The 275,895-nt window shown below is 43.8% G+C and overlaps 2 protein-coding genes and 4 long non-coding RNA genes across 7 annotated transcripts; 4 read left to right on the plus strand and 2 right to left on the minus strand.

Moving 5' to 3' along the window:
• Nucleotides 1-30,011: 30,011 nt before the first annotated feature.
• On the minus strand, nt 30,012-179,108 carry MARCHF3 (membrane associated ring-CH-type finger 3). The gene is made up of 5 exons (XM_043586695.1): nt 178,878-179,108; nt 66,715-66,958; nt 63,007-63,211; nt 37,172-37,381; nt 30,012-30,951 (listed from the first exon to the last, which is right to left on the minus strand). Exons 2-5 carry the CDS (start codon nt 66,900-66,902, stop codon nt 30,793-30,795), a joined length of 762 nt encoding a protein of 253 aa, XP_043442630.1. The 5' UTR covers nt 66,903-66,958; nt 178,878-179,108; the 3' UTR covers nt 30,012-30,792.
• Nucleotides 57,725-82,618, plus strand: LOC122486941. The gene is made up of 4 exons (XR_006298278.1): nt 57,725-57,967; nt 70,661-71,864; nt 75,725-76,029; nt 82,567-82,618. It is a non-coding gene; the product is annotated as an uncharacterized LOC122486941 (long non-coding RNA).
• Nucleotides 130,512-134,831, plus strand: LOC122486944. Its single transcript, XR_006298279.1, has 2 exons — nt 130,512-130,855; nt 134,477-134,831. It is a non-coding gene; the product is annotated as an uncharacterized LOC122486944 (long non-coding RNA).
• Nucleotides 179,109-179,314: 206 nt separating the features above from the next.
• Nucleotides 179,315-186,892, plus strand: LOC122486959. The gene is made up of 3 exons (XR_006298283.1): nt 179,315-179,634; nt 182,147-182,227; nt 186,801-186,892. It is a non-coding gene; the product is annotated as an uncharacterized LOC122486959 (long non-coding RNA).
• A 981-nt stretch (nt 186,893-187,873) lies between these two features.
• On the plus strand, nt 187,874-189,465 carry LOC122486960. The gene is made up of 2 exons (XR_006298284.1): nt 187,874-187,964; nt 189,256-189,465. It is a non-coding gene; the product is annotated as an uncharacterized LOC122486960 (long non-coding RNA).
• Nucleotides 189,466-202,657: 13,192 nt separating this feature from the next.
• CA1H5orf63 (chromosome A1 C5orf63 homolog) lies at nt 202,658-223,399 on the minus strand. 2 transcript variants are annotated; one of them, XM_043586724.1, is made up of 5 exons: nt 223,335-223,399; nt 213,746-213,799; nt 208,627-208,747; nt 204,416-204,472; nt 202,658-203,266 (listed from the first exon to the last, which is right to left on the minus strand). In XM_043586724.1, the coding sequence occupies exons 3-5, from the start codon at nt 208,738-208,740 to the stop codon at nt 203,096-203,098; spliced, it is 342 nt and encodes a 113-aa protein (XP_043442659.1). In that variant the 5' UTR covers nt 208,741-208,747; nt 213,746-213,799; nt 223,335-223,399; the 3' UTR covers nt 202,658-203,095. The 2 variants fall into 2 exon arrangements, with proteins under 2 accessions (XP_043442659.1, XP_043442669.1); XM_043586734.1 differs by having other exon boundaries at nt 223,307-223,382.
• Nucleotides 223,400-275,895: the final 52,496 nt, after the last annotated feature.

A 275,895-nucleotide genomic window follows, 5' to 3' on the forward strand; every position in this document is an offset into this window, starting at 1 on the left:
GGAAGCCAGCCCGGAGTCAGTGTTTGGTTTTCCCTTAAAATATTCCTGCAGTAAGCTGCGCAAAGACTCCCGGCTTTCACTGGAAAATAACTCACAAAGTCTCAGAATTACTGTGCTCTGCAGATTTACTGCATACGCTGGTGCCATCACAGACACAAGATAAATGCCGGGCAAGATACGGTGTCAGGTGAAGCAGATAAAATGATAACTTCTCAGCACAGATTTGTCTTCACAATGAGCGTGGCACTGCAGTGTGCAGTCAGACTCGGCGTTGACAGATTTTGCCACAAGATGGGGTTCTTGTCATCAAAATGCACTCAGGGTACTTTCCTGCTGGGTAAGTCAGGTTCTAGAAATCAACCCTTTTTAGTAGGTGGGCACTAAGAATCGACGGCCGTGACACGGAAGAGTAGTAGGTACTCCGGCGACGTAGACGCACGTCTGGTGATAGGGGGAAAATCCGGGACCCTGTACCCACGCGGTTTGGTGCCCTGGGTGTGTTGCAAGCAGAAGCTGGTGGCGTTCACTTAGTCTGACAAAGGTGAAACTACAGGTTCTCTGAAAACGAGCTGCACGTGTATCTGTTCCCATGGAGCAGGAGAGGCAGAGGGCCCGAGCACCTGCCTCCTGTGTATGCTCTGTGTCTCCACATCCACGGAGCTTTGGGATACATTTCTGGATTACTGACCTGTTTTACACCCGGCATGAGGTTTCCCTTCCGCTTTCTCTTTGGTTTTCTGGTCTCACCCCTGTGTTTGGACAGGGATTTTTTTTTTTCTTTATTCTTTCTTTTTTTTTTTTTTTAAATTTCTCTTGTGGGTAGGTCTCCTCTCTGTTCTTCACTAAGAAAATTCTGGATGCTCCTATTTTGTTGAATATGATCTCTTTCCTGTTTGCTGTTCTTCCCTTCTGGGGTTTCTTTTAGATTTTTTATAGAACCCATTCTCTTTCATATCTTGTAGATTTCTCTGTGTTGTTGTATTCTCAGTAATTTCTTTCTGTTTATCTCTGTATTTTTTATCCTGCTCATTGAGTTTGTAATTTCTATACTTTTCATTTCTGGAATTTGATTTTTTTTTCAAATTCAGCTCTTCACTATAGTTCTTTTCTTCTTTTAAAGGGTCATTTTAGGCACACTTGTATGGTTTCTAACATATTTTCCTGAGTTCTTATGGAGAGCCTAATTTGGTTTGCCAAAATGGTTTGAGAGCCAAAAATGGTTTGCTTCCTCATGGGGTTTTTAGATTGTGAACTTCCCTTCAACAGGTGTTTATTCTGTGAGTGGTTTGTGTGCCTAACATACAGGGTAGTTTGGTGCTTTTCTGTTCCAGCTCCCCAATGATGATAGTGGATTGGACCTTTGTTGCTGTTTTCTCATCTGGTGGTAGTGAAAAAAATCCACTTGGATGCTGGTGCATGGGTATTCTTTATTTCTCACAGGTAACTTCCACATGCTCCCCCTCGGTCTGCATCAGAAGTTTGCCATTGGGGTGCCTGGGTGGCTCACTCAGTTGAGTGTGCGACTCTTGATTTTGGCTCAGATCACGATCCCAGGGTCATGGGATTAAGACCCTTGTCTGCTCTGCGCAGAGTGTGAAGCCTGCTTGGGATTCTTTCTCCCCCCCCCACCCCTCACCGATGCGTGCACACGTTTTTGCTCTAGCAAAAAAAAAAAAAAAAAAGTTTGCCTTTGCTCTGGGTCTTTGGGCTTGCTGTAATGGGAGGTGTGGGAGCACTTTATGGTTCTGAACCTTTTGCAACCAGCTCCCTTTTGGGTAGGTCCTGTCCTTGCACGGAGTTGTGCCCTGTTTCCTACCCCCACCCCCCAGCCTCCATCCTGAAAGTTTCCATTTCACGCTCTGAATTCTTGTTCCTTTATGGCACCTGGGCATTTTTGGTTCTCATTTTAAGCCTGGCTCTCTATTAAAACAAAGATTACAGGTTATCAATTTTATAGTGATAGAAGGACCCCCTCCTTGTCAGTTATTTCCTCATCACACACCAATACAAGCATGTGCACATTGATTTGCCTGTGTGTATGTGTACGTATTTTACGAGAGATGCTGATTCTAAATCATGTTCCCTTTGGTTTCAGTTTCTCAGCCACCATCCCTTTCATGGAATCTTAAATTACAAAGAAACTTACTTGAATGCCTTTTCTTTTCCCTGCCAAATCACATGGAGAACAGAATGACTTGGGCCCCTTGAAGCAATGTTCTGGTATTTCCACGTAGTTACCTAGGAAAGCCCAGAATTCTGAAACTGGGAATACTCCTTCCCTCCCTTGCCAGAAGAAAAACAAGGCACAGAAGGACGTAATATTTAGTATTCTGTGTTTCTGCCATTTGTCTGTTTTACTAGGGAGACTTTCAGAACCAAACTGATGGCAGCGAGGAAAATATTTAGGCAAAACACAAGTAAAACTCACAGGAGTTGTTTTCAAGGTGTTGTGGAGGGAGCTTCATGTGAGCACGCTGAACGGGAAGAATAGTTAATCAGTGGCGAATGGATGCAGCTTGGCTGATCTGGAGGGTCATTCAAAGAGAAGGGCAGAGGATCATCATGGAGGCTGACCAGTCACCAGTTGGCCCTGGAGACCGGCCCCGGACCTAGAGTGCGAACCCGCACTCCTTCTCTCATTTCTCTTACATATTTGCCTTCACTTTTAACAGCACAGTAAGTCCTGTCTTTTGCTGACTTTTCACCAGAGGCTAAAATGCACCTCTCAGTTCAAGGAGACAGCCGGTTCAGTAGCTTAAGTAACGTTACAACGATAAAGCACATATCCACCCAGATTTATTATGTGAGTGCTTCCTCCACCAATCTGAACTGGAATTCTCAGTTTAAGTGTCAGCCAAGTTTGCTCTCAGAGAAACACAGCTCTTGTTCCATTTCAGGAGTTTTTATACCTCCTTTGGCTTTGTAGTGCTTCAAATGGGCCCTGGTGTGTGGAGCCTAATGGTTTCTCTGAAAATTTCTTATACCATTTTCTTAAACATTGCTGTTGGTTTATTTGATTTAGAATAAGAAAATCCTCACTTGCCTTCTTAAAAATGTGTACTATCTTTGAGAGAGAATGCAAGCAGGGGAGGGACAGAGAGAGGGGGACAGAAGATCCAAAGCAGGCTCCGTGCTGACAGCAGCCAGCCTGATGTATGTGGGGCTTGAACTCACGAACCATGAGATCATGACCTAAATCAAAGTCAGATGTTCAACTGACTGAGCCACCCATGTGCCCCCACTTGCCTTTTAAGCCTCCTTTCATGATGCACTCAGCCCTCAGAGTGGGTGTCCTAATCCTCTTGGCCCTGTCACATCCACCAGGCTTCACTTTCCCCACACATCCAGCATTGGGGGCAGATCTCCCCATGGAACTGTAATAGAGTGGAGGTACCTACACCAGTATTTCTTTTTCCTCACTGTTTGTAATACACTCCGGGTAATTATTTTCAAAGGTTCTAGTTTGTTGAATACACCAGAGTCTTTTTTTTAATTTATTTTAATGTTTATTATTTATTTATTGAGAGACCAAGCACGTGAGCGGGGGAGGGGCAGAGAGAGGGAGACAGAGAATCTAAAGCAGGCTCCAGACTCTGAATTGTCAGCACAGACCCCGACACAGGGCTCGAACCCATGAACTGTAAGCTCATGACTTGAGCTGAAGCCGGACGATTAACCGGCTGAGCCACCCAGGTGCGCCCATCGGAGTGTTTCCATAACTGCCTTCCATATAGGCCTGTGTGCCAGGACTTACCTTAAGCTCCCAGTGTTAGCTAGAGTGTCCACAGTATCACCAGAGGGACACAGGTGTCCTGTGCTGAGTTGGTCTCATCTGGCAGAGGCTGGCTTTCTAGTTTAGTGGCTGAGCGTGCTCTTCAGAGGACTTGTTCATTGTCTCACTTCCCCGAAGTCTGAATCCCAGAACCCTTCTTTTCTTTTCCCTTCTTTTTCTCCAGGCTCTCCATCTGAGCCAGGGAGAGTCCCAGCTCACACCACCCTTCACCAAAGGCTACTTTGTGGCCCAGCTGTTGGCCACTGGAACATTGTCTTCCCAAGCCTGGGATTGTGAAACCACCCAACCTTCCTTCCTCTTTGCTGCTAGCTCCCCCCCCCCCCCCCCCCCCCACTCCTTTGTTACCTTCCAGCCAGTGTCAAGAGGGGACTGAACCCAGGCTAAATGTGGAGCCAAAATTTTCCTATGATTCATTTTCTCAGTTGCTCTTTTCTTTTAAGTCTTTGTCCTGCTGAGAGAAAAACTGGAAATTTGAACCTTAGAAAAAAGGAGCTGAAAAGTCTTGATTAAGTGCCTGTTGTGTAATCATCCCTCTACTGGCACAGAGGGGATGGTGGGTCTGGCCCGGACTCAGCTGCAGCTGCGGGCCACCAGGAACAGTGCTTAGGTTTATAATATGGGAGGGGTCCTTGGGTGGGGAAGGAAAGGTTTGGGCACAGAGAGGCATGTTTGGGAGGCTCAGGGTGGCCTCCTGCCAGAAGTTCCTACAGGAGCCTGAAGCAGGGCCCCTGACTGTGTCATGCACCTGGGAGACTAGGGACGCAACTAAGAGAAAACAGCAGGGACAGGGTTCTGGAAATGCAGTGTGGCACATCAAAGATTTACTTACTTTAAAAAAAAAAGTTTTTGTTTTTTTTAATTAAAAAAAATATTTATTTTTGACAGAGATACAGAGCATGAGTGGGGAGGGGCAGAGAGAGAGGGAGACACAGAATCGGAAGCAGGCTCCAGGCTCCGAGCTGTCAGCACAGAGCCCGACGTGTGGCTCGAACTCACAGACTGAGAGATCATGACCTGAGCCAAAGGCGGACGCTCAACCACCTGAGCCACCCAGGGGCCCCTATTTTTTTTAATTAAAAATTTTTATTGTTTATTTTTGCAAATGGGGGAGGGGCAGAGAGAGGGAGACACAAAATCCCAACCAGGCTCCAGGCTCTGTTCTGTCAGCACAGAGCCGGACTTGGGGCTCGAACCCACAAACCATGAGCTGACATCGGATGCTTAAACGACGGAGCCACCCAGGTGCCCCTTTTGACGGTTACTTTTGAGAGAGAGAGAGCAGAAGCAGGGGAGGGGCGGAGAGAGGGAGCCACAGAATCCAAAGCAGGCTCCAGACCCAGAGCTGTCAGTGCAGATCCCAGCGCGGGGCTCACCGTGGGGCTCCACCTCCTGGACCTGGAAGTCATGACCTGAGCTGAAGTCAAACGCTTAACCGACTGACCCATCCAGGCACCCCTAAAGGTTTCCTAACTTAAAGTTTGCTGTACCGCACTGGGTAAGGGGTATCCTTGCTTTGCAGACTGGCTGTCTTGCCTAGAGGTGAAGTCATTTATTCACTCATTCATTCCTTCAGCAACCATACCCCGCGGAATTTGCGTTTGCCTGGCGGCCACCGCCAGACAAGGCTTCTGGAATACGGAGCTGAGAGATCCAGTGGTTTTCTGAAAAACTCTGTTCACACAGGCCTGTATCCGACAGCTCTGCCTACTTTATCCCCGGCAGCTGTCAGAAAATAATTTACACAGCCGGTTTACAAATGAAAACCGTGCTATTCGTTGTCCAGAATGAACGGGAACAATTCCAGCTGTCAGATAATCCCCACATCCCTAGTTCAAATCTCTGTTGCGAATGTTCCTCAAATTAATGGCGAATGTAATAAATATTACTGGCGTGGTGCAGTTTAGCAAGCGCTTTCACGTATGTATTCCGACCTCACTTGTGCCTCTCAGCCTGTAAAGCCGTGGCTTGGTCGGGACAGGCGGGCTGACTGCTCTCGAGGAGGCTCGCCCCCGCTCGCCCCTCCCCCACTACGACGCACCCCTCCCCCACTACGACGCGCCCCTCCCCCTGCCGTGCCTTCCTGGCTCCTCCCCCCGGCCTCCGCCTCGTTCTGTTCTCCGGGGTCGCAACCACAGCGGGCGCGCGCTCCCCGCGCGCCGCCCTTCCCGGAGCCGGAGCGGGCTGACTCCCCTGCAGGATGCATTTTTCCTGCCGTCAGGGAGGTAATGAAGTGTTGTGATGTAAAAGTCACCTCTGGGGGATAGTCACCATTAGGTAAGCTAAACAGAGGTGGTGGAGACGCAACAAGTCCTGCAGAGCAGGCCGGGCCTCGGTGAGGCAACGTGTTACTAATATATCTGGGAACTGTGGGACGTGTCCCGGGGCGGGAACAAGCACCCCCAGTCCTCCTAGCGGGTGGTGGACGGCCTGTGAATAACGGGAATGATTGCAACTGGTGGTGATTCAGCTCTGATTAGTAAGGAGGTGAAAGAAAAAAATAGTGGTGTTGTTTTTTTGTTACATGATAGAGAATTAACCATTGTGTAAACCATGCCCCGTGCGGTCCTGGGTTATGTTCCAAGTTTGTACTTCCCCACATGGGTGGGCCTTCTCCTCAGACGGGCTCTAAATAGAAAAGGCAGCATTTTTTCACCTTTGAACCAGCTTTGGGAATGGAAACCCCTGGAGACTGCAGCACTTAGTGACAAGAAGCCGCCGTCCCAGAAAGTGTGGTCTAGAGAAAGCTGACATTCCTGCTTCTCAATTTGCTTATCCGCAAACCGAGACCAAAAGCCCTGTCGCAAAAAAAGTGTTGATGGGCGTATTAGATCCCGAGGAAAGATCACGCCAAGACAGTAGGTCTAAATAAATAAATAGTGATTTGTTTAAGTGTATTTATTTATTTGGAGAGAGAGAGCGAGCATGAACGGGGCAGAGAGAGAGAGAGAGAGAGAGAGAGAGAGAGAGAGAGAGAGAGAATCCCAAGCATGCTCCACACCATTAGGCAGAGCCCGATGCTGGGCCCGAGCAAACGAGCCAGGGGATCATGACCTGAGCCAAAACCGAGAGTCAGACACTTAACCGAATGAGCCCCCCAGGTGCCCCCGATAGGTAGTCATTTAAAGCGAATGGTTACTTCAGAATTTTTGACAAGGGGTGTCGGCAGGTAGGGTGAGGTTCTCATCGCGCGGCTGTTCGTGTCTGGAAGTCTCCATGTGAGAACAGTGCAGGTCAGAGCTGACGCTTCTCCCCGTCAGCTGAGTGCTCAGGCAAGGAATGCCTCTGAGAATGCTGGAAGCATCCCACCCTTCGTTCATTTGGTGAATAGATGTTAACCCCACAGACGTCTCTGAGCGCTCGGAGAGTGCCAAGCTGCGCCCTGGGCCCCGGGAAGGCAGTGTTGCGCGCAGAGAAATCTTGCCCTGACGCCGACGGGGCTGCAGCTCCGGGAGGGCATCAGCCGAACAATCGCGTCCCCGCACAGCCGTGGGACGGCATCACACAGCTGGCTTCGAGACACCTGGTCTCCCATGGGAGATGGCCATTGGGAAAACGCGTCCGGTTGGAAGCCGGGTTTCAAAGACGGGTTCTCGCCACCTGGGAAGAGCTCCCCTGCGCACACCTTCACAGTCACGACGGGCGTGATTTTCACTGTGTTCAAGTTCTTTGGCTTCGTGCGTAGTAGGGTTACTGGAGCCTGTTGGAAATGGTGCCGCCTTGTACAGCATTAGCTATGGGGACATCAGGTGGTCCCGAAGGGCTGTTTCGCTCTAGCCTGGGTCAGTCCAACTGCCAGTCTCAGGGCTCCCTTGTGCAGATGGAGGCGGAACAGTGAAGAGCGGTCAGATCCCCAGGCGGGTATCCGCACCAGCCACGGCCTGCGTCTTGGCCTGTCTCCCTGGTGCTCTTGGACCTGAAATTGACAGGCACCGATTCAAGGGTGTAGGTCAATCATTGCTACCATGGGAGGCGAACGTGCCCACGTCTGTCAGGTCCTTCACCCAGCCACCGAGAGGAATTCAGAACCGTCCTGGGGCTCTCTGAGACTAGACTCTGCCCTCTGTCACTGATGGGGTTTGGGCTGGAACCTGGAAGCTCCTGGAAATTGGGAGTTTGGGGGATCGAAGGCTGCCCGAAGATAGGCTTTGTGAGTCACTCACGTAGAGAAACCCATACCTGAAAGGGGATCATTCCCCACCCCCCCAACATTGCCACCCCCCCAACATTGCCACCCCCCCAGCCAGGTGCCGACAGGTGTGCAAAAGCAACATCAAATCAGGGATAGCATAGCAACATCGGCTTTTCTTTTTTCTTTGAAAAGCGAATATTAGATGACTACTTCCCAGTTAGAAGCTTTGGAAAGTGCACGCCGAGTTTTCTGTTTTAGACAAATGTCGGCTCTCCCCTGCCGTGGTCCCCACTGTACCGATTTGTTCCAAATCATTTAAACATGTCGTCCTGTGGCTCGCCTCCCCCGTGCAGAGGTGCGGCGTCCCTGTCAGATCCGTCTCCATTTCTACTGGAAGAAGACATTGGGAACTCTGTCAACACTTGTGACAGGTTGGCCGCACTGGCACCTTTGTTGCTTAAAACCAAAGAGGACAGTGACGGTCCAGGTGCCCCATGTGCTCAGGGCTCAAATGGGACCACGGAGAGGATTTCTGGAGCATGTTTGGCAGTCACTTCTGAGTTTTCCGTCGAGACCCAAACGCTGAGAAAATCTTTTCGCTCGTGCCAATTGGCCATCCTTCCCTCTCAGCGCTTTCCCGGCGCACAGGGCCTGCGCGCTGCTGGAAAGTCGTGTCTGCACTCTGCACAAAAGCTGCCTGCCGACCTGCTGTGCGTGATCCACGGGGCTGAGATAACAGGGTCTCGCTTGATGTTGGCTGTGGGTGGATTTCAGGTTTTCATTTAAGTAAAGAATAGTTTAAGCCTTCAGCTGGGAGAGGGGGTTAATGTGTCCGTGGGCGAAGCCTCGGGGGTTCTAATGCAGCAGGTGATCCACCAGCATAGCCCTCTCCCCTCCACACCCCCACACCCCCCAGGTGGTCAGAAGAAACTGTGGCTCTTTGGCAGCTCTTTGCCAAAACGCTTGGTGGAGGTTGGGAAACACTGAATTGTGAATTTTAAGGCAAGGTGACGGGCTGCTCTTGTCCTCTTTGGCACGTGCATCCTAAGTGACAGGAACGAGAGCAGACCTCATTTAATGGGCGGTCAAAGGGTGCTGGGCTATTCTGAACCAATCTGTTGGTCAGTGTGCTACCTTCGACAGGCTCGGTAGCCAATGCTGAATGACTTGGGATGGTTTCATTGGAGAGACAAGAGTTCACTGATGCTGTGTCTGTGGGGGAAGCCAGGAGGCCGACAGGATTCCAGGAGGCTTTGTGTGAGGGGCCTGCTCACTTCCAAGAAACAACGGGCGGAGCAGGAAATGTGGACATACGTGCTACTCGTTAAATGACTTGTTCATATGGCAGATTGTCCCCATCTGGGGGTGCGTGACCCCTGTTATGTTCACAGGAGCCACCAGGAGGTTGTGGAGACAGATGTATCCTCTCCTTATCTCCGATCCCCTGACCCCCGAGGTGCCTGTGGCCACTTCTTCCCCCGAATCCTCTCTGGATTCACTGTTGATTCTCACACTTGCTGCCTCATTCTTTTTCCTCCTCACGCAACCTGATTCCAGGCATTTTTTCCTTGAGTGATGCTCATTGTGGCCACATGGAGCTGTCATTAGGAGTGTGGGACGGGAGGAGAGGAGATGATGGGGTTTCAGAAGACTTCACCTTGATTTTGATAAATGAAAGGAGGCGGCCTATCCCCAGACTTAAAGCAAGGCAACGGGCAAGAGCACCCCGTTGCCTTGCTTTAAATTTCACAATTCAGTGTTCCCCAACCTCCGCCCACACCCACATGCTTTATTAGAGGAGAATCAGGGCTTCAGGGGAACCTGTGGCGATTTCTGTTTCCAGAGTGTGGTGGGTGGCTTCAGTTCAGCAGGACTGGTCTGGTCAGTGACAGCCTCACCAGCACTATGCAGTCTCAGCAGGATGTGTCTTTGGGGTGGTTTTTTTTTTTTTTTTTAAGTTTATTTAAGAGAGAGAGTACAAGCAGGGAAGGGGCAGAGAGAGAGAGGGGAAAAATGCCAAGCAGGCTCTGAGCTGTTAGCACAGAGCCCAGTGTGGGGCTCAAACTCACAAACTGTGAGATCACGAGCTGAGCTGAAATCAAGAAAGAGCTGGCCTCTTAACTGACTGAGTCGCCTGGGTGGCCCAGGTCATGTGGTTTTTAGGTCAGAAGCTCTGAGGCTGGTTGGCTTCTATCCACGATGGGAAGAAAAGCATCATTCTGGCACAGACCTGGAGGCCCCTTCTCTGACCTTCTCCTGGCAATCAGTGCACAGGCTGTTCACAGTCCGTGCTGTCGAACCTGATGTAGTTTTGCTTCAGCAGGGCAAACACCAAAATAGTCAGCCTTGGCCACGTATAGCATCTCTAAGGACAGTCACCAACTTTGAGCCTATAGCCTCTAGTTAAAATGCACTGCTGCTTTCTCACCGTTGCATGCTGTTCATGCATGCCTCTGACTCTGATTGTGCTAGCTGCAGCCCACGCTCTCCTCAACTTCCTGGTCTCAGCTTTTGGACAGCGCTGGTGTCAGGCTGGGCCCAACTTGCTCTATTTTATTTTATTTTATTTTATATTTTATTTTATTTTATTATTTTATTTTATTATTTTATTTTATTTTTTTATATTTTATCTTATTTTATTTTATTTTAATTTAATTTATTTTATTTTATATTATATTTTATTTATTTTATTTTATTATTTTATATTATATTATATTTTATTATTTTATATTTTATTTTTATTTTATTTTATTTTAATTTTTTATTTGTTTATTTTATTTAATTTTATTTATTTATTTTGAAAGAGAGACAGGGACAGTGAGAGAGAAGGAGGGAAAGGAGAGACAGAATCCCAAGCAGGCTCCGAGCTGTCACCACAGAGCTGGACACAGGGGCTCGATCCCATGAACTGTGAGATCATGGCCTGAGCTGAAATCAGGAGTCAGTTTAACTGACTGAGCCACCCAGGTGTCCCACCAACTTGTTCTGTTTTTTTAAATTACTTTTTACAATGCAAAATTTAAGCATATGTATATGTGGAGAGAAGAGTCAACCCTGTGTGCCCATCAGCCAGCTTCAACAGTTGCCCATATGTGGTCAGTCTGGTTTCTTCCCTACTCCCTCCCTCTGCTCTGCCATCTGGTGGATTATTTTATTTTTTTAAATGTTTATTTATTTTTGAGAGACAGCACGAATGGGGGAGAGGCACGGGGCGGGGGGGAAGGAAGATCTGAAGTGGGCTCTGTGTTGACAGCAGCCAGCTGGATGTGGGGCTCCAATGCAGAACCGTGAGATCATGACCACAGCTGAAGTCAGGTGCCCCCCACTGGATTATTTTAAAGCAAATCCCACATATTACATAACTGCAGATATTCCTTCAAAATGTATCTCCAAGAGACTGGGACTTTTTCTAAACAGAACCATAGTTCTATTATCATACCTAAAATAATTAATTTCCTTTAAAAATTTTTTTTTTCCTCCTTTCCTTTTTCCTATTTATTTTTTTAACTTACATCCAAGTTAGTTAGCATATAGTGCAACAATGATTTCAGGAGTAGAGGCCAGTGCTCATCCATAACGCCCCTTACTCATTAGCCCACCCCCATCCCACAACCCCTCCAGCAAACTTCTGTTTGTTCTCTATATTTAAGGGTCTCTTCTGTTTTGTCCCCCTCCCTGTTTGTATATTATTTTTGCTTCCCTTCCCTTATGTTCATCTATTCTGTGTCTTAAAGTCCTCATATGAGCGAAGTCGTATGATTTTTGTCTTTCTCTGGCTGACTAATTTCACTTAGCATAATACCCTCCAGTTCCATCCACGTAGTTGCAAATGGCAAGATTTCATTTTTTTGATTGCTGAGTGATACTCTATTGTGTATATATACCACATCTTCTTTATCCAGTCATCCATCGATGGACATTTGGGCTCTTTCCATACTTTGGCTATTGTTGATAGTGCTGCTATAAACATGGGGGTGCATGTGTCCCTTCGAAACAGCACACCTGTATCCCTTGGATAAATACCTAGTAGTGCAATTGCTGGGTCGCAGGTAGTTCTATTTTTAATTTTTTGAGGAACCTCCATACTGTTTTCCAGAGTGGCTGCACCAGTTTGCATTCCCACCAGCAGTGCCGAAGACATCCTCTTTCTCTGCATCCTCATCAACATCTGCTGTTGCTTAAGTTGTTGATGTGAGCCATTCTGACAGGTGTGAGATGGTATCTCATTGTGGATTTGATTTGTATTTCCCTGATGATGAGTGATGTTGAGCATTTTTTCATGTGTCGGTTGGCCATCTGGATGTCTTCTTTGGAGAAGTGCCTATTAATGTCTTCTGCCCATATCTTCACTGGATTATTTGTTTTTTGGGTATTGAGTTTGGTAAGTTCTTTATAGATTTTGGATACTAACTTTATCTGATATGTCATTTTCAAATATCTTCTCCTATTCTGTCAGTTCCCTTTGAGTTTTGCTGATTTGTTTCCTTCACTGTGCAGAAGCTTTTTGTTTTGATGAAGTCCCAATAGTTCATTTTTGCTTTTGTTTCCCTTGCCTCCAGAGACATGTTGAGTAAGAAGTTGCTGCCACCAAGGTCAAAGAGGTTTTTGCCTGCTTTCTCCTCGAGGATTTTGATGGCTTCCTGTCTTACGTTTAGATCTTTCATCCGTTTTGAGTTTATTTTTTGTGTATGGTGTAAGAAAGTGGTCCAGGTTCATTCTTCTGCATGTCGCTGTCCAGTTTTCCTAACACCATTTGCTGAAGAGACTGCCTTTATTCCATTGGATACTCTTTCCTGCTTTCTCAGAGATTAGTTGGCCATATGTTTGTGGGTCCATTTCTGGATTCTCTATTCTGTTCCATTGATCCATGTGTCTATTTTTGTGCCAGTACCATACTGTCTTGGTGATTACAGCTTTGTAATACAGCTTCAAATCCGGGAGTGTGATGCCTCCAGTTTTGTTTTTCTTTTTCAGGATTGCTTTGGCTATTCGGGGTCTTTTTTGGTTCCATACACATTTTAGGATTGTTTGTTCTAGCTCTGTGAAGATTGGTGGTGTTATTTTGATAGGGATTGCACTGAATATGTAGATTGCTTTGACATTTTAACAATATTTGTTCTTCAATCCAGGAGCATGGAATACTTTTCCATTTTTTTTGTGTCTTACTCAATTTCTTTGGTAAAGCTTTCTATAGTTTCATGTATAGATTTTTCACCTCTTTGGTTAGGTTTATTCTTAGGTATTTTATAGTTTTTGGTGCAATTATAAATGGGATCGATTCCTTGATTTCACTTTCTGTTGCTTCTTTATTTGTGTATAGGAATGCAACCAATTTCTGTGCACTGATTTTATATCCTCCCACTTTGCTGAATTCATGGATCAGCTCTAGTGGTTTTTTGGTGGAATCTTTTGGGCTTTCCATATAGAGTATCATGTCATTTTCAAAGACTGAAAGTTTGACTTTCTTCTTGCTGATTTGGATGCCTTTTACTCCTTTGTGTTGTCTGACTGCTGAGGCTAAGACTTCCAATACTGTGTGGAATAATAGTGGTGAGAGTGGACATCTTTGTTGTGTTTCTTAGGGGAAAAGCTCTTAGTTTTTCCCCATTGAGGATGATATTAACACTGAGTCTTTCATATATGGCTTTTATGATCTCGAGGTATGATCCTTCTACCCCTACTTTCTTGGGCTTTTTTTTTTCAAGAAAGGATGCTGTATTTTGTCTAATGCTTTCTCTGCATCTATTGAGAGGATCATGTTGTTCTTGTCCTTTCTTTTATTTATGTGATGTATAACATTGATTGTTTTGTGGAAATTGAACCAGTGCCCTGCATCCCAAGTATAAACTTGGTTGTGGTGAATAATTCTTTTAATGTATTATTGGATCTGGTTGGCTAGTATCTTGTTGAGGATTTTTGCATCCTTGTTCATTAGGGAAACTGGTCTCTAGTTCTCCTTTTTAGTGGGGTCTTTGTCTGGTTTTGGAATCAAGGTAATGCTGTCTTCATAGAACGAGTTTGGAAGTTTTTCTTCATTTCTATTTTTTGGAACAGCTTCAAAAGAATAGGTGGTAACTCTTCTTTAAATGTTTGGTAAAATTCCCCTGGAAAGCCATGAAGCCCTGGACTCTTGTTTTTTGGGAGATTTTTGATTACTAATTCGATTTCTTTACTGGCTATGGGTCTTTTCAACTTTTCTATTTCTTATTTCACTTTTGGTAGTTCATATGTTTCTAGGAATTTGTTCCTTTCTTCTGGATTGCCCATTAAAAATTTTTTTTAATGTTTATTTATTTTTGAGAGACAGAGACAGAGCATGAGCAGGGGAAGAGCAGAGAGAGAGAGGGAGACACAGAATCCAAAGGAGGCTCCAGGCTCTGAGCTGTCAACACAGAGCCTGATGCGGGGCTTGAACCCACAAGCTGTGAGATCATGACCTGAGCTGAAGTCGGACGCTCAATGAACTGAGTTACCCAGGCACCCCCATTGCCCATTTTATTGGTGTATAATCGCTCACAATATTCTTTTATTATTGTTGGTTTTTCTGCTGTGTTGGTTGTGATCTCTCCTCTTTCATTCTTGATTTTATTTATTTGGGTCCTTTCCTTTTCTTTTTGATCAAACTGGCTAGGGGTTTATCAATTTTGTTAATTCTTTCAAAGAACCAGCTCCTGGTTTCATTGATCTGTTCTACTGTTTCTGTTTTGTTTAGTTTCAATATCCTTGATTTCTGCTCTAATCTTTATTATTTCCTGTCTTCTACTGGTTTTGAGTTTATTTGCTGTTCTTTTTCCAGTTCTTTAAGGTGTAAGGTTAGGTTGTGAATCTGAGATCTTTCTTCCTTGTTTAGGAAGTCCTGGATACTTTCCTCTTATGACTGCCTTTGCTGTGTTCCAGAGGTTTTGGGCTGTGGTGATATCATTTTCATTGGCTTCCATGTACTTTTTAATTTCCTCTTTAACTTCTTGGTTAGCCCATTTATTGTTCAGTAGGATGTTCTTTAGTCTTTGGAGACTTTTTTTTTCCGAAGTTTTTCTTGTGGCTGATTTTGAGTTTCATAGCGTTGTGGTCTGAAAATATGCATGGTATGCATGGTATGATCTTTTTGTACTTGTTGAGGGCTGATTTATGTTCCAGTATGTGATCTGTTCTGGAGAATGTTCCATGTGCCCTCAAGGAGAGTGTGGTCACAAACACCTTTAGTTTTTGTTTGTCTGGGAAACTTTTTATTTATGTCTCCTATTGTGAATGACAGTCTTCCTGGATGAAGAATTCTTGGCATATTTTTCTGATCCAGCACATTGAATATATCCTGTCACTCCTTTCTAGCCTGCCATGTTTCTGTGGATAGGTCTTTGGCGAGCCCAATCTGTCTTATCTTGTAGGCTGAGGATGTTTTTTCTTTTCCTGCTTTCATGATTCTTTCCTTGCTTGAGTATTTTGTGAATTTGACTGTGATGTGCCTTGTTAATTTTTTTAAAAAATATTTATTCATTTTTGAAAGAGAGACAGAGCACAAGCAGGGGTAGGGTGGAGAGAGAAGGGGACACAGAATCTGAAGCAGGCTCCAGGCTCTGAGCTGTCAGCACAGAGATTGATGTGGGGCTCGAACTCACGAACCGTGAGATCATGACCTGAGTCAAAGTTGGACTCTCAACTGACTCAGCCACCCAGGTGCCCCTGATATGCCTTGTTGATGGTCAGTTTTTGTTGAATCTAATGTGAGTTCTTTGTGCTTCCTGGATTTTGATGTCTGTATCTTTCCCCAGGTTAGAAAAGTTTTCCACTGTGATTTGCTCACATAAACCTTCTACCCCTTTTTCTCTCTCTTCATCTTCTGTGACCTCTATGATTCTGATGTTATTCCTTTTTAATGAGTCACTGAGTTCTCTAATTCTTATATCGTGCTCTTTTACCTTAGTCTGTCTCTGTTTTTCTACTGCATTAGTCTTTACAAGTTTGTCCTCTGTATCTCTGATTCACTGCTCTGCTTCATCCATCTTTGCCGCTGTGGTATTTATTTGAGATTGCAGCTCAGTTATAGCATTTTAGATTTCATCCCAACTAGCTTTTACTTCTTTTATCTCCACAGAAAGGGATTCTAATCTATTTTCAACCCCAGCTAGTTTTCTTATTATTGTGAATCTAAATTCTGGTTTGGACATCTTGCTTGTATCTGTGTTGATTAAGTCCATGGTTGTCATTTCTTCCTGTTCTTTCTTTTGGGGTGAATTCCTTCAATTTGCCATTTTGAAGGAAGAAAAGGAATTAATAAAGTAAAAAAAAAATAGAAATTAAAAAATTAAAAACAGCATAAAATAATCAAATAAAGGTTGTTAGATCCTTGGTGTGTTTTGATCTGGTTGTTGAAAGAAGTTTGATAGAATAGAGAAAAGAAAAAAGGAGAAAAAAAAGGAAAACATTTCAAAATTTGAAAAAATGAATACAGTAAAATGAAATGATGAAAGTAACCTAGAATTTAACAAATTTACAAAAAAGTAAACAATATAGAAGAAAATTAAAGAAAAAATCTTTTTTATATAAAAACAGAAGATAAAAATAATTTTTTCTCTTTCTGTATTCAAGAATAAGAAAAGGAAAGAAAAAGAAAAAAAGTAGAATAGATGGACCAGCGAACAGAATGAAATATGGTTGAAATTACATCCAGTTTTCCCTAGAAGTCAAATTATGAAGTACTGTCTACTCTGTAAACTAAGGAGGCGGAGAGACTTGTTGTGTTCCTCAAGAGCGTGGTTGGCACAGTTGGCTTAGTTTAAAGTCTCCATTCTCCACTAGGTGCCATTGCTTAGCTAACTGGGGTAGATTGTTGTGGCACATGTAGGCGTGTATGCACATGCACAGGTGAAAATGGTGTCACTCAGCTACCCAGTCTCTGGTTTCAGAACTCTGTGCTCTCCTGACAGGCAGTCAAGCACTCCTCCTTTGTCTCTGGCTTCCATCCACTCCCCACTTCTACACTGTCTGTGACCAAGCCTTCAGGCTGCCAGATAGCACCTCCCTCCTGAGTTTTATCTCAGATGCGGCTGTGTTTCTCAACCCCTCACTTCTGAGGGACTGCAGCTTTCACCTCAGACCCTCTGGGGGAGGGTCTCGCTGAGCAATGGCTGGGTGCCGGTCCAACCCCAGGAACCTTCAAGCAACTGTGCTGCTGCTGATGTCCAGAGACTGTGCCTGGGCACCAGCCCACCCCAGAAAAAGTTCATGTGGTCATGTAGCAGCAGTGTTTCAGGGGCTACGGGAAACCACATCACACATCTTGCACCAGGCTTCACCCCAATGACCCTCTTCTGACACCAGAAAATGTGGCTGATTTCCAAGATCTGCCGGGTCCCTTGCCTGTAGGAGGTCTCACAGCCTCTATCATATGTCCTCCCAGCAGGGGAACTGCCACTCCCCATGTGGCCATAAGACCCCTCAGACCTCGCTCTCTGTTCCTGGGGATTCACCCTTCCCACCAGAGCACTGCCAGATATTGAGCTGTGGAGTTTCAGATTCTTTGCTCCCCCTGTTTTTAGAGTCTTAATGGAATTTAAATCCTTTGCTTTCTCCTTTCTCCCTTTTATCTTCTTTCCCATGCAGCTGTTTCCACTCTTGCCTTTTCTCTTTTCATGGGGTGGGGGGCTTTTCTCCATCCTCTCTCCACAAGCAAAAACAGCTCCCTGCCCTCTGCAGCTTCTCTCCCCCAGTTCAACTCTCCACACCACATGACTGCCAAATTCTGTGGTTCAAGTTGCGCAGATTGTTGTGTTAATCCTCAAATCAGTTTTCTAGGTGTGCAAGATGGTTTAGTGTTGTTCTGGCTGCATTTCAGGGAAGAGAGAGGCAAAAATCACTTCCATGCTCCTCCACCATCTTGGCCCCCTCCCCACAAATTATTTCTTTTTATTTCTTAAAATATTTTTTAATGTTTATTTATTTTAGAGACAGACAGAGTATGAGCCGGGGAGGGGCAGAGAGAGAGAGCAGGAGACACAGAACGTGAAGCAGGCTCCAGGCTCTGAGCTGTCAGCACAGAGACCAGTGCAGGGCTTGAACTCACAAACTGTGAGATCATGGCCTGAGTTGAAGCCAGACTCAACCGACTGAGCCATCTAGACGCCCCAAATTATTTCTTAATATGATCAAATATGTAGTGTTCAAACTTCCCTGTCTCATGATGTTTTCTTTGCCTTTGGTTTTCTGAATCAGGATCCAAACCCAGTTCACATGTTATGTTTTTTGATAGATGTTGTAAGTCTTCCAAATGAAACATCCAGCTCACAGTGTCAGTAGTGCTGCTGTTGAGAAACCCTGTGACTGGTGCAATCTGACAATGTTTTTGCCCCTCTCGTTCCTGTAAACCAGCAGTTAGATAACAGTGCTTGATCATTTTCAAGTTCTGTTGTTTCACAAGAATATCTCGGGGGTGTTTCTGTACTTTCCATTGCATCATGTCAGAAGGTATGTCATGTCAGCCTTTTGCTTTTCTGTGATATTAAGATTGATTTGTGGGTTTTGTGGAGGCTCTGATCCTTTTCATTATAAAGTTCCCTATCGGCCAGTGGTTTCAGCATCTGTTAATGATCATTAGACAGATTGATTATTTCATTTAGATTCTGTCATTATTTCTACATTTGTTTGGTGAAAGTCTTCTCTAAAGAACTGTAATTCATCAATTATACCCCAAGGTACAGAATACACAAAGTAGTTTTTAAAAAGCACTTATCAGCACAATGATTTGGTTCTTTAGCGTGCTCTAGAGGTGACTTGGGAGCTTTTTTATTTTAAGTATCATTGTAAACTCATGAATTTTACCAGAGAATATGTGTAACAATTCATGAGTTGTTCCTTTTAAAACAAAATGTTTATTTATTTTGAGAGAGAGTACAAGCAGGGAAGGGGTAGAGAGAGAGGGAGAGAGAGAATTCCAAGCAGGCTCTGCCCTCTCAGCATGGGGCTCGATCCCATGAACCGTGAGATCATGACCTGAACTGAAACCAAGAGTTGGATACTTAACCCACTGAGGCACCCAGGTGCCCCAAGTCATTCCTTTTTGATGCCCATATAGTTCCATCTTAGGTTGGTGGGAGCTTGTTTAAGTTGTATCCTGTGTCCGCTGGATACAACCACTGTAGTTTTCTTTGCTTTCTGGTATGACAAGGTGTTTCAGATTCCTCTAACACATTTTCTTTCCTGACTTAGAGTCAGACCTTTCTCCAAGGAGATCTTCTTCCTTTTAGTAGGACAATGGTATGTAGCAACCATGAGCAGGGCTGCCCAGTTTTTGAAGACCTTGTGTAAGTGTTGACAAATCTGTAAGAGATGCAGGTGTACATGGAGGGATTCATGTCTTGCACGTGGATGTGATCACCTGCCACAGTATTTTTACCAGGTGCATGAAACAGAATACATCCCATCTGTTTCCTCTCAAATAGTGTGTGCTTGAGAGTTCCTTGATCCTGGCTGATCTTGCCTGAGTCTCATTCCTCATCCTTCCTATCTGGCATCAAGGAGACTTATCACCAGTGTGGAAATCTTCCCTTTGCCCCTAGTAGCTGGCACAGGCTTCTGAAAGTGGAGTCTCAGGCTGAGGACTTGGAGAGGGTTCTGCAGGATTCCTGAGGTTACTCTGGTAGGACCCCCCCCCCCCGCTTCCAGAATGGTGCATGCCTTGGGGGTGGGGGAGTGTCTCCTCATGCACAGACCCCTAACTCAGGGCCACTAATTTTGTCATAAGATGTTGCCTACAAAGAGTCCCGTGCCTTCAGATGGACTGCAGAATAGATGGAGAATAGGTTGATCCTTATGACAGAGTCTGAGACCGCTTACCATGGACTCTGCTTAATCTGTCTCCATGGTCTGGGGCCAAGCTCACCAGGAGCCCTTAGCTGCTGAGAGGCCCTGAAGAGGGTGAGCTCTGAGTGATGTCCTGTGAACCTCACCAAGCTGCCTGGCACCCTCAGCTACTGAACCAGAGGCATCAAATAGAGCCGGCCCTGCATTTGTTAGGCAAGGGGAGTGAAAGGAAGGTAAGTGATGGAGAAAACCCAGTGACATTTTTGAACTCCAAATGGATTTTCATATGATAGCAAAGTTAATTGCAAATTTCCCAAAAGCCAGTCTGAACTTGTAGACTGTTCCATTCTGTTTAAAGGGCAAGAAAACATAGTTCTAGTTGTTACACTGTAAAAGTAGTGCCCCTTGCCCATCACCGGGGCATCCTCATGCCTCCATGGCACCACCTGGGCTGTGAGGAGTGCCCTGCAGAGGTGCCCTCACAGCATCTCCCAGACATTTTCTCCCACAAATCTCAAGATTGACTTAAAAAAAAAATCCTAACGTCAGCAGCCTTTAAACCTTGTCTGAGAATAAAACACACTTCTTATGTCTGCTAAGTGTTTCTTATTTGCAGCTGGGTTGAAAGTCACAGCTGCCTCCTCTTGTGAACAAGGAGGAGGAGTGGGTAGCGCATGGTTAGTCATCTTCATACAGGACAGGCCCACGTGGCCCCATCCTTTCCTGCCCTTTGCAAACTCAGGGTCCCCAGGAGCCAGGGAGCCAGATGAGGTTGCCCAGAGTTTTAGAACAAGAAAGGACCTAATTTCAACATTGTTGTTCTTCTTTCCAGTGAAATCTAGCCCAGATCCCCACTATACAGAGCAGACATCAAGTAGTTGACTGGAGTTGAGGCACCAGAGCCAAGGCTGGGGGGCTCCTTCCAGGCCCTGTCTCCACAGCACCTCCAGAAGTGCTGATGGTAGAAAGTAGGGCAGTCTTACCCTGATCGTTGGCTTCTTTCCCCTCCTCCCCCCACTCCACCCTGGAAGTGCTGAAGAAGTAAGAGGATGGGTGGTGAATCTGAGAAAAGGATATAAAAACCTAGAAACACTTGGGCTACAACAGGTGTGGATGTGGAAGGGCTCATTGACATAGCTGGGAGACAACTATGGGGGGGATGCTGTGTCCCTTTCTCTGTCCTATATAGCACTTTAGGATGGATCAAGGCCTGCTTTATCATATCCCAGAAAGAAAAGAGCAGTGCCAGTGTGGTGCCACCAGGTCATTGGGGTACATTAGGGCTGTATTGCATCCATGCTGGGGTAGGTGCTGATAACTTCCGTATAGGCTGTTTTGCCAGCTGAATGGAGTTTCCCACTTCTGTTCTCGAAAGGCAAGTTGGTTGCAATCCAGGGCAGGGAAAAATGGTGAAAATCCAGGCATCAGGAAATGGTGATCAGGAAAGAGGTATGGGGATGTTCCCTGAGGGATGCAGTCACTTGCTGAGGTGTGGCATGTGGACAGTCGTTGAGTCCAAATGGCAGCACGGAGCATCTCCCTCCTCTTCCGCTGGCCCACCGGGATTTAGCTGCCCTCGTTGTGGGCACATGTCAGTAGCCAAGGTTGTTGATGCTCAGGAAAGTATGGGAACACAGGAAAAAATAATGAGAGATGAAATAAGATGGTAGAATTCTGACCCAATATATCTGTTTAATGTAAATTTAAATAGAGAAACTCACCAATTCAAAGGTAAGAGATTTTCAGATAAAAAAAAATTAGCAGCATGCTATCTACAGGAGGCATAAAAGAACGAAGAAATGTTTAATACAAATTCAGACAAAAGAGAATTTTAAAACATCAAGATGGACAAACACAATATAGGAATATTATAATTTGGTAAGGAAAAATCCATTAAAAAGATGTAATGGCAAAGATAAACCTGTAAATATTGCCACAAATACATAAAGCAGCTACCAACAGGATTAAAAGAAGTAAATAAATCAACAGTTGTAATGAAAGTTTATATGTCCCCCTCAGAAACTGACAGATCAAGCATGAAAAAAAGCAAAGTTGGAAGATGTAAATAATTAATACACTGTAGCTTGTTTATTTATATGTACATATATGTATATACATTTGCAAAAAATCAACCATGTATCAAGCCACAAATAAATGCCACAATTACCAAGAATCAACATTACTGAAATCATCGTTCTTAGACCATAGTGTAAAAATAACTGAAATACAAAACAAAAGAACACTACCCACCCCATGCTTATTTGCTGAAAGAGAAAAATCTCCCCACTAAATGACTCTGGGGATAAAGACAAGGAACATAAGAGAAATAAAAAAAATACCTAGAACTAAAATTGAAACATTGAAAATTTCCAAAAATTGTAGGAGATAAAGTAATACCTAGAGGAAAATTTATAACTTTAAATAATCTATCTAAGAACAAAGACAACAAAAAGATGGAAACGAGAGGGAATTACACACACACACACACACACACACACACACACACACACAAAACAAAAAGGAAGGCCATAATAAAGGTAAGGCTAAAATCAATAAAGCAGAAGGCAAAGAGGATGAGAGAAAGAGAATAGCAAGAAAATTCTAAGCTTATTTTTTTCAAGATGAATGAAATGCACCATTAATTCAGATTGGCTAGACAAAAGAATAAAAAAGAAGATGGAAATAAAACACTGAATGAAGAAGGAAATTGGAAGCAAATGAGTGAAGGTGAGGACCAGCCACTGGCTGCACCAGAATCTGACTGGGATGAAGTGAGTTTCCCCCGAGAGGGGTAACCTGGTATGGGATGTCAGAGCTAGAGAAAGGTGAAGGGGATGTCTCCACAGGGGAGGGGATGTCTGTGGAGGTGAGAAAGTGGTTACCTACAGAGACACTAATTATATAGGTAAATAAATTAAGGGCAATGAAAGCCAGCTTTCTCCTGGTAGCTGAAGAAGCTATAAATATGGCAAATATAAACATGATTGAACTTTATGGCACTGGATTTGAATTGGTGCCATTAGTGTGAACTCTTGATTTTCAATATATAGAGAGAGGGATACACAAAATCTTTTTTTAGTGTTCATTTATTTATTTTTGAGAGAGAGAGAGAGAAAGAGAGAGAGAGGGGAAGGGATAGAGAGAGAGGGGAGAGAGAATCTCAAGCAGACTCCACACTGCCAGTACAGAACCCAATGCCGGCCTTGAACTCATGAGCCACGATATCATGACCTGAGCCAAAACCAAGAGTCAGATGCTTAATGGATAGAGCCACCCAGGTGCCCCAGGGATGTACAAAATCTTAAGTAAGATTGATCCAAGATCAAAAGGATGGCTTAACAGTAGCAAGTCTTACTACTTGGATTAAGGTAGTAATCCTTTTCTACCTTAGATTACTGACTTTCTACTAAAGTAGTTATTATTACTAGTCAGGCGTAGTTATTATTACTAGTTCAGTGTGGTATTTAAAATAATGATGTAAAAATTCACAAAATACTAGAAATAGAAAGGAAACAGAAACTCAACAAAATGATAGAAGAAAAACATATAGCAAGTATCTTTGGTGGAGAAACTCTGACCCCTCATTAAGACTTGGAATCCAGCCAGTGTGCCTGCTATCATGACTGCCATGGAGGGGTCCGAGAGGACCTGGCCACTGCACCCAGCCAGGGAAGAGCAGGCTTAGAAGGGAATCAGCAACCTTCAAGAACTAACAGCAGGTTCAGCCAAGATGCTAGTACAGGATAATACTAGCCAACAAGAAAAGAGAATAGAAAATAGGAAAATAAGATACAAAATAGAAATAAGATACTGTGCCTGGGTGGCTCCGTCAGTTAAGTGTCCAACTTTGGCTCAGGTCATGGTCTCACGGTTCGTGAGATCAAGCCCTGCGTCAGGCTCTGTGCTGACAGCTCAGAGCCTGGAACCTGCTTCAGATGCTGTGTCTCCCTCTCTATCTGCCCCTCTGCTGCTCGCACTCTGTCTCTCTCTCTCAAAAATAAATAAAAACATTACAAAATTAAAAAAAAAGAAAAGGTACCATTTACAGTAGCAATATGACTAAAGGTGTTTAAGAATGAAACTAGCAAAGGACACAAGAATTTTACTGACAATGATTACAACTCTGTTTCAGGACACCGAGAACACTTAAATAAGTGGTGTTATGCTATTTTCATCATATGGGATTGCTAAAAATTGCAAAGAGGGCAATTTTCATGAAATTAATGTATAAGTTCACTACAATTCCAATCAAAATTCCATCAGGACCTTTTAAACGAGTTAACAAAACTGTTCTAAAATTTATGCACAAGAATTAAAAGCTTGTCTATAAATAACCGAGTCAGTTCTGAAAAAAAAAAAAAGTAGAGCGAAATTGGCAGGGGATAGGGTTGCTCATTCCACTAGATGCCGAGGCTCAGGATGAAGCCATAGGGAGAAAAACAGCGAGGTAATGCAGGGCCACAGCAGTAGACAAAAGTCACAGATTGAGACTGCAGAAACAGACCCATGTCTACATGGAACTGGGTATATGACACAGGTGACACCACAAGTGAATGACAAAAGGGGAGATTGTTTTGTGGAAGGCGAGGGGAACTTAGGGAGATAAAGCTGGATCCCTGTCTCATATCCTGCACAGAGGTAAACTCCAGATAGATCAGAAGCCTAAGGGTGATACATGAAACCATAAAGGCAGAAAATCTGGGAAACTGTCTTTGTGATTTTATAATGAAAAAGGACTTGTTGAGGCACCTGGGTGACTCGGTCGGTTGAGCTTCTGACTCTTGATTTAGGCTCAGGTCATGATCCCAGGGTCATGGAATTGAGCCCTCCATCAGGCTCTGTGCTGAGTGTGGAGCCTGCTTGAGATTCTCTCTCTCTTCCTCTGCCCCTGTCCCCAGCTCATGATTTCTCTATATATAAAATTTAAAAAAAAAGACATTTAAATTTCAGTAAGACCATTCCTAGTACAGAGTGCCTGATGACAACCAGATCTGGCTATGTCCAAGTTAAGGATTTCTGTTTAACAAAGTATATATAACACAGGCGAAGTTAAGAGAGAGTTGAACAAATGACAAATGGAAGCACATTGAACTGACTAGGGAAAATATAAAGGGGAAGATCACCAACCCGGTAGGAAAAAGTAAAAGTGTGCATTTGCACATATACAAGCAATGAGACACAGGTTTGTATGGTCAGATTGGCCCCAAAGTAAAGACTAGCTACCAGAGAAATTGCAAAACTCAGCTGCTACAGGGTAGTGTCTTAAGTGGTGTATTCCTTCTGGAGAACAATTCAAACATAGTGAAATTAACCATGTCAGTGTCCTAGAACCTGGCATTCCCATGCATGCATACCAGTCCAGAGGAATCTTCCAACAGGACTGGAAGGAGATGACTACCCGGGTGTCTGTTTCAGGGCCCTGTTGGCTGGGTCAGGGAGTTGGTGGTAGCCCGAAGGGAATAGAAACATGAAATGGAATCCCAAGCCACCATTAGAAACAGTGACCTAGGCACACATGAAGCAACACAGATCTTAAGAACATAGTATTAAGTGGGGAGTGGGTTGGGTAAAGAATGAGATTTATAGCATAATCACCTTTTTTGTAAATTAAGACATCTAGTAAAACACAGTATGTTTTACAAAGTTCTATGCATATTCTGTTGACTGGATGCCTAAGGAAGGGAAGAGATGAGAGTGGAGACCAGGAATGAAAGGGAAACCACCATAAAATAGAAGCTGAGAGGCATCAAGGCATAGTGGTTGGCAGCATGGACTCCAGAGTCTGGGTCTGAATCCCAGCTCTGCCTCTTACTAGCTCTGTTACCTTGGGCAAGTAACTAAATTCCCAGGTTAAGCTTCTGCCTCTGTTCTAAGGGTCTGGTAGCAGATGTGCAAAGATGCAAAGACAGCCCCAAATGATTCTGTCCCTCCTGTCAGCAGGCAGGGCTTGTCACTGCTTTGACCGGTAGAATTCAAGGGAGGGGACAGCTCCGGGACTTCCAAGCCCAGGCCTTATGCAGGACAGAAGCTTCTTCCCTCTTAGAGCCCTGAGCTGCCATGGAAAGAGAGGGGCCTTTGAAGGTGAGATGCCAGGTGAAGAGGCAAGGCCACACATGGAAGGAGCACCTGGACCATCTGACTGAGACATCCAAGTGCAACCAGAAGGGGCGCCGCCCACAGACCGCCTGGCTGAGCCCTAGCCAACCCATGGAATGGTGAAATGCAATGAAATAGTGGTCTTAGAGCGCTGAATTTTGGTGTGGTTTGTTAGGCACAAAGAGTTTGGCTCTAGGTACATACTTGTAGAATAAAACAGAAGAAGGACCCGTCTAGGCTGATGGTGACAGAACTTGTCAGGGACTAAATGTATGATTAACTCAGGTCTTTGCATCTGGCCTTCACAAATATGATAAAATAAAACGTTGGATAGGGTTCATGTATTCATTTCCTTAATACGGTAACTGTGGATGGTGTAGGTGAAAAGTGTGTCTGAAAAGGAGTTTCTCAAAAGAAGCAGGGCTCCGAAGCTGATCTGGTGTTGTCTTTGTGCACAGAATTCAGAGTCTCTGCGAAGGCACTAGATGTATGAGCTCAGTGACTCATGAGTTCCTCATTTCTGGGAACACAGACAACTGATAGACTATATTTGTTTTCCTCTGTAGCACTAGATCCAGAACTAGCAAAAAAAAAATTTTTTTTTTTCATCTGTGATGAATTCTCAATTAGCCATAGTCTCCAGTGTCAGGAAATGCAAGGGTAACTGAAATCTACACATGATTCAAAGATCTCAATCAAGTCAGTAAGTAATTTCAGCCTCCAGAAGGGTCTCTTAGTTTTTATTCCAGGCACAGTGTGCTCAGTAAATATCTCTTGATCATTTAAAAGCAATCCCTCTTCTTTTTGAAAAGGATTTTTAAACTATTTGTTTATGGTCCTTCAAATCATTTATTAAAGTCGTTTGGCAAAACCCAAGCTAGGGCAGAATAACCCACACATCAGCCACAGTGAGTGGACTGAAGGGGGCAGAAGGGGTATTGCCATTCATTCATCAACTATTGGGAGCTAAGCCCTACCAACCTCACAAGGATTGTCTGAGGTAGGTATTGCCCCCATTTTACAGAGGCAAAAAACTGAGGCGCAGGTAGGTGGGGTCACTTGTTCAGTCAGTAGCAGGGACACAGTAGAGCCAGGCTCAATGCTAGGTTGCCTGACTCATGGCTGGTTCTCTCCCACTCTATTGACCTGGGAAGCAGAGAGTTGGAATCACCCCACAACAACTAATCAACAAGGGAAAAGAGCCAATCCCTCGACACTGAGAACTCCAAATCCCAGGCACTAGATGCCGGTAGAATATACCGGCCCGTGCATTTTTGCAGAACTGACCCATTTTGCAGAGAGCATGCATTTGCCCAAGCATGGCCTTGGAGTACACATTTCTTGTGACTCCAGCCTCCACAGTCCCAGGTCTCTCGCGGCAGCCTGCCAGACCATAGACCCTCTACGTGCTTGGCCAGGAGGGATGGCGTCCAGCCAGGTGCATCCATGTCCCGACATCTGGTCCAGAAATAATCCTGAACTCTGTACTTACCCACAAGTCCACCTCCTGTCCCATTCATGGCTTCGGAATCACCACCTGCATCTCTCATCCAGCTTTAGGTCTTAGAGCTGTGTGGCTGACTTCGGGTAGCTTCTGGGAACATTATAAATTAAGGAGGAAAGGAAGAATGTGTCAATTTCCTTTCCCAGGTATCTTTTGTCCTCAGAGTCTTTCTGCCTTGGGATTCTCCCTGGTGAGAGAGACTGAAGACGAAGTGTTTGCCTGGGATGAAAGTGGAGCCTCCAGCTGGCCAGTGGCCCAAGTGCAGGTCAGCAGGCTGCTTTTTCTCTTTCCTTTTCTCCGTGGCTCCTCTACGCCCTCAGATGAGTCACTTTCACTAAAGATGAAGTAACTGTCGCTTCAGTCCAGCTGTAAGTGATAGTCCATGGCACTGTGGCACTGGAAAGGGAGACCAGGCCACGGAAGACAAATACAAGTAACTTCTAAGTCATGTCATTTATTTTTTCCCTCCATTGGATTTTCTAGCTCGTCTGAGCTTCTGCTCAGTAGTCTGAGCTGTAGAATTTGTGTGAACCTTCCGTGTGCTCTGTATTCCCCAGATGTGAACATGCAGAAGCATGTACACACACACACACACACACACACACACACCTGGGGCAGGCAAGAATGCACTGGATTTGTCTCAGCTGCCCCTTTCCCCTCTGGCTTCACTGTGACACACATTTGTCTCTACCCTATATCCTTAAGACATATGGTTAGGACAGGGTACAGCAAAGAGGGAGAAGAGAGGGCTGTTGAAGAAGTTGAAGGAAGGGAAGCTGTGAATCCCCAGGATCCTTTACTTGCCCCTCCTCATTCTTCCCCCTGCTTCATTCTTGACTTTTCAAAAAGAAAGAATCAAAGCAAGAGGTCAAGGCTGGCAGTGACCAGTGCAGCACCTCTGCACCCCTTCTTCCAGGCAGGTGTAACTTGGCTTGGTGACAGACACAGAGCCTTGGTGACAGACAGGTCCACACCTGTCCCCAGCCTCTTGGCTGGTGCCTTGTGCACGTGCTGCAGTTCCTTAGGCTCTCTAACCTTGAATGATGTCATAAAGGGCCAAGAGTGGATCAAGAACTTTGAGGATCTCAGATGGGTGCTGGGCTGCTAGAGCTCAGGGTCTCTCTCCTGAGGAGGACCCAAGCTGCTGGCCCAGGAAGCGAGCCACTGATGCTACTCTGGGCTCCCAGGAGTGTCCTGCCCACCACCCTGCAAGCAATCTACTCCTTGCATTTGGACTCGGCTTTATTTACCCGGGTGGGGATGCAAGTATGGGGGAAAGATGTGTAGCACAGACCCAGTACCAATGTGCCAACCTTCCCAGTGCAGGGGCCTCAGCGAACTGCTGGGCACCTGTCTGCCTTTGATATTTTGAGTCAATGTATCTCATCTCATGAACCAAGATGGCAGGGACTCCCTGCAGCCAACCTCAACAGGAAATGATCCCAGGAGTCTCTCACTTCCTTAATTCACGGAAGGAGCCGGGAGGAGAAAGGGGCTGGTCCTCTCATGACTGCTTGTGCCATTCAACTGAGAGGTGTCGCTGGTTAACCTGACAGCTCAGGGACCAGGGCTGGGTGGATGTTATTTATCCAATCTATTACAGGGCTGTAGTTCACAAGCTACCAAGTTGGACTCTTGGCTCTGGAAATTTAATGTGTGACAGCTGCATGCAGCCAGTGGTGTCCAGCATTTTAAAAAGGTCAATTAAGAAACGGTTGATGGCGGTGCAGCTAATGACAGCCTGGAGGGGTGAGCAGGGCCGAACAAACAGAAGGGCTGAGGCGTAGATTACTGGAACGGAGTGTCGAAGGGGAGCGTGGTGGGGAGGAAATCTATTGTCATCAGCCATAAAACACATCTGAGTTTTGCAGCGGAGAGCGGTACAGCTGTTTCCCTCCCCAGGCGGCTCGGGGAGCAGTCTGTGAACGGGAGGGGGGGTGCTCGGCAGACAAAGGTGACACCTGCATCCGCTTGATCGATCTGCACACAAAAATCGTTCCCCTCCTGGCCGCCTGTTCCTTTGCACTTTTCCGCTCTCCCACTTGGGGAGCATAAGGCAGAAGTTGGAGCGATATTCAGAATGTGGGTCATGTTCTAGAAATCCATATTTTAAGCATTCCCCAACGCTGGGCTCCGCCTTCTCCTCCTGGGCATGTGGGTAGGCGGCAGGCAGGCGGATGGGGGAGCCAGCGCCAGCAAGGGCTTTCCTCAGACGACATATGTGCCCCGTGGTTTCAGTGGCTACAAATGCAGGGTGCAGTTTAGAGCCTTTACACAGTGGTGGATAAAACAGGGACAGGAAGTCCTTAGCAAAGGTCTGTTTCAGCCTGTGACTGAATTGGCTCATGGTTGGGGGAAGGCACTGTGTGGGATGCGTTTTTAAAAAAAATCAGACAAAGGGGCCATAGGCTGCTAGGACAGGTTTTTTGCCACATCTACCTGTCAAGCTAGAAATTCAATAGAGCAATGGGAATGCTAATTGATATGCAAAACAGGTCCAGGGTTCCTAGAAATGTCTAATGATCCACCAGTTCCTTGTGAAGGCAGAATTAAGACATGCACTAAACGAGATGGGAGTAAGAACACCAACCTTTTTGCTTGTCTTTTTTTTTTTTTCTTTTCTTTTTAAAACCTACTTTGGGGAAACTTCACAGGTTTTATAATTAAAAAAAAGAATGTTGCAATCAGCGGGGTTTGTCTTTCACACACTGGATATTTATTATTAGAAAATAGCTTTTATCAGCTGGCAGTATCAAACAATTCGAAAGGAGCCTGCTTCTCACTGTAATTGTCTTTCCCTCCTTAATGAAATTTAAATAAACAGTTCACTGTAGGGAGAGTTGCCACACCTTTTTTCCCCTTTAAAAACGGAATAAATGAAGTTTAGTACAAAACATCCTCCAAATAGGCCTTGTTCTGTAGCCATTACGCTGTCCCCTTGAGTGAGAGAGAAGGCAATGAAAAAGACCACTCAAGTTATCAAATTACCCCCAAAGAATCTCCAGTAGAAACTGGGAAACGCATAAACTAACCCAAACCAAACTCATCCAAACCAAGAAACCAGTTGTAACGTTGGCTTTTTCGACTGTAATTATCATCTGACTTTAATATATATACTTATATATATATATATTTTGAAATAGTAATAAAAAAGGAAGCATTGAATTGCATCTTTAGCAGGACAACCTTCCTCATATGTTAAAGAGGTGTTCAGAAAATCCCACATAGTATCTGCTAAATAAGCATGTTTGGCAGCTGAGCAAGTATCACGTGATTGCAGCATCCATGATTTGAAGTCAAACAGCATCTGCTCTCTTCCGGCCGAGTCCGTTGCTGGGGCGATGTGCTCACAAGGCTCAGGGTGTTCTGAGACCCATGGCTTAAGGAGGGGTTCGGGAGTGGCTCAGTGCATGGCCCCCGTGCGGAGACTTCCAAAACCCCAAACAACGAGCCAACCGACCAACCACACAAGCCTCAAACAATGGTCTCCTTAGAGTTCCTCTTGACAGAATGGGGGCCCAGCAGGGACTGCTGGTTAGAAGGTACGCTGACAGACTTTGGAATGAGGAGAATCACTCTCTGATTGGTCCGACGCCATTCGTTGTACAATCGACAGTGGTATCGAAATGACACCTGGGGTCAGGAGAGGAAAAAATAAGGGAAGGTTTCAGGTAAGCAGAAGCCGAGAATCAAGCCAAGGAACAGAGAACGTCATTTACAACAGCTCTGAACAGCTGGCGGTGGTACAGCGGGGCGGGCCACATGGGCAAAACGGCTCTTGCAAGCAGCTGAGGGTTGGGAGGTTGGGACCAACCAGAGAAAACCCATGTGTGGGCACACGCAGGGCTCCCAGGGTGGCTTCCTCCATTCCCCATAATACTGGATAAAATTAGGATATGAAGAGGAAATGAGGTTCCTTTGGAGTCTGGATTTAGGTTTGGGGTAGTAGTGTTTGGGCCCCAAAGCGTCAGTTGTGAAGCAAGTTGGCCACAAGCAGTTGGGCAGAGTGGGTATAGTGCTAGCCCTCCCCGAGGTGTGGGATATGGCAATGTGTCTTTCTGGTCTTCAGGTTAAATGAGAGGGATGCTCATGTATCCTCCTGCAGGTTGGACTCTGCACAGTTCAATATTCAGACTAGCAAATGTACCCTTCGAATTGTGCCATGCACAACCTGTACAACTGTACTAGCTGGCCCTGATGGGTGAACTCCAACTGCCTGTAGCTACGGTGTTCTATGGCTTCCAGTGGGGATGCTTTGGCATGGGCACCAGGTCCCTTGATAAATTCTTCTTGAGCCAGAGCCTGGGGTAGGTTCAACTTCCGTGGGCATCTGCAATGCCTTGTGCCTACCTCAACATTGCATCGAGTGCTCTGTACCTTAGTGTATTTGTTTCTCTGTCTCCCTGCTCCAGAAGCATCTTGAGAGCATGGTTTGAGTTGTGTTCGCCTGTGTAAGCCTAGCACCTAGCACGCGCCTGGCACTTAGGAAGTTGCTCAGTAGAGTTTGCTGAGTGAATAAATATCCTATGCTTTCTGATTGCAACACTGCTTCAGATTCAAGCCTCCCTTATAGAATACACAACATTATAAGCAGTCAACTGATGGCCAATTGTGGCATAACTCCGCCGAAAAGTACTTGCTTCCCATGTAAATACACTGGAATGAGACACATCTGTGGTTTGTTTTGGAGAAGGCTAGCTTACAGCATTGATGGACTGCCCAGGCAGTTCAGAGTCTGTACTTTTGAAGATGCATAAACTGTCTTTAACACTGGGGGTAGGTTCCAGTTTGGGAGCATCCAGATGACGAGGTAGGTGCTGGGAAGGAAGATGCCCGTGAGCTTAGGCTGACAAATGACCCGGTATGGGCTGTTTAATAATCTGAGGTGGGCGGTTTGGGATGATCCCGGCACAGGATCCATGGTAATCAGAGGGCTGACCTATGGTTGGACCTCAGTGTTTCTCAAGCAGAGCAGAGCACAGGCCCTTGATCAGAAAGGGCTTACCAGTCGTCTGGCAGGATCATGAAATTCACGGCTGCTAGCTCAAATTTCTGAGGCTAGAAAGCAGATGCCACAGGCTGAGTGCCAGTGAGATTTGGATATGAAAATATAAGCTGCTCAACTCACACAGATGTGCTTTTCTCCAAAAGGCCCTGAACATGCCAAAGTGGATCAGGGTTTTTTTTTTTTTTTCCTTAAGCTTGATTCTCATGTATCTATTCTGTCCTGCTGCTGCTTGGTGCTACTCATGAATGTGAGAGAGGTAGGCTGGAAAGCCCGCTGCTCGGGGTAAGAGCAGGGAAAGAGGAGAATGCAGACAAGTACTTAACAAAGAACTTTGGCAGTCCTGGAAGTCGGGAATCTGGAAATACTATAGTAAAGCTGGGTTTCCAATCAAGAGACCCTTCTTCTGGGGGTGCCTGGGTGGCTCAGTCTGCTGTGTGTCCTACTAGTGATTTTGGCTCGGGTCATGATCTCATGGTTTGTGAGTCTGACGTCGGGGTGGGAGCAGGTAGGGGGGCAGTGGGATCTCTCTCCCTCTCTGCCCCTCCCCCGCTCATTCTCGCATGCACACTCACCCTCGCTCTCTCTCTCTCTCTCTCAAAATAAATAAACAAAAAAGAGACCCGAGGTGCCTGGGTGGCTCAGTCGGTTAAACATCCGAATCTTGGTTTCGACCCATGGGTTCGTGAGTTCAAGCCCCATGTCGGGCTCTGTGCTGATGGCAGGGAGCCTGCTTGGGATTCTCTCTCTCTCTCTCTCTCTCTCTCTCTCTCTCTCTCTGTTCCTCCCCTGCTTATGCTGTCCCTGTCTCTCTCAAAAATAAATAAACTTAAAAAACAAAAGAGACCCTTCTGTATGTTAAAGAGCCGTGCATGCTGGACCTCAGTAAGCAGAGAAATAGCTGTGGGCGTCTGCAGATAGCTCCTTTTCTGATGCTGGGAGCAGACCCTGGGCTCTCGGGCCAGGCACCCCAGGCTTGAATCCCATCCTCTGCCTAGCGGCTCCACATTTGGGAGTGTTGCTTACCATCCCCAAGTTTGAGTTTCCTCAGCTGCAAAATGTGAATGGTGGTATCTCAGAGTGCACAGAAAGCACTTAGCACAGTGCCTCACGTGCGCTAGTGTTCTCGGCCTGTTATTTTTGATGTGTTAAATATGGAAAGGAAGACAGTTTTGTGACGCTCCTTCTTAGACACAGGGGAACTGGGGGAAAAAGAGAAAAACAGGGCTGTTTCCCTTGCTCTCAGTGTGGCGGGAGGTCAGCAGCAGGTTGCATCACCTGGGAGCTTGTTAAAACATCAGAATTTTGGGTTCCACCCAGACCTAAGGAATCAGAGCATGCATTTTAACAAGATCCCTAGGAGATTCACAGATACGTTCCAGCCTGAGAAGCACTGCTTCAGGCGACCCAGGAGTCAACAGCTTAGCAGTTCTCCTGGTGCCTTGGCCAGGAGGTACAAAAATCAGCCCGCTTGTTGAGACAAACAAATGAGATCTTATTATGCATTAATCTATCTTCATTGCCGTTAACCATCACAGTCTGCAGGCAAATTCAATCAATAAGAAGAAAGCATCATATAATGCTTCTTATCGGAGGACAGTAAAATAGATTGGGGCATGATGCAGACGGGGCCTTGGGTTTGCGCTTGCCCTGGGTTCATGCTGAGCCTGGACCAAGAGCTCCAAGACGCCCCCTCCCTGCAGTGGGGCAGAATAGGAAGAAGGGAGGTTTGATTTAGAGAAAAAAAACAGGCAGTGACGGAAAAATAAACAACACAAACCAAAAAGAAGCTGTGGCAACTGTAACATTAGGAACTTCGTTTAGATATTTCTTAAATGTGTGAGTTTTTAATTTTTAATTTTGAGAGAGAGAAAATCCCAAGCAGGCTCTGCCCTGTCAGCATGGAGCCTGACTGGGGGCTCCATCCCATGAACTGCGAGATCATAACCTGAGCCTACATCGTAAGTCGGATGCTTAACCAACTGAGCCACCCAGGCGGCCCAAATGTCTGAGGTTTTAAGGGGAAAGGAGGAAGCAAGAGCACAGGGCCACTATTCTAAAAATACTGTTCTTTTTGGGGTGGGTTTCTTAAGGTGTATTCATTTCTTTGTCCAAAGGGTATTTATTAACCTGTTGTGGACCAGATCCTGCGAAGAGCTGTGGTCACAGACTGGGCAAGGAGGGCTAGAATACATCAGCATCCACCTCTCCCTGTCAGGGAGGGGACAGGCTGTTACCTAAGGTCTACTGTAACGTCACGGCAGGGTTTGGGAAATCTCGTTACGGATTTTTTATTCTGCCCTTTCTCTCCAGAGGTTTTGGCATGATTGAGGCTTGCTGATGGGGCCAGGGCCTTGTAAGTCACCTTCCCAGAAACGGACTGCCGCTCCCTGAACTCTGGCTGTACCGCAGAGGTGGGCTGTGTGAGCAAATGGGATGCGGAGCAGGAGTGGGCACGGGTCACATTCAACCCCCTCAGGCTACCGTGGGCTATTTGGGCTGCGGCTCAGCCAGCCGGCAGTGACCCTTGTTGGACAATGTCCTACGGAAGGTTTCCCCGTGTTATAAGGAGAATTCAAATGACTACCCCATCGGGCTGAGAGCAAGCCAGAGGAGACAGATCACTCATTCATTCCATTCTGTGCCTTAACTGGTTTCTGTGCTGAGTGCTGGTTCCATCAGGGACGCGGTGAGCTGAGGGGCTTCCCCCGGGTCACAGCACCCCCCCCCCCCCCGCTCCCCACCTCTCAACGGGAGCTAATTATAAGTGCCACCCTGGATGTCTTCCTAACGTTGAGCGTGGACTCAGCTCTCATCCGGCTTTTGACTATGTATGGAGCTCAAGTGGTTTGTGATGTGGGCAGTGATGTTTCTGGGGCACCTCTCCCCGGGATCTTGGCGGAGATGGCTCGCGCCCTGGACTCCGGGGTCCCTGGTACAGGTTTCCGCACAGCAGCTTCCAGAAGGCCCAGCTCCCCTGAGTTGCGCCAGATCTGCGCACAGACTGCAGAGGCAGGCCGGCTGAGTCTGAGATGGTGGGGAGGCTATGTGTCCCCCTTCGCTGCGCCCGCGAGGCCCTTTCAGGAAGGCTCCTCTGAGCAGCCGGGCTGGGACTGACACCGTGTTTGTTTACCTAAGACATTTTCACAGCATATTCTCCCGAAGCCTGACAGCTTGTTTACAATGGGTTTCTGCCGGAGGGCACTTTCCACGTGCTGTCAGCTCCTGACTTACGGCTCCTGCCAGGGCTGCTGGGTGCAGCATTTATCAGGGAGGGAGTTAGTCTAGATTCAGGAACTACTGTCGTGGGGCGTCGTGGTTTCCGCACCAAAGGGGAGAAAGCCTTTCTTTCCCTCCAAACGCTTTGCATCTTGTAGATGGCTGGGCATGCAGAGGAAGAAAGCCCCGTGCCTGTTCTGGGTGCTCTGATAAATGTTCCGGAAGTTTCCGCGCCTAATTGTCACAGCAGCGGGACCCAGGGGCTGTCGCCTGCTCCTCCACCTTTTTGCATAAGGCTGGTCAGAGAGGTTAAGTACTCTGTTCAGAGTTACACAGCTATTAGGATGTAAATCTTGGGTCCAACCACAGGGCCTTTGGATTCTAAACGCATATGTGCTCTTACCATGCAGCACTGCCTCTTGGAAACATTTCTGGAATAGAATATGTTCTCATTCTCCTGAAAGAGCCCTTGCTAGTTACCTTTCCCACCCAATCCCCTCTTTCATCTAAGATGGGTCACATCCGCATTCCCCTAGGAAAACTTTTCCTTTCCTTTCCTTTCCTTTCCTTTCCTTTCTTCCTCCTCCACCCTTCTTTTCCTCTTTCGTAGTGGGAGTGGGAGCTGGTGGGGCCGGGTTTGGAAGGCAGAGCAAAGGAGCAAGTGTGAGCAAGCACTAGAAGCTTCCACATGCTGACACACTGTGCTACGGGATATGAGAGTGGTACACTCTGGACAGGAAATACATATTAAATAACAATGGAACGTGTTCAGATTAGAAATGAGCGGGCACAGGAGAGTAATGCCAGGAAGCAGGGGGCCTGGTTTCTGAGACTGTTGTAGAGGCTAGTGATGCTCTTCTCTGCGGGTCCCAGAGGGAAACATAAAGCGTGAGATCAATGGCGTGCCAACTGGTGCCCAAGCCATCAACTCACTTCATGAGTTCAGTGAACGGAAAGAACAGAGATGTTTAAGAATTCTTCCTCATGTACAGCAGGCACACTTATTGGGAACTGGTTTTCTTTGGTGGCGGCTTCTCAGCTAGATAAATGAGTGTTTTTATGGGCAGCAGAGTCAATATCCCGACACAGAGAATAATCATCAGGCAAAGTGCAGCCCCACGTCCAACAAAGACTTGAGGCTGCGTCAGGAAGTAAGAAGAAAATAACCAGCAGGAGGATTCATGATGTGCGCAGGCAGTGACAGCAACGGTGGCCGAATGCATCATTCATAATACACTACAATCCCAGCAAAAGTGAGGAACATAAACCAGAGAAAGGAAACGCCATGCCTCATAACGGATGGAGTCCTAGAACGCTGGAGGGGAGAAATGTCTGGGGTGTGTGTGTTTGACTGATGGGCTCTCAGAAGCTGGGGCTTTTTCTTTACTTGATCTGCTCTTCCCAGCAGCACACCTACGCGTACACACACATACACACACGCACACACGTGGTAATAAATCGCATCAGACTCTCTCACCAGCACCTGCAGGTCTGTCTCCCACGGGGCAGATGGGACATGTGACGGACAAGAGGGAAGTCTGCGCCAGCCTTGGGGCAGCCAGCTCCAGCTGCTCTGACCGCCCCCCCCCCCCCCCCCCCCCCCGTCCCCGGACGGTGGGCCATACTTACTAGTGTCCAAAAGAGGTAAATAGTGAAGAGTGCGACAGTGAGTGCAATCAGTCCGACGGCCTCCAGCCGACTGCTAAAGTGCAGGTGGTCCACAGCGCCCCGCAGGCAGAGCCAGCCCGAGATGGTGGCCAGTGGAGTTATGAACAAGAAGCACACCATGTCTCCAAACAGAGTCCGCTTCTCATGCTGGGGGCCTGGGTTTCTGAGCCACTGCCGGGGAAAAGGGAGGAGAGAGAAGAGAAAAGCAAGGTCACGGTTAAATGCCAGGATGGCATGGAGATACACTACCCGCAAGCTGTCTTCTTCTTCAGGAAACTGGGAATGGGCACTTCTGACCCATGCTGAGATCACAAGGCAGCATTAAGGGCTCATTCCCAGGCCCCGCCTCACCGGATTATAGTGACTATGGTGATAATTTAACGTGACAATAGTGATGATGATAAAAACAATAATTTGAACAGTGTCCTTGCTGTCGATGGCCTGCTGTTTCTGAAACGATGGTTATCATTTTAAATAGCGACCCCATGGGAAGGTAGAGAGGATGTTATTTCTGGAAGGTAATAGCTGAGATAGAAAAAGTGCTGTCATGTGGCCAAAGCCTTCCAGGATCTTGGCTCTGGGAGATGTCTACAGGAAAGGGTTAACTCAGCAGGCCGGGGTGGCTCAAATTGTGCATGTTCCCCTGAAAGACCCGTTTTCAAGATTGGCTCTTCAGAAATGAGCTCTGAGTCCTGGCAATATTTTGCCTTTTACGAGTGTCTTTGTTTGCCTGAGGCCTTGGGCCATATGGTAAGAGTATAATGAAATAGTTTATGCCAACAGCGTGATTTATGCTGAACACCTATGTTCGCTGTGGGGGCTGGAATATGAGCAGCTGAGGTCAGTCATGCAGGCGCTGAATGCCTATGTGACCGACCCCAATAAACACCCTGGACACCAAGGCTTGGGTTGATAACGCTTGGTATGTGTTGTCACAAATTGTTGCTGGAAAAATTAAACAGATTTGTGTGACATTCCTGGGAGGGGACACCTGGGAAGTCGCACCTGGTTTCTTCTGAACTTCACCCCGTCCATTCACCCTTTCCTTCTGCTGATTTTAGTTGGTGTCCTTTTGCTGTAATAAATTGTAACCATGAGTAAAAGAGCTTTTCTGATTCCTGTGAGTCCTGCTACTCAATCATGGAGGCTGATGGTGGTTTTGGGGATCCCCCACAGAGTGAGACTCATGTGACTCATGTGACTCCATGAACTGAGGGATGCCCCTCCTTGTTAGGACCCTGGACCTCCTCCTTAGGGTGCTTCCTGACGTTTTAATTGGGTTGCCCTCTTGACTGAGTCAACCCCAAAAAAGGGTGGGCAAAACTTTGTGGTTGTTGAAAGACCAGAGAGGAGAATTCCTACAGGAGGGGAACAGAGTTGCTGTCCCAGTTGGGGAATTGCTGAATGCCTGCTGAAATGTTCTCCATAATCCATTCTGGGAAAAGTCATGCTTACATATGGGTGTCGGTGCACGACAGTAATGAGGTCAGGTGGCTTTTCTTCAGATTGGCATTGAAACATGTCTCCAAATACCCCTGCCTCACTACCCCATGTAGTAGTGGCTGTGCCCAAAGGGTCCAGAGGAGGGGGGGTTGAGCACAGTTAGGGGTGGGAGTGGCAAGAGACGCAGGCCGAGTCTGTTTTCCATCTTGTTTCCTAAATGAACGGGGGCTTAGCTGTGCCGTGGGCTGGCCCCCAAACGGAAGCACTGTGGGCTGCTGAGCACACATTCCAAATGGCCAGGGCTGCAGTTCCCACAGAAACATTGGTGGGAGTGAAAGCATCATGACGGGGGATATGAGAGTAGATGGTGCACAGTGGAGAGTAAAAGGAAGGCCATGGTCAAGGGCAGGAGGAAGAGACAGAGGAAGCAAGGTGAGGACAGAGCAATGGAAGGGCCAGCAAAAGCTTCAGGGAGTGACCAGAGGAGATGGGTGGCGGGGAGAGATGGTAAAATGCAAGGAAGAGCATTTCCGAAAGGTACCCTTTCCTTGAGTGTTTGCCTGGGGCCAATATTAAACGACCCACAGTGCCCAACATACCAGTTTCCAGGGACAACCCACCTTACCATCGTGCTGAGATGCTGAAAGAAGTCAACCTCAGCTCAGTAATGCGGAGGGAACTTGTCTGTGAATGTAAATACTGCATTATAAAAAATTTCACATAAATCCCTAAGTGATCAAGTGCGAATGATGCTGACCCTGCTGCCTGTTGTCATGTTACCTTACACATCTCAGCAGCTTCAGAAAAATTCAAAGAGCTCTTATTAATTAACATTTTCTTGCCTAAACACTGGGAATATCGATCGCTGTGAGGTGGAAAGGAGAAATCAGGTACGATGATCCTAATTTTATGGAGGCTCAGTGAGGTTAAATGATCGCTCCAGGTGATTCGGAGGTCAAACTGAGGAGAGGACTCACATCGCTCCCCTCTTGCTCAGGTGTCCTATCAGTAAAATACTCGAAAAATATTAAAATTGCAAGACATGCAGAAATCCAGATCCTTAAACAATTTTGCTCGAATCGCAGCAACCTGATTCCCCTTGCAGATTTTCCCTGGAAGCAGATCTGGAAGCCTGGCCTCCCTTGTTGGAACATAGGAAATTCTCAGTAAATATGCAACAGATGTTCACAGACAAGCCGACCTCACTGGCAAAGACTTTCCTCAATTTCTGCTGCTTGGGAATTCGGAATGCATTTTATGAAGATTAATTTAGAATTTTACTTATCTATGTGGCCCTTAACATGACCCAGTGAAATGACTCAGGTGTGGAAGGAGGTAATTACAAGTCACTAGTTATCTCTGTCTGGTGTAAGATAAATTACAAAGGCAAGATGATTATTACTAATGCTGGTTCCTGGTTTCTCAGTTTCTAGTTGTGCTCTGATTTTCTATATTCTTTTTTTTAGATGTTTATTTATTTGGAGAGAGAGAGAGAGAGAGAGAGAGAGAGAGATAAGAACGAGTGTTGGCAGGGGAGGGGTAGAGGGAGAAGGAGAAAGAATCCCAAGCAGGCTCCATGCTCACCATGGAGTCCAGCATGGGGCTCGATTCCACGACTGTGAGATCATGACCTGAGCCAAAATCAAGAGTCAGCTGCTTAATTGACAAAACCACCCAGGCGCTGGTGATTTTCTATATTCTTGAAAATTTTTCAGGCCTTTTTATATATACATTATCACCCAAAATCTGGACTCTGCACATCATTAGCTGTAAATATATATGTGTGTTTATAAATGTATATATATATGTATATAATATATATGTGTATGTATTGTATGTATACATATAATATATACATATATATGTGTGTTTATAAATGTATGTATATAAATATATATTTATAGTTAATGTGCAGAATCCAGACCATGAGTCATATAAGTTTGCTCAACTTTATGTTGTTTGCTGCTGGGTCATATTTAAGTATGAAGTTGTTTTTCTTTCTTCTTTTCTTTTTTAAAGTAAGCTCTGTGCCCAGCTTGAGGCTCGAACTCATGACCCTGAGATCAAGAGCTGAATGCTGTACCAACTGAGCCAGCCAAGTGCCCAGGTATGAAGTTACACCCTAGGTAGCGTTATATCAAAATCGGTGACTTCTTCAGAATCCCAGGTGTCATTTATGTTTTACACAAATGTTAAGTCCCATGAACAGGACCACTGGTAGTATCTGTTGCTGAGAAAAACCCTGCCCTCTGCCCTCTGCCACCAAGTTGGATGCCCTCAAAGCATCCAAGTTGGTCGATAACAGGATATTTATACAAGCAGAGATTATAAGCGAGAAAATCTGATTACACCTCAAATTTCCAGCAAGAGGGGGGATGTCTAAATAAAGTAGGAAAACAAAATAAATTATGGAATTTACTTAGAACAGAATACCATCGAGTAATTTCAAATGATAATGCGCATTTTATATTTCCTGACATGATGTACTGCTGAGCAGGAAGAGTTCTACTGGACAGAATGTGTAGTAAGATCCTGTATATATGATGAGATAGTTACATACACACAGACATTTACACCTACAAAGATGTAGTGGATTTACACAGACAAAGACCAGAATGATCCCCAGCAAGATAGTGGCTATTCTTGGTGGTGGAATCATGAATGGCCTTTAATTTTTTTCACTTTGTATGTATTCTCTAAAATGAACATGGATTCGCCATGTAGCTACACATGTATGTATTAGTTGTGTACGAAACATTGGGAAAGAGAGAGGGGGACCCTGACTGAGAGACAGGGAGAGAAGAGGGAGGGAGCCGTCCAGCTAGTGCTTAGCAAACTATAGCAGTAAAAAAATAAAAAGAAAAATAAATAAATAGTACTGACAGATGTTTGGGGCAAGCTCAGTGCTAGAAATCCGAGTTTATTATGCACTATCTCCCTGAGTCCTTGCAATAACTCTCTGAAGCATGTGTTAACATCATCCCCATTTTATAGATGCCAACACTGGGGAACAAAGAATAACTGACCTAAGGGTGGACAGCAAGTAGGTGGCCGAGGCAGGATTCAAACCAGCCTCACTTTGCTGTTCCTCGATTTCCATGCTTACATTTTCTTTCTGCACCGAATGGCACTTGTGTGTATGTGTGTGTGCACGCGCAGTCACTAGATTTTTTGCAAGCTTTCAGCGAGGTGGGATATGGTAAATCCTGCCATTTTACTGTTTCATCAGGTAGGTGAAGGACTGGCTGGCCAGGATGGTATCGTGGTAACTTTATAAAATATTCTCAGGCTACTATTCCGTTCTATGTGAATTCTCTTACCAGATCACAATGCGGTCCGATCTGTGGGCGTTGAATCACAGCTTCACTTTGGCATAATTCGTAACAGACAAAGGGTTGATCTCAATTATTGTTCACTGTGGTTTTTTGCTCCTCTGTGTCTCCTGCCTCTCTAATCAGTTATACATATTATACACAGAATATTAAACCTATTCTGTAGCAGTATCTTCATTTCCCAGACATTTAATAAAAGAGCAGGCTTCGGCAGAATGGCAGGTTTGTTTGTGTGTCTGTGTTGCCACCCGACCTGACCTGAGGTGGACCCTTTAGAACACTGGCATCTCGCACGTTCAGCGTTTACAATGCTAAATCAATGACAGGAGCTTATGTTGACTCACACCTTGTGAAATGCAGAGCACTCTCTTATATGCCACATGAAGTAATTGCTTTACTCTCCGATAATCTTTGAAGGCGGTGCCACTACACCACCGTTTTACTGATAGGGAAACTGAGGCACAGAGAAGATTGCTGTTGGCTCTGGTCCATGCACTCTAGCTCTAAAGACTGTGCTCCAAAACAATCTGTTCTGTCATCATCCTTTTTTTATTTCTTATTTTTTTTTAATGTTTATTTCTGAGAGAGAGAAAGAAAGAGAGAGACAACGTGAGCATGAGCGGGGGCGGAGCAGAGAGAGGGAGACACAGAATCCGAAGCAGGCTCCAGGCTCAGAGCTGTCAGCACAGAGCCCAATGTGGGGCTGAAACTCACGAACTGCAAGATCTTGACCCGAGCCGAAGTCGGACGCTTAACCGACTGAGCCACCCAGGCGCCCCTCCGTCATCATGCTTCAAGAGGCTTTAGTTTAACATTGGTCTTCTGCTTATACTTGGGGGTTAGCTGTGGCCGATGTTTGAGAATACTAATTTATTTGGCATCTCTCGCCTGGCCGGCTCACCTCCTTGGCCGCCAGGGGATCTGTCGGCAACCTGGGCACCCTTCCGGCCTTCTGTTCTCTGCTTCCATCAGAAACGTAAAGCAGGGAGACTGCGCCATTAAAAGCCCTGGCACTGAGCTGCCTATTTTTCTGTGGCGATCTCATTCCAATCGCTAACTCGTTCCTGAACCTGGAGATTGATCTGCTCTTGGAAATACGGACAAAAACCAACCACTCAACCAACCATCTAAACAAAACAGAACCCCCCCGCCCCGCCCCATGGTAACCAGCACTGTAGGGCCATAGACAGCAGAGGGAATGAAAGTATCATTCCACCGGTGACACAGCATCACTCACTGGCCGTAAGTGTACATCCAAGGTGAGCCGGGCACCAGTGATTCCTTTCAAGGTGGAGTAACTGTGGGTTCGGATATAATTGTTAAATCCCTTCCTGGGGAGTAGGGGCAAAGGGGGTGCAGTGCTATAGGACATTAGATTCTGCCTCCCAGCCTCCGAGTTAATCGGCTTAAATCCTCAAGGTAGATAGGACAGCCTGCAGGTCAGTTTGTACTAGAACCAGATTACACTCTGGTGGCTAATAGCTCTGATCGATTACAGCCTTCCCCATGAATCTCCTTAATGAGAAACCATCACGAGAATGGGAGAAACTGATAGAAGGGATAACAACTGATAGGACCACCACAAATTTATGGAGAGGAAAAAGAAAAAGAAGGCATGGTCTCACAATGTTGTCTCACGTGGGTTTATCCGCTTGAGTGTCTCTTGTTAATATGACACTTGGCAGAGTTATTAACCAAGGGCTTACCTTCCTCGGGATGGGTCTTATTTTTGAAGCCCAACTCATTTTACACTAAGCTGTCTTGCTTGCCTGGGGAGCGGCGAAGTGGAAGGGGCAGTGCTGTGATTAGACGGTAGGTGATGGGTCCTTCCCATGATTTAGAAATGACCGTGAAACATGAAAACCATGCATTTCAGTTAATGGAGGCACAAAAGAGAACAAAAACAAGGAAACATACTCCTACCGGTGTTCTCAATCCCTGAACTCCAGTCTGTCAGTCAATTTCCAGGACAGCTGAAGTCTCACAGAAAGAAATTCCGATGCCGGGGAGCTGAGGAGATGCTTGTTTGGGACGTCCATCAGTGGATGCTGACACTGCTCACAGCAATGCGCCTCAAATGAAAACTTCACAGAGGATTTGCTCATGATCCTAAAATGTCCTTCTCCAGCCTTGGCCTCTGTCCAAAGCTCCAGATGCGCATATTCAACAGCCTGCTCAACATCTCCACTTAGATGACTAACAGGCGACTTCAACTCAATCCGTCCGAAACAGAACTCTTGATTTAGTACTTAACTTCACAACCTCTCTCTTCTCCACGTCTCCTCCATCTCAGTGAATGACATCACCACCCACCCAGTCGCTCAGCCATCCATTTCCTTTGTGTCTTGTGCCTAGCCCTCCAGGAAGTCCTATCAGCACCACCTTCAATAAGTCTGGCGCCTGTGCACTTCTTCCCACGTCCACTGCCTCTATCCCCGGGCCACGATCATCTCTTACTTGGGAGGCAATAGCCTCCCGGCTTCCATTCTGGCTTCCCTACAGTCCAGCTCCAAAACCGGGGAGACAGACCTTGTACATACATCAGTCAGAGGATTTTGAACCTTTGCTTAAGGCTCTCCAGTGGTCAGAACTGTGTCTGTACTCTTGACCTAGGACTACAAGAAGACCTGACCTCACACCTGCCTACCTCTCTGACCACGTCTCCTACCACCTCTCCCCCTTCATTTCCAACCTTTACCTGTGGCTGTTCCTGTATGGGAGGCAGGCTTTGTCCACATTCTTGTACGGTTGGCTCCTTCCGATCACTTAGGTCTCAGCTCAGAGGGTAACTTAGCACTGCAAACACTCCTGAACCTATAAACAGTGCCTTGCTCTATTTTCTACAGAGCTATGGCACTCTCTGAAAAGATGCTCTCTTTATTTATTTGTTTGTTCCCTTGTTTACATTTTGTTCCCTACTTCAGTGAGAACTCCGTGATGACAGGGACTTCATTTTTGTTCATTATTGCATGCCTCAATCCAAGAACAGTGCTGGAATGCAGTCGATGCTTAATGAAAATGAATGAGCAAACATCTGGATGCCAGGACCCCTGACCAGAAATGATCTTACAATATGAGTTAGACCAATGAAATTGGTTGGTAAGGAGACACTTTTGTTGGTGAGTAGACATCAAGTCCTGAGGATCACTGCGTTCAGCCTTCTGGACGGGAGATGGTATTCCTGAACATTTTGCTCTTTGTAGGTTTCCAAGAGAAATATCTACATGTTGTTTTGTTGCTATGAGGTGTAAAACCTGTATTTTCTGTTCAAGCTTTTTTTTCCCCTGAGATGTAAATAATTGTGGAATGCCATCTATTTCTCCATAGGTCATGAGATAGCATGACAAATACACTAAATTATTTAAGGTCCTTTCTAGTGTTTTAGTCACAATTACTATCTTTTTTTTTATACCCCCCCTCCCTTTTTTTTTTTTTACTACCTTGAACTACATGAGAACGAGACAATATCAGATGCCCATTTAAAAATTATACAACCCCGGTTCAACCAAAAATATGTACTGAGTGACTATTATGTGCCAGATACTTTCACTGAATTTAATAACACCAGCTAGTGTTGTTATTCCCATTTTGAATTACGATATTAAGCCTCATTGATGTTGAGGTACTTGTTCAAGGTTTCAGGGCAGAGGAGCCAGGGTTTGAGATCTCCAGCCTAATGTTCTTTCAGCTCTTTCTTTCAGCTCGCTTTTGCACTACATATAATCTTACCCAAAATTTTTTTTATTAAAAAAGTGCTTAAGGTGGCTCAGTCAGTTAAGCATCTGACTCTTGATTTCAGCTCAGGTCATAATCTCACGGTTGGTGAGATTGAGTCCCATGTTGCTGACAGTGCAGAACCTGCTTGGGATTCTCTCTCTCTCTCCCTCTCTCTCTGCCCCTCCCTGCTGCACGCACTCTCTCTCTCTCTCAAAATAAATGAACATTAAAAAATGTTTAGTTGAAGTGTAATAATGGACGTATAATGCTATACAGTATCAGTTTCACATATAACTACATGAAATCTTGATCCTAATTTGTTTGCCCCTACAGGCTGGGGAAGTAGCCGGAGGAGACAGGAGACTGCTTCTAGTTTCCCCTGTTGGCTCCCCCAAATGCGTGTGACCCTCATCCAGTTTTTTCACCTCTCTGGGGGCAGTAAAATAACAGAAATCCCTCTCACAGGGGTGAGGAAGGTTCAGCTTCGAAGGGAGTGGTGCAAGACCGTCTCTCTTTGGCTCAAGTTCCCACTTCTGTTCAAAACATCAGGTTCAACTAGAGACTGGGTGTATGGTCTTCTGAGCTCAGGCTGTGCGTTCGCTGCTCCCTAAACGTCTCTTCATCTGTGCAAGCAACACCTGACACTTGACACAGTCCACAGTGGAGCACTGGGTTCACCTCCATCACCCAGCTCCTGCCCACATTGTCCCAGACCTGGGCGTGGCAAGACCAATACTGGTGGCTCTGGTGCACACCCTCGACCCCATCCTTCCTCGACGCCCCACCCCCCACACGCAACCAATCGGCAGGTCCTGTTGGTTCTTCTGGAATACATCTTGAACTCGTTCGTGTCTCTCTCTCTCTCCAGTGTCACTAGTCTTCCAAGCCACTACTCTCCTCTGAGCCACATAATTGCCTCCTCACCCTCCTGTTCCTGTTATCCGAGAATCCAGTGTCTGCACAGCAGCAAGCTCATATCACTTCTCTTGCTTAGAATTCCCTGGCGGCTCCCCAGGGCATGTAGTCTAAGGCTTCTGAACGGCCCACAAGCCCTGTGTGTTTGTACCCTGGGCTCCGCAGACCCCCAAGCAGGCCAAGGACAGGATTCATGGGATCTGTGATTGGGGGGATTTTCACAGCCTCTAATTGAAATCTGGCATCTCACTGAGTTATGCAGAAGATCTTATGGGTTGGAGCAGCACTTGTGGCTTTGTGATCAATAAAAAAATCACAGCTATTTCCCATCCCATTAAACTGTTGCAGACATCTTGACATATTGCTCCTTCATGGTTGGTTATTAGATCTGCCACAGAATGTGTTAAAGAAGCACTTCGATTTTATATCCCAGCTTTTGTCTTTTTAATACTTTGATCGCTGTGTTATAATGTAATGGGTTGTCCCTGTATCCCTACGTTTTTTTAAAAAAAAAATTTTTTTTTTCAATGTTTATTTATTTTTGGGACAGAGAGAGACAGAGCATGAATGGGGGAGGGGCAGAGAGAGAGAGGGAGACACAGAATCGGAAACAGGCTCCAGGCTCTGAGCAGTCAGCCCAGAGCCCGACGCGGGGCTCGAACTCACGTTTTTATTTTATGTAATTAAAAACGTGATCTGAGAGAAGGGATCCACAGACTTCAACAGACTGCCATTGGGTCCTCAATGGAAAAGTTTAGGCACCTGGAATCTGGTTCCTTTGATCTCTCAAGCAATGCTCCTTCTTTTTCCATGTTTCTTCCTGATTCAGAAAAGCATGAGGACCTCTGCAGGGGTTCTCTTCTGTCTAGTACTCTCCTTCCCATGGCCAGCTCCTTCTTGGCCACACCTCTACTCAAAGATCATTCTTCAGAGAGGACTTCACGAATCACCACGCACTCTCTCACCACATTACTCTTTACAACAACTTGTTTCTTTCTTTATAACTTTTATCACCATCAGAAATAACCTTTTTATTCATTTGTTTATCCCATGTCTTTCTCCCCAGCAGGTAAGCTCTCTTAGTACATAATAACATTCTTCTGGCGTGTTCACAGTTATAAAATTCCCGCTTCCAGAAATACTTAGTTTGTGCTTGATAAATATTAGCTGAAGAAGAATATAAATCCTCCTGACTCAGAGGATCACTTTGAGTGGAAACAGGATGAGTTTAACTGAAATCCATCCCTACGTACATAAAGACCACTCACCCTGACTCTACTGGTCAAACACCGTAAAGTAATTTTTTGCCACAGACACACGGTTAGAGCAGTTGCTCTGGCATTCACAGGTGTGCTTTGGCTGAAGCATAAGTCACATTCAAGGGCACCCCGGAGATTTGTGACAGTCCCTGGAGGACTTAGGCCAATAAGCCAATTAACGGGCTACAATGCATCATAAATACCATATTTGTACCTGAGACGCTGTAATTTGGTGCTGGCATTATTTAAAACAAGCGCTACACATGCTGACATCAACGGTTTGAAGTTTTCCAAAGAGGAGATGAGCCGCACAGCAGGACTAGATGGCAGCGTAATTTCATATATTCACTCGCAACTTCAGATATAAGCAAAATGGGAATCATTTTGCTCTAATTATTTTAGATCATCCCTGTGCAGACGTGATCACAGCCAAATGGAGACTGCTTATCCGGAATATGAGAGGATGCTGCACGATTCTGTGGCACATGTGATCAATGTGAAGCCAGAGACAAAAGGAGACGAGATCAAGAGAGGACAGAGGACAAGAAAACAGAAATTTCTAGAAGAAATTAGTAATTGACAAGCATAGTGCCCAAAATAGAAATGATTTCTGGGAGGCAATGGTCTCATACTGTGTAGTCTGTTATCAACAGGACCCCACCAGCCACCCCAGGTCCCTGAGCCCTGTTTCAGGCAGGCTGTTTTGGGGCTCCTGGCCCTGCATCCAGTACAGTTGCTGGCATCTGACACCCTGTCTTCTGGCCTGCTGTGGGCCATAAGCTTCGAATAATGACTTCCAGCAGAAGGACAGGATCACAGGGCAAGAGGTGCCTGGACAATGGACCAAGTAAGAGCCCCATTTGGAATCTTGAACAAAAGCTGAGATTATGATGGATAATGTGAACAAGGATAACAAATCTCTATCTTGATCCCTGGGAACAGTGAGAGAGAGAGAGAGAGGGAATAGAGAGAAACCAAATTCAAAACCAGGTCGTCAAAACGGGACCGCATTTAAAAATCGGTGTCCCTCCGAGGGAGTGAGGGAGGATATGAGTGCAAGAACTCTCCAGGCAGAGTGTGGTGGAGGGGTTGTAGTGAAACATGAGGTACCTGTAGGACTGTGAACAGAAGGCACAGTCTCACCAGGGCCACATGCCCCTGAAATAAGCAAGAACAGCGGCACTTTGAGAAAGGGGAAGATTTCTGCCGGATGGAAGAACCGTGAAGCTGTGGAAACAGAGGAACTTTTAGAGTCACGATCCCTATAGCCCGGTGTTTTGCTGCCGAAAAGGACCCCAACTATATAGGATGGCCCAGCCGACTTTGCTGACGTGCAATGTCTCTGAGCGGTGACTGGATCTGGAACCTCCCAGGGCTCCCTTTGAGCCAATGGCCTAAGTTCATGTGCTGATACCTCTTTATTTTTGTTTGAAATGTCCTGTCCTCAAATTTCAAAGGTATCCCCGTAGCACGCAAGCAATTTAGATGGTGCTGCCCACTCCCTGTGCACATTGTCTAAGCTCTTCATGATTTTCAGGATTTCAGATATGTCCTTCCTGAGTCTCCTCACATCTAGATTAGAGAGTCTCCCTCTGGCTGTCCAGGCCAACCCAGCCACCTGTTTTTGTCACTCCTCTGGACTGTTTGGATCTCCTTCATTGGTTACAGAGCTCTGAATATAATGAGGCAAAAATATGCCTTGGTGGGATATGAGGGGAGGGCCCTGTTTTCCACTCGCTGGCTTCGCTTCTCTTGATTATGTTCAATGTTTATAGACCGTTTTGCTACAAATACTCACAGAGCTGTCTTCAGGGAAGACATTCTTAAAGGGGTAGGGGCAACAGTTCAAATGACAAAGGTCATGACATCAAGGATTGGCATTTATGGAAGGGCAAGCAGGAGTCCGGCTGGATGCACCAAGTTGTTGTCTTGGGGGAAAACGCTTGTCCAGCTGGGAGACATACATTTTTAGCTTGAGTGATCCTGAGACATGTGCCCCCAGTATGTCCCTATGCAGAACCAAGCCAACCATGGAAGAGCCTGAGTTAATAACTAGCTCAGTCCTGTATATATGCATAACTGAATCACTGGCTCTCCCCCTCCAGACCAGCAAATCATATCCACTCTTGGGGCACCCACACAATTATAAAGCAGCCTCCTCATGGAAGAGGGAGTTTGCAGCCAAGTGTTGAGAAATTTCACTTACTTTTCTTGCTTAAAACATTTTACGGGTGGGGTGCCTGGGTGGCTCAGTTGGTTGGGCATCTGACCTTGGTGCAGGCCATGATCTCACCGTTCCTGAGTTCGAGCCCCATGTCGGGCTCTGTGCTGACACCTCTCAGCCTGGAGCCTGTTTTGGATTCTGTGTCTCCCTCTCTGTCTCTGCCCTTCCCCCATTTGTGCTCTGTTTCTCTCTCAAAAATAAATAAACATTAATAAAAATAAAACACACACAACATTTTAAGGGTGTGGGAGACACTTTGGGAAACCCTACATGTTCCTTTGCAGTTTATGTAACTGTCTTTTCAGATCAAGGGTCTTTGACCAGGGCGCAGGGCTTTGGAAAACCTGTGACCCCCGCTTTGAGACTGTTATTTGAGCACTAGACATCTGTGCATTTCAGAGGAGACAGTCCAAGCTTTTATCAAATTCTCAAACATATCTGAGGGTAAGAAATGCTATTCCAGAGCATTTCCTTAAATTGTCTTGAGACACTGCTTGGGTCCAGTTCAACTTTCTGAGCTTTGAAAAATTTAAGAATGTGGGCAGTAGGATTTGACTGGCTTCTGAGAAGCCGTAATTTTTCCTTAGACACTGGTTTAAAAAAATTGCCCTAGGGCACAAAATGTGATATTTAAAAAATTAATTGTATAGTTGCAGGGCAGCAGAATCATGAAAGCGACCAAATTAAGTTAATGGGCTTAAAGGAAGAAAAGGATTTATATTGAGCAAAGATGGAAAAAATTCAGACAATGTAAAAAAAGTCAATGTGCCATATGATTTCCATACAATAAAAGATTAAAAAACGAATAGCGTTTCAGCTCATAGACTGTTATGGGGAAAAGGCAAAACTTCAAGAGGAAAAAGGACTATTGACATCTGTGTCAATCTGCCCTTTTTTTCCTCCTTCCTAAAATGGCTGTATACACAAAGAGAACATTAATATTTTATTTTATTTTATCTTATTTCAGAGAGTGAGTGGAAGAAAGGGGCAGTGGAGAGAGAGAGAGAGAGAGAGAACCTTAAGCGGTCTCCATGCTCACCATGGAGCCCAATGCGAGGTTCTATCCCCCAACCCTGGGATTGTGACCTGAAGCAAAATCAAGAGTCAGATGCTGAACTGACCGAGCCACCTAGGGCCCCCCGCAAATAGAGCACTAGGCTCCTAGAACAGGGGTGCAGGGTAAGCACTAGTCAATGATAACGAGTAGGAATCGTATATTAAGGAGGATATCAGGAGAGAATTAAAAATACATAAAATAATAGCAAGGACGGTTAAGATACATTTTCTATAAAGTCTGAGACTAGACCTTGCAAATGTTATGCTAAGTGAAGGAAGCCAATCACAGAGGACCACATACTGTAGGGTTCCATTTCTAGGAAATTCCCAGAATAGGCAAATCCATGGAGACATAAAATAGTTCAGTAGAATACCCTGTCACCAAATGGTACACTTTAAATGGATGAACTGTATGGTATATGAATTACATCTCATTAAAGCTGCTTAAAAAGTCTGAGACCTGGAAAATTCCCTGGGTAAAAAATAATTTGAAGTGTCTTATAGATTCCCCTCAAGAATCTTACCATCCCGTGCGGATTTTCGTTTGTAGGCATTTCCTTTCGCCATGCCACATCTTCACCTAATTGGGTTATTTTTCAGATAGGTATCTGTCAGGGATGTTTTCCCAACAGCTGAAAATGTGTTTATTTTGGTGAATGCACGACTTCTGGGTTTCAACATGAGAGTCATAGATTTTAAAGCAGATACGTCAGTGTTTAGAAGGACATTAGAATGCTTTTATTCTCCCATCTCTCATGCCTTTCCTCCTGGTATCTCCTACTTTTCATGCAAAGATGAAGTCTTTGCAAGTAGGAAAATAGGAAGGGTGGCATGATTTTCTAGGATGGTGGTTATTTCCTCTTTGTCTCGCAATTTCTGCTTTTACTGATTCTTCCCAGATAGAAGTTCTTAAATGCCTATAAATTCTATTTTATAACATTCCTGCTGCAACCACCTGCCAGCATATTATATATACTATATTAGCCTATATTTTCCTCCAAGCCCCAAAAGATTTTGAACCTTGCCATTTATTCCAGCTTCCCGTTTCTAATAGTGTTGCTGGAAGTGAAGTAATGATCAAGTGATGAGTAGAAAATATTTCCTTTTCTTCTTTTTAAAGTTTATTTCTTTGAGAGAGAGAGATACAGAGCAAGCAGGGGAGAGAGAGAGAGAATCCCAAGCAGGCTCCGCGCTGTCAGCACAGAACCCGATGCTGGGCTCGAACGCACCAACTGTGAGATCATAACCTGAGCTGAAACCAAGAGTCGGACTCTTAACCAACTGAGCCACTCAGGCGCACCTCCTTTCCTTCTTTTAATCTGAGCTCACTCTTCACAAACACATCTTACACATTTTCATAAATGGCACATCTAAGAATTAAACCCATTTTTCAGTAAACTGAAAGCTTCAGTAGAGTTTTCTCTCTCCTTCACATTATGCATATACAGTGCTAACTTTCCTCTCACATATCCGTCGCAGTGTAAATCTATCCAACTCTGTAATAATGGATTGCAAAGAAAAGTTTTATCAGGCAATATCACAGGGTCCTATCTGAAGCATACAGGCAGGCTGTTGATGAGGCAGAGAAATACACAGTTAGTGAAAAATAAAGGAAGGAAGCCAAGCTACAGGACCTGACAGGGTCTTTCTTCTCTTTCCCCAAATCTGCAGCACCTGTCAGGGAAGGGAAGCAAAGAATTGAGGCAATTATACAAATAATTCAAGAGAAAAGCCGGGGTTTTCCTCCATGAGTTGCAAAACCAGTTTTGCCAACCCGAAAGATCTAGATGACAGTCTTTAAAGACATTTATCTCACAAATGTGGGCGACAACATTATGAGTGATTAACCTTCACAACTGTTCATAAAAGGAGGGAAAAGGTGAACAATATTGTGTTCACCGGGCTTTCTAATGACATCTCTCTTAGGAGAAATCTCAGAAGAAATTGGTGACATAATAACTCAGTAACACGAAGACTCAAATGTTGAAAAGGAGTAAGCAGATGAGAAGAAACAAAGGAGGGGTGTGAAGTCCTTGGAAAAGAAGAAACTTTTCTAGCTCCTAACGGGTTGCTGTACCTAAGAGCTTAGACTACATCAGACTAGGGCAGAAAGAGGCACAAAGAAGGAATGCTATTCCACAATCCCGGCTCTCAATCAGAACCAGCCCAAGTCTGTTCTTCTGCTTGGTTTTGCTTTAAAATATTTTTAAAAATATTTATTTATTTTTGAGAGAGAGCGCAAGTGGGGGAAGGGTACAGAGAGAGGGGGAGACACAGAATCTGAAGCAGGCTCCAGGCTCTGAGCTGACAGCACAGAGCCCAACGTAGCGCTTGAACCCATGAACTGTTAGATCATGACCTGAGCCAAAGTCGGAGGCTTAACTGACCGAGCCACCCAGGCGCCCCTGTGTGTGTGTTTTTAATAGACTTTATTTTTTAGGGCAATTTTAGGTTCATAGCAAAATTGAGTTCCCGTATGCCTCCTGCCCTCCCAACATGCACAGCCTCCCCCATTATCAGCATCCCCACCTGAGTGGTGCATTTGTTACAGTCAGTAACCTACATGGACACACCGTTATGGCCTAGAGTCGTCCTTTACATTAGGGTTCATTCTTAGTATTGTTCATTTTATGGGTCTGCACAAATGCAAAATGACACGCACCCACCATTGTTCAGGGAAGGTTGACTGCCTTAAAAATCCTGTGTTCATCCTTCCCACCCTGTAACCGCTTTAGGTTTAATAGACAAATTCAGTGTCAAGAGGAGATCACAGCTTTAATCATCCATACAGTTAGTCTCTTAGAAAGGCTGGCAATTGGGAAGAAGCCCTTGGCTCTGTGTGTGCTTGTGCATATGCATGTCAACGAACAAGTGAGAGGGAGTACTTTTCCAGCTGAGACAGAAGAATCCAGGCATGGTGGGGACAGCACAGATGAGGGGCTGTGGAGATCTAGATTCTTCTGCCTTCTCCACTTACTGGCCCTGTGGCTGAGAGTGTTTAAGATCTCTGATGCGGGAGGGGTACCTGGGTGGCTCAATTGGTTAAGTGTCTGACTTCGGCTCAGGTCATGATCTCCTGGTTTGTGCGTTCGAGCCCTGCGTCGGGCTCTGTGCTGACAGCTCAGAGCCTGGAGCCTGCTTCAGATGCTGTGTCTCCCTCTGTCTCTGCCCCTTGCCTGCTTGTACTCTGTCTCTCTTTCTCAAAAATAAATAAACATTACAGAAAAAAAAAAGATCTCCTAAGAGGGACCTAACATCTCAGAGTCTCAGTTTCTTTACCTACAAAATGGGTTATTATCTGTTACAGGGATCGTATCTTTATACGATGTGGACTTGGAAATAAGATGGGTATAGAAACGTTATGGCATAGCATAGTTCCCTTTCCCTTAAAAAAGGGGAAATAATTTAATAAGAAGAAAACTCTGGGAGGTGAACACCGTCGGGACAGAAACAGGTGGACTCAAAGTGAAATCAATTAATGCCCCTGTATTTGGGTGTCACGTCAAGATCTGTGCCTATTCTGAAAAAAACAAAGTTTTTGGTGACAACAGGCAGAGAGCAGGCTATCACTCTGAATGAACAGCCACTCATCTCCCACTTCCTAACAGAAGACCCTTTTCCACTTTGCTCATTCGAGTACAATTGTCCATCAGGCAGCATTTAACTATAATCATGTACCACTTGCGATATTTCACACCATTATTTGTTTAATAATGCGTATTCTTTCTTTGGAGTTATTGACACTTAAAACTGAAGAGACCAGAGCAGGGGCTGGCAGGAGCCCTCGGCAGGGGGGCTGTGTGCATATAATCTAACTCTGCATCTGAAACCTGGGCCAGGGGGTACGCAATCAATGTCTCCTGTCCGTTCAAGCTGGTGCCTCTTACTCCCGCCCGGGAGCTAAATGCGCCTTGTTATTTTGGCAGCCATTTGGCAGACCTTAGGGCGAGATGATTACCACCAGCTTTAGTCATTCAGTGACATCTCGTTGCTCCTCTCTCAGACTCCCCTTTACGCAGCTCTCCTGCCGGCTGCCCCGGGACATTTTCACCTCCACCCACCACCACTCTGAACTCCCATGGAATAACTTCTAATCGTGTGCCTTTGAAAGAAGCGGACCTCTCAGTGGCCAACGCTGGCTGGGCTAGTTGTTCTCACGTTTGGAGTTAGCTAAAAGGGTCCAGAATCTCACGGGCTTATCAGTCTCCTTTTGTTTACTTCCTCTTATTCTTGGCCCAGATGTGTTTAAGGGAAACCTGGCTCCTTTTTCTCCTGTGTTTGAGAACGCCTAAGGGGGAATTGGTGAAGACATTTTCTCTCTGCACCTCCCCCCCCCCCCCCCAAAGAAGCTGTTCCTTCGAAAGGTGTGTTGCTCTCAAAACGCTAAGGTTTGTTAACTCTAGGTGGTGGAGACACTCCTGTTTGACACGTTATTCTTTGTCCTCCTTTGGATTTTTTTTTTAAAAACACAGAATTAAAACTAAAAAGTTGGGCGAAGCAACTCTTGGTGTTTTGCCTCTTTCTGTCTCGGCTTCTCGAGGTCCTCAGTGAGCCAGTGCAAGGGAGCAGGGCTGGACCGACAGAGGTCCTCTTGTGAACACGGATGCTAGTTTGTATTTCAAACCGAGTTCGCCGCGAGGATCAGTACAATTTAAAATAATAGAATCTGGTCATGTAATTCTTTTTATGCATGGTGCTGGATTTTCCCTCCAAATTAATCCTGTACCAGCAGTGGATGGGCTGAAAACACAGGCACCAAGCACTTAGCTCACTTCCATCTGGCACGGCCATGTGAACACTTCGGTTGGCTTGCTTTTTTAATGAAGTGATTTCTAATGAAGCAAGCTGTGAATTTAATAGCTACCTTAAAACAGCTTCTTTGTAACTAAGCTTTAAGTAAAGAAGCAACTGCCAAATTAGCCACCGACACCAAGAGGAAAGTTCAAGACCGAACAGCCACAAGGTGGAGGATTTCAGGCTGAGGTCATCTGGGATGTCATCTCAACTGCTGGCACCAGAGATGGTGTCCCAAGCCTGTGTGCAGGCTGGTGGCCCATCCAGAGACTGGTTAAGGAAGCGCCTGGCCACTGCTAACGGTGGCTGCAGGGGTAAGGTATCTGAACTGTTGTTATCCTGACCCCTCCCAGGCTGGTACACCGTCTCTCCGTGGTTCATTTGCCGTGTGATTCTGAACCAGCCACTTCAGCTCACTTATAATGTGGGCACAACAGAAGGGATATCCTTGGGGTCGGTCTCTACTACCCAGAAAGAAAGATGCTGGTAGAAAAAAATGCACACAGGAAACTCTTAAAGGTGGGAGAAATCACCCAGTTTCGCAATCAAAGGTAAATGGCAGGCAGATAATGCAGGGGGGCGAAGAGGGCCGGGTGGGTACGAGCAAGAGGTAAGGCCCGGGTGAACTGCAATCACTCATCAGATCTAGGGATATTCAAATTCCTTTATAAAAAAGGTGTAAGAGCCCCTGGGTGGCTCAGGCGGTTAAGCAAGACTCGGTTTTGGCTCGGGTCATGGTCTCGCGGTTTTGTGGGTTCAGTCCCCACATGGGGCTCTGTGCTCCTGGCGTAGAGCCTACTTGGGATTCTCTCTCTTCTGCCTCTCTGCCCCTCCCCCGATCATGCTGTTTCTGTCTCTCTTTATATAAATAAACCCCAAAAAGATTCTTTAAAAAAAAAAAAGTGTTGATTGACAGCACACCTGAGCAAGCCAGTGTGTGAGCTCTGCTTTTCTTGGCTGGGGAGGAAGCTAAGGCATAAAGACGAGCCATGACTTGTCCAAGGTCTCCCTGCACATCATGAGTGGCCAGCCCAACATGGGTTACAGAGACGGGACATTAAGCCCCGCTTGGCAAGGTCACTGGCATGGATTTCTCAGTGGGAGGGCCTCCGCTCTGTTGTCCACAACATATACACAGGTTCCTCAACACAGTCCCCTTTCTGGTAACGGATACTTCCTTGTCTTTCATGCTATGGGTCCTTCCTCTGCTTTGTGAGGCCTTAGCCTCATCTGGAGCGGTTGAGAGAGTTGCCGCACATTAGGAGGGGCCCAGTAAGCTGGGGGGCAGAGCAGGGGGAACCCACGCTCACCTGTCCTGAGCTCAGGTGGTGGCATCAGCCTGGGAGTGAGTGTGAGAAGTGGGAACTTCTTGGGGCACCTGGGTGGCTCAGTCAGTTAAGCGTCTGACTCTGGGTTTCAGCTCAGGTCATGATCTCACAGTGAGTTCAAGCTCCAGGCACCTGACAGTGTGGAGCTTGCTTGGGGTTCTCTCTCTCCCTCTCTTTCTGGCTCTCCCCTACTCGTTCTTGCTGTCTCTCTCAAAATGAATAAACTTTTTTTTTTTAAAGCAGTCTCCATTCTAATTTTTTTTTTTTTAACATTTATTTATTTTTGGAAGACAGAGACAGGGTGTGAGCCAGGGAGGGGCAGAGACAGAGGGAGACACAGAATCTGAAGCAGGCTCTAGGCTCTGAGCTGTCAGCACAGAGCCTGAGACGGGGCTCGAACTCATGAACGGTGAGATCATGACCTGAGCTGAAGTCAGACACTTAACCAACTGAGCCACCCAGGCGCCCCTCAAAATGAATACACTTAAAAAAACAAAAAAAAGAAGTGGGAACTTCTGTGGTTTCAACCGAAGTCCTTCCCTCCCACTTTACAGATGCCAGCATATGACCTTGTCATCCATTTTGTCCCTCCAGAACAGGACACAGAGTAGGAGAGAGAAGTCTGAGAGCAGTGCATGAGACTGGCTCACTTCTTCCTCGCCGAGGGATTGTGACCTAATGCAACCATGGTAAATCTATGTCTTCCTCTATCCAAGGGCCAATATGGGCTTTTCTCCCCAAGCCTGAATTTTTCCCATTCACCTGATCCACCCTACTCCCGACCCTTTCTAACTTGGGCCAGCACTCTCCTGCTGAGTCCTGGAGTGCATGTTCTCCCCTCGCTGGCCACCTGGTCACCATGCACACAGGGCTGCAATTGCCTGTCCTTCCTCAAAACCCGATTTAGGACCAACGACTGAGCAGGAGCCAGGATTGGTCAGAATCTTCTCACGTGCCCTGTAGCTCAAAGCTGTGTCACTAGCGTGTCTTGTGTAAGATCTTGTCCTGCTGTGTAAAGACGTGGTGTCACTTTCTTTGATTTACAACCATAGGCCGAAAGTATGAAAAAAGTTTGCAAGTGGGGGGAGGGGAGGTTCTCCGTTCTTGCATTTATTTAATGAGCAGACACCTCCTGACTGCCTATCACGTATAGCGATCATGGTCCAGCCACCTCCCTTACCGGGCTGCGCTCACGAATTGGCATGAAGAGGGGAGCATTCAAGGGATGGATTAGGTCGTACGCGTGCCTGGGAAGCGCCTTTAATCCCTTTATATCTCCTATGGTGTCATTCCCTAATTACCCTGATGCTAAAAAGGTTTGCTAATGAATATGAACACTCAGAAACCAAAAGCTCATCCATTCAATACATAGATGTATCGAAAATTGCCAAGCAATGTCACTGCCTAAGTCTGATACATACATATTCAGAGGGTTTGAGGGAAGTCTTAAATCTAGTTAAACAGCAAATGCCAAGGTACAAAGTGGTTTCTCCCCAGCAGTCCAACTCTGCTTCCTGCTGTGTAGCTGGAGATTATACTGAATCCAGGGCACTCTTTAGAAGCATTTTCCTCGAATGACTTAAATGTGTGTGTGTGTGTGTGTGTGTGTGTGTGTGTGTGTGTGTATATATATGGTAAAAAAAAAAAAAACCCCTTAATCCTCCTCTCCCTAGCTTTACATCCCACTGTTCTGAGTAACTGATCTGTGTGAAAACATTATCGGTCTCATTGTAGCTAACCCTCTGAGTCACAGGGAACAGCTTTTAAATTGTTCATACAGTTCTTATCAATCAGCTGGGTCTGTGTAAAGGAACTAGAAGTATGGAAACCTAATCACTCCCTCTGTGAAAAATCACCATGTCTCCTTGATCAGAGGAAGATCAGAGCACAGAAAGCCTCCCCACCCCCCCCCCCCGCCGCACCCCCCAGATTTGCACCATTTCCTGGCTATTTCATTTTAATCAGGACGTTGCTGAGCTGATCTATTAATTCATAAGTCCCCTGGGAAAGCGTGGGTGTTATGGATACATGTCTCAGGAAAGCCCAGTACCAGATACTCCCATCAGTGGAAACTCATGTTGCAAGCATGCTGTTTGCATGTAATAAGATGGGTTTCCTTGGCAAACTGCTCAATCAGATACACAATCACAGTGGTAGTCGGGAGTCAAGGCACACGTTTTTGGGAAAGCATCATGGTACTTTTATTGGGTTTCTGTATTCTTCCCTTTGTTATAAAAGAATGGCATCAGAGTTCAATTTACAGAGAGAAATGAGGAAAACTAAAAATGAGCAGGAAGGAGCCCATAAAACCACCCAGGCTGGTCATTCAGTGAATCCTTTTATGGTTAGTGGATGTCTATTTACTGCCTTCTACCAGGTCATTATTCTTGGGGATACTTTATCTGACAAATTGCCACTGGGTAAAATTTCCATCATCAATGAAAAATACGTAGCCTTTATAAGACAGAAGTACTAGGTGTGGAGGTGTGAAATGTGTCTTATCTGCTCTTCCTTTTTGCTACGTGCAGTTTGAACGCTTCCCTTTCAAGCTTTGGCTGATTGACACAGACCTGAAGAGATTTACATAAGCTGGACTGGAGGAAATTCACCCATATCCAAATAAACCAGATGATCACAGTGTAGTTCTCTTGTTATACTGGCTTACTTAGCAGGAAAAAAAAAATTAGGATATAAAATTGGCAGTGATTTTACCAGAGGAGACTAAATGATTTGGTCTGGCCATGGAGATAGGAAGGTTAGTAGATGGGCACACACAGAGTCACCTTATTGAGTTATAAATCAAGTACCATGAAATGCTCTCATTTTTAAGTGTGGGATATAGCTTTTGAATGTATTCATAGACACCAAGGATATAATGGAGAGCCCCCAGTTCATTGTCCTGCAGCTCTGAGAAACTGAGGCATGCCACACAGATGGACAGTGGCTAAAAGGGGAGGTGATACCCACTTTGGAGGTGCTAATGAGAACCAGTCCATTGATTTTGGCCATGATGGGTAGAAACTCGTAGACAAAAACCCTGGGTTTCTGATCGGTTACAAATGAACATCCAGCTGCTGGGTGCGGAGAGTGCAGGAAAGGAATGGATGGGGCAGTGTCCCACGGATGGGGAGATATGGAGGATGAGGTTTACTTTGAAGGAAGGACTGGGGGAGTTTATGGAAGAGTGTGAGAGTCTGAGGTGTGACAGTGATTCTGACCACTGCTAACCCCTGGGTGCTGACAAATAACTTTTATAAATGACTTTTTCAACCACTTCCTCTAGCAAACAAGAAGCTGTTATTATTATGTTGATTTTGAAATTCACTGTTATAGAATTTTCGTGCCTTAATGAGAAGGCAGATCCAACTGGTACGTGATGATTAACGCAATTGGAAGAGTGCAAACAAGAAATAAAGTAAAGCTACTCCGAATGCTTAACCCCAATAGGCAGGTTTTGCTGATTTTCCAGAAAAAAAAATTCATGGTTATCTCGAGACAAAAATATTAAGCAAAGCTCAGTGTGGATAAGCCTGCCCTTTGGTAAGAGAGGAAAAGTCAATTAGTAATGTCATTTGTTTAAAACTATGCCTGCACCTGGTTCTCATTTGTCCTCCAGCTGAGAAACCAAAGACAACTTCTTTTTATTGCTTGTGGTCAAACAGCAAGTTCATTTCGCCATGGGATGATCAAACGGCCAGCCTCCCCCGGCTTGAGAAGGTTTGCCTTTCACTTTCAACTTGTTCAATCATCATTAACTCTGAAAAATGTCACATTCCATTTGTGCAATGAAAATTTCACCACTGGTGACCGTTTGGGTGAAGTTTTTGTAGGCATGGCCCTAAATCTTACAGAGCACCTCACACATTCTCAAGGTCATTTGCCCCGTTTCCTTGTTTAATGACAGTTGCCTAAGATCCCAGAGTCTGTGGCCAAGCATAGGCCACTTTGAAGAACCTTTGTGTATAGGTACATATTTCTGTCTCTGAGATGGAAGGGGTTCACTGGGTGATTCGATGCAGGCAATTTAGCTGAGAAAAACCAAGATGTGTGCATGTGAAATGCACACGTGTGCACACACACACATACACACACACATACACACACTGGGGTTTTTACCAAGTGAAAATAAGAGTCTTCTTTACTGGGGAGAGACCAGTCAAGACCACTGGATGCACAGCCCTTTTAAAGCAGAGTTGTTTTTTGTTTGTTTGTTTGGGTTTTTTTTGTTTTTGGTTTTTAACTCTGGGAAGTTAGCTTCCCTGGAGAAGCTGCAGTACCAACTTGGGGAGGTTCCAGAAAGTTTCTGGAAAGGAGAAGTAGGCTTCTTTTTTAACTTTTGCCTTCAGGCTTGAGAAATCTTCCACCTCCCTTGTTTATTATTTAATTGTGTACCTCCCCGTGCACCTTCTGCAGAGAAGTTCTGGAATGTAAATCCCAGTGAACGTGGCATGGGGCCAGATCCCTGACAGGCACTCTACAAATATGAATTTCTGAGAGTGGATGTCAAGCAGCAAGGCTGCTAAATTAAGAGGTCACTTGATCCAGAGTCTTAAAGCATAGGGTGAATTGAGGCAAGTCCAATAAATTTTACGCCATTTGGCAAGTAAGTCATTGCTAAAACAGGCCCCAGTTACAGGTCCTGATTAAATTCTCAAGGTCAAACCCAAGAGCATGTACATACAGAGTTCTCCAGAGCCGTAAGTGCTGAGGCGCTAACATACTGTTTTAAATAGTCTCTGAGAAGGGCATCTTGATTTCTAGCTCTAGCTTAATGCCCAAGTTTCGCTGGGTCAGCTGCTGAAATAAAGAGTGGGTTATCAGCGGGTCTGGATTATAGGCACATAATCTTGATCTTGGTCTCTCTCAATTAGCTCCAGCTCATAATATATTAGAATAGTTATTATTGCTAACATCCAATTTTTAACTGTCTAATAGACATTGAGGGTAGGAGAGAGGGCAAAATAGTCTAGTGATATTTTCCACTTCCCCTAGCTAATGCATAGACCAGACCCTTGGTCTAATGTAGAAATGTGTGGCTCCTAAAATATGAAAGAGTGTCCTGCCATTTTAATAGCTGGGTTGAAATGCCTTCCTTTTAAGAAAAGAGATTCCAATATTAGGTTATTAACTGAAAAAAGCTTGTGTATAATTTCCTAAGAGATTTTTTTTTTATTCAAGAACTTGGATATGTACTTGGTATTCTTCTAAGTGCTTTAGAAATCTTAATTCATGTAATCCACATAGTAATTTCAAGAGGTAAAGTTACTTACCTAAGGTCATGGCACTACTCAAATCTAGGAAGTCTGGGTCTGTATCCATTGTACTATGCAGCTATATTTTTTCACAGAGACCTCGCAGAGTACGCAAGCCAAATGCCCACGTATCTGTTGCTTCAACTGGGGCAGAGGGTATGCAAAGCGAAAGTATTGTCTCACTTCTCAGGAATGGGAAAATGGACAGCAACTTTATAAACTTCCCCTTTCTCCTCACACTGCTTTCCCATCTCCTGTCTCCACTTCATGGAGATCACTTTTCTACTGTCGGCTCCAGAGTGAGCTCGTGAGCCGTTTCTGTCTGTGTCACGCACACACATGCACACGCACACACACACTTACACATTGCTCCCGCTGTGCTTCATTGAGCTGCGTGGGGTTTGTGATCTGGGCATCAAAGCAGACATCATTTGCTCATTAGAGCTAAGTTTTCAGGACGTGCCCCAATTACTGACCTCCACTAACGGCCTGGGTTTGCGCTCGACTGCAAACTTGAAGTGGCAGAGTTCACAGTAGCTGGTGTTTGAGGATGACAGCCAGTGCTCCAGGCAGCTCCGATGAATTGTCCCCAAGGTCCCTGTGCATTCGCAGGGAGAGAGCAAGTCCTCTTGGCTGCTGCCCTCGTGGCAGATTCTGCACATCGGCCGGTCATTGAAGGGGCTGCAAGAGAAGGAGGGGGCCTGCTGGTCACCAGGCTGGAGACCATCACCAAGAGGATGGTCCTCTGGCTCTGCATCTCTCAGACCCTCCCCAGTGGCAGCTGCTCCAACAGACACTTGCTTTCAAACCCTAGATGTATGCTCTGTGTACATGGGGGGGGGGGGGTGGTGGGGATCCTTGGGCATCTCCCTTCGCCAATATAAAGAAGCAGGGGATGTCCCGGGGCCAAAAGTGGGTGAAAGCGAGCAGTGTGTTATTTTTGTCTTGGACGTGGATGTTGTTCAGGCAGACTCCCGATCGAAAAATAAAAACTACTCCTCACCCTTAAAAACAGAAATTGTTTTGAAAAGACACCAACTGTAGTTTCCAGGCAAACTTCGTCTTTTGAATCAAGCCAGGACACTTGGAAAAACTCACGGGTTCTTTTCCTTTCTCCTTCCGTAAGGGTGGGAGAATGAGGGGTGGGAAATTAACTGGCAGCCAGCCCTCAAGCTGTTGCACAGAACTGAGGTCTGAGCCAGAGCCGTGAGCTGAGTGGCAGGTGATCCTTTGAGCTTTCCTAGGATGCTAAGGATACTAAGCTCAACGCAAGTAATGGGTGTGTCCCACAGAGGTGGCCTGAGTCTAGAGCTCTGCCATGAATTTAGAAAAACCAGCCCTGCGCATTTCTTGAAGGCATACGGTGTGGTGGTTCCTGAGGCAGGTTCTGGAGTGGTGCCTGGGCCTGAACCCCAGCTCTGGTGCCTACCCACACTGGCTAATTTGGCGCGATTAATGTCATGTCTCTGTATGTTAGTTTCCTCATCTCTAAGACAGGCACAAAGAATGGTGCCTTCCTCTTTTTTTTTTTTTTTTTTTAATATGAAATTTATTGTCAAGTTGGTTTCCATACCCAGTGCTCATCCCAACAGGTGCCCTCCTCAATACCCATCAGACACCTTCCCCTCCCTCCCACCCCCCATCAACCTTCAGATTGTTCTCAGTTTTTAAGAGTCTCTTATGGTTTGGCTCCCTCCCTCTCTAACTTCTTTTTTTCCTTCCCCTCCCCCATGGTCTTCTGTTAAGGTTCTCGGGATCCACATAAGAGTGAAAACATATGGTATCTGTCTTTCTCTGTATGGCTTATTTCACTTAGCATCACACTCTTCAGTTCCATCCACGTTGCTACAAAACGCCATAGTTCATTCTTTCTCATTGCCAAGTAGTATTCCATTGTGTATATTAACTATAATTTCTTTATCCATTCATCAGTTGATGGACATTTAGGCTCTTTCCATAATTTGGCTATTGTTGAGAGTGCTGCTATCAACATTGGGGTACAAGTGCCCCTGTGCATCAGCACTCCTGTATCCCTTGGGTAAATTCCTAGCAATGCTATTGCTGGGTCATAGGGTAGATCTATTTTTAATTTTTTGAAGAACCTCCACACTGTTTTCCAGAGCGGCTGCATGAATGGTGTCTTCCTCTTGTGTGACTGGGAGGAGAAGTGACAGTTCAAATCAGAAGCTTAGAATAGGGACCAGCCTGTAGTACATGCGTAGTTAGTGGTAACTATTTCCGCTCGCAGAAAAACTCAGGTCAGGAAAAGTCCAATGACACGGCCCTCATCAGGGAAGTTAGTGGCCGATAGAGGGCTCAAACTGACATGGCCTCACCTCCCAGTGCACACTGTGTCTTTGTGAGAGGACCATTCCTTTCTGACCGACATCTTCTTATATTGCTTCTCATATTTTTCTTTACTGGGCATTAGGTTTTAAACTATGTTATCACTGTATGTGCCAACCCGAAGAACAGCCTCTGCACCGGTCCTCACCCAACCTAGACCCATCCCTCTCTTTGACACCATCTTTGGTCCAAATGGAAATGGCCATGGAAGTAACTGCTGTTTCCCAAAGACCTTTCTGGGATGATCCTGGGAACAAGTGAAGGTTTCAAAGAGGAAAAACATCTTCCCACTTGCCCGGAAGTGGGATCCACTCATGCTCAGGGCTGAGAGAAGAAAGTTTAAGGAGTAGAGTTGACTTTGTCTCTGACTATTCCTGGCCTCCTTCATTCCCACTGAGCCAAATGCACATGAAAGTCGAAAATCGTCTGGTTTACCTGAGCACCTGGTAGGACACGTGAAAATGCCTGATCTGTGCGCCTGCGCGCACGCACACAGACAGACAGACAGACACACACACACACACACACACTCACACAACTGGCTCATAGGTCTAAGTCAAGCCCATTCTTCTGATTAAACAAGGTGTCTGAAGGCCTCAGGGTACACCCGGTCATCTGTCTCAGTTAGCAGGTGAGCAATGGTGCTCATTGCCTCATCATATTCTGAGTCCTAAACCAATTGTTAGAAGCTTTCCAAGAGGTGGGAACATATATATTGACTTTCTTCTACTTTATCCCTTTGCTAGCTGCACAGATTGGCAGAGGGCGGTGTGTGGGGAATGTTTACAAGATGCATGAGTGTGTAAGTCTGTGTCTGGTGGCTTCTGTGTCCAGGCTGGGGTAACGGAAAACGCTGTGGTGCTACCCACAGTCCTGCTGCAGTTGCATGTGGGCCTGTATCTCTACTGTAGGGCTTGGTTGCGTTCCTCAGACAAAGATAAGCAGTCAACATGTGAGTTACTGGCCCAACCTTCCAGAATCAGGAGTGGCGGTGCCGGCATCTTAGGGCAGGTCCAGTGTTGACAGGCATCTTACATTATTAGATCAAAGTTGCACGTAACTATTCTGCAAGAAAGCCGGAGAAGCCAAGGAGCATGTATTGGCCGGACAGCCCATGGCTCTCAGTCTGCCACCAAACAAGGGGAGAGCTCCAGGGACCAAGTGCTGGCCTGGATAAGCCATCTCGGGGCTGCTCAGAGCCCACGACCTTGTTTTGTTTCATCATCCAAGGGAGACAAGCTGTGGGGGCAGGCACGGTATGCTGTGAAGGATCAGGGGTGAAGGGCCCATGGGGCGCAAAGGAGGGGGCAAGAGAAGTGCCCCCACTCCCGAGTGGGGACATACCACAGAAGCGACTCACCCAGGAATAGTGCTCCCACCAGGCGGTGCTGATTAGCACAAGCACTAGGAAGGTCACTTCAGAAGTTTTGCCCACAAGTCTAATCACTTTGGCTTTGTCACTGGAATTCAGGTGCCTCCTTCCCTCCTTTCTAACAAAGAGCTACCTTTGTTAGCACATGGCGACAGAGAGTGTAATTTACCATAGCATTGTCCAAATAACACAGGTAAAGAAAGCCATCCTGTGTCCTGTGGGATCCTTCCCTGCCTGGCTCTCTGCAAGTGTTTTAAGTGGAGAACTCAGGAGTGTGGATTTTAGCGTTACACCCCATTGCTATAGAAACGCTGATCAGAGAACTTGTATAGTTTTTTCTTCCCTCAGCACCTCCTCTCACCTGACACAAAGCCCTGAGGACTGTTTACATTCCTTTTAGCATCCTGCATCTGACAAAGAGTGCTCCGGCTCTGTTACAGATTCATTTATTTAATAGCGGTACTACCTCTGGGTGGCAAGAGTCCGCACTACTGTTGACAGCAGCTGCCCGTCCTTGGCCGAAACTTGCATGACATACTGCGGCTGCCCATTCACGAGGCTGCCACAGTCGTCCACGGTCTTCACCACGGGCGCAGCCGAGCTGGTGCAGTCTGGCAGCACTTCCGGCAGGTGACTGCAGCGGCTGGTTGTCATGGTAACAGACAGCAATTACTCTGCTAATGGCTTCCACGTTCATACAAGATTTCCATCTAGGAGAGATCAGAAAACAGTTTACTTGGGCAGGGCGGTTAATAGAAAATGGAGAACTACGGGCCACCAACATCGCCGTGTCATCATTTAATAGGAATAACATGGGGAGCCTAGACGTGGTGCATTATCTTGTTACCATGTAACACGTGTGTGCACACACACAGAACCTACAAGAAACAGTGGATGTGGTTGTGAACAAGATGGCAGGCATACGTAAATAGCAGTGTACGTGAACATTTAGGATCCCTGCTCTTGGAGGGGAGAGGGCGTGATGGCTCTGGAGCCAGATCTGAAGAGGAGATAGGCGGTTCTCCTGCTCTGTGCCAGAGAAGCAATAAGTCTTTGTTGACACTCTCTCAAAGTTACTAGAATCTTTATTAAAACCGCTCGCAACTCTTTTTTTCTCGTAAGCAATTTATTTTCCATTCGGCTTCATTCTGAGATGCTAAGATTAAAAAAAGAGAGTAAGGGAAAGAAAAAAGAGACTTTGGCCAAGTAGCACCTTCTAGGACAATATTTGCCAAAGTGAATCGTTCAATTAATGTACCACATTTCTGACCATTGCCATATCTGTGTCCCATAATACAATTATCTACTTAATATATCTTGACAATTAACTTCCTTTAAAAACTTAACCTATTTTAGCCTTGTCTTAAATAGTTATTCATGATAAATGATTAGTTGGATGAGGTCGTTATATTTTTTCCTAATGGACATCACAATCAAGACATTAGAATTGAGTTTTTGTTAGTGGAATACCTAAAATCCAGGACACTGCATCATCATAGAGGAACGCAAGAAATGATGACGAATGAGCTCTCTACGGGCTCTTAAAATCCGTTCTTAGTAAAGGCCTTGCCTCCCTGACACACAGTCTGTCACAGGGCCTGCAAGGAATTCTGTCCCCAATCAGTGTGGTGGGGGCTTGAACCAGACCTCAAATTAAAAGCACCCAGATGCACCGGTGTGAGCAACCCCACCGTATCCAGTAACAGGTCTGCATGTGATACATGAGAAACAGACATCTTTACAGAAACTTGCAGGCGTTGAATCTCACCTCTAGGAATATGGCTATTTCTGCCCAGCCTGCTCATCTCAAGCTCTGGAGCCCATGACAGCCCAGACTCTATAGACAGAGGCAGGATTGGTTGACGGATGGAGTTCACATCAACAACCAGACTGGATGGTAAAGGACCCAAATCAAAATAAATCCACCTCACAGCCCCCGAAAGATTTTTGGAATTCCTCAATGGGTTGCTTTCTCCTAGCTGTTTCTCCTGGTTATTATACAGTACTTGACTCCTATGGGTCTGGGAAACAGGATCATCCCAACTTCCAGAACAATCTGCATCTACTGGATGTTATTAGGATGAGAACATAGTGCTTGCAGGTGAACTTGAACTGACACTGTCCCTCCTGAAAAGCACATGTCAAGGAGCCTGGCCATCAGGGGCAACTGGACAGGAACGGAATCCCCTCCTTGTGCTGAGGTGTCTGGCTGGCCTTGCTCCAGCATGTTCCTGTTCCTGTCCTTGGCCGTCACCATTGCTCTTAGTGTTTGTGATCTGGCCTGTCCTGGGAGACCTCTGGAAGCCGGAAGTGAGGACGGGGTAGTGGACAACCAGCCCTGGTCAGAGGCCCGATGTAGGGGCACAGGCAGGGCTGTCCCCACATGTTGTCGTCACCTCTCTGGTGGGCTTTCCAACCACCAGGCACTGAGCAGTCAAGGACACACCCGGATAATTAGCCAGTGTGGTTTTGCTTTTTATTTTTTATTATTTTTTAAAAGTTTCTTCATTTATTTTGAGAAAGAGAGAGAGGGACTTTGAGCACGCGTAGGGGAGGGGCAGAGAGAGAGGGAAACAGAATCCCGAGCAGACTCCGCGCTGTCAGCCCAGAGCCTGAAGTGCGGCCCAAACCCATGAACCATGAGATCATGACCTACGCTGAAACCAAGAGTCGGACACTTTACCGACTGAGCCACCCAGGTACCCCTAGTTTTGCTTTTTAAATACGATTTGTTGCCTTTGTTTGTTTGTTTTTAATACTGTAAAAGCCAGAAATGTATGTTATAGAAAGTACAGAAAAGTACAAAGAAAACAACACGACTCACAGATGATCCCACCACTTGGATAACCACAGTAAACTTTCTGGGTGGATGTCTTTTTAATTTTTGGCAGGGTTGACAGGGCGGAGTTGATTTGTAACTGAGGCCAGATTTTTTTTTCTTTTTTTTTTTTTTAGTAATTGAGTTATAGTAGCTCTCAGGCCACAGAACAAAAGGATGTTCAAAGACCGACTTCTAAAACTCTGTCGAATCCCCCTTCCCTATCCCTGCTCTTATAAAACCCCATTGACGTGATTTTAAATTCTAATAATGCCTCCTAGTCACCAAGTGTAACTTCCTGGCACAGCTTTCTTGCCTCACAAGGCAGCCATAGATAAAGAGCCAGGGGTGTGTTGGCAGGAAAAGCAGACACAGTGACCTTGCCGCATGGAATCATTATGTCTGGATGCATTCTGTGAGTCTATTTTCAGGTTCTGCATAACTTCAACTCCTAGGACCAAATGCTCCCTCCCTATGCTCGATGGCATGGGAAGGAGGCGGAGGAGAGATGCACAGAGGGAGAAGATGAGACCCAGGCAGTCAGTAATTAAGCTAACTCTAGTGACGGGATATCACTCAGGCACACAATGTCCCCAAGTTCGTTCACTTATAACCCAGATTAAGTTCTCATCAAAGGAAGCAATTCTAAATATATGACCTAAATCTGCAATAAAATGCCCTTACAAGAATTCACGAAGTAGAGTTCCCTTTAAACTTATTTTATATCTGTAATTTCACTTCTGGGTGATATACTTCATCATTTAATTTCCCTTCTCAAAGGCAAAAGGGATCATCAGCGGTCTGATCAGTTCATTTCATTCACAGTGGGTGCTGGGCACGGAGTTGAGCATAAAGGGAAGGAAGGCTCCTCTACGTTGCCTTCTTCTGCAAGCAAGCCCTGAACCCAACTTGGGATCTGATGGATACGATGCTCCAGTCCAGCACTCACTGAATACACCACCATATTCACAGACCACCATGCATCAGAGTAATCTTGAGATACCAAGCCTGGCATGCCCATAATGAGTTCGCACACTTTGAAGAGATCATGTCTTTTTTTTTTTTTTTAATGTTTGTTTATTTATTTTGAGGGAGACAGCACAAGCAGGGGAGGGGCAGAAAGACAGGGAGGGAGAGAGACAGAGAGAGACAGAGAGAGAGAATGAGAATCTAAAGCAGGCTCCAGGCATGCTCAGCATGGAGCCTGAGGTGGGGCTTGATCCCACGACCACGAGATCATGACCTGAGCCAAAATCAAGAGTCAGACACTTAATCCACTGAACCACCCACGGGTGCCCCTACAAGATCATATCTTGAATTGAAAATTGTATAGAAGGGATTATGCAGAGCATGGGCACCTGAGATCATGGTGGGAAGGGCTAAATTGGTTCTGACCCCACAAGAGTGGATCTAGTCATCTCCCCAGGTGGAGGAGGAGGAGACTGTCCCCAGTCTCAGTCAAAAGGAAGCACAGAGGCCTAGACCAGGCCTGGGGCAGGACTGGGCCTGTGTAGGCTGCATGCACCAGTTGGCATACATATGTTGCACTGGGGGCAGTGACAAATGGCCCACTGCATTTCCCTGTCTCCTTTAGGGCCACCTGGGAAAACAGCAGGCTGTTGCTGTGGACGCTGGAAAGAGCTGAGCTGTCGGTTTGCAGCCTAACTGGGCTTCCACTGGTCTTTCTGCAGACTGCTTTCTTATCAACACTGCTGCTCTTGTGGGAACATGTCTTCCTGGTTCAGCCAAGAATTCTGCTGTCTGGGATTGTTCAGGACAAAACCACAGTGCCCGTGGGGGGTGGTGTGTCTGTGTAAACTTGAACATCAGATTGCACTGGTAGGGCAGGTCCTTTGTTGGCCAGGCTTGACACCTTGTATTCTTTCTTTCTCAGGCTGTGAATAGAACATGATTTGGCATCGGCCAAATCCATCTGCACAGAGTGAAAAGGAAGGCGCTAGGTGCAGGAGAGGGAGCCGGCAAAAGAGGAGGGAGTGGCTAAATGAATGAAAGCCTGATGAGACCATTGTGAAGATTAAAAAGGCCTGTTTGTTAAACTGTGACCCCTTTAAAGGACAGTACAGGTTTTACCAAAGCAAGAACCCAGCCGGGCTACGGCTAATTGCTGCCATGTTTCTGAATGGTCTGCCTTTGGTAAGTGATTTCCATGGGAACATGGCTGGCACCACGAGGATGCGGCCGGAGGATGTGGGGGAGGGGAAGGCAGGGTTCCTCTGTTCACCTCCTCAGCCCCCCTGGCCCCAGCAGTCCCTGAAACCTCCCTGGGGATCACAGAGTTCCGGGAGGAAGCTCTGTTCTCGGAGGCAGGGCACCCACGCCTGCACCTTGGCTCATTGCTCACCTGGCTAAATCACTTAGCCTCTCAGCCTTTGGTGAGATCTCTTGCGTATTTGGAATAAAGGCACTAATATTCCTGAGCCACTTGATCGGGTTGTTTGTGAGGCCTAAAATAATACATGTGAACACGCTCCGTAAACTGGGATGACCCGCGTGCAGGAGACTATTGCCACGTTAACCTTAATTCCTGCTCTTTTTTCTAGGCTGAGTTGCATCTTGTTTCTCTCTTTGAAAACTCCCTTCCCCTGTGGCTCGTCAGTTTCCACCATGCTGTACCTCTGGATCATGCTTGAGCTCTGACGTTGTACTGCTCCGTCTCTCTTGGTGGGGGAGCATGAAGGGACCCTCTTCCCTGAACATCTATTTCTCTTCCTCAGCCCTGTCTCCTTCAGATCCCTGCACACAGGTTGTCACTTGTCCATGATGAATGTTTAGTGAAGGTATGTATTATGTTTGAGATATTTGGGTTTATTTGTTACAGCAGCTGCCATTATCTTAGCTTATCTAGTATGTGATAAATATACTAGGAAATAAAATGCAAGCCACGCCCCCAAGTGCCTGCTTCTATCAGAACTGTATTTTCAGCGGCAGCTCAACTTGAATCTTTTAGTTGTAGGACAACAAGATGTCTGGGGGAGGAATCTGTTATGTTGGCACTTCTGTTTGGGTGTACAAGTTATCATGGGGTTTAAAGGTGAAAACAAGAGCATAAGAGTATGTGTGTTAGCTGGCACTAACCTGGTCAGGAAGGCTGCCTGGGCAGTGGACTAAGCAGGCCCAAGCCTGGAGAGGCAATCTGTGGCAAGAATGGACCTCCAAATTCGATGCTAGTAATTCCTGAGATTTTTAAGAAGCACGCTCCTCAGGTCTCAATATGTTCTAGAAGGGTGCCCTGTCACTCTCACAACCAGAGTCGGTCCACAAAGCAAATCCAAGAAGCAAATGTATTCATTCTTTTGTCCGCTCAAAGAAATATTTTCTGAGAGATGACTAGGTACTCCTTCGAAGTTGCTGATGGTGTAGTGTCCAGACCTTTCAAGCCAGGCTTTGCATTTCTTGAGGAATGTTTCCCAGACCCTCTTCGGGGCTGCAGAACCATGAGGGCAAGGCATCTTTCCACTAGCAATCATGCCTTTGCTTACTCGGGGGAAACTGCCCTAAATTTGTGGGGGGCTGGAGGATGGAAATGCACAACTGAGGAATGGCTCGATGGCTTTCTGCTCCCACAGAACTGCACATCATTCACCCTGGTCCAGGATTCAGAAGGTGGACCTCAGTTTTACATGATACTTGCCTCAGGAAGTATCTCTAAAACGTCCCTTCGCCTTCCTAGAGGGGCTGCGTACTCAGGGGGGCAAGGCCTCCAATAATGAGACCAATAAGCGGGCAGGACAAGTCAGTTGGTGATTGAAACGAAAAAAAAAAAAAAAGCAATAAAGGCTGTCCAGGAACTTCCCCCTCTGAGGGAGACTTTTAGACTCTGAATTCTAAGAACAGTCTCTGAGAATAAGAATGCTCTTTGATAGAACATTTCCCTGGCTTTTGAGGCATGTTATAACCAGGCAGTGCCGTGCATGCCTGATGAACTGACTTGGGAGTATCTGGAATGTTCAGACAAAATGAAGGCAGGCGGGAAATCACACACTGACCTTCCTTTCCAATGAAAATGGAGCAAATGACTAATTTCAAAACCATTAACATGTAAAAGCGGCATATTTCTTCTGAGGACAGGGCACAAAGGCTCTCTAAGGAGATTGCTGGGACATGATTACCAGCAACATTCAAGTTTTCAAAAACACGCCAAGGAGGCTATTCACTAAGAGTGGGTAGCGGTAAAGTAGCTGCTTCATTAAACTGAAATAGCCTCGGCAGGGCTGTGCTTACAGACCCACGCTACCAAATTATACGTTTCTTTTCTGGATGCTTCACTGACCTCATTATGTGGAGCGGAGGGTTTGTCATTCCAAATAAAGTGACCGTCCAAGTCTTTACAAACATGTCCGTCAGGCGCCTCATGAGACTGCGCACTGCCACACCGCCTGGCCCAGTGGGTTAAAAAACAAAAAAGCAAAAAACAAAAACAACAAAAAAAAAAACTTGGCTTTTTGTTTTCTCATTATGCTCCGCTTATGTGCACACTGTCACACTTGCATAGCAGAGTAAGCAGGCGAAATGCCGGTTTCCGAGCATTAAGGAGGTTTTGATGTGGGGGTAAAGACACTTTCTTGAGGAAAGCGTAAACACCGGTGATGAATCAGGCGGGGGGAAAAAAAATCCAGACTAGCATGAAGGCAAGTTGGATCCAGGGAGTTCCAATCACACAGTGTCTTTTTGAAAGTGACACACGGAGTTATTTATCCCTTCCCTGTTATTAGTTTTGATTCTCCATCCATGTTGTTATTTTTGACTTTCAGCCACAAGAAGCACCAGAAGTATCAGGCTAATTTTTTTTTTTTCATTTAAAATTACTAATTTTCTCTTCAGGCAGGTAAAATCCTCTCGTTCTGCTGAAGGCAAATCAAGTAACAATTATAGTGTTTATACATATTTTTTCCCCCTCAAGAAGTACTCATAAAATTAATTCGGATTTTGGAGGCTATCCATTTTTTCATTTAATTTTAATTATATAGATGAAAATGGCAATTAAAAATCCCACAACTGCCTTGTGTGTTCAAAGACACAGCGGCAGCTGAGTCACACTTGCAAGTGACAACAGGACCCGGGACACAGACCCCTGCTTCCCAAAGCGGGAGTGGGCGTGGGGCAGGGCTCTCTGATGAGTTCTGGGGACCGGGGAGCAATCAGGACACATCAGAAATGTTTAAGTGACAAGTTGAAAAACCACAGAGGGGAGCAGGCAAAAGAGAGTAAGACATTCCGGGACATCGCAGGGAGATGAAAAAGAAAAGCGTATTCTTCAAATGACATTCAGCATGCCTAGCACCCAACAGCTGCCTGTCTAGCCTAAGGAAAAGTGTGGAGGGTACAACATGCTAACCAGGATATCTGGTGATACAAGGGGTAAATGTTTCAGCTCCAAAGGAGGGCAGAATAAACCCTAAGAACCAGAAGTCCCCGGTCTGTCGCTTCACTCGTATTCATTTTCTACCAGCATCCAGGTGAATGTCCACCATAAAGGAAGTTGTACCTCACTCACCTTTTCTGTGCAAACAGCCCTGTGCCCGGTGTGTAGGTGTGCCTAACCTCAGCCTCCCACCCCCGAGAATAAAGCCAGCTGTTAGCGTATTTTCAGCCCGGGTGCCTTGGGGCTTTCACCGTCTGCATTTCACCAAGACCATGGGGAGGCTGCACTCTTGCCCTCTCCCAGGGTCTTGTCCAAGCTCTACGTTCTGCCAGGTTCTGGGGGCCCAGGCCTCACTTCAGGCCCTTGAGGTCCCAAGAGACTTGGCTCCATTACCCTTGGCTTCGGCGCAAGGTTGACTTAAGTGACTCAGCGTGGTGAGGAGTATTAAGGCAAGCACAGAGTAAAGATGAAAACTCTTTGGATCTCACTTTTCAGCCCTGTCTTTGGCATTACAGAGGGACTCCCTATCGTGTGCTTCATAACATTAAAAGCCTCCCAAATTCCACATGTGCTCATTATCTCACATGTGCTCTAGAGACATGCCGGAGTCTCTGGGTGTCTTTGCATTGCTTTTGTACATATTTGGCTTTGGGGTCAGGAGCACTCTGGGATGGTGGGGGGAAGGGGACAGAGCCCTGGCTTATAACTGCCACCCAGCGCTTATGAATGGACGAGACTTACCCGGCGCTAAGCCTCATTTTCCTCCCTGACACTGAGGACCTGGGATAGGTGTGTGCCTGGCATGTGGAAGGCACTTGGTAACAGACAGTGCTTAAGACTGTAGTGCAGCAGGGTCAGCTTACAACAGCTGGGGGCCAGGGAGGGTGTGAGGGATTCCTTCCAGATCCCTTACCTGGCTCATCCCCTCTACAAGCCCTCCTTGCTACCCTCGCATCTGCCCAAGCAAACATCTCACGGAAGCACAACCGCTGACATCTGCTTTGACAGTCTTGTGCAAATATAGCTAAAAAGCACAAAAACATCCCCCTGGAATGACTCTTCTTGGCCCTTCGACTCTGTTCCCTGCCTTTCCGCGACACATACTCACACACATACGCATACATGCAGAGACAAGCCACAGCTTCTTTTTTGGTGCTTCCTGAAAATAAACGGGTCTAGTCTTTTAAATCAAGGTGCAAACAAGCACACGAAAACGCACCACATAGCCAACGGCTGAGTTACCGGTGATCACTTGATCACTTAATCTTTTCACAGGGTCTTCTGGATTCTTGTTCTTCACCCCCTACTGGCAGGGAATGAGGCCTCTTTCTTCCTTCCTACCTACCTCCATGCAAAGCATTCAATGAACTCCTTCAAAGGAATCTGAGGAGTCACTTTGTCCTCGTGGGAGCACATGCCCCCTTCTGGCCTTTGCTCCTTTCGCTGCCTGGCCCAGCTTACCCTGCGTCTTGACATCAATCCCTGCATCTGACACAGCCCCCATCCGCTGGAGTATCGGCTTCATCCAGGCTTTTTCGGTGTGAGGACCAGCCAGCACTGTCCCCAAGCCTCCCGTGCAGGTGAGTATGTTATTTTTTCTTTTTAAGTTTATTTTTAAAATTTACTTTGAGAAAGAGAGACAGAAAGAGAGACAGGCAGAGAGGAGGACAGAATTCCAAGCTGGCTCTCTGCTGTCAGCGCAGAGCCCGACGTGGGGCTAGAGCTCACAAACTATGAGATCATGACCTGAGCTGAGCTGAAGAGTCAGCCGACTCAACCGACGCTCAACCGACTGAGCCACTTGGGTGCCCCAGCCGTTGAGTATTTTTAAAGCCTGTTAGAAATATCGCAGCACATCACGTACATGGAGGACTGTTTTTACCAGAACATCCCGTTAGGCCCCGTGGCCACTTAGAAAGAAGGTCCTGAATCAAATATCTGGTCTGTTCATTTCTTTGTATATCCAGCCCCGCCAAAAAGAAGGGGTGAGTTTCCTTAACCTGATCCAGGCTGTTTGACAAAAACAAAACAACTTTATACTGACACTGAATTAAATTCTCATCCAAGATAAAACAGTCAAATATTATACAGAGGTCTGTCTATCTTTACTTTTAAATTTTCATCTGATGGGTTTTCCTTCAGAACATACAAAAAAAATTACACTATTAATAGCAATAGTGTGAATATATTTTTCTATTTTCATAGCACTATTCATTTGCCATTCTCTAAGTGCTTAATAAATACAGTGGGTCTTTACTGCCTTCCAGGGTGAAAATAACAGTTATGCCCCCACGGAGCTCATTCATTTGCTTTATGGGCTAAAAAATCTCTAGTGTGTCACAAATTAACAAAATGTTCCTGAGGACTGTGTTTTATTCTTGAATCTCCAATTTCACTAATAAATGTGAAAAACACATGTAGCCAGATAAGCCCCTGGAGACCAACCACTGCGGATGCTGAAGAAAGCAAGTTATTCCAGCTAAGATCAGCATTCACTTTTCCACCAGAGACTATTTGTTACCCAAATTCCCCTCCAATTGCTTGATGTAAGGCAATGGAATTGGTTTGCAGTGACTACCCCCAAAAGCTAACAAAACAAGTTTTTCTTTTAAAAAAGGATACCTTCAAAAAATAATCTTTTTTTTTTTTTTTTTTTAAATCATCAGATAATGACCTTTTTCTAGTCACGGCCCCAGTGGATCCACACACTCCCACCTCTGAGAGAGATCTGTTATTCTTCTCCTTAATATTTTCAGCATGAAAAATTTTAAGCAGAGAGAATACTAAGTAAACTGACGTAGATATACTCCCATCATGCCAATTTAACAACGAATCAAAATTTTGCCACACTTGTTTCTCCTTCCCTCCTTTTCTTCTTTCCTGTGAAGATTATTTTAATGTTTATTTATTTTGAAAGAGCGTGTGTGCATGCGTGTGCACGACTGGGGGGAGGGGCAGAGAGAGAGAGAGGGAGAGAGAATCCCAAGCAGGTTCCGTGCTGATATTGGCGTTTGATCCCACCAACTGTGAGATCATGACCTGAGCTGAAATCAAGAGTAGGATGCTCAACTGACTGAGCCACCCAGGCACCCCAGTATGCAACATTTAGATGTCTATTTATGTACCTCTTACTTGCCACCTCCTTTTCTTCTCCCTGCCACTATCTTGCTGAAGAAAGCCACATTCAAAATTGGCTTTCTTGCGGTATCATTTAATTTGTTCCTCTATCCCCTATGTTTTCTGTAAACGTGTAAGTGGCCTTGATAGAGTTCAACTCTTAGGCAACAATAGCTCATAGGTGACACTGTATACTTCTCATTGTATCACATCAGGAGACACCTAATGGGTGTCCCATTTTTAATGGGTTCAAGTGATGGCGGATGATTCCCTCATCCTTCCCCATCAATATTCTAATGGTCTAATGATTGCATCCATGGATGACAGTCGCTTGAAGCCATTATTTTATTTGGGGGCCACAAAATTAAGCCTTCCCAAGTGGAACTTCCCTTCACCTTTAGTAGCAAGAATTCTGGAAACAACTTTCCTTCATCAACCAGTGCAATCTGGTTATGCTGAAGTCCGATTTGCATAGAAAATGCACGATCGCTGTTTAATTCTTTCCTTTGATTGTCAATTTTCAGAGTAAGGCATCTGTGTCTTAGTTACATGGTACAGTAACTGAGTTGTTTTGTTATCGTGTGTATTATTCTTTTTTTTTTTTTTTAAATTTTTTTTTCAACGTTTATTTATTTTTGGGACAGAGAGAGACAGAGCATGAACGGGGGAGGGGCAGAGAGAGAGGGAGACACAGAATCGGAAACAGGCTCCAGGCTCTGAGCCATCAGCCCAAAGCCTGACGCGGGGCTCGAACTCACGGACCGCGAGATCGTGACCTGGCTGAAGTCAGACGCTTAACCGACTGCGCCACCCAGGCGCCCCTATGTGTATTATTCTTGAAGGTCCACCTGTTTTTACTGAAATTAAGGAAAAAAACAAGTCAGGCCACCTCACCATAACTAACCCTCCTTCTCATATTGAGAACTGGACTTGTGGTTTAAATGGACACAAAATAAGTCAAGGGCCTGGTCTCTGCCGCTGAGTGCTCTCAGTAAGAAGGCCAAGCACTGGTTCTCTCACCTGCTCTGGTGTCTGACTTTGTCTTTTTTTTTAATGTTTATTTTTGAGAGAGAGAGAGACAGAGCACAAGCAGGGGAGAGCCAGAGAGAGAAGGAGACACAGAATCCTGAAATAGGCTCCAGGCTCTGAGCGGTCAGCACAGAGCCCGACGTGGGCTTGAACCCACGAACCGTGAGATCATGACCTGAGCCGAAGGTGGATGCTTACCAAGACTGAGCCCCCCAGGCACCCCGGTGTCTGACTTTGTCTTGATGGTTGATGCAGTCTTTCCTTAAGCCGAACTTCCCTCATAGACAGAGGCCTTCTGCATTGACTAATCTCCTGGGAAAATGAAAACAAATCTAAAAGATCGCCTCTTTTGCTTACTGTGACACAGACCACTTGGTGTCACTTGCCCCCGTAGACTTCCGCCATCATATTATTTACTGGATGCATCTGAAAGAAGCAGACTGGCAGAACCACATGGCTTCAGACTGACTAGCTGAGGTCACTGGGCCTGTATCAGTTGGACCTTGTCTGTGACTCATCAGGAAGCCATTCTCACCCAATGAAGCCTGCAGGTGCCATCTGGCTTGGCCACACCCTGCTCCGGGGTTGCGGTAATAACACAGTAACGTGCTGGGCAAGCTTCCACTGGGGGAAAAATACGCACTGTGGGTGAAATCTGCCCATGTAATGAGAAACAGTTCCCCTTTTCTCTTCTCACTAATAAGGGTGAAAACATTTAGGCCATTCATGGGTATTCCCCAAAGAGGCATTTATAAGTCTTCTTTAACAATGGCTGATGAGTGTCTCGGAGACTGACAGGAATCCAGGGTCTTTTTGGCTCTCTAAGAGCAGAGACATTTTCTGCCCATTACTGCCTTGTTTTACTGACAGGCACCTGTCAGTTAGACATTAAAACAGAGTGATAATGGGGAGATAATATGCTGGCTCTGTCCACACACTTCAAGAGGGAAGCACTCAAGAAAAATGTGTATTTTGGGAAACCTAGATGCTCATGTGCCCATCTGCATTTCTATTTAGTTTGAAATTGAGTGCAGAATAATAAAGCAGTGAGAAGAGGGATAACAGGGAGACCCGGATCAGAAGAGCTTCCCAAGTGGCCCTGCAGACACCAGTGTGGGTGTCCTGCTCTAAGCAGGGGGAATGGCTTAGGAAATGCATGCCAGAGAGGAGGAGCAGGACAGACGCTCCCCCCTCCCCTCCCCGTGCCCGGCAGGCTTCACTGGAACTCCCTGAGAGCTGCTGAACCAAGGAACTGGCAGAAAAATATCTTCCAGGACTTTGTAAATGGAGGACTTTCACACATTCTGCAAAAGTGCAAATACCCTCTTTTGAGAGAGAGGTGAAAAAGGAAGTGCACACTATAAATAAACTAATAAAAGCAATTCGATTCCTTCTGAGAATCTTTCTAGTAAATAGTTCTCTGTCAGAAAGTAATATTGTTACTCAGATATTTGGACCTCCGGTAGTATCTTCGGGTCCTGACTTCTTGGCTAATGCGTATCTTCTAGTACATACACACACACACACACACACACACACACACACACACAGGCCCCATATAATACCCTCTTTATTTTCTTCAATCCAATAAAACGTCAATGTATTCAGTTAATGATTATAATATAATGCCATCTTAATGCTAACTAGTCACCATAAAATCTTACCATCGTGGACTTTAGCCATGGAGCCCGGGGACTACTGAAGTGTAATCCCCACTGCAAAGTTGTCCTATGAGCACAACAGGAGGACAGCAGGTGCCGTCACATCCAGTGGCAATGGTCAACTTGACTAGCATAGATGCCAAAAATCACTCGCCTCCCCGCTAAAAAGTGTTGGAATTTTCTTTCTAAAATGCCAAGTGGGAGAAAGCTCTCTCTGCAAAGCTCTCTCTGCTGCAGTGATTCAGCATGTGGGATTTGGAGTTGAACACTGTTGGTTTGAATCCTGGCTCTTCCGTCTACCAGTTATGACTCCTCAAGCTGGGGATAAAATGGTGCCCATTTCATATTTGAGAATGAAATGAAACAATGTATCTAAAGTACACAGCAAACACTGCTGGCTGCAATGATTGGGCCAGGGCCACGGCAACCGCACAGGTCTCCAGGGTACATTGTCGCTTTCAGTATTTCTGTTCAAGCCAAGAGACATTTATTACAGTACTGACACTAATGGGGAGGCAACAAACTGCTTTGACAGGCAGAGTGGGGAAGCAAAAGACAAAAACAAAAACAACTCACGAGCTTAGGAATCAGGCACACGGTTTTGAATACTGGCTCTTGCCACCAGTTACCAGGGCTCGGTTTTGGATAAGTGACTTGACTTCCCTGCACATCAACTTGCCCATCTGTGAAAGAGAGAAAGTGACTTCCTTACAGGGTGGTCGTGCCCTCAGCTGAAGGGTATGTAAAGTGCCTCGCCCATTGTGTGTCCACTCAGTGGTCTCTGTCATTATTATTAGAATACTACATGAAACTCTGGGGAGGGACAGAGGTGGGCCTGATGCATCTTGTCACTGGGTGGTGTGACCCTGGGGATCCTGGGCTGGGGCAGATGGACCAGAACGTGCCAGGGGAACAGCGGGTTGAGACAGAACACACACACACACACACACACACACACACACAGAGGCATCCTAGGAATCTAAAAGAAATTACGTATTAGAAGGTGAGGTGTGTAGAGAGTATTACCTTAAAACATAGCATCAATCCAATACAGAATATAAAACTGTCTCCCTTTGTTTTTGCTGGCAGGCAAATCTGAGGCTCTGGGGAGCCAGATGGGCCATGATTACTCTTGGAACCTTCCCTTTATCTTCCATGGGTTTCCCCAAGAGCCAGGTACCATTGTGGCCCCAGATGAGGTAGCTACCCTGAAGCGTTTAACATGGACACAGAGGAATGAATGGTCCTGCTCTTTGCTGGGGAGGGCATGTCTTTGGACTTTCCTAACAACAGAGGAGACAATTAAACGGAGTCTGTCATTTCATTTCCATCCGTTGATGTCAACACTCCTAAAACCAGGCCCTCACTTATCTTGTTTACACAGTGCTCAGCACTGGGCCCACTTAGATGTTTACTAGGTACATGAGAGAAATACATGTTCTTTCAGTAAAGGAGGGATATGCAGAAAGGGAAATGTCCGACTTTTTGGATATCGGGTTGTAAGGATCTGGACACTTGAAAGAGGTTGAATATACCGTATCATGCTTTTTATTAAGTTCTCCTTTCAAGGTGACATAAAATACGTGTCCTGTTTGCCAGGGGAGAAAATGCAACCAAAGCTAATCCATGATGACGGTGTGTATGTATGCAAATGAGGCATGCTGATTTCTCTAGCTTGGTCTATTCATAAACTGGACTGATTGCTTAGATTTACAACCGATGATCACTATGGTAAATTCAATAACAGAATTTTCTGCTCTAAATGTAGCATTCTCTTCAGTATCTTTTTACAGCCCTTAAGTGGTTTTTGATGTACACGAAACTAAAAGCTTGGAGAATTAAAAATTACACAAATAATGAAGATGAGTTCCTAGGTGAATTACCCATTACTGTGGAGGTTTTTGGATAGTTTCATTAAAAAGAGTAAAAAGGCCATCTAAAGATACTTGTGTATCTACAAATGATTGTAAAGTCATTGTCTTTATTTCTTTCCAACTCCCATAAGCCTCTTTTATTAGTTTCAAGGAATAAAACTCCAATCTGCTTCAGTAAACTGCATTATTTTTTAAACTACAAAACATACGTGGTTTCTTTACATGAGCAATCTTCTTTAATGGCAATGCAGCCATTGGGAAGACCACACTAAAACGTATAGTTTATAGATCTTCCCTCTACCTTCTAGCTCTTCTCTACCTTCTTCTTCTTCTTTTTAAAAACAATATTATTAAGATCTAATGCTTTAAAGTTTTTTTAAATTTTAATTAAAAAAAAATTAACTCCAGTTAACATACAGTGTTGTATTAATTTCAGGTGTACAATGTAGTGACTCAACAATTCTCTACATGACTCCATTCTCATCATGGTAAGTGTACCTTAACCCCCTTCGCTTATTTCACCCATTCCCCCACCTCCCCCGCCCCTGCCACCAGCCCTCTGGTAACCATCAGTTCTCTAGTCTGTTTTTTGGTTAGTCTCTTTTTTTTTATTTATTTTTTTTAAGTTTATTTATATAATTTTGAGAGAGAGGGAGAGAGAGAGAGGGAGACAGAGAATCCCAAGCAGGCTCCATGGAGAGCCTGATGTTGGGCCCGACCCCATGAACTGTGAGATCATGACCTGAGCCAAAATCAAGAGCCAGTTGCTTAACTGACTGGACCATCCAGGAGCCCCTTGTTTGTTTTGTTTCTTAAATTCCACATATGAGTGAAATCAGATGGTATTTGTCTTTCTCTGAGTGACTTATTTTGCTTAGCATTATATTCTCTAGATCTGTCCATGTTGTTGCAAAAAGACCCAATACTTTTTAACAAGTGCCTGGCACATAATGAGCTCTTAAAAATATCTGCTGACTCACTGAATGAATAAATGAATTCACTATCTTAATATCAAATTCTGGATCCAAGTTTAAAGTCATGCAACAAAGGGCTGAAACAGTTAGTTCTCTTACTTAGAAGTACAATCCTTTCTATCTGACTTCTTTAAGTGTTTTTTTTTTTTCTTTTTGGGGGAGAGAGGTGCAGAGTCCAATGTGGGGCTCGATCCCATGACCCTGGGATCACGACCGGAGTCCAAATCAAGAGTCGGACGCTTAACTGACTGAGCCACCCAGGTGCCCCTAACTTCTAGGCAGTCCAGTATCCCCTCTGCTATTTAATGGTTGCCAATATTTTATTTTTTCCATGAATCTTGAATAATCCTTTTATGTGTGTGGAGTTTTTTTTTTTTTTTAATTGAAGGAGCATCCTGAATAATCCTTTCGTTCATGACCAGACTTGGAATCAGGTGCTCATTGGTACAGGTCATTAATAGGCGGACTATGAATTTGAACTCTTAACCTAAACATGGCTTGCAAGTATCTCTAAAATAAAGAATCTCTAATTTCCCTTCCTATTCCCTCCTATGCACATAGTCTCCTTAAGCTGACATGGCGTGTGTTGTTTAAAAAATCAAAGAATGAATGAATACATGAATAAATGACTAAGTAGATGAAGATACAAAATACTTCAGAGGTAAAGCAGTTCCCATTTTCCCGTCAATTCAGAACCCTTTGAAAGTGCAGAAAAGGAGGATCTGTGGCTCGAAGATCTACCGAGACTTAGGTTCCTGATCTGTGGCTTGAGTAGAAGCATGGTGGAAGCTGGATCTCTGTGAGACCCTGACTCGGAAGTCATGGAGAGATTATTTTTCCCATGGTTGATAAAATGGCTGGCTATAGTTGAAATGGTACTATTACTTCCGTATTCAGGTGACTGAGCTCTTATGAGCTGGTGCTGGAATCTAACCATCATATGACCAGGTTTCTATTTGTCACAAGATACCATGTGCACAAGTTGAGGAAGCCTGTCCCTTCTGTTTCTGAATGATGCGAAGTAACAAAACCACTAGAAATAGCTATTGTTGTAAAGAAAAAAAAAGGTTGCTATTTTAGAGTCACCTGTAGGGAATGGTAGGGATAGGTAGGTAGGCCACGGAGGCACAGGATTGAGGGTGTAATGGTTAATTTTATGTGTCAATTTGACTGGGCCACAGGGTGCCCAGATCTTCGGTCAAATATTATTCTGGGTGTTCCTGTGAGGGATATTTTTGGATGAGTTTCACATTTAAATCCATAGACTGAGTAAAGCAGATTGCTCTCCCTCATGTGGGTGGGTCTCATCCAATAAGGTGAAGACCTGAATAAAACAAAAGGCTGAGTCTCCCTTGAATGAGAGGGAATTCCTCCTGCCTGACTGCCTTTGCACCGGGATGTGCTTTTTCCTGCCTTCAGATTCTCACTGAAACACTGGCTTTCCTTGGGTCTCAAATCTGCCGGCCTATGACCTAGAATTTACATCATTGGCCCTTCTGGGTCTCCAGCTTGCCTGTTAACCCTGCAGATCTTGAAACCTGTCAGCCCCCATAATCACATGAGTTAATTCCTTATAATAAATCTCTTTATATCTGTCTATCTATCTATCAGCTATCATCATCATCATCAATCTATCATCTCCTATTCTGTTGGTTATGCTTCTTTGAAGAACACTGATTAATACAGCAGGAAATGCCAAAAAGGTGATAATCTAAAAAGTGTATATGTACATACACGTATATATCCATGAAGCAAAAAATGAAGATAAAATCCATAAACAAAAATAAAAAATGATAATAAAATAAAATAAAAATCCATAAAGCAAAATTTAACCAAGTTCCCAATTTCCTTCCTGGTGATGCTCAGGCCATGTAAAAGGTAACCTACAATCCTTGATGACACTCTATGCAGAGGGTGGATGACTGGGGTAGGCTGGGCAGGGATGACATGGGCAAGGGTGATGAGCCTCCACATACAGTGCAGAGCAATTTGCTGGTTTCTGCTGCTAGTCTTACAATGGCTGGACCTTTCTTTTCAGGAATCTTTCTTTTAGGATATAATGCTTGAGTCTTTTCTTTATGGAACCCATTTTAGGGGCATGATCAGAAATGCAAACAGGGAAGTATGCACAGTCCACACCCACACTTCTCTTTTATATTCTCCAGTGTTCCTTTCAAGTGGCACAGACAACTGCCCAGAAGTGGGGGAAAGATTAAGTAAACAGATCATACCCATTTCATGGATTATTAGTGGGGCCATTAACATTACTTTTATACTACAGGTGTACTGGCACTGGAAAATACAATATAAGGCTATAAGGCCGTATGAAAAAAAAGTAGGCTATACAAATACCTATCTATAATTTCAACTACCAAAGGGAGAAAGATGCTATATCAACATGTGAACAGTGGTTTTCTCCAGGTAATAAGCAATTCTTGTTTCGTTTTTATTGTGCAGGCTTTTTGTATTTTCCAAAATAAAATGTATTTTTATCATATTTAGACTAAAAAGGATAAACAAATAACATCCTAGAGCCCTCAAGAGGGGAAGCACATTAAACCACCTTTGGAAAATGATAAACACAAAAACCAAAGGAGAGCAAGCCAATCCCAAACTCAAAAAGGCCTATGTCCTCATCATAAATAATCCAAAGTCAACCAAGACCACTTCCTTTCTTCTCTAGGTGCAGACATGACACTAGAGATATCCAGGGAAGGATATGCAACAACCCCTCTCCAAGGCAGCCTGCTCCAGGAAGCAGCTGGTTTAGTGGGAAGACCCCTGGGTCAGACCCCAGAGGCCCTGGGTGCTTTGCCTCGGACAGGCATGGGGACACCACTGTATCATTTATATTCCCTCAGCTTTGGCTCTTCATCAGTAATACATGAGAACTAAATAGTCCTCAAGGAGCTCCTCAGGGCGTTGTCATTATAAAATGGAGTGGTACCCGTGCAAATACCCCCACGTACAAAGCACTACAGTGACGTAACACAGTCATCAATGGTCTCCAAGACCAGGTTCATGAGCGAATCCTCCAGTGGCCCATCCTCCCCCACCCTGGTGGCGGCCGCAGATGTCAACAGTGGAGAGACTAAATGACCCAGACAGGATACTCTCTCTTCCCCGCCCCCCCCACATAAATACAATGTGCCTAAATTAACATTTGGTTAGCTTGTTTCTTTTTAACCAGAGACATGCCAATTTAGATGAAAAATCCATATACTTAACATGAGTCATATCCTTGCTAGAGAAGACAAATCTATAAACAGGAGCTGTAATAATCAGCCAAACTTTTCTAAAGCATCATTTACATTCCTGTTTGGAATTTCTATATCCAAATTGCCTGCCCATCAATTGTATATTTAAACCATGTGGCCTTAGGAGAACTGTTGGATATTTTCACTTGTTTCAGAAATGAGGAAACCAAAGCAAAGGGATTCTATGATTTTCCCAGCCCCCTGAAGTTCGTGGAAAAACTTGGTAGCTCCATCTCTGACCTCAATTTCTTTAAGATTTTTTTTTTTAAGTTTTTATCTATTTTTGAGACAGAGAGAGACAGAGCATGAATGGCGGAGGGGCAGAGAGAGAGGGAGACACAGAATCAGAAGCAGGTTCCAGGCTCTGAGCCATCAGCCCAGAGCCCGACGCAGGGCTCGAACTCACAGACGGCGAGATCGTGACCTGAGCTGAAGTCGGATGCTTAACTGACTGAGCCACCCAGGCGCCCCTAAGATTTTTTTTTTAAGTTTACTTATTTATTTTGAGAGAGACAGAGACAGTGTGAGTGGGGGAGGAGCAGAGAGTGAGGCAGAGAGAGCATCCCAAGCAGGCTCTGCACTACTAGTGCAGAGCCTGACGCAGGGTTCAAACCCACGAAACTTGAGATCATGACCAGAGCTGAAATTGTCCAAGAGTCGGATGCTTAACCAAGTGAGCCACCCAAGCTCCCCTCTCTGATCTCAATTTCTCTGCCAGGCTCCCATAATTATTATTTAATACTGATGAAGTGTCTACATGATGCAAGGTGCCCTTAGTCATTCTGGCTGGGGTGATAAGGAAGACTAGGGCAAGAGGAATAGAACTGAAAACTTTTTTTCCTCCTCCAGAGTTGGAGTTAACAAAGTTGGTGATTTCTCCAGTTATGACAAGTATATTCCACAAAAAACTTCAGAGTTTCCTAATACATTGAGTAGGACTGCATTTGCTTAACGGGAAAGTACATGCTCTTTTGATAAGACTCAAATTTTGAAACAAGAAGAATTCTTGGTATTTAATGCTTGGGCAAGACAGTGTGGAACAGCTACAAGATTTCATGATTAACTTTTATAATATGCAGTTGCAATGGCCATGATGGACGCTGATGAGTTCCTCAGACTTTTTCAATTCACATTTTACTAACTTAGAGGAGAGGAGAGAATAATTCTCAGCTCTGTTGATCTGATTCTATTGAACATTCCCCTCCTCTCCCCAAGTTGGGAGTTAACATGGAGGACACAACAGAGAAAATACGAAAAAAACTGAAAGCCGAGTCACTTTCCTTAGTATTCCCAAAGTCTCAGGCTGCATATGAAACTTCTTTTCATATCTGTGAGTCACCACATATTTTCCTGGGTATCACAACTCATTCACTTCCCTTTTTGTGCCATGATTTAATTTTTCCCCGTAGCACTTTCAAACTGTAGGCAAGAAAGTTCTGCGAGCTGTCCTACTGAATTATAGAAAATTAGAATCTGGTTTGGGGGAAATAACTTCACATGTGCATTACAATGAAGAAAATGTCACAGCTCGTCAGTTTTTCAGAAGCCAAAATAAATAATTTTCCTTATTTCTTACAAACAAGGGGGAAAAATACAGCGATCTCCTTTGCTATTATAATCAGGTATCTGGGGAGTAGGGGAGAAGTCTAAAATCATCCTCTCTTTGAATAAAAGTGAATTCTGTGGATATATTAGTCACTAAAGTTGCAAATGGCTCTTTTTCTTAGAAAGCGTCGTGAAAGTTGCCAGAGGTTGCCCATTTTTTTGGATACTGTGTGATGATAACACAGGTACAAATTCCAATTAGTGTCCCGTTCTACAACAAACAGAACCTTATGCCAGAGGTTGATTATAACAGGTGACCCTCAGCTGAAACTCTGTTATTAATTTTTCACAGACAACACCACCCTGTTGGGTATACCTTCCCTATTAGAGAAGGTTAGGACCAGCGTCTCACCTATATACCTCCCTGTCCCCCATGCCCTTTCTTTTTCACTTGAAAGGAAGGCTTCCCCAAATGGTATCAACTGTTTAGCCAGGATAGACAAAAGGTCTCCGGAGTGGTTGAACTGAAAGAACACAAACTAGCAACTAGCACTCTCCTGGCTTCTACCTGTGTCTCCATTTCCTTCTGATCCCCTAACCTTACCTGTACCATTGTGCGAGTGACCACCTGCGGTACGACCACCTTTGGAACATGGGACAGTATTCAGAGATAAGACAGCTCTAATGATCTTGGAAGAACTGGAAGATATCCTTGCTGGTGCTTTAAAAATTATTTAAAAAGTCACTGTAATTTTAACAGCCAGAGATTCTTCTGGACTAAAGGTACTTAAGCCCCATATAGGAGAATTGAATAGAAAGGGAATCCAAATACCACTGGATTCCTATTATTTGAGGTTGTTACGTTCTGTAAATTGCTGTCGATGCTGAATTAGCCAATGCTGAACCATTGCTCCTAACAGAAACCCAGTGCTGGGTTCCTGCAAGGCTCTGGGCATAACATTTTCATCAAGTGATAACCTTTCGTCACTACATAACCTTACTTTATGTGTGTTTCTGTTTAAAGATACTTATTTAACATGTTTTGTTGATTCATTAACAGTGAACCCAGGGCCCACAATACTACAACCCATGCCTGAATTAAACTTATGTGACTCTTCTTCTTATAGAAGTTAGATAATGCAAGTTATCGAACTTCTGTTTTTCTCTGTAAGACCTATCGTAGCCTTCTTGTGCTTGGGAACACTAGAAAGCACATCGGCATTTCTGCCATTTTAAAGAGCAAAATCACCAACAAAAAGCCCACACGGGCACAGTGGGAAAAGGACGCTTGTTTACCTTATGAGATCTGAAAGAGCTGAGCGTCGCCTTGCTTGACCTCAGCTGGGAACATGTGTGTCAGGTGACTCGAATTTTTTGCTACCCTGTGCGTGTCCGCAAATCACCGTGAAAGCACTGCAAGTATTGATTTTGGGGTTACAAATAAATTTTCACAAGTAGGTGAATTCTCAGTTGTGGAATCTGTGAATAATAAGGATTGAGTGGAGAAGTTCTACTCCTTATCCATCAGCAGATCTTGCTTTATCTCTCTTTCTCCTTGACACGGATGCAGCTTCAATTAACCTGATCTTTGATGCTAGTGATATATATACATACATATATATGTATGTATATATATATGGGTGTTTTTTTTTTTGCCGGATGGCCATTCTAATTGTAGTGCAGGTGTATATTATGTTTTATGCTTGTTTTTTAAAAAGTAAATCATTGTGAGAAGCTTTGCTTTTCAAAAATTAATGAGCGTGGGGCGCCCGGGTGGCTCAGCCGAGACCTACTTCGGCTCAGGTCATGATCTCATGACCCGTATCGGGCTCTCTGCTGTCAGAGCAGAGCCCACGTTGGATCCTCTGTCCCTCGGCCCCAGCCCGCTGGCGCTCCCTTTCTCAAAAATAAATAAATATAAAAACAAATTAATGAGCATCATTAGGAGTGATGGAAAGTGTAAAACCCATCAGTTCACAAAATGCCCTCCAATTTTCTATTGTAGAAAGAACACAGCGTTGAGACTACGTTATCACTGAACAGACAGAGATGTTAACTACCGTTGGTGCCTTACAACTGACTCTGGTTCAGCAAAGTTATGTTCAGAATTTCACAGAAAACTGATAAACAATTACTAAGTACTGTGGGAAGAGAGAGATCCTCAAGTATAAGTGTGGAAAACGAGGCCTCAGTCCTCTAAAGCCCCTCGTGCCGAGCCACCTTTCAGGAGCTTCCTAACACTGCGGGTGGGATTCGAAGTTCAAACCTAGTTTTTAAAAACGTTGTTGCCTTCTCTCAACTGTGGGGGAAAACGTTGACATCAGCCACCCAACAGGGAAGTGTAATAAATAGGAAAAAAAGAAAAAAAGAGAAACAGGTGGGAAAATTCACACTCGTTAGAAACAGTTCTCAGAACTGTGCTTGGTTTTTCAAAACTGAAGCCAAAGCATGTGTTATGTATGTGACAGTAGCGTCCCTCAGAGTATAGTCTGAATAAGGCAGGACTGAGGTCCAGCGTAACATTAAAGGAAGATTCTGGCAGAGGCACTGTTTGCACTTGGGCCCTGATCCCAGAAAAGCACACTCCTTCATTCATGTGTTGGTTTATCGGTGACGGCTTCAGGGAAGCGCCTGGGGGGTCCTTCTGCTGGTGGCGCTGTTGGCAGTCACTTGGACCCCCGCACCACCATTGTTCGCACCCAGCCTGTGGAAGAGGTCTGGGAAGGAAATGAGAGTCAGGTCCTCTAAGGGGTCAGCGTGCAGTGACGGTATCTTATAACAACGTTATCATCATGTTAGCTGATCTACACGGCCCTGTGCAATGTTGGCCACCATTGCTGGTTTAGAGAATCATGGTGCTGAGACTCAAGGTTGGGGTCTTCCTGCCTTGTATTTCTTACCTAAAACTAACTTCATTTCCCCATGACAGCTTATCTTAGACACCGAAAGAAAGCCTTCTTGAGCATTTGGAGCTATTTAATCACACTGTGGCTTTTAAAAAAATGGCATCACAGGAGCACCTGGGTGGCACAGTTGAGCGTCTGACTTGATTTAGGCTCAGGTTATGATCTCAGGGTCATGGGATTGAGCCTCACATAGGCTCCGTGCTGAAAGCTGAAAGCGGGGAGGCTGTTGGGGATTATCTCTGTCCCTCTCTCTCTGCTCCTTCCCTGCTTGTGTGCACAGGCACGTGTGTGCGCGCTCTCTCTCAAAATACATAAATAAACATTAAAAAAAAAGGTTATCGCAGCACAGTTTCTACCACTCCCTGTGTGGTTTGATAAACAGTCAAAACCTTGAATCTCAATAGGGGAGGGGATAGCAACTTTTTAGGAGACCTACTAGTTATTTTAGGACAGAAGTCAGCAAACCTTTTCTGTAAAGAGCCAGACAGGAAATATTTTAGGCTTGGCAGGCAGGCCCTATGATCTCTGTTACAAAGACTCAACTCCGCCATTGTAGTGTGAAAAAGGCCACAGGCAATATTAGCTACATTGCCTGGCTATAAAAAACTTCAAATAAAACTTCATTCCCGGAAAATAAAATTTGAATTTCATGTAATTTTCACATATCACAAAATACTAATCTTTGTTTTACTTTTGTAATGTAATTTTCAGAATATAAAGACCATGCTCTTGGTTCAAAAGCAAACACAGGCCCTGCCCTAAAGGGGTGTGCCATCTAAAGTGAGGACTGTAGACACAGACATAGAAAGAAAACACAGAAATAACTATATACCGCACAGGGTAAGAAAAGGATACAGGATAAATCATTTATATTAGATGAAATTTAACGTGTCTATACAATTTACTCATGATTGTCTTTTGCAAAGCATGTCATAGGCCATGTAAAGCCGCCAGTGAATCTACATGGAAAAGGGAAATCCTCACTGCTTTCCGTGGGAAAAGTCTGACTTTCATTCGGATTCTGTGACTACCTCAAGACTTTTTTTTTTTAAGTCTATTTATTTTTGAGAAAGAGACAGAGAGAGCCCAGGAGGGCCAGAGAGAGAGAGGGAGAGAATTCCAAGCAAGCTTCACACGGTCAGTGCAGAGTGTGATGCGGGACTCGTACTCACAAAACGTTGAGATCATGACCTGAGCCGAAATCAAGAGTCAGGTGCTCAACCGACTGACTCACCCAGGCACCCCAAGACTTTTTTCTTTTTCTCTCTCTTTTTTTTAACATGTTTTGCAACTTCCTCAGAAACACACTGAGCTCAAACACCCAGTGGAACTGTATCTCTGCTTGTACTAACGCACTACGCCATTGCAAGGTTTTCTTTTCCTATGATCGACATCAATAAAGCATGAGAAAGTACCTCAGTGTCTTACAGAAGAGACAAAAAAAAAAAACCCCACACTGTAATGGAAGTTAGAAAAATAATATTGAGGGTGCACTATGGAACAAGCCCAGCTGTTAGCATTCGGCATGGATTATCCAACTTAATCTTCATAGCAGTCCTCTGAGGGTTGATTAGTAGTAGCAGGAAATGATGGCACAAAAAGGTTACAAGACCAAGGTCACACAGCCAAGGGGTGGAACAGAATCTGAACCCAGGTATCCAATTCTTTAAACCTCACTCTTTTTTTTTTTTTTTTAAATTTAAATCCAAGTTAGGTAACATACAGCATAATAATGATTTCAGGAAGAGAATTTAGTGATTCATCACTTACGTAGAACACCCAGTGCTCATCCCAACAAGTGTCCTCCTTAATGCCCCTCACCCCTTTAGCCCTTCCCCCACCCAACACCCCACCAGCAACCCTGTTTGTTCTCTGTATTTAAGAGTCTCTTATGGTTTGCTTCTCTCTCTGTTTTTATCTTATTTTTGCTTCCCTTCCCATATGTTCATCTGTTTTGTATCTTAAATTCCACAAGAGTGAAATCATATGACATTTGTCTTTCTCTGAATGACTTATTTTGCGTACATAATACAATCCAGTTCCATCCACGTTGTTGAAGATGGCAAGGTTTCATTCTTTTTGATCGCTGAGTAATATTACATTATACATATATGTATTTATACACATGTACATATACATATACATATATATACATATATATGTATATATACATACATGTACACACACACACATACCACATCTTCTTTATCCATTCATCTGTTGATGGACCTTTGGGCTCTTTCCATACTTTGGCTATTGTCGATAGTGATGCTATAAACACGGGGGGTGCATGTGCCCCTTTGAATTCATCTTTTTGATAAATACCTAGTAGTGCAATTGCTGGATCATAGGATAGTTCTACTTTTAATTTAAAATTTTTTTTATGTTTATTTTTGAGAGAGAGGGACAGAGTGTGAGCTGAGGAGGGCAGAGAGAGAGGGAGACACAGATTCTAAAGTAGGCTCCAGCTCTGAGCTGTCAATGCAGGGCTCGAACCCACGAAGGGTGAGATCATGACCTGAGCCAAAGTTGGACACTCAACTGACTGAGCCACCCAGGCACCCCTATTTTTAATTTTTTGAGGAACCTCCACACTGTTTTACAGAGTGACTGCACACGTTTGCATTGCCACCAACAATGCAAAAGAGATCCTCTTTCTCCGCATCCTCGCCAATATCTGTTGTTGCCTGAGTTGTTGATGTGAGCCATTCTGACAGGTGTGAGGTGGTATCTCATGGTGGTTTTGACTTGTATTTCCCTGATGAGGAGTGACGTTGAGCATCTTTTTCATGTGTCTGTTGGCCATCTGGATGTCTTCTTTGGAAAAGTGTCTATTCAAGTCTTTTGTCCATTTCTTCACTGGATTATTTGTTTTTTGAGTGTTGAGTTTGTAAGGGTTTTTTTTTTTTTTTTCTTTTACTGTTTGTTTACTTTTGAGTGAGAGACAGAGCGCGAGTTGGGGAGGGGCAGAGAGAGATGGAGACAGAATCCGAAGCAGGCTCTAGACTCTGAGATGTCAGCAGAGAGCCCGATACGGGGCTCGAACCCACAAACCATGAGATCATGACCCGAGCCAGAGTCAAATGCTTAACTGACTGAGCCACCCAGGTGCCCCTGAGTTTGTAAGTTCTTTATAGATTTTGGATACTAACCCTGTATCTAATATGTCATTTGCAAATACCTTCTCCCATTCCATAGGTTGCTTTTTAGTTTTGCTGATTGTTTCCTTTGCTGTGCAGAAGCTTTTTATTTTGATGAGATCCCAATAGTTCATTTCTGCTTTTGTTTCCCTTGTCTCTGGAGACATGTCAAGTAAGAAGTTGCTGTGGCCGAGGTCAAAGAGGTTGTTGCCTGTTTTCTCCTCTAGGATTTGGATGGCTTCCTGTCTTATGTTTAGGTCTTTCATCCATTTTGAGTTTATTTTTATGTATGGTGTAAGAAGGTGGTCCAAGTTCATTCTTCTGCATGGTGCTGTCCAGTTTTCCCAACAGTATTTGCCGAAGAAATGGTCTTTTTTCCGTTGGATATTCTTTCTTGCTTTGTCAAAGATTAGTTGGCCATACGTTTGTGGGTCCATTTCTGGGTTCTCCGTTCTTTTCCATTGGTCTGAGGGTCTGTTCTTGTGCCAGCACCATACTGTCTTGATGATTACAGCTTTGTAATACAGCTTGAAGTCTGGGATTGTAATGCCTCCAGCTTTGGTTTTATTTCTCAGGATTGCCTTATTTAAGCCCCACTCTTAAGTGCTCACAATCCCATCTCTCACTGCTGAGGGGTCTTGTCACCAATGGCTCTGTCACTCACTTGGTATTCCTTTCCCAAGATACTGTATCATGTGTGGCTGGCCTGTGTGCACACGTGCACAGGCACAACATTCCTCACACCAGGGCAGTCCTTGCTCTTCCCTGCACCATTATCCTCTCTGCTTCAATCTCTGCATTTGCCCAAATGTCTGTTTTCCTACGACAAGCAGGGACGTCGATATGGGAAGCCACCCTGAACCGTAAACGGACGTGGGGCTAAAACTCAAGAAAAACTTTGTTCTAGCTCAGGTGTGAACTGTGTAATCCTGTGTAGATCACTATACCTTTGGGGAGATAGTTTCTTCATCGACTAAATAACACCCCTCCTCCTAACTTTTCTGTGAAAACAATCACATGATGCACTGTGTGTGGAAATATGGTATAGTCTGTAAGGAAGCAGTGATTGTTGGTTACTCTTATTTTTTCTAAGTGTTTATTTTTTGAGAGAGCACAAGTGGGAGCGGGAGAGGGGCAGAGAGAGAGGGAGACGGGGGATCCGAAGCAGTCTCTGGACTGACAGCAGCGAGCCCAGTGTGGGGCTCAAACTCAACAAACTGCAAGATCACACCATGAGGGGAAGTCAGATGCTCAACCAACCGAGCCACCCAGGCACCCCCCTGTTGGTTATTATTTTTATTACACCCGGCCTTTACCCTTTCCTCTCCCATTCCTTCCTTACTCATTGGGAAGAAGCAACACATTTCACTATCTCAATATGTCTCAAAACACCAGCCCATTATCTTGCCCTTGCCTGCCCTTCTTATTCACCGAGGAGATATACAATGGTCAGCAAGAGAGAGATGATCCTTGCCTTCCCCCAGGTCAGAGAGGATGAGACAGACATCCAGCGGTATGCCCTGGAGCCCATCTGCACAATCTCATTGATGCCTTTCCAAGTTCACATTCAGTGAGGCCATGTTGATGGCTTCAAATTGGCAAGTGTGGAAGTATTTACACCAAGGAAATGGGCAAATGCTAAATCACCCCTCCTCCCCCCTGCCCGCTGCCCCCTATTCCCCAGAGAGCTGGTTGCTGGGCATTTACCAACATACCCCTGGAGATAGAAACATGTGCAACAGGGCAGAGAAAAATACACCGTGGTCTGCACGTTCACAGGGAGGCACTTATCATGACTGTGGAGGGTGGGGGTGGGGTGGGCACAGGTCCCAGAGGAAATGAGGTTTAAACTGACACCTAGATAAGGTCTAAATAAGAGGAGCAAACCAAGCAAAGGGAGAAGAGAGTTCCAGGAAGTCCTAGAGTGTCAGCCCAGCTGAAGGAAGTTCCTTCGGGCTGTAGTGCAGAGGGAGGGAGGAGGAAAGGAGTAAAATGAAGCTACAGAGGTTAAAAAGTTCAACCCGACCCTGCGGGTAATGAGTGGTTACCAGTGGGCTTTGAGCAGGTAGGGTCAAGGTTACGAGCGGGTTCAGAGTCAGAGCGATCGCCTTTGAAATCTGGCTCTCCCAGCTGGCACCTCCCGCTTCTTCCGTCAGCTGAGGCTCATCTGTACAATGAGGGTCGTTGCAGTACTCAGACCTCCTGGTGGTAGTTGTGAAGCCGCAGGGAAAGCGTGCAGCACCCGCCTGGCTCCTCAGAGTTGCCGGGCAGACATTCAAGCACAGACTAGCCAACCGCAGAGCAGAGGCGCACGTTCCCCTGGGAGGACCTGTTTCTGCAGCCCCTGCCCACCTTCAAACACCGGTATTCTGCTAGTCGGGGACGGTGTTTCTGGTCCTCTGGGGGGTGACTTACTGGTGGCTTGTGAAATCCACAAGTGTCTTGGGCAGCACTTAAGGAAGACACAGAATTAAATGGAATTAGGCAAAAAACAAGGGCTGGCGTCCTTTGTACTTTGCAAGGTAAGTTCTGTCTCGTGTTTGGGTGTGCTGGATTGCCATGTAAAACTGATCCCTGAGGGCTACAGTTAAAAAAAAAAAAACACGTTAAAAAGTGTGAAAGCTGCTCTTAATCAGGAAGCTTCCTGAGCTCTGGGGGCTGGGAGACAAGAGGGTGAGGCAAGCGGGGCCAGCCTGGCTTTCCCCTCTCCTAGAGATCGTTAATGTCTCCGGTAGGGGATTTATTCCCCCAGGTCTCCAAGGCTTTTTAGCTTCCAGTAAAAATTGATGCTCCCTGCACCAGGTAGGACCCTAGGCTTTATCTCCTGATGAGAAGCCAGAGTAACTGACAGCCCATGAAAGTGACCCTTAAAGCCAAGAGCCAGGGAGGGAGACCGTATCTTCTTAGTGGGGGTGGTTGCTTGTTTGGGAGGCAAAAGGAGGGCTATTAAGCACCTCCGACGGCCCCATTAGTAATCGCAACCCCACCGTGAGTCCAAGTCAGTAACTAAAACCAACCAAGACAAGTCACTGCCCGCTGGCTTAGTGCATGAAGGAACTCATGCATGGAACTGACATTTAGTTTGGTGTGTCCCAGAAAGATAATTCTATATATGAATAGATTTTAGAATAATTTGCTTTCATCATATGTCAAAACATATCCAGTTTGCCCTTTGGAGTTGCAGAAACCATTTGGCATTTCTTTTTTCCTCTGCAGTTTTAAAAAATGGAAAGTAATGGCAGATGCCTGGTCAGTGTTTGGGAGAAACAAATGCCCTACCGCAAGACGATCTGGTTTCCTCGAGTCCTCAGGGCTCATTCCCCAGGCATGGGCAATTGGCACTAGATTAGCTGCCCACATTTATTGACAAAGGAATTAATCTTCACCAGTGGTGTTTTTTTAAAGCCCATTCTTTCCAGGAAGCTGCAGCAGAACATCGGGCCTCCTTCATTTTTCCCTTTCTTCCTTTCCCTGCTGACAAAAGTGGCTAAAAATAACCTCGTAAACCCTTGATTCCACTGAGGAAGGTGAGGGAGCAAAAGAACAAAAGAATGTCTTTTCCCCAGTGCAGGCCGCCCAGTGCCCAGTTCAGGCATCAAGTGAAATCACAGACATCAGGAGATTGCCTGTTAGATGGGTTGAGGAGGGTGTATGCGTGTGTGGGGAGGGGTGGGGGGTGGGGAGGGAGGCATGAACAATGTGAGGACAGTTACCCTGACATGACAACTGTGTATTTGGTCAGACAAAACATGTCCATCCATGATCTCTAGGTATGCAGCACCCGCCTTAACTGCATTTTCCTACTATGCTTCTCACTTAACAAAATCATCTTCTGGGGGAGGGAGAAAGCAGTATACGCTTCCTAAGTCAATAAACCAATGCTGGGAGCACCTTAGTGGCTCAGTTGGTTATGCCTCTGATATTGATTTCAGCTCAGGTTATGATCTCAAGGGTTCATAGGATCGAGCCCTGCGTCCAGCTCTGTGCTGACAGTGCTGAACCTGCTTGGGATTTTCTCTCTTTCCCCACCCCCACCCCTCCCCTCCCTCACTTGCTCCCCGTCTCAAAAATGAATAAACTTAAAACAAATTAAAATGAATGCTGAGCCAGGAACTGCCCATTTCCATTCCATACACTCTACTGAAAGTCCCCCTCAGTTAGACCCTAGGTAAAGTGCATGGCTCTGTTGGCTATCTTCCAAGGAGTGATCAGCCTGTTAATAACTGAGCATCTACTGTATGCGCCACACTAGGGTTTGTGCAGAAAGGCACAAAGCAAGAGAGAAAACCACAATAGTTGCATGAAGAGATGCATGAGAGAATGAAGGGTTGAAAGGTTGTAGCACTGGGGTTTCTCTGGTCCATGGAGTTATGCATAATGATCTTTGAGCTAGGTTGAATGGGGGTGATGTCTTTTTTTTTTTTAATGTTTATTTTTGAGAGAGAGACAGAGCATGAGTGGCGGAGGGGCACAGACAGAGGGAGACACAGAATCTGAAGCAGGCTCCAGGCTCTGATGCAGGGCTCGAACTCATAGACTGAGATCATAACCTGAGCCAAAGTTGGACACTTAACCGACTGAGCCACCCACACTCCCCCAGTGGGGGTTATGTCTTAAACTCCCATGGATTTCAGTATGTCTGTGTCACCCATGACAGGATGGCAGCATGGAACTTGGTGATCTACATGGTAAGACTAGTGTCGAAAGAGGACGTACAGACCCCATGGAATTAACAAACATGATGGACTTCCATATGTTGGTGCTGACATGGCATTAACTGTCTGATTGGCAGAGGTAGCCTGAGGAAGGTGTTGTGATGAGGGTAGGTTTCTTGGCTAGGCAGTATTCTTCGCGTGTGTTTTTATGTGTGTGTGCCTTTATTGGTTGGCAGCTATGGAAGTTGGGAAGGTGAAAAAGGTGGGTGTGGAGAGAGGAGGGAGAATTTTTCCTTCCATGAAGCTTTATCAAGACGATATACCAGTGAAGGAAATATCGTTAAAAGACAATGTTTAGGAGGTAAACAGTTATACATGCATTTAAATCTAAATGCCATCCCCGTCACGTACATGTGTTAAAGAAAACAAGGTACCAACAGCTAATAAATTAGAGATTTCAAATTAATCCTCCCTAAAGGATTTAATTATCCTGTTAAACTGATTTCCCATTAAAGATTGTAACACAGAGATCATTTACAGAAAAAAATATGGTGTCACTACAATGGTCAGTATATGTCTAAACAACATTTATAGGGGTTTTGATGGAACAGGAAATAGAGAGTGTCCTCTGTGACAAAGATCACATTCCATACAATGAGAGTCCTAGAAAGGTGGAGCTATACACTGAAAGACCTAAACCCTTTCGTCTTTGCAAATTCTGGAGCTAGAGCCCCAGTTGTAAAAGGAAAAGACCCCATCTCTCTCCAATCTAACAACACTTCATGAAAGACTGAGCCCTTGATAAGGTGGATTGCCTCCAATGATACCCTAGAGGGACAGACATATGGCTCCTGGCCTTGTTCCCCTGGCTTCCCTTCTGGTTCTCAAGGGAATCATAGAATTCTCAGCATACACGGGCAGATGTTATTAGAGGGTTGGGATCAGAGAGGCAGAGGTGCTTATAGAGAATAGTTAGATTAGGGTTAAGTCATCTGAGAAGGGAGGGGTTGAACCTGGTAGAAATTCCTGGGATCTCAGGGAGAATCAGGAATGATCAGGAAATAAGAGGTGGCAGAAGGAAAGGAGATAGCTTCCATGATCCTAAAGGCTCATCTTAGAAAGGGGTCTGAACTGGTTAAACAAACTGTACACATCCGTATCATGGAATGCTGGGTCATGCCTCCCAGTATGACCACCACCCCTGACGATTCCTCCAGTACCCCAACTCCAACAAGCTTTCAATTTCCCTGGAACCTCTAATCCATTGATTCTTCTCCCTTTTGACTCTACCTCATCCTCTTGATGATTGTCATTTGGTCCTGAGCCCATTTCAACAAAAACTCCATCCTTAGAAGCCATCTGTTTGCATGTACCCACAACTCTTGCCTCTTTCCTGTCTATTCTCTTGGCAAGGGCATGATCCAGTTCTTTGCCAATTCTACGCCTATACCCTTTGCTGCTGAATATGACTGGAGAAAAACACAGAGCTGCACCGAATGGAAATTTGTGACCGCAAGACTGAGCCCGGAATGCTGCCCCACAATCATTCTTCGTTTTTCTCTTTCTGGACCCTTCCCAATAGCATACACATACATGGCTGGTTATTTCTCCCACCTCAAAAAATCCTCTTTTCTCTGCCTTGTGTAGCTCTTACCTCATTTCTCTGCTCCCCCTGCAGCAAATCTCATCAAAAGAGGTTTCTTTCTGTCCTCCCATTCTCTGTCTCTTGCAGCTTTATGAAGGTATAACTGAAGTACCCTACCATGTACATATTTAAAGTGTACAATTTGATTGGTTTTGACATATGTGTATACTGAGAGATCATTACCACAGTCACGATAATGAAGCCATCCATAACCCTCAAGAGTTTCCTTCAGTACCTTTCCTTTTGTCCTCCACCCATTCTAATGAGCCTTCTGCCAGCACCACTCCAAAGAAACTCCTGGTCAAGGTCACTGGTTATCTACATGTTCCTGAATCGAACGGTCGATCCTCAGTCCTTACCTTACTTGACCTCTGAAGCATGTTGACCTATTTATTTTCTCCTTCCATCTTGACACACTTTCTTCTCTTGGCTTCCAGGACATCGTAATTGATTGGGTTTCCTCCTCTTTTCACTATCCTCTTACCCTAAAGAGCCCTAGGATGCAGTCCATGGTGCCCCTTTCCTCTCTGTCTAAACTCACTTCCTTCATAATCCTCAACCAGTAACACGATTAATCCCAAATTTCTCTCCATCCTGGACCTCTCGCTTCTACTCCTTACTTGTACATCCCACTGCCTAGGTAAGATCTCCACTTCTCCAGTGTACCATGTTGAAAGCCGAACTCCTGTATCTACCCCCCTACAAAATTTGCTCTCCTACAGTCGTCCTCATCTTGGTCAACGGCATCTCCGCCCTTCCAGATGCTCAGGCAGCCAACAGCTGAGTACTTATTCTTGACTTTTTTCTTTGTGTTACCACCACCAGATCCATCAGAAAATCTGCTTAATTTTACTTTCAAAACCTAGGCAGAATCTAACCACTTTTACTGCCTCCACTGCTTCCAACTTGGTCATTTCTTGCTTGGCTTACTCTGATGGTCTCCTAATCTTCTTTTCCCTATAGTGTGTTTTCTATAAGGCAGCCACATAGATTCTTTTAAAAATGAAGCTAGGAGGTTCCCTGTGCGGCTCAGTCGGTTAACTGTCTGAATCTTGATTTTGGCCCAGTTCATGATCTCATGGTTCCTGAGTTCAAGCCCTGCATCCAGCTCCACACTGACAGTGCAGAGCCTGCTTGGGATTCTGTCTCTCCCTTTCTCTGTTCCTCCCCCATTCCCACTTTCTCTCTCTCTGAAAATAAATAAACTTAAAAAAATGAAGCTAGGTCACATGATCCCTTGCTCATAAACCTTCCTATGGCTCCCCATTTTTCTCAGAATCACAGCCAACTTCCTTACAATGGCCTAAAGGGCCCTACACATTCTAGTCCTCCCCCTCGCTTTATCTCTCCATCCCATGTTGAGCTCACTCCATTCCAGCCACAGTGGCCTTTGCACTAGCTGTTCATTCTGGCTTTAAGTGCTTTCTTCCTGGCACAGCCACTCTGGCAAACAGTCTGGAAGTTCCTCAAAAAATTAAATACAGAGTTACCATCTGATCCAGCAATTCCACTCCTAGGTATATACCTGCTAGAATTGAAAACAAAGCTTCCAACGAAAACTTACACATGAATGTTCAAGGCAGCATTGTTCCCGGTACCCCATAGTGGAAATGCTCAGTGTCCGTCAACTGATGAATGGATCAACAAATGTGGCGTATCCACACAACAAAATATTATTCAGCCATAAAAGAATGAAGTACTGATACGTGCTACAACTTGGATGAAACTTCTAGACATTATACTCAGCGAAAGAAGCTATACACAAGAAGCTATACACAAGAGGTCACATATTGTGACCGTTTCATGTACATGAAATGTCCAGAAGAGGCAAAGCCATAGGGACAGAAAGTTGGCAACACCAAGTTGCCAGGGGCTGTGGGGAAAGGGCAATGGCAAGTGACTGCGACTGGGCACAGGGTCTTGTTGGGGGTGATGATAATGTTACGGATTACTCCTATGCCTCCATCAAGGCTTTGCTCAAATACCATTTTTCAGTGAAAATTTCAAACACCCTACCACCCTCCTCGCTCTTCTCATCCCTCTTATCCCGCCTTATATTTTAATCCTTGTACTATGTGTCAGTTTCCGACATGATACACACTTGGCTTACTGTGTCAATTGTCATTTCCTCCCACTAAAATGGAAGCTTCCTGACTTCAGACATTTTTGTCTGCTTGTCTACTTACGTAGTACAAGTATCTGGAGTACTACCTTGTGCATCAATAAATATTGACTGAATGAATAAATTAATACCAAGAAGACCTGAAGACTGATATGCAGAAGAATACCGAATCATGAAATAGTAATTTATTCTTAAGTGAAAAAAGTAGATTAGCAAACAATATATAGTATTTACAGTATGATCCCTGAATTGTTAAGAAATAAAAATGTATTATGCATAAGAAATACATTAGGGAGGTGAGATACATTAAAATGCATCACAATCCCTGAGTGTTGTGATTATAGTTAGTTATCGATTTATTTCTTAAAAAATGTGTTTGTATTTTCTAAACTGACAGGCTTTGGAATCAGGCAGATTTGGGATATAATCTGTGCTCCACTTCTTACTGGCTATGTAAATCTGAGCAAGTCATTTAACTCCTGGTGACTCAGTTTCCTCATCTTTAAATGGTATTAACCTTACTGGACTCGTTTGAAGATTAAATAATACATGTAAAGCATTCAGCATGTGCTTGGCACATGCTAGGCACTGAGTTATCATTACCTTTCTAAAAACTATGGAGTTCACATATTTAAAAAAAAAACTTTTTTTAATGTTTTTTAAAATACATTTTTAATGTTTATTTATTTTTGAGACAGAGCATGAGCGAGGGAGGGGCAGAGAGAGAGGGAGACACAGAATCTGAAACAGGCTGCAGCTCTGAGCTGTCAGCACAGAACCTGACGTGGGGCTCAAACCCACGAACCACGAGATCATGACCTGAGCTGAAGTCGGACACTCAACAGACTGAGACACCCAGACACCCGTTTTAATATTTATTTTTTGAGAGAGAGACAGAGTGTGAGCTGGGGAGGGGCAGAGAGAGAGGGAGACACAGAATCCGAAGCAGGCTCCAGGCTCTGAACTATCAGCCCAGAGCCTGATGCAGGGCTCAAACTGAGGAACTGCAAGATCATGACCTGAGCCAAAGTCAGGTGCTCAACCAACTAAGCCACCCAGGCATCCCATAATTATGGAGTTCAAAATGTACTACTTCCTGAATTTTTTTTCATAAACATTTTGAGTCATACTCTTTTAAATTCCTTTGAGTGAACAATGAACGAGTATAGACTCTCACCTTTGTTATACGTCTGTACACTCTCTTGAATCATTCAAGCCTTGAATCATCCATTTCTCTACTGACCAGGTTCACTGGACTCATTTGTTCCCTGTTGATTTTGGGTGATGTTTGGCTCATCTGGCCAAGAGGAGATGACATGTACATAGCACTGTCTGCAAGGCACTGACCTTTAATGTTTCCTTCTGAGTTGTTTGGGCATTTTTGTCCATTGTTGAGTGATTGCTCTGTGGGTTTTTTAGTTTTGGCACAACTGTAATCGAGGGTCTCTAATGCTTTAAGAAGGATACAGAAGTTACAACATAAAAAACTCAAAAGCAAGCTCTTGAGTCTTCTCTAGCTAGACTGTCTTCTTATGGGGAGGGGGAATCAGCAAGGCAGAGAAAATCGTAAATTTTTACCTCCCTTTTCAAAGTTATTGTAAAAGTGATGTATTCTCATGGAAACACAGATTCACTCATTAAAGGAGGGTATACATGGAAGCAAAATACCTCTAGTTCACAAACTACTCCTAGTCCTGGAATTACAAGTGGTTACACTTGTAACAATTCTTGGTTTATCAAATTTAAGCAATATCAATTCCTTGTTTTTAAAAAATTAGAAATTTAGCCCCCTCCCTTTTTTCCCTCCTTTTTCCTCTCCCTAAATTTTGTTATATTTTTTACTTTTAAGTTCTTTGTTAACTTTATAGGTTTAAATAATGGTCCTGTATTTTTCTTTTTTAGTTCATCACCTTCAGCCAGTATCTCTTAAGCTCCCCCCAGTTGTGTAAGTCGAGGAAACTGGCACTGTTCTACCTCCCTCTGTTGCTTCTCTTTTCCATCACTCACATAGATTCTCTCAGCCACATCATTAATTTTGCATTCTTAGGGTTTATAACTTAATTGTCTGTAATCACCCTTGTCTTCCACAGATTCTTTACGAATAAGTTCTAGAAAACAAAAACCAAGAAAGCATTTTAACATTATGAGTCTCCATAGATACAATTCGCTTCAGAACTCAGTAGTGTGATTGCACACTGACAGAAGGTGATGTGGGTTTGCTTAATCCATATTGCTTGAAAGAAAATGCCCCAGGCCTCAAAGTGTGTTATAAAAGTGTTAATTATTTGGGGGGGGGGGCACATGGGTGGCTTAGTTGGTTAAGCATCCGACTTTGGCTCAAGTCATGATCTCATGGTTAATGGGTTTGAGATCTGCATCGGGCTCGCTGCTGTCAGCATGGAGCTTGGGATCCTCTGTCTCCCTCTCTCTCTGCCCCTCCCCTGCTGGCTCGCTTGCTCTCTCTCCCTGTCTATCTCAAAAAAACAAAAACAAAAACAAAACTTAAAATTTTTTAAGTTATTTTTTACCAATTGCTCTAAATCACAACACATTTTCATTTGTTTCATAGTTGCACTATGTATTTCTTATGGAGCTTTTTGTTTTTCCTGACAGTTTGAATTGCCTTTATTTTATTTTTTTCTTGTTGGCAATAGTAGCCTATTTTTTACCCAAATGCTAAGATCATACATCTGGTTAATCAAATTGTAATAGAAAATCCACATTCTTCTTGAATTCACGCTTCCTGTTGCTCTCTGACTCACACAGTCAGACACACTGTGTAATTCAGACACACTGTTTTCTAAACATGCCACATCCCTAGGATTTCTTTTCATCACACTCTTTGAAATTAGGGTCAATATTTTCTCAAATATGTTCTCCTTTCTTTTGGGTCCTGTGCTTCCTTTGCTATAGAATATTCTCAAACAATTTTTCCCCCAGAGATCTTTATTCCAGACATTTCTAAAATTTTTATTTTCCCTTTCTCTCAATTAATAGCTTAATGATAAATAAATTCTAGGTTTCAAACTCTTTTCCTTCTGAGCTGTGAATTAATTTTTTCATGAGTTGCTGATGGCAAATAAAATGCCAGTCTGATTCTTATTTCTTTAAAGTGTTCCCCCTCTCTGAATATTGTTAGCATCTTTTCCTTCTCATTCATGTTGAGAATTTCATAGAGTTTTGCCCTTTTAATCTGAAGCTCTGGGAAATGTTATTTCTTTAAATACTTGTATCACCCCTTTGTCTTTATTCTCTTTTTGGAGCTCTTAATCATATGTTGGACTTCTAGGATGGGCTGTCCATGTCCATGAAATATTCTTTTATATCTCCTTGTCTTTTTGTCCTAAGATCTAGGCCATATACTTGACTTTATTTTAAATGCAGAAAATGTGGGGCGCCTGGGTGGCTCAGTCGGTTGAGCGTCCGACTTCAGCTCAGGTCACCATCTCGCAGCCCGCGAGTTCGAGCCCCGCGTCGGCTCTGGGCTGATGGCTCGGAGCCTGGAGCCTGCTTCCGATTCTGTGTCTCCCTCTCTCTCTGCCCCTCCCCCGTTCATGCTCTCTCTCTGTCTCAAAAATAAATAAAAGCTAAAAAAAATAAATGCAGAAAATGAATTTTGAAAATTTCGTCCACCATATTTTATTTTTATTTTTAGAGAGGTGGGAGGAGCAGAGGGAGAGAGAGAGAATCCCAAGCAGGCTCCATGCTTGGTGTGGAACCCAATGCAGGGCTTGTTCCCATGACCCTGGGATCATGACCTGAGCCAAAATTAAGAGTTGGATGCTCAACCGACTGAAACACCCAGGTGACCCTCATCCACCAAAATTTTAATTTCCATTGTTTTTATTCCTTAAACTTCCATTTATGTAGTCACCTCTTCTTATTTTCTGGATACAAATATTCTTTTTATTTAAAAAGTTTTACAGAGAAAACAAACACCTCTGTATTTACAATTCAGAATTTTTTTTAAAGTTTACATTTTGACATTTGTGCTTTAGATACTTTTCTTATTAAAAGAAATGAGATCATTGAGGTCTGCTGAAGTGGCCTTTTTTTCCCCCAACCCCTATCCCTACTTCTGATCTTCCCTCTTTCTCTTTGCTACCATCATTCACTTCTTACCAGAGGCAATCACCCTTATAAATTTTGTTGGTTTTCTCCTAGTCCATGTTCTACTATTTTTAATATGTCATTATCTTTGAAGAGTACACAGTATTGTTTTATGTACATTAAATCTGTACCATAGTAGACATATTCCAGAAACATTTTGTTCACCCAATACTTGTTTAAAATTTGTCCATATTGAGGGCTGCCTGGGTGGCTCACTTGGTTAAACGTCTGACTTCAGCTCAGATCATGATCTTGCAGTTTGTGGGTTTGAGCCCTGTGTCAGGCTCTGTGCTGACAGCTTGGAGCCTGGAGTCTGCTTTGGATTCTGTGTCTCCCTCTCTCTGCCCCTCCCTCACTTGTGTGCGCTCTCTCTCTCTCTCTCTCTCTCTCAAAACCAAATAAACATTAAAAAAAAAATCTATCCTTGTTGATACACAGGGATCCAGTTTGTTCATTTTCAACTGCTGTGAGCATCCTCATAATCATTCATTTAACAAATACTTATGTGCACCAAAAATGTTCCTGAAACCGTTCAGGTGGCTGGAGGCACAGCCACGAAGGAAACAAAATACGAACATAGCATATTTTATCTTTCCTCCATCCACAGACATTAGGTTTTGCCATGACCAACACTGCTTCAGTGACTGTTCTTGTACCAGGCTTTGATTGCATGTGCTTCTCTAGTGAATATTTCTAGAGGTAAAACTCTTTATCACAGGCCACATTTTCAATGTGACCAGGTATTCCCACCTTGCTGTCCAAAGTGGTGCATCAGATGGCATGCCCAGCAAGCTGAGAGAATTGTCTGTTCTGTTCATCCTGCTCTGCATTTGGAAAGTCATACTTCTTTTATTTTTGCTATTCTGATGGCCGAGAAATGGTGCCTCTTGGTTTTAGTAAGCATTTCCCCTAATTGTTAGTGAGGCTTAGCATCTCTTCTCCCATTTATTGGTCCTTTAAATCTCCTTTGTGTACTCCCTGAAGGTATCCTTCGCTGCTCTTTTTTGTAGTTAGTTGTTTGTCTTTTTCTTACCAACTTGTAACGTTCTCCATCTATACAGTGTGGAAGCAAAAACATTTTCTGTTTTATGCATTGAAAATATATTTTTGCAATTCAGGGTTTGTGTCTTCACTTTATTTATAGCAGCTTCTGCATCAAAGAATTTTACTTCTTAATGCCATCTTTGCCTTTATGAACTGTCCTTTTTGTATACTGACTGAAAAATAATCTCTCCCCCACAGTCATAAAGAAATTCTCCCCTCTATTTCCTCTTAGTAATTTTAAAGGTTTATTTTACACACACAGGCCTCTAATTCATCTAAAATTACCCATCTGTATGAGTTAGGCATTACTCTACCTTTTTTTCATAATGAGAGCTAAATCATTTATTAAATAATCTTTCTTTTTCTCCCTTATTTTTAATGCCTTGTCTACCCTCTGCCAAGTTCCCACATATATTTTGAAGATTGTTTCTGTGGTTTCTATGATGTTACAATGAATGGATCTGCGATTTGTCAGGTTCTTTTTTGAAACAATTCTCTTTTGCTCCCTAAGTTTCCCATCTTTCACCCAGTCTCAGTACTACTCTGTCTGTCTTCACTTACATTGACCATATTTTTAAACAGACCTCTTTATTTAAAGATGAGGAAACAGGGGGCACCTGGGTGGCTCAGTCGGTTGAGCATCTGACTCTTGATCTGGGCTCAGGTGATGATCTCACATTTCATGGGTTCGAGCCCCACATTGGGTTCCACTGACAGCATGGAGCCTGCTTGGGATTCTCTCTCTCCCTCTCTCTCTGCCCCTCCCCCACCCACTCACTCTCATTCTCTCTCTTCTTTAAAAAAAAAAAAGATGAGGAAATGGAATGAAGCAAATAAATGCTCCTTTAAAACTTGATCATGTTCTTCCAATCCATGAGCACAGAATGTTTTTCCATTTCTTTGTATCTTCTTCAATGTTCTTCATCAGCTTCCTATAGTTTTCAGCATACAGATCTTTTACATCTTTGGTTAGATTTATTCCTAGGTATTTTATGCTTCTTGGTGCAATTGTGAATGGGATCCGTTACTTTATTTGTCTTTCTGTTGCTTCATTATTAGTGTGTAAGAATGCAACTGATTTCTGTACATTGATTTTGTATCCTGCGACTTTGTTAAATTCATGTGCTGAATTCAACTCACTGACACATGAGTTGGTGGAGTTTATCGGGTTTTCCATGTATAATATCATGTCATCTACAAAAAGTGAAAGCTTGACTTCATCTTTGCCAATTTTGATGCCTTTGATTTCCTTTTGTTGTCTGATTGCTGATGCTAGCACTTCCAACACTATGTTAAACAACAGCGGTGAGAGTGGACATCCCTGTCGTGTTCCTGATCTCAGGGGGAAAGCTCTCAGTTTTTCCCCATTGAGGATGATATTATCTGTGGGCTATTCATAAATGGCTTTTATGATGTTTAAGTATGTTCTTTCTATCCCGACTTTCTCAAGGGTTTTTATTAAGAAAGGATGCTGAATTTTGTCATATGCCTTTTCTGCATCGATTGACAGGATCATATGGTTCTTTTCTTTTATTAATGTGATGTATCACATTGATTGATTTGCAAATGTTGAAACACCCCTGCAGCCCAGGAATGAATCCCACTTGATCATGGTGAATAATTCTTTTTATATGCTGTTGAATTCGATTTGCTAGTATCTTATTGAGAATTTTTGCATCCATATGCATTAGGGATATTGCCTGTAGTTCTTTTTTTTTGCTGGGTCTCTGTCTGGTTTAGGAATCAAAGTAATGCTGGCTTCATAGAATGAGTCTGGAAGTTTTCCTTCCCTTTCTATTTTTTGGAACAGCTTGAGAAGGGTAGGTATTATCTCTGCTTTAAATGTCTGGTGGAATTCCCCAGGGAATTCATCTGGTTCTGGACTCTTATTTGTTGGGAGATTTTTGGTAACTGATTCAATTCCTTTGCTGGTTATGAGTCTGTTCAAGTTTTCTATTTCTTCCTGTTTGAGTTTTGGAAGTGTGTGGAATTTGTCCATTTATTCCAGGTTGTCCAGTTTGTTGGCATATAATTTTTCATAGTATTCCCTGATAATTGCTTGTATTTCTGAGGGATTGGTTGTAATAATTCCATTTTCATTCATGATTTTACCTATTTAGGTCATCTCCCTTTTCTTTTTGAGAAGCCTGGCTAGAGGTTTATCAATTTTGTTTATTTTTTCAAAAAACCAACTCTTGGTTTCATTGATCTGCTCTACAGTTTTTTTAGATTCTATATTGTTTATTTCTGCTCTGAACTTTATTATTTCTCTTCTTCTGCTGGGTGTGGGGTTTCTTTCCTGTTCTGCTTCTATTTCCTTTAGGTGTGCTATTAGATTTTGTATTTGGGATTTTTCTTGTTTCCTGAGATAAGCTTGGATTGCAATGTATTTTCCTCTCAGGACTGCCTTCGCTGCATCCCAAAACATTTGGATTGTTGTATTTTCATCTTCATTTGTTTCCATATATTTTTAAATTTCTTCTCTAATTGCCTGGTTGACCCATTCATTCTTTAGTAGGGAAGAATAAATATTGTTAAAATGTCAATACTACCCAAAGCTATCTACACATTCAATGCAATCCCATTCAAAATTGCACCAGCATTCTTCTCAAAGCTGGAGCAAGCAATCCTAAAATTTGTATGGAACTGCAAAAGACCCCGAATAGCCAAAGTAATTTTGAAGAAGACCACCAAAGCGGGAGGCATCACAATCCCACACTTTAGTCCCTACTACAAAGCTGTAATCACCAAGACAGCATAGTATTGGCACAAAAACAGACACATAGACCAATGGAATAGAATAGAAACCCCAGAATTAGGCCCATAAAAGTATGGCCAACTAATCTTTGACAAAGCAGGAAAGAATATCCAATGGAAAACAGTCTCTTTAATAAATGGTGCTGGGAGAACTGGACAGCAACATGCAGAAGAATGAAACTAGACCACTTTCTTACACCATTCACAAAAATAAACTCAAAATGGATGAAGGACCTGAATGTGAGACACGAAACCATCAAAACCCTAGCGGAGAAAGCAGGAAAAAACCTCTCTGACCTCAGCCACAGCAATTTCTTACTTGACACATCCCCAAAGTCAATTAAAAGCAAAGGAATTAGGGGCGCCTGGGTGGTGCAGTCGGTTAAGCGTCCGACTTCAGCCAGGTCACGATCTCACGGTCCGTGAGTTCGAGCCCCGCGTTAAGCTCTGGGCTGATGGCTCGGAGCCTGGAGCCTGCTTCCGATTCTGTGTCTCCCTCTCTCTCTGCCCCTCCCCCGTTCATGCTCTGTCTCTCTCTGTCCCAAAAATAAAAAAATAAAAAAACGTTGAAAAAAATAAAAGCAAAGGAATTAAAAGCAAAAATGAACTATTGGGACCTCCTGAAGATAAAAAGCTTCTGCATTGCAAAGGAAACAATCAACAAAACTAAAAGGCAACCAATGGAATGGGAAAAGATATTTGCAAATGACATAGCAGACAAAGGGCTTGTGTCCAAAATCTGTAAAGAACTCACCAAATTCCATACCCGAAAAACAATCCAGTGAAGAAATGGGCAGAAAACATGAATAGACACTTCTCTAAAGAAGACATCTGGATGGCCAAAAGGCACATGAAAAGATGCTTAACGTCCCTCCTCATCAGGGAAATACAAATCAAAACCATACTCAGGTATCACCTCACGCCAGTCAGAGTGGCCAAAATGAACAAATCAGGAGACTATAGATGCTGGCGAGGATGTGGAGAAACGGGAACCCTCTTGCACTGTTGGTGGGAATGCAAACTGGTGCAGGTACTCTGGAAAACAGTGTGGAGGTTCCTCAAAAAATTAAAAATAGGGGCGCCTGGGTGGCGCAGTCGGTTAAGCGTGCGACTTCAGCCAGGTCACGATCTCACGGTCCGGGAGTTCGAGCCCCGCGTCGGGCTCTGGGCTGATGGCTCAGAGCCTGGAGCCTGTTTCTGATTCTGTGTCTCCCTCTCTCTCTGCCCCTCCCCCGTTCATGCCCTGTCTCTCTCTGTCCCCAAAATAAATAAACGTTGAAAAAAAAAATTAAAAAAAAAAAAATTAAAAATAGACCTACCCTATGACCCAGCAATAGCACTGCTAGGAATTTACCCAAGGGATACAGGAGTGCTGATGCATAGGGGCACTTGTACCCCAATGTTGATAACAGCACTTTCAACAATAGACAATTTATGGAAAGAGCCTAAATGTCCATCAGCTGATGAATGGATAAAGAAATTGTGGTTTATATACACAATGGAATACTACGTGGCAATGAGAAAGAATGAAATATGGCCTTTTGTAGCAACGTGGATGGAACTGGAGAGTGTGATCCTAAGTGAAGTAAGTCATACAGAGAAAGACAGATACCATATGTTTTCACTCCTATGTGGATCCTGAGAAACTTAACAGACGACCATGGGGGAGGGGAAGGGAAAAAAAAAAAAGGTTAGGGAGGGAGTCAAAACATAACCGACTCTTAAAAACTGAGAATAAACTGAGGGTTGATGGGGGGTGGGTGAGGGGTATTGAGGAGGGCACTTGTTGGGATGAGCACTGGGTGTTGTATGGAAATCAATTTGACAATAAATTTCATATTCAAATAAATAAATTTAATTAATTAAAAAAAAAAAACCTGATCATGTGTTTCTTGGCCATAGTGTTTTGTCTTTCTGATTTGTTTACTCATGTTCCCCCAATCTTTGATTTTGTTTTTGCCTTTCTCTTAGTGAATTCTCTATATATCTTCAAAATATTAACTCTTTGTTATTTGTATTTAAATAAAAAAAAAAAAATCCCGGGATGCCTGGTGGCTCAGTCAGTTAAGAGTTCAACTCTTGATTTTGGCTCAGGTCATGATCTTACTGTTGTGAGATCGAGCCCTGTGTCAGGCTCCACATTGGGCATGGAGCCTACTTAAGATTCTCTCTCTCTCCCTCTCCTTCTTCCTCTTCCCTGCTTGTGCACGCTCTCTTTCTTTAAAAAAAAAAAAAATCCTATCATTTGTCTTCTAGTTTTGTTTATAGTCTGTTTGACAAAAATTTTTAGATATTCTTCTCTGTGATATCCTTTATTATTCCTCTACTGAGAAAAATCTTCATTCCAAGAGCAGATTAAAATTTATCCTAGATTTTTTAAAGTAGACTACATGTCCAGCATAGAGCCCAACAACAGGCGTGTGCTCATGACCCTGAGATCAAGACCTGAGCTGAGATCAAGAGTCAGATGCTCAACAGACTTAGCCACTCAAGTGCCCCTCATTGTAGATTTTCTGTGACTTTTATAATTTCATGAATTCTTCAATACATTTAAATTTTATTTTGGTGTATGGTGTGATGTCAAAAGCCAGCTTTCATTTTCTCCAAATTGTTTATCAACTGGTTCAATCTTATTTATTGGTAACTTCTTCATGTGTATGCCACTGTTCTCAACAGTAAATCCCTACTCATCGTAGAATCTCTCCCTAGGCACTGCTTCATTAATCTATATTTGGAAAACATCACATTTCAAAGTTACGATAGCTTTATAATTCATTTCAGCAACTGTTAGACAAAGATCTCTTGTCTCCCACATTTTGTTGATCATTTCTTTTTTTTTTTTTTTAATTTTTTTTCCAATATATGAAATTTATTGTCAAATTGGTTTCCCTACAACACCCAGTGCTCATCTCAAAAGGTGCCCTCCTCAATACCCATCACCCACCCTCCCTCCCTCCCAGCCCCCCCCCATCTTGTTGATCATTTCTATTTATTCTTCCTGGGTTATTGTTGTTTTCTTGTTTTCTCTTTGTTTTTTGTTTTTTTCTTAACCTTGAGTCACCATTTTAAAGTTGAGATTTTCTTAAAAATGTGTTTCACCTGAAGAATAACATAGAAAAGAACTACATTTTGAAAATATTTAGTCTTCCTATCTAGCTACATAGCCTTTATTAGAGTTTGCTTTTATTTCTCTCAGCAAATAGTTCAGTTTTCCAAGTACTCATTTATTATTATTGAATATTTTACATCTTAGTAAATGGGATCTTTTCCATTATATTTTACACACACTTATTGCTCATTGACAGAAAAGCTATTGATTTTGGTTTATTTGGTAGATAGGGTTTTTTTTAATTAAATTTTTATTCATTATATTTTGATTGATTCTCTGGTTTTTAGGTAAACAGAAACATCACCTATAAATGATGATCTTTTTCCTTCTTTCCACAGATTTCTGTTTCCTGGAATGCCTGTGGCTTCCAGCAGAATACTGAGTGATCACTTTGTGAAGGGAGTCTTGGTCCTGATCCTCATGAGGTATTAGTTTATTGTCCTTACCAGTTTACTAGTTAGTGTGCTCTGAGCTGTTATTCTGGTCTCAATGTTCTTGATCATATTAAGATATATGTTAGTTTCAGAAATGGTCTTGTGTACTTATCCTGAATTTTCAGCTTTTTTTTTTAAAGTTCAATTTTTTTTTAAATTTCTAAAAGCCCGTTGCTTTTGTATTCTGTATTTTTTTTTTGTTTTTAGTGATCAAATTCTTCATATTCCATTTATTCTATGTCCCTAGTCTCTTCTGATTTACTCTATTTATTACTACTTTTAAAATAATTTATCTTTGAATCCAAAAAGTGTCTCATGACTGGATGGTACAGACAAGGAGAGGAAAGATCAAGGGTACCAAATAATCTTCGGGTAAAACATCAAATGTGACAGATTTTTTAAAAATGCCACTTGTTCACTTGAAAAGAAATTGATTGATGACTGGCACACAGAGGAGAAACGCTGGTAACTACCACTTTGGCTGACTTTTATGTGCAAGATACAATTAAATTAAAGAGAAATGATCACAAAAGCCCACCACACACACACACACACACACACACACACACACACACAATAATGGAGTTATTTCAAAAAGACAGAGGATCAAAGTGTAAGAGCTCCACTGACTACAGGTGGAAAATAAAAAAAAAGTAGTATTGCACTATGAGCCCAAGTACGAAATCGGAGTCCATACTTCTACAAATAAGTGACTGAATAAATAAATCAAGGGAGGGGGAAGGAGAAGAGACCTATCTCCTGTGCAGAAGAAATCTGAATAAGTTATGTACATGCTCAGACTCAAGGAGGTGGAACACAACTCCCCGTTCCTCAAGTGTCGCTGGACATGGTGACTTCGTTCCAGAGGATGCTGTATGGAAGAGAGGGAAGAAGAGCAACTTCACAGTGGAGAAACCTGGTAGACACCATCACCTCAGTCAGGTGATCACGGTCAACATCAACCCGGAAAAGTCATGTTGATAACATGTGGCCTTCATGTGTGATGACACTGGCCCTTGACTTGCATTGTCTTCCTCTCCCAAACTCAGAACCCTAGATGCATCCTCATGGAGGGACATTCTACAAAATACTGACTTGTGGTTGTCAAAGTCAAGGCATACGTGTGAGGAACTGTCACAACCAAGAGGAGCCTAAGGAGACATGACAACTGACTGTCGGAACACAAAAAGCATATTACGTAAAATTCCATAAAAACTAAGGAAATGTGAATGAAGCATAATCTTGAGTTACTAAGAATGCATCAGTATTGGTTCATTAGTTGTAACAAAGATACTATACTAATTTAAGGTGTTAGTGATAGAGGAAACTGGGTGGGAGGTATATGAGAACTTTTTTTTTTTTTTTTTACTATCTGCAGTTTTCCTGTAAATACAAAACTTTTCTAAAAAATAAAGTTTATTTACTTATTAAAAATTTTTAAACATTTATTTATTATTGAGAGACAGAGCTTGAACAGGGGAGGGGGCAGAGAGACGAGGGAGACACAGAATCGGAAGGAGGCTCCAGGCTCTGAGCCGTCAGCACAGAGCCTGACCCTGTGCTCGAACTCACAAACTGCAAGATCGTGACCTGAGCCGAAGTCGGCCGCTTAACTGACTGAGCCACCCAGGGGCCCCAATAAAGTTGATTTAAGAAATAATCACACCTTAATTCCTTGGTGTTCTTAAAGCTGTGATTACCACACACCATGGTGGAACACAACTGTAACTAATGAACGGCTAGCCCTGGTTGGCATTCCAACCAGCATCGCATCTGGGACTGATTACCAATGTACCTTTGTCTCCTAGGTGATTGCTTGGTTATAGTTCCATAGAGGTACTCAGTTAAATTCTAAAAGCTCCTCTGAGAAAACAGCAAGAACAAATGGACATAATTTGTAGTCGGAAGGGGTTGAGTTAGAGTTCTGGTGTGCTGTGAAGTCAAGCTATGTGATGTTCCTAGCTAGGTATCTTTTAAAGGGTGAGTTGACCATAGGTCAGTTTGGGTAGCCTGGCTTTAGCACGTCTTTGAGTAAATCAGGCAAGAAAATGAACTGTCGGGTGCCTGGGTGGTTCTCTTGGTTAAGCATCTGACTCTTGATTTTGGCTCAGGTCATGATCTCACAGTGGGATCATGTGGCATCCAGACTTGGTCGGGCTCTGCCCTGATAGTGTGGAGCCTGCTTGGGATTCTCTCTTTCTCTCTCTCTCTCTCTCTCTCTCTCTGTCTGCCCCTCCGCCACTTGTGTGCACATGCTCACACACTCACTCTCTCCCTTAAAATAAATAAACAGAAAAAACGAATTGGTACAGTTTCCAGGAGCCCTAAGAGTTTTTGTATCTTAAGCCGAAAATTTCCATAAACTAAAAGTTGGTCTAAGTGGTTCCAATCACATAGAAATTGTTCTTCAAATTGTCTCCAGTCTCTGCCATTCTCTCCATCAACACATGATTTATTAATTTTGTTTCAGAGACTTGAGTTCAGGCTGCATAAATCATGAATAAAGATTAGTTTAACAGTCACAATGCCCCCTGGGACAATGTTTCAAGTGAAGAAAACTCAAAATTGTCGCAGTGTGAAAATAATATGACAGTTGTATCAATATTTGCAAACTGAAGTGATATTCAGTACCCTTACAGAGGCGGGGAATAAATTCTATTCCTTCTCATTTTATGCAAACTCCAGAACTTTCCTTTTTAATTTTTTATCAATATTTTCCCCTTTTTGAGAATGTTTTGACAACAAGTCTCTGTTCACCCTGATCTGCCTCCAGCTGTTAAGCAAATCAGACACTGACCTCTTGCTACTGCCTTGATGACTTAAATACTTTAGAGAAACAATATATTACCTGGCCCCCAAGCCATTCACAGTAATGACAGTTTGCCATCTTTATGCATTCAAAAACGAGAGAACTGTCTGTTAGTGTGGCAAATACCATGGTTTTAATATTCACAAGTGTATCACTTTGTTTCCACTGGCTTATTCTACTTGGCTTTTTAACCTTCATGAAACTCTAGTTGTTCATGTACTTAGATACGTAACTGTGATTTAGAAAAAACGACCAGGTAATAAATACTCCGGTTAGAAGCTAAATACTCACTGGAATGAGTTAAAAGTGGCTAGTTTTAAGGAGAAATGAGTCATTATTCAGGCAACTTAATTTTCTCTGACTTATTCTCAGGTAGCCGATGGTGTGGTGAGGACCGACAATAAGATCACAGGGTAGAGGCTATCCTAGCTATGACTTAGAAGATCACACGACAGCAAGATCACATAGCTATTCTAGCGATGACTTCATACAGTTAATGGAATCTCTTGCTTTAAACATTTATTCCAAATGTCTGAATCCTGGGTGTGCTAGATGAAGAAAAGAGAGGAATAGAGTACGTACAAGGGAGCAAACCACAGTCTGTTACACGAACTTCTCTCTCCACTTCCCGAATGATAGATATTTTGATGGAGAGCTTTCAACACGCTCTCTTGGTCAGCAATGAGGGGCATTGATTTATATACAGGCAGGGTTTGCACAGAGGGCTGTCAAAATAAAACTGTAGCGAATCATTAGAAGGCTGAATTCAATATGTTAAATCCCTAATCAGAGAGGCCAAAACCCAGACTCTGACATCTGTCTCGGGGAAGGGACCACCACGAGGCTGATGAAAGAGGGTTCAGGGTTCGTGGAAAGGTCAGGAAAAAAAATGCCACAGTTACACTTACTATTATAAAAGAGTGTAGTACTGTTTGTGGTAAGCAATACAATTTGTTCCCTTTTTGTCCTATGTTGTCCCCTATTCATTTGAATAACTATGTTATCAAATCAATTTCATTAGCTAGTATGGGGGAATGAACAAAACCTGATTAAAATTCAAATTATAATCCCATCATGATGTAGTCTGCTCTGGTATTCTCCGAATCTAATAAGAAATTATGCCTCATCAAACATACATAATTTGGCTTGAAGTGGTATTAGTGGGAGGCCAAATTTATAGTCACAATAAAGTTGTCCGTGCTGGATATTTTCATTTCATAGCACAAGATGCATTGGGTAACCTAGGTCCCCAGGCAATCATCTCATCATTCGGCCTCACTCTGGGTGGAGCTTGTTTATATCCTATAATTACACCATTAACAGCCACTGCTAAATATAAACACAAGGATGGATATGAATGATTGCTTCACAACTGCGGTGGTGTCACCACACAATTACATTGACAGGCTCACTAGTGACAGCCCTGGAACTACCACGGTTACTCCTCCGCAGTGTAAACAAACAGCCATCTGAACACTTAACAGGAATACGCATTGTGTTTCTTTGTCCAATGAAACAGAGGTGCCAGCATCACATGAAGAAGTGAGGATGGGTCTATGCCGTGAGCCTAGTAGTTCTGCTACACATGTTAAGAGCCCAGGGGTGGAAGGGGTGCCTGGGTGACTCAGACGGTTAAGTGAGCAACTCTTGGTTTTGGCTCAAGTCATGACCTCACCACCGTGAGATAGAGTCCCGTGTTGGGCTCAGTATGGAGCGCAGAGACTGCTTGGGATTCTCTCTCTGCCCCTCCCCTGCTCATTCTCTCTTCCTCTGTCTTTCAAAATGGATAAACTTAAAAAAAAAAAAAAGAAAAGAAAAACAAAAGGACCTAGGGGTGGAGGTTCTGGACACACCGCCAACATCTTAAGAATTCATGTCACAGGAGCCTCGCCATATGCATCTGCTGGTTGGTTCTGAAATCCACTTAACTGGCTGTGTCCCTGGGAGTTAGTCATTTCACTTCCATGGACCTTAACTTCTTCATGTGGCAAAGGAGAGTATCAGGGCCATGTGTTTATGTACATATAAGATAACTCCATGCTTTCAGTAACAGCAACAAGAAAACTAAATATGAACTTGTGATTCTGTAATTTATTACTGAATCCATTTTGTTGTTATATTTTTTTTTAATAACAAAAGATTTCCTTTCTGTCTGTGTGACTGTGGGCAGGTTTGTTGTTCTCTGAGCTTTAATTTTCTTATATATAAATTAAGATAATCACAGCACCTATCATGGTTTATAGATTATTGTGAGAATTACCCAGAAAATGTATGCAACATTTAGTCCAGTTCGTGGCACAGAGTAGGGACCTGATAGACAGGTTTTCATCTGTTTTCTAGCCCTTTTTGTTTTGATTATAAACAAGTGAGCAAAGATTGAATAGATTCATGATTGTCTACTTACAAGGGAAAGTATTTTTATGACCTGTTAGAAATTTTTGTATGAATTCGTTGTCTAGAGAAGCAACATCTGAATTTGGGAAATACTTCAACAGAAATAAGTGACCCTAAAACAATGTATTTGTCCTTTAAAAAATAAACTAGGGTAATACATCGCCCTTGGTATTTTTGTCGCATGAAGCAAGACAATATCAGGTGCAATACCCATAAAAACCAAAATAGAAGATTTGTTTGTTTGTTTTTTTAATTTTTTTTTCAACGTTTTTAATTTATTTTTGGGACAGAGAGAGACAGAGCATGAACGGGGGAGGGGCAGAGAGAGAGGGAGACACAGAATCGGAAACAGGCTCCAGGCTCTGAGCCATCAGCCCAGAGCCCGACGCGGGGCTTGAACCCATGGACCGCGAGATCGTGACCTGGCTGAAGTTGGACGCTTAACCGACTGCGCCACCCAGGCGCCCCCAAAATAGAAGATTTGACCAATCTTAGGTAACTTGTCAAAGTTACCGGGTAGGAAAAAAAAAAAAAACAAAACCCTTAGGATGTTACTGCTAATTATTGGGGGGCGGGGAAGGGAAATGCTGCCTTAAAAAGAAAATTAAAAAGCAAACGAAGTACCTGCATTTTCTGCTTGAGTAAATGGCATAAAAGATGTTTGCTACAGAGATTTATTTATTAGTTTGAACTAACAGAAGATCAGTTTGATCTAAGACACTGAAAATTTTTAGAACTGGAAGCTGACAGAAATTTAAGCTTAGTTTTTAAATTGGTGAATCTTTCAAGAAACAAAAAATCTAGGGAGTTTTTTCAGCAGCTGAAGAAAAGCAAGCGGAGAATCAATTCTTCCATCGTCTTCCGTTAGGAAAGCCAAAGGAAAATGGGCTAGGATGTCAAAATGTCAAGGATACTCATTTTAAACTCCTGAAGTTCGTCAAACTAATTCACCAATATTTTCTGGCATTCTCTCTCCTGTGTGTAACAGAAAACTGGCCTAAGGGGCGGCATCAGAGGGCTAAAGCGCGGCATCAGAGGGCTAAAGCGCCTCTCTAAAGAGCACTCCTACCTTGGGGCTTATTTTCAATATTTAATACAACATTGGACTGTCTCACACCTTCACCCATTCTGGCCGAGGGCGCTCGCTCCCTCAGTGAACTAGCTGCTTGGGCCAAGTGTCACAGATGTCAGCCGGTCCTTCAGTTGATACCTTAGAGGGTATCTGACAGAAGGATCTGGAACTATGGTTCGTTCGCAGGACTTCACCCAGATTCTGCCAGACCGTAACCTCTGCCCTCCTCCCCACTTCCCCGCTGCTGTGTCTCACCCGTCCTTGGCCTGAGGTGGAACTAACACCGTAGGGTGAAGGGCGCAACACAGAGAAGATGACAAGATCCGCCCCAGTGCAGTGTTCCGGTCAGCAGATTTACCAATTTAAAAACATAATGCTGGTTAATCCGAGTTTCCCTGGTCGCTCTCTTTCCTACACATACCTAAACACATTCCATTTCCTAATTAACTTACTAACTGATATGGTTTATTCCCCTCCTGACAGATTGCAATTTCTCCAGAGTTAGGAGCTAGGGCAGATGCAATACTGGCTATTGCATAAAGGCGCTAAGTGCAGGTGCAAAAAGAAATATTTACCAAATGGTTTCTAAATTGAGAGCCCGAATCTGGAGGGTTTCTCTCTTCCTAACGGTCCACGTCTTTGGAGAATTAAGCTTAAAGAATGATTTTCTGGAATTTTAAGATGTGCATCTAGTGAGCTTTCTCCTATGGTCCTGTTCTGGTTGTTGGAGGCTGGGGTCCAGAGAGCCGGTGCCTCTTAATCCCTCAGCCCATGGGTCTGGTACGTCTCCTGAGCACGTGGGATGTTGAGTTCTGAAAGGAAGCAGGAGGTTTCAGTGCCAGATCAGTAGAAACAGCTGAGGCAGAGGGCAGCATGGTGAGTCCAGGTTTCTAAGCAGGTGAACCAGACTGGCACGAGGTGAGAGAAGGGTCACATGCCCCCCCCCCCCACCTCCCGCAGCCAGCCCCAGCAGGAGCAGAGGATGGGGAGGGAATGACCTTGTGGAGGATGGGGCTTATTGGCAGCTAATGGAACGGGGATCTCCCTGACTTCCAAGGAGAGGGAGGCAGCAGGCTTCCTAGACAAAGCAAGGAGAGGGGATTTATCTTCCAGAACTCGAGCTGCATTTCCTATGATGACTTTTTCCTTCACTCACATTGGAACGTGTCTTTTTTAAAGCTTCCATTTCTTAAGCAATAAATATGAACTAGGAGCATTGCCAAGGGCTTTACCTACATGAGATCATTGTCCCCAGAACAATTACATGAGATAAGGATATTTATAACGCCCATCTCCCAGATTGCAGATGAGGGATCCAGAGCTCTCTGTGTGTTAAACAACAGGCCCATGGAAAGAATTCACCATGTTCACACTGGTCTGACTACCTCTTTAGCTAGGGCTCTTTAACATTAAACTGTACTGCTCCTCTTTTGTGAACTGAGGCACTGACTTCACAGAAAGTCGATTTTGGAAAAGATAAACAACAAAAACTGCCAAGATGTTACACAGTCAAGGATTCATTCACAGCCATTGCCCGCTCATTAGAAAGGAACATACATAAATGCTGTTTGGGAAGCCATTTTTAGCTATCACTGGCCAGGAAAAATGTTTTGTGCTTGAGACTTTAGTTTTATTTATTTTTATTTTATTATTATTTTTTAATGTTTGTTTATTTTTGAGAGTGAGACAGAAACAGAGTGCAGGCAAGGGAGGGACAGAAAGAAAGGGAGACACAGAATTCAAAGCAGGTTCCAGGCTCTGAGCCGTCAGCACGGAGCCTGACGTGGGGCTCAAACCCATGAACTGTGAGATCACGACCTGACCTGAAGTCGGACGCTTAACCAACAGAGCCACCCAGGTGCCCTGAAACTTTAGTTTTATTAATGGCATATTAATGATATAGTATGCTGATAATGATATACATAATTAATTTATAGTGTATCATTATTAACGCTGGTTGAAGCCTAAACAGGGTTTGGAACTGTATAGAGAAATGTTACAGATACAAGGTGAAACTCCTACAATAGCAGACAAAATAATGAATCAATGAGACATGAAAGTCACCTAGAGAGAGGATTTTATCTCTACTAGTTTGTAAGTCCTGGTAGAGGCTTTCACGGTCACTGTCCTGCATTCCTAGTGGGAGTATAAAATGGTGAAACTACTTGAGAGGAGGTTTGGCAGTTTCTTATTATGTTAAACATATATTTAACACATGGCCCAGCCTTGGGTATTTACCCAAGAGAAATGGAAACATACGTCCATAAAAAGACTTGGGCCCTTTCATTCCTAACAGCCCCCAACAGAAAGCAAGAGGTGAATGGATTAGTAACTTTTGGTATATTCATATAAGGAATACTACTCAGTAATAACATGGTATGAACTACTAATCCCATGCAGTAACATACATGTATGTCATAGCTGTGTTGAAAGAAGCTGGACCCAAGGACATACAGAGTATGAACCTGTTTGTCTGAAATTCTAGAGGCAAAATTAATCAATAGTGCCAGAAATCACATCACTGGTTGCTTGGGGCAAGGTGGGTACATGGTCGGGCGACTGACCGCAAAGGGGCACATGATTCGAGGGAGGTGGAGATGTTCTGTGTATCGATGGAATGGTAGTTACATGGGTGTGCGTACACATTTGTCAAAGGCATTCAAATCACATGCTCAAAATATTTTATTGTATATGAATTATACCTCAGTAAAGTCGATTAAAAACAGAAAGGCCTACTGGCTTACAAAGGAGTATGCATTAAAAAACCAAAAATCTCTCCCTCTCTGTCGCTCTCCCCTGAAATGTTTTCTGTGTCTCATGCTCATTTCAGGAAGTTTATATCCTGTTATTTTTCCTTAGTTGCAAGACTGATTCTTGTTTGTGAAAGCCAAGTGGAAAAAAAATTAGAAAACTTTAAAATAAAGCTATTAAGGATTTCTAAACTACCTTAGCTGGATAATCAGATTTCCTCAATTCTTGAGGTTTTACTACTTGGAGCATTCTTAAAATGCTATTTTCTAAAACGACTATTTACCTCCACATGCCTTAAATAACATTTACTGAACACAGTTTAATCCTCTCTGAATGCCTCCAGGTCATCGCTATGAATATCAAAAGTTGTACCATAGCGATGATGTTGGATTGTTATGGCACATATGACTCTTTGCTTCTGGGCTAAGTGGCCTCAGAATACTTAGGCTTTTTCAGCTGTTATATGTGCATCTTATTCTTGATTGTGTCTTGTTTGGTTGTCAGCAAATATATATATATATATATATATATATATATATATATATATTTACACACTTTTTTTTTTTCTCCTGTTTGTCTCCCTGTAGAAACTGCTTTTCTCTCAGCCTTCTAAGAGAATCGGACTAACAGAACCATATAGAGAGCAGTGGTCCCCAACCACTGATTTTCCAATCGGCAGTTGACTGGTTTCAAGTAAAGTACCTGGAAACTTGTCAAAACCATAGCAGCTCTGGCCCCGTCCTCGGTGATTCTAATTCAGTGTATATCACACATTATTTTTGATTATGGAAATATGCTTGGCCCCACCGGCCAAATCCACCTTGCTGGCTGTTTTTTAAAAACTGAAACAGAATTTACATACCATAAAATACACCCTTTTAGGTCTACCATTGAGTGGTTTTAGTATTTCACAAAGTTGTGTGGCCATCAGACTTCCCCCAGCCCCCGACAACCACGAATCCACTAGTCACATTTCTGTGTCTATGGCTTTGCCTATTCTGGACATTTAACGTAAATGGAATCACACAATATGTGGCTTTTTGTATCTGGCTTCTTTCACTTAATGTTTTCAAGGTTCATCCATGTCACAGCATGTATCAGTATTTCAAACTCCTTTGTAAAGGTAAATAATACCTCATTGTGTAAATATACCACATTTTGTTTATCCACTCATTAGTTGATGGACATTTGAGTTGTTTCTACTTTTTGGCTTTAAGGAACAAGGCTGCTGCGAGCATTCATGTACAAGCTTTCATGTCTTCCGTTCTGTTGGGTATATACCTAGGAGTGGAATTGCTGGGTCCTACGGTAACTCTTTTTAAGTTTTTGAGGGACTGCCAGGCTGTTTTCCCAAGTGGCTGTGCCATTTTATATTCCTACCAGCAACGTGTGAGGGTTCCAATTTCTCCAAATCCTTGTTGACTCTTGGTATCTTCTATCTTTTTGATTCTAGCTATCTTAGTGTGATGTGCCGTCTCATTGTGTTTTTGACTCCTATTTCCCTAATGATGAATGATGTTGAGCATTTTTTTTTGTGCGTATCAGCCATGTGTACATCTTCTTTGGAGAAATGTCTGTTCAAATATTTGATGACTTTTAAAATCAGGTTATTTGGGTTTTTTATCGTTGAGTTGTAAGTTGAGTTTTTAAAAATATGTTCTAGATACTAGACTCTCTTCAGATATATGATTTCCAAATATTTCCTACTCTTCACTCGCTCTCTTGATAGTGTCCTTTGAAGCACAAAGGTTTTAATTTTTAATTATCTATTTTTTGCTTGATTGCCTGTACTATAGGTGTCATAGCTAAGAAACTGTTGCCTAACCCAAGATCACGAAGATTTACACCTAAGTTTTCTTCTAAGTGGTTTATAGTTTTAGCTCTTACATTTAGGTTAAAAAAAAAAAAAAAAGCTTCTCATGTGATTCTGAGGCACAACTAGTTTTTAAGACCGAGAAGATTTTGGCAGCCTCCAAGAATTTCTTTAAAAGGAACACGCTCTGGGGCACCTGGGTGGCTCAGTCAGTTGAGTATCCAACTTGATTTCGGCTCAGGTGATGATCTTGCCGTTCATGGGTTCAAGCCCCTATCAGGCTTGAACTGGTGGTGTGGATCCTGCTTGGGATTCTCTCTCTCTGCCTTGTGCGCGCTCTCTCTCTCTCTCTCTCTCTCTCTCTCTCAAAATAAATAAACTTAAAAAAAAAAGGAACAAGCTTTGGTGTGCAGTTTTCATAATATACATGTTGAATGATAAAAGGTCTTTTCGGTCTACTTTCTGGGTTACAGATAGCTAAGATGTTCAGAGAGTTGATTCAGGAAGACTGTGTATTACTGTTTAGGTGTATGGTCACCTCTTAGTACCAAACAAACTAAAACAAGTTTAGGAGGAGCTCCTTACACGTTCCAAGTTTAATATACAGACTGTCATCTTAAGTCAGTTTCAATGTATGGTGCCCCATAGTTCTGATCCAGGTATTGGGAAATGTTGTGGAGAAAAGAAAGCAAAAGTCAGCAGCTGGGACCTAGCTAGCTTTCAAAGGACGATGGCACGATTGCCACATTTCTTCCATCTGCAGAAAGAAAGATAAGCAGGTACAACCACAAACCATCAGTTGCCAGTTGACAGTTTGTCCCAGAGACCCTGAGGCCAGTGGCTCTCAAACTCCAGTGAACGTCGCGATCACCAGAAGAGCTTGTAAAAACCCAGATTCCTACGCCCCACTCCCAGAAATGCTGGGACCCTGATTTTGCCTTTTTGATATGCTAGCAGATTAGGTTAATGATGATGGCCCTAGGATCCCACTTCGAGGATAAATGGGTGGTCCATCCTGCCCTGTTGCTTCCAGAACATTGATCAAGCAAGCATTAAGCCAGAAGACTCATCTGGGGCTCCTCCTTGGTCGTGAACATGCTAAAAGTATATACCAAGGAAGTTATGAAGCCATAAATTATTTTAAAATCTTCATCATTGACAGTCTGATTTCAGGTTCCAAGGGTACGGTTATTTTTCCAAATGCCATTTGGTCACTTGGAAGAGTTTCCGGATTTCGATAAAAATAGCAGGGATCATCTAAATTGCATTGTTTTTTCTTACATTTTTTTTTGATATTTGCTCTTACTCCATGCATGTAGACATCGACAGTGGTTAGGAATGCTATTCAGGAACATCTCCTGTGTTTGCGATAATGGATTTGACCTGTGGCCAAATGGTACTCATGAGAGATGTGGTTGTGACTTTGACAGATTGAGCCAAAGTTATATTCTGATGAACTGCAAAGGAATTTTATCAGTCCCAGGATGTCGGCCAGCTGAATTTGACAAAGGAGTGACTTTCCAAAATGTCCTGAGCAATTCATGTTTATTCCGTCACCTCTATTTCCAGCGTTGTCAAAGGTCAGCTAAAAACTTCATTTTCCTAGTTTCTGCCATTTTCAGGACCACAAGTTTAAACCTGAGAACCAAATGTTAAGCTGTGTTCCTGCCTCTTACAAATCAGCAAGAACAGAGCTCAGCAAGCAGAGGGGAGTTTACAATTTTGCTGATGCCGTAGAGACAGAATGAGACCTCAGCTTGTTTGGCTATTCAGTAGAGAAGATAAGTAGAAAATGTCTCTGTGGGTAAATCGCAGAGATTCAGGAACAGAGAGAAATCTGTCAGGCCAGCCGCAAGAATACGTTTTGCATTTAGGTCCTTAAAACAGTACTGGAAGTCAGCTAATTATTTTTGGAGACAAGTGGAACGTTTGCTTTGAGAAGAGCCAAAAGTGCTGTGCCAACCCAGTCAGTCTGCAGCATCCCTGCAGCTGGCTCGGCGGGGCTCTGCTCTACTGTCGTTTGCAAACTCCCAAGCCCTCTGTCTCCCAGACCACCCACAGGAGGGATCTGGTATCCAGCCCTTACCATGCTCCAAGGAGCAAGTACACGTTTTCTTTTAAACAGACTGCAAACCAACCTAAAGAAAAGTTATCTTAGTATCCCTATGTCCACAGGAGGAAATGTGTACGTAGCATTTTAATCCCAGTGAGTGATATTAGTCACTAGGCTTCTCGGGAGTTCGACTCTGTTATCCCTCCCCCACTTTTCTAAATTATAATGTCAATAACTGCATTTGCACAGAAATCACCCTAACTGGGTAGCTACTTCATTAAATTATCACATGATTCCTATTTTATAGGTACAAAATACTTGATCTCAGTGAACTGGCGACTTTAGAAACTTAGGAGGCAAATTAGAGCAATTACTAATAAATTATACGTGTGGTAACTAACAATTTGTCTATCACCTAGAAATATGAGGAAAAAATGCCAGACTTCTTGTTCCTGCACAGCTCTTTTCATTTTTCCCTTTCCAATACCAAAAGCTTGCATTATCCACACCGGTTCCGCCAAGACTGCTGTTGCTTTCCAGAGTCCAATGTTCATAACACAAAGTTAGGAACACAACGGTGGGATCTGCAGTCTGTTTGGGGTGGAGGGTGTGACTGCTTCAAATTAAAAACAAAAAAATAAAGGGGAAAAAAAAAACCCACCCTAAGCCAAGAAGTGAGTTTCACATCAGTTTTCCCTAAGTAAGTTCGCAGAGGAAATAATGGCCAGCAGGCAGGGGCAAAAATTCTCCTCGCTCATGATCACCATTCACCATCACTACTATGTGGTGTTTCTGGGAGAGGCAGTTTGATGGCATTAGAGGAAGTTCTGTGTTATAAATCATCTGTAGTTCTGGGGGAGGAGGTGCGATTAGGTCAATTAACAAGATGATATCTTTCTCTTCTTTTGTGCTTGTCTCATCCAGCCCTCGGGTGTGCTGTTCCACATGAAAGGCGTTGATGTCATTCATTAATTGTAGGTCAGGTTCCCCTATCAGCATCTTCCTCCCACCTGGTACAGCGTTACCATCATCCACTCACATCCCCAGCCGGTTTCATCTTCTTTTTTTCTTTTTAAGTTTATTTCTTTTGAGAGAGAGAGAGAGAGAGAGAGAGAGGGAAGAGCAGAGACAGAGGGAGAGAGAGAATCCCCAGCAGTCTCCGAACTGTCAGCATGGAGCCCAACATGTAGCCTGATCTCACGAACCGTGAGATCATGACCTGAGCCCAAACCAAGAGTCGGAATCTCAACCGACTGAGCCACCCAGGCGTCCCTGGTTTCATTTTCTGTGGCTGCTGTAAAAACCCTAAGTGCGGCAAGAGAGGCATTTACAACCGTTTGCTTGAATTTGTCCTCAGTGGCCTCTTGTACGAATGAGGAGAGAAAAAAAAAAAAGTATCCTGATCTTGGGGAAAAGAGGTCCAATGTCTAGGACCTAGATGCTGGGACAAGATGTAAAAAATAATAATAATAATAATAATGCTGGAAAAAGACCTGTAAATTTATTAAAAAAATTTTTTTTTCAACGTTTATTTATTTTTGGGACAGAGAGAGACAGAGCATGAACGGGGGAGGGGCAGAGAGAGAGGGAGACACAGAATCGGAAACAGGCTCCAGGCTCTGAGCCATCAGCCCAGAGCCCGACGCGGGGCTCGAACCCGCAGACCGCGAGATTGTGACCTGGCTGAAGTCGGACGCTTAACCGACTGCGCCACCCAGGCGCCCCAGGACCTGTAAATTTAAAAAGTTTTAGCTACCAATCCCAAATACCCTCCAGCAATGGAGAAAATTTGTTTTCTGCATGATTTATACACTGCATTTCCCCCTTACAGCCAGCAAAAATTAGATACTTATTTCTCTACATTTCATGATGTCAGTTTTAAAATATACTCTTTTTACACTGAGTATAAGTATTTGTTTATAATCCATAGTTACACATTTTACTTGAAAATTTCATTATTTTTTCCCCCATACTCTTTCTTTAGTTATTTGTGCCACCTGCCTGGGTATAGGTAGATGTCACCATGTCATCATGTCTCCCTGGAGAGTCACATGGGCAAAGAGCTCCCTTGAGATGTTAGGGAGAGTAAAGAGTAATCACACTCATTGTTTTCTACTAGTACAATGAGCAGAGTTTAACAAGAGCAACCTCCTGGGAATTGCAAACACCTTTCTAAATAACCAGGGATGATGTGCTTTCACAACCTGACCTGCATAGTTCTGCAGGCTCCCAGGGGAGGGGACAGGGGCGTGGGGCGGGGTGGGGGGGCGGGTGGTGACTGCCCTGTGCCCACAGACTTGTGTGTTGGGTCACACTAACTGGGTGAGTCAACACATCCTGCAGCAGCCTGTCATTTGTGGGGGCCTGAGCAGGTGCAGCCCTGTGGAATCCCACTCCTCTGGGGCTCGTGCCAGGCGAAGCAAGCGAGAGGCAGCACCGCTTTCACCTGCAGGGGATGCGCGTGCAAAGCTGGTGGCCCGTAGGTCCTGCCCGTCCTGATTCCAGCGGAGACTCAGCCTCTCACCCCCCTCAGACACTCAGCTAGACAATCCCAGGAGCTCGGAAGGCAGCACAGGGAGTTGGGGGGAAACCGTCCTTAACTCTCACACCCCGTTTGCCTAAAATGCATTGTGATGACCCCACTCAGTTCAGCAGTGCTAGAAATAAAAATGTTCGAGTGTGGGGCACCTGGGTGGCCCAGTCAGTTAAGCGTCCGACTTGGGCTCAGGTCACGATCTCACAGGTAGAAGGCTGGTGAGCTCCAGTCCCGCGTCCGGCTCTGTGCTGACCCCGCCGAACCTTCTTCTGATTCTCTCTCTCTGCCCCTCCCCCACTTGCACTCTCTCTCCCCAAAACAACATTGAAAGCAATGTTTGTGAATTATTGCTTCTGCAACTATAAAGTAGTAAATTCTGTCTATTGGAATATATGTCACACAGTTTTGTAGTTCCTCACTATATAGAACTGCCCAAGGCGATGGCCAGCAACATTATCTAAAAACCTTCATTATAATCTAGGGGCAGAAGAATGCCTCATACTACAAAGCAAACTGTTTTTTAAGGTGGGGGACCCTCCTCCCAAGAGGGTCTGATTGCTGACGACAATGGTCCAGGCCCCTGGCTCCCACCTTCCTCTGTCAAGGCTACGCCTAGCTGAGGGGAAAAAAGTCTGAAGTCACCACCGAAGGAGGTATAAGCCTCACCAGTCTTTTTGGCTAAAAGAGCATCTTGATTTTCTCCACATTTTGGCTTTGTTGTTCTTTGGATAATCAGAGGAGGAGGGTAACATAAGCAACCTTTTCGTAATACTCTTGCTCTTGTATTTTGTTCAAAACTCACCATGGAAATGATTAAGAGCCTTAACTGGGGGTTTTTGCATCAAAATCAAAGGTGGCATATTTCAGTATTTCGCATATTGATCAAAGGTGGCAACTTTCTAGCCGTGTTCATGTGATGAGCTCATTTAAAAATAGATTAGGAGGAGTCCTGACCACAATTTCTGGTCACCATATGACACATGGAAATGGTAGCTATTTGGACAGTAAGAAAACAGGTGTTTTGTTTTTTTTTTCTGTAACCTACACTCGTTTTTATATATTCTGTCACAGTCTGGGCACGACTTTATCCCAGTAAGTTCATTTTTATCAATGATTTAAAAGCCTTAACAAAGGGGAGCCTGGGTGGCTCAGTCCATGAAGCATCTGGCTCTTGATTTTGGCTCAGGTGATGATCTCATGGTTCATGAGACTGAGCCCCGAGTCAGGCTTTGTGCTGACAGTAAGGAGCCTGCTTGGGATTCTCTCTCTTTCCTCTCTCTGCTCCTCCCCGACGCACGCTCTCTCTCTCTCTCCCTCAAAATAAGTAAAAAAACTTGAAAAAAACTTAGTGACAAGTTAAGTTGCACATGATACCTGAAGTCATCTGGCTAACACAGTCCTACTGAAATCTTTCAACGTAGAATACAGCAGTCTCATAGTGAAACCTGACTACCATACTTTCGTGTTTTCCCACATGTAAGTTCAAGTTATGTTTTCACTAGTATGATATTCTGGTGAAGTTATACGAGAATCTACAGCTTGGGATCATATTTCCTCATCAGCCAGACATCCTGGGATGCTCTCATTGCTAGCCTGGAGGTACACAGAACATGGGGATGGGGAAGGCATTCTCCCAGGTCTAGACAAAGCAAAGTGTGTTCACAGACCAGTGTGAAGGGCAGGAGGCTTTTAGACAGTGGGTCAGGATCCGCGTGGGTGAAGTTAAAACCCAGAACAGCTGTACTGGCTAAAACTCACGGTTCAAAAGTCAACCTTCATGTGGACGCACTTGAATCAAGGGAATGTAAGGATCATTAAATAAGATCAGTCTTCTCTAAATGGAAAATGTACCTCATTTTCTCTCCATGCCATGTCATGTTCCCTACAGGCATGTCCCTATGTGTCTTTTGGTTCCTTTTACTCCCTGGGGAGTGGCCTGCTGTTCTTACATCTCTTTCTCTCTCTGGTGAATCCCCAGGGTGATGCCCCAAAAAAAAAAAAAAAAAATCCTTCAATCAGGGGCCCATGGTCTTCTCTGTTTCTTTCCCTTCAAATAACTTTCTCGTACTTTCTTCTCCTTTGTCATCCAGGGAATGACAAAGGAAAATACTACTCCTCTATATTCATGGGGCTGAGACACACATTCTTAACTCTTTTTTTCTTTCTGCTCACGATACATTGCCAATAGGTCCTTTCCTGGTTACGTCTGGGTGTCCACACCTCAGTGCGGGGTAGCTTGTGGGTAAAATTACCCAGAGCTCAGTGGGGCTTGGGGACAAAACCTTATGTGACTCAGCCCATTTTGTTTTGTATTTTGCCAGCCTCTTCCCTTGGAGACCCACTCCCTTCTCGCTAGTTCGCCCTGCTTTCAAGTCCATGCCTGAGTTCCGTTGTCCCTTAGCTCCTCCACTGCTTGTGGTCCAGCTCGACTCCCTTTGCTTTGGGTCAGAGCTTGTGGAGACATCTGACCCTCTGTCGGGAGATTCAGCCCGCTGGTGGTGATTGCTGCTGGCCGTTTACACAGGTGTCCCTGACTCCTCACTCCCTCAGGGCATCCCTGTCCCCCAGCCCCAGGCAGCATGGGGAACACACCCATCCACCCCTTTGCCTGCTCACCCAGCAGGTGCTTGGGAGTGTGCCTGTGTGACAGCTTTCCTGACTGCGCTTACCCTCCACTGGTGCAGATTTACTTCTGGTCTCATCCTCTAAGGCAGGTCCCAGAAGCTTTTTTAAGAGAAAGGAAGGTCTGTGTGTTCGAGTGACGATGCCTACCGTAAACACCCTGTTATCTGGCCATATTCGGAGGCAGGGGTTGGTTTATCAGCCGTGACCAGGCTGGCACCCCACCCAACATAATCAGCACGTGTGCATGTAACAGCGGGGCTCTGCTTTGGGTGTGAGAAAAATGGGCAGATACCAGGGTGCTGTGGGGTTCACACGAGGTCACACTGCTGAGGACAGTCTCAGTGTGCAATGTTTCTTGGATGAGGCCGGCAAGCCTTGGCTGTTTTTAGTTGTAGATTCTATAATCGATCACTTTCCCCTCTTTGCATTGGCTGCTGGAAAGCTTAGTGCCAAACCTGAAGGATGCCTGGTTTGCATGAATTTGAATGGATTTTTTTTAAATGTTTATTTATTTTTTGACAGAGAGAGAGAGACAGAGCATGAGCAGGGGAGGGGCAGCAAGAGAGGGAGACATAGACTCCAAAGCAGGCTCCAGGCTCTGAGCTGTCAGCACAGAGCCCAACACGGGGCTCGAACTCACTAGCTGTGAGATCATGACCTGGGCCAAAGTTGGATGCTCAACCGGCTGAGCCACGCAGGTGCCCCAATTTGAATGGATGTTTATGAGTGACTTTGAATGAATTTTTACAATACCCTTATTTACTCACCAGTCCATTTTATGTATTTTTAAAAAAAAATTTTTTTTTTTTTTGAGAGAGAGAGAGCACGGAAACCGGGGAGAGGGGCAGAAGGAGAGATAGAATCTGAAGTAGGCTCCACACTCAGTGCAGAGCCCAATGTGGGGCTCCATCCCACAGCCCTGGGATCATGACCTGAGATGAAATCAAGAGTTGGACGCTCAACTGACTGAGCCATCCAGCGCCCCCATTTTATGTCTTTATCTTTGTTTTCTATTTTCCCTTCCCATCTGCCTATAAGTTCTATTTCTCTGCCACACACCTTAAACCTTTACTGAATCAAGGTGGGACCATGAGTACACAAACATAAAAAACGAGGTAATCTTAGGAAAACAAAAATAGTCTCTTCTACACAGTGGGTTGGGAGGCAAATCCCTGGATAACAGTATCCACTAAACGTTGTAATGTACACATTCATGACACAGAAATACGGATTCCAGTAATTTATCCTACCCATACACAAGTGTGCGATATTTGTCGCACTGTTTGTAATGGGAAAAAGGAAAATAAAGTAAATTTCTGGGCATGGCTCAATGCATCATCCTGCATATATACAACGGCACACTGTGCGGCTGTCCAAAAATGAGAGATGAGTTTACGTGTTCTAACATCAAGGGTGCCGTCAAGGTAATAAGTGAAGAATGTCAGTTGTTGGTAGGGTGGGGGTGGGGAGGAGAGGAAGATATGTTTGTGACTTAACTTCCTCCTAACCCCCCCCACAAATAGCAGGAATACTAAGGAGGGCTTGTTGCTTGCTGGATGGTGTAAACAAAATTGTCATCCTCGGCGCGGAAGCTTTCTCATAATTCACCCGGTATTAAATAACAGGAATGAGGAAGCAAAATTGCAGAAGCTTAGAAGTTCCGTTCTCTGAATTAGCACAGGCTACAGAGTGGGTGAAGATAGAGGAAAGACCAGAGTCTGGCCTTTGAAAGAGAAAAGCTTCAGCAGGTGGGGGTTGTCTAGTGGGCATTTTGATGAGAAATGCAGTGAATTTTCACTCTGTCTCCCACACTCTAAGTAAAACCTACCTCCCCACCTCCCAGTACTTTTGCAGTTGGATTTATTTTGGAGGGAATGTGATAAAGTGCTGCATCCAACCTAAAGTTCAGAGAGGCTCAAGGGCAGAGGTGGCCCAGAGTGACCACTGGCCCCATCTGGTTTACCAACAGATAATCAGGTCCCATGTGCAATTAGTTCTGTGCATACTGGGAACTACAGGTTGAAGACTAGGAAAAGACTGGAATATGGACAAAAGCCAATATGCCTAATCAACCCTATGCAAAAGCAGTGGTCTGGCTTAATAAATACTGAGATGAGTTTCCATACCCAAGATGACTTAGAGCTATTTAGATAAAAAGGGTTAAAGCATCGGAGGAGAGAAGATAATTCCAGAACATAACATGTATCACAGTAGCTGCTGGGGCGCGTGGATGGCTCAGTTGGTTAAGCATCTGACTTAGGCTCAGGTCATGATCTCGCGGTTTGTGAGTTCGATCCCTGCCTCATGCTCTGTGCTGACAGCTCAGAGACAGGAGCCTGCTTCGGATTCTTTGTCTCCCCCTCTCTCTCCCCCTCCCCTGCTTGCACTCTCTCGCTCAAAAATAAATAAACATTAAAAAAATTTTTTTTAAAAAGGAGCTGCAGTTATACACGTGAGAGACAAACAAAATGCTAGGTCTGACTGCATGAGTTGTAATAGGAATATTTTCTCCATCTGAAAAAAAAAGAGTGATGTCGTGTCCATTAAAAATTGCTCTTACTGCCCATCTCAACTCTGCCTCTTGCTCTCACACAGAACCGCGCTGCCTGGCTATTCCTTCGTGAGACTCTTGCGTCTTCTGGAACCACCACTTCTGCATCCTGTGGGACCACCCCTCGTGAGGACCTACCCAATGGAGCAGGCCCCCTGAACATGCTTTAGGAACTGCCACACCCCTGGAATGTTATGCAAGTTAGTGTGTGTGTATACTTTTCTGGGGGGAAATGTACTGATTCAAATATGGCCCCCTAAATACCAAGGACCTCTTATGTTAGAAGCCTGATAATGGAACTCCTAAAAAAAAAAAACAAAAAAAACCCAAAAAACTCATATTTCCAAGGCCTAGCACAAATCTTGGCAAACAGTTGGTACTTTAAAACACACACACACACACACACACACACACACACACACACACACACAACTCACGATGATTGAGAATACAGAATATGCCAGGTGCAGAGAGGTTTATTGTGACCCTTTATATGTGGGGAAAATGAAGTCCTACTTGCGGATCCTTGTTGTGAGACTTTAAACCCTCGATGTTGGCCCCTCTGTACAGATGCTATTAAATGACTGAATTACTGAATAAGATGACGAGTGGCAGCTACTAATACCTCCACAGTGCAGGTAAGGAAACTGAGGTAGCAGCACGGAGAGAGGGGAGTTGTGTCACACAGCCGTGTTACCTGTCTTCCAGCTAAGTGTGCTGTTCCTTATGGTCTCTGGGTTTGATACAGTGGTTATTTCTCTTGGACATGACAGTGAAGTCCTGTACCCTACACTGAACTCATTTCACCCATCTCTGAATTGAGGACTCTGGCATGCGTGGGAGAATCTTGTTCCCGCGTCACCACGGACGTCTGGTCCGGAGTGTGGCCTCACCACACTGTATGCCTTGAGAATGTGGGCCTGGGATCACCAGAACTTCAGAATTTTAAGAGAAACCAGAAACGTAGATTTTTAAGCGGAATGTCCTGAGTTTTACAGGTTGACAACTCACACGTTTCTTGAAAACACAGTAAAGGCCAAACAAAATACACCATCTGAGGCTGGGTGGGCCCGTGGGCCACTAGCTGGCAAACGAAACTTTCATTCGGCGAACGTCCAGAGTGATCTTCTGGCCCAGCCAGGCAGATAAAGTACGTGGAGGAGAGGAGAAATTACTGTTTTCAGTTTGGCAGCCTGTTAGCATCTTTACTGAAAGGTCTGGCGGGGGGGGGGTGGGGGGGTGGTTGAAAGAGAGTCTGAAGTTGTTTTGAGACTATCTGTGGATTTGAAATAAGCTCTCTCTGTGGCCCCGAACTGAAAATCCGGGGCGGGTAGGACCAGTTGTGCGTGACTCTCTCCCTGAAGCTACCAGTCAAGCTTTTCTGCTGCACAAAGAACTGTTCCAGTGCGCAGCGACACATGACTTCAGCATTCTTCAAGCGGTTGTTCGAGCGCAGTGCCCTGCTGAATGTGCAGAAAAATCCCCGACTCGCCGCGTGTCTTCTTGCACTGCGTGTGCTTCTGCGGGGTGGCAAATCAGCCTCCAGCCGTGAACAAATGACTTCTTCCAGGATTGCTCTGGATAGTTCGCTGTCCACTGAGAAAGAAAAGCTTCTCAGAAGAATGGAACTTCTCCTAACAGGAGGCCCCTACTTTGCCTTTTACTCTGTCAAGCAAGGCTGTGCAGAAGGCCGAATAAATGCGGAGCCGTTTGGGGATCCGCGACTCTGGCACATGAGCATCTGGGGCCCTGAGCCCACTTCCCCGACAGTACAACCTCAGGAGCTTCCGATGGCGAAAGCCAGGCAGAGGCATAATTTAGAAGAGGAGATGTTTCAGAATTGGTTTCTGCTCCAGCTGTAGGAATTGTATGTGGAGAAAACTTCCTGGAGACCCCTTTGCTTTAAATACGTTAGTAAAATGGATACGGAGTATTAATGTCCTTCGCAAGGCATTGGGAAGTAACACTAAACGCCGTTCCCTTTCAACTGAAGGTGCCGTATACGTGTTTAGTTTGGAGAGGGATCCGTGCTTGCGTATGCACAGTTTTCCTCCCGCCATACCAACAAACTGGGGATTTTCCAGCCCCCTTTCTTTAAACAACCACCAGAGAAAACATCACATCTGATACGTAAGCCAACGGTAACAGAGTGCTGAAGTGTGGACAGCATCAAATATTATGTTTGGAGTGAGGCTTCCTTCTGCACAGGCTGCCAGGCAGGCTCATTTTACTTGTATAAGAACACTTTAATTGACTACTATGGTATTTAGAATCGCTGGCCTGGAGTCCTCCCAAAGTCTGCCGTGAAATAGCTAAGGCTGTTTCCAAACACTCCTTTCTGCTTTTGTTAACACTTTCCTCTCCTTTGAGGTCAGCTCGAAGGACTGCTTCAGGTTACCTCGCGTGTTTCGATACCCAGTTCCAACATGTCAGGAGGACAACCCAGCAATAATGAAACCTGGTGCCACTGTCCAAACATCTGTGGTGTTCAGGCTTAAAAACTGTGGACCAAGATCAAATGCATACTTTTTTCATTAAAAAAAATTTTTTTTAATTTTATTTTTGAGGGAGAGAGAGAGACAGAGAGAGACAGAGAGAGAGAGACAGAGACAGAGACAGCGAGAGAAAGCATGTGAGTGAGCGGGGGCGGGGGGGGCGAGCGAGGTGGGGGGGACAGAGAATCCGAAGAGGGCTGGATGCTGACAGCAGAGAGCCTGATGTGAGGCTCGAACTCATGAACCATGAGATCATGAGCTGAGCTGAAGTCAGATACTTAACCAACTGAGCCATCCAGGTGCCCCTCAAATGCACGTTTTAATGCAAATCCAAAAGAAAGAACCTGTGTTCAGTTTTTCCTTTTCTAGCCCAGTTTTTAAATACCCAAATATAGAAGAACCTGTATGTTAGAGGCCAGGTGAGAATGGTTCCCACAGGGAACAAACAAGGCACAAAGGATCATGAGCTTTTTCTCTACTGCATATAAATGCGGTTCTTGAGATAGAGAATCTAATTATTCCTTAAACTGCCCTCCCATGTCCTAACTTACAGGATTTTGTTTCTTGTGCTGACAGTTAAGGTAACCTATAAGGGGGAGCTGAATAAAGGGTGTGTTGACTCTGCATAATGAGCCAAGGTGCCCACATCAAATTAAAGGTTGGATATAACTTGTAATTTTATTTTGGATTTTATTTTTGGTCGAGTAAATAATGACAGTTTGAGCGACATACATGTATACACACAGTAAAACCTGGGATTGCGAATAACTTGTTCTGTGAGTGTTCTGCAAGACGAGCAAATGTTTCTGATAAATTTTAACTTGATAAACGAGCTATGTCTTGCAATAAAATAGCACATGATGCTGAACATCGCGTGATCACAACTGAGCCGATGGTTCTTCTCTCTCTCTCTCTCTCCCTGCGGGATTGTGGGTGATCTTCTCCCATACTCAGATGCTCGGTTGCAGGCCATGGTGTTTGGCAGAAATCAGTGATTTTTCAGAATTTTGGAAGGTGCCTACAACTGGCACTGGTGTATTTTTTGTTACTTCAAAGCACCTATGGACAGTCCTTTGCCTTTCCCTATAAGAGTAAGTTTAGGAATGCTTTGCTTCATTCTGGGTCACGGGATAGGTTCCTTGTTAAAGGTGCACCAAAAGAAAAAGATTCCATTGAGCCAACAGATAGAAGTGATTCCGTTAGTGATAGTGAAAGTTGTCCTACACGATAACCCTCCTCTCTCCTGTCTCCCTCACACCAGCCACAAAGGGTTTCAAAGGTTAAGTGCAGGCTAATTTATTTTTCCTTTTATTTTGTATTTTCTTTATTATTTCTTTATGTATTTCTTTATTATTTTGTATTATAGTATTTGTATTTCTTTATTATTTTGTATTATTTTGTATTTTGTATAATCATTTTTACATGAGTGTTTTTGGGTTGTGGAATGAATGATCTGAGTTTCCGTTATTTCTTATGGGGAAATTCACTTTGATAGACAGGTGCTTTGGATTGCAAGCATGTTTCTGGAACAAATTACGCTCGCAAACCCAGGTTTTACTGTATACCGTTATTTTTTAATTGAGATATAATTCATCTGCCACATGATTCACCCATTGGAAATGGGTTTTAGTATATTCCCAGAGTTGTGTAACCACCCCCGGAATCAATTTTAGAAACTTGTCACTCCCAAAAGAGACTGCATACCATTAGCAGCCACCCCCCACTCCTCTCTTCCCACAGCCCCTGGAAACCGCAAATCTACTTTCTGTCACTATGGATTTGTGTACTGTGGACATTTTATACCAGTGGTGTCACATACTATGTGGCTCTTCCAGTCCGTTTTTGTCACTTAGCACGTTTTCAAGAGAGAGAGATGTATACACACAGACACAAGAGCACCGTCTGACGGCTCCAGAAGGACCCGGGCAGTTCTTGCCGTTCACCTTCTCCCCTTCTTTGGGGCGTTCACATCCCATCTGCACGCGTTTGGGAAAGTGAGCGAGTCCTGCTGCGTCTCACGACAAATCTCCACTTGCCAGTGGCCGTCTCTGTGCCAACTTCTTGTAAAACCTCACACTCAACGTGTGCAACACGCTCTCAGCATCTTCCCTCTACACTTTTCCTCCTCGTCCCAGGGTAATGGAGAGACAGGCTGTCCTCTTAGCGCTCGAGGGGACGCTGAGTGCTCAGCAGCTCTTCCCTGGGTGGCCGGGACCGCACCAAGAGGTTCTGACTTCCTCGTCTGCAAGTCCCCCAGATGATTCTAAAGTCTAGTTCTGGGATCTAACAGACTGCCGCATTGGCACGTGTCGTAGACCAAGCAGGGGTTCTCACATCCGGAGACCTGGCTTCCAACCTCCTTCTACCGAAGGTTAGCTGCGGTACCGAGGGCACCTCAACGGTCTGCCCTCCATTTCGCCATCTGTAACGTGGGCTAACTAAATACGCCTTCATCGAAATGTTCTGAGTGTTAATTAAATCAGATATGAAGTACAAAGCAGAGGGCCTGGCACAGAGAAGTTCCTCAGAAAGTAGGGGGCGGAGAGGGTACACATGCCTTGTTCTGAATTGTCTTTGTCACATCGCTAATATGGCTGGGTGACAACTAAGAACCAGTGTGTTTGAGTCCTTTTGTGAAAGGAGAAACGACCTCGCTGGCCGAGGGGAGTCCAGACCTTACAGGAGCACAGCCACACGTCAACATTTTGTGCTGTTTTAGTTTCTTTATTATTACTATTCTGAAAGGTTTTTTTTTTTTTTTTTTTTATTCTGAGGGAGGGGAGGGGCAGAGATAGAGGAGAGAGAGAATCCCAAGCAGGCTCCACACTGTCAGCGCAGAGCCTGATGTGGGGCTCTGTCTCACAACTGTGAGATCACATGACCTGAGCCAAAATCAAGAGTTGTTTTGTTTTTATTCATTATTAATTAATTAATTAATTCATATGTTTATTTATTTTAGAGAGTGAGTGGGGAAAGAGCAGGGAGAGAAAGTGGGAGAGAGAGGATCCGAAGCGGGCTCTGTGCTGACAGCAGACAGCCTGATGTGGGGCTTGAACTCATGAACAGTGAGATCGTGACCTGAGCCAAAATCAAGAGTCTTAACTGACTGAGCCACCCAGGCATCCCTGTTTTAGTTTCTTTCAATGGAGGAAGGGGTGGGGGCACCTGAGTGGCTCAGTCAGTCAAGTGTCTGACTTTGGCTCAGGTCACGATCTCACGGTTCGTGGGTTCAGGACTCACGTTGGGTTCTGTGCTGACAGCTCACAGCCTGGAGCCTGCTTTGGATTCTGTGTCTCCTTCTCTCTCTGCCCCTCCCCTGCTCGGGTTCTGTGTCTCTGTCTCAAAAATAAATAAAAACATTTAAAAATTAAAAAAAAAAAGATAATTACATGGAAGAAGGACTTGTGGTCAGAAGTTGGGAGAGCTCAATGTGCTATGTGACAGGAGGACGCTTCCACTGTGTCCACATGGGTTTAGGCTGTTCTTGACAGTCTGTTCACACAGCCAGCTACACACCGATCATAATGTTTCCCCCTCCCCAAAACTCTTTGGACAGATTAGACGGAGACATCTGGTAGCAGTGGGCTCTAGGATACTTTGCAAAGTCTCATCGACAATTCTTAACCGTGAGAAGGGCTTCCGGTGGGGTTAGCCGTGCACGCCTGCATTATCTCTCCTCTGCAGGAGGAGCAATGGATCGGGAAACATGCAGAAGAATCATATAGCTGGATTGCACGCATAATGCCCAGCAGTTGCTCCACACCCTTAGAGGGACTTTGGCTTCCCCAGAGAGCTGCTCGTTTTTCAGTAACAAAGGGACAGATGATCCCTTCTGAAAAGTTGGCCTCAGGATGGGAGGGAAGGGGTAGGTGAGAGATCTGGCAGGGCCGTGGTGTGCCCATCCCTATCTGAGGACAGGAACTAGCCCTCTGCCCCAGACCCGGCTCTCGAGTCTGTGAGGCCACAGGCCGGTCACTTCCTCGGCTCAGGATCGTGTATCAGAAACAGCAACGCGGCAGCTCAGAACTCCGACTTAGGGCAGGGATCTAAATATGGCAGGGCTCGAATTCTCTGTTTTGGGTATCAGCAAAGACTATCGGAAGTGTCAGCAGGCTGAGAATGCAGACCTCGTGGGGAGCTAACTTTGGACTTGGAACGGCAGTTCACTCAGGGCCCCAAATCCACCCTCTCTGCCAACGTGATTTATGAGGCCAGCTCAGCCCACTGAAGCTCAAATGGTCAAGGAGTCATGTCCCTCAACTTACATTCCAGTTGTGCCCCCTGCACCTCCAGACACCTCACGGGCAGCAAATCAGAAGGAGCACAGGATGCAGGGGTTCGCTTGGAAGAGGCCTAACGTAAAGCCAAGACCCAAACCAGAAGAAAGCACTGAATATCTGTGACTTTACCTTTTTCCTATGTTTTTATCTGTGTCCACCTTCCTTGAGGGTTTGCATATTTAATCGGTGTTGGCTATTTTTTTTTTTTGCCAATTCTTTTTTTTATTTAAAAAAAAATTTTTTTTAACATTTATTTATTTTTGAGACAGAGAGAGACAGAGCATGAACGGGGGAGGGTCAGAGAGAGAGGGAGACACAGAATCTGAAACAGGCTCCAGGCTCTAAGCTGTCAGCACAGAGCCCGACGCGGGGCTCGAACCCACGGACAGTGAGATGGTGACCTGAGCCGAAGTCGGACGCTTAACCGACTGAGCCACCCAGGCGCCCCTTTTTTGCCAATTCTAACAGCAAAAAGTTGATCAGAAAATCTGAAACCTGGGGGTGCCTGGGTGACTCAGCTGCTTAAGCGTCTGAGTCTTGATTTTGCTCCAGGTCATGATCTCACAGTCTGAGTTCGAAGCTCCTGTCACCTGCTTGGGATCCTCTCTCTCTCTTTCTCTCTCTCTAAATAAATAAAAGACAGAGAGAGAGAGAGAGAGAGAGAGACAGAGAGAGAATGCGAAACCTGCTATCGTGTGACAGGGAGATAGACAGAGATTATTTAGATGAGGCTGAAGCAGGGTAAGACCTGCTTGCATCCAGGTGCCTTTGGATGGAACTATACCATGTTCGTGTGGGCCCTGCAATTTTAGGGGGCTGGAAGGGAAGAAACTGCCAGGGTTTCTCATGGCATGGGGATGCTATCCGTCTTTTGATTGATGCGATTCCCTAAGAAGGAAGTGTGTCACCCTCTAGGGAGGGCAGTGGCTCTGCGATGGGCCAGGTACACGGATGCGGGGGGGCAGACAGGAGGTTGAGGAAAACTGGTGAACCTCCATATTCAGAAAAGAGGCTCCAGAACAAACAAAAACCGGAGCGACGTTGCTTGGGAAAGAAACAGGACAGGAACACCTTCCATGCCAGGACAGGGGGATGTGAGAAGGAATGAGACAAGCCCAGCAGAGGTGAGGCCCAGCCCAGGGGCAGCACACTGGAGAGAAAGTTCCGGAGGTAAAGCCCAGTGGGTCGGGGAGGCTGACCGGGGAACCAGACGGGACACAGGCCGTGGCTCCAGGGCCTGCTGGCTCATTGCCAGAGCCCTGCCCAGGCCTCAAGTGAAAACAGAATGATCTGGCAGGGGCGCAGGGCCACTGAGAGCCGGTCAAGGTTCTTAAACCTTTTTGGGTCATGGGTCCCTTTTAGGATCTGAGGAAAACTACAGAGCCACTGCCCTCGAAAGCGCACTTCAGCTTCACGTTATTCCCCCTTCACTTCCGGGGCTTCAGGGGTCCCTGAAGGCCAGGTCACACACTCGAGGTTATGATGTCCGGGCCCAAAGGATGCTCTCAGGCACTGAGAGAAGAGGAGTGATAACAGGAAATACTTGAAGGATTGTTTAATCCTTTAAACCTCTGGCAAATTGAGTGGAATCAGATGAGATCTGCCCCGAAACTGGTCTGAATAATACATAAAATGCAGTAAAGATGAGCGAGGCATTTAAGCTTTCGATGTGTGTGCAAGTCCAGTGGAATGACAGGGCCTGGTGTGGGGGGGGGGGGGCGGGGGAGAGGTCCCAGAAAAATTGAGGAAGAAAGAAAAATCGGAAACCAAAGGTAGAGAGTGCGTGGCAAGGAAACTGTCCCCCTGTGTGCTGCTGGCCGGTGGCAGGAGAAGCTTGAGAACCATTGGGAACGGCTCTGGGTAATGGGGCTTTGCTCGTGGGGACCACACGTGGGTTCTGTCACTTGCGTTTCATACTAAATCAAGACACGTGGTATTTCTTTAAAAAATATCACTATAGGTTTGTAACAGGGAGTCTGTACTTGTAATGATGACTTTTTTTTTTTTTTTTTTTTTAACAAGGCGGTTGGTGAAGTGCATCTTGGAAGGTATGGGAGAGAAAGGGTTGCAAGTCTGTTTGCTATTAGTAAATTATGTGACGGGTTTGATTTGATTTTTTAAAAATGTTATTTATTTTGAGACACACTGTGTGCACATGCAGGAGAGCAGGGGATGGGCAGAGAGACAGAGGGAGAGAGAATCCCAAGCAGGCTTCGTGCTGTCATCAGCAAGGGGCCCAATGTGGGGCTTGATCTCATAAACCATGAGATCATGGCCAGAGTGAGCCAAAATCAGGAGTCGGATGCTTAACCAACCGGGACACCCAGGGGCCCCTGATTTCTGAAAAGATGCATCTTGGGAGGTGTGGGAGAGAAGGAGTTGCACCTCCATTTGCTATCAGTAAATGATGTGTTAGGTTTAATTTGATGGTTTTATATTAAGACTAGAAGCATGTCTTTTTTGTACAGATGAATTTTCAGCAGTTGTAGGAAGGCTCAAATTCTGAAAACACAAAGGGGTTCTTGATTCTGGTTTTTAATGGCAGTGTAGTTGACATACAATTAGCTTCAGGTATACAACATAGTGATTCAACACTATATACATTAGGAAATGGTCACCACCATAAATCCACTACAGTCTGTCATTATACAGAGTTGTCACAGTATTATTAACTATATTCCCTATGCTGTTCAGTGTATCCTTGTGTCTTATTTATCAGTGGTCTTTGATTCTTTTTTTTTTTAATTTTTTAATGTTTATTTATTTTTGAGAGAGAGAGAGACAGAGTGTGAGCGGGCAAGAGGTAGAGAGTGGGAGACACAGAACCCAAAGCAGGCTTCAGGCTCTGAGCTGTCAGCACAGAGCATGACGTGGGGCTCAAACTAACTGCGAGGTCATAACCTGAGCTGAAGTCGGACGCTTAAGTGACTGAGCCCCCTGGGTGATCTAGTGGTCTTTGATTCTCAAGCACACCTTTACTGGGAGAGAGCCTAAAGCTGAGAGCAATTTTCATGGAGGACTATTTGGTCCGTGGGTACAGAACACATACCGAAACAACAAGGTAGATTGTTCAAGGAAACTTAACTTCTTATAAACAAAGGGATAGTTTAGCGTATTAGCAGAACATGACATGAATGTGAGTTCATTGCAAGCATATCTAACAGTAGTAGGATTTATAGAAATATGTTCATTGTCTAATGTTCCATAAGGATATGTGATACATCCAAAATAAGGAGCATAAAATTAAGAATCAGAAGACTTGGACTCAGGCAGATTCAGCAACTGTCAGCTACGTGGCCTCAGCAAATTATTTACCATTTCAGACACAGCCCAAGTATCCCTCCTATAAAATGAGACTTAAAAGTGCCTGCTCCCACCCTACCTGACAAGTACTATCAAATTTGAGGAATGAATGAACTATCATAAATTGAAGCATTTGAATCATACCATTATCATACAGAGCTAAAGAATGTTTTTAAAAACTTAAGCACGTTTAAAAAAAATTTTTGAGCACCTACTTGGGACAAAGCACCGTTCTAGGTGCTGTGAATTACAGAGGCGAGTAAGCCCTTCAAAGAGCTTTGTTTGTGATTTTGAAAATTAAAATAATAAAGTTACGGGTCAGACTGAAGGCTGAGGATTCATATCGTGAAGATTTTTCAAATATTCAAAGTTGGAAGGACCTACATCCAAACAAACAGGAAAATAAGCAATTTCCTTTGGAGAGGTCCTTTTAGATAAAGTAAATATTTGAAAAATTCCAAATAAGTACAATGCGGTAGACACCCCTAAGAATCAATATTGGAAATCTGTCTTGAGCAATATGTAAAGCAAATAAATACATGGGAGTTGAATCATGTGATGTTTTTGTTGCTGTTGTTTTTAATCTCAAAAGGACTGCTGACCTCTCTCGACACGCCTGTATTTAGGAGAGGCACTTGCAGGAGCAATCAGGTTTTCTTTACAAGTAAACTTTGGTTTCTACAAGTAGAAGACAGTAGAATGAATAGAAGCGCTTATCTCCTTAGACTGTAACAAAATGTTAACACAAAGGGGAGGGATGTAACGCGGATACAACTGGGAGAGGAGCATCAGGGGAAGAAGAAAGATTGCAACAAATTTCTGGAGGTCAAGGAGAGGCTGGCAAAGAGAACAGAACAGACGATGGTTAATTTTATGTGTGAACAGGGCTGTGGCGCCCAGGTGTTTGGGCAAACGCTAGTCTCTATGCTGCTGTGAAGGTATTCTGTAGATGGGATTACTATTTCTTATCATTTGACTTTAAGTAAAGGAGATTACCCTCCATAATTCGAGGGGTAGTGTATGTGCCTGGGCGTGTTAATCCAATCAGTTAAAAGCTTTAATAGCAAAATCTGAGGTCTCCCAGGGAAGGAATTCTGCCGCAAGACTGTAACATAGAAGTCCTGCCTGAGTCTCCAGACTGCTGGCTGGCCCTGGGGATTTAGGACTCCTAGACTTGCAACATCAAGTCTTACCTGAATTTTGAGCCTGTCGGCCTGATCTACGGATTTTGGACTTTCCAGCCCCCACAGTCGTGCATGAGACTCAGTGTCTCAAAATAAATCTATCTCTATCTCTGTCTCTCTCACTGTATCTGCATTTGTATCTGTAGCTAATTTTATATCTGTCATTTACATCTCTATCTCTTTGGTTCCTTCCTCTAGGGAAGAACCCTGGCTGATAGACACTGAGAGGTAAGAGCCTAGAACATGTAGGAGAAAACTTTGGGAGAGTGGAAGGGTGGGAGGACGTCAGAGCTGCCTGGCAGTGTCCCAGGAAAACCCCTGCCTCACCGGGCACCTGCAGCTGAGAACGGGACTCCAAAGGGGGTGAAAAGGAGAGCGGTTCACTGGGCCGGCGGAGACTCCTCGTGTTTCTCTCCCCTCCCCACCCCCCGCCTTAGGTCCGTGCCCGATGCTAGAAACCCCAACTTTTACTTTTACAAGTCAAACTGTGCTATATGTAAGATATTAACATTAGGGGAAGCTGGGTGAGGGACATATACAGAAATTCTATTTTTTGGTAACCTTTCTGTAAATCTAAAATGAGTTCAAAATAAACCGTTAAAAAAAAAAAACTGGCAAGAACTAGAAGGGCTAGAATATGTGCCAACATACTGTGCAGTAAAACCTTCTCCTCGGGCATTTTAAGCACCATTCCCGCCTCCCACCCCTGCCGCCAAACTCCTAACTAAAAGTCTAGCGCCTTCTTTTTCGTTTTTAAAATTTTTTATCTTTAAAATTTTTTTAACATTTGAGAGAGAGAGAGAGAGAGAGAGAGAGAGAGAGAGCATGAGTGGGGGAGGGGCTGAGAGAGAAGGAGACACAGAATCCGAAGCAGGCTCCAGGCTCTGAGCTGTCAGCACAGAGCCCGACGCGGGGCCTGAACTCACGAACCGCGAGATCATAACGTGAGCTGAAGTCGGAGGCTTAACCGACTGAGCCACCCTCATGCGCCCAAATCTAGCCCCTTCTCAGTGTGGTTTCCATTTTGGACAGGGGGCGGGGGGGAGTACCATGGCTTTTCAATATAATCATTTCTCCGTGCTACTTTATTTCTTTAACTGATACCTGTATCATTTTCACAAAAACTTAAAAGGAGAAAACAGAAAAGTTGGTTCACTTAGACATGAAGGAGATTGTACACACTTCACTGATGAAGAAAAAAGCCTATAATACTAGGACTAGAGGGGAACAATTTCAAATGCAGACGTAGAGGCTCAAGTAGCAAGACCATTTGGAAGTTTCTGAATTGACTTCTTTGTCAGAAAGCAAAGGAATTTTTAATGGCAATTTAGCAACCCCTTCCCCTCCCCCAGATGCTATGGATCTTGCCAGCATACAAATGCCAGATCCCTGTAAATTTAAGTGTAAAAATGGAGCAAACGTTTCAATGAGTCGGGACACGGACCCAACTCGACCCCTTCCCTTGGCTCATCTTGACCCCTTCCCTCCGCTGAAGGGTGAGATCTGTGCAGTATTCAGTGCTACTATGGTCCAGCAAACAATGCGTTGTGAACTACGTAAAGGAAAGAAACCTCTTACTGCTAGCATCGATATGAATACGCGAATCACGATCCGTACAGCACATCACTGATACTTGTGAACAGCTTCCTCTTCTATCATGCTCTGATCCTTGGTGTCTCCTGCAATAATATCAACTTGCCTTAGGAATAAGAATGAAATTTAGCAGCATGATGGCGTCTTCTATTACAGCATTTTCTTGTCCCTAGTTTCATTATCGCTGTATTCTTTCCCTTGGCAAATGTACTCCATGGCCTGCTAAAACGTCTAGCATTGTGAACTCGCCATATGCCTAGCAAGCAAGAGTGCCCCCACATCTCTCCCTGCACTTGCTGCCTCTCGGAATCCACAGACGGGGCCTGCCAATTGGGCCTTCTTCAGGCCGTGTGCAATATACCAAGGTGAACAAGTCATCTGGCTGCAAATGCTGGCAGCTCTGGGGGAAACAATTTACTGGACAGTAAGAGGGAAAGCCATCCCGTGGGTTTAGTTAATGCCCAACAGTCACAAAAGGGCTGGATGCCCCAGGGAATATGGTACAATCAAAACCTGTGACTGTCTCCCCGCCCCCACCCCCACCCAGCCCATCTTCTCCTCTGCTCTCACATTCTGGTAACTTGGCTCTAAAAAGTGCACCCGCAGGCCCATCTGTAGCTGGAAACAAAACAAACCTCTTCCTCTCCATACCACAGGTATCCTATTTATTGATCTTCCCCATTCTGTCCAAACTGGTGTCTATAAGAAGAACGTCAAATCAGCCCGATGGAACACAAGACATGTCTGACAATGCTGTAGAGCCTTTCCCAGTACCTCTGAGGAGGACACATGCTCGGGGAAGTAAGAACAGGTGCTTGCAACTCTGTGGCTGATAGGTGGGTACTGAATGGACATTTCCATTTGCTTCCATGAAGCAAAATCAGACAGAAAATGATCATTTTCCATTTACTACCCCCCCCCCCCCACCCTACCCCTCTTTCTGTTTTGTTAGAGTGGAGTTGAGGGTAAAGTACAAAAGCCCCACGGAGTCGAGTGCCCTTGGCTGAATGTTTTCCTTGGTCAGGATCACTCCATGAATTCCTACTCAAACACAGTGAGTAACCCGTTCCTGGAGGGTTACTGGCTGGATTTGTGGGTCACGGTGCCTGTATGGTTACCACAGAACTCTGAAGGTTACCAAAGGGCATCAGACATTCCACAAGTCACTGATTTTTTTTTTCCTTCCTGTTTGGGATGCCCCCACCGATTCTAAAGCCAGCTACCGTGACCCACAATAGGCCACAGGAGGACCAGGCCTCCAACGCAAATAGCCTTTGAACTGATTTTCCTGTTGAGCATAAAGGTGCTGACCATAGCCAAGGCCAGAAAGCACTCAGACATATTTCCCCTGCTTTAGGGCTGAGGCCTAATGTGGAGGCCAACTCCATAATTCCTGATTTCAACCAAACATAAACTAGGTGATAAGAAGCCTCGCCTGCAAAGTGTCTCCACTGGTCAGGATCTGAAAGCATTCGGGTGAGGAGGTAAAAGAAATCAGCTGTTAGGCAGTTGAGAGTTTGTCCAGGGCTTGGAAATATCACCTTTTAAAAGATGTGCCATCTTCAGATTCCCAGGACTCGACCTTGTCGATGACATCGGCACCAGGACACCCAGCGACTGCCTGAGGGCTGGGAAATGACTCTGTGGCCAGCTAGATTTTCTGAGCTTATCTGCAAAGCTACTCTAATCTCCTCTGAATATCAGGGCAGAGTCTTGCCAAGCAGCCAAACACTCACTTTAATCATTTTTAGTTAGGAGACAAAAAAAAGTTCTGTTTATAAATAAAAAGCTTAACCCATTGAGTTGGGGTCCACATGCCTATTCCATTTCTCTTTTCCTCTCAATGTACCCACAGCTGAGGCAGGACAAGCAAAACGACACCTCGAGGGATCTTCAATCTCCCTGGAATATATAATCCTCTCGAAATGATCTAAAACGGTGTGGATGTAACCTTAAAGGTGGACCTCCCTCGGTGAATATTACAGCAACACAAAAACAGAAAAGCCACTTTGAAAAATGATTCAGCAGTTTCTTATAAGAATTAAACATACACCTGTCATTCAACTCAGCAATCTCATGCTTAGGTATTTATTTAAGGTAGATGATAACACATATTCCCACACAAAAAATGGGATAGGAATGTTTATTCATAATGACCCCACTGTGGAAAGAACCCAGATGTCCTTCCACTGGTGAAGAGATAAACAGTAGTACATTTATACGATGAAGGGAATCCTACTGAGCAATAAAAAGGAACTAGCTACCGATGCACAGAGCAACATGGAGGGATTTCATTATGCTGTATGAAAGAAACCAGACTCAGAAGCCTGGATGGCATATGATTTCCTTTATAGAACATCCTGGAAAAGGCAAAATTACAGGGTCAGAAAACAGGTCAGTCATGGCCAGGGGCTAGGTGTGCAAGGGAAGGTTGACTTCAAGAGGGCATAAAAGAAATTTGGGGAGTGCTGACGCTATCTTGTATCTTGATCACGATGGTCATCATACACCCGTGTATGCATTTGTTAAAATTCATGGTCCTGTACACTAAAAAAAGGGTAAACTTAGTCCAAGTTACACCTCAATAAACCCAACCTGAAACTAAAATCTCAGTGTCAAAGGCTCAATGATTAACAAAGGCAGACGTCAAAACAACGGATTAACTTCCTGCCTACATCAAGATCTGGAGGCCTTCTCCCAGGCCGGTCCGGTGGGATTCAGAAGCCGTGTACTACTCAGTTACCTTTGGGCACAGAGTTTAAATAAAGCACTAATACATAAATCAATACGGCCACTGTGCCAGCATGCTACTGCGCATGAGGTTACTCATTTAGGATGTTCTGGAGCCTGTTTTTCGTGAGACAGCTTCTCACATTCTGACATTAAGGTGCTATTTATTTTCCAGGGTGGTGCACGGTTCCTACTTTGCTTCTCCTAGAGTTCTAACTGCTTGGATGCCACAGGTTACGTGATCCCCGGAGTCAAGCAATTATTTCAGACAGAGAATTCAAGCCTGCCCTGTGCTTGTGTTTTCTATAAATGAAGAGGTAAGTGAAAAAACAAATGAATGAATGCACCACATTAATCGTTAACAGTCCAGCTGGACATAACAAAGAGAAAAAAGGGACTTCCCTAATTCTGTGATATGCTTATAGATGACTTGGCTCAGAATTATTTTTGGCAGAGAAACACTCACGTCCTGGGCATGCCAAGGTTTTCTCTTACTTTTCCACCGGATGCCACGACTATAGTATAATAGAGTGTCTCCATTTTGAATGGTTATGATTTGCTTTCTCCCCTTTTTCCCAACAGAAAGGTTTACTGAGAATCCACTATATGGAAATAAATGCTAAGGGCAGATGGAATGAGAAACTCGAAGATGCAGCCTTTCAGCAGCCTACTACAGCTACCCAAGTACGTCCAGTGGAAGGCGGAGTGTGATGTGTGGTGAGCAGAAGCATAACTACGGCGCTAAGCAGCAAGGGGGAGGGGGACTGGATCTGTCTGGGAAGGCGGAATTCAAGCCCAGCTGTGGAGGATGAGATGTGGGACTGCAGACATTCCAGGCCAAGGAACTACTTTGCATAAAGGGCCTTATGGGTGCAGATTTGCTTAAATCACTTTTCAGCTGGCATCCTGGAGCCTGAAAGTCGTGGGTATTACATTGGGGGAGGGGGGGAAGGTGTGGGGAGGTGGGGGGGGGAGGATTTCATGATCTTTAGGCCTCAGGCCTCTCTGTTCTCTGAGAGTCTGGTGCTCCCCTATTCCCTCACGCACTAGAGCATCACATGTTTACGTCACCTGCCTTGTCCATATAGAGTCATTTCAGCAGGGACCCAGGTCACTCGTGGTCGATCACTGGGTTATGAAGAGTCAAGTTTGGGAAACGATGACAACAGGGAAAGGGATAGGAGGGCACAGAGGTGGTGGCTTTAAACGGGGTTAGAGTACTTGCTCCCCTCCAGTGGGGTCTGGATCCAGGATCTTTAATCACCTCAGGGAGCAGTGTTAGTGAAAACACTAATAATGAATGCATGAGAACCTTCACTGCCGCATTATCATTACCGATAAGACACTGGTAATCATCCAAAGGCTCATCATCAGGGAAACACTGTCCTCCTTTAGCAAGGGCGGGGATGGGAGGAAGAAGAGAATATCCTCCGTGGTCAACAGGCTTGCTATTTCTCACCACCTGATACCCCAAAGTGAAAGGACCAGGGAACTCAGGCCAGTCTCACCTGTAGCTTCAGATCCTGTTTCTAACAGAAACAGTCGAATAACCGATTTATCTTCCTAAATGCCAGTTTATCCAAAATGACTGGACACTGTATTTTTTTAGTAAGAGTATCCTTTTTCTGTATCTTCTCTCTCTCTCTCTCTCTCTCTCTCGAGACATTGTTAGGTCAGCAACAATTTCCATGTTCAATTAAGTTTATTTATTATTTTTAGTAATCTTTACCCCCAAGGTGGGGCTTGAACTCAACCCTGTGATCAAGAGTCACATGTTTTTCCGGCTGAGCCAGCCGGGCGTCTCTGTGTCGATTGAGTACATGTGGTCAACCTAGGCTTGACTGCTACCATTCTTGAGGAATGGGCCATGTGTGCCATAGCATCGATGTGGCAAGGAAACACGGCCAGTTATTTTAGAAGATGATCAAAATCAATAGTCGGCTGATTGTTTATCATTAGCCAGGAGACACTGAAGCACTTTTAGTACAGAAACCCCGTGGAGGTTACTGGCACTCTAAGGACAACCGAGGAAATACTAAGGGGGAGGAAATAGAGTGTTAGCGTATTCCTGAAAGCCCTCCTTGCTGGCAGTGTAAAATAATCCTTTCAATGGCAGGAAATAACATATCTCACAACACGGGAATTCCTAGGTCGTGGGGGTTTTCTTTTACTTTATGTGGGTCACAGAGTAAACTGCAAAACTTGATGGGCAAGGAAAGGGGGGGTGGTGGTGGAAGGGGGATCATGGAAATGCAAAAGAAGCATCTTCCAAGTGGCCCCAGTGAGCCGAATAACCGCGAACCAATCAGGCTGGGCTGCTGATCAGAAAACAGAAGATGCTGACCTGTGGTGAACCAGAATTCTGCTCCAGCAGCTGAAGAGTAAAGCCCAAAGTTCCTGCTCCCTTTTCATGCCACTCCTCCGCTTTCCTCCACTTGGAGAACCCACTCCAGCTTGGATCAGGGGTGAAACTGAAGCAGCTACCCTAAATGGGCTTTTGGCTTCGTACCAACAGGCTTGTTTCTTGACTTGACTCTCAGCAACCCCTGTGCAAACACTCAGCATTCCATGGCTGAGGCCACACACACACACACACACACACACTCACGGCAGCCATCAGGTGGGACTCAGGTGGGACGGCTGCAAATGTACTTTCACACCCTGGGGAGAAGAGGTGGGGGTGGGGAGGTGAGGTGGGGGAAGGCCAAGAATCGGGTGGAGAGGAGGGAGCTTCACAGATGCCATAAAATCCATGCCAGGAGGAAACGAACAGATTATCTCCATGGATATCAACCTGAGAAAAGTGGTCTTTTCAACAAGAATCTCACTCCTTCGCCTGCACCACTTCTTCCCTGCCGATCCCAGGCCAGGCCAAAACAAACTGAAAGACTATTACGATTTGTGGTCAAGAGAACAAGCTCCACAATATTTGTGGATGTGACTTCAGGAGGCCCCACAGCGACAGACTGAAGTACGACACTAAGACCTGGAAATGTGGTGCCACAGGCACAAGGCATCAGGAGGAAGGTGCACCTGCCAAAAAACCAGAGAAGTTTCCAGAAAGTACCCTCTCATCAACCCCGCTGAAGGAGAACTAGCATATTGAACTTTCCACATAATTGCTTTTCAGGTCTGTCTCCCAGATAATCCCTCAGTGAATACCTAAGTCAGCAAAACAACTGGAATTTTTATATTGATCGTGTAACACTGGCAGGTCTGTGAGCTATAGGCCTCAGTCGGGGCAAACACATAAAATATTGCCAGTTGGTATAAGAAGTTTTTAGCTAATGTAGATGGTTTGGAAAAGGGAGCCGTTTTCTTTCTCTTTTTTCAGGTGGCAGACTTTTTTTTTTTCTCTTCTTATATGGTGCCTATTTTTATGGCATTTATGCCCCAACCAACTTCCAATGAGCCCATGAGAGCCAGCCCAGCACAACCTCCTGAGTAGCCTGCACCTTGGGGACAAGGAACCACCTTACAGGGCAAAAACCTAAATGACTTGACCTGCATCCTGGGCCTCCAAGCTTCAACCCTTGTTCTCCAGACTACTTTCTGACCGACTTTCAGATCGGGCCCTCCCTGTTCTACTCCCAGCCATAAACGGACCTCACTGCCACTGCACTTTCTGCACACACAGTCACCTGGTGGTAATGTGTCCCAGCCGATTTAGTCCCTGGTACTCTGGCATTTGAGGGGGGCAGCACTGCCCCTCAAAGACGGATGTATTTTCAAAACTTGCTGTTTGTTTCCAGAGGGCCAACTCTTCTCTAAATCAAATACGTGATCTAACCTGTTCAATAAACATACCAAACACCTTTCATTGCAAGACCGTCAGCACTAAGGATATAGTGGATAAGGCACTGCCCTCCCCCTCACAGAACTCAGGCATTACTAATGCGCCACGCTGGGTGGAAGTCAGACCAGCCCATCAAGGCCATGTTATGGAGCAAAGCAAATAATACCAATGCCTTACAGTCACCCCAAACTTCATAGTTTTCAAAGAGCTATTCCGTGTATTTTAAGATTCATGACTTTTTAACATTGTTATTTATTTTTGAGAGGCAGAGAGATACACAGCACGCGCAGGGGAGGGGCAGAGAGAGAGGGAGACACAGAATTCGAAGCAGGCTCCAGGCTCTGAGCTGTCAGCACAGAGCCCAATGTGGGGCTCGAACCCACCAGTTGTGAGATCGTGACCTGAGCCGAAGTTGGTCGCTGAATCAACTGAGCCACCCTTGCACCCCTACTATTTGTGATCTTAAGTCAAATTCTCACTAGATAGTTGAAAAAGATCCTTCACATCATTTCCCCAACTTCATTTGTGCTGGGGCTGTTCCCCTCCCCTCTGGCAGACACCCCTCATTAACTTCCCTATCCCCCAAACCTAGGAGGCATCATGCTTCCATTCGTTCCTTATCACACATAGTGAGATCATTATCAAGTCCCGTTTGTCCTTCCACCTTGAAATTATACACCGTCTCCATCGCCACTGTTTTCATCTTCCCCAAGCCATCATCAGATCTCACCTGAATTATTCAGGTAGCCTCTTAATTGGTTCCTCTGCTTCCACTTGTGCCCACGTCCAATCTGTTCTCCATGCCACGGTGAATGATCAGGGAAAGTTGTGGTGGATTTGGTCCTGGCCACTTTTATTTGCTCTAGAACAGTGGGCGGTGTTAGAACACGAAGCAGGATGAGGAATAATCTGGATATGGCAGTGTCACTGACCTCACACCCTCACTCCTCTTTGAAAAGGCAAGAATGAATTACTTTACATAAGGCTCAAGAAAGACAGCTGTAATCATTTGGATGCAGGCCATTTAGAGACATGGCGGAATGGAAAAGACGCATAGTGACACATTCCAGAGGGCATGGAATGGGAAACAGAGGAAGACCAGGGATGAACAGAGTAGACTCGGTGAAGCATGACAAGGCACAAAAGGATGTAAAGAATGAAGCTGGGAAGCCAGTGAGGTTTCCCAGCCACCAGAAAGACATTAACCCTATTGCAAATGATGAAACCAGTTGAGAATTCCCTCCACACAGCGAGGCCTTGAAGGGTAAAGATCTCCCATTATCTCAGCCCCAATACCGTTTGTCTGGTGATCATCAGAAGACCAAGGCATAGAGATGAGGGTTCTATTTAAAATGTTTATTAGTTGGCCAGTTCCTTCTCCACCTCTTGCTTTTAAGTCTGGCCTGTATGCAACTGGCACACCGTTTTGTGATTGAAACATGTACTGCCTGTCACTGTTCTTGGCGTCTCGTTCGTTGAGAATAAACTCATGTTGTATTTGGATGGACAGAGAAACTTACGGTGTAAAAGATCTAAAGGGATGAAACGGACACAGAGATGATGGAAAGCAATTTCTCCAGCCCCACCCAGGCTGGAGCACACTGTTACTATGTTCCATCAGGGTTGGTCCGTTTGTTTTCTGCGCCGACTTAAAAACGGTTAGTTATTTCAGCATCCCAGTGCCGCAATGGCACTGGCACTAAGAATACCACATCGGAGTGGAAACTGTCAACAGGCCATTTCCCAGAGCCTGGACAACTATGCCTGCAGGTGAAACAGCATCACTTTGGAGCCTCTAGAAGGTGTTAGAGGCCATTAGCATCCCTTTGATAGTTTTAACACACAGAATTCAAGCCCTGATCACATTTCAGGGTATATGCGCCCCTTGCTGCAAGCCCCCGTTCCTTTCATAACTCAGACATTAGGGGGGGGGAATTATTGTTTTCTGAACCAAAGCTTAGCCGTTACTACAGTGGAGAATCCTGGCGGGAACCTCTGCCTGGAGGGAGCGATCGATAACTGGAGTGGAGAGCAGAGGGCAGAGAGCAGACCGCAAGTCCCCCTGGACAGAGGACTTGAGGACAGAGATCCTGTCTTGTTTGTCTCTTTAGTCCCAGAACTTCGCAGGCGCTCAGCACTCACTAACGCTTGTTGAATTGAACTGACAGGTGTGAGAAAAGAAAAGAGAAGAGAAGAGCCCAGGGGTGGAGACCTGGTGAATGCGGTGGGAAGGGAACTAGAAAAATAAGTGTTTGGGGGGGAGGGTGTTCGAGGAGTAAAGAACTCTGGTAGGAAATGAGTGGAGAGAAAAAAAATTAGAAAAAAAAAAAAAAAGGGAGAACCAAATGTCAGGATGCCACGAAAACATTCCAGGTGTGCATACCTGCACCAGACCCACACGCTCACGCACAGGTGGGCACAAGCACCCTCAATACCAGTGGGGAGTCAGAGCTCTCTACAGGGACAGAAGGGCAGGGGGGTCTTGGAGGCACCCTGTTTGTTTTAGGTTCTGCTTCCGGCACCGGCACCGGGGAAAGGGGAGGGAGGCTGGGGCAGCTGAGAGGTAAACAAACACCAGTTGGAGGCGGCACTCAGGCCACAGGTGTGTCCACGGGCAGTGTGGGCACAGACACTGGATTCCACGGGTCTTTCCTTCCAGGCACAGGAACACGAGGGATAAGTCCTCCTCACTAGTTCTGGAGGAGATCCCTCCCCGCCCCCCAGTCCTATTTCCTAACAATAAACCCAAATTACCTGACAGTCCACCTTGTTTTTATCATCTATATATAGCAATGAGGAAGCTGTTCCCTATAAATAGGTTTGCACAACTGGGCTGTGCCTTTTGCAAACATTAAAGTGGAAACGGCCCTGACGCAGATCAATAGTGCTTGCCTATTTCCCTGTGCTGCTCTGTTTATTTTTAGTCCCCACAAAGAGCCCAATATTTGTAGGAAAAACTCTACATCGCCTTCAAGAATATCACCAACTAATGACCTGAGCAGAAAAAACAATTTTGCATTTACTTTATTCCTATCATTCCTTTTTTTTTTTTCTTTTTTTCTTTTTTCCTTATAGGAATAAATTCAGACTCGGCAGGAATTTGTTCTACTACCTCATTACATAGATTCAGGCCTTTGGGGAAAGAGATCATGAAGCTTATAAAATTCCATACCTCCTTTATTACTGCCTGTTTTCTTCCATTTGCCAATTTATCTAAGAGTTCAGTGCTCTATTCCACAGGCAGGGGAGTGCATGCTGGTGCACGTAAACCCAAAGAGTGAGCTTTGGTTGCTTAGAAATAGGAAGGAGTGTGACCCCCCCCCCCCACCTCACCTCCCTTTACTTGTACATCATCATTTAGTGCATGAAGGAAACAGAGTGGCAAACTGCAATCAGGAGCATCAGGACGTTCAGAATATAAAAGGTGCATTAGAAAAAGCACTGGGAGCTGAAGCCGGTAATTGGCACTTGATTATCTACAAGTGTCGCCTTACCCATCTCTGCGTTTTCTATGAAGTTTATTTAGCAAAATGCCCTCACACAGTTGGGCACACGCGTTTAATGCTGGTCAAGTAAACAAGTTTCTCCCACACACAAATGGAATTGTGATTATTGGTTGCACCCTGGAGTCCCTGCTGAAACTGTGGATTCCTTGGCAACCCAGATAGAGTTCCATCGTCCTGTTTGCATCCTCAGCTGCCAGACAGAAGCCTGTATGCAATGACATATGCTCAGCAGGTCTTGATTGAAAGATGAGATTATGGCATTGTGCGACCCTGCGTAAGTCACATAACTCCTTAGGGCATTCTTGTCCTCATCCAGGGGGTTTATCAGAGTCCGCGACAACAGCTACTCATTGGGGCCGTGGGATCGCCCTGATTCTGGGCACAATTTTATTTGGCATCTGTGTATCATTTTTCTGAAAGAGGACACCTATCTTTTATTGTCTCAAAGATTCTGTGGCTATTCCCTGCCACCAAAAGTTTCAGAATCTTTAGCTGAGAGCTAGAGTCTCAAAAATTACTGAATTCATGAATCCCAATACTAAAATACTTTGAAGCATGCATGCCATGCTTACTTACTAAATATGTGCGATGTACTATATTAGGTGCATTATCAAACTAGCATCAAAATCACAAAAAGTATAAGGTAAATAAACAATATTTATTTCTTGATATATCTAAGAGTACAGATACTTTATCTTAGAAAATAATCATTATTTTATCAAGAATAGTGTGAATGAATATGCCTTATGTTTGAAAAGCAAGATTAATTATTTGTGATACGTTAATCTGAAGGTCTAGTTCCATGTTCGGTTTATTTTACATAGCTGGGTTTTAATGGCTGTCATAGTTCTAAGCAAAAAAAAAAAAAAAAAAAAAAAAAAAAAAAATCACAGTGTGAACATTTCCAAACACTGTTTTTCACAATGTTCTCTCTATAATAAGTTTAGTTAAAATTCAGTTATCTTCTTATTCTTAAAATGACATCTTTATCTTGAAAGGACAAATTAGTTATGCTCTGTATTTTTAAACAATGACCCATAGGTAGCATACTACAGTGGCTCATTATCACAGAAATGGTTAACAAAATAGGGAACCCTTTACTTTTTATAAGAAGAAAAATGAATGTAACTTATCTGTAAGTTGGACAACTCAATTATTTTTTGATAAGATAACCAGCAAATCTCTGTGTGGTACAGAAGATTTTCATGGTCCCTTCTCAACTTAATACAAAATATTGCATTGCTTTGACTACACTGTATATTACAGATTTGTTTTTTATAAAATTAATTATGAAGTATCCCGCAGCATTTTGTATACCTCTGGCTTCAACATCTTGGCTGCCCTAGCTTGCTTATGAATGATGCAGTGAATGAATTTATCTCTTATAACCTCACCCTGGAATCCTTCTCTAAGAAACAGCTGCTTCTCAAGAGGGAACACTACTTGGTTTTTCTCACAAAACATTTTCATAAAGATTGTGAATGAATTTCATCTAGTGATGGCTCACCAAAAGGGGGCACTTAGCGTATTTCATTGGTGAAACAGAAATGAGCAAATACAATAGGCTAGATCTAACATCTTACAAATGTAAAACAAGTCTTCTGCCCTCTGTAACCTGTTCCAATATGTATTTGCGTCTTCAAGATACAGTAACACCTTCAATAATACTTTCACAGCACTTGGTGACAGAGAAACTCATTTTAGATAGTTTTCAACATAGTATCTTATCTGGGTTTGTACTGGGAGGAAAAACAGTTTTTGGTTTTTTTAATTTTTATTTTTTTACCTTTATTTATTTTTGAGAAACAGTGAGACAAAGCATGAGTGGGGGGAGGGGAGGTGGGCAGAGAAAGAAGGAGACATAGAATCTGAAGCAGCCTCCAGGCTCTGAGCAAGGGGTCAGCACAGAGCCTGATGGGGGCTCGAACCCACAAACTGAGATCATGACCTGAGCCAAAGTCGGACGCTCAACCGACGGAGCCACCCAGCCGCCCCAGAAAGACAGTTTTTAAACATATGTAGCTTTTTTACTTCTGCATACAAGTAAAAACTTCAAAACAGGCTTCAGAACATCATTTAGTGAAATTTTATAAAGATCAGTAGGTGAACTTAAACATTGGTTTCACAAGCGCAGGGGTATTCATATTTTTCTGTGGCACTTTCATATTATCATTTTTCAAGGCAAAGTATACACTTCTTTCCAATATATTCATTCTTAATGACAGTACATGTCAGTCTATGTTTCATTCCATCATCTTGATAGTTTTGGAATTGGGGGCTAACATTTGATCAGTACTGATTGTGTTAGTTTTTAACTCCCAGCTTGGCTAATAAACCAAGAACCTAGAACAAAGTGTGTCCTAGAACAAAGTTGTCAACTCCATTTCAAAATGTTCACTTATTCTTGCTTGCACAGTTAGTGATACCTTTAAATTTATACTTTGTTTTTTTTTTTACAAGATTCTTTCTTTGTTAAATTTTTTTTTTAATTTTTTTTTCAACGTTTATTTATTTTTGGGACAGAGAGAGACAGAGCATGAACGGGGGAGGGGCAGAGAGAGAGGGACACACAGAATCGGAAACAGGCTCCAGGCTCTGAGCCATCAGCCCAGAGCCTGACGCGGGGCTCGAACTCCCGGACCGCGAGTTCGGACCTGGCTGAAGTCGGACGCTTAACTGACTGCGCCACCCAGGTGCCCCTAAATTTTTAATGTTTATTTATTTTTGAGAGAGAGAGAGAGAGAGGGAGGGGCAGAGGGGCAGAGAGAGAGGGAGACACAGAATCTGAAGCCGGCTCCAGGCTCTGAGCTGTCAGCACAGAGCCTGATGAAGAGCTTGAACTCATGGAATGTGAAATCATGACCTGAGCTGAAGTTGGATGCTTAACTGACTGAGCCACCCAGGTGCCCTTTTACCAGAATCTTTTAAGCTGCTTGCCTTGGTTGTTGTTGCTGTTTGGTTTTTGTTTTTTTGTGTTGTTGTTGTTGTTGCTGTTGAGGGCTACTTTAGTTGAAACTAATTAATATTAAGCCAATTAATTTAACCCAACATGTACAGATACAATGCAACATGCTGTGGACAAGTGAGCACCACCGCCCCCACCCCCACCCCCGACCCCGAACATACACCCTTCTGACTTAATGAACAGGAGAGGGAGCAACTGTCAATCCATATATTAGTAAAACTTAATTTTTCTTATTTTTGGGGTATAAAAATGTGTACAAATTCCAGTATTTTCTTTCTTAGCCCCAGTGGTTTATCTTGCAAATTCCACCTTGGAAACCCTGATGTGGATAATCTCTGGTGCCATTTCCAACTCAAAAATTAAAAATTAATGGATATTCTGCTAGCAGGGCACTGGCTCTCTTTGTTTGCTCAAAGAACTCCTATATAACCCCCGAATTTATGTTTCCTGGCAGCTCCGGAGAAACCCTCCACCCAAAACCCCGTGAGTGAGGAAGGAAGGCCGGTCACCTGGCTGAGCTCTTCCCCTGCTGCCACCTAGGAGAGAGTCTGGTTGAATCCATCCAGAAGAACTGGGTAGGTTGACAGGTCTCTATCTCCCCATTAGCCTACCTTCACACTCCGCACACACGGCCTAGCAGTTTTCAGCGTCAGCAAACATTAAAACATGAGATTATGGGGTACCTGGGGTGGCTGAGTCGGCTGAGCATCCGACTTCAACTCAGGTCATGATCTCACTGTTCGTGATTTCAAGCCCCACTTTGGGCTCGCTGCCATCAGCCTGTTAGCTACAGAGCCCACTTCAGACCCTCTGTCCCCCTCTCTCTGCCTCCTCACCTGCTTGCACTCTTATATAAAAAGAAAAAAAAAATATATATATATATATATATGTATGTATACATAAAACAAACAAAAAACCATGGGATTATGATGTGTGGCGCAGCAAAAGTGTTCAGGGCACAAGAATTTCCCTTGGAAGGTTTGACAGCTGCAAGTGGGAGGGATGAGGCAGGGTCATGTGTTTTCAGAGTTGTTCTGGACAGCCCTGTTTTGTGTGGGAAGAAGAAACAAGTTTTATTATGTGGAAGGGAAAAGTCTTCTAAATTTAGAGTCTTTTATCACCTGGATTGTTGTCTCTGAGCCTGCTTTCCTACGTTCGCCTGGCGAGTCCCAGGAGCTGGGGAAGTCTGGGAAGACTGACTGCATCCAGCAGCGACAAACCCAGGTGCCAGGCAGCCCGCCAGAAAACGCAGTCCAGTGACCACAGCCTCTTTCAAGAGTCGGGGAGGACAGTCATACATATCTAAGAGACATTCTTTGTTCGGAGGCAAGATCTGGTGACCCATGAGTAAAATCTCTTAAGGAATGGACTTACAACAAGACAGGTAGGTTTTTAGAATAAAGACAGGACCAAAAGATCATCTCCGAACTTTCTCCAGTCACATTTCCTCCATCAAAACTAGCTTCTCTCCTGTTCCTCAAACAGCTCCTAAGGACTTTCCGAGGCCTCCAATTCCTTTCAGGGGTCAAACGCTCAAAAACCAGAGGCTCCTTCACAGAAGCTAAGGATAATTCACCCTTAGGAAATTAGCTTGATTGGTTATGTCTGTATTTGAGGACAGGACGGTGTATTTCTTTCGTTGGAAAAAAGTTTTGTTAACAAAAAGACAACAAAAAATAATCCAGTCTAGGTTGTTTTCTGTATTTTAGAGATTCCACCAACATTATCATCAGAGAAACTGAAGATAAAAAAAGATTATTTGCATCTCCGTTAAAATTATAATACCCTTCTCATTAAGGTGTTTGGAAAATGACAAGATGGCTCTTACAAATGAAGTTTTTATTTGTGCTACTCCCTTGCCGACGGGTTTATAAGTGCTGGTATTGTATTTCCTATACAAAGAGACACAGGTTATTAACCGTGTGAATCCAGGCTGGGTTCCTGTTACATGTTTGTATACTGGATTCCCTCTCTTTATTTTCTTAGGAAACCAGAGCTCCACAACCTACCTCTCCCAATCACCACCACCCCCCACCACCAGAAATTGCTTCTTCTGCACTGAAGTATGAAACCTACTGGTTACTCTTATTTGGCATCTGTGATCAGACACATTGTATTTGAGTTCTTGGATACAACACAGATGAAAGAAACAGCCACAATAGGAACTTAAGCAGCCAACTAGCAACCTGGTGAGTGAGTACTCTCCTTACAAATAAAAGTTACCAACCAGAAATTTTTACAACTTGCTCCCTATAGCTAGGAAAAATAAATAGGCTTGAAAGATGAATAGAATCCTACGGCCGTGATGCCGGACCAAGTCCACAGAAATAATCCAGTTTTCCGTTTCTTTCCCAGAAGGTGTCTTGCTCTATATCTGCCTTTATCAGAGGCAGGACCAGGACCAGGCTCAGGGGTTCTGACTGGGGTCGAGGGAGAATGGGGCGCCTGGCCATCTGGTCATTTATACTGATATCAAAGAGAAAACTCCTAGCAGAAACTCACATGAAACTAATAATTGCATAAGATGGTAAAGAGTTCTACCAGGCACCTAAAGATGTAAATATTTATTAGCTACGCATACATTTTTGAAACTAGAAAAGGGAGTTTTCAAAGATTTCCAAAGCAAAGATCTACTTCACACGCTCCAAAATATTTTCCAAGATGTTCCCACTATCAACTGACATTCTCTGACAGAGGCCTAGAAAATGAGCTAACTCCACAGCTCACAAGCAGCTTGCTTTATGATGGGTGTGAACCAGGCACACACAATGTCACAGCCAGTCTCGAGTGCCACATCCCTTGTGGTTTCTCCCATCAGAAGCCAGTATCTCTGACTGCCAGTTGGAAACCTTTTCCAGAATTTTCATTCCAGGGAGATTTCTCTAAGAGCTGTGCTTCCAACCCCCCTTTCCAACATTCTATCCCTGGATGAGGTATACAAATCTAGGCTCTGTATTTAAGCTGGAGAAGGAATAAAGAGTAAAAATACTGTCAAAATACTTATTCCACTGAGCCTCCACACCACCTCCCCGCCCCTCTTGAAAGTTACAAGCTGCAGGAAATAATCCCGGTTCAAAGTAGAGTGTTTTAATCTGCATTAATGACCTTTGAAAGCGTGAGCTTGGGAAGGCCTCTGAGATTCAAGCAGTGAGACTTTCCACACAGAATGCATGGAATCTGTAAGCCAAGGTGCTTCTGTGAAGGACTCTGTGCTAGAAGTGAACGAATACTCGGGGCACTTGAGCAACAGATTCAAATTCAATCATCTCGGCAGGCTTTCACCTCCACTTCCAAATAGCTGTGGGCTCTCTGGGCTTGTGTTCAACTGCCTAATGTAGCATGAGGGGATGGCTTCTCTCTGAATCCAAGGCTCCATCTTGGCCTGTCCTCCCCTCCCCCCAAGTAAGGTATTGTCTCTCATGGGGGCAGACACAGGAGACCATTGCTTTTCTTCCTAGCCTTTTCTTTAAACATGAGAATATGCAAACATATGCAAAATTAGGCATACTCTGTGGTGAAAATTCCCACAAATAAATAATAAATCTTCCTCATATTGCTCAAAGAAGAAAAGGCACGGTAACTAGGTTCCCTAAAAGTGCCCCCCCCCCATCCCCACCTTACCTTCAAATACGAAGATAAATGAGATTTTTAAGAGAATTCATTTTTAATTGCTTATTCCTAGTGAGTGATTTCAAACACCAGGTAGATCTGGGGCTACGATTCTGTACAGCTGAGTATTGCTTCCCATGTATACTTTTAGCATGTAAAGGCTGCCATTTTAATTGGTATTCAGAGGTCTGCCAATGTGCAGACCCAAGCAGTTCAATTATTTTGACCAACTGGGAAAGTGAGTTATCTAGAAACAAATGGGAATGCCAGATTAAAAGGCTATCCTTGCTAATACTTTCAAATTGGGCTAAAGTTAGTTATACCCTGTTGAGTCCTTCTACTTAGGATGAACAATGCAGCAAAGCATGGCGAGACGTACTGCTTGGGCCTCTAATCTTAGCTGTGACATTTCCTGTCTCATGTTCTACCATCAATAGTGACCTACTTGCTATAACCATGTGATTTCCCAACTGGGGCTTTTGATGCTCACACATGGGAAACACAATTATTTTTATATTTAGCACAAAGTGTAGCCGTGAAACATTTCAAATGATTTTCAGTTGAACATATCCACACGAATCTTATTTTGCAGTAATCTTTTGTTTTGTTTTGTGTTTTGCTTTGTCTATTGGAAACAACAGTTATGACACATTAAAAACAAAGCTTTCACTCCCCCCGCCCCTTTTTTAAAAAGCAAACAGTGCACACGCTCCATTAGGCCAGTATCCAATAAATTGAAAACTAGCAAAAAGTGAAAGAATCATGTCCTCGTTATCTCATCTGAAGAACTGGGCACACATGACTCTTGTTGAGAGTGATAGGGAACAACACTTGCTGGTATTATGTAGGCTTGAAATCCTTAGCAAAATGAAAATAACTTATTAGTGGTAAGTAAAGAGGAGACAGGAACTAGCACTCAGGTGGAACAGAAGTATACAAAAGACACAACCACAGGATTTTTTACATAAAAAAACAGATAAAACTAAAAACTCACCAAAACACAGCACAGAGTAGGATTACAAATACCTAGCAAGGAAGCCTTCCCATGCCACAAAGTATGTCTGAGAGCCACTCAGGACAGCTGATTTACTAGGCAAAAGTCAAGCCGTCACACATAGTTTTCAAAATTAAGAAGACCGCCCTCAATAAAAATCTATGTCTGTCTGTATGCATGTAACACAGCAAACGACTGTTCACAATTTTAAACCTTGTCAACTTCGATCCGCAAACCCTAACGACGTAAACAGAGGGGTCCTGCACTCTACTGAAGAGAACTTGCTCCATGTCACGTGTGAATAAGCACATTCCCAAAAGTTAACCAAACCCCCAAAACAGATGTCAGGAGCCTGCAGTATACCTACCTCGGTGACTCTCCCAAACTCTGTGGCTACACCAGCTCAGAAGCAGCTGCTTTTGTGAATCATAAAGGACCTTTCAAAGCACAGGGTGTTCACACATGGAAAAGCACATGTTCTCTGCCTCTGCCAAAGAAGCTTCACGGCCGCCCCCCTCCAAGTACTTGGGAAATATTCCAGCAATATGTGTGTACCCATTATGGATTCCTTCTCATTGCTACTGCGTGTGCTATACATTTTCTATAACCTCATGCTGTTTCCCACCCACACAGCTTAGAAAGAAAGAGAAAAAAAAAAAAAAAAAAGAAACAAAGCCTTTGTCGAGCCATAAAAGGGCCAATCTACTGTATATGAAAACTACCCTGTCAAAAGCTGTCTCTCAAGAGTTTATGTAGACCATGAACCTGCCTAATTTCAATAATGATATGTTGGCCCAGCCCTTTAATTACCCATCTCATTGTCACCTGGATCTTGATGGGCTCTTCCCCAATCACACACCCAAATCTACCTAGCTTATAAAGTGAGGAAGAAACGGCTCCCCTCCAGGACACACAGGAGGAAGGTACCATGTGAACAACATCGAAGTATCCTTTTCCATTTCCTCCCCATTCTGTGTTTTACTGACTTGTCTCTGATGCAAGACATAAAAACAATCTGGAAGAACTAGACTTAAAAATTACTCTCGAATATAGATGTGTTCTCACCATAACATTTAGATCTGCTTCTGGAAGTCTGATACGGGGAGTTTAGCTGAGAAGTGTATTTCATAGTAACGGCTCCAACAGGTTTTTGTGATAGCGGGAAGCCCAGAAGGCAGGAAACAGCACCACGCGGGTTTAGACTGATTCCCCGCGTGGAGAGCGATGCCGTGGTTGGCGAGGTCACCTGAGGAAAGATCTGGGGAAGGTGAGCAGGTAGGAGGGGGATGTGAAGCTCCTGTCAAAGGTGAGATGATGATTTGTTTGGTTGAGTGGTAAAGTCACACTGGAGGCCTCAGAAAATAATGGTTCACAGCGCACTCAACAAATGACACAGCAACCCACAGAACAACAGGGAAAGGAAAACACAGACGCACATATTTTAGTCGAGAGGGTCCCGAGCTGAAAGCCAGAGAGAAAAGCAGCTTCAGAGGGAGGCACTGATTCACTTCTGTCAGTCTCTTCCAAATTAACATGGGAGGTAAAGCTATTTTTCAATTTGCACCTTCATAATTACCTCAGAATAATTAAGAACACGGTTCTAGGAATACATTATTTTAGTAGATACGTGAGTTCAAGTGAAAAATTATGTGTAAGCAGAGAAAACAATTTTGTTTTAGTGAATTTGCCACTGCAAATTATCATGCAATTATAAGTCTTCCAATTTACAATTGAGCTTTATATGTACACCTCCATCTTTTAAGGGTTTATGTCTAACACTAAAGGAGGTGGCATCCTTAAAAGTATAATCAAAATAAAAACCGAAGTTAAGAGTATTACTCAAATCTCCCTCTTCGACCAAGCTCTTTTAAAACCTTTATGTAATATTATTGTAGTAAGTCTACCTTCTCTCCAAAGAATTCTGATATCTATATCTTATTTTACTCTCACAGAGAGACTGAGAGAAAAGTAGATTTTGTTGTTTCCAGATTTTATATGAAAAAAGCTACAGTGCATGCACTCAGCTCATTGACAACTGTCATCCATCTTTAGTCCTAGTGTGGGAGATAAAGGCAGATTATGGATCATTAGAGGTCAAAACTTCTAAGTATTCCTTTCTTTATTAACTTAGTCGCTTGATTTTCCATTCACTTTATAAACACAGCTAGGATCTCTGCCCTCGTGGAACTTCTATTCTAAGTGGGGGTGGGGGAGCGGACAGGCAAAACCAAGTAGACAGGTAAATTATGTAAGATTATGGCAAATACCATAGAGGACACAAAAACGGAGCAGAAACAGAGGATTGGAGGGTGGGGGATCCCCTAAGGAGATCAGATGGGATGGTCCTGAGAGGTCACTGTGAAGGGGAGCCCTGAATGGAAAGAATGGAGCCGTAGGAGCTAAGGATGTGTGATCCAAGCAGACGAAACAGATGCAGAGTCAGGGGTGAGAATGAGACCAGCTTATGAGACAAACAACAAGGAAGCTAGTGTGGCTGGAAAACTAGTGAAGGCAAGTGAGTAAGTAATAAGGTCAGAGAGATGGGCAGGACCTGATCACTTAAGGCCGTACAGGCAATGGTAGTCTTCTAACACAAAGAGAAGCCATGGAGGGCCGGGAAGGGACATGGGCAGATGAACCGAAATCTAAATCCTAGCTTAACCACTCGGTGGCTAGGTGAGCTAAAAGCAAGTTACTGGCTCCTCTTGGATGCTAACTTCCTAATTTATAAAAGGGCACTCAATAAATCATAGCCATTTACCATCATCGATAATCATTATTATTATTAATGCTGTGATATGTAAATAAAGTTGGTAAAAAATGTTTACATTCAAGTACACTGATACTGCAAAAAAATATATCCAAAATACAGAATTCTTACGAAATGAGCAAATCGTTTTAATCTTGTTTTTTATTCAGTAAAGATCATATACTCCTCGAGGACAAATAGACATAAATTAGTACATTTGAATCATTAGGGTTTATTGTGATTCTAATCAGAATAATTATTGATCTTGGCTCATTTCTCCATCCTTAATTAGTCTGCATTGTGGCTTTTCTCTCCCTGTCAACCTAGCCTCGCCATTTTGTGTCCAGATGTGTATAGTATTTCAGTGGTACGTACCAGCCACACAGTAGTCATAAATGGAATTTCATGGTTACTTTCCAAGTCACAATGTATACTAAATACAGTTGCTTGCCAACATCTACTGCCCCCTCACTCCCATACACAGACTTCTTTCTTAGTAACAGAATCCCAGTTTTGTTCACATTCACCTGCCCCCTCTCTCAAGCAATGATGGAGAATATCCTGCTAGTGATGGATGTACAGATGGGGCATGTGATCCTGTTCTGATCAATGAGATAAGAAGACAGGTCTTCTCAGACACTTCTTAGTAATATTTTCATTTCAAAGGAGGTTGTACAAGGGGGTGGTCCATTTTCTGTGCTCTAGATATTGTCATGCCCACGAGTACCATCTGAACAACTGCAGCCATCCTGCCAAGAAGGTAAGACCCAGGCTTAGAGGGAAGTGGACCCTAAGGATGACAGTGGCAGGGAGGTGCAAAGAACCTGTATCCTTGATGTAAATGTGCCACTGAATCAACCAATCCTGCTGCCTGCCCTACTTCTCACAGGAGCTAATACACTTCCTTCCCGCGTAGGTCAGTTGGAGTGGAAGTCTTGTGCCGTGTGCGGAAGGTTTCCTAGCAAGGGGACCACATCACCTTCACACGGACATTTCCACTTGGAAGCATCCCTCGTTTCTTTGTCTCTGGGAAGGTCTAGGAATGGAACGAGGACTTCTGACTCTAGCTCAGTGCACTCCAAAGTTCTGGATATGGGGTGATCCAGCGTTGTAATTTACAATACTGGAACGGTCACCGGGAAAAGGCCAAGGGGAAAACACCCCGGAAGTCACAACAGGAAGATGGCGCTTCGGAGTAAGTAGCTGGTGCCGAATGGTCTATCTCTGGCTTTCCGTTTATAAACTTTGCCTTTCAGCTTTCGCCTGCCTAGTTGACATGTTTTCCCCTGAAGGCCTCAGTGAAGCACACCCCTCATTGGGCTTTTGTTTCGTAAGGCTTCCACTTCTGAGCTCTTATCCAATTATAAGAATTTCAACAGGGACCACGTAAGATCTAGCACAGATCCCACGCACCGGGTAGATGCTAAGGAAACCGAAGTAGCTTCGTACTCTCCTGGGACAAGAGGATTAAGGGGCAGAAACGCTCTGCAGAAGAGGTGCAGGTTTATGATTTGTTGTCAGGAGACAGACCCGCCTAGAAAGGAAGGGGGGAATATAATCATAATAGGGCACTGGCTATTTTTGCTTAGGCCATGTGGAGTTAGTTTGAAGTTGAAACTATCAGGGACCGGTAAAATAAAATATCCATCTTGCAAAAAAAGCCTAGATGCTTACTGACTGTAGAGGGAAGGGTCGGACTGCGATTATTGGCAGCGGAGTGGCTGGTGGGGGTTGGGAATGAGGTAAAATAAAATCACATAAATGTCTAATGGTTCACCATAAGCAAAATGCAGTACGGCTTGAAACCAAATTAGCCATTCTCATCTAAGAAGTATTTTTTTCTTTAAGAAAAATTACAGAATTATAAATTTAGCCCATAATGGAGAACAGAAAATATAAGGCACATAGGTTTTATAATTTTGTAGAGTATTTGAGAGATATTACTTATCAAATGGGGTGAACATTATAACTGGTGAAAATTTGCTAAGAGACCGTAATTAAAACAGAATAGCAAATGGTGCCTTAGCTCTTGAAAGGGTCACCATCAGGATGCCACTTAATGTCTTCATTACTGATCTGCGGCGAAAATGGAATTTCGTTCAATATAAGGATGGTGTGTAATTGTGCGATGTTGTCAAGGGCTGGAAAGTGGTAGAAAAATATCTGCGGAGGTTAGAAACAACACGACTTGAGTAGGTAGATCAGAGTAAAACAACCTGAAACACCCGAAATAAAAATTAGGTAAAATCAGTGGAGGAGAGGAAACCAAATACTGCGATCCTTCCAAAGCGAAAGCCAAAAGGGACCAGTGCTGGTGTTAGCTAGAAGGCAGTGACCCAGCCTCAAAAGGAAACGGTCCATGGTTGGTTAGAACAACAGATGAAGGACTTATCAGCGGAAGAGGCACCAGCGCACATGTCCTGTCTGTAAAGACATCAGGGCAGCCCAGTCCTTCTTTTCCCTATTCAGTGTCTACCTGTTCAGGTCTCTGTAGAAAGGTCCATCCCCTAGATTGCAATGAATATGTCTATTGCTAGCAGAGGCTTGTGATCTTGTTTCCTAACAATACAAAAAGTGAGCAGAAGGCAGTAAGGGTGATTAAGCAGGTAAGGGGTTGGGGTGGGGGGGGGTCGTCCCTGGCAAGTATGGGTAAGGCTGGTGAAAACTGAGGTTTTGCGAGATGAATTCCTTTCTCACTGGGTAAGGCCATCAGAGCATGTATTATCCCAGAGAGAAGTCGCATCACTGGGATCATCTCCTTAGCATGAGAAAGACACACTGGACTCCTCTAGGAAAGTCCTCTGGAAATGGTCAAAAATGCAGTTTCTCCTGCAGGGAAAAGGTTCGTGGGAACAATGATTATCATAGAGCTTTATAAAATAGAGTTCGTACCTGAACAGGAAGGATGGAGAATGTCCCTTTCCAGAGAGGAAAATGTGAGTGGAGGGTGGGACTAAAGGAAAGAGAAAAGTCGAAATCGGGGAGACCTAGAAGGTGAAGGATGAGAACTTTCTGGCTGTGAGAACCTCAGTTTATGTAACACAGTCACAAAGTATTAAGAGGAAGTTTTGGTATACGGGATGCTGAAACGCAGGTCTGAGAAAATGCCAAAGCAAAGCACCACAGGGAGAGCCTCCACCGGCTGCAGGGAAGGGCACGGGCGAGGGATTCCACAGACGTTTGCCCCCCCCCACCATATAGACACCCTCAAACCCTGCTAGCCTGCAGCACCTAGATGAAAGAAGCTTTGAGACATGCAGGGGCAAGTGCTCCTGACTTAAAAGGTCCAAAAGACATCAGTGAGTCCATGACCTAATCTAGGATTGCTCATCTTCTCTGTTGCCTTGAATAATATTTAGATGTAATCACCCAATTTTCTAATGGGGTTTTCTTGGCAGGTAGGAGAAGAAAGCACCTATGTTAAGTGAGGCTTAACCTCCCAGATGAGACAGAAAACAAGGGTCCTTGATCTCTTGCAGTCATTTGAAGTGCATGAAGATCTCACCTAAAAGGGCGATGCTAAGGCCCTGACCCCAGGCAGTTACGCTTCCTTTTGCTGCCCCATAAACTCCACCTGGACACGCGGTCCGTGCAGCAGTTCAGCAACCCACTCTGAGGTAAGCACGTACCTAAGTCATCAGATGACATCATAAGCACAGTTGTGCAGGGGGTCGTTCTTGAACGAAAGGAGATTTAGAGATGAAAAACATTTATAAAAGTTAGTCTCGGCAATAAAAATCTGCTAGGATTATTATTTTTTAAAAAGGCTCACTGCACAAATGTCAAGGTTGCCCATTATGCTGAGCTTTGGTTGGCAGCGGCCTGTAGGCCCAGCAACCACCTGGTTCCTCCACGGCGCCCAGACCTCCGTGGCCAAAAGTAGCTGGTTGGCTGCCCTGGAAGGCAAGAGGGACCAAGCCGTCTGAGACTTGAAAAGATGTGCGTGGTCAGGCTGCCCCAAGTCTCCAAGTGGGGCCCGTGAGTTAGCTGCTTGCTCAAGATAGGACACAAGGAGTGTGAGAACACAAAAGGTACCAGGGGCCGTGGCCCAGACTAGTGGAAGGAGGGTGGAGATGGGGGCATTTCTGAACAAGTCACAACAGGGAGGCAGTGACAAGAGGAGGAAAAGCCAGGAATGAAGAGGAGGGGATATAAAGACGAAAGAGCAGGAACGGATGGCAGCTACATGAAGCATTGAGATTGGGGCCAACGCCGGAACTCTGGCACTGGGATTCAATTATCACTGCCATTTAAACTGGTTGTGAGAGGTGCCTGGGTGGCCCAGTCAGTTAAGCGTCCGACTTCGGCTCAGGTCATGATCTCACGGCTTGGGAGTTCGAGCCCCGTGTCGGGCTCTGTGCTGACAGCTCAGGCTGGAGCTGCTTTGGATTCTGTGTTTCCTTCTCTCTCTGTCCCTCTCCTACTCGTGCTCTGTCTTTGTCTCTCAAAAATAAACATTAAATAAATACACTGGCGGTGAGTATACGCGTGCACATCCTTCAGAGGGCTTGCAAGTGTTCACCTGTAATTCTCTGTGGCCCTCTAGCATACCTGGCAACTATTTCTTAAGCACCCTTTCTTGAGAAACTGGAAGGTGAGAGGCCCTGCCCTCCAGGGGCTGCTGACCTGGAGGGAGTGCGGCTACAAGAGGGAAAGGTCCTGCTGACAGCATACAACCAGCCCAAAGAGGAACACGGAGAAGCTTCCCAAAGGCTCTAATGCTTGAACTGCAAGGTGGAGTTAGTTAAGTAGAAAGGAGGTGCCACCCATGATAGGTATTCAGTCACTGTTTGTTAATTAATTTCAGTTCGTTCCGATTTGTAATGATTACCTGGAAAATCGTTCAAGGGCTGGGAGTTCGTTCTTATCCCCACTGTTTTTATTATGTCGATGAAAAAGATAAACCTGTCCATTTTCGAGTCTAGGGATATAATCCAAAAAAAAAAAAAAAATACTAGACCTTAACTTTGGCTGAGATGGGGAGTACACTTACAGTTTTTCTAATTAGGAGACATCTTCTTGGTCTACTTGTCTCATAGCAAAAAGTTTTAAAAGCTTTTGAAAAGATCACGTTTTGCTCACTTGAAATATGTGTGTATATTTTAGCATAAACTACACTTGGCAGCTGCTAACATAATTGGATGGCTACGCCTTGCAAAAGCTTGATTTCTTTTTAATCAAATTTTTAGAATCATACTGGGTTTTTGCCAGTGCTGCAATAGTGAGCAATAAATACATCATTAGATCAATGGTGTTCTGATGATGGATTACTCCAAAGATACTTCCAGCCAAGAAGACTAAGCCCATAGTCTCATTGTGCAAAGATGAATAAAATATTGTTTAAAACACAGATACGCAGTTAACATAACAAGGAAGAAAACATTGCAAAATAGAACACAACAGCCATGGGTTTATAATGTAGCAATATTGATCACGGATTTTCCTAAGTACTCTAGAGCAGCCATGCTATTATATATGCCTCTGATTAGACCCAGAGATGAGAAGGAAAAAGTTATAAAAAAGGAAACTAACAGAGGAAGGCCTGCTGCTATAATAAATTATTTAAAGCAAGCAGGGCGAGCGGGTTGTGAAGACAATATAAAACAGAATCAATGCCCCCAAGAACCCCAAACCATCAGCACCTCTATAAATTTCTCACCACTCTGTCTAGCATGTTCCTGGGGCTTCTTCTTTCCCAGCACCCTCCCCATCCCATCCCACCCCTACCCTTCACATTTTGTCTGTTCGTTTCTGAGAACTTAACATTTGTTTTTCTTCTGTAACCTAGGATGTTGTCTTCAGTTATATTTCTCATCTTCTATTAGAAGAGTGTCTGCAAGGCCACAGATGAACGCATCTGTCACTTCAATTATCTCGATCTTAAATTTCCCGTGGAAACAATAAGCTGGTAATATCTAACATGATACTTACAACATGACTTTGACATTACTCTTCTCTTCCTTTTCTCTTACCATTGTTGTAGTTAAATCCACAAAGCGAAAGCTAGAGTAAAACTTACATAGCTCCATCAGTATTCTGTATGAGGACGTGTCTAGGACCAAAAATCTAAAGTAAAGGTAAGAACTTGGTAAGGGTATGTTGGGGGAAAAAGAGTCAAAATGGCTACAATTCAAGTATTAGGAGATGTTAAAAGGGCAGATTGACTTGAAAAGTAAATACTTTATAGGTAGATTTTGCCATGGGAATAGGGGTGGGGAAAGAAGGGTGAAAAAACGAGAAAAGAAGTCGCCAAATTCCTTTTGCCAAAAGTATGCCATGGCCAAAAAAAAAAAAAAAAAAAAGAATTGTTGCTTAGAAGCTTGCAGTGACCTATGGCCCAGTTTCAAGAAAAGTAGCATTCTACCATAGTTTTTTGAAGTAGGCATAAATCCCATTGTACAATCAGGCTGGGATTATAACTTAGGCTTTTAAAATGTTCTGGGTCCCATTCATCATGCAGAAGCTGGGCAAATGAAATATAAACAATTCTATTCTGCCAGCATAAAAACATTACTAGCAGCATAATAGGACTCATAAGCAAATGGAAACGTCTAAAATATGAGTCCAAAGAATTCTACATATAGGCTTTGCTGCCATCGTGCTCTGTGACCTTTAGCAAATTATTTGCCATTCTGGGTCAAGCCTGGCTGGTTAAGGTTAGGGTCATTGAACCAAGTATCACATATGGTAGTTAACTTTATAAAGAAAACTGTCCCAAGGTCACATTCACTATACAAAAAAATTTGAAGAAAGAGGTAAAAAAAATTATAGACGATATGAATGACTAAGCATAATCCTGTCATATTACCAGGATGCTAAAGAAAAAATAATTCAAATGCAAGGCCAATTTCTCAGTTATTGGTGTTATCTTTGAATGGGAAAGACAGGATCTAAATATTACCAGCCTTTTGTGGCTGCTGTTTGCTCATCTGGAAAAGAATCATCGTACTCAAAGGATTGTTAAGATAAGTGACCTATAAACATTTCTGCCAAGTGCTCCTTTAAATGGGAATTGCTCTGTGAAAGTCCCAGTAATGATCCAGTGGCCTGGAACAATCCAAGTTCAGTGTCCCAGCCTATCCATGTCCTTTTGTCATCAGGCAAGTAAATATCCCAGGCACTTCTGAACTCTGACAAGTCAGTAGGTTTTCCTAAGTACACGGACGGTAGAACGAGGGAAGAGCAACAACCTCTGATAGATCCATTCTCTTTAAAACCTTATCTAGAAGTTTTAGGGGCGCCTGGGTGGCTCAGTCTGTTGAGCATCTGACTTCGGCTCAGGTCATGATCTCGCAGTTTGTGAGTTCCTAGCCCCACATTGGGCTCTGTGCTGACAGCTCAGAGCTTTGGAGCCTGCTTCTGATTCTGGGTCTCCCTCTCTCTCTGCCCCTCCCCCACTCACACTCTGTCTGTCTCTCTCTCTCAAAAAAAAAAATAAATAAACATTAAAAAAAAACACCCTTATATAGAAGTTTAAAATTTTTTTTTCAACGTTTTTATTTATTTTTGGGACAGAGAGAGACAGAGCATGAACGGGGGAGGGGCAGAGAGAGAGGGAGACACAGAATCGGAAACAGGCTCCAGGCTCCGAGCCATCAGCCCAGAGCCTGACGCGGGGCTCGAACTCACGGACCGCAAGATCGTGACCTGGCTGAAGTCGGGCGCTTAACCGACTGCGCCACCCAGGCGCCCCTAGAAGTTTTAAATTGAGAATTGTGCCAATCTGAAATGGGAGAATGACCTTTTTTTTTATTTAAAAAAAAATTTCTTTTAAATGTTTATTTATTTTTGAGATGAGAGTGAGACAGAGCATGAGTGGGGAAGGGCCAGAGAGAGGGAGACCCAGAATCGGAAGCAGGCTCCAGGCTCTGAGCTGTCAGCACAGAGCCCGATGCGGGGCTCGAACCACGAACCGTGAGAACATGACCTGAGCCGAAGTCAGACGCCCAACCGACTGAGCACCCCAGATGCCCCAAGAATAGACTCTTAATGTGTATCAAACTGTACATAAAAAGGGAATTGGCAATAATTAATAAGTCCAGATTCACACTGATTTGAGAAGAGAAGTTATCAGTTTTCAACCCATCACTCTATGATGCTGAAAAAAATCTATCCAATTAATTGGACAGCTTGAAATACTTCTGAGTTTCAGAAAACGAGAATGTTTGGGCCTCTGGATAGGTGACCCGGACTCTCCCTTGAGCAAGAGGCAGATCAGCTACAGCTTCCTAAGGAGATCCTTGATCTTGTGTCAGTCTGTCCTAGTCCTACTGAGGTTCTAATCCCCAAGTGCCGATTGGCTTTAGAATCAAAGGTGGCTCCCAAGGACCGGGATTCTTTTACCTTCCAGGGAGAAATGTCCAACAATGTGAGTTATGACTGGCAAAGTCCCCTTGGAGCACCCCAGGAACCCACTTGACTTTGAATATAGACTGGAGGAACTAAGACTGGAGGGATCTTAAATTACCTTGCTTCTCCAGAGAGACTTCCTTAGAATTGGGGCTAACCTAGAAGGGAGATAGCTGATGATTCTAAACACTCCTGAATACAGGACAAAAGGTGCCATTGTTGAGGACAGAGTATTAGAGTGTTGCCTATAAATTTCACAAGGCTGGTAGATGCCACCTGGAAATATCAGAACAATTACTTGTTAAATGACCTCACAGACTAGGGTCATTCTGTTATATCATAAATACCACGCCAGTGTTTCTTAAAATACAGTGAGGGGATCCCTGATGTCAGAATCACTCGAGGAGAGGGGGTGCTTGGTCAAAATACAGATAACTGAACCCCACCCCAGACTCCTGAATCAAATCTTAGAGAACAGAGTTCAGCCCACAAACTGAATTTCTAAGTTGATTCAGATGATCCATATCAAGGCAGGAGAATTATTTTGTCTTTGTAGTGCATGAGAAACTTAAAAGACACTCACAGATTAGAGATATGTATATTTTCTGCAAAATGTTTTAAGTACCATAAAAATAAAAACAATACTTCTTGTGATGAGTTCTTAAGAACCATGCCAGTTTATTCTGCCCACATTAATAATAAACACCATTCTTAAAATGTAATTATGAGCATAAAATTATTGGCAAAAATATCAATTAGCCTTCTCAAAACTGTGCCTTTATTTTGTCACCAAAAGTAATTACGTTATTAAGGAAATTTATAGTTTTTTTAAGTATCAGTCACTTAGCTGCAGGAACTTATTAAGCTGTTTTACTCCTCCCATACCCTTTTAGTCATCAGAATTTTTGTGATAAAGGTTTTTTATTATTTCTTAAACTATAAATTGTGAACCACTGCAACCAGTGATTAGGCTGAATATGAATTTATATCCAGGTTATAAATTCCTAAAAACATGTTTCATTAGAATTACTAGGCCAGTCTTAACTCTGGTAGATTAAATAGCCTCTGCAATAAAGCTCTGTTTACGTCTATTAAGGATTTTTTTTTTTTTTTTTGGTGCAAAACAATTCAGTTTTAATGCATTCTCTTAAGAAGCAAAAGAAAACAGTTCCTGATATACATGCCACTGCAAAGCAGTAAACCAGTGTTGCATGGTAATGTGACAAACACATTTCTTTTCTACAGGAATTTTTTTTTTCCTCTTATAAACTCTCTTTCCCCAAACCACGACTGTAATTATTTCACAAAATGTAGTTTGCCATTCCCGAAGAGTCAAACACTCCTTTCCTCCCTCACCCAAATCACAAGTTCAGGCTGAATACAGAATGAAAATAGAACTTGAGAGGCAGTCTTTGTTTGTAGCATGTTGTTCCTACTAAGGGTTGCCCCCTACCCACACTCCACCCTAGTGATCCAAATGAAGTGACTTAAGCGTACATATTATGTTTTAACAGATGGGCCGGCTGGCGGCTGCTGGGCTGTAAAACAGGAACTCGGAATCTGCACCGAGTGGTATTGAACTAAATGCTCGTAAAGTTCATGGACATACACTGACCCAGACAGACCACGCAGATTCAGACATGCACACACACACACACACACACACACGCACACACACACACACTGATCATACACTCCATAGATCAGAGGGTCCATCCCTCCACCCAGGGCAAGTTCAAGGCTGTTTCCCCCTCCATATATTTCTATCTCATTCACCCATCAATTTTACACACACACGCACATCTACATATGCATATTCAAGCATGAACAGTTATATATCTCAACGTTTTGGTATATTTTCAAAGACAATTTTTCCCCCAAATTGTGATTCCAAGTCTCTAGTACACTCCGGAAGCTCTCATTCACATCAAATAAGAATGACAAGAAAATATTACATTTAATTCTATTTGGTCCACACATAATATAAAGGACATGTATGCACCTGCCCTCAGAAAAACCAGCTGCTTTTAACCCTTATCATTAAAATAGAGAAAAAATATCCCACACTGGGTCACAAACGAAGTGTCAAATTTAACCTTGAATCCTCTGTTGTCAGTTCCTGTCACAACTTCATCGCTTAAAACACACACAACCGACCAGCCTGGTGGTCCCTTTCACGGTTTCGTCTTGGATTCTCCCAGGCTCCCTGCACTGGGACAGACAGCAGCTCCCCGCCTGGTCCTAACGAAGTCTTTCCGACACACCTTGCAGGTGATGTGGAGGTCCGAGCACCTCTTGAGGGACGCGGATACAAGTGTTAATAGAAAGTAATTACTTTACCAAAGTTTAATATCCATGCTGTCAATTCCTTTCAGTAATTGCAAAGCACTGAAGCCCCTGTTACAGAACCTAGATGGTCGCTTAAGTTCTCTGACCGCTCAAGACCCACCCCGAACACGATGGTCCCTGGTTCAGGCTACGGATAGGACACTGTCGCGCCGCACCGCCTCTGGCGCTGGTTAATTTTTCAGAAACCCGTCCGCAAGCCATCTAGGAACTGTTGCCCGTACACGACAGGGCACCGAGGCCGCCCCCAGCGCGCGTGTCGTCGCCGCAGAGGGCCAAGGGACGCGTCCCCAGGCCCCACCTAATGATGGCAATTACAACATGCCAAGTTCGTGAGAACGCAGAGCCGCGTCCCGGACCGAGTTGCGACTCTCCGAAACAAGTTCGGGAGTGGGGATACTAGCAAGGAGTAAATCCCGCCTGGCCCTGACCTCCCCACAGCCGCCAAGCTAGGACCGACGCACCGACGCCCGCCAGGACCCGTCCAGTCCCCCGCTCGCCGAACAGCGCCAAGAGGAGCCGCTCGCCTTGCGCGCGGCCACTCACCCTCCTCGCCGAGTCCCGATCACAAACCGACGCCCCTGCAGAGGGTCCTGAATCCCAAGTTGCCCCGAACCGGCGACCGTTCTGGCCCTAGCGGACCCGGCACACTGGTTCGGGAAGGCACCTCCGAGGGAGCACGACAAGCCCGGCGGGCGCCCCGGCTCAGCAGCCGCCCGAACGCGTTGACAATTCGTGGACCAGCTTAGCGAATGAGGCGGACCGCGGAGCTGAGGCTACCCGGCTCTGGAGGGAGGCGGGGCCGCGCGGCGGGCGGGGCGGAGCCAGCCCTGGGCCAGCCCGGCGGGGCGGGGCGCCTTCCGCGCGTGACTGGCGGAGCCCGCAGCCAATTGCGGCGACTCCGGGAATCCGGGCGGCCGCGGGCAGTGCCGAGCGCCCGGCTCCGCCCCGCTGCCGCCGTCCAATCGCCTGCGGCTGAGGGCTGGCTCTGAGACGCGCTGGCGGCGGGGAAGTTGGCTGCGGTGGGGTGACTGGGCTGGGGGCTGGTGCTGTCGGGGTAGCTGCCCCGCGACCTGGGTGCCTCGGGAGGGAAGTGGCGGCCCCGGGAGGCCCCTGCCTTAGAGAGGTCTGGGGCCGTCCAGAGCCCCAAGAGCCGCAGCGTGTCGGCGCGCTGTGAAGCGAGAAGCCCAGCCGCAGCGCGGACCGTCTCCGGATTGACAACGCCCACACCTGGTGTCCGCGGGAGGCGCCCAACTTGGCGTCCCCAAAGGAGCCCCAGCGAGGAAACCGAGACCCAAAGAGGGTGAGTCCCGGGCCGCCTCACCCAGTCACCTTTGGAGGCCCGGGCCCGGAACTGGGAGCTCCGGGCTCCCTGGAAAAGGTTCTGGTTGCGGTTTGGTGGTTATCTTCAAAACAAAACTCCGACTCTGCAGGCCTCCTGGAAAGTTCATTACACGTCCCCTCCTCAGCCGTGCTTTCATACCAACAGCAGCAGCAAGAAGGAAGCCTACCGGCGCCTAGGCCCCCTTCCCGGCCCAAAGTGCCTAAGGCGCTTGGGCAGAGCCCGGGGGCTAAAGGGAGGCTCGGACGCTAGACGGCGCCGGAGGCCTCGATACCCAACCTAGGGTCGGGCTGCTCTGTCGGGGGACCTCGTAGCATGGCTCCTGCTGCTGTTGTTCCTTGGGTCCGCCAGAGGGCCAGGGCCGCCCAATCCTCGCGAGCAGGAACGCCTCCAAGCGAGCCACAAGTGCCCACAATGCACGCTGTCGTCCCCTGCTCCTTCGGATGTTCCTAGACCAAGCTCAGAGACCTCCCTAGCGGCGGGCACCGGAGGATCCTGAGCTTTCTGGTCGGTCGCAGCTCAGTAGCCCCTCTGAGTAGGTTCTGTGGGCTCTGCCCTTCCTGGCCGGCCCGGTCACTTCTGCTCCTTTTGTTGGCAGGGATGCCCTTCACCCTGTGTTTAAGCCCTTACCTTGGCTGAAGTATACACATACACGGAGCTGTAGGTATAGAGTCAAAAAGCAACGGGGTTGGGTGTTGCTTTCCAGGCTGAGGCCTAGAATGTTAGCAAGCTGTAGACCCATAGCTTTGGGTGCTGAGCGGCCAATGGGTGCCTGGAACTGCACCTGGCATAGGTAGGCACTCAAACCGTGTTAGTAAAATGAACTTACGCGTAGTAGGGAAAGGGTCAACCCTGACACCTTCATCATTGACCATTGGCTCCCTCAGATTCACAAGTCCTGAAGGTTTTAGTTTCTTGTGCGTGAGGGAGTATGGACTATTACAGGTGTTATTTTGGTAGCTGCTTGACCCTCCTGATGAGGATCATTGGCGAGAAGGAAGGCAAAAGGCCTGTAGCTGGAAAGGAATTGAAATGGCCACTCCAGCAGGGAAGGCTACAGCTCTGAGGTGGGCTCTCTGGCCTGGTTTGAGTTTCAACTTGTGTCTATTCAGCTCCCTGTCTCAGCCAGGAAAGGTCCCTAAGACAGGTTGTCAAGCAAGAAAATCAGGCTCTGGACAGTCCTTAGTAGGCCTTAAAAACCGATTTGGATTGCAGAAATTACTCATTTAGTGAATCAAAGGACTGGTGTAGCCAAGGGAGTCCAGCCCATTCCATGGTAAGCAGTTGTTTACCATACTGCTGACTGGCTTGAGAGAATGGCCTTTGCCCACAAGGAATGAGCTGTAGACCAACTGAATGGAATATACACCAGATCTCTGCCTAGGTTGGGGTTGGAAGATAAGGGGAAAAGTATATTTCCTTGGATTCCTTACCCCACCCCACCCCCAACTCCTGTCTATAACTAGAGGAAAAGTTTGCCAACAGTGTTTATCATGTTAACACCCTGTGAAGGTTTTTCACAGATGCTAGTGAGTATTTTAAAAATCACCTTGGTAATAGGAGCTAAACATTGGCTGTTGACTGTACATGCTATAGTATTTGTGTTAGATGATGAAACAAGGAAATAGGAAGTTTCTTTTTAGGAAATAAGAACTAGATGGGTGACTTCCATTTCCTGATTTCCAGGGTTTTCCATCTCTTTGTTCCATACAGACATAATTGCCATGGGGTTTCGGACAAGTAATGAAAGGGCGGGCCTACGCCAGCCTACCACATCTTGTTCTGTGTCCTTCACCTTGACCACACCTCCTCCCCTCGACTCCATCTTGTTCTGTGTCCTTCACCTTGACCACACCTCCTCCCCTTGAGTAAACCCTCCCTCACCTGCCGGACCCTTCCCCAGGACCCCTCCCCAGCCAATGGCTGAGGCCATAGCCATTACCTCACCAACTGCCCGCAGGCCCCAATAAAACCTTTGTCCTTTTGAAACTCGCTCTCTTTCCCTGGTATCTCACCGCTGCGTCGGTGCAGGTAGGGGATTGAGCTCGAGCTAGCTCGAATAAAGGCTCTTTGCTTTTGCATCGGACTCGGCTCCCTAGTGGTCTTTGGGGATCACGAATTCTGGGCATAACAGTAACTGGTTTTATTTTCCTTTATGGAGTGGATGGCATTTAGAGACAGCACTTCTAGACTACATTCGTATTTCCATACCATCTTCTGTTGTAATTGGTGTTTGATAGGAGTTTGTTACTCTGGCACAGACTTAATCCTTTGGCTGTCGTTCTCCCAGTGATCTCTTGAGTTTGGGCTGTCCCCGTATTCTACAAGGGAAAAAAAATGAGATTTACTTGCATAAGAACTCATTGTAGTCCTATCTGTATGAAATAAACAGAAAACCAGGGAAATCTAGACACAGAAGACACTTGCTTAGTACTAACCTATTTCAGTGAAGACAATTCCTTTCCTTCAAAAGGATGAAGAAGTTTGTGGAATGGCTTGGGAATGAGAAGACTGAGTTGAGGCCATGGAAGCTGGGCTGGTCCTTTTGTGGATGGTGAGCAAATTTCCCTTCAGGCACTGTCACCCATCTCTGACACTGAAACAACATTTTGGAGCCTTGTAAATTTCAGCAGGATGTGACTGATAGGAGCCCTGGGTTCTAATCTGAGCTGTGAGTGCTCCTGGCAGTCACTTAACCTCTGTTTACCCCTGCTTCCTCTCCATAAAACAGCAGTGGCAGAATTGACCCACTCTGTTTAGCTGCTTAAGGGGGACACTGTGACAGCGGTTAAAAAGCACTGCCAGTTCATGCCATTTATAGCAGTAGCGATTGTTGAAAAGGAGAACAAAATGATGTTGAAATAGGAAAACAGTGTGGTCTGAACAGTTCCTCTCTACACTTGGAATTTCTCTTCATTTTAATCTCGTTAGATTATTGTCCTTTTATTCCATAAATGGAAATGACGGAAAAGGGTCCTCACAGTCCTTGTTCTTTGATTACCTTGTTCTTTGATTGTCCTTGTTCTTTGTTTTGGGAGCTTTGCTCAACTGAATAGTGTTTTCCCCTATTTTCCGTTTCCACCACCTCTCTCATCATGTATTCACTTTGAAAATTATTCAGAAATTGAACAGGCTGAGCTAAAGACCTTAGCAAAGAAATGCAATCAGAAGCAGCAGATTCTAATACCAGCCCTGCCATAGGTTCGTTCTAGGACTACAGGCAAGCCATTAACCTGAGTTTTCCAACTACAAAACAGCAATCCTTCTGATTAATTTCACAGAAAGAAGAGATAACTCATGATAAGGTACTCTGAAATATTAATTCCCCTAGAGAGGACAAGATATCTTGTAGGTGATTTTGCAAACTCAAGTATGGTGTTAGTTTGTCCACAACTAGGAGCTATTTTTGTAACAGAGAGATTGCTCTGGCACAAGGTCTGCAGCCAGGGTGATACCACCCACAAAACAATGATATCTCATGTGTTTAAATGATATTGCAGGCACCCCCTGTCAAAGTTCTATTGCCTCAGGTCCAACCAAGGAAAAATGTGATAACAGAAATGTGTGGGAAAGGGAAGCCTCTGTTGTACACAAACTTGGGATTTCCTCATGCATGCCCTGGAAAAAAATCTACACTGAACTTGTTAAAAATGGATGCCACCAAGTGAGGACAACTCTGATGAAAGGCTAGAATGATCTAAGGAAGATGGCCTGGTACATAAAACTACACACATTGGTCAGAAGGCCACCAGAAGAGATTAAAAAATACCGTTAATTTTAAAACTTCGGAATGAGTAACACTGAGGAATTTGGAAAGGGAGGGTCATGTACTCAAGAAGGAAAAACAGACTCCTAACCTAAGTTAAAAATAAGAACAGCAGGGTGTTCTGAGAAACAGGACAAACAATATGGGCTGAAGAAACATGATCGACTGAAGGTTTTATTTCCTTTCCGTTGCTTCTTAACTTTGAGACCTCGGACAAGGTGCTTAGCTTCTCTGAGATAATTGGGGTGGCAGTGAAGAATGTTGAGTTTTTTCTGCTTAGCTTATTATGAATCTCAAGCAAGAATCTCTGTGTAACTCTTAGCACAGGGCTGGGCTCATACTGGTCCTTCTGCTGATAATAACAATGCCTCATATTTATTGACACTCACTATATGTCCTGTGCTGTTCCATACTTTTCCATCTAATTACTCACTTGATGCTCACAATCAGCCCCTAACGTTGCCACTGTCTTTCCTTCCTCAGAGTTGCTATCTATGTGGAAGGACTGTTCTAAGATTTATATTCTTCTATGGACTAAAAGTCAGCAGCCTCTTTTAGTAATAGTATTTGCAACTAGCATTGCCTGTTTTCCTACGGAAAGGGCTAATCCAGTCTTGCCTGGTACCTCAATTAGGCTGCATTGAGCACTTGGTAACATACAATAAAGCGAGTGACAGCTTCTGAATTCAGGACAAAAATGGCCACAGAAAACAAATGGTGCTTCAAAACTCCAAACCACTTCCAGGTCTATGACTATAACCTCCTCAGTTTGGGCTTCCAGACAGTGTGCTCATCATCTGGATTTGGGGTTTAATGAAAGTTAGTTCCCTTGAGGCAGCAATGTGGGAACAGTAACTGGCTAAAGAAGGAGAAGAATGGATTATCCTTAAGAAATGAATTGTATCATTAGTTATTATGAGTGCCCCAAATTATGACAGATTCATGTGTAAGTATGCCAGGGAAAAGTAGCCGTGAGCTATAATACACACAATCGTTTATTACCCAAGAGAATTTAGGTGCTAATGTGGATGGTTTTGCATCTGTGAGATTCTGAAACCCACAAAGGATTCCAAGATATAAAGCCAAATAAACCATAATACAGAGGGAAATGATTTTGATTATGTAACATTTATATATAGCATTTCATTTTACATTTTCAAATTGCTTTTCAGTCATTGGTTTATTCTTCATAGCACACCTGGGGAGTATATCCATGCTGTTATCCTCTGTTCACAGCTGAGGCGACTGAGACTGAAGGCAAAGTGTTTTGTCCAAGCGCACAACAGGGGCAGGGTGAGAAATCATGTATTTATTCAATCACGGGTCTATTCAGCACCTCTCCTTGGCAAGGTACCACAGTGTGTGGCGTATAGCGATGGGTACTGCATGCGTGGTCCCCGACGTGCAGGGAGTCTGCTGGGGCAGTAAGCGTTTTGTGGATGGTGTCTCCAGGAGTGCTCTAGCCAGCAAGGACCAGGGTTTAGAGGAGGAGAAGGTGAGTCCCCTCACATTCCCGGAGACAGTGGGATTTGAGACCCTTGAGAGATGGGTAGAATTTTGGCAAAGAGAAGCTGAGGGTGGTGTGAATGCCAGAGCAAGGAAGGTGGGCACATTCAAGGTGTATTGGAGAATGTTTGACCACAGCAGGACGTTTGTCAAAAAAGGGCTGGTGAGGAGAAAGCAGATTTTCCAGCACACTGAATGCCCAGCTAAATATATAGATTTTAGCCTGTGGGCAATGAGAGCTCGACTCCTCTCTGACTTCTTCCATTCCCTCATTATTCTAACACGCACTGAGTGCTAATATACACTTAGTCTCCAGATGTTTTCTCATACACTGGCTTTTCTAACCTTCACAGCATTCCAACGAGATACATATTATTTTTCCTCCTTCAGTGGATGAGAAAACTAATGCATTTGGAAATTCAGACTTGCCCACCATTATGGAGCTCATAACTGACAGATGTGGAATTTGGAAGTAGGACTTTTGACTTCCTCATAGGTGTTTGTGGGAAGAAGGGTGCAGATTCTGGACATTGTATTCACAATGCTCATCTAATAATATGCCCTCCACCCTGGCTCAATGTCTTTCCAGAAAGGAAAAGTAAATGGAAGAAAAATAAAATTAATTTCTTAGCATGTAATTTATTTTATTTCTAAAGTCAGCTGCAGGTCAGTAAGAAAGACAAAGACAAATTGTGCTCTACGATTGATAACAAATGTCTGCATTTTGATAACTTTAGTGTTGTCAGTATCTTTAATATATTCGGATCTCAGCTTAGTGTTTCCACTAAGCCAGAATCTCTCTCTGGAGTTGGTCAATTCGGTCCCTAATCCTTTCCCCTTAGCATGCAACCTAACCCGTTTATTGTAGTGCCCTATGAGGTCTCCATCTCAGCTTGAATTTCGCCCATTAAGAAATAGCTTTTTCTCTTCAGATACAGGCTACTAATTAGCATTTTTACTGTTTAATCATCTGGGCTAAAATACAAGTGAGAGAAGTATTATTGTTAATCCAAAAATGCTTAGAAAGGAAACCGATTGCTTATTTAAATCTTCCTATAAAGAAATAAAGAGATGCCCTCAAGGGGTGGGTGAGATGAGAAAACTTAGGTGACATAAAAATTAAAACTGAAAATTTTAACATTTGTAAAATAGGGCACTTCTTATTGATCTGGTATTATGGAAGAGTGGGTTTTTTCGTTTTGTTTTTTGTTTGGTAAATTCCTGTCCGTGACCAGTCAGAGAAGTTTTCCTCTAGAGCAAATACCTAAATACCTGCAACAAATGACAGGCCACTGTTGACCCTATATGTGAAGAAAAACAGGAAACCACTAAAACGGAATATTTCAAAATCCTAAATCTAATGCGTAACATTCTCCTTGTCTCTCAACCCTCTAGTGCCTTGTTTGGCTTTGCCCGGATTGTATTTTATGACCCGGGTTATAGAGAGATCCACAAATAAGTGGTTAAGTGTTTTTCCATGTTTTTTTTTGTTTGTTTGTTTGTTTCTTAAAGAAGTTGAAAGAAAGTAAAGTTAACATGTAAGGATCATTAAATTTCATCTAAGATCTTAAGGATTCTATGTGAAAGATAAAACAAGCACTGGACCAGAAAACTGTATCTGATTTCTCTTCTCTCTTAAAATGCCATACCTTTTTCCTGTGCTTTGTAGGAGAGCAATGGGCTGGGACAAGATGGTCTCTGTTTCACTGAGGAAAGTGATAAAACTAATCCATGTTGTCTTGGCTTCTAGATCTGCAAAGCAGGGATGCTTACCTTGAGATACAGAGAAAACAGAACTTTGAAAGACTCAGAGGAAATCATACAACTGATTGTAACCATTTGCATCTCTTTACAGAGGAAAAATCCACAATACATACATCTGGGGACTTTCCATATTGATGGAAGAAAGTGTTCAGGATACCTAAGTGAATCCCATTGAAGGCATGTATTAGCATTAATTTCTCCTAACTATTAAAACTGAAGCTAACGTGGGTTCTTTCTCAAGACGTGCAGCAAAAATGCTGAAACTCTCAAAGATGATTGAGGCCAAAACATGCCAGAATTAACCTTGTTTAAAAAACAAAAACTATGCGCAGTAGATAACTTTCCCAACCAATAAGACTGAGGCTCTTTTCACAGGAGCTTCTGAATTCTGAACAAGGTCTAATGGGATATTGCAGGGAGCAAAATACTGTGTGAGAAGTTAATGACATTTCATCTTGATGTCTGGTGAAGGCCAATTTAGGATGCGTCTGGAAACAGGCATGTCAGCTGACTAAACCCTGGGAGTCTTTGTGGGGAGGTTGTTGGTCTTGTCCTGGGTAAAGGACCCAAGGTCATTGAGTTATAGCATCTCAAGGTACTTTTCATGGCCTCTGCAGTAATCACTACAGTATTATCCTCAGGTATAAGTACTCAGTAAATATTTGTTTGATAGAATTTAATTGTTAGCAGGTTCTGAGCTTAACCAAAGCAGACAACTGCCCTTGGAAATACAACCAATCTCTCAGAAGTCCAAAGAGAAAAGAGCATAGTCAAGGTCGAGTGTCCCCAGAAAGGTCATGCTTGCTTAGAATTCATAGCTCAAATCAGCTGTGGTGGGCATGAGGGCACTAATTCTTATTCAGAGTCAAAGAAACTATTCACTTGCAAATGCATTGGAATATGTAATTGGACGTGGCCCCTGGCCCCTGAAAGTTTTGTGGCCTTTTCAAAGCAAAATGGAAAAAGGGAAAACTATGGCTGTTTTCTGACTCCCTTTTCCAAGAACCTGAAAATATATTACAAATGAGTTCTTAGTTGTGGGTCACCATCCTTGCAAGACCTGTCTTTGGTTCCAAGGTTAGAAACTCTTCCTCTGCCTCCCGTTCTCACCGATCCCCAACTTGAGCTAGGTCTCAAAGTCTCATTTTGACCATATATTCTTTCAGCCACGTGGGGGAGGATGAGAAGAGGTTAAATATAGCCATGGAAAAAACAACCAGCAGACTAGAAAGCACCTTCAGGCTTAACATCAACAGTGAGTATGTAGCATCAGCTTACAATCTTGTGTGAACACGCATGAATTTTTTCTAAGAATGTTTTTCAGAAGAGTGTGTTTTTTAGATACAATCTCTAAATTGCATTATGAATGATAAATGAGAAGGTTAACAAACTATACTTCAGGGCTGTTTTACATATTTGCTGCAATGATTAGCTCTATCTTTGTGAGTATAGATTATGTCACTTTATTAGTCTTGCTGGAAAGGGAGAACCACTGTACTTTGGTGTTGGGAAAGTATCTTTGAGATGATGACGAAGATTGCAGGAAAGGCTTGGGTTTATTTTGGAATTTGTTTCATTTTAAAAGACTGTGACTAGGTCTTCATACCTGTCTAATAAGCATGCATGTAACATTTTTGTTTGCTGAGTGCCTTTCAGCCCCCATTAGTCTCCACAATACCCCTTGAGGGTGGGTCAGTATTACTGCCAACAGTTTACATTTGAGGAAGTTTAAGACACAAAGGGATTATGTGATTTGTACAAGGTCACCCAGCATGCAAGCCTAGCTAAGAAAAAATGACTGCAAAGCTCTTTCCAAATAAAAAGTGCCTTATAAATGTTAGGTAGTATTAATGGGCATGATCCCAGGATGAGTAAAATACTCTCTAGGAGTCAAGTGCTCATACATACTTTATATGATTAATTCTTTTAACCTCAGGGCAACTTTTGATATAGGAATTCTTGAAATTGGCTATGCATCGGAAGCATCTTTATAGCTTTTAGAACCTGGATCCCTACCCAAGCTTAGAATCATACTCTGGGAGGCGGGACCCAAATAATTTGTATCTTGTAAAGCTCCACAGGGGATTCTGATGGTCAGCCAGGGTGGAGAACCACTGTCCTAGACAGACGATAATAATAAACTCAGACAAGCCAAGAGCAACAAGAAAACACCGTGGAGTCCATTTAGGAGAAAAAGTCTAGCATCTTCCAGGCTTGTGTTTACCTACTTTGCCACTATTATTAACAAAGGAACTGCTTCCATGAAAAAAATCAACTGTAGGATCCATGTGTGGAGTTCCAGGAAATAGAGCCAAGATTAAACTTTATTTAAGAACCACCTGTGTTTGTTATAATTTACTGGGTAAACTTATGGGGACTCTCCTTGTGTTATTACTGCTTCCACTCTAATATTTTTATTTGGAGTACCTTGTATTATAATCGACAGTAAAAACCTCTGATATCTGCCCATTTATCCATCTTTCAAACATTTATTGAATACTTGGCATATGAGATTACGGAATGAAAATAATGTTCTTTGTCCACAGGAGTTTATCATCAAGTGATAAAACAGACCCAGGCCAAACAAACGGAAACCCTCTAGTACTAAGCCATACATACTAAATGACAGTCAAAGTCTACATGAGGCATTATAATTGCTAAAATGTTGTAACAACCCAAATGTCATTGATTTAAAAAATAAATACAACATAGTGTATCCATACGTCGGACTGTTAACAATAAAATGGAATGAAGTACTGATGTGTGCTAAAACACGGATGAACTCTGGAAAAAATGTGTAAAATGAGAAAAGCCAGTCACAAAGAACCACGTATTGTAGGATTCCAGTTACACAAAGCTTTGTGAATAGGCAAACCTATAAGAGATAGAAAGTAGATTAGGATTGCGTAGGGCGGGGGGAGGACAAATGGGAAGGCACTCTTAATGGGTACAGGATTCCTTTTTGGGGTGATTAAAATGTTCTAAAATTGTGATGACTGCACAAGTCTGTACTAAAAAACATCACATTGTACACTTTACATGGGTGGATTGTATGGTATGTGACTCATATCTCAATAAACCATATATACACATATCTATGGTGCTTTATGAGCTTGGAGGAGACAGTGATTGATTTGGGTTGGAAGAAAGGGTGGAAAATTTCCTGGAGGAAGCTGCAATTGAATTGAAACAGAAGGGTGATTTTGTAAGATGGAAGGCTCCAAGATGCGAAATGATGGTTTTTTAATGCAAGGGTAATTTATCTGGAATCAGTAGGAATTAGGATACATGAATGATACACTATATAGAGGCTAGATGCAGGGCTTTTACTATGATGCTGAATTCTCTCGTTTGGTCTTCATTTCTGTGGGCATTGGAGAGCCATGATGGGTTTGTGAGTGATCCGATTTGGCCTGTGATTTGGAAGGATAATTGGAGGTGATGATAAGATGGATGGGAGATGGGGTGGGAGGCCAGTGAGCAGGGGAGACCATTTAGGAGACTGGGCTTTTGCAGTACATAGGTAAGAGACGATAAATCCTTGAACTATGGCGGCAATAGCAGTGAGCACTGAAACAAGGAGACCGATTATAGGAAATGCTTAAGAAGTCAAATCTTAAAACTTGGTGGTGTTGGGGAGTAGGTAAGAAGACACAAGATACATACAACACTTATTTTATTTTATTTTATTTTATTTTATTTTATTTTATTTTTTCTTTTCTTTTCTTTTCTTTTTTTTTTTAAGTTTATTTATTTACTTGGTGGCGGGGGGGGGGGGGGGGGGGAGGAGCAGAGAGAGAGGGAGAGATAGAATCTGAGGCAGGCTCCGTGCTGTCAGCAGAGGGGCTCAAACTCATGAATTGTGAGATCATGACCTGAGCCAAAACCAAGAGTCAGACACTTAACCAACCGAGCCACCGAGGCGCCCCTATTCTGTTCTGTTTTTTGAGAGAGAGCATGTGCCCATAAGCACACCTGTGCAAGCATGGGGGAAGGGCAGAGAGAGGGAGAGAGAGAATCTTAAGCAGGGTCCATACTGTCAGAACAGAGCTGGGATGCAGGGCTCAATGTCAAGACCGTGAGATCATGACCTGCACTGAAATCAAGAGCTGGACATTTAACCGACTGAGCCACCAAAGCTTCCAGTATTTTAGACCACACCAGGGCCTGGGTACTCTTTTATTAAGTGACTTAGAATCATAATGCAAAAACTATTGTTAACACCAAGCAGATAAATTGTAGCTCTTTAACAACTTGTCAACAAGGGTTTGATTACAGAGCCTCCAATTTCTTAACAAAGAAATATATACTTTGAATAAAAGGATGGATTGAAGAGAGAAATGCTAACCATTTTTTAAGCTCTTTGGAATCAGACCTTCCCTTGTTGGAAAGAAGCACTCCTTTATGGCCTACTCTGAATGACTAAGTATTTGCCTCTCGCTCAGATAGCTTCCCTAGAAACCCTTACTTTGGTGTGAGCAACTTAGATTTACTGCCAGGGCAACACCTCTCATCCAACGCCCACGCTGCCTCTTGGCTTGGTGCTCACCAGCAGGTGTTCATAAGCAGCATTTTGTTTTGCTTCTAATAAGAGCACAGTCTCAGAAAAGCATGGGCCGAATGTACCACACATTAGAACTTTCGCTTACAAGTGTTCACAAAGGGGAGATCTGAAACTGTGGGAGTCTTTAGGATCAGGAATACAAAGACTGCCTTTTCCCTTAATCATGCCAGGCCACACCTGTGTTTTCCATAAGAAGGAGGGGTAGCCAGATCCTGGGCAAGGTCAAATAGAGACAGTCTTTCCCATTGCGTGGCAGTGCATTCCCTGAGAATCTGTCATGGCCTTCTCCATGGGCTCTGGAAGGTGTTGGCAATGACGTTGCCTGCTGCTAGCCGAGTTTGGGAATAGCATCCCTGACAAGTGCCGTATGTGAGTTTAACCAAGCAGGAAACACCATTTAGAACACCACTTGCTGAGATGTGGCTCTTTTCTGTGCCTGTCAGTGAACAATGACTACAACAAACCCTGTTCAATCACAGTTGTTAGCAGAGCTAATTACAGCCGTCTCGGGTGGGAGCAATCCCAACAGATGCCTCTAAGGGACTTCCGTCACAGGTTCAAACATTGGCTTTGCAGGTAAGCAATGGAAACAGGCCCCTTGGGGGGCCTTTAAACAACAGTTCTCTGCAACTCTGAACATGGATCCGTCTTCACTCTACAGTTGGCAAGGGATCGTTTCAAAAGAGAACCGCCACCAAAAACGAAGGAGGAAAGGGACGTTTAAAGCCAGTAGGGTAAATGTTTTGGATTAAATGAGAGCAGAACTGGGTATTATTCCTTGGGCCGTCTTTGAGTCACTGCATGATTTGATGGAGGTCACTTCCCCTTTCTGGGCCTCACTGTTCTCATCTCAGAAATAAAGATAATAATACTGGCTCTACTTATATCACAGATTGCTGAAAGAATAAAATAAAACAGTTAAAAAAAATAAAAGTTGGGGAAAAATAGAAAATGCCATACAACTCTAGGTAGTGTAACTGTTATTCCCCTTCTCCTGTTCTACATTTTACTCACAAGTGATGAAAGGGAATAAGAAAAAAAAAATCTGTGCTATTGCAGAATCTTAGACTTTAGTTTCCTTTTTTTTTTTTTTACATTTATTTATTTTTGAGAGAGAGAAGGAGTGTGAGTGCAGGAGGGGCAGAGAGAGAGGAAGACATGATCTGAAGCAGGCTCTGCACTGTGAGCACAGAGCCCAATGTGGGGCTTGAACTTACGAACCATGAGATCATGGACTGAGCTGAAATCAAGAGTCGGCTGCTTAACCAATTGAGCCACCCAGACGCCCCTCAGACTTTAGTTTCTGATGCCTCTGAGTGGCACTATGGTTTGCTCATCTTCAGATTTGCCTCGGAAACTCATCTTTAGTTTGAGGGGTTGGAGAAGACCCTGAGAATCTCAAGAGACCAAAACGCTGCACCCATCTAGTCTCATCTAAACTTCACTTGCTGCAGCCCGTCTTAAAGGCCTCCTCTCTCCATTTCCTGAGACACCTGATTTGGAAGGATGTCAGCCCTGCATGAGTCCCATAGTCAAACTGGGGCTCAAGAGGATACCTCCAGGACAGAACTGAAAAATTTTAAGGTGTGCTGAATCTGTCTTAATCTGGGTCTCTAACTATACTCTTGCTCCTGCTAAAAATCTCAGCATACTTCTAACCAAGCAAGGCATGTCTACTTATCTGATGGTGCTGTCAGTGATAGAAAAGGATCATATTACGGACTTGGCAGAGAAGAAAAGGTTTATTTCCAGTGGTTGAAGATGTATCTTTTCCAGATAGGCAAAACCAGTCAGAACACTAAAAAATACCAATAGAAAGTGATCATGTTTTGTGAGCAGGAGAAACCATTCTTGACTTCACAACAATAAGGAACATTTATAAGGATCCCAAATCCATGGTTTAAAAAAAAAAAAAAATGACAACAGGGTGCCCGCGGGATTATCAGACTCTTGCTTGCCCCCTTAGGGTGAGGCAACATCTCCATTTAAATGAACTCCTTACATTCAGTGTTTCAGTTTCCTCCTTTCCCTTTTCTCCTCCCAATCATTATCTTTGTTTCAATGTTCAGCATAACGAAAAAGTCTAAGTAGGGAATTGCACATAATTGTAGGCTCTCTGCACCATTGGCAAAGTGATGCTTCTTCTTCCGTATTTGTAATTATCTGTTCTACTCTTACTTACTCCTGGAAAATGTATGGAGAATGACAGCAGTATCCTTTATTTCTCTTGAAGGCATTCTTGGGTCTCACTTGGTGTATAGGTTATAGAACATACCAAGAAATGTAATAATTGCATTTTTATGTAATCACACATATACAAATAGAAAATACCATTTTATTAATTTTTTAAAAAAAATTTTTTTCAACGTTTATTTATTTTTGGGACAGAGAGAGACAGAGCATGAATGGGGGAGGGGCAGAGAGAGGGGGAGACACAGAATCGGAAGCAGGCTCCAGGCTCTGAGCCATCAGCCCAGAGCCTGACGCGGGGCTCGAACTCACGGACCGCGAGATGGTGACCTGGCTGAAGTCGGACGCTTAACCGACTGTGCCACCCAGGCGCCCCTAAATTTTTTTTTTAATGTTTATTTTTGAGGGAGAGAGAGACAGAGAGTGAGCAGGGGAGGGGCAGAGAGCGGGAGACACAGAATCCAAAATGGGTTCCAGGCTCTGAGCTGTCAGCACAGAGCCCAACGCGGGGCTCGAACTCACGAATCACGAGATCGTGACCTGAGCCAAAGTCGGGCGCTTAACACACTGAGCCACCCAGGCGTCTCTAGAAAATACCATTTTAAATGAATCGAGCAAAAGGGGGAAATAGATAATTATGTTTTAGCTATTACAGTTACTTGGTAAAGAGGTTTAAAGAAAAAGATAAAATCCTTTGGTAACTCAAAGACTGTGATCACCCTGGACATGTTGCACCTGCCAGCTGGGAAGTTGTTTTATGCTAGTAGGTGAGAACTCCATTGCTTCTTTTGCCCTTGCAACCTTTTCTTTATTAAGGGCTTAGAGAAATGTGACATTGCTAAAAACTCTAACTTGAAAATGCTTCACAGAGCAGGATCCTTGCCAAATTTAAGAATCTTGCTAGTTTGCAAGATGAGAGCTGTCATGCAGAACAAAAGGCTGATACTAGAAGTCAGCAATCACAATGGGAATAAATCCCACAATCTGATTTCTGAATGTCTCAATCTCCTTCAACCTTAAAAGAGTGATGCTGGCCTTACTTTGGGATGACTTTACAAAGAGAACATAGGGGGAGGTGGAGTTAAATCCTGAAACTTAGCTCCTCTGGCAGTTCCTTCCCAACTTCTAACAGCTCTTTTTTACCAGGTCATGAATAGATGCCCGTTTTCGCTTCTTAGCATTACATTCCTAACAAAAAAACATATGACACTGCCTCACTTGCCTGGCCGAGGAATAAGGGAGTTTCTCAGCTGACTCAGGTCACGATATCACGATTTGTGGGATTGCACCCCATATTGGGCTCTATGCAGATGACAGTGAGGAGCCTGCTTGGGATTCTCTCTCTCCCTTGTATCTTTGCACCGCCCCCCCCAATAAATAAATAAACTTAAAAAAAAAAAAGACGACTTGGGATCATTGCTGGGGGTCTTCTGTGCAATACAGCGCTGCAGTAAAGCCTATCAGGGTTTCCCAGTGGAGTTGGATTGTGTTGTTGAATTGTGAGTAGCACAATTAACTTGTATCCTCTCTCTTTCTTAGTGTTTCCAAATTATTAAGAAAAGCTTCAATTAATATTAGCCCTACCTTATTTCTAAGGGTGAAAGCTTTCCATCAGGAATAGTTCAAATATAACATTTTGGCATGAAGAAAGGATGCCTTTGCCACTCAGTGTGGGCCTTTGGCTGGATTCTTCCTATTGTGTCCAATCTTTTGGCTGGTGCTGCTCCTATGAGCTTTTCTTCTCCATGTTTTGTGTGATTTTAATGTTTCTCCCTTCTCCTGAAGCTTTATTCCTTCTATCCTTCATAACTCCAAAGGACTTTGGCTTTGGTGGTCATTCTTTTTGAACGTGAGAGGGGAGGTAAAATGCTGAACATCAGCGTCTAAATGAAAGACCGGCTAGATGAGACCATTGTCTGTTGGCTGTGCCTCACTGTTCATGGATTCCTGTTTAATAGAGAGATAGAAGATCTGTGTCCGGTGCAGGACTCTGGGTCCCAGTGTCAAAATATTTTGGTCTCTGTGGTGAACAAGAGCCCTGGGTCTGGTATGTGCATCTGTGGATGGGGATGGGTTGCCATGGTCTACTCTCCAGTATCAGAGTCACTCTCGAAGCCGCTGAACTACTGCCTAAATGCTTAGCTCTTCTAAGATAAGCTAAAAGTTATGGTACTTTCACAAATGGCTTGCCATTTTCGAGTATTGAGCTAATCGGTTAATCAACTCTTCAGCTCTTCTGATGCTTTTTGTTCTCTCTCTCTCTTAATTGTCCTCTTTAAGCAAAATATGTTTGAAAACTTGTGGAAAGAGACACTCTACAGCCTTTTCTGCACCTTCCACTTCCCATCCTACTGCAAATTTCTTTCAGGCTATATCTTCTTCCTTTTCCCTACCAACATTTCTCTTAATAAGATTGAGTCATCATTTGTATTAGTTTCTTATTGCTGCTGCAACAAATTACCACAAACTTGGTGGTGTAGAACAATAAAAGTTTATTCTTTTATAGTTTAGTTCCGTAGGGCAGAAGAAGCCCTAAATCACTTTCACCGGGCTGAAGTCAAGATGTTGGCAACACATGTTCCTTCTGAAGGCTCTAGGGGAGAATCTGTTTGTCTTTTCTAGCTTCTGGAGGCCACTTGCGTTCCTTGGCTCATGACCCTTTCTTGTATCATCCCAGCCTCTTGCTTCTTTTGTCATATCTCATACTTCATCTTCTGTAGTAGCTCTGTCTCCCTCTTGCAGGGACACTCGTGGTTAGATTTAGGACCCACCTGCCATAATCCAGGGTAGCTTCCCTATCTTAAGATCCTTAATGGCATCTGCAAAGACCCTTTGTATATAAGGTAACATTCATAGGTTCTAGGGAATTAGGGCCTGGATACCTTTGGGGGGGCGTTATTCAGCCTAACACAGCACTGATATACTAATTTTCAAGTCCATTGTCATCTTCTTGTAATTCCTCATCCTAGCTCTTTTGACATTAGATACTGTCACCTAGTCTGGGGAAAATTCCCTTTTCTGACTGTCAAGAAATGGCTCTTCTCCATTGATGAGATAACTTTGTTGCTTATCTCTCCCTTTAGAATGCAAGCCCCTGAGTAGGACCCTTGGCTGTCCATCTGCTGCTCTGTCCTCACTGCATAGAATAGAGCGTGGTATTATCATATAATCAAAGGCAGCAAAGAATACAAATTAGATGACCTTTCCCCACTCGTCTTACTCTTTTTCTTCTCCTGGTTTTTCCTCTGTCCATATGGTCAAGTTTGGTATTTCCCTGGGCTTAGTCCTAGCTCACTTTTCTCTGCCCATGCTAGATGGATGCAGTTCCGGCCATATTATGGGGACTCTCGGATCTGCACCTCCAGCCCAAACCTCTGATTTGAACTTCCAACTTTAATCTTTACTGGATATCCCACAGGCATGGCAAATTCACCTTGTCCCACCTTTCCCATCCACCAAGCACAACCAAAAACTAACCTCCCTTCCTTTTATGCTCTCTGTCTCAAAGAAAAGTACGTGCTAGGATTTACCCAGTAGCCACAGCAAGAAGGCTGGCGGTCATCTCAGACTTCATGCTGTCTTCTACTCTCTCTCCCCCACACCTCTCCAGTCAGTCATGAAGATTTGTCAACCTCTCTCTGAAATGCGTCTTGATACCTCTTTCTGTCTAACTCCCATTGCCCTGGTTCAAGTCCTCATTACTCCCATGAGTAGGACATAAATCAACTTAGAAACTGTTCCTCTTGACTTCTCTTGAATATGATGGAGTGACATGCTCTCAAACCTGCTGCGTGATCGATCATTACCAGTCATCCTTTCAGTCTCTGCTGAGTGGGCAGTGACTGATTTGCTCACCACCTCACCTTGGCTCCCCGAGCTGACTGGATCAAGGATGGGCACGTGATCCAAGGGTGGCTTCGGCGATAGTCCCAGCCAGCCGACACGACTTGGGTGGCTGCTAGTAAATAACAAGCCGAGTAAAATCCCTCTTTTGGGATTTCAGAATAACGAAGCTGGAGACTCAGACCCCTGTATTGCTGAACACAAGGATCAGCAGAAATGATGGGCACGGGCAAGCTGCAGTGATGAGAAAGCAGATACTGTGAGGAAGGAGGGGAGCTGGTGAGTCAGGAGGGGAAAGAAAGAGGCTGAGGCACCATGTCAACGGTGCTGCCTCCGTTTCTGCGGCTCTCCAAGACTATTTCCTGCAGCCGGGCCCCACTGTGATTCTTGTTGTCAGATTTCCATGAGTTGCTGCATTATTATCAACAAACAGAACAACCCTAGTCTGAGTGAGCCCCTGCTTCCTGCAATAAATTGGCCAAAAGGATGTTTTCCAGTAAGCCCTTTTAATGTTGTATGAGACATCTGGAGAAAGCAACACTGTAACCAAGAGCAGCAATTGTTTATTCCACTCCTTTTTATTTCCTTTTATTGTTTAAATGTTTATTTTGAGAGAGAAAGTGAGAGAGAAAGTGAGAGAGAAAGTGAGAGAGAGAGAGAGAGAGAGAGAGGCAGAGAGAGAATCCCAAGCAGGCTCCATGCTGTCAGCACAGAGCCCAGTGCAGCGCTTGAACTCACAAACCGTGGGATCATGACTTAAGCTGAAGTTAGATGCCTAACTGACTGAGCCACCCAGGTGCCCCCCACTCCTTTTTAAAGCATTAGCTTAGGAAAAAAAAAGTTTATATTGGTATTTACTTTGGAAGTGGGAGAATATTATGATGAGCTTCTTGAGTCAAAATTAGTCTTTATGTAAAAACAAATTGATGCCTGCAAACATAATTTCAGAAAGGAAAAGTATGAAAACAACTATAATAATTACTGAACATTGTCTAATACTTATCAACAGGGGGATAATCAAACTACCTATTAGATGCTGTGTTTCTAGATATCTACCTTTCTATTTTTCAGCTAGTGGAACAGAGGGTTTACTAAAGCCCTCCAGGATTCTTAGTCACATGACCACATTCCTGTCTCAAATGTGAATTAATAAGTAGATTGACAGAATATCTATAGGTAAAAAAACAACATTAGGCACATATAATCAATACTCTGAATGTGGAATACAATCAGAAAGCATCTTTATTTATGTCTCCCGCTATCCTTATAAAATGTATTCAGTGGTGGGATTTCTTACTCTGTTCAGGATAAAAAATAAAAACTGTAGTAAGTGTCAGGATTCTTCCGAGTATTCTCAGCCAGCAGAAAGTCCTGTGGTCACTTTATTTTTATTTTTATTGTTTTAAATATTTACTTATTTTTGGGAGAGCGCCAGTTGGGGAGGGGCAGAGAGAAAGGGACAGAAGATCCGAAGAGGGCTCCCTGCTGACAGGCTGACAGCTGTGAGCCCAGTGTAGGGCTCGAACTCTCGAACTCACGAACTCACGAGTTCACGACCTGAGCTGAAGTTGGACACTCAGCTGCTCAACCAGCTGAGCCACCCAGGTGCCCCACCGTGTCCACTTTAAACTGTGGTTAATGTGTCTGTTGCTATGTCAAAAATCAAAAGTTAGAACTTGCTTTAAAGTTGTCTTACCTGCAGGGTAGTGTGAAGCCATGTGCTGGTGGGAAGCTGTGGAAGGGGAAGGCCTTCTTTCCTTGCTCCTGGAAGCTCTGGTTCTTGTAGAACTGGGATGGGGAAAGGCAGAAAACGTGGTCAGGGGCAGGAGTGTTGTCACTGAGTGGTGAAGTTGTGAGCTGGCTTCCAGCCTCCCAGGCCTGGTAGACATTTACAGTAGACATTTCACAGGGGCCTTTGCGGGGTTTTGGGAGATGTTTCACCTGCAGTTCCCTTGATTTCGGCACATGCACTCTCCATCTCAATAGCTGCTTGCTTCCTCAGCCCCAAGGAGCCTAGGGTTCTATCCCTGCTTCTCTTCTGAGGCTCCCCCAGCCTGCCCTCTGTCACATTGGGCCCACATCTGATCTATTCTTCTGGGGAAGCTCAGAGCGATGGCAGGTCTACACTCCGCAGTCAGAGCGGCTTGCTAGTTCATCTCTCACGTGACTTGCCAGCAGGGCGTTAGACCGCTGCGTTCTTTCTCCCTACTACCTTGGGACACACATCAGGCTTTCTGACGAGTCCCCCGCACGTCCCTTTCTCTTGACATTAGGTGACTGCAACCTTTTACTTTAGTGAGAAGTGAAAGAACACTTTACTTAAAAAAGAAAAAAATCCTCCAGATATCCTGTCTTGTCAGTTTCCAGCAGTGTTTATGTGATGCAGTAACTCCTTTGGAATGTAACATCTACTGTTTTCATGGTGTGTCAGCCAACACTTTAACACCCTGAAAGTATACGGGTTTTTATTTACTTGTTTGAAATTCTTTTTTTTTTAATTAATGTTTTTTATTTATTTTGACAGAGAGGTAGAGAGAGAATCCCAAGCAGGCTCCTTGCTGCCAGCAAAAAGCCAGATGTAGGGCTTGATCTCACCAACTGTGAGATCATGACCTGATCTGAAATCAAGAGTCAGATGCCTAACCAATTGAGCCACCCAGGCGCCCCTACTTGTTTGAAAATCTAATGTCAGAAATGTGTTGTTTGGATGAAGCCTCTGTACTTCCTGTACACCTATAACCAGATGCTTATACTTAGGCAGGAAGTGCTCCGAAAGAACAAACTCCCAGGGTCTCTGGCCAGGCCATGGATTCTCTTTTAGCTCAGCAGACTCTAAACTCTCGGAACTTCTCTCACTGGTGACCCAGGAGAAGGATCAGCAACCCTAGGACACAGAGGACACATAGCTCTCAGGATGTCTGCAGCCACACAAATGGGCCGTCTTACCTATGGCCCCCTTCCTCATTGGCCTTGAAGATGTGAATGTCCCACAGGGTTGCTGGAGAGTACTGCTGAGCTTAGCATGCTTGAGGACAATAAGGACCAAGGAGGATGGGATAGAGAGGCCAGATACCCCTGAAGGATCCTGAACCCAAAGGGCTTACTGTGGATGAGGGCAAGAAGTAAAGGAGGACATGGTTACAAGGGGGAAAAACCACATTACCTGAGGTCCCTCGCAGTGTAGACCCCAAATCTATTTGGCTGCATGTTCTTTACTCCAGGCACACAAAACCACCTGCAACTTTCTAAACATGCCATGCCCTTGCATATTCTTATTTTCCACATGCTGTTCCTTCAAATGGAACATGCTCCTTATTCCCAGCCCCACTCTATTGCTCCTATTCAACCATCAAATCCTAGTCTAATTTTCTGTGAAGATTTCTTGCTACATTCCCCATCTGGCCACCTTGCCATTTTATACATGTCTCAGTTCTAGCCATCACTGCTTTATTAACTTGCCTCTCCCTGCTCCCCAGGAGACAGTGATGGTCTAAGACATAGACTCATTCATTATTGTGCTCCCACCACCTCCCACCACCTGCCATCGTGCTTCAGTGTTGTAGGGACTTCTCTTAGATCTCTATAGCTGTGCAGCAATTGACCATGAACTTAGTAGCTTGAAACAACACACGTTTATCTCAGATTCTTTTTTTTTTCTTAAGTTTATTTATTTTTGAGAGAGATTGAGAGAAAGTGGGGGACGGGCAGAGAGAGGAGAGAGAGAGAGAGAGAGAATGAGAGAGAGAGAGAGAATCCCAGGCAGGCTCTTCACTTTTCCGTGCAGAGCCCAATGCAGGGCTGGAACTCACGATCAATGAGATCATGACCTAAGGGGAAATAGGACACTTAACTGACTGAGCCACCCAGGCACCCATATTATCTCAGTTTCTGCAGGTCAGAAGTATGTGCATGGTGTGGCCGGATTCTCTCATCACAGTCTCAGCTGAAATCAAGGTGTTATGCAAGGCTCCGGTTCTCATATGGAGCTCAGGATCCTCTTCTAGGCTCACTGATTGTTGACAGAATTCATTTCTCGAAGCTGTAGGACTGATGTCCACATTTTCCTGCCAGCTGTTGACCAATAACTACTCTCGGCTCCTAGCAGCCACCCACAGTTTCTTGCTATGTGGCCCCACTAGGCAGTTCACAACACTGATGCTTAGGCCAGCTGGAGCACATCTCAGATTTCTTCTGCAACCAGCCAGAGGGAACTCTGCTTTAAGAGGGCTCACCTGATGAGATCAGGCCCAACCAGGATGATCTTCGTTTTGCCATATGATGCAACATAAACACAGCAGTGATATTTCATCATATTCAGTGAGTTCCATCCACACTCAAAGGGGGAAGGAATTATACGAGGGTGAGGGTTTGCTGGGGTCATCCTAGAATATTGCCTGCCACAGGGCTCAACAAATAATATCAAATAAGATGTGTCCCAGAAATTTGTAAATTATAAACAGTGCTATTCAATTGTAATGTTTTTTTTTTCCCCCTCTTGTCACTTTGGAAGGCTTTTTAAGTTGCTTCCAAATCTGTGTTGAGTACAGAATCATCGAGGATGTTGTATGTGACATAATACAAGGAGGTCCCTACAGTGAGCCCAGGTAGCACTGGAAATTCAGGGTGGGTAGCAAGACCTGGTCCAACAGCTGACTGGCTACATTACCTTAGGCTAAGTCCCTGAAACTCTCTGAATGTCAGATTTCTCATTGTGTATGAAATGAAGGGGTGGGACTAGACCGTGTATAAAGTTGGCCAGCTCTAATATTCTAGAATTTCTGAGACTAAATCATACTGTTCAAATTAAAATCTAGCCAAGTGACTCACAATATCCAAATTCATTAAAATAGTTCACAAAAGAATTTCATTATAGATGAAATTACAGTGACGTGATTTTAAGAGAAAAAGGCAATTTTGTTTTAAAGCGAAGCCGTTGCTTTATTGGTCGAACCTGCCTAAATATAAGCCAGGGTACACAACCACATTTTTAATACTTTACCTAAATGGTGAAGAATATTGTCTTTAGATGACATAGCTATCCAGTTATGTCCAGAAGTGAATTTTCTCCAAGATATTAAAACCTGATACTGTTTTACAATTTGAATTAACTCAATTGATGACGAGTGAATAACTATCCAAGGCAGCCCTCAAATATTATGAATCAATTCACTGACTACGTGTAAAGCATGTTAAGATTCTTATATACATTTTGGAGGTTTAAATCCTTCTTTTGTCTTTCTCAAATGAAGTCTTTTTCACTAGGATAATTACTCTCTTCTACCCCCCAAAAAATGAATTCTAATTTTAAACAGGTATTATTAAATCCCACTGAAATAGGCTTCATGCAGATGTATTTGTTAAAACATCCTTTTATTGACTGTGCACAGTTATTAACAATTCACATTTCACTTTATCTACTGAGTAGAAGAGCATTTATTCTTTCATTAAAAAGTTAAGCCCTTAGGGCAGCAGCAGGGATGCAGAGCCTTCTTCCTATAAACTGTACCATCCAGTGTGCATGTGAAATGCTTCCATATTAATACAAAAAGGAAGAATAAATAAAACAAACAGACCTCTCCCACCCTCCATCATCCTCTTTGCTGCCAATACACTCCTCTTACTTTATAAAATGCCCACAGGTAAACCATTCCCACATTGGTACAGCCACCAATTGGAAAAGTAATGTCACCATTTATTGGGCACCACCTGGTCTAGAACGTCTGTAGGGTGTGTGAAAGGCCACAGTCATGTCCTCAGGAAGATGCCATCTGGACAGAGAGGGTGGAGGATCATAAACCTTGCTGCTCAAGTTTCTGGAGCTGCTTTTCAAGTTTTGAGATGTCTACTCGATGCATCATCAGAAACTGGCCATTCAAATGAAAGACGGGGATGTCAAATTTATACCTTTGATACCAAGCAGAGTTTTCTGGAAGTGTGATGTCCACCTCCTGTAAAATAAACTGAAACAGAGACAGACTAAAGCTCTGAATTTTGGAGACCACGGAATGATACAACAGCCACAGTGCCAACCTGATGCCCAGACTTGCTCTCATGTGGAGGGGTTTGCTGTGGTCTGAGGTCCCAAGTGATCTCATGTCCCTGATTTCCACAACTTGATTGATTTCATTATATTCCTTAACTCTCTGTTTTGCCATTTTTCTGCCACACCTGTTTACATTCAGCGTCAGGTCACTACTCCATTTCCAGTGAAATAAAATACGTCCCGAACGGGAGGCTGAGAATCAAGACAGATGTGCTTTGCATGTGAGAACGGGAAAGGTGTCATGGTTTGCTGCAGGAAAATACCTCGATGGAAATGACAGAGTAAGGTAAAAGGAATGCGGACAAAAGTTTAAAGAAAGCATCAACATGGCACCTGCTAGTTAGCTTTGATTCATATTAAGAGTCAGAGTAAGAAAACCAGCACTGCTCAGACAAAAACACTTCGGGGTAATGAGTTTTGTGGAAATTAGCACTGAAATCTCTCTCTGAAGAATAGAAAGAAAATTTAAATGAAAAATCATTTAATTTCTTCCTAAAGAAAGGATCCAGGCAAACACTCTATACTACCTACGCTCTCCATTCCATGTACATAAAGCCACACTCTGGTAGGCAGGTTTCCCCAGCTTTTTGAAAGTGTGCATCAGGCCACTTGGCTGTTATGAAAGACCTACATTAGTACCTGTTTTGCTACCTGAAAAAAAAAATTGGAAAGGGATTTTTGCTTTCATGAAAAAAGGTGAAAGGTGAAAAAAGTGCTCAGCGTTTGGCCATTCTAGAGTCACGGCGCACCGTGAGCAGCGAGAGTGGTGCCGCCAAGCTCCTTCCCCGCGAACCTACGGCAGCATCCAACATCCAGCCCCGAGAGCTTTGAACTGTGTCTGTGAGCATCTGTGCTTTACCTCGGTTTATTCTGTGCATCCTTTAGCAAGATGTGTCCTGAAGTATCGGGAAAGCCTGAGAGAGGTTATTTTTTGGGTCTGGGAATGCTAAAAATTTTTTCTACATAAATTAACGTTAAATGCTCCTTTGCTTCTGACCACTTTGGCATATGAAGGTTGGATAGGAATGCTCTACTTGCGGATAGCGGAGGGGGAAACTGGTGTTACCCTGTTTTTATAAGCCTCCAGCACTTCCTTGGCTTCATCACAAAGGGGGCATGGATCCTACAGGAAGGAAAAAATAAAGCCATTAAATCCAAGGAATGACATGTAGCCCAACAAAAACCACAAGAAGCAGATTATGTTTATTTTAAAGGATTTGTTTTTTCACCAGGTTAGTTATACTGTTTTATTTCCAAAGCAAAACATTGCCATAGAATCCTATAAATAGCTAGAGTTTCACGGTAAACGGGCTGTCAGCACTTTTTAGTAGTTTTGATTTTTCACAATTAATAAATCTACCTATACATAAATGTATACACATATATACTAAATTTAGATGCTTACATTTGTTACACATGTATGTGTGTGTACATTAATATGTACATATCACATATACATACACATACATGTGTAACAAATTAAGCATCTAGATTTAGTATATATGTGTAAACATAGATACATACACAAACACACCATAATTTAAATGCTTATATTTTTTGTTACTGGCTTTATCTAATTCATATTGGGGAAGATTATCTTTCATTGACTCTAGTCCAAGGGCTTTGTCCTTCCTATGTCAGGAGCACTTTTCTGGCCTGGCTAACATGACCATAATAGCTGAGAGTCTGGTTTTGGAGGTGCTGAGCTTTGCCTGCCTGATTTTCCTCATCAGTCCACAGGAATAAACTCACTGAGATGGAGTTAGATAGTGATTGCCCCACCTTCAAAAAGGGAGAAATCTCTATTTACTTTGGTCATGACTGTACCAACTCTTCAATGGTTTTCCTTTTTTCTCATTACAAGCATCAGTAATAAATGTCCCAGGTTAATTCTCCACTATAGGAGCAAGCAACTTTTAGTGCCTGTTGTTGTTTGTATTCTTTAACCACCTAGTAGAGAAATCTGTTTAGAATGCTATGGATCTCTGGCAGATTTTAAAATCTTCTCAGCCCGAGACTCTATGAACAGTGACTAGCTATAGGTTCTCTTGCACGAGCTGAAAATAGACTCAGCGTTACTGATGCTTATATAAAACCTGCTTTTTAACATGACAGGAAGAGGTGAGCTGTTATATAAAAGAAAGGCCCCTCCTCCAGCTTAACTCCCAGCTTGTTTCAAAATAAGGACCCAGATCCTCAAAAGGCAGTTTTTCTTCAGAAGGGTCTTTCTGGCCCTGACTTCCTGCTTCAGAGAATTAGGCTCATCATTTATTATGAGCATCATCAATAAACAGATTATGGATAGTCTGTTATGTTTCAAGATAATCATGTGAAATTTTCTGAGAAAGTTACAAAAAATCAACATATTTTTTTTATTATTTATTTTGAGAAAGAGCGAGAGAGTGTACAAGCTCACGTGAACATGGGAGGGGCAGAGAGAGAGGGGGAGAGAGAATTCCAAGCAAGCTCTGTGCTGTAAACGCAGAGCCCGATGTGGGGCTTGATCCCACAAACCATGAGACCATGACCTGAACTGAAATCAAGATTCAGATGCTTAATCAACTGAGTCACCCAGGCACCCCCAACAGAGGATTTTATTTATTTATTTTTAAAGTTTACTTATTTATTTTGAGAGAGCAAGAGAGAGAGCATGAGAGTTGGGGAGGGGCAGAGAGAAAGGGAGAGAGACAGAGAATCCCCAGCCGGCTTCACACTGTCGGCATACAGCCCAAGGTGGGGCTTGAACTCATGAACCATGAGATGAAGACTTGAGCTGAATTTGGACACTCAACTTAGCCACCCAGATGCCCCCCAACCAAGGATTTTAAAAGCAGAGGCAAAACAGGAACAAGCTAAACTACAGAAGGACCAAATATACCAACATTTTGCTTTTATAATAAAAAACTCCATAGAACCTTGATCATGTTTTCTGTTTTTGTAAATATGAAAATCTGAGCAAGTTATCATGTGTATATGTATTTTTGTAAGGAAAGGTTCATCAAATTTTAAAGAGGCCTGTGAACAGAAAAAGACCAGTGGTCTGGACCATTCAAACATCCTTATCTAGGACTTTCCGTGACACCAAAAGAGCACTTATTCACTCTGTCCCTGAAATACAGTGGACATTTGTTGGGTTGGGCATCCCATTCCCCTTTCTGGTAGCAGGAATTCTGTGCTTTTGCCTCACAGAACCCGCTCTCAGCAGTTGCTGACGTCATCCCTGAACAAGAAGGGTGGAACAGTTCACTTAGGCTGAGTCCATCAGCACATCCTCTCCCTCTCCCCGATTGACCTAGGCTGAGTCCATCAGCACATCCTGTCCCTCTCCCCAATTGACCTAGGCTGAGTCCATCAGCACATCCTCTCCCTCTCCCCAACTGACTTAGGCTGAGTCCATCAGCACATCCTCTCCCTCTCCCCGATTGACTTAGGCTGAGTCCATCAGCACATCTTGTCCCTCTTCCCTATTGACTTAGGCTGAGTCCATCAACACATCCTATCCCTCTTCCCTATGAATGACTCAGGGATTGGCCAATCTTATGGCCAATATATGCCATATGGCCAATCTAATTGGCCAATTATATGCCTAATGACCTGAATCAAGGATTCATTACAAATTTTAAGCTAAATGGAAAATTAGTGTGGTTTTTTCCTTTTTTCTTTTTTTTTTTTTTTTTGCAAATGTTTTTGGCTAACTTGTCTTTTGTTCATACTGACAAATAATGCAGAATTGTTAGGCCGAATGAGCACCATTAGCCTTAAGGGATTATTTTATTTTTGTGGTTAATTCTCATATGCGTATATAGACACAGATGATGAAATATTTTTATTCCATGATTTCCAACAATGCATTATATACTTATGGATATAAAGAGAATTATAAACTATAGCCTCAACAAGAAATTCAATTTTAAAAAATGACTTAAACTTTACTATTAGACAGCCATCAAATATTTTCAGATTGCTAAAATGCCTGAAATCTGAAAAACGTAATAAACAAGAGAGCTTTTTTGCTTGAATCAGGACTATTATTCACTAAAGTTAAGTCCATTACCCTGTACTTTATTTCTTTCTTTGATTATGGATCACACAAAGAAATGTTAACTAGCAAAAGGAAATTCAGCAATGTTTGTATTATAAATTTCAGGGGGAAAAAGCTCTTAAAAATTTTAAACAGTGGTGGCTTCAAACTAGTGTTAGGGATTAGAAAACAAGTACAGTCAATCCTTGTTATTTGTAGCTTTACTATTTGCAAAGTTGCTTATCATTGAAACTTATTTGTGGTGCTTCCGTGGTCATTCAAAAATATTTGAGGACTTGCACAGAGAAGTGAAAAATCTGAGTCACTCAAAAGTGTCCATTCCCAGCTGAGGTCAAACAAAACAGTGGTCCCCCTTATTGTTTCAGGTCTCCTACTGTCAACAAGTGTCCTTTTCATGATCTACTGACGGCCATGCTTTCTGCATGTTTGTACTTTTTGTTGATTTTGCCACCTAGAATGGTCCCCGCACACTGCTGAAGTGCTTTCTAGTGTTTCTAAACACAAGAAAGCTGTGATGTGCCTTACAGAGAAAATATTGTGTTATATAAACTTTGTTCCGGCATGAGATGTGGTGCTCTTGGCCATGAATTTGACGTTGATGAATCAACAATATATATTAAATAATGTGTCTTTAAATAGAAACATACATCAAACAAGATTATGTATTGATCAGTTGACAAAAATGTTGTGACCAGAAACTCACAGGAATCAAACCTTGTATTTCCCCTGGGAGGAACGGTTTGGTGTTCACTAATTCAGTGTTTGTGGTGACTTCATAGAACATAGCTACCACGAATGAAAAGAATTAACTGTATTTCTAAGTGATATATTTATAAACATCATCTATTCTGATAGTTCTTTCTTCTGACATAGGGATCAAATGCCTATTAAATATATTAGTTTACTCCCTGAAAATGGTGAGACAGTGAGGTATCTGGGTAGAAAAGAGAGTATGCTGACAGTGTGGCGCCTACTTGGGGTTCTCCGTCTCTCTCTGTCTCCCTCTGCCTCTCCCCTGCTCATGCACACATGCTTTCTCTCTCTCAAACATGAAAAGAAAAGAGAGTAGTACGGTTCTAAGTGGATCTGAAAACTGGAGGAGCAGGTCTGCGGAAAGTTTGTTCCACTGCTTTTCCGTCAACTTTTTTCCCCTTTCTTCAATGTACAAATCTCTTCATCCAACATTCTAATACTTTTTGTTTTTGAAGTAGTAATTTTACTTTTTCACTCTGTACCTTTGTAAATAAGGTCAGCACAGGCAGAACAGTCTTAGAGGCAGAACGATTTCTCAAGAGGAGTCGAAAGGAGTATTTGGCAAGTTGCATGCTATTTCCTTGAAACCAGAGCATCTTAACTCTGCCAAAAGAAAAATAGACCAGTAAACTTACGTGCCCTAGATTTTGCTGTTTATAATATGAACAGTAAGCTGCAAGCCTCTGATGGAATTTAAAGACTTGAGAACTTCTTGGAGTCCAGGAGTGTCAGAGAGGCCCAGATGTTTGGCAAGTCTCCACACTGCCTCAACATTCAGTGTATTCCAAACAAAACAGAACTTAGAATGGGAAAATATCCATATTTATGGATGAGCTGTGTGCCTAATCACTTGGTTTCTGCAAGCAAACTGCATGGGTTTGTTCATTTGAATACAAAATTAAATTTCACCTGCAGATTGTGCCAGCATCCTGATTCCCTAAAATGTGGAGGTTTCCTGAGATGGTTTTTATTTGCAGAGATAGCTTATCTTATTGGCAAGCTTTCAATGACACACAGCCCCCTTCATGGTAAAGGAAACAGTAATTAAGCAGCACAAATCCCCAAATGAAGGTTAAGGCTGTTTTTTAGGATATCCATATCCCCCCCCCCCCCCCCCCCCCGCTGCAAAAGATGGGGAAACACAGAACAGTAGTAAGAGGAACTATAGGGGAGAATTGGGTCGAGTTGACTTGTCAGAAACAAAGATCTACTCAACTCCTTCAGTATTTTAAAAGGAGATTGCCATCGTCTTTTAAAACATACACACATGTACTGGTGTTACTACTGGAGATACTCCAATACGAACAGCTTGGTAATAGCAGCATGTCAAACACTAGGCTTTGAAGCTCCCCCATCTTGCTACTTTTCTCGACATAAGACAGCCTACTTATTCCTAGTTATTCTACTGAGCCTCCAGCTTTGTCCTTAAAACTACAAATATGGTAATTTCACTTTTAAAACACATATGCACTGTTGACTTATCATTAATCAATATTCTCAAGACAAATTCATTCCTGGGATATCCATTTTTTAACTTTGCTTTACTCTTTCTCTCCAACTTCACCTCACCTTCCCTTCCTTATCTTGGCACGCTGCAGCCACAGAGATTCTCTTTTGTTCCTTGAATACCCAAAGATCATTTCTTCATCAGGATCTCTGCACTCGATGTCCTTTTGCATAAAAAGCTCTTAGGTAGCTTCTCATTTGTCCTGGGTCATGCTTTAGTGACTGCCTTACCAAGGTTGACTAGCCCACCACACTGCATCCTTATGCTTCACTATAGTTTTATCTTTTTTTTTTTTTTTAATGTTTACTCATTTCCTGAGAGAGAGAGAGAGAGAGAGTGAGAAAGCAGGGGAGGGGCAGAGAGAGAGGGAGTCACAGAATTGGAAGCAGGCTCTAGGCTCCAAGCTGTCAGCACAGAGCCCGACGCGGGGCTCAAACTTATGAACTGCGAGATCATGACCTGAGTTGTAATAGGATGCTTAAGAGACTGAGCCACCAAGGAGCCCCAGTTTTCTTTTATCTTTTACTGCCTGAAACTATTTATTTACCTCTGTGTCTCTTCTACTACAATGTGAGTGCCATAGGGGCAGGTACTTTCTCACCCCAGTGTCCCCAAGCATCTGCAATTAACTTGGCACATAGTAGGTGTTCAGATATTCGTTTGAATATTTAAGGTATTGGAGTGAGTCTTTCTCTACCTCTTTGTCTCACCTCTAACCCTGATCAGATACTCATTGTGCACAGTGGTCACTAATTAAGCAGATCACATGTCATAGCTAAAGGTTAGTGTTCCTCAGGGTGCCCACAAGACTATGGGCACTACAGTTGGTCCCAACCCTTTCACCACCAACTCATATCTCTGCCTGCTCTATTCCACAGAGCATGACTCTTATTAATTATGTGCTAATCTCTACTGCTGACTAGGTTTCCTAGTGTAAGATTAGTCTTAAACTCATTCAAACAGAATTATATGATATTGGAGAAAAATACCATCTCATGTCAAACTAATGTAAAGACCAGAGGACAAAAAGATTGGATTCTGATCTGTAACACAATAATCTTTCCTTCACTCTTAAACTGGTAGCCTTCCACTTGTCCCTGGATCTCCCTGCTAACTGAGTGATCTCCCTAACGCATAGGAGGGAACGTGATGAGCACTGTGCAAGGATCTGCTACTCAGCATTATTCCAAGATGGAAAGTAGATCTAAACAGTTTCACAGTACGCTGTGCTACTCTCAACCAAGTGGTAAGCCCTGGCATACACATTTTCTATAAATTCAGCAGAATCAACAACTCCAGTACGTAAATGTGGTTGAAAACAACAGCTTCCAAGCATGGCTTTGTCTACACATGATATAAATGAGGAGGGAAGGTCTCTGTTTGCCATGTTTACTCTAGGTAACAATTTCTCCCCCGTTGGTTTTGGGAACCAAAACCAGGTTGGGTGTAGGTTGGGAAGGACCTACACCCACAGTGGCACATCTTCCTGGGGAATGGAATCTAAAAAGGTGTACTATATGAAGGAGAAAGGAAACAAAATATTAGTTTCGTTAAAGACAGAACCACAGATCTTAGAAATGAGAAGGATCAGGCCCTCTATGGCAGTGACCTAAGACTATCACCAGGATAGTGAACTGTACCTACATGCGTCTGGTGGAGGGGTTTAAGATTTACTGATGTCTCGCTGGTAAGGAAAAGAACTTACTGCTTTTACCTAGCTGAGTTGAGACGTTAAAGGCTTTAAAAAAAAAATTCACATTCACAATGGAAATCTGCTTCGGTATTTCCAACATGACAAAACGCAGCATGTGGTCTTGGTTGCACCCAAGACAAATAAAACCTGTCATAGTAAACAGACATGCTATTCATTCCAGATTTGCTGAAATATTTGTTCACCCAACCCAGAGAGCTGAGTCTTTAGTGATGCTACAACCATTCTATTTAAAATTAGTTCTCTTTCCTTTATTAGTCTCCATCTCTACCTTTTCTCATGTACTTAATCACTTAAACATGGCGTATTTGTTTACTGAGAAATGCCTTACTTAGCATTATGTAATTTTACTACCTGTGTATCTTCCAAATGTCCTAAGGCACATGCATTTTACCACATTGTTAAATTAACTTTTTTTCTTTGTAAGCACTATAGGAGAATATTATATTAGAGTATGATATGAAGAAAAGCTCCCTATACCTCTCCTAGGCAGAAATAAGATATTAAGGCTGCAATTCTGAACACTGGAGTCCCCTTAGTTTTAGAAATAAATGAAAAACGATATACTCCAATTGGGACTCTCTAATACTCTTCTTAGAATATTTTACTAACTCTGTAAACCCTAACACTATTGCTGTCAATGTCACACTCACTGAATCATGCCTTCTTGAAGTAAAATCTTAATATGGGCTACTCTGTCAATGTGACATTTTCATTAGCTCTATTATTTTTGAACAGTATCTCAGCATTCTAAAAAAATACTCTGAAAGGCAGTCTCTGTCTGTTAGCTCATGACTGGGAGAGGACAGCACCTTTTTGATTATGTCATTGAATTTAGTCATGAAACTTGTGTCCTTACTACATATAGACACAATTTTATCCTTTGTATTTTGTTACATGCCTCTGTGATATGAGCAAAAAGAGCTGTGTTCATCATATCAAAGAAGCACAATTGGGTCACCTTTGTCACAGACAAAAAAAAAAAAAAGTAAAAGGCCTAAGACTGGATTTAGAATGTGCCTAAAACAAATTCCACAGCCTAACAATAAAGATGGTGACTCCTGCTGTTTCAAGTCCACTGCTGCTCAGAGGCGTGGATCACCCTGAAAGAGAAAGGGAATGCCTTTTCAACAAACTGAGGCCGACTCCAGTGGTCTTTATGGCGGAATCAAATACAACATGGGGGAGGACTGATTGGACCCATTCAGCCCTCCTTGAAGCAAGATAAGGAAAATAACTTAACTTTATAGCATTTTCCCTGTGAGGCACTCAAGGGCATACTATTAAAGCAACTGATTACAGTACAGAAAGAAGCCAGGGTCGTTGGAGCCTTTATTAGGGATTATTCATTTCTTGCATGAGGAGCTGCCCAGACTCGGGCTGCGTGTCACTTACGTGGGGTCCCTGGATTCTTCAAACACTGCGTGTGTCTGATTAGAAGGGAAACAACATTGTTCTCGCCTGAGTAGAGAAACTGACCTTCACTGACCAGAATTTTTATTTCATACAAAGAACCTTTTGGCACGCTGGATCTCCAAGCTCACATGATCCCTCATCAGCAAGCTGCAGTGTTAGTTCATGTGCAAAATGAACAAGTCTGTCTAAGCCCACGTACTGCCTTGGTTATTAACAGGTAATGTTGGAGCTTCTTTGCAAGAGTATAATGTAAATTTAATGCTGAGCTGACATTAACCAAACACTATTACAGTAGCTCTTGCTGAACCTGTGTTCCACAAGGAGGGGCTCGGGGCTTCCATTTAGTCATTTGTGCCATATGAGATGCTAAGTCCTCATTTCATATTCATTACCACCTGAGTATAACGTTCCTATTTTTACCCAAATGACTGGAAACACACGTGTGTATGCACGCACGCACACACGCGCATGCACACACACGCACCACACACCTCTACCGAGAACAAAAGCCCATCATTTTAGATGACTGAAAGTGTACGTAATGAGGTGAGGTTGCTCTTAGGGGTCTTGTCTGGTCATTGGGCTCGAGCTAATCCAGGGAAACAGGGCCACCTGTTGCCTCTCCAGTGCTCCTCTGTGTCACCTGTGTCCAAGCCTCCTCCTCTCCAAACAAGTGGGAGCCTGGCCTGGGCTCTTGGGGGACGAGGACAGGCAACATAAAGGGATGCAACCAAAGCTGAAAATGGAGCAGATACTGTGAGGCATCAACCCCAAGGGGCGAAGCGGGGCTAGAATGAGGCTACAGGATAGAAGCAGAGCTTGGGGCCCTCAGTCACTGGCATGGGTGGGACCGCAGGTGCTCGGCTCTTCAGCCTCGGCAGTCAGAGTCCCAGGCCAGGGGAACTGCCTAAGCCCTGGAGCCAACTGAGGCAAGGTGTTGCAACAAAGATCCAAGCTGACCACCCACCTGAGGCCCACTGGCACGTGGTGTCATGCTCAGCTTCCTTCTTCTCTTCTTTTTCTGAATTGAGGCACAATTAACATTTTATTAGTTTCAGGTGTACGAACATAATGATTCGATATTTGTATCTCCCATGAAACAATCAACACAGCCTCTTTCTGACCATGGAGTTGGACTGCTGATTCAAGCCCACACAGCACATGAAACCATACGTCATGGCCCAGGCCCGGGGAACAAGAAGAGGCCTCTCACACCACATGTCCACCTCCCTTCCTGCAGCTTCTTTTTCCAGATTTCGGTGCCAACAGCTTCACCACATAGGGGGCCAGAGAAGGCAGTAGAAAATCAGTCCCAGAAAGGAATGACTGGTCACATGAGTGCCTAGAGACAAAACCCCTTTTTTTTCCCCTTCACATTACTACCATGACTATGGGATTTCCAGGTATCTGGATGTCTCTATTTCCCTGTTTATACTCAGTGGTGCTATGTTAATTTTCATTCAACACACCGTTCTGGTAAGTCCTTTAACTCTCTCAAGTGTGGGACTTGCCAATACAGTAAGATTACAATTTCACTGAAGGTATTTACACCTACCACTTAGTACAAGTGTCCTGTCCCCATATCCCACCTCCTTCAAATTCTCAGTAAATTAAGCCATTTTTTCCCCTTCATCCTGCTTGGTGTTTAGCCCATTTCTTTCCGCCCAAGTAAAACTCTCATGTGGAGAAGTCACCTCCACACACTAGATACCAGCAGCAAGAATAATAGAGGGATATACTTCAGCGGATTCAGGAGAAGGGAGTTAAACTCTTAACTGAAACAATATAAATACAGGAGGGATTACAACCGGAACATTTAACGGCCACCTCTAAATGCTGTAAGGGAAAGGAAAAGAAGAGTACTGTGGGCTGAGATCAGAGGTGGCTTCACAAGAGTAGGATCCTAAATCATCTCGGATTTGGATATGTACCAAAAAGGGGAAACATCTCAAAGCTGGGATTAGACACAAAGGCGCTGTAGTACGAATGCCGTGGCCTGTTTGATGGGAGCCACTGAAGAGTTTTAAGCGACAGAGTGATATGATAAAAGCTGTGTTTTGGAAGACTGATCTAACAGCTGCATTCAGGATGGACGGCAGAGGAAAGGAGGACAGACAGAGGCAAGTAAGAGTTGAGGTCAGTTATGACAGCCTGGGTGTGGGATGAGAGTCATTCAATAATTATCTGATGTTTTCCAGGTGTTACATGCTATTGTAGGTGCTGGGTTCAGTGGTGACCAGGAAAGCAAGGTACCTGCCTTTGTGGCATCCATATTCCAGTGATGCTGCAAACAATATCAGATAGTGACAGGTAGAGGAAAGGGAGTAAGGCAGGGTGATGTGATGGTAATTAAGGCAGGTCCTTGAAATAAGTACTCTGAGCAGGTGTTGGTTTTACTGAGACCAAAGGCTGAGAAGGTGCAAAAATCTGAAGGAGAAACATTTTGGAGAGAGGAATACGAAGTGCAATGGCTTTAAGGTGAGGACAACCTCAACTTACTGGGAGAAACCAATAGGAGCATGTGGCTTAAGCACAGTAAACAAGGAAGGGGATAGGACTCAAAAATAGTCTCTGGGGGGCAGATCACCTAAGTCCTCATGTGCTATGTTGAGGTTTTAATTACAGTTAGATTTAGAAGAAGGAAGTGATATGATCTCAAATACATTTCTAAAAGATCACTTTAGCTGCTGTGTAAAAAATGGATGGGGGTGGGGGACAGGGGCCCGTTAGGGGGCCACTGCGTTAGTCAAGGTAAGGAAGGATGGTGGTGTAGACAAGGACAGAAATCGGGCCAATAGTACTTGGCAATGAATTGGATATGAGGGATTAAAGATGACGGTAAGAACAATTCCAGTTTTGGCCTTGAGCCTCTGGTGGGTGGCAATGCCATTGACTAAAATGAGGAAAACGGAGGCACGTACAGATTGAGGAGTATATGGGACAGCTCTATTAGGGACAAGTTGGAGCTCATGGAGAGAGTGGCTTCACAGATTTGGTATTCAGGAGAGAAGCCAGGGCTCAAGATAAAAATTTGAGATTCTATCAATTTAGGGACTGTATTTACAGCTATGGAAACAGATGAGATCATCTGTTTAGATAATCTGGAAATTAGATTATCTGAATGATAGAGAGAAAGAAGAGGGCCCAGGACAGATCTCTGAGGCAATCCAGCATGTAGAAGTTGTGTAGAGAGGAGCCAGCAAAGGAAGCAGAAAGAAAGATTGGTGAGTTACGATGATACCCAGGAAAGTGTGTCATCACAGAGGCCAAGGGGAGAAGGTGCTTCCAGAACGAGAACAGGAGTAGTGAAAGACTCTACTACAGATTAGATGGGATGGGTCTGATGTTGCTTCAAAGCAGTGAAATCTTCCAACCAAGGCCTACCCCTAACATGAACTACCTGTCTGGTTTTTGCCTAAAATAACATCTTAACTAAAAGTGTGTATTTCTGGTGAGGACAGAAGTAGTGGATTGCAGAGGAGTGCAGGTAAACGTTGCTTGGGTAGCTTCAAAAAGAGACAATAAATGTAAAAAAATCTTTGGATAAGTTATAAAGCAGAAGAGAGAAATCAGCCTTAACTTTATTACTAAAATGATACTAAAAGTAAGGTATTGTTACCAAAAATTATGATGCTGATTCTATTGACTAAACTGTGCTTTTACTGGCCTCAAGAGGAAGATTTAAAACTTCTACTATAGCAGTCTCAGAAAAAGGAAATTGAAAAACTGAAAAATATTTCAAACAGAAATAGCCGAAAACTTGAGATTGTGGACATTACTTAAATAGGAATTTCTAAGACACGATATTGCTGATTGAACCAACATATTTACCTTCTACTCAGGAGGTCACTAAGTCCAGGTGAGACTGGCTGTCTATCTAGACCTTCCAATACCGTGGCACCAAATATTGGTTTAGCTTCCTCGGGCTTCAGAAAATAACAGAACAGGGCACTGAAATGTACTTTTGAGATGTCGAGGTTTCCCCTTGATAGGTTTTAGACAAAGGCCAGTTCCTTTCCAGTTGCTTTTTGCGATACTTGCCATTATATTTTCAAAGATTAAAAAATTTTTTACCAGTGATGTGCTTGATGCATGTCTATCAAACAAGCTGCCTAGGAAATGGTAAAGCTGGATTTTATTGATCATCTCTCAAGACAAAACTTGTTCCAAAGTAATTCTGAATAACTTGTGTAGGGAGGGTAAAATACCTGTAAATAAACACAGCTCCCACTAAATCCTCAGTTGGGCGGTGGGGGGCGGGGGGAGCACAAATGGGTAATTCCTCATTTAGAGTTTCAAAAATCACTCTTTATATAGAGTTTCGGCTGGAATTCAGCATGTTTGAATTCCTGGGTGCATTTCTGGGCGAGGATTTCATAGACCTAAACCCTGAAGACAGGCAACTGCCACTAATTAGCTCGGAGATGCTGGCAATTCGTCATCCGTTTAAGCTTCAGTTTCATCAGCTGCACAACGGAAACACGACCCCTTGTCCTGTTCCCTCTCCCACAGACAGGGAGAAACTGTGCCCACAGGCTTTGATATCAGATGTCCTCCTGATCAGAGAAGGGGCATCACACGCTGAAGAAATGGCATGGCAAATAGCCCGTGGCTTTGAAAGGCCCTAAACAAAGAATCTAGAGTAGTTTTTAACCAGACCATTTAGAGAGGACCAGAACTCCCACAGAGATCCAGGCAGAACTGCACGCTGGCTTCTCCAGCCCCTCAATCATAACCAGGAAGCCTTGGCATCGGAAAAGACCCAGCAGAGGAGGGGACGTTAGCATTGCCAGGAACTCGTTTTGCAACTGTTGGAGCCTCTGAGAGGGAAAAGCGCCTCCTAAAAGGCAGAATGATGTATGTTTCTCTCTTACTATTTGACACATTTTAAAAATAATTTTTAATGACAGACCCCCGTCATCTCTGCGCTCTTCTCCCCCTCCAGAAGCACGCTTTCGTTTGCCTCGCAAGCCGACAAATGTGAGATGGAAGGGGAGAGGAATCCTTAGTGTGAACAAGAGTTTGTTTTAGAATCTCTGGACCTCAGCAGTCACACTTTCCAGATCATTGCTTTTAGAGCAGTCTGCTCGGTAATGGGGTTGGTGCACATGAAAATGTCAGGGAAGGGTTTGCAGAGGAACATTCAGCTGAGAAAACCAAAATGAAGAGGCTAATCAGAAACAGCAGTGTACTCTTACTATACATTCCCTCTAGCCCCCGGAGGTCCAGAGGGGATTCTGGACTAATTCCTGTTAACACAATAGGGCTAGGACACACTGCACCCCTCCTCTCCTCCGAAAGACACTCAGTCAGCGTCTGGCCCGGAGCCAGAGAGGCATATTCTGAATTCAGAGCGTGCAACAATGTTGAGTACAATTACGACATAATGGCTGCAAACTGTTCCTGAAAGCCAAGAAAACCTCAATGATGTGGTTGGGTTATATCATACATGAGGGCTTAATAGAGTTTAAAAACCAATTTGAAAATTTCTTCATTCCATAAAGATGGCATTAATATGAGGGCAAAATCATTCTAGTTCAAGGGATGGGAACAAAGTGCATAAGGACTTATGCTGACTCCTTTCCACATTATCCTTCTTAACCAAAATGACCCATTCCCTTTGAAGATATCTGTGATATTTAATACTGACCCAGAAAGAAGGCATTTTCATTAAAGTATCTTAGTTTTATTGTACCCAGCTAGTAATGCCAGTTTCCTTGCTATTTACAAAGCACACAACCCCATTTCCAAAAACAACTCTCTGCCGTTCAAAATCCATCCATCCAGGCAGTGTCTTCCATTCATCACTAATACTCTACTATTTCCAATTCATCTTGCCAAAGAGGCAAAGTTATCCCCATGACCACACAAGAGCTGAAAAGATGTTTCATTCATTTTTAGCCATTTTGTAGCAAGTGAGTGTAGAACCTCTGAGTTACTAAATCCAGCATTGTCTTGGACTTGTGATATCAACAATACCTAGACCTGCTCAGTCTTGATGTTGGAAACAGTGTACCCGTGAGGTCATGCTCCCCTAACCCTCAGTAGAGAAGAGTCTGTAATCCTCTGAATCCTACTCTGTGACAACATCTATCATGGAATATCTTCATATTTCGGAACTGGGAGGTGACTTTGCAGATCCCCTTGTTTTATGGATAAAGAAACTAATGTTTAACTGAAGCCTTTCACACTGCATTTTTTTGGTTCTTATATTGGTTTTCTATATTTTTTCCTTGAACAATGGCTTATTTTTATACATAATGAGACCACCGCAGAATTTCCAGAATGAGAAGGCATCTCCAAGTTCAACCTCCTTTCTTCCCCACCCCCCCCAAAAAAATCTCAGCAAGCTTTATACATAAATCCTCAGAGTATAGCAGATGAGATATCGCATTTTGTTTAAAGTTTAGTTTAAAGATGGAGAGTGAGGAAAGGCTCAGCTTCAGACAGCAGAATTCTTTTATTATAAGAATGAGGTTTGGTCTCTAAATCTAAGAAGATAAAGATTAACTTCATTTTTGAACCTGGAGAAACAGAGCTGAACTTAGATCTCTCTCTCTCTCTCTCTCTTTTTTTTTTTTTTTCTCCAGTCTAATGTCCTAGGCTGCCTCAGCTGACTGAATTTCTATTAAGTAACAGTATCCTTCCTCCTGGCTCACTGGAAGAACTATGTATTTTAAAAAGTAAAGAATTAATAATCAAATCATTGAAACTCATGTCCTTCCTCCTGACTAAACTAGAAGCCATTTCCCCAAGATTTCATGATTAATATGAAAAAGTACAGGAACAAAGAAAGGAAGTTCATGTGTTTCCAGAAGTAACATTCTGGTTTCTGTGGCGATCCCACCGGCAACGGAAGGGAGCAGTGTGTCCCACCTGCCTGCCCCATGACAACACAAAAAGCTGTCAACTTTGAACTCCTTGGGAATGTTAGCAAAGTAGAGAAGATGACTGTGGCTTTCTTTCTGTCGTATTTGGGCAACCTAGCCTTAAAATAATGACCATACATAGATCCTCTATCCTTAAGGCAGGACGAAACAAAGATACTAGCGCCCTAGGTAAGCTAGCAAATTAGTATGCCTTCAAAAGGACACTCTTCAAATATTTGCTCAACAGGTCTTTGGGTGAGGAGTTGAGCATGGCAGGCTGGATGGAGGGTGGAGACAGCGCTCTTGGAGCCTTTCAGCTTGCATATTCCATTCAACACAACCAAGGACCTGCAGCCGATCAGGTCATATCTCCTTGGAAGGCAGTTTGGTGACCGCATACATACCGAGATTCTCAAACATGCACTTCCCCACTCCACGCTGTTCATCAAAACATTAGTAACTACCGTATTTACACTGCATCTAGTAATCTCTTGAAAGATTACTGTTTTATATTCCTTTCTCTACCTGTTGCATTTCCAATGATGCTATAGATCCAACCTCCCTTCAGAGACAACTGTCTTTTCATTTCTACAGCATGTGCTGAGTGTTTGCAGCGTGTCAGGCACTAGAAATGTAAGTGTCAAGATGCTTTCTTTGCCCGTAAGGACCTCACACTTTGGGCAGAAGAAAGATTTACAAACAATGCAATACTGCAGTGATGAAGCCTACAGTAGTAAAACAGTTGTTAGTTGATACTACTGGCGAAATGCTCTGAAATCCTTGGAGATGGATACTTTCTTAAAACAAAAGATATTTTGAGTTTTGTTCTGGAAACCCCATCTTTGGTAAGGATTAGGATTGATGTTTTCTTTTTAATAATTTTTTTAAACATTTTTATTTATTTTTGAGAGACAGAGAGAGAACATGAGCAGGGGAGAGGCAGAGAGAGAGACACACACACAAAGAAACGGAAGCAGGCTCCAGGCTCTGCACGGTCAGTACAGAGCCCAACGTGGGGCTTGAACTCACCAACTGTGAGATCACGACCTGAGCTGAAGTCGGACGCTTACCCAACTGAGCCACCCAGGCGCCCCCAGAATTTATGTTTTCATGACTCCATTTTCTTGTAACTGGGATGTTAGTGATGTGGGATAATTATATATGAGAAACGTAGCCCAGACATCTCATTTTGCATATTCTTTCTCAAATGATTTTGTCCCTTGAACTTGCTGTGGAGATGGATGAAGGAAGCTTGCCTAGTCCCTGCTACCTGTGTGGATCCCTGGATTCAGATGGTTTCTTCCCTTCAAAATAATTGCAAACGAGATTAAAGCTGCATGCAGGAACTATCCCAACTGGCTTTTGGCTTCCTCTGATGTACACCCCTTAAATAAAATAGTGGCAAAATTAGATTTAAAATAACGAGCATAGAAACCTTACTATTTGTACCATATTACCTCAAGGTCTTGCTATGGTGTGAAACCCCGAACCCTGGCATTAGAGTAACTGAATGTAGCAGCCATCTAGAGTATGCACATGTTATGAAATACAAAAACTTTACAAACAAAAAATAACTTATTTTGAAGGCCTATCTCCACACTGCCTCTGGTACTTAAAGGTACAACAGAGCTAGGCATCTGGAATAAAATAGAAATACAGTCCAGTACATTCCCAACTTGGAAAATCCTCATTTCTATTACCTTACCTGCCATCAATCTATCTCAATAAAACCACATAGCAACATTTTCTTCTAGTGAAGGAGACAAAAATAAAACTGATTCTTCCCCAGCAAGCGGCTACTACTGACCACAACAAGCATGAAGAAAGGAAATCTGGGGAGTTTGCCTGTCTAAAGCACCAGCCCCACGAATCTTAATTTTCACAACAGTACCTTTCTGGTTCCAGGCAATTCTTCAGCAGAACAGAACCCAGGTTATTAGGCTATGACATTTCACACAGAAGCAGGATTTAGCCCTGCCTTATCCTGATATTACCATAATCACTCAGTATTTCCAGGGGACACATCTTTTTCCAAGTGTTTTAAATCTCAATGTATACAGCTCCAAATAAGAACAAAGAGCTTCATATGCATTTTCATAAGTTATTCCTCATAAAATTACTAAATGAGAAGACTGCGGCCTGTAATAGCTACCTCAACTTGTACAGTGCCATGCACACTGAGACATGGTTCCAGTATGTCTCTTAACCAGTAACTGTTTAACCAAGGCAATGTATTACAAGAGCCCTGCTTATGGTGGGAAATGTGCTAGAAAGTGTTGGGGGCTTAACAGGTCCTAGACACTATCCCTCTTAAGGAGGAGCTTATAGCTTGTGGTCAAGCTGGGCCACACTGTATATATATTTATCTTATTTTATTAAAAATTTTTTTAATGTTTATTTTTTGGGGAGACAGAGAGAGTGCAAGCAGGGGAGGGGCAGAGAGAGAGGGAGACACAGAATCTGAAGTAGGCTCCAGGCTCTGAGCTGTCAGCACAGAGCCTGACGTGGGGCTCAAACCCACGAAGCAGGGGATCATGACCTGAGCCGAAGCTGGATGCTTAACTAAGCCACACAGGTGGCCCTGTGTATGTATGTATGTATGTGTGTGTGTGTGTGTGTGTGTGTGTATGTGTGTGTGTGTGTGTGTATATATGAAATACTTTATAATAAGAAACAAGAATAAAGATCATCCAGGAAAAACCTTGTTAAAGACAGCATTAGAAACAGGTACTTTCCTATTCATGTTAGTAATTTCACTGGGACTTCTTTACCTCTGGACCTATTAAAAAACTGTATGAGGGGTGCCTGTGTGGCTCAGTCCCTTGAGAATGGGACTCTTGATTTTGGCTCAAGTCATGATCTCACAGTTGTGAGATTGAGCTCTCCGCTCTCCCACTCCCACTCCCAGGTCATGGAGCCTGCTTAGGATTCTCTCCTCCCTTTCTCTCACTCCCAGCCTCTCTCCAAAACAAACAAACAAACAAACAAACAAACAAACAAACAAACAAAACAAAAAAAACCCTGCATCTTGTGGTATTCATCAGGGGTGACCAACAAGGCTAAGTATTTGTTGAGAACTGTACAATTTCTGATTTAGTCTCACATTGTTCCCCACCCAGGGGACGGCTTTTGCCAGTAAAGCAGAGAGGAGGTCCAGAAAGCCCCGGGACTCACAACGTTGCCTACGGCACCTTTCAACCTTTTCACCCTCAATTAAAGGCCAACATTGCTGCTCAAAAAAATTTATTTAAAAAGGCAGTCATGTCTGCGGGCTGCCAATTGAGATTATATTGCCACTTCAGTGAATTGACTTAAACCCAGGACTGGGCATCTGTGAAAAACTGGAAAGAGAGTAAAGCTGAGATGTTTTCTGCTTTTTGTTTAAAAAACGCCTTTTCCCGCTCGTTACTTTGTTCACTTCCCAGAGCGCCATCGCACGCGCCCGCCCACACACACACACACACACACACACACACACACACGCGCGCGCGCGCCAATAATTCCCCCCCCTCCCCCCCGCTGAAGTTCATGGATTAATGGCTCCCGGTTTAAGTCTCTCCTAACAACAATCGAAATCGGCAGCGCATGGCACAGCCACGGGCTCGCGTGCCCCGCCTCCCGCCCGCGTGCGGGTTGTGGGCGGGGATGTGAGCACCCACCTGCTGCCGCCTGGCCATCCGCACCCACCTGAGCCGCCCGCCGACTTCGCCGCTTCCGCTTCGCGCCCGGCACTTCCGCCCGAGCCGGCCCGGTGCCCGCCCCCTGCCCCGCACTTCCGCCCCGGCCTGCTGCTGCTCGGATTTCTTTCTGGGACCTCGTGTCAGTCTTCTGAGGGTGGCGGCCGCGCCTGGGCTGTTGCGCGGGTAAGGAGACAGGCAAAAACCAAGGCCAAAGTGAAAAAGAAAACAAAATAAGCCCTTGGAAAAGTGACTCAGCCTGTTCGGGAACCATTTCATAACGAGCCAACTTTTTGTAAGGCTATTTTAACTCATTTCTGCGTTTGTTCACTCATTCATTTAACGCTTACTGCCTTCTTCCCCTGGATTCTGGCTGAGCTAGGTTATGGGGAACAAGATGATGAATGAAAGTGGCAGCTGTACCCTTCTCAGATGTAAAGTTACGTAAACAAATCAGACATAAGGACATTATCCTTTAAATAGGCCATGCCTTCAGTGAGCTAAATGCGTTGAAAGGGAAGGAATGTGTACCTATGAAATGATGGAAGTGACCACTTGAAGAAGTAGATTTTAGGCTGGGATGTGAAGCACCAGGTTGGGCAGGGACAGAGCTCTCCAGGCCTGGGGAAGGGGGCACTGGAGGGAGCCTGGCACGGGCAGTGCCCAGAAGACTGACTAGTATGGCTGAGGCATAGAGGGAGAGGGGAGAGACGTGAAAACTGTCTGCATAGGATAGGCAGGAGCCAGGCCATGCCTAGGGCCTTTCTTTTAGTTTTGTGTTAAGGACAGCTGGAGGAATTTTTGTTTTACTCTGTTTTTGTTTGTGTGTGGGAAGGGGCTTGAACTGATTGCCTTTCCATAGTGAAAGTCTCACTCATCTTTGGGAAGGAGATGAGAAGGGGCTGGGGTAGGTGAGAGCAGAGCACAAGCTGGAAAGGCAGGAGGCCCCTATGTAGTCCAGGGGTGAGGCCCCAGGACTTGAATGGTGGTACTCGAAATAGTGAGAAAATAAAATAAGACTAGTGCTCAAAGCCAACATTGAATGCTCACATCAGTTTTACTCTCATTAACTTGTTTACTCTTGAGAACCATCCTTTTAAGCCTTATTGCTACAATTTTGCAGATGAAAAAAACAATAACTTGTCCTAATTCTCAGAGCTAGAAAATGGTCAAGACGGGATTCCATCTCATCCTGTCTGATGCCAGTAACCATGAGCTTATCACTATACACTCAGTATGAATTTAGTGATTTAAAAGAAAGATAGAAAAAAAAATAAGGTCAGGAGTGCATCCCCTAAACAAACCACTCTAATGATGTGATATTGTTGGAGGACACATCTAGAAAGTAGAGTTCCCAAATTTTTACTGTATCATTCTAGCATTTGCTGATAGAAAAGAGGGCAATTTGTGACTGTCAGTAGACTGCCTATGATTATTTTTGAGTTGATACACTGATAAGACCTAATGCCTTTCTGGGGGAAGAAAAAAAATCAGTCTACAAAGTACACTCCACTGCACAGTTGCTGATACATTATTTTTAAAGAAGTTATCTTGAGTCTAGTTATAAACACCTTGGTGGAACATGCATGACTCACATTTTGTGGAGTGATAGAAAAGCTTCCTGGGAGTACAACTCCAAATCAGCTTCCACATCTCATTTCTTATTGGAAAACAAAATAAATTTGATTTATGAAAGCTGGTTTCACCCACTGCAGGAAAAGTATGACTTTGCCAAAGGCCAATAGTGAAGTCTTTCAGTATTTGTGGTGGGCAAATTTCGGTAAGGAGTCAAAAATTCACAAAAATCATCAGAATTTGAATTTGATAAGAATTTCTTGGGTTGTTCAGGCACAAGGTATGGTACCTCCTCATGATTGTTTTGGTTTAAGGTGCAAGTTCCATGAAATGGCTAAGAACTCACTGTACTCCAGGCCTAGTCTTTTCAGGAGTGCTTGACTGAATGCCACAAACCCAGAGGACAAGCTTTGCCTCTAAACACAGGGAAAACAGTGCTCAGCATTTGAGCTGTGTCTGGGAAAATGTCTGGAGTCTGAGTTGGAGAAGTTACAGTCTCCAACATTACAAATTAAAACTGTCAGAGCAAAATGAAACATTTATTAAATGGTCACAAAATATAATACTGTGTCAGCTTCATTAATTGCTGGATTTGTTGTTCATAACAATTTCACTACATTAGAAAATAGTTTGTAGATGAGATGCTCTTAACTGAAAATTCCTGGATATACATGATGAGTGTTGAGAAATCACAGTATATTTTCTTTTATGTAAAACAATTTTTTAAAATTTTTATTTTTGAGAGAGAGAGAGGGAGAGCATGAGCAGGGGAGGGGCAGAGTGAGAGAGGGAGTCACAGAATCTGAAATAGGCTCCAGGCTCTGAGCTGTCAGCCCAGAGCCTGACACAGGGCTCAAACTCACGAACCGTGAGATCATGACCTGAGCTGAAGTCAGACGCTTAACTGACTGAGCCACCCAGGCGCCCTGAAATCACAGCATATTTTAAATTAATTACTTTAGCCAAATAATTTCAAAAGCAAAATTATAAAATTCTTCATAGCAAAATAATTAAATGTGGGATGTGTACACATTTTAACATATCTGAAGTGATGTACAAGTAAGAGCGTTTAGAGAATATGAAGGTCTTAGTATAGCAATAGGTCTTATACAGTTATGTTCACTCCAAACATGCTTGTCAGGGGCGCCTGACCTATCTCTTGTCCTCCATCCAGGTCTGGGCTTCAGTTCCAAACTATACCCTGGGAATCTTGATAGGACTGGTGTCAGGATCTCTCACATAGGCTGAGTTCTTCTGGTGGATCTCAAGGCTCTTCCAGCTCTATGTTCACTCCTGAGACTAAAGGCTGCTCTGGAGGAAGCCTGCTGGTATAGTCTGGTCTGTACCTCCTGAGATAGCTTGAAGGGTGTCTTAAAGGACACATCACCCTTTCTTCTTCCAGAGATGACCTGGAACCAGGCTTCGCCCAAGGCCTCCTGAGGGCTGGGTGTGTGGTGTGAAGGGAGGTATCTTCACTCCCAGCTCCTTGGCTTTGCCTTTGGGAGAACAGGAGTAAAGGAAAGGCTTTTGATGTCACTGCTTTCCCTTGAGAATACCTTAAAACAATAATATGTGTCCTGACAGGTAGTGACTATCATGCCAACTCTATTTTACAGTAATCTGTCTCCATACTGCTACTCAAAAAACATGCGATCTGAACTTTGACTAGGAGGGACAGTCCCCAGTAATAGCCACAGTTGGGTGATGTTGACATAATTGTGATGGTGGAAGGGTTTAGAAACCTGGTAGGTTTTCTCCCGTGGCCTTTCTCGGGTCTTTACAGTGAGCTTATTTATTTATCTCACGAGTGTCTCATCCCCAGCACTGCAAACTCTGCAGGAAATGATCTGGAAGGGCCAGATATTGTGTTATGTTTAAGGTCATGGAGAAAAACAGTGGCAACCTCCCAAAGAAAAGACAGCCTTCTGAGTCTGGATGTGTTGGGTCAGCAGGGTCACTGTTGAACCCCCCCAGGCCAACCATTACAGGAAACAGAATTATAAGCCTGTCTTACTAGGAGGGAATGGACCTCAGAAGCCTGATTTCTATATTCCCCTTGACATTTAAAAAAAACTCTGCTCTTGTGCCAGAGGAGAGTGAAGAAAATTTTAAAAGGAGAAAAATGTTTGTTTTAAGGCTTGCTCAGTAATCCACTTATGCTGTTTACATTAAAGAACCTTTCATGTAAACATCATTAATTATGTAGTATAAGAGCCAAATAAAAATGCTAAAAAATAAAAGTAATTGTGGGATAAATTAGTGTAGCTTGAGTGCACATATATTATGCAGACACTCTAGACTTTTATATTTTATTGAGGGAGGTGGATTTGTGATTTTCTATGTTTGAGCTGCTAGGATGGAACCAACAGAAGTGACATTTTACAGATGGATACCAAAGCTGTTAAAGTTTAAACTCATACTGGCAATGAGACTGTGCTTTTTAACAGAGTCCTTGACTTATGCCTCCTCTCTAAATCTGTCTAGAAAAGGGGCGCCTGGGTGGCTCAGTCGATTAAGTGTCCGACTGGGCTCAGGTCACCATCTCGTGGTTCGTGAGTTCGAGCCCCGCGTCAGGCTCTGGGCTGTGGCTCAGAGCCTGGAACCTGCTTCGGATTCTGTGTCTCCCTCTCTCTCTGCCCCTCCCCCGTTCATGCTCTGTCTCTCTCTGTCTCAAAAATAAGTAAATGTTAAGTCTGTCTAGAAAAGATTCTGGGCAGAGATGTGGATTGAGTATCCCATGGATTTCCCCAGAAGGTTTTTTGGAGCAGGACCATGATTATCTTCTCCAAAATCAGTAGCCTCCGTCGTACAGTCAAGTGCAATAACAGAAGACTGCTTGTGTCTGTGTTAAAGGAAGTGAATTGTGTGAAGAAGGGCAGGGACAGAAGCTGTTGAGGAAATGTGGCACAGAGACCGTGGAGTAGCGATGACACTATGCATTTGTATCACCTTTTATAATATTTCAGAAGTCTTCATGTACGTTATGAAAATTAATCCTTTACAATAATTTTGTAAACTAGGTAGGGTATGTATATTTTTACCGACCTCATTTGACAGACAAGGAAATTGAAGCTTAGGGAGGGAAGTCACAATGAAACAGGGATTGGAAAGCACTGCATAAGTTCTATCGTTTTTTCCTACTACCACATTCATATTACTTTTTAAACATAAATGAAAAAAACCATGGTGTAGTTCATAGCAATATTTTGTGCTATGTGGGATCTTTTAAGAACATGTGAGTGTATTTACATCATTTCCTCAGGGAAAGTTTTGTTTTACCTAGAAAAGCAGGAAATGGAGTTGAAATGGGAAAAGTTTTTTTCATTTTTATGGATTAAACCCATCTGTTATTTTCACTAAGCCTCCTATCATGGAGGACGATAGATTTCTCACAACATAAAGAGACGAGAAAAGAGGAAAATGTGTTTCCTTTGTTCTCTGGTTCAGGTTCATACCCATCCATGGAGTCCTGTTCAGATAAAACAGGGCAGTCAGTTTACCCATCAGAAAGAAAAGAAACTGCTGTCCTCAGATATGCCCCAACACTCTGGACAGTCTTGCACAGAATTAAAGTTAACACTTACCGCTCTGAGGAGTTCTGAGGGATAATTTTTTTTTTTCACTGCTTCGGGCATCTTTCAATACTATGCTTGAATATTTTGCTATATTATCTGTTACATCTGCACAAGACAAAATTAAGCAAAATTATCTTTCACTTATTTATTCAGAATAGTGCTTACTGAGTATGTACCTTGTGGCAGTAGGAGTTCAACTCTGGGGTTGAATCTAACAGACACGCTTCTTGTTGTAATGGAATTCACCATCAAGGGGGGGAGATGAATATTAATCACATGATCACAACAGTAAATACATACTGTAAGAGGCCTCTGCTCTGGTGAGAACAAGACTAGTAGATGATTAGGTAATTGGAAAATGCAGTTAAAGTGGGAAATCATTAAATATGTGTGTGTGTGTGTGTACGTACATATGCATTTAACCCTTGAGGGTTAACCCCAAGGGGGCCAGGGGCACCCACACCTCATAAATCCATGTATGACTTTTTGACTCCCCCCAAACTTAACTAATTTATGACCTACTGTTGATTGGAAGCCTTGTTGATAACATAAAAATGGATGGACACATACTTTGTATGTTATATGTATTATATACTGTATTCTTACAACGAAGCAATCTAAAGGAAAGAAAATGTTATTAAGAAAATCACAAGGGGCGGGCACCTGGGTGGCTCATTTGGTTAACGGTACAATTTCGGCTCAGGTCATGATCTCCCGGTCGGTGAGTTGGAGCCCCACATTGGGCTCTCTTGTCAGCGTGGAGCCTGCTTCAGATCCTCTTGCTTTCACTCCCTGCCCCTCACCCGCTTGTACTTTATCTCTCTCAAAAATAAATGAACATTGGGGCGCCTGGGTGGCGCAGTCGGTTAAGCGTCCGACTTCAGCCAGGTCACGATCTCGCGGTCCGTGAGTTCGAGCCCCGCGTCGGGCTCTGGGCTGATGGCTCAGAGCCTGGAGCCTGTTTCCGATTCTGTGTCTCCCTCTCCCTCTGCCCCTCCCCCGTTCATGCTCTGTCTCTCTCTGTCCCAAAAATAAATAAATGTTGAAAAAAAAAAATTAAAAAAAAAAATGAACATTAAAAAAAAAAAAGGAAATCACAAGGAAGAGAGAATACATTTACAGTACTTCACTGTGTTGAAAAAAAATCTGTGTATAAGTGGACCCACCCAGTTCAAACCCGTGCTGTTCAAGAAGGGTCAGATGTGTATTTATATACACATACACATAAGTATATGTATACATTCATATATATATATATACATATATATATTTATATATGTGTGTGTATACATATATGTGTGTACACACATTGTAAATGTATGTGTGTGTATATATGTATATATATGTGTGTGTGTGTATATATATATATATATGTAAAACTTTTATTTTTTACTTAAAATACATAAATGAACATTTATTTGCCAAATTTGATAGGGTCACGCTTCTTGCATACAGCCTACTCAAATGCATATCATCTACAATTTTCAGTTTCAGATACTTTAATATAGAGGGAGAACTTAAAGACACTTGCAAAATAATTTGAGTTCGTTTAAATTTTTATTATTTTTTTCCTCTGGTCCTTTACACTTGTCTTACCTATCACTAATCTGAGAGCAATTTCCTCTCAGCTTTTTCAAGTCTTTTCAAAGCGTTTAACATTTTTTTTTTAGTTTATTTATTTATTTTTGAGAGAGAGCACAAGCAGAAGGGGGGGGAGAGAGAGAAAGAGGGAGACACAGAATCTGAAGCAGGCTTCAGGCTCAGAGCTGTCAGTGTAGAGCCTGATGTGGGGCTTGAACCCATAAACTCTGAGATCATGACGTGAGCCAAAGTTGGATGCTTAACCGACTGAGCCACGCAGGCACCCCGTAACTTAGTTTTCATAGAAATGGCAACTCTCTTTTTATGTCCATATTTGATTAGTTGATGTGATATTTAATTAAACTACATAATTATAGTCACCAAGTACAACTGCCGTAAACAGGTTAGGGAACAAAAACAACCACTCTCAGTTGGCGGGGATAGAAGGGATGGGGGTATTAGGCTACAGAAGCCACAAGCATCTATCATGCTTTGGGCCATCAGTCAGTACGTTTTACAGATGGATTTGAAAACGTCAGTAAATTCAACCCTCTCCCCCCCACCCCCCGCCCCCAGCTCAATCAAAAGAGTTTCTATTGTAATTAAAAACTAGTAAACATTACTAAGGAAAAGCAGTGGGTGCCATAAAGTTCTGTGATTGGGGAATGTGACTCAGTCCCAGGGCAGCAGGAGAGGCCTCTCATGGGAAATTACAGTTGAGCTGCGATCAGAGAGTAACTAGGCATTTGCTCAAAGAGGGGCTGGGACAGGGGTCTGGAGAAAGGAGTTCCAGGCAGCAGGAGCAGTAGAGTCCATGCTGTGTGGAAAATAAGGAACTGAAAGAGGCCAGTATGATCAACGCGAAGAGCGAAAGTGGGAGAGCAGTCCGGGATGAGGCAGAGGGAAGGAGATGCCTGTTCACACCAGCTTTGTGGGCTTTGACAAGCATGCAGGTCTTCGTCCCTACTCATACCAGAAAGCTGTCAGTGATTACGAAGCAAAAGGGTCTGCAGCAGCTAGTTTGTTTTGACCCCTAAATCTAATGGGGGCACTTGGATTGTTTTTATAATCTAAATACATTATAGCTAGAGGAGAAAACAATATTTTCATGACCGCTGGCACCTTTGGGAGGGAGCTGTCCTTGAATAAGAAAATACATTCATTAGCTGCCCACGGGTCAAAGTTGGGTAGGTGTCAAGATAATAAAAGCGATGCTAAGTATCCCTGCCAAGAATGTGGGAGGGAAAGAGAGAGAAGGGTGGGGGGAAGGTGTTGTATTATTTTCCTAGGGCTGAGGTAACAAAATACCACAAACTGGGGGGGGGGGCGCTTAAAATAACAGACATTTATTCTGTCGCAGTATTGGAGGTGAGATATGTGAAATCGGTGTCAGCAGGGCCATGTTCTCTCATGGAGCTCTGGGTAGAATCTGCCTGTGCCTCTTCCTAGTTTCTGGCAGTGGCTGGAGATCTGTGGTGTTCCTTGGCTTGTGGCTGCAGACTGCATCCCTCGAATCTCTACCCTGTGGTCTTAAGGCATTCTCCCTGTGTGTCTTTGTGCCCCTTCTTTACTTACAAGGACCCTAGTCAAATTGGATCAGTCCCACCCTTAATGACGCCATCTTAACTTGATTACGTCTGCATAGACTCTATTTCTTTCTTTCTTTTTTTAAAAGTTTATTTATTTTGAGAGAGAGAGAGAGAGAGAGAATGAGAGATAATCCCAAGCAGGTTGTGCACTGGCAGTGCAGAGCCTGACTCAGGGCTCGAACTCAAGAATCGTGAGATCATGACCTGGGTCGAAACCAAGAGTCAGATGCCTAACCAACTGAGCTACCCAGGCTCCCCAAGACTCTATTTCTAAAGACGGTCACGTCTGCAGATGGTGGGGGTTTGGGCTCAAATATATCTTTTTGAGGGATGTAATTCAACCCATAACAGGTGTGAAGGGAGAGTAGTGAGAAGAATCAGCAAAACCGTGGGAGCTTAAATGGTGAGGTTGGCTACACCCACTAAGAAATTGCTGATAGCTAAGCGGTTCTCAAGTGCTTTTCTTACAGTGTAAGACGTGACAGCCTGCAAAACGTGTCCCCCATCACAGCCATGTGGTGGCTCCCGCCTTTTCAGTGAAGTTTCTGCTAGCAAAAACTTGTTGGCAGAGGTGGTAAAGGTGAGGGGACAAGTGACAAGTGGAGTCTCTGAGAAGGATTCGGGTTCTATGTTAGGGCTACTAACATAAAAAGTGTGATCACAGGAAGTCTCAGAGTGAACATCAGTTTGGTAGAGGCTGAAAAGAGTAATTTTGTGACTGTAAAACCCTCTCTCTAACCCAGATATTTAGAGATATATTGGATTTCCACAGTCTCTAGCCTGGGGACTTGGGTCAACCTTCTCTCCAACTTGTTGGGATAGGACCAAGGTTGCAAATACAATTATTATTAAAAATCTACCCTGCAATTTTTCTATCATCCTTTTTAGGGTACCGTGCATGATTTTGGCCAATCATAAGAGTGTTTGTGTGTGTTTTTTTTAAATGTTTATTTATTTTTGAGAGAGAGAAAGAGAGAGAGAGAGAGAGAGAGAGAGAGCATGCATGCACACAGCTGTGATGACAGCAGAGAGCCTGATGCAGGGCTCAAACTCAGGAACCGTGAGATCATGACCTGAGCCAAAGTCAGATGGTCAATCGACTGAGCCACCCAGGCTCTCCAAGTGTTTGCAATTTACTTTTAAAAAAGAGTGAAAAATCCTGTGTTCTCTATCTCTTGCCCTACCATCTTGTAAATCTACGCATTCCAAATAGATGACCACTTTGACGGCAGGAGGTTGTTCTCTGAAGTTCAGTTTTCGCTTCTTGTCAGTCTCCTGCTTCACTTCATAGAAAACCCTTGTGATGCGTTTCTTTACTAGCAGAAGCTCTTACATGCCGCTCCCTCAGGTTTGCGCCCGGCTCTCAAAACGAAGGGAATGATTTCCTGTAGTGAGTCCAGATGTTGTGTTCAGCACTATTGCAATTAGCCATCAAGTCTGAGAGCTGTATGAAATTACGTCTGTCTTTGAGGCCTGGGAGGGAAGATGACTTGGTAATAGTTTAACGTCCGTTGGGTGAAATCGTTGACATTGGGAAAGAACTACTGCCTCCATGAACAAGGATCCTACGCGGCACCTTTTCGGTTCATTTCTGCGCTCCATTTACATGGGTGTTTAACACGAATGTGCTTTTAAAACACGTAACCATTTCCTGAAAACCTAAGTAACTGGCAAATGGTTAGAATAATTAATAAGGCAGGTGTTTTTGTGTTTTGTCTTCTGTACGCAGCTTGGAGAGAATGGGAACAATTTCAGCTGGCAAAGGTATCGTCTGTGGCCAGTATGTACTGCCTCTGTGGAAGCTTCCACCCGTACTGCAGGCACTTCACGGGCACTGAGACTGCTCAGGCAAAATGAAGCAAAAAGCAGAGTAAGTACCCAGAGACTATGAATACAATACGATGTTGTATTTGGACATTTAGGCAAGAAATCTCCAGGGTCTTCTCCCGCTTTGAGAATCCTGCCTGGGTTGTTGGTTGGAGAAGCTGGAGAATGTTCTTCTTTAGCCCTGAAGGAGTTGGCTGACCGCTCCATCCCCCCCACAGTAAGCCAGAGAATTTGTGTTCTCTAGCTGATAAGGGCAGACGGGCCCCCTTGGTAAACTTGACAGTCATGCTCTTGAGCCTTGGAGGACCACCTGGTATCCCGTTGAACCAAGCCATATCTGCATGACTCCTGCCTGCTGAGGAAGGGTGTCTGCCCCAGAGAAGGCACTCATGGCAGGGCCAGGAGTCCTGAGACGACCAGAGAATGCTGGCAGAATGGCCTGTGAGGTTCAACCCGAGGCCTCCTGCCATGTTGCTGGGCTCCCTAGCTCTGTATGGTCTTTGTTCCCATAATTCCTGTGTGGGTTTCTATACCCACAATTTCTGCTCTGCCCTTATTAAGTCCTTATAACAACCCTTTAAACACAGTATTTCAGCTGATGTCACAGGTGCCATTCTTCTGTGATACCCATATTTGGACCACCCCTTAAGGCCACGACTATCTTCTCATAGCTCTATACAAACTCTCGATGGCTGCCACACATTAAAAACATTAAAGCAGAGGGGGAAAAAAAAAGAAATCTCAGCTTAACCTAGCCATATAAACCACCGATTTGTGCTAGTTAATCTGCAGGTGTAAAGCATTCTTAACACTTAAACACTTCATTCTGTTAATAGCAGTAAGTTGGCCAAAATTCCAAAGAAACTTCTTGAAATGGTAATCAATTTTAAGGGATTCTTTATAAAATCGAGAGTGTTAGCTACTTTCTGGGGAAAAGGAAGACTAAAGGATAATAAGACTTTGGCAGATAGGAAGTATGTGGGCATCAGTTATTCTTATTAGAGAGACAAGACAGGAGTAATTGGCATAAGCTAGATGGAATAAAAGACATTTAATATAAGGAAAATCTCATTATAAGGACAAGAAAACTTTGGCATTGCCCTCTTGTACTGCTGGTGACAATTCAATTATAGGATTGTCATATTTCTCATTTTGTAATTGTTAATTGGATAAGGCATAGGACATCTTTGTGAAATTTCTCTTTCTTCTTCAGTGTGTGTGTGTGTGTGTGTGTGTGTGTGTGTGAAAATGAAGAAACAGAGACACAGCAGTGACTTATGTTACTAGCTCCATTCCTCTAGGGAAAGCTCACAACTCAGAATTACTCTTTCCTTCCACAGTGGAGAGGTAGATGGTCGCTTTGAAGACATCTCTTCCCAGCTTTTACCTACCAGGGTCTAATTCTGGCGTTATTTGTGGCTTCCTGGTTTCACACTGGTCTCCTTTCTCTTCCTCACTGACTGTCACATAGATGCAGATGGTGAGACAGAAAATCCAATGAAATCGTATTGTCAGTTCATGTTTCGCTGTATTTTCTCTGCTCGTCACCTGTTTTAAAAGCTTATCTGTTTGTGTATCATCTCTTATAGCTTGCTTGGATTCCCCTTTCCTCTTGGTCTGGGGGAAGGGCAGGGGGACACAGAGAGAGAGAGGGAGAGAGAGGTGTTTAAAGTTCCCTGCCATCTGACGTCACCCGTGCTGCTGCAGGTGATTTACATGCCACATGGTCTCCACCGTCTGTGTGCTGTAACTCGGTAACTCAGTGGTAGCTTGACCTTCAACAGCTGCTGAACCTCCTCGTCTCTGCACAGGGGTAGAAGAGGCCATTATTGCAAGGAAAGAACATGTGGCTTTCCAAATGGCATGAAATACATCTATTGCGACCAGATGAATTACATATTCATGAAAACTGTGTAACGGAAGACTACTCCGCTTGCCAGGCAGTCACCTTGGCTGAGCGCAAGGCTCGGTAAACAATGCAAAGCTCTGGCTCCCTCATTTATTTACCTTGCCAGTCAACGTGCGCAGCGCTGGGGCAGGTTTCTACGACCAGCCACGAGAGGAAAGCTGGGAAGAGCTCTGCGTTTCCAAGGAAAACAGAATTCCATGATGCTTACATTTTTATTTCGTATCAACAAATATTGATTGGACGTCCATTATTCTAACAGTATCCGAACAAAATTGTAATACTGTATTATTAGGAGAGTTTCTGCAAATGCTGGGAAGCTTCCCCTCCCCCCCCCCATTAAATAAATATCCAATTAGTGTGTGTAAAACGACTCCCACCAAGATGATTAGTTTTGATGTTTGTGTTTCTTATTAATTCCTGACTTACTAGTAAAGGATCATGGTAATTATCCCTATTTTGCAGATGGCAAAAATGAAGCCAGAGGTGTTAAGTGACATCCCAGGAACACTGTAAGTGGCAGAGCTAGGAAGAACATTGCTGTGTCTCGACTCCAAGTTCCTATTTGCTCCACCAGAACACTGCACTCATGTGGATTTGACTTTACTGTCAACATGTCAGTAATGATGACAACCCAAAAGGTGGTGACATTTAAAATGCTGTCCTTGGTCCTATTCATAGCTCGTCCGGGACATACGTCCAGTGCTGGTTAGGTTCACGCACATGCTGAGCCTCCTAGCTGCAGCTCTTCCCCTTCTCCACCCTGTGATCTGTCCATCTTTACATTCTCCGCTGGGCTGGGTGTGCTAGTTGGGCACACTCATACCTGTTCACACCTTCTCTCAGTGCTCCTGGACTGCTAAGGCTACAGAGAGACTCCCTTGCAGTTAGGGGTCCAGATATGATTTCAGGCTCTGCTAATCAGGTGGATTTATGTAAGACTTAAGTTCAGAACTGAGTTAAATGGCAAGAGCTATGGTGGTCTGTTAGACCTTTATCGATCTATCTATTAATTATCTATCATCTATCTATCAATCGTCTGTCTATCTTTCTGTCTATCTACCTACCTACCTACCTACCTACCTGCCTATCTTTCTATCTATCTCCCAGTAAGGATTTAGCAGGAATGAACAATTGTCATCTCTGGAGAGCTGCTAATGAGGTGCATTTCTGGACCCAGCATTGCATTGGGGTCTTTGGATTCCTGTTTCCTGAAGGTGGCCAAGAGGGCAGCTCCCCCTGGGGTGCAGTTCTGCAGTATCCTCCTAGGACTGCTGTACAGGCTCAGCATGGACCCAGTGCTCCTTCTGACCTTTCCATGATTTTGTTAGCACCTAGTTCCCTGTGTTAAATCTCTTGCTCCTTAAACAAGATAGTGTAGTTTCTCTGATCTGTAGCTGACTCCTGACTCATTCGCTGCTTAAAGATTACCTGTGAGCCTGCTGCATGCTGACTCAGTCTGTGTTTTATCACATCGTATTGCATTTACATTATTCTGTGTGTGTGTGTGTGTGTGTGTGTGTGCGCGCGCACGCTCATGAGCACGCGCATGTGTGTCTCTTTCTCCTTCCCGCTCCGCCCTAGTCCTCAGACTCTGAGGTTATTCATCTTTTAGTCCTGCTCTGGGTGGGATAAAGCCTGGCACATAATATTCACTTAAGAGATGTTTGTTCGAATAAATGGATGGATGACTAAACGCATAGAACCAAGCATCCTGTGATGCTTAGTTCACAGGAGAATGAAAACCTTGTTGAAAATGCAGTTTTATTTCATACATATGCCATTAGTGTATTTTATTTAATAAAAATGTAGAAAGGCACACACTTTTAGCTTGATATTAATCATTACCTTTTAGTTAAACAGTCAAATGGGATTTGCTGCTCAGCTGTTAAATATTTTGCTGTCCCTGGAAAACCAGCAATGTGCATTGATGAATGTGAGCCTTGTGTCTTACCTCCTGTGTCCTACCCATTACATTTCTTCCTGGGTAAAATCTGAACAGGTGCTGTTAGATGCCTCATTAACTGCATGGAGCTACAGAAATTCAGGGTGAGATGATCCCTCACCAGAAACTAAGCCCTGCGTTTATTAAACACTGCCCTGGACTTAAAGCATCATGATTCTTTCTGTGTTACCATTGGTGACAGACACTGGCTTAAGGTGCCAAGAGCTTGAGTTGCTGTTATCTCTTATCTTTGCTCTGATCCTCCCTTCTTTCCATCATTCAGCCTGCTCTCTACCATTTATCTGTCTCTTTCATTTCTCCATTAATATTTATTAAGTGCCTACAGGTTGCATAATAATAATATTATATTATTATTATTATTATTATCTTTTAAACTACTTAAAAGGCTTTTACAATTTGTAACTCATTTAATTCTTGCTAAAACTTTCTCAGGTTGGAAGGGCATGCATTCATATTCTCATGCCACTGATGAGCGTAGAAAGATGTAGAAAGGGTAAGTGTCCTGCTAAAACTGATGTAGTAGAACTGGGCCTAGGTGGTACCAGCTGCCCTGACTCTAGTTTACTGTTTGTCTCCATCCCATATTTCTTACGACATGAAACAAGACTAAAGAGAGACACAAAGTAGACAATATCAAATCTTCAGGGCTTTGCACTGTAGGCCAATATATTTTATACATGAAGACACAGGGAATGTCTTGATGAAGGTTGGAATATGCTTCCACTCAATTATGAAAGGTATTTTTATTATCAAGGAATGTCTGTAGTGCATCTACATGAAGCACCCAAATGGTGAGAGCATGTGAGCCTGAGCTGGCAATGATGAATCCCTTTGGCCTTAATGATGCCACTGCAGCAGCAGTCTGAGGAGGTCACCCACCCACAGCATCCTGACCTGGTCTGATGACATAGGGGATATTAAGCAACATTTCCAAGTAGGAGAGCAGCCAGGGAGGGGAAGTGGGATGGCAGGATATCCCAGAGAACAAGTCAAATGGGGATCGATTGAAGGGTCTAAGGAGGAGCAGGGGCGGGATGGGGGGAATGGGAGAGGAGACGCTGTGTATCATGTTCTGTGTGACACCAGAGAGCAAAATAATCACACAAGGTAGAATGACAGGGACATGGGAGAAGACATTTTCTGACCATCACAGAACTCTAAAACGGAGGTGGGCTGCCCTGGGAGGAATAAGCTCTTTGTCATTAGAAAGGTTCAAGAAGATGACCATCTATCAGGGCTCTGGTAAGGGAGCCTCCCTTGTGGGGAGATCAGATAGTCAGCTGGTTGTCAGACTAATGCAGGCTGGGAGCTGGACGAGAAGCAGGCCTAACCGGAGACTCTGATTCAGCAGCTCTGGGTGCAATCTGGAGAAACTCTGTCGGGAAACCACTGGACCAGATCCCTGGACTCCACAGTGGAGGGCGGAAGAAGGAGGACATTTCCTTCACATTTACATTTTATCTAAAAGGAAAAAAAAAAGCAGGAGCAGAAGAAGAAAGCTTACTGATATTTAGTGTCTAGGGAAGCACACAATCTCTGTCGCATCTGAGGTGTCCCATCTGATACTGCAGTGAGCAGGAGACCTTCAACACTGAAGCTCACGGCCATGCCTTCCTTCGTTTATCCGCGCTGGCATGTTTCCATACATTGTAGTTGATTGTGCCCAGTTAGAGAAATGTATGGACTGTGTTATCTTAGATAATAGAATTGCAAATAGCAGAAGCTTTATAATATTTTGAATGAAATGGGGAATAACTATGACAACTTTTTTGTGTCACAGAGAAGTTTGTGGGCATTCTTAGGTCAAAATAATTAAAGCATAGTCAAAGTTGTACATTTTTCTTTTACAAAAAGACATGTGTCCAATTATACTGACCTCCTGTGATGACAAGTAGCTGTTGGTAGTAGGGCTCTTGGCAGAAATTTGTGAGAAACTAAACATACTCGGGGTGCCTGTCTGACTCAGTCAGTAGAGCATGCGACTCTTGATCTCAGGGTCATGGGTTCGAGACCCACGTTGGGCGTGGAGCCTATTAAAAAAAACTAAATGCACTTAGTATGTTTCACTTATATAAAGTTTAGTATGAACCAGGCATTGTTCTGTTTTATATGGGTTAAGTTAATGACTCTTCATGCAGTCTTTGATGGTAGGAACTAACTATACTTGACAGATGAGGAAACTGAGGCACAGAAAGGTGAAGTGACTTCCTTAAGATCACTCAGTCAGTGAAAGAGTGGGGTTTAAGTGAAAGCTTTTAATCAGTCAACTAATATAACTGACTCCTCTGAAAATATGAAATCAGTTACTTTTTCAAAGGAACTTATGCTATGGAGAATGCATTCTAAAAATAATGGCTGGAAACGTTTGCATCATTAATGTTATTTTTGTTGCCAAAGCTGTAGAAATTTGTAAACTTTAAAAAGGCATAACATCTCAAACTTAGGAAACATAGGAATAGAATTTCAAAACTGATTTAAAAACGAAGGATTCTGTGTATTTTGAACTCCTTTATTAAATATATAAAAATATAGTAAATTCCAATTTGTTGACAAGAACAAATGACAGATCAGGAAAAAAACTGAAATTGACTAGCAGATTTCTACAAACGCTTTCACATAATTGGTAGATGATTTAAAAAATAAGTTTCATGAGGGGAGCTCCTGGCTGGCTCAGTCAGTAGAGTATGCCACTCTTGATCTTGGGGTTGTGAGTTCGAGCCCCACGTTGGGTGTAGAGATTACTTAAAAAAGAAAAAGTTTCCGTGATTTACTAAGCACGACCAGCAATGCATCATCCCCCCCGCCTGCCCCATTTGGATGGATGTATTTTTGAGAAGCATCTTTCCAAGCAGCAGCAGTCAGAAAAGTTACACCACACCAAATCCCTGTATCACAAAGTATGAGACAAAGAAAAAATAATGACTCCTATTCAATTATATTATTCAGTAAAGAACTGTTATCAGCTGTGGCATCTGTTTAGTGAGAGCAGAATTCTTTATTCCTATTAATAAAAACAATAAAGTTATTTTCAAACATTTTATCTACATCTTATCTTTTAAACATTTTCTTATTTTGTAGGTTTCTGTAATGATCATAATGTATTGATGTAATAGTGTATGTATATAACATATAAGTGAATCTGTAAAAATAACAGGGTGCATGTTTAAACTAAGGTGGACCCATGGTCAGCAAGCTCAGAGGCCGCTGGATGTAATGTCCTTTAAGGTCCATTCCCTAGTTTGGAATCTTTGATTCTCAGGCAAATGCTGTGCTCTTATTTGGTGAGAGATAAAACCTAAGTGCTAGAGAGACACTTTCCTCCAAGGCAGGCAGCATCTCATTATCCTGCTCAGTGCCCAAATCCCAACCAAAAAAAAAAAGAAGGGTAAAGACCCACATTTCTGAGTGAATCGGCTTGATTTAAGACCCTGAGCTATCTGTGTTTTGTACAACATCTAATGCACTGTTGATGCTTAATAAATAACAAATTGTGATATTAATAATTAAGAATTGATGTTCTTGCTCCTGTGAAATGATTTGCAGGAGAATTATTCCCCATTCACTCATAAAGAAAAATGAGAGGCAGAGACAGAGCAATAGCTTTTAAGGAAATTTAGTTCCAGCTACTTTGTGTGTGTATGGTTTTTAGCCCCCATCTCTGGTAAATCTGATGAATAACTGAGCAAGACAGACTCAGAGCCAGTCTACACTGCTTTCCCCTCCTTTTGTGTCCCTACCTTTAGGTAGGAATGTCTAGGTTGTTGAATTGTATGATTCTAAAGTGCTTGACAAACATTAATTAACTGGGGGGTCGTTCTTTGTTTGAAGAGAGTTATGTCTAATTGTGAATATGTCTCCAATTATCTGCTCCTTTCTTTTGAATGTGTTATTATCTAAAACATGCAGTATCTGATTTGCTTGTACAGTTATTTTAGTAGGTTTTTTGAAATAGGTGGCAACCATGAAAAAAGGGACATATAGTCACCTTAGGGAGAAAAATCGTAATTATTATAAACTTTAGGTTCATGTTCGTATTTGTGCATATTACATGCATCTACACACACACACACACACACACACACACACACCTTTCCTGTTACGTGCAACCATCCTCTCTTTCAAGCCGTGGATTTTGGTGATAGTGATGACCCACCCTGAACTGGACTCCATTCCTTCTGAGCTAGGGGAATTGTTGAGATTTGCTTTTTAATAGCAGAAATTGGAAAAACTCTCCAGAAAAGGGAATTAATCCTCCTGCAAAAAGCAAGTGTAATTAGTCACCAGAGGAAACTGGCTCTGCATGCCAACAGAGTCCAGAAGATTGGCTGAGTGCTGTTGACTCCTTATCCTCCATGAACCCATCCTCCCACCCTACGCGGGAAGAGGGTGACGTTCGGACAGCAGCCACAGCGGACACTGGCAGCGTGGGCCTGGAGACCAGATGGGTTACAAACTGCAGGAGACACTGGGCCTGTGTTTTGGCATAAGCAGTACACCCTGTTAATTAGGAGCATAGCTTGGAACAGTGTCTTACCTAATTAGCCAGGGCAGGTATGTGCCTGTGCAGGGGTGGATTACAGATTTTTCTGTCGCTTGGAGAAATTTTCTATAGTAACAAAGGAACAAAATGCAAATTAATCCACAACCGCAGGATTTGTACGTATTACGCCTTTCAAAGCGGGCTTCTCAGTACGTCGCCTATCATACCTTCTAGACGTATCCGTAGCCTGTAAATACTGAAGCTGATGTCACTCTTAGCTTCATCTAGGCGCTACTCATCAGCTTTCAGAGGCAGTGTCACAGGGTGAAGATTACAGACTTTGATGTCATGCACACCCCAATTCAAATCCTGCCTCCTCCATTTACTGGCTATGTTACACAACAGACTTTAAAATCCTCACCAGTAAGGGGCGCCTGGGTGGTTCAGTCGGTTAAGCGGCCGACTGAGTGGCCGGCTCAGGTCATGATCTCGCGGTACGTGAGTTCGAGCCCCACGTCGGGCTCTGTGCTGACGGCTCAGAGCCTGGAACCTGTTTCGGATTCTGTGTCTCCCTCTCTCTGACCCTCCCCCGTTCATGCTCCATCTCTCTCTGTCTCAAAAATAAATAAACGTTAAAAAAAAATTTTTTTTTTTAAATAAAAAAAATCCTCACCAGTAAGATAGGAATCACAGTACTTGTTAGGGGCTGAATTGTGTATCCCACCTCCCCCAGCCCCTGCAAATTCATACATTGAGGTACTCACCTCCAGTGTCTCAGAATGTGACTGTGTTTGGAGACAGGGCCTCTAAAGATTAAGTTAGGATGAGACTATCAGGGTGGGCCCCTCATCCAGTCTGACTGATGTCCTTAAAAAAATAGGAAATTGGACCCACAAAAGTGACTCTTAGAGATGCACAGGGGAGGACTGTGTGAAGAGGCACCCAAAGAGTGAACACTTGCAAGTCAAGGAGAATGGCCTAGAAAAGCCCTTTCCATTATGGCCCTCAGAGGAAACCAGCCCCCTGGCACTCTGATGTTGGATTTGGAGACTTCAAACCTGAGAGTAGATATATTCTGTTGTTGAGGCTGCCTAGGCTGTGCTGTTTTGTTATGGCAGCCCTAGAAAAAAAACTAACACAGTGTCTGTGAGAGGGTTATCACGCAACTAAAGGAGATAATTTTTGCATGGAGTCCCTGCCTATGTCCTAACTAAATGACCACTGTCACTGTCATGCAGCTATTCAGTGAATATTGTCTCCCTTCTCTTCCTCACTCAGGAGGCTGTCATTTCCCAGGATTCCTCAGCCATGATCCGGTGATACCTGTTTGAAATTGGACTTCAGGCAAGCTGGTTCCTTCTCGTGTGGCTAAGACGATGTGGAACGGTAAGCCACCTCTTCCCAAGGTATTCCCGTTCTGTATTTTTCCCACTGGCTTTTCTCGGTCCTGGCTCAAGGAGACAGCACCTCCTCTGGGATAGGCTGCAGAGTAGGTGAATCCACCTTGTTCTTGCCCTTCACAGTCTATGAGGGAAGGGTTTTCTGCCAGTGGCGGGGATAGCTGTAAAGACAGAGTGAGGATATCTGTTGCTCTGCTGGTTTTGTTCTGTGTTTCTGCCCTTTTCTTCTTTGACGTCAAGTGCTGGTATGCCTAATGTCTCCATATTCCGTGCAAAGTTGAAGTAGATGCTACCTCAGGAACAAACACAAACACCTGTGGTGTTGCAGGTCTGGCTTCAGGGCCAAGTAAATTAGCACAGCCCCGTAGTCACAGCACTTGCCCCAATTCCAGACAGAAAGGGTTGATGACTCACAGGCCTGCTGACCTGATGGCCTCACGTCCATGCCGTCATCTGGGAAGGCTGCCTGTGCTGCCCACGGCTCTCCTCCTGGGCCCACAAGGGAAGAGCTGCCGTGGTGACAGCATAGCACATGAAACCTGGGCTGGGGGACAGGGCTCTTTCTAAGATAGTTAGGAGGTAAGAGATTCTTCATGCATTGAATTCAAAAGGGTTCTCTTTCCTCTGTGAGTTAAGTTTGCTGACTGCAGTCATTTGTGTAGTCATTTCTTTGACCGGCATTTAGCACATGCCCACCAAGTGCAAACCACTGACGTGCTCTCTGAGGAGCATGATAATTACAGTAACAATAATACTAATAAATGTTTTATTTTGTCATAACCACCGGTCTAGGCCCTTTATGTATTACTGTGGATTTTGTTGGTAACATTTTTGAATGTATGCTACTGTTACAGGAACTATGCTAAGCAGCTCGCCTGCACTTTATTTCTTCAAAAAAAATTTTTTTTAATGTTTATTTTTGAGACAGAGACAGAGGGACAGAGTGAGAGAGGAGGAGGGGCAGAGAGAGATGGAGACGTAAATTTCCGAAGCAGGCTCCAGGCTCTGAGCTGTCAGCACAGAGCCCGACGCAGGTCTAGGACTCACGAGCCATGAGATCATGACCTGAGCCGAAGTCGGACATTTAACCGACTGAGCCACCCAGGTGCCCCGTGCCCTTTATTTCTTAAAGTGACTTCCTGAGGAGGGTACTCTGAATCACATTTCACAGATGGGAAAGCTGAGGTTCAGATAATGCTGAAAGTCACATGGCTGTTAAATGCTAAAGTCAGTTGTAACAGTTACGTTGTTCTCATCCCAAAGTCTATTCTTATTCAGTTGCCCATAAAGATAGTTGAGAAGGAAACGTTCTATAATAATTGAGGTCCCTTGTGCCCTGCACTTGGAAATCATTCTCAGCGGAAACATTCTTCTTATAAACAACGTTAGCTTTATGTGACCAAATCATGTGTCTGGTGTGATTTTCAGACTCTTGCCCTGGGTGCTGAAATATCTATCGCACACCCTGAAAGCAGCTCTTTATCGACATTTGAGAGCTGTTGCTTTGGGTGAAGGCTATGCCCAATGGGGGAATGTTGATTCCATTATGTCCCTTGCACCTTCCTGTCAGTGTGTTGATCATGTCATATTCTCTTTGGGAGTGCTCTAGAGTTCAAGTTGCCTTGAAACATGAAAGCAGGGAGAGCCAGAGCCATGGTATGTGTGAAGGTATGAGAGGTGTGCACCCCTCTGGGGATGAGCAGGCAGTGAGGTCCAAACCTGAGAGACTGACTGGTTTGTGTGGTTGGAGCTGGGAGACTTCCTGAAGCTCAAGGCAGCTCTCTTTCCAAATCCATCTAATCTCCAGCTGGATGATGGCTTAGATAGAGACATTAGGGAGTAGGCAGAGCCAGGCTGCTTTGGGAATGAGATAAAACTCCATTTCTCTGGAATTTATACCTAATCATGGTCATATCTACCTATGTGCAGCCCATTTGAAAGGAAATATGTTTCTGTTTAACCCAACTACAACCCACTGCTACTAATAACTAATATTAATATCATGACCATTTACAAAACACTTTTATAGGTTATCATCTCATTTGGTTATTCTGGAAAATTCTGGGGTGCATATTTTCTTTCCCTTTCCCTCTGGGGGAACTGAGACTCAAATAGTGAAGTGATTTGCCCAGGATCACCGAGCCGGGCAGTGGGACATGTGTGGAGAAGCATACCTCATCTTTGGGCAAGGCCACGGATCCTTTGGCCATATCAACCTGCCTCCTTGACCACACACTCATTACCCTTATGGAACCTGAAAATGCTGGGCTCCCAAATCACGGACCAGTTTCAATAAACAAAAAGGCTGACCTAAGTCTTTTTACTCCTTATGGGTACTCACCGTCTGTCTGAAGCCCAAATGATGGAAACACTCTCTCTCACCGGGGATGACTTTCAAGGATGTGCGGGTGGTTGAGAGCCAGCTGTGCTGCTGAATGCATTACCAGACAATGTCTGGGCTCTGGCCAGATTCCTCAGATTCCTTTTTACTGTTTGTGCATCCTGGTGGGTTTGGTGTGAGTTGCTTTCAGTGGCCAGGCCTGTGGCTTTCTTTTTTTTTTTTTTCTCCTTAGGGGATGGCCCTGACCAACAGGTATGGGAGTGCCTCTGGTCGGCCTGGATGACTGTGAGGTGTAGCTTACACCCTGGAGCTCCCTGGTGGCATCAGGTGAAGTCAGCTGTCTCTGGGTCTTTACCTGAGATCGTACCTTTGCCTGACTTGCTGCTAGCCAGTCCAGCTTCCCTCACCCCCTATCAGTGTTCTCTTAGAGACCTTTCTTGCCAGAACCTTTGCACATGAGTCCTTGTCTCCTACTTTGCTTCGAGGGAGCCTGGACTAAACATAAAGAAGTATGTTCCAGAATCTTCTGCTTGCCCTAGTTTTGTGTTTATTTCCGTGTGTTTGACTAAGGAGTTTCAAAGTTCATCACTTGTCTGACCTTCAGTTATTTAAAATCTCTGAGGCTCTTTTTGAATCTCTAAAATGAAGGATAATAACACCTCTCCAGGCCATGGTAGGAATTTAAATTTTTTTTTTTTAATTTTTAAATGTTTATTCTTGAGAGAGAGAGAGAGAGAGAGAGAGAGAGAGAGAGAGATTGATATCGTGAGCAGGGAAGGAACAGCGAGAGAGCGAGACAGAATCTGAAGCAGGCTCCAGGCTTCAAGCTGTCAGCACAGAGTCAGATACGGGGCTCGAACTAACGAACTGTGAGATCATGACCCCAGCTGAAGTCGGACTCTCAACCAGCTGAGCCACCAAGGCACCCCTAATTTTGTTTTTTTAATGTTTATTTTTGAGAGAAAGAGAGAGACAGAGATAAGGTAGGTAAAGCACTTGACATAATGTTCGTAGGTGGTGTTTAGGTATTATTTCCTATTCTAATATTTTGTGTGGAAATCTCTCTAGTGGCATTCTGGGAAACATGGCCAGGAGAATGAGTCACAGTCACAGAATAATTCTACCATAGCACAGCCTGGTATCTCTGTGAATTTCATAGACTCATAGACAAAAGCCGTTTATGGCATGTAATCCGGTGTCTCAGGGCTTAGCAGACACCGATTGCAAATGCAGTCACATCAGATTAAGCCCCAAATGTCAATAGCAGTGAGCAGACCCCCATTTGACTGGCTTCTTATTGACTCAAGGAAGCCCAACCTTTATAGACTGTGCCCCTCACCCCCCACCCCGCCTCCACGGGGTGATCACGTCCGTCCACGATTCTTCCTCAGCACTTTTTGTGGAGCCTCGACTTGGAGCTTTATGTCCCGTCCTTTCCAGAGTTGCTGATCCCAACCCTGCCACTCCGTTCTCGTTGGCACGGCTGCTGCTAGTGAAGATGGAGAGAGCCCCCCCAAGGAATGTCATTTTCAAAATGGTGCAGAACTGCTTCCCGCAAGGCCTGACATCCTCCTCATTGTGGTTTCTGTGAGTGCAAGAGGATCTTTCTTTTGTATTTTTTTGCGCTCTGCTGGGATTGGCCGTGCGATGCCGTGATTGCTGATGGAGTGCTTACAGCTGCAGAGGGCAGTGCCTGGACTCTGCAGTGGCCAGGCTCAATGATATAATATGCATAGGTGCTGGTAAAGCTGAAACCCACTGCCCTGAGTTGGATAAATCAGGAGTATCGTTACTGCGCCTCAAGGTCAGGGAACCTGATGGCTGCCACAGGTGATGGGCACCAAAAGAAGAGAACTCTTTCCTGTGTGTGTGTGTGTGTGTGTGTAGAGGGCGGAGGAGGTGGAGTGAGATGCGTGGGTGGGGAACAAGAAAAAGTGACAAAGGATCTATAGTGATTTCACCAGCATTTTAATATATTTTCTTAAAAATTATTTTTTTAAATGTTTATTTTTGAGAGAGACAGAGTGTGAGCGGGGCAGGGACAGAGAGAGACACGGAGACACAAAATCCTAAACAGGCTCCAGGCTCTGGGCTGTCAGCACAGAGCCCGATGGGGCGGGGTGTGGGGGGGTGGGGCTTGAACTAATGAATCATGAGATCACGACCTAAGCAAAGTCAGATGCTTAACCGACTGAGTCACCCAGGCGCCCCTTAATATATTTTCAATTAACACCCAGAACGCTTTTCTCCTCAGGACAAATCTCAGGTGGCAATAAGTTCTGGAATCTGCCATCGTGTATAACCATAATCACTTCACCCCTCCAAATTCCAGCCCTGTTGCTGGGTCTTACAGAACAGATAAAGCAATTACTGTATAAAACCACAAGTGACTGTGGCAGCTTCAGCCTGTAAGGAAGTAGCATCATTTCTCTCTGGAGTAAATAGCCTTTTATTTAGCAAAGATGAGGCCCCCAGGGCATGATTTGGGAGGAGGCATTGAAACAAAGAGATTGCTAAGCCAATCAGCATAAAAAATAAATACGGGTTTTGTGGGGGGAGGGAGTGGGAGAGCTGAGAAAGGAGAAGAAGGAACCAGGAGAAATCAGACATTAACCCAGAGTGCACTGCGAGACCACAACCTATTAGACCATCACCAGTGGCCAGATGATGTTCAAAGACAAGATTAAGGTTGTTCTGTGTTTGTGTTTTGTTTTACTGCTTGCTCGGTGCTGCTAGGTAATGGCCTGAGGTTAAGCCTGTGTCCCGTGGTGTTTCTGGGAAATCAAGAGAAAGAGTTTGCTCCAGATCGGAGAACTAGAATGCAGAGCGAATAGAGTAGCCTGGAGAGACTGAGAACTTCACTGGGGAAGGGAGAAATCAGAAGGGGAGCCTTTGGAGACTCACGGAGATATTTCGGAAGAGACTGGGTTTCCATTAACCATGAGATGGGCAGAGTGTCAGCCAATTTTATGTAATTCTCAGGAATAAGGTGACCTCAAGTGATATCTGGATAGCAACCTAAGTACCCCCTCTTGCCATCTTTTATCCACCTCAGCCCATCAAACTTGGCTGTGTGTGTCTGAATCCCACTGGTTTCTAGGTTTTAGCCCTCTCCAGAAGCCCCGCAGATCCCGAATAAGTCACTGGATACAAATGGCTAAGTGGGAAGAAAATGTGTGTAATTGATGTGGTGAACAAGCAAAACTCGTAGGGGGTAATCAGAGCCAGCTTATTCCCCCCCCCCGCCCCCCAAACAGTGCATAAAATTTTTAGGTTGTCAAACAAAATCTATATTCAGAAAGTCCAGCCTATATAAAATATCAACACTCCAACCTTCACTTGAGGTCCAATCTTCTCCCTCCTCCAGTCACACTACTGGTTGGTGGGGAGGAGGGGAGCAGAGACTGGGCAGAGGTGGAGAACAGGAGCTAGAATGTGTTTCTGCCCTTCTAGGGCCAGAATATAGTAACAGAAGAAGGAGAGGTGAAGGAGAGGTGGGGAGCAGAAAAGGTCTCACGTGACTCAAACTCTCTCATGGGTTTGTGGTCTGTGGGCCTGACAGCTTTGATTCTTTGGAGAGTCCCGTCCCTGGAGGCCTTTCATCTGAAGCTCCATTGACCCAAGTAAAGACATTTCCATTATGGCCAATTGCTCACTCCTTCTGTATCCTCCAGATATCCAGCAATATCTTTAGCTTCTCTCCACTAGGGCCTGTGTCCCCCTTTGGGAACTCTTTTGGAACAGGACCAAAGCTGTCCTGTCAAATTCACTCTTGATACAACTCACTTCTGCCCATGGGAAACGTTTGCCCCTTTTCCCCTTGACAAACTCTGAGAGTGTAGGCTGCCTTGTGCAGCCACTTATTTTTTGACTTCTTTGTCAGCTTGTTTTACGTTTGAAGTGAGAGACAGATAGCCGCTCATGTGTTCTCCAACTGTAGTCCTGTTAAAATCCTGTCAGCAGGCTGCAGATGAGCAACACATACTCCCCACCCTTCTAAAATGGCAGAACACAAAGGCTGCATCACCCTGTGCTCTTCAAAGGAAACCTCTTTCCCCAAGTCTGCTGAGCCCAGCTGTTTTTATGCCCTTTATATAAATGAAGAGTCTAAGAGATGTCTCACCCAATCTTGTCACCAACTCTGAAGTTTCTGCATGGAAATAGAAAACAATTTGGATTGTAGCATGTCGACTATGTGCTGTAGCTGATATGTTCCCTCTGATGCACCTTTGCTTCTCTTTGTAATCGGACGTTCAGTTGGGCCATCAGACATGGTGGTTTATATCTGGATCCCAATAGTATGATGGTTCAAGTTTTGTCTTTTTCCCTGAGGAGATTCTTCAATCCCAGGGACAGTAAGGGGATATAAATGGTTAAAGGGAGGAAGGCTTTTTCCTCAGTCCATTTCCCGGAAGCATTTGTGGCTAAGTACCTGTCTCACTAAGCCTCCTTCTTACAATTAAGAAATGGCTGGGGAGCCTCGGTGGCTCTGTCACTTCAGTGTCTGACTCTTGATTTCGAATCAGGTCGTGATCTCACGGTTCAGGAGTTTGAGCCTACATCTGACTTCATGCTGACAGTGTGGAGCCTCCTAGGGATTCTCTCTCTGCCCCTCCCCTGTGCACTCTCTCTCTCTCTCTCTCAAAATAAATCAATGAACTTAAAAAAGACGGGCGCCTGGTGGCCCAGTTGGTTAAGCGACCGACTTCGGCTTAGGTCACGATCTCACTACTTGTGAGTTTAATCCTCGCAATCAAGCTCTGTGCTGACAGCTCAGAGCCAGGAGCCTGCTTTGGATTTCGTCTCCGTCTCTCTGTCCCTCCCCTGCTCGCACTCCGTCTGTCTGTCTGTCTCTCTCTCAAATATGAAATAAAAAACAAACCAAAACCAAAACCAAAACCAAACAAACTAAAAGAAATGGCTAACGGTTCTCCTTTTTGACTCTTAGTAGAAGGGCAGCACACACTGACGTTAAGGTACATTAGGATGTGTGTATCTGATTGGGTTTTAAAATGTTTTTCTAAGTGTGGTATCATGAACCTTCCATGTTACTATCCAGCAGAGTACAGAGAAATACTGTAAAGCTTTGTAAGCGTAGAGCAAGGCAGAAAGTGGTTTTTACTTCTCGCTTGCTCTTCTCTTCCTCCTACTTGGAAAATACACCTTGATTTTCATTTGCGCTGAGCTTTTCTTATACAAAGTAGTGGCCTTCATTTTGAAATTTGGAATTCGTTGCGATGCGTGGCTTAGAAGCTGTGTTCTGAAATCGGTGAAAGTTACGTCAAATTACAGATTTAGCTTGTGCAGTGTGGTTGCCGGAGAACCCGGAGAAGTACACTCAGAAACAGAGCCTACGCTTTGGACCCCAAGTGTCCCCCGAGATGTAGCTCTCCTAAATTGGCCTACTAGGTGGAGATTAATGAGGAAGGTGGTGTGTGTATGTGTGTGTGAATGTACCGTTTACTCACCCAATCAGTTTCAGTGAGGTAATACAGAGAAGGCAGAAGAAGCAGCTACGAGGGAGAAAAGTGGACAATGGGCACAGATAAACTTCTGCTCCATTCAGCCGTGCAAATTAGAACATAATACTAATTTTCTTAAAAAGGTCAGGCAGACAGTTTAGTAAAACAAACACCCGACAAAATCCTCCCTGCCATCTGCTTGGAGTCTGAGGCCTTGTTTAGTTTTACCTCCCCTTGTTATTAGCCACATGACCCTAGGTTATTTACAACCTCTCTGAGCATCCCGTTTCTGCCTCTCTGAAATGGAGGCAAACCTATCTGTCATGCCGAAGTCTCATGTAAAGGGTCCACTGTTCATGAAGTTCCCCGCGCCCTGCGCAGGGGGGCCTTGCCGTAAGGCATTATGGTCGAGTGACAGTTGACGTGATGGAGATCTGGAGATCTGGCGCTGGGACTTCAGGGTCTTGAATCAGGTTTTCAATTTCAATTTGAACATGTGCCCACTGGCTGTATTGACACAGCAGAAAGCCAAGGGCAGATTTGACAATGATTTGTTTAATTTGATTGATGTGGATCGCAGAAGTGGGCCATTCGGTCTGCAGAATAGCTAGGCTGTAATGATCTGATATTGGCTATCTACATTCATCAACCTAAGTGGGTAATTAGCAAAACACCATTTGACTTTGTGATGTATAGACAGTAATTGTGACTGTTTCCCAATTAAAAATCTCATCCAAAGTCGTGACTTTGGTTGTCACATCTGTGCAGATGATTTCCACATTTGTTCCTACCTCCATCTCTGAATTCTTTCTTAAAAGACTTTTATTTTTCCAGCACAGCCATCAGGCATCTTCTACACACACATTTTCCCTCATACATCTGCCCTTCTTCTATAATCCTCATTTCAGCAGTTCCCACCATGGTCGAGGTGAACTCTGACCTCTCCCTACCCCGCACCTTCCACATTCTATTAGTGCCAGATTCTATCAGTTCTATGAAGTATCTTCAAATCCTCCCCCTCCTCTGTAATTCTACAGCCCTGCTATCCTACGACTTCATCAAGGCCCCACCTATGGTGACAAACCCTGTAATTGGCCTTCCTTTTCCTCATTCCAATCCATCCTATACATTAATGCTCTCATCTTCCTTTTCTTCTGCTCCACAAATCCCTGGGGGATTCTCCTTGCCTGTAGGATGGAGCCCGTATTCTTCCAACTGGCGTCCTAAGCATGGCAAGGCCTGGCTCCAACCTGTCTTTCCAACTTTATCTTGTCTTACTCACCTTCATGCACACTTCTGAGCACTGGATCCCTAGTTCCCTGCCCTGACTCATGCCCTCCTAGCTGCTCTGCTGTCTCACACAAGTGTTTTTCTGGAAGCTTGCTCCCCTCATTCAGCTCCCTAAACACCACTCTAAGGGCGACCTAATCTTCAAGAGCCATTCAGGTGCCACTTCCTCACTGCCCTCCTTTAGGCTTTTTGTCTCTGATCTGTACTCCAGTACATGGTAACAAGAGTTGTCCTACTTCCTCCTCTCTAGACTGTGAGTTCCTCCAGGGCAGGCTTTGTAACTAGTCATCTCGGTATTCAACAGGGTCTCCATAGCTTGCATATAATGGTTGCTTCTTAAATAACCATTGAATAGATGAATGTCTATAAAGGAAGCAAGCTTTCCAGTCTATTTGTTTCTACTTTCTTGTGCGGAAAGCATCCACTTATTTGGATATTGGAAACTCATGTGTTTGGAATATTTTCCTCTGGGAATGCTCAATATGTTCCTATGGCTGTGTTCTTTGTGATGATGTGGGTCCTTTATCAGTGGTATGTGGCACTAATTATAGGGAAGAGGAAAGGAAATTCTAGAAAGTAGTTCACTGAAGAGGAAAATGAGCATTAAAATTCTTACTGTAAGTGGAATAAATAATATGTTTGCTGAGAAGGACATCTTGAAAGGCAACATTTTCTATTTTAAGAGAAATAATAATAACTTAAAAAAGTAACATCTTAGTATTTTTTTTAGGAGAAACTGAATTTGTAAGAACTGTAGAATAATCAAATCATTGAGAAATTGAGCTGGACTTTGCCTAGAATTCGGTAGCCACTGGGTTTGACAGGAGAGGGAAAAATGGCTGTTGGGCTTGAGAAAAGGACTAATGGAGACAAATTACAGGAATGGTAATCATTTTAACGGAACTTTGGAGTGATGAGCGTTCTAAGCTGATGGCCAAGAAAGAATTCTTTGGTGCAAAAAGGTGATTTTATTAATGCACGGGGACAAGACCCATGGGCAGAAAGAGTGGCACTGGGATTATGAAGACTGACTGATTATATACCTGGGAGTTGGAGGTAAAGTCAAAAGGGAGGCCTCCGGAAGGACTTTCATATGCTAAAGAAGACTAATAAGATCCCAGAGGCCTTGCTATTGTCAAGCTTAGGTTGTTTTTCCTCTAGTAAGGTATTATTAACTTTAGGCCAGTAGGGGGTTTCTGGAGAAGTAGTCTGTATTTGCCACAAGTACTTGTCAATGGGCTGCAGGTTATAAGGAAATTTCATTTTACCTGCCATTTCCTTCTTGCCTTCGTTCCCACCTCACTATGGAGGGGAGGGTGAGATTAGGGCTCCAGGAAACTTGAGTCTATAGGTTTCTGGAGATAAGACTACTGAAAAGATTGCCTATTTCTTGTAATTTACTAAGACATTTGTAAACTGATGGAGATTCAGGTCCTACATGACTGTGATCTCTATCAGTTAACCATTTGTTTTCTTTTCTTTCCTTTGTTCTTGGGCAGCCAGGAGTCCCTGAGGAATATCACACATATCCCACCTGGTGGGGGTGGGGGGAGGTGCTTGCAGGCTGTCAGCTTGCCTTATGTTCCCACATCACCCATTAGATTGGGGAACACAGTGAAAGAGAATATGGGCAAACCCAAGCATTCATTTTAATGCAAAGGATAGTGTGAAGGATGGGGTGAGATTTGAGGATGGAGGCAGGATTTCATTGGGACACATTTTGTGGGAATAAAATAAAGTGAACATTTAATGGTTTATTCTTAGGCTCAACAAAAAGCCCCAACTCATTAAAATGTTCCACACTGAGATCTCTCCAGGGAATCTGAGTTGGAGCTTTCTGATGGTACAATGGGATTGGTGACGGTGACTGAAGGTGGTCCTGATAAGAGTCTTTGCTTAACATACTACTTTACACACAGTAGCTGTTAGGTTAAATGCTGTTGGGTTAAAAACCAGTATTAACTATTAAATCTTCACAAAGGTTCAGGTGTACATCTGCCTAGAGGCAAGAGAATGAGCTCTATGTACAGTCATTATATGCTTCAGATTTTCCAGAACATCTATTTTTTTTTTTTTTTTAAGTAGGTCCCACTCCCAGCGTGGAGCCCAGGGTAGGGCTTGAACTCAAGGCTTGAACCTTTAGATCAAAACCTGAGCTGAGCTAAGAGTTGGATGATCAACTGACTGAGCCACCCAGGCACCCCTGGAACATCTATGGTTTTAAGTAATTTTGCTATTTTCAATACATGTTTAAATGTAAGACCAAAGTTTTGTGACAAAGTTCAGGACTCAGAGAAAAGCGCTGTTGGACATTTGGTGCAGAAAATGTGGAGATTGTAATTGTGGGGGGGTCTATCGAGGTCCCTTCTGTTGGGGGAATTGATTCAGTTATAACTGATTTTATTGTCTTACAGATACTTTGTAAACTGAGATTGGGTTTGTTGACCATACTAGGGCTAAAACTAATTTCAGGCTCTCCCCACCTCTCTTGTGTCCTCCCCACTTACTAAAACGCAAGGGCTCAGGTTAACAAGGAAATCAGAGTGTCAAGAGGAAGATCACGTAAAGAGTCAACATGTCCCTATTCCCACTTTCATTTGCTCCCCAGTCTCCTGAAGGTGCCCTTGTCAAGGTCCCCACCACCTCCAAGTGGCTGGATCCATTGGCCGCCTTTTACTCTGTATCTTCTCTGACTGGTCAGCAGTATTTGGCACAATTGACGTTACCTCCTCCTTGAACTATTTCTCCCATTTGGCTTTCAGAACGCTTGTCTCCTCCTACCTCACTGGCTGACTTCCTCAGTCTCTGTTGCTGGATCATCATCTTCTCCGCCGCCCTGAAACATCAGTGAGTCCCGCAGCTCAGGCCTTAGACCCCTTCTCTAGCTATACTTACTCTCACTTTCATGACTCAGAAACCATCTACTGACTGATGACTCCATAATGTATGTCTCCAATCCCATTGTCTTCCTCAGCTTCTGCCTTGTGTAAGCAGCTGACTGCCCCACATCTCCACTTGGATCTTTAATAGATATGTCACCATTTCCTCCTAGTTCTTACACAGAGTTCAACTATTTTTCCTTGCCTGAAAACTTTTAAGCTTCTAATTGAGCATATCTATGCTCAGAAGTATGTATAATTATCGTAAATACTTAACATAGCTTATTAAATTCAAAAGAGATGATTTGTTTAACCTCACACATTGTAGCAATCATTAGCCTAATTTCAAAATGATTAAGTAAATATTGGAAATGAATGCCATTCTTAAAAGTCATCACTACCTGTCTTTCACTGTCAATATCGACATTATAAATGATAGGTGTGATTTTCAGGTGATTGCTGGGTGCTTTCTTCTTCATCTCTCAGAGTGATGATGTGTAACCCAAATCCAGCTGAAACCTCAGTGGAGTTTGTATATGTAATTGATAATTTATGTTGGTACAGCTTTTTACAAATTGTTTTTTTTTTTTTAATAATATATCATCTCAGATGCACTGAAAACTCTGAGTTAATTAAAGCAGGTTTCATTTTTTCTTGCCAAAATTGAAGTTCGAAGAGACTGGTGATTTGTCCAAATCCACACAATATAAATGTTGGAGTTGCTTTTACAACCCTGGGTCATCTGACTCCAAGTTCCATTCCTCTCCTGATGCTTTAAGTGATTTTTCCCTTCAAAGCAACATCCAGGAAGTTTTCAGGCAAAAAACACAGTAAAGTCATGAGGAGAGGTATCATTTATTTTATTTGTAATTTTCAGTATCTGCACTATGTAATTTGTAATTTTCATATCTGCACTATTAAGAAAACTGCGCCATACCCTTGACATTTTTCCAGGGTAAGCACCCTGCCTTCGATATTCTACCATGTTGATGCTTCCTAGTTTTTAAAATTATCTTTAATTATCCAAAAGATAAATAAATAAACTGGAGGAATAGGGAAAGAAGCAAATAACATAAACTTTCAAGTCAACATTCCAAATGAAAAGAAATGTTTTGCCACACACATTTGGGCTTATAGTCTGTGATAAGCAGCAGACCGGTGTTCAGCTTCATGCTGCTTTTCTGAAGCCCCTTTATTTATTTTTCATTAATCTGTCTCCCTTGTGTGCCTGGTGCTCAGTAATCTGCTCATCTGTAGCATGATCTATACTATAATCCATCGCTTCTCCCTCCATGCATTTTAATGAAGCAATTTTTGCCTCCTTTACATAACTGCTGTCCCGATTTCATAGTACAACATAACCATTCATTGTCACATCATTGAAAGGAAATCTTTAAAGGAATACCTCAAAATGAGATAGATACAGAATTTTTTATGCCCTCCCCCCCCCCCTTTTTTAGAGGGCTTTGTGAATTCAGCAGAATTTCATCATTTCATGTTCAGTAGATGCCCAGGTTTGGAATTAGATGACCCTGGACACCAATCCGAGTGAGAAGAACATCGGCCCCTGTGCCCTCTTCATGTCCCATCCCTTGGCGGGGTGCTTGGATTTCCTGCCCCATGCCCTGGGGTAGTGTTTGTAGCTGAAGAACCATAGCGGGCTGAGCAGGAAGTGCTTGCTTGTCCTTGCGGTTTGTTTCTGTCTTCCTGCTCGCCTGTTTTGCTCCTCTGTTGCCTGGTCACTGGCCTGGCCTTGTACCTTTTGCTCTGCTCTGCCCACTGGGCTTGGCACACTCCAGGCCTGTGTTTGTCTGCCCGGCTTCTGACCGTTGCTCTCTTTGTGAGTCTCATTCGTGGCCTTGTTCTAATGCTGGTATCCTGGCTAATGTCCGTCTCCTGGCTGTTCTGGGAGCCGGGAAACTCCTTGTCCTGAACTTCTTCCACACCTTGCATCAGTCTGCATTCATTGCTCGTCTTTTCACCCCCTTCTTTTTTTGTAAAAAATTGTTTATTTGGGTTACCTGGGTGACTCAGTCGGTTAAGTGTCCGACTTCAGCTTGGGTCATGATCTTGTGGTTCGACGGTTCAAGCCCCGTGTCGGGCTCTATGCTGACAGCTCAGAGCCTGGAGCCTGTTTCAGATTTTGTGTCTCCCTCTCTGTCTGCCCCTCCCCAGCCTACACTCTGTCTCTCTCTGCCTCTCAAAAATGAATAAATGTTAAAAAAAAAAGTTTATTTATTTATTTTGAGAGAGCACACACGTGCACGAGCAGAGAAGGAGCAAAGAGAGAAAGGGAGAGAGAATCCCAAGCAGGCTCCATGCTCAATCTCACAAACTGTGAGATCATGACCTGAGCTGGAATCAAGAGTAGGATGCTTAACTGGCTGAGCCACCCAGGCGCTCCATCTCTTCATCCCTTCTTAATCCTGCTTTAGATTTCTGGAACATGCGTTCATTCATTCATTCAGCAACCAACTATTAAATGCCTGAGGTGTGTTGTTGATGTAAAGGTAAATAAGATATAGGCTCTGCCCATACGGAATTCACAAACTAGACGATAAACAGACATAAAAAGGGGCAGATCTAGATTCTGTGGGACCTGAAGCTTATACAAATTTGGGGGCCCTTACTAAGAAAAAGAATGCAAAATTCTGAATACTCATTTAGGAAAGGGCCTTGGAAGGGGTCTATATGAGCAGAGGCCCTAAATCTAGCTTCATTAACTACATGGTAAATTCACTTGTGTTTAAAAGGGGTCAAATTCTGGAGTAGAAATAAGCAAGGCACCAAGGAAGGGCAACTCATCCATACCTGGATGTCAGGGATGGTTTCCTGGAAAGGCTATCTGTAATCAGGTTTTTTTTTTTTTTAAGTTTATTTATTATTTGAGAGAGAGAGAGATCGCGTGCATGCACACACACGAGCAAGGGAGGGGCACAGAGACAGGGAGAGAGAGAAAATCTCAAGCGGGCTCTGCATTGTCAACACAGGGCCCGACATGAGTCTCGAAATCAGGAACCATGAGATCATGATCTGAGCCGAAATCAAGAGTCAGACATTTAACCAACTGAGTCCCCCAGGCGCCCCTATTTCTAATCACTTTTAAAGGCTGACTACGTTTTAACTAGATGATGAGCAGGGGAAGGAGAAAGAGGCAGACAGGACATCCATGCAGAGGGTCCAGCATATAGGTGAAGACCACAGTAGTGAGTCCTGGGTGCTGGCAGCAGTGTTCTTTTGCTGGAGTGTAAAGAATGTCATGGGTAGAACGAAACTGTGAGGCTGGAGAAGGAAGCTGGTACTAAAGCCCTGAGCATCTACGCCACAGTCAGGATCTTGGGCTTTTCTTTTTACTTAGATTTTCATCTCACACAGACCACTCTGGCAAGAAAATATGCACGTGTGGATATCAGTTAGGGGATGTGGCAGTTGTTCCAACAAGAGGTGACAGAGCTGTGAACTAAAGTCATAACAGCAGGAGTAAAGAGAAGAGAGAGATTAGATGTAGGACTGATGGAGGGGAGAGAGGAACCATAGACTTTCTACCCTGGGCCAGTGAGCGGATGGTAGATCATCAGATGAGAACGGGGGTAGAGACAGAAGATGGTTTAAAGGGAGACAATATGTTTAGTTTTAGGGCAACTCATTTAGAAAAATGATGTTGAGTCTGAGGCTGGGGCAGAAGTGTGGGCACTAGGGGCAGGTTAAGAAAGCATTCATACACAGGTAGTGATTGAGAGCAAGGGAATGAATGAACTAACCCCGGGGGGTATGGAGATAAGGAAGCACAGGAACTCGGAACGGGAACTTGGGAAGGTGTTGGAACAAACCACAGGGATGTCTGAGGACAGGAGAGTCTGGTGTCATAGCAGCAATAAGAGTAACCAACATCAATCTGCTAAATGCCCTAGTCTTGCAGTAAAAAGATCACAAAATTCGCCTTGGATTTGTCCACAGGAAGTAATGAGAGATGCAGATGAGGTCGTGGTGGGAATAAACCAAATTTCCATAGACTGAGTGAGAGGCGGAAGGAGTGAGGCCAGGGACACTGTAGGGAGAGTTTTGGAAGAGCAACGCTTAAGAGGTTTTGGGCTGTGATTGGCTTCAGTGACTAGTATCCAAGGGCACTTTTTCAAGATGGAAGATACTTCAGTACTTTTCTTTTTTTAAAGATGGTAGATGCTTGAGCATGTTTATAGACAGACAGAGAGGTTAAATATTCAGAAGGTGGGATGACACAAGGCCCTTTTATCTATGACCCTGTCTGCCCCTCTTCCCTGGGAACTCCCAGCTCTGGATCCTGTTTCTCCTTCCAGAAGATGAAATTTGTCCCTTTCCCATTTGGAGAATATAGGTCTGTCTGGTTGGTCTTCAGATCTTTTCTGTTTTCTGTCAACTCAGAGGTTCAGTGATTGATTTACTGAAGGCCCAAAGAAACATAAGAGTGTTTGCTGGCCTGTGGGGGTCCTGAGTCAGCACAGAATGAGAACAGAGGAAGAATAACATTGTTAGCCTCCGACATCCCTCTCTTTCTGTAATCCTTGCTTCCTCATGGACTTGGCTGGCAGGGAACTGTTGGCGTCAATGGGAATAGCCTTATTTTGGGGTGGAAAAAGTTCAGGAAGTGGTCAGTCTGCTCTTACTTCTGCAAACCTGTGACTGAGGCCGCTATTGAAAGCGCCGGTATCCATTCTAGAGGCTGAGGAACTCAAAAGCTCTGTCCCAGAAGCCATCTCAAAGCTGTGGCACTGAGATCCCCATTTGCTAGCAGCCGAGAGCAGAGAAAAGTTGGCATGGACGATAAACGTGAAAATGCTTTATAAACCAGAACATGCTCTACAAACGTCAGTTATTACCTTCCATTCTGAAAGCTGGCTGCAGAAATATTTGCCCAAAGACCCCACAGTAACTCAGAGGCACTTGTATTTCTTTTTAAAGCAAGTGTTTTACTGTGGCATAGGAAACTAAACTTCGTTTTCTGCCTAATGCCCACTTGACAGACTTGGGGCAATAAGAAGTCTCTGACCGTCTCTCATGTACTGCCCAAGTGTGTGTTGGGGCAGGTCTGTTATCAAGTAACCACAACATGAAATGAAGAGAGCTTCTCCACCATGCCTCCTCGATGGCTGTGTGAATAATAAAGAGCCAATAAACATCACAGCGCTAAAGCCCAATTAGTATTAGTGTGGTAAAGACTTTCATCCATTTCAGGGGAAAAATATATGTACTGCTGAGTTATAATCAGCGGAATGATGAGCAATATGGGCAAATAACAAACAAAAACAAAAAGAAAAACATTAGGATTCACGGTGGGTAACACATTTACCATTAGTGCTCAGAAATGGACTGAAGTTAAAAAAAAAAAGAAATTAAAAAAAAAAAAGAAATAGACTGAAGTTAAAACAGGAATATTAAAAAAAAATGCAGGGGCGCATGGCTGGCTCAGTCGATAGAGCATGTTACTTTTGATCTCAGGGTTGGGAGTTCAAGCCCCATGTTGGGTACAGAGATTACTTAAGGGAAAAAACCCAAATAGGAGCATTGTCTTGTGTGGTCTGATTTTTAGAGACAAGGGAATCCAAATCCAATCATTCTTTCCCAAACCGATTTATCTGTATCTTACCTGTTGGTACATGAATATTGAATTCAAGCCTTTGTTCCTGGTTAAAACACACATTCTTGGGAAAAGTAGCATTTAAAATTTTTTATCATTATCCCTAAGTATGAATGAGTTTCTGGTTTTTTCTCTGAAGTACGATGTGGGTTCCTAAGTAGGAGTGGGAGGGGGGGAGAGTCAAGGCAAGGGGCCGCCAGAGATTCAATTTCCCAGTTTGCCTGGGACCAGGCCAGAAGTGGTGGTATTTTACCCCGTACCCATCCTTCTCTGTGGTCCAAGAGCCCCAGTTTTCACTGTGGGTAAACCTGTGTCCTGCCTGAGACCACATTTCTAAATTTCCCCCATCTCACTCCTTCCACCGAGGGTTGCCAATCAGACACAGGCACAAGTTACTTGTAACTCTCAAGAACACTCCTTGAAAAAGGGACAGACCTCGAAGAAGCATTTTTTTTTGCCTTCCTACCTCATTTATCCTTCGTTCTGCTCCGAATGAAGATACGAGGGCCCACAAAAGGCTGGTGCTCTAAGCAGCCACCTTAAAAGCATAAGGATAAGAATGAGCACTCTCAGAAAAGAGCTGAAAGTGACCTCGGTTTCCCCTAACAACAGGGACTTCTCACAGCAGCCCCGCGCGGCTCACCTTTGGGTTTCTTATTACACAAGAAAGAAATAAATCTAAAACCATCCTTTTTTCAGGTCTCTGCCTATTCACGGTTGAACTCAATTCCTAACTGATGCAGATGTAGATACATTTTGTAGGAAACACACACACACACACACACACAAATAAAATTTTAAAACACTGGGCAGAGTTCTGTGTCCATATCTGGATTCCACACCCAAAGATGGATATGGACACTTGGTAAGCTTTCAGAGAAGACCCCTGCACACACATACTCGTATTATCTTGTCCAAGTACATTTATCAGACCCGTGATTGTCTGTTGTATGCCACTGAATCTCCTTGTTTTCAAGTCGTTCGCAATCTGTGATAGATCACACAGATGCAAGCATTATAAAATATTTGAAAAACAATAGCTGCAAAGTCAAGTTAAAAAGACTAGACATATTTGGAGAGAATATAAAAAGTGATACAGAATGTCTACCCGAGAGGATCATTGTGCAAAGAATTTTGACCTGGCAGTTCACATATCATGTGAGAGCAAAACCAGTGGCAAAGATACTGATCTAGAGAGGATTTTTAGTGAAATGGGAGTTCAGAGGTGAATTCACTGAGAAGCCAGGGACACTTACCCTTCAAGGCCCTCATCGACATGGGCTCCTTCTAACGTCTTACAAGATGGGCTAGACGCATGTCCCCGTATTCGTCTGTGTTTCTAACATGTGCAAAAGCAATTCATTTTAATTGCAATCAGTTCAGATCACTGTTTCTTTCCCGTTTGACTTTCCCTGTGTCATACTTCCCCTTTTGTTGGATGGTGGTGGAACAGGTGGGGCATTTCGGGGATCCCAGTAAGAGGAAATTGAGCCAAGGGTACCTTTAGTTTGCATTTAGTGGGACACAGTTATGGGGACCACAAGCACTTCCCTGCGTAGTTACGTGATTCCTAGGCATCTGGCGTGGGAATGGCTTCCAGGAATACTCCTTCTGTCCACCGTAGTGGCATCATGAGCTGAAGGTGTGGAGCCAGAGGTCACACAGAGTGATATCAATGTGCCTTGCGGCTTTCAGTACTAGAAGTGTTTGAACAGCAGAGCAGAACCATGTGTGAGATGTATAGAGCCGGAAGCTACTCCAGATAATTCTTTCAATCATATTTATACTTAAAATTTTTTTTAATGTTTTAGTTACTTTTAAGAGGTGGGGGAGGGGGAGAGGGCTAGGGGGAGAGGAGGACAGAAGATCTGAAGCAGGCTCCGTGCTGACAGCAGCGAGCCCAACATGGGGCTTGAACTTATGAACCCTGAGATCCTGACCAGAGCCAAAGTCGGTTGCTTAACTGACTGACCCACCTAGGCGCTCCCACAATCATTTGTATAATTTTTTATTGTATTTTTAAATTGTGGCAAAATAGACATGCCAGATTTACCATGTTCACCATTTTTTTTTAAAGTTTTTAAGTTTTGTATCTTTTTTTTTATTATGAAATTTATTGTCAAATTGGTTTCCATACAACACCCAGTGCTCATCCCAACAGGTGCCCTCCTCAATACCCATCACCCACCCATCCCTCTCTCCCACCCCCCATCAACCCTCAGTTTGTTCTCAGTTTTTAGGAGTCTCTTATGTTTTGGCTCCCTCCCTGTCTAACCATTTTTTTTCCTTCCCCTTCCCCATGGTCTTCTGTTAAGTTCCATGTTCACCATTTTTAAGTGCACAGTTCAATGGCATTAAGAACATTTACATTATTCTGTAGCCATCACCACCATGTATCCACAAGACTCTTCACCATGCAAAACTGAAACTCTGGAGCCATTAAACAATAGGTCCCCCCCATTTCCCGCTGCCACCGTCGCCCCTGTAATCACTATCCTACTTTCCATCTCTATGAATTTGACTGCTCTAGATAACCTCATGTAAGTGGAATCATACAACATTTGTCCTTCTGTGACTGACATATTTCATTTAGTATAATGTCTGCAAGGTTCGTGTATGTTATAGCATGTGTCAGAATCTCATTCATTTTTAATGCTGTATAATATTCCATCGTATGGGTTTACCACACTTTGTTTATCTGTTCATCTTCCGACGGACACCTCTTGGCTTTTGTGAATAATACTGCTATGAACATGGACGCAAATACCTCTTCAAGACCTTGCTTTCAATTCTTTTGGATATACCTGGCGTGAAAAATCTTATGTGGAGGATTATCTTCTCATTGATGCCTAGTGAAAATGGAAGTTCTCTTCTATAAGGAATATTTTTTAATGCAGTGCGTGCAATTGCAAAAACTCCACATATATAGTCTTTTTCCTTTTCGATGGGAATTGCACAACATAGAATCTATCAGAATTCCTATACTCGCAGGCACACACCTATAGTAGTACTACAAAACACTGATGATGTCCATGTGCGAAGGCCCGTTTTATGTATCCCAGCTATCAAAAAAATATTTTGATCAACCAAACACTGATGTGTCTTTCTATTTTCCCTAGAGGAAATCTTATACATTTTAAATTTTATAAAATGATTCTAATGAAGACTGATCAAACGTTATGGCAGGAGGGGCTGCTAATCTTTAAGTCTTCCCAGGAGAGTGAAAGAAAACGTTTGTGTTCTATCCTTTTAAAGTGGCAAAGAGAGCAAGGGAAAAATACGTACAGTCAAGCTGCCATATGAAAAGAGCCTCACTATTCGTATCCTGGCACACAAATGAGGAGGTTTAATAGAATTTGCGTCTAAATGAGCTTAGAGATCCTCTCATCAACCCCTCTAATTTTACAGAGGAAGTACATAAAGTCCCTGGAGGGTAAATGATGCTGCCAAGGTCAAGCCCTGTGGGTCACAGACAGGCCCCATTGCAGACCTTCTAGTCCTCAGTCTGGTGTGTTTTCTCTCTGTCACGTTCATGTTAGATGTGGTGGGGAAGTTTTAGACAGAGTTGTTCAATGCCATATTAATACCATTTTACGAAAATGGATTTAGAAATTTTTGCTGGAGGTTTAAAAATACTGAGTCAGTTCTCATTTATTTGGGTTGGCTTGAGCGTATGGCCTGCCTGAAGGTTTCAGAAAAGGATAGATAAATTTTCAAGATCATTTTAGCCTTAATAGTGTATGATTTTCATTCATCCATCCTCTTTAGCAAGAATTTCTTGAGGCATCTTCTATAAACAGAGCACGATATTGCACACACAGAATAAAATAATAGGATAAAAAGTGGACTGTAAAACATGGAGCTCCCAGCTCGGATGCGGGGCAGAACCACCCCACTCAGGTGCCTAAGCAAAAGGACAGGAGGTCCTAGGTATAAACTGTACATAGGCGGTGACTGAATAAAATCTTCATTGGCCAAGGCCTCTGCTAGGGCTTCTGCCACGGAGGTGAACAAAACACCCAAATACAGTGCGTTTGGTTCACCTGAAAATGAGGGTGTGTGATAGTTGTGAATCCTTGCTATCATCGTTAAAAACTCCCATTGACTGAAACCAGCTGTTCCTGTTTCTGCTGTGTTGGGGAGAGGAGATGTTCGGTTTCCCAGCCTGTAAATAAACAACCATAGATTTTTTTTTTTTAAAGCAAAATAAAACACCATCTGGGAGCTTAATATCCAGTTGGGGAGCAAACACTGTTCCCCACCCCCCAACCAGTATACCCACATGCAAATTTAATAAGAGTAGATGGCACTTATCAAAATTATGATGAAGAGAATGGAATGCAGTAACATCTGTGTGGGCACAAGTGCTCATTGAGCTTCTCCTTAAATTAAGATGCATGTAAACATTGTCTTACGCATTTAAGAGGCGTAAGCCATTATTTTCAGTGTTTTCCAAGGTAGGCATACTCCTCTTTATAACCATGTTGAGGTTGGAGTGTATAAGTGAGCAGGTGTCTCAGGTGGTAATGGATCCCCTTGCTGCAGTGGGACTCACAACAAGGAAGCTTATGCAAGGAGATGGCTAGGAGGTGGTCATTGTCCCAGCTTGGGTGGGAGAAAAGAATCAAGGTAAATGTCTTGAAATCAGGTGCATTCTTATGTCCAGAATTTTATCCACTATTTCTTTTGGCAGTGGGGGATGGGGAAGTAGACGTAAAGTTATATTAGTCTAGTCTGCAGTCTTCAAATGAACAAGACAAGATGAATATATTAAAAAAAAATACAGTGGAACCCTTCCATTTCCTACCTTGCCCTTTCTCTCAGTCGAGTCTCTCTGAGTTCTGGGCTCCCTGCTAGGAGATTCTCCTTAGCAAGGGGTGTGTGTGTGTGTGTGTGTGTGTGTGTGTGTGTGCGCGCGCGCGCGCATGCATGTACATGTTAGGGGGTGGTGGGGGGAGATGGAAGTTGATGTGAGATGGGTTTGTCAAGAGTTTATCAAAAATCAGAAGGAGAGTCTCTGTATCCTGCTTCCCAAGCAGAGTGCTGGGAAAGTGATAAAAGCCTAGAAAGAAAGGGAGCAATTTGAGACCAAAAGGGCCTTGTAACACTAAGACAGAGTCCTGAGGAGGTTGAAAGACCCCAGAGAAGGGAATGTCTTCACAGAGTGTAGGCCTAGAGGGTGTGGACAAGTCTTTAGGTTCCAGCACTTTCCACACCCTAATCAAGCAAAGAATCACAAGATGATGGTGATGCCCAAACACGTGGCTTTGGAAGGAAGGGATAGAGTTAGATGGATGGAATCAGGGGATGTCCTAGCCACCCTGCAGGGGCTGCAGCCAATGACCAGAGGCCTTCCTTCCCCAAACTTGGCATGACTTTGACCTCCTGGAACTTAGACACAACCCAAGGGCAAGTCTCAGGGTTTCCAACTGACCAGGGAACTTCCTATTGTCTGAGGGGATTAGGCCTCCCATATAGAAATTAAGTTTTATGATAAAAGAATAAAGTTTTATTTCTGGCACCCCAGAATTTATTCACTGAGATTCATACCCACTATACCAATTTATTTTTCTCCCTAAAATATGTCTTAAACAATTACTCTTGTCTTTCTTTGAACCGCTGAAGTTTCACAGGTATGATCTAGATAGAAATTCACACACTATTCACACACTAGTCAAGGAGTCAAGACTGCTTGACTCCTTGTGGTTTCCAGCCAATTTCCTGGTAACTGTGCAGAGTTTAGAAACTTCAGACTAAAGATTTGACATGACACTCTGTAGAAATAAAGCCTTTAGCAAAACCCACCAGAGCTGTCTTTCAAATGACTGGACTCTCTTCTGGAAACATTTCTGGGCAGGTTGTTGTGGGGGTCTGTATCTATTGAGAGTCTCCCAGAATTTCACAATATGGAAATTGAATTCATCAATTCAGTGTTAGTTAAACTCTTATGCACTAAAAACAGTAGCACTTTAGTAGAAGGCAGGAAATGAGGGAATAGAGTATGTCCTAAGCCAAAGCTTACCAGCTCCCAATTTGCTGGAGGCAGGGAGGCTGAGGAGGGAGTGAGTGATCAAAGACCAAGTCCTATAAAACCACCTAAAACTTTATGGTCAGGTTGGTTTTAGCCAAGAAGCAAGGAAGGGAAGGCCATTTCCTCGAATGCAGGATGAATGCTTGATAGGCACAAAAGTAAAAAGGTATGTGAACCTGCGTTGGTACTTAAGCAGGTGATCAAAAATAGAGATGGAAAGAAAGACAAGATCAGGATTTCTACCCAGTTTAAGTCTTGCACAGACTCTTTAAAACTCCTCTCCCTCCCCTTTAAAAAAATTGAAGTGAAATTCACACAGCATGAAATTAACTACATTAACGTGTACAATTCAGTGGCTTTGAGCACATCCATGATGTTGTACAACCACTACCTGTATCAAGTTCTAAATTATTTTCATCACCCCTGAAGTGGTCACTCCCCATTGTCTTTTGTCCTTGATCCCTGACAATCACCAGTCTTCTTTCTGTCTCTATGCATGCACTTTTTTCTGCATATTTATATAAACGGAATCATATAGGTGGCCTTTTGTGTCTGGCTTCTTTTATTTAGTTTAATGTTTCTAAGGTTCACTCATGTCGTCATAGCATTAGAGTGCTTACTATTTGACACACTACTTTTGACAGACCACAGAAAAAGTAGCATTTACTTGTATATGTTTATCAGCTTTGGAAAGAGGAGACTTAAGGTCTGGTTCATCTCTCCAAGTAGACCTCTTCCTATTCTGGATTCTTTATCCCCGTTTGAAATGGACATTGGTTGTGTTCGCTCACCCAGACTCAGAGCCCCGGATAATAGCTCTTGGTGTTGTGTAAGGCATGGTCTTTCCCCCACCCAGCCTTTGGAGTTTAGGTTAATGCTGATCCAACTTCCTCATCCCAGAGTGGGCACTGTTCTCAGATGCCTAATAAAAGGGTTCCCGTCTCCGTGGCTACAGTTCAAGAGGGTACATGCATGGATCCCTCTTGAAACTACAGAGATGTGTTTCCTTTCTGTTGGGCTTGAAGCTGGAAGGTGTAAGCCTGCTGGATGTCTCCCTGTGGAGAGCCAAGCCAATTCAAAAGAAAGCAGAGGGAAAAGGTGTGAGAGAGCTGAGTCCTGGTCCCATTGTTCGACCACTTTGACCAGCCCTGTTTAATTAGTTACAAATCTTTTTTTTTTTTCTTTTCTTACCACAGTCTGAGTTGGATTTCTGTCACTTACAACCTGTCACTGCAAGGCGTGAACACGACCATACTCACCTACATCTGGGGCAGTGTGGATGAGGACATTCTGACCCCACGCTCAGGAGAATCTTTAGTGTTATTTGAAGTGAGGACTCCCATACTCTGTCTTCTCAGTTTTTTTTAGGTAGTGCTTTATACTTTTACAGTTGTAGTGAAAAAGTAAAACACTATGGGGAGTTTTGATATTTGCCTACCTATCTGTTCATATCTGTATCTTTAATCTTAAGAATTTTTAGTGTAAGTTTATGTGAAAGGAGAAAAAAATTCTAAACTTCTTTCTCTTTGGTTTCATGACATTAGATCCTTCATAGGGATATTCTTTTTAGTTCAATAGAATGAGGGGTAGAATTTCATTCAATAGCATAGAAAAAATGTGGGTCATTTTACCAGTAAAAAAAACCCTCAAGGAATAACATTTTATATCATCAAGGTCTTTCTGATTCAAGTTATCTTAAGCACTGCCAACAGAAAAAAAAAAAAAAAAAGCTTTCAAAAATTAGAGTAGTTTTTCCACTCATTCTTTTAAATTCTCATATTTCACAGTAATAAAGATGGTAACTTTGAATATTCCCCACAAATACTCACCCCTCCAATGTGACTCAAGGTTTTAAGATAAACTCCTGACTAAAATTTGGTAGAAAATCATTAAAAAAGAAAAATTAAAAAAAAAAACAAAAAAACTGAGCCAACTGGTTGGCTCAGTTGGTTAAGTGTCTGACTTTGGCTCAAGTCATGATCTCACGGTTTATGGGTTCAAGCCCCGCATTGGGCCCTATGCTGACAGCTCAGAGCCTGGAGCCTGCTTCAGATTCTGTGTCTCTCTGTTTGCCCCTCCTCTGCTCACGCTCTGTTTCTGTCGCTGTCTCTGTCTCTCAAAAATAAGTGAACATTAAAGAAAGTTAAAATTTGGTACAAAATTACCAGCAGAGAAGTTTCCTTCCATTTTCTCCTTTGCTTTAATTAAAGTAATTTAAAAATCCCTAAGTAATCCATTTGGATATTGGTATGGGTTGAATTGTGTCCCCCCCATATTAAGTCTTAACCCCTACTACCAAGAATGTGAGCTTATTTGGAAAAAGGGTCATTGAAGATATAATTAGTCAAGATGAAGTCATATTGGAATAAGGTAGGCTCTAATTCAACATGACTGGTGTCCTCATAAGAAGATGGACTTGAGGGGCGCCTGGGTGGCTCAGTCAGTTAAGTGGCCGACTTCAGCTCAGGTCGTGATCTCACGGTTCGTGAGTTCTAGCCCCGCGTCAGGCTCTGTGCTGACAGCTCAGAGCCTGGAGCCTGTTTCAAATTCTGTGTCTCCCTCTCTCTGACCCTCCCCTGTTCATGCTCTGTCTCTCCCTGTCTCAAAAATAAATAAAACGATAAGAAGATGGACTTGTGAAGACAGTGACACACAGTGAAGATCACCATGTGACAAGAAAGGCAGAGACTGAAATTATGCATCTTCAAGCCAAGAAACACCAAAGATTGGGGGCAAACCCAAAAGAAGCTTCAGGGAGACTGAAGGAAGGATTTCACCTACGGATTTCAGGGGAGCATGGCCTTGCTGTCACCTTGATTTCAGAGCCGTGACCTCCAGATCTATGAGACAATACATTTCTCTTGTTTCTAAGTCATCTGCTTTTTGGAAGATTGCTATGGCAGTGACAAGAAACTGACAAATGTTTATATTTGTATACAATAATAATTTTTTGAAATGATAAAAAAAGGACACCATAAATAAGACCCCTACCCATATGAATAACAAGAGCCCTTGAGGTCTTTGCCACATCTACTCTGAGAATGAAGACCATCCTAAGCAACCAGACTTTTAATATGCCAGAAAATGTGAACCTCGATCTGAAGGGGGACGCATAGTTATTTTAAGGATCCCAGAGACTTTAATCACATCCATATAAAACTCAGTTTCCTTGGGAAGAAAAAGAAGAGGCTGCAGGTTGACAAACGGTGTCACTCAGTGCAGGCTGCTATAATAGAATTCCACAGACTAGGTGGTTTATAAACAATTGAAATGTATTTCTCACAGTTCTAGAGGCTGGAAGTCTAAGATCAAGACTCTAACAGATTGAGCGTCCAGTGAAGACCCACTTTCTGGCTCACAGATGGCAGTCTTGTCGCTGTCCTCTAACGGCAGAGGGGAAAAGGGAGCTCTCTTGAGGGTCTGTTATGTAAGGTCGCTAATCCCATTCATGAGGGCTCTGCCATCATGACCTAATCACCCCCCAAAGCCTCCTTCTCCAAATACCAGGACATTGGGGATTAGGTTTCAACAGATGAATTTGGGAGGAATACAAACATTCAGCCTAGAGTACTGGGGACAGTGAAAGGAACTGGATACAGTTCAGATTATCAGCGGTCACGTACAGCACGTGATGAAGGGTGAGATACGGGGCTTCCATGGCAAGGTGAGGTCTATGTATTCTCACTTCTCCATCCTCATTAGTATTCAGTAGAATGGGTCTCTTGTTGAAATCTGTAATTTTGGGGGTGAAAAATACATTTGTACGGTTTGGGTGAGGCCAGCCATTGCTTGTACAGTATTTCAAGCCCAGAAAGATGAGTTAAGTCTTGAAGGAAGTGCCATTGAATTTGTATCATGTTTAGCTGCTTTGACTCAGACACAACAGTTAAAAGCAAGAATATCAGAAAAATTTGGAATGGTATATGTCTCTGAAAAGAAAATAACAACTAACAAACAGTTCAGCAGTCTGATGAATAAAATCTAAGAGTTGGAAACAAGATGGCATATGATTCCTAAGACCTACTTGTGATACTTAAAAGATGCAGTGAACGTGTTCTATTGATTTCAGACTTCTTTTTTATTTTTTTAATGTTTGTTTATTTTTGAGACAGAGAGAGCATGAGCAGAGGAGGGTAGAGAGAGAGAGGGAGACACAGAATCCGAAGCAGGCTCCAGGCTCTGAGCTGTCAGCACAGAGCCCGATGCGGGACTCGAACTCACGAGCTGTGAGATCAGGACCTGAGCTGAAGTTGTACACCCAACCGACTGAGCCACCCAGGTGCCCCCAGACTTCTTATTAAAAGGGAGACTGCGAGAGAGACGCTGATAGGTCACTTGGCAATGTTCTGATCCACGATCCTTAAAAAAAAAATCTGGCAATTTTGTGTTATAAGGTGGAAGACTATAATAATGACACAGCTCAAAATACCCCGAGGGCATTAGGGAAGCAGGTGGTGTCCTGAACAACTGCTGTTTGCTTGCACTTCACCCAACTTCTTGTTCAACCCAGAGGTTCTCAGACTCTTGCGTGAGAAGGCTCTTGGTAGGACCTCTGCATTTCCTCCCTCCCTTCTCTTCCTCCCTTCCTCCGCCTTGCTCTATTTAAAACAATTGTAGGGCGCCTGGGTGGCGCAGTCGGTTAAGCATCCGACTTCAGCCAGGTCACGATCTCGCGGTCCGTGAGTTTGAGCCCCGCGTCGGGCTCTGGGCTGATGGCTCAGAGCCTGGAGCCTGTTTCCAATTCTGTGTCTCCCTCTCTCTCTGACCCTCCCCCGTTCATGCTCTGTCTCTCTCTGTCCCAAAAATAAATAAAAAACGTTGAAAAAAAATTAAAAAAAAAACAAAACAATTGTATAAAACTATCAAACAGGATTTGTGAAAACACTGGTGCCCTTTAGATGGAATGCTAATGATAGAGCTGATTTATTTTTAATGTGATAGGTCTATTATTTTTGCCAAACCATGGAAGAATCCAAACACGCACGAATCCAGACCGGCCGCCACTTGGAAGGCATTGCCAACTTCTCGCCATCCCTGGGCGGCACCTTGAGAATTGCTGTGATAATTACCTAGTGCAGTGCTTCTTAACCCTGGTTGCATATTAAAATCACCGGGGAAGATTTTAAAGCCTTCTCACTCCAGACCAATTAAATCAGAAACTCTAGGGACAGGACCTAGGCATCCGCAATTTGTCAGAGATCCTCAGGTAATTCTAACCTGCAGCCAGGGCTGAGAACCAGTGGCTTAATGTCATGTTGCGTTACTGTTGGAGTCGGGACACTGTGGTAACAAGAGGCAGAAGTGAGCGCCCATCTCTGCCCCTCATAGCCCTCTGCTTTTTATCTGATTGGAGTTATATAAAGCCTAAGTGGAACTAAGATTAAGCCTGGTAATTGTCATGGCAATGCCCTAGATTTTTCTATCAAATCCAATCTTATTTGTGATGGGAGACGCAGAAGTGACTCTAGTGGTGTTAAAATATTTCTGCTGCTATTTAGAATATTCAGCATTAAACTCGATAGAGTTTTTCCATAAAATTTCAAACATGAAAACTTTTAGAAACAGCAGATCTCACCTGAATAAAAAAAATTATCATTAATTGTAAAGTGTGCTTGATCACAGAGAATTATCTAGGCAATCAGCGTCATGTATAGCCTTTAATGCCTCCTGTCTGCTGAATGTGAGTTCTGCATATTGAGCACAAATTTGCAAATTTCTCTAGCTTATGCCTCATCACTCCCTTCTTTGATTAAATATAAAGTAAGTGGGATTTGAAAATCGTAAAGCTGGGAGGGACCTGTGGAAACCATTTTGTCTAGCCCCATTGCTTTGCAAGTGTATGCCAAACCCAGGAAGAGAGTCGGGCTACTACTTTGGTCTTCTGTTAAATTCATGAATGCTCTAGTATGGATGACTGAGGCATCTTTCTAACTGGCTCCCCCTTTCCTGCCCTCCCTTTTCTCCCCATTGCTGTCAGAGTGATGGTTCTAAACACAAATCCAATCAAGTCACTCCTTTTCTTGCTTAACCTTCTTGAATGACTTTGCATTTGCCTCAGGTCCAAATTCAAACTCCTTAGACTCCCATACATTCCCTTGTGAATTGATCTGACACTGTCTCCCCTCTGAAGAGTCATCTCTGGGAGCCTCTGTTTCTCACTCCAAGCTGCAGTCACACCAGAGTTCTAAATGTCTGAATGCAGTTCTCCGAATGTGTCCTATAGGCCACTGTGGGTTGGCACGTGCTGTCCTTTCTCCCTGCAGTGCTCTCTCTCCCCCTCTGTAAGGAGACCCTTCCTCTGTTCTTCCATTTGTGTAGTTCATATCAGCTTTGTAAGGAGCAGGGAGCGGAGAAACCAGAAATTGCAGCACAAGGTGTGGAAAGTGGGAGAGGACTTACTGAAATGACAGAAGTTTGGATGGATGGAATTTACTTCCTGAAATAGAAGGCCTTCTTAACCATTTTTGTATAACGAGCTTCAAAGTTCCATAGGAGACCAAGGTCAAGTGGATTGAGAATGGAACTCGCTGGGGTGGTGGTGGTCGTGGTGGTATTTCAGTAGCCCTAAGTAGACAGAGAATGGTTTCTTTTCTTTCTTTCTTCCTATGTATCAATCGTCTTCATCTGGCTTTAGTTGGATTTCAGGTGCAGGCGTTTAAATTAACCATACCCTTCAGTTTATGGCATAGTATTAGCCTTGGTCTACACGAAGATACTATTTAATTTAGTTTTTCTTTTTTCTTTTTTTATTAACATTTAAAAAATTAAGTTATTTTATTTTTTAAAAAAATTTTAAATGTTTTTATTTATTTTTGAGACAGAGAGAGACAGAGCATGAGCAGGGGAGGGGCAGAGAGAGAGGGAGACACAGAATCCGAAGCAGGCTCCAGGCTCTGAGCTGTCAGCACGGAGCCCGACGTGGGGCTCGAACTCATGGACCTGAGCTGAAGCTGGACGCTTAAACAACTGAGCCACCCAGGTGCCCCAAAATTTAAGTTTTTAAAAATTTTTACTTAAAGACAGAGAAAGCAAGTGGGGTAGGGGCAGAGAGAGAGAGAGAGAGAATTCCAAGCAGGCTTTGCACTGGCAGCACAGAGCCTGATGCAGGGCTGCTTGAATCCATGAACCGTGAGATCATGACCTAAGCTGAAATCAAGAGTTGGATGCTGAACCCAATGAGCCACCCACACACTTCCAAGCTTTATTAACATTTTTTAAAAAGTTTATTTACTTTTATTTACTTAGAGAGAGGGTATGTGTGAGCGGGGATGGGACAGAGAGAGAGAGAGAGAGAGAGAGAATCCCAAGCAGGCTTCGCTCTGTCAGTGTGGAGCCTGTCTTGGGGGCTTAATCCCATGAACTGTGAGACCATAACCTGAGTCAAAATCAAGAGCTGGACACTTAATCAACTGAGCCACCCAGACGTCTGCCTCATTATTATTTTAAAATACACGTTCCTTCCTCCTGTTCCCCCCCTACCACATAGGAAACTGTTCCAATGTATTTTTTTAATGTGCATCTTTTAGTTTGTATGTATTCTTTGATGGTCCATATAAAAATGTAGTTTTAATGGTACTGTGTTCTATACTTCATTCTATATCCTTTTTTCACTATATTTTTAATATTATACATGTTTCCATGTGTATTTCAAGTGTGTAGCCTTCTAAGTGCTTCCCCAGTCACAGGTAATGAGCACCTAGCTAGTCTCCAATGTTTTGTCCCTATGAACAACCTCGAATTGTATAACCTCTTGTATGTCCCGTTATAGATGTATGTGAGACTGTCTTTGTGATAGGTCCTCAGGAATGGGTTCTAGTTATGTTCACACTTAATCTGACCAAATGGTGCTTTCGATTTGCCGGGTTGCACCGGTCTACATGCCCACCAACAAAGCATGATATTGTCATCTCTCCACCAACACCTGGCATGACCCAGCTTTCCAATATCTGCCGATAAAATAGAAGGAAGAGAATGTCTTGTTTTGGTTTTGTTATTTTAAAGAGACTTTATTTTTTATTTATTGTATTTAAAAAATATTTAATGTTAATCTTTGAGGCAGAAAGAGACCGAGTATGAGCAGGGGAAGGGCAGGGAGCAAGGGAGACACAGAATCTGAAGCAGGTTCCAGGCTCGGAGCTGTCAGCACAGAGCCCGACTTAGGGCTCGAACCCACGAGCTATGAGGTCATGACCTGAGCAGAAGTCAGACGCTGAAGTGACTGAGCCACCCAGGCACCCCTAGACTTTATTTTTTAGAGACATTTTAGGTTCATAGTAAAATTGAGGGAAAAGTAAAAAGAATTCCCATATATAACCCTGTCCCCCATGAGCCTCCTCCACTATCAACATCCTGCACAAGAGTGGTTGGTACATTTGTTACAATTAATGAAGCTACAGTGACACATAATAGCCACTCAAAGTTCAAGTGTACATTAGGGTTCACTGTTGGTGTTGTAGAGTCTGTGGGTTTTGACAAATATATAACGACATATATCTACCATTATAGCATCATACAGAATACTTTTACTGCCCTGAGAATCTTCTTGCTCTCTGATTCATCCTTCCTCCCTCCCTAACCTCTGGCAACCACTGATTTCTTTTTATTTTTTAATTTTTTTCCTGTCTCTTGCTTTGCCCAGAATGTCATATACTTAGAGTCCTACAGTAAGTACCCTTTTCAGATTGACCTTTTCCGTTTCGTAATACGTGTTTAAAATACCTCTGTCATCTCATGGCTTAATGGCTGACTTCTTTTTAGCAATGAGTAATATTCCATTGTCTTGATGTACCACAGTTTATCCATTTGCCTACTGAAGGGCATCTTGGTTGTGGCCGTTGAAAATAAAGCTACTATAAATATCTGGGTGCAGGTTTTTCGTACATTTTCAACTCATTTGAATAAATACCAAGAAGGGCCATTGTTGGATTACGTGGTAAGAGCATGTTTAGTTTTGTAAGAAACCGCTGAACTGTCTTCCCCAGAAGCTCTTCCAGTTTGCATTCCAGCAGTATTGAATGAGAGTTCCATTGTTCCACATCCTCACAAGAGTGTTTGG

The sequence above is a fragment of the Prionailurus bengalensis genome, chromosome A1 (assembly GCF_016509475.1).
Source record: "Prionailurus bengalensis isolate Pbe53 chromosome A1, Fcat_Pben_1.1_paternal_pri, whole genome shotgun sequence".
NCBI lineage: Eukaryota > Metazoa > Chordata > Mammalia > Carnivora > Felidae > Prionailurus > Prionailurus bengalensis.

What these genes read in the sequence shown, in the direction of transcription:
- MARCHF3 (XM_043586695.1), bottom strand. Translation starts at nt 66,902, where the DNA reads ATGACAACCAGCCGCTGCAGTCACCTGCCGGAAGTGCTGCCAGACTGC. An exon ending in AACCCAGGCCGTTAGTGGAG is followed by an intron (nt 37,382 to 63,006) that starts GTCAGTAATTGG and finishes TTTCCCCGGCAG; the next exon opens with TGGCTCAGAAACCCAGGCCC. An exon ending in TTTACCTCTTTTGGACACTA is followed by an intron (nt 30,952 to 37,171) that starts GTAAGTATGGCC and finishes TCCTGACCCCAG; the next exon opens with GTGTCATTTCGATACCACTG.
- CA1H5orf63 (XM_043586724.1), bottom strand. Translation starts at nt 208,740, where the DNA reads ATGCTCTGGTTTCAAGGAAATAGCATGCAACTTGCCAAATACTCCTTT. An exon ending in TGCTGACCTTATTTACAAAG is followed by an intron (nt 204,473 to 208,626) that starts GTACAGAGTGAA and finishes TCCTTCCTGTAG; the next exon opens with GATCCATGCCCCCTTTGTGA. An exon ending in TGGAGGCTTATAAAAACAGG is followed by an intron (nt 203,267 to 204,415) that starts GTAACACCAGTT and finishes TCTCTGTTTCAG; the next exon opens with TTTATTTTACAGGAGGTGGA.